This window comes from Candoia aspera, chromosome 1 (assembly GCF_035149785.1).
Source record: "Candoia aspera isolate rCanAsp1 chromosome 1, rCanAsp1.hap2, whole genome shotgun sequence".
Classification (NCBI taxonomy): domain Eukaryota; kingdom Metazoa; phylum Chordata; class Lepidosauria; order Squamata; family Boidae; genus Candoia; species Candoia aspera.
This window is the reverse complement of record NC_086153.1, coordinates 1,762,263-2,044,359: the sequence shown is the minus strand read 5'-3', so window position 1 is coordinate 2,044,359 and position 282,097 is coordinate 1,762,263. Positions and strand designations below refer to the sequence as shown.

Sequence of the window (282,097 nt, the reverse complement as noted above, 5' to 3'; positions counted from 1 at the left end):
GGGGAGGGTGCGATTTAGGACTGGTGGCGCTGGGCATAGTCTTCCCACCTGGTGTAACGGTATGTGGGAAAGACCTTGGGAGATGGGGCGAAGTGATGCTGCCTAGGGAATGGTCAGATAAGAGAGGGCAGAGCCCGCAGCTGCACAATGGGAGAAAAAAGAGGCTCAGAAGGGACCCTCCCTGGTTTCTCGGGCTGTAAAGGAGACAGCGGGAGAATTGTACTCTCAGACTTGCAAGATTCTGTCAATGTAGCCTTTCGGTAAAGCAGAATTAGCTCATCTGGCCGTGTTTCCTGTCTGGTCTACCGGGGAAGGCTGACACCAGGCACCCTCTGAATATGGAGGCTGGGGAATTCTGGGAGTTGTGGTCCCAGCAGGGTGCCTGGTGTAGCTAGGATGTTTTTGCTTCTAGCCAAATAAGGCTCTTAGTATTCTGGTTGCAGCTGCTGTGCCTCCACTCAGCCGGTATTGTGAAACTAGGAATGATGTGGAAAGGGTGAGGGCAAGATGGAGGACTGTTTATTTTTCCTGTAAGAAGTGGCCTTTGCTTACTACAGTTTGGAAGTAGCTCAGGCAAATCACTTACTGATTTCTGTACTTGCTTGGTGACTTCCTGGGGCTTATGGCTTACATTCTCTTCTTACAGTAAAAAGGTTAAAATGCAAAGACAGTGTAATAAAGCCAAAAAACCCCCCACTTACATAAGAAATAATAACAGAAAATTGCTAAGGAAGAAAGTGAGGTCACCAAGAACAAAGGCATCCAAACGCAATCCGGGGTGGTATAACTTATCCTTTCCTGGGCTTTCTTTAAATGAGGGGTCTTCTGATGTGGTTTAATTCATTCACCCCATAAGTTTTGGGAGCAGCCCCTGGCTGAATTAGGCTTCCAGAAGGAAGAGGGGTATGGAAGCCCTGATGACAGCTGAATTGGAACCTCCGTGTTTAGGGGCAGCCTACCTCAGAAAGATAAACTGTTGGTTCTCAAGAGACAAATTACAGAGCTCTTACTGGGCTACTGAATCCATACTTGGTGGACACGGGTGCCATTGCCCAGAGCTCTTGTTAGATGGTGTGTGTTTATGGGCATGGATGGCAACCGTCTTGGCATCCAGCATGCGGCTGTGAAACAAGGGAAGAGCAGGTGTGGAGAGGCGGATGAGGGGGGATTGCGGGGAAGAAGCAGGGTGCGCCGATGTTTTGGGTGGTGTGGCTGGGCAGGGCCGGGTTCTGACACCGCTCCCCTCTGCCTGGACTCCCAGATTGAGCGCAGTTACTACTTCCTGCACGCGTTTATCGAAACTGCTCACGAGCCCGTCGACGGGCGATTGGTGCAGTTCCTTCTCACCAACCCCTGCAATGATGGCGGCCAGTGGGACATGCTCGTGAACATCGTCGGTAAGAAAAGCCAGAGCCCAGAATCTAGGGGTGGGCTGTGTGGGTGACCGAGGCCGCAAAGGTCTTTGGCTCCCCTGGAAGTCAGTGCCAGGGTCTCTGGCTGACATTGCCATTCACATTTGACCGGATGCACCATTTGAGCTTCTGAAGCTGGGTTTTTTGTGACAGTAACTCTCTGTCTCCAAACATTACCTGTGCCATCTTTCTCCTGGCACCCCTGGCACCCTCCCCCAAAGGGACAGAGCGCTGGCTGCTCTGGCGCAAGAAGAAGGGTGACGAAGGGGTGTTGCAGCTTGCAGCCTCTTGCCCTGCCAGGGAGCACCGTGCTTAGCATGTGCAAAGGGCAGGGCAAACTTCCTTTGACCTGACTGCTGGCTGGTGTGATCATTTGTGTTGCATTTGGTGTGGTGATTTTTTTTTTTTAAATAGAAAAGTACGGCGTTGTTCCCAAGAAGGTTTTCCCCGAATCAAATACCTCGGAGGCCTCCAGACGGATGAACGAGATTCTGAACAACAAGGCAGGTGGAGTTGGACGTTGCGGGGAAGGTTGGCTCTGTTGGAATTCCTGACGAGACCTGCTGAGCTTGAGCCTGGCTGCGAAGGGAGCCTCCTTACGAGTCCAGCGCGGCTTGAGCGTGCAGGTTGGGAGGAGCCAAGGTGGATGTCTGTGCCTTTCCAGGACGCGTGACCTTTCCTCGTTCTCTCAAACAGATGCGGGAGTACTGCCTACGGCTCAGAAACATGGTGGAGACAGGGTGCGGCGAGGAGGAGCTTTCTGCCGCAGTGGACACCATGATAGAGGAGGTAGTTGTCCTTGGGGTGCGAATGGACCAGCGTCCTGGTGTGTGGGGGTTGGCACCGAAGGGCATTCCAGATTTGCAGCCAGGCTTCCAGGGCATCTCGTCTGATCGTAAGGCCCCCGGGATCCAGCTGGTGCAGATAACACGGTTAAAATGGTTTGGGACGCGCACGCTTGCCAAGGGCGGGCTGTGAATCAAGGCGATCTCGCCGTCGTTTGCTTGTTCTCATCGTTCAGCATCTTCGAAAAGCAACAGACTTTGCACTGTTGGTCGTCCACAGAAAAGAAGCTGGTTCTCTCTTTCAATCAGAATGGCCTCTTTGGGTGTAAGACTGAAAAGCACATTTGGCTCCATCAGGATTTTAATGTGGTTCACAGGTAGTCCTCGCTTAATGACCAGAATTTCAGTTGCTAAGCAATGCAGTTGTTAAGTGAGTCCGACCTGATTTTATGACCTTTTTTGCAGCTGTTAAGCAAATCGCTGTGGTCATTAAGTGAACCATGTGGTCATTAAAGTGAATCATGCAGTTCCCCATTGATTTTGCTTGCTGGAAGCTGGCTGCTACAGTTGTAAATGCAAACCGGTTGCCAAGCGCCTGAATTGTGATTACGTGACTGGGGATGCTGCGATGGTCATAAGTGTGAGGATCAGTCGCAAGTCTGAACTGTTGTTAAATGGATGGTCGTTAAGCGAGGACTACCTGTACTTTTTATTTACCTGGCTTTGGTGTTGTAATTTTGCTATGAATGTTTTCCTCCTCCTCTGCTTATTTTAAACCGGCCATTGCATTTTTTAAAAATTGTGTCTCACCCTGCGTTCCCTTGCCTTCCAGGGCTGTGGTACATACATTTGCTCAGTTAACACATAGTGAGAGAAATTTATATTTTTATTTATTTAATTTTTATTCCGCCTTTATTATTTTTATAAATAACTCAAGGTGGCAAACATACGTAATTCTCCTTCCTCCCCTTTTCCCCACAACAACAACCCTGTGAGGTGGGTTGGGCTGAGGGAGAAGGACTGGCCCAAGGTCACCCAGTCTTATTTACTTACTTATTTCTATTTATTTGCTCAATTTATAAGCCACCTCAACTGACACAGAATACACGGAAGCATAATAACCAAGCCAAAGAACCAGGAACCAAGCCCTGTTAAGTGATTGGGTTGGCCTATTATCCGGCTGCTCTGGTGTATTCTGTTGGATGTTGTTTGGAGGGATGCTGGTAACTCAATCGCATTTTTTGTGACTGAGCTGGACTAAGCCAACCCGGATAAGAATGGCAAAGATTTAGGCTGCATTTTTTTTCCTTCGAAAGTTAGCTGCCTCTCCTCCTCCTCCTCCTCCTCCTATTATTATTATTATTATTATTATTATTATTATTTTGGGAAGCTGTCCGCAGGGCCCCCAGGAAAGTTGAGGGGTGGTGGTGTGAGATTTGCACACTAGAGGGCAGCAGCGGACAACGCATGAAGCCGTCCTCTCTGCCGCTGCACTCGCCCGCTCCGTAAGGTTGGGGGGTGGCTTCCCTTGCAGGTGCAACCGGGGACACTTCCAAAGCAAGCCCACTGCAGCCCCCTGCCTGCCACCAAGGGCTTTTGGGCCCACGTTCTCCCAGCCCGCCGCCCAGCAGCCGGTCCCCCCAGTTGCCTGAGCCAGGGAGGTGGACTGGGGAGATTGGCCCGACTGGGGCCGAGCGGTTGGTCTTCCTGGGCCTGGAGCAGTTTCCATCCCGTCGAGGCGGCTGGTGTGGCCAAAGGCCCCCTCTCTCTTGCACGTGGGGAGGGGCCTCGAGCGCCTGGTTGTAGCCACCACCCTGAACCCTTGTGACCCCCACGTTTCCCTCCCTGGCAGTCCTTCCTGCCTGTGGCGCTTTCCTCCTTGGCAACGGTGAGAGCAAATCCCACTGCGGAAGTGGCGTCCCTCCCTTTGCCCTCCGCGTTCCTCCCTCCTTGGCTTGAGGCCGTGGCTTCAAACCAGCGCAGCCGTCCTCCGGCCGGTTTGGGGGGTGGCTCGACGCCTGACGGCCACATTCGCCCGTCTCCCCCCCAGGTCTTCCGAGTGGTCAGCATCTGTCTGGGGAGCCCGCCCACCACCTTCTGCTGGGAGTATTACGACAAGGAGAAGAACTACCACAAGGTCGGGCCGGCCACCCCTGTGCAGTTCTACCAGGACCACGTCAAGCCAGTCTTTGACATGGAGAGCAAGGTAGGCAGACCCCACAACGCAGGACGGCCTTGGTGTGGTCGTCGCCCTGATTCTGGGGTGCTTTTTAGGGATTTGAACACGTTCCCCAGCTGAAAGGCCTTTCCTCGGGGCCCAGCCAGCCCAGCTGTGCCCCCCCTCCCTCCGGCATGACCCCCAGTGTATTCCTCTGCCTGCCTTCCTTGCTGAAAGTAGAACTCCCCTTTGATCTGAGCTGGAAGGGCGCACTGATTGGAATCCTTTCCCCTGGCACATGGAAGGCCCCCAAGAGGCTTGGCCCCAGAGCCTTATTATTTCATGGTTTCTGTAACCCACCCTAATCCCCAGACTCCGGGCAGTGTCCAAACTGCCCAGCTAGTACAACAAATCCTCCGACACGAAGCAGCTGCCGTAAAACTCCAGTTCTGCACAAAGCTGTGATGGAGCGTCTCTTGAAGTCTCACACCTTAGTCAAACAGGCCCTCCCTTGAAACTGAGATCATCCCAAGGGCCTGCGTTCCTCCCGGGGGGATTTCCACTGCTTTCAGTGGAATTCAGGCCCTGCACGGTGCGGAGCGGTTGCTGGAAAAAGCGTCCCCGGGTGGCTTTTATTTCCCTTCCCGATGACAATCTTCCCCCCCCACCCCCGTGTCAATTTCTCTGCTCCCCTCCAGCCCTGGGGAAAGCTCAGCGTTGTCCTCACACCTCTTACGACTCTCAGCGGCTTCCCTAGACAAAAGTGCAATTTCAACCATCCCGTTCCCAAGTCTGGCTTGTGAGGCCGCCCAGCCGAGCGAGGCGGTGGCCGCATCCTTGACTCAGCCGGCCCTTCTGCCCCCCCCCCCCCCCGGCTTACAGGTGTGCCTGGTGAACGATCCTCGGCCCCGAAACAAATACAGCCAGCTCTACACGGTGGAGTATCTGGGCAACATGGTCGGTGGGAGGAGGACCCTTTACAACAACCAGCCAGTCGAGCTCCTGAAAAAGATGGCGGCGGCATCCATTCAGGATGGAGAGGTCAGCCTCTTGGGCCCCGTGGCTGTCTGCCCCCGACTCTCCCCTGCGTTTTCTTCCTCATCCTGACTGTTGGCTGCTCTTTCTCCCCGCCCAGGCCGTGTGGTTTGGCTGTGATGTTGGAAAATGTTTTAATAGCAAGCTGGGCATCAATGATTTGAAGATGTAAGTTTCGATGCAGGTTGGACCGCGTGGGGGGCCCTGCCAGCGTGCAACGTTCCAAGCGTGAGCCCCGGTTTCACTCTCTCTCTGGGTTCTTGCCCGCATTTGGAGGCCGTGATACCCTGAGTTTATCAGGAAAGATGCTTTCTATAAAGAGGAGGACGAAGCTGGGCTCTGCGTCCAGGTGTTTGGGGTGACTCCTCCCTTCAGGCCCGACCAGCAAGGGGCTGTGGGAGTTGAAGTCCAAACCGGAGGGTTCCAGCCCCGATGCCCCCATCCAGGACATGTTTTGCTGTTTTTGCAGATACAATCACGAGCTGATGTTTGGAGTGTCAGTCAAGAATCTGAAGAAAGATGAGAGGCTCATTTTTGGGGACTCTATGATGACGCATGCCATGGTCATTACTGCCTTCACAAAGAAAGTAAGTTGCTTGGGAGAAATGCTTTCCCTGCCGTAAGCATACCTAATCCTAGAGATTCGCAAGGTCTGACTGACTATGAGTCATCAGGCTGGTGTCGACTCTTAGCAACCACATAGACAGGCCTTCGCCTGGTCCTCCGGTTCTTCCAGTGGTGCCCTCGTTGCCTCGCTGTCACTGACTCCCTCCCCCTTGCTCTGGCCGTCCTCCTCTTCTCTTTCCTCCCACCTTTCCCACCATTAAGGACTCTGGAGGAGAGCTGGGTCTTCGCATCAAGTGTCCGAAGCAGGATAACTTGATCCTGGTCGTTTGTGCCTCGAGTTCAGTGATCCATTTGTTCACCTTCTTGGCTGTCCCCAGTCTTCTCAGGAGCCTTCTCCATCACCAGAGTTCAAAAGCGCTAATACTCCTATCCTTGTGAGGTCTGCTGGGCATTTTTTAAAAAAATCTAGAATTCCAAGGATCTCCAACCACAAAGAGCGGCCTCTCTCTACCCTTCCCCCACTTCAGCAGAATAACTGAAGTGTGGGGGGGAGAGCATGAGCGTTTTGGCTGCTCCTGATGGGGGTGAAATCCCAAGGACCGATACCTTCTAAAGTGACAGCTAGACGCACTGTAGTATCCCAGAATTATTTGGCGGGTGGTCTCATCCTCCCCCCATGGGAGCCCTCTGCAGCTGTTCTTCCTTGGGGCCTGGGACTTTCCCACCAGCAGCAGCATTTTATCCTCACAGATGATCCTAATTGTGGATTTTAAAAAAATGTTTTGCAATGATGTGGTATATATGTCAGTATTCCCAGAGCAACTAGCAATTGCAAAACAGTGATGGCATGAAGAAAAATTAGAAGGCAGCCAAAGAGAAGCAGTTGTTGAGAAGCAGATAAACCCGTTGGCCGGCAAACAGACGGAGGGTTGGTGGGGATCTTTGTTTTTCTTAGCAACCGATTGTCCAAATGTCGGAAGGTTCTGTGACTTCAGGACGCCCAGTAACTAAACAGGACAATTTACAGAAACCGCCGCGCCTTTGGGATGTTTTCATAAATAGTGGAGATTTGCAGCTTCTGCTTCAAGCTTTTTTAGACAGAAGGCAGATTGCGGTTGTTCCTTTTTAAGTACTTGTAGAAGCATCTTTTTTTAAAAAAACTACATTTGCAGAGTGATTTCCTTTTCTCTCTTCTTATTCCTTGCCAACGTTCAGGCTAAGTAAAGAACAGCGTAGCAATTCCACCCATCCTCGCGGCCTGGTTTACACCAGAGTGCAGCTTTTGTGGAGGTGTGAATAAGGAGACGCTGCAGATGATTTGCATTAGCCAGAAGTGGAAGCTGCAGGATTTACGAGCCCCGGGCAGCTGAATTTCCCAAGTCCTTGTGCAAAGCATTGTCTTAAATACGTGCTTTGTAGATTTTAAGCCACGTGGAATGTGAAGGAAACAGGAACCAAGGCTTAATTTGTCTGGGATCTTTTAAAGCAGCTTTTCCTAGTCTGCTGGTTATCTCCTCTGCGTGTCTTTCCAACTGCTGGCATCCGGTCCGTCCTTAAAAAAAAATATCGGCACCCCAATTCATCTCATGTATAACTTTTATAACTTCCGTTCTTCTTTATTGAAAAGTATTTCCATATCGCTTTTCACTGTAAAGAATTCTCAAATAGGTTTACGGTGCATTTCTTGTGCCGAAAGACAAGATGTAAGTCCAAATAATAGTTAAAGAAAGTATCGCTGCCATAAAAGTCATTCCAGAATCCAAATGAAAACAATGTTAAAGATAAAATTACAGAATTCTGGCCAGGCAGACCAAATACTGGCTTGGCGGGTGAAAATTCCGCCTGGGGAATTGATTCCACCTTGTGGCGGGCTCAGCCCCAGCATTGACCTGCCTTGGGAACGCGGTGGCTGTCCGCCCTGGGTTTTTCTCACTGTGCCCGCCTTTCTCCTCTCCAGGAAGACCCAGACGAGGGCTATCAGAAGTGGCGCGTGGAGAATTCGTGGGGTGAAGACCGTGGGAATAAAGGTACGGCGTGGCTCATGCAGGTGCAGAAGTAGGGAGCGAAGAGGGAGGATGGCCTTGAGGGTCGGGCCAAGGGCAGGGACGTCCAGGCGTAACTGGGCAGGGCTCTGATTTATTTATTTCATTGTATTAATTAAATTTATATAGCTGCCCGTCTCACCGAAAGCGACTCTGAGCGGGGTATAACAATCAAAACCACAATATAAAAACAATCATTATAAAACAATTATAAAAAAATATAAACAACCATTATTTAAAATTTTAAAAGTGGTTAAAAAGTTAAAGTCTGCAAAGCACAAAACACAGGGAGATGTAATAGCCACGTATCACCCACAATCAGGGAGCCACCTGAAAATGTTGCCGGCTCCCTGGGCCCCCCCGGGCTTGGTGACCTGACCAGGCCTCGAGGGCCTTCCTGAACATTAACAGGCTGATCGTGCAGCCATGGCTGCCGGCTCGGTTTTTTAAAGCCAGGGCTGGGGTCTCTGTGTCTGTGTTCACAAAAACTCCATTTTTCAAGTAGTGCTGAAATTGGGGGGGGGGAGACCCAAATTGGGCGAGAACAAAAGGACAGATGGGGAGAAGGTACCCTTTCCCTCAACATTTATTTATTTATTTATTATCCCACCTTTATTATTTTTATAAATAACTCAAGGCAGGGAACATACCTAACACTCCTTCCTCCTCCTGTGTTCTCCACAACAACCCTGTGAGGTGGGTTGGGCTGAGAGAGACTGGCCCAGGGTCACCCAGCCAGCTTTCAAGCCCAAGGCGGGACTAGAACTCTCTGTCTCCTGGTTTCTAGCTCAGCACCTTAACCACCAGACCAAACTGTATCTCCAAGGTGGGGAACATACCTAACACTCCTTCCTCCTCCTATTTCCCCCACAACAGCAACCCTGTGAGGTGGGCTGGGCTGACAGAGAGGGACTGGCCCACGGTCACCCAGCCGGCTTTATTGCCTAAGGCGGGACTAGAACTCATAGACTCCCGGTTTCCAGCCCGGAGCCTTAACCACTAGGCTCTCTCTGTGTTTCTTAAAACCATCAGCTTTACTGGCAGTTTGGTGGCCACTGGGCTCCATTGCCAAGCATCTGCGCAGCAATGTTTGCAGGATTTTACGAGGGGCTTTCTGGGAGCGAGAGGAAGACAGATGCCCTGGCTGTGTTCAGCGTCTAGCTCCCCAGCGCAAGAAGGATTCGGAGAAACTGGAAGAGGTTCAGGGAAGGGCAGTGAGGCCAAACAGGGAACTGGAAAGTAAATCCGAGGAGAGATGGAAGGAACTGGCAGGGTTTACTTAAGAGGAGAAAACGGGGCGGTGGCGACGGCGGCGGCACTCTTTGGGTGCCTAAGAAGAAGGAAGCCTTTCGTTCCAGCCTGCAGAACCCAGAATAGTGGTTTTCAGTGGCAGGAGGAAGATTCTGATGGAACGTGGGGAAAACTGGTTAAGGGTTGAGAGCGGTTCGGAAGTGATCGAAACAGCCCGTTCTGCTTCCACAACTCGAAGCCGGGTGCCTCCAACTGGACGCGGGTCAAAGGCAGGCTCCGGCTGAAAGTTAGAGCAAAACTCCCTGAGAGTAAGGACAGTTGGGCTGTGGACCCGGTGCCTCCCCTTTGCTGGATGTGTTCAAGCCGAGGCCAGAGAGCCCTCCGTCTGGAATGGTTTAAACCGGATTCCTGCGCTGAGCAGGGGTTGGGCTAGATGGCCTCAAGGGTCATTTCCAAGACAGTGAGCCTTTTCTCCCCTCCACAAATAGCAGAAGACACCCCCACCCCCAATTCACCGGCTGTCCAGCCGCAGCTAAAAGAAATGTATTTCTTTGTATTCCGCCTGAGTTGAGCAGGGTAGATCCTATCAACAGAAAGATTTATTTTCCAGATTTACAGGCCTCCCCCCTGAATGGCTCTGAAGGCCAATGGATTGGCGATCCTCTTTCCAGGCCCGCTTTCAGAGACCTGCTGGTCACACCCAGTGCTTCTCTTTAAGGGAGGGGGGCCACATTAGTCCATGCCAGCCCCAAGTCAGGAGGCGTTGGCTCACATCTTTTCTCACTAACAAAAGCTGCTCCCTTTCAATAGAGTGTGTAGTTGGAGAAAGCGCTCCCAGGCTCTTGAATTTTTGACCGTACTTCCCAGCGTGGGGCTTGATAGAGAAGGTGGCTTCCGTTAAGCGGGGCCTCTTTGCAATTAGGAGTCGCCCCAAGCAGCCACGGTTGCTTTACTAATAAACCACGCCTGCACTTAGCAAGCCTTCCTCTCCTCACCACGCGTGGATCGCTGGTGAGAAGAGGACTGGATTCATCTGCATTTAAATTCTGGGGGCTGCCTGTCTTTCGGGTATTGGGGGTCCTTGGAAGTTGGCCATGCGGGCGCTCGCTCTCTTCTGAGCATTAACCAACTTTCCAGGTAGATTTGTATTTGACTATTGGCTTTTTTTTTTTTTAATCCATTTTTGTCAAGATTTCCTGACAGTTGCAATCATGTCCCAAGTCCCAACTTTTCCTTCTGATTAGGAACATTCATCCCTGCCTGTGGTGGGGTTGGTCCTTCTTGGAAAACGGCAAGAGCCGTTTCGGAAGGGTTGCACCGATGGGCTCAGGGTGCGTGGATGCCCCCCCTCCACTTCCTTGCAAAGCTTGTCTAGAGGTCACCATCTTCTACTTTTAGCCTTTTGTTTATACTTCTGATTTATGAGGCTGGTAAAAATCCCATTGCTTCTGCCGTAACACATCCCCACGCGGTCCGCCTCCCCTGATCCACCCCCCCCTTCCGTTAACTGCAAGAAGACGAGTGCAAAACCGCTTCAGGCTTTCAGGGTTTAAAAACAACAAAGCAAAATCTCGCCCGATTATGGGCATTCTTCTGGATTCGCCTTCTCCAGGCTGCTGCAGCATCCTGTTTTGCAAGGCGTTTCCTGCGCCTACAGAAGAGATCTGGTAGCCCCTTTTGCAGGTGGCAGTCTTTTTAAAAATGACCTCCTTTTTATTAAAAGGCATCAGCTTCCGTGAGCTACAGCTCACTTCGTCAGATGCGATGCATAAAATGTGTTAGTTGGAGAGGGGGGCCCCAGGCTCCTCCTGATTTTTGCAAAATCATCAGGAACCAAGAAGGCAATAAGGTGGCCAAAATACGGCGACAGAATAATAACAAAGAGTTATTTAAATCCTACGCCAAGCCTAGACACTTCACTGCATCTGACGCAGCTCCTGGAAGCTTCTGCCTTTTAATAAAATCTGTGAGTCCGGAAAGGTGCTCCCAGATTCCTTCTGACTTCTTTTGCCACCAAAGGCTAACGCAGCTCTCCTCTTCCAGCGCCCCGTTCCTACAGAGACCAGCCGCACTGGTGGGGCTCAGAAGCCCTTTTCTGCGCCATGCAAGACGTGGCCCCTGTGGGGACTGGAAGCTCACAGGGCAGAAAGAGCTCCTGGCCCCACCCTGCCTGCCCCGTCTTCCAGCTCTCCTCCGCTTCCTGCCTTCATCCCTCTCTCCCACTTTGGCCACCTGCAGGCGCAGAGACCGTGTCTTGCAAAACATGTCTCTGCTGGGTGTGTGTGGGATGGACGGGCGGGTGCAGGCAGGGGTCAAGGACCTAAGGCCTTGGTGATGACCATTCAGAGATGCTCCTCTATAGCAGCGTGGCTTAGTGTTGCTTGGTGCACACAGATCAAATCCCTGAGCTCATAGATTCAAAGGGTTGTGGAGGCCCTCCACACTGCAGGAAGACCGGTTGAACCATCCATGAGAGGTGGTTGTCCAGCCTCTTCCCAAAAACCTCCAGAGATGGGGAACCCACCACTTCCACAGGGAGACTCTTCTGCTGTTGGACAGATCTGGTATAGGTAGTCCTCACTTAACAACCATTCGTTTAGTGATAGTTCAGACTTACGTCGGTGCTGAAAAAACCTGACTTACAGCTGGTGCTCACGCTTACGACTGTCGCAGCATCCCTGTGGTCACGTGATCACAATTTGGGCGCTTGGCAACCGGTTTGCGTTTTTGACCATCGCAGCATCCTGTGGTCACGCGATCGCCGTTTTCAGCCTTCCCAGCTGGCTTCTGGTGAGCAAAATTAATGGGGAACTGTGATTTGCTTAACAACCACGCGGTTTGCTTAATGACTGTGTTGATTTGCTTAATGACTGCTGCAAAAAAGGTCGTAAAGTTGGGTCAGTTTTGCTTAATGACCGCTTTGCTTAGCAACTGAAATTCAGGTCTCCATTGGGGTCATTAAGTGAGGACTATCGGTACGCAAAAAGTTTTTCAGTATATCTAATTGAAATCTAGCTGGCTGCAGCTTCTGCCTGCTGTTTCTGGTTTCTCCATCCATAGAATGGAGTTCCCGACCATCTTCCCCGCAGCTTGCCTTTCCAGACCTGAAGGTTGTTCTCAGGCCTCCTGGCCGTCTTCTCTTCTCCCACCCAGCCCCCTTCAGGCTGTCCTCACAGGGCACGTCTTGAAGTCCCTGCATCCTTGTGCGTGTGTCCGTGTGTGTGTGTAATTTTTTATTAGAGATTTTAACATAGGTAAAGGATAAACATGGATATGTATAAAGAAAAATTAAGAAAGGGATAAAATAAAAAGTGCAGGAAATAATTCAGACAGAAAAAAAAGGAAAAGAAATATAAAGAAGTGACTTCCCATCTTCTTTGCAGCAGTTACAAACAAACGTATTATTTCTCCTCCTGCTTTAAAATGACTCCCTTCTTCCCATATTCAACCCTTTTTAACTAGCAGATCCCTGAACCGCCGATTCCTCTTTTTTCTGGTTTCAGCAAAAAGTCCGTAAGGCGTTACGGTCTTTGGTGAAAGACGGTTTTATCCGTGATCCCCCGGGCCGGTTTTGCCACCTCTGTGAATCCCGCCAGCTTCCCAGTCCGAGGCGGGCGAGACCCTGGGTCCTCTTGGTTGGCATCCTTGCTCCTGGTCCCCCTTGAGGCTCCTTTCTGGACCTGCCCCACAGGGGCTGGAGCGGAAGACCCTTCTGCCCCGACCCATCTGGACGCGGCCGGGCTGGGTAGGCATTTCCAGGCAGGAGGTCGCTCGCCCTCCACGAACGCTTTGGCGGAGGAGGGGTCTGGCACCATCACATCACTGCCCCCCCCCACCATCTCTGGCTCCCAAGCAGCATTGCTAGTCTTGGTCTTTGGAGGGGGCTGGGCGGGGTCCTGCACATGCACCCCCCCTTGGGGAAGGACGAGGCTCGGTCTGGCAAGCCCCCCCCATTCCCTTCGGAAGGGAGGCCTGGCTGGGCGCGGAGGGATTGCAAGACCAACGTCAGTTCTCCAAGAGGACTGATAGAGGCTTGCCTAAAACAACAGAGGCCAGATGAGACCGGAGGCCAAGGCGGAGGGCAAGAAGTTAGTTGCGGAGGAAAGGCAGAGCCCTTTCCCACAGGGTCTCGCCCCACCTTTCCTGCCAGCCTCCCTCGCTGAGCCCTGCTTCTTGGGGGTGACCTCTGGGCGCCGCGGCCTCTCCCCATTCGGGTGTTCTCCCCCCCACCCCAAAGGGTATTGTTCACATTGCAGCGGGACTTCCTCTGATAGGCAGGAATTTCCTCAGCCCCAGGGTTATCAGACTGCTTTTTCTTGGTCTCGTTTCCAAAAATGTGCCGCAGCGCCTGGTGGGCTCTTGCTGTTCCCTGCACATTGTGTTCCGTTTTTCCAGAGAGGGAAAGTGGAAAGGCCGGGCTTTTGACCGTGGGACCGAATTCTTAGTTTTCCCACTGGCCCGGCCAGTCCAATCACAGAGAGGGCTCGAAAACCCTAACTTCAGTTATCCTGGCTGCGCTGGACGCTGGAATGGCTTGCTTTCAAGCCCCCTGGCTGTGGGGTCAGCAGGAAGAGGCTGTTCTGCGGGATCTGCTTGTTCTTACTGTCAGTCAGGTTAATTTTGAAAAAAAAAACATCTTCAGTTAGCTTGGGAAAAATCCCAGTTAATCAAGGAGCAGGTTTTCCTTTAAAACGTGGCTGGCTGGGGAATTCCGGGAGCCGAAGTCCACCCATCTTAAAGCCGCCACGGTTGAGAAACGCTGCACTGGGGCCTCTCTGATAGATGGTCACTGAGGCTCTGAAGATCTCCAGACCATCATGACTAAGTTGCTGGAGATCACAATCATACCAGCATTCACGGCCCTGGTATTTTGAAGGCTGTGATTCAGTGGATGTAATTTGTCTGGCCATGAGAGGTGCCTTTCCATCTGGACTGGATCTTTGGAGAAGTGGGGTAGAGACCCGGGGGGCAGGCAGTGATTGTCTCTTTGCAATAAAGCGTAATTTGTCCACTTCTTAAGAAAAAAAGTAGTAGGTGAAGAAAACGTCTGTGTGTATGTATTTTTTTTTTTCCAAGTATGAACTCTCCCTTCCCATGGTAGATGATTTCTATCCCTTTCTCCGATATTCCTGCCTTGGACAAGATGCAGGAGCGAGGGTTTTTCAGACAAGGGAGTTCTCTGGCTCCATCTTGATCTTTGAGCTGTGCTCTCTTGGGCAGCCTTGTGTGTGTTGTGTTCGTATTTTATCAGGCTATGGTGCGGTAGAGCAGCCTGTGGAAAGCCTTTGAAAGCTCAGCTGGTCCAGAATGTGTTGGCTTAGAGGGAACTTAGAATTCCTTGTTACAGCAACTTCATTTTGACTCAAGCCAGTTTCTGGATATGCTTTAGGTTAATTTAAATCAGTGTTTTTCAGCCTTGGCAACTTGGAGATGGGTGGACTTCAGCTCCCAGAATTCCCCAGCCAGTGAATTCTGGGAGCTGAAGTCCACCCGTCTTTAAGTTGCCGAGGCTGAAAGACACTGATTCTCGGTGATGTGGGTGAATTGGAAGACTGCTCTTCCTCTGAAACGTGCCGGGTTGAAGACCATGGAGGGAGGCCCCCCCCATGGGGACGTGTTGGGAGGGCACGAGAAAGGAGCAGGTCCCGGTTCTGCAATGACCGGATGAAGGAAGTCAGGCCAGGTCCCTCTGCGTTGCTGGCAAGGAAAGGTGTCTGGCTTTCAAGCTGGTTTGGTGGTGGGCTTTACCTGGTGCTCTTTTCAAATGGTTTTTGCTTTCAACTGCCAATTTTTTTAAAAAAGTATTGCTATTTCCCTTGTTTAATCTTAGTTACAGCACAGCAACAAGAATACAAAAGCAAAATACATACCACCTTACATAATTACCTAGGAGCCAGTCAATGATCACGATGCCTTTGTACCTAATTAAGCATCTTAAACCAAATGGGATAAAAATCTTCTTCTGCATTATCGATAATACTGACGACTTTTTTAAAATCAACTTCTCCACTGGAGCAGTTTTCCAGCATAATTTGCCCCCCTCTGGACATCTGCGAAGCCTTTCCCGCTTTCCAGACCAATGATGTTCTTAACTGAGTCTGTTCTGCCATTTGGGGGGCGGGGGGGAAGGCAGGGCGGAAATCCAGCAACCAAGACCGCCAATTTAATCAGTAATTAAACTGTCAGACTTGCCCGTCGGATTGAGGCCGCTCTTGCTGACTGGTGGCGTGGCTGCGGCCAGCCCTTCCTCGCCCCAGCCCAGAAGGGCGACGGGGGCGTCTCAGAGCTGGGGGGTGCCGCGCAGCTGATGCGCCTGCTTGGTGTCGCTTCCAGGCTACCTCATCATGACGGACGACTGGTTCTCCGAGTTCGTGTACGAAGTGGTGGTCGACCAGAAGCACGTGCCGGAGGATGTCTTGGCGGTCTTGCGGCAGGAGCCCTTTTGTCTGCCCGCGTGGGATCCCATGGGGGCGCTGGCCGACTGAGTGGTTGGGAGAAGGGGGGATCGCCCCCCTCCTTCTGGTCAGCCCCACAGCCAGCTGGGGGGCCGGGGGGCCAGGAGCTGCAGCCAAGCCGTCCCCAGGGCCGCATCCCCGGCCGGAGGGGCTCACGTTCAGCAGCGGGCCTCGGGCCTTTGGAAGAAGCCGTCCTGCCCTGTCTGGGCGCCTGCGTTGGCGTGCGTGCTTTTTGTTGTAACACAGTACGGCCCTTCTTTTAAAATTGCTTTTAAAACTCGTATTAATGCACTCATTTTAAACTTTGGAAGTAATTATTTTGAACAAGCTGTAAAAAAATTTGGATATGGAGTATGGTTTTGGTGTGACTTTCTCTAGCATAAGTGGAGCATGGTACCATCGTATTGAGATGGACTGCTTTTCGGCGCCCCCCCAACCCCCCCCCCCAAGCTGCTTGCCTGCTGGCTGGCCGAAGGATACGAATAGGGGTGATGCTCATCTGTTTCCCATCCACCTGTCCATCTTTTGCAACCAGATGCAGCTCTGGCCTTCCATGACCCGATGGCCTTCGGATTTCTTGCTGAGAGCCCACCTTATCTGCAGGTTGCAGAATAGGGTTTCGATTGGCTGATTTTTGCCTTCTGTTCAGCAGAATTCCTGTTGGTGGGATCTCCCCTTCCAGCAGGGAGGCACTGCAAACAATTGTTAAATGGGTTGGCAAAGGTCCCCAGCGAAAGGAAAACACAGGAAAAAAAATGCATTTCATGTGAATGCCCTCAACAACTCTATGGTGCTATGAAGTATTTTAATTAAAACACTTGGCCGAATGACTTTTTGGTGTCCTGAATTGATCTTAGCGACAATTTGCTTGCAGAGGAAGAAATCCTAGAAATCTGCGAATTGGATTGGATTGGATTGGATTGGATTTTTTTCCCTGAGACCCTTGCACCCAAATTAAGAAGGGAGGGTGAGTGAATGAGGAGGGGGCTGTAACTGGGCAAGTTCTGTACCTGGTTGGCAGAAAACTTTCTAAAGAAGGCCCCTCTGTTCAGCAATGGGTGTCCAAGAAAATAAATGTTCCAGAAATCCTGCTTGCAGAGACCACCCAAAAAAGATGGAGATTGGGAAGTGAGGGTGGTGGTGTGGTGAAGTGGTTTGGCTGTAACCAAGCTGACCCCGTTTTTGTCACCCCAACCCCAACACAGAAGCTCCTTGGTAACTTGGGGCCCAGCCCAACCTACCTCACAGGGTGGTTGTTGGGGAAATGAGCACATGCTAGATACCTTGCCTTGAGCCCTAAAGATAGGGTGGAAAATAAGTAACGTTGGAAGTGAAATCCTAGAGCGGTGTTTCTCAACCTCAGCCACTTTAAGCCATGGGGACTTCAACTCCCAGCATAGCTGGCTGGGGAATTCTGGGAGTTGAAGTCCCCACGGCTTAAAGCGGCTGAGGTTGAGAAAGACTGCCCTCGAGGGAGCCAACCAGTGAAAGGCAGCTCAGAAACACTTAAGTAAAATTTCTGGACTATCTAAACAAAGCCATCCTGAACAGCCAAACTAGGCAGATTTTATAATTTTTATTCCAGCCAACTCCTAGGTTGGGTCCATAAATCCCAGCTTTCTCCACACACGCACACACACACACACACATACCACCAGTGAAAGCTGTCTGCTTTGATTAACCTGGAGAAAAACTGGTCAGTTTGACATTCCTGTTTTATCTATTGAGTCATTTGCCCTGCGGGAAAAGTTAGGGAGTATCCAGATGAGTGCCTTTTGCCTTCCACATCCTCCTGTGTTGAACGAGCTGCTGTAGCAAAAGTCCTTGAATGTGCAAACTTGGTGCAAACTGGAGGGGTGGGCAGTACAGAAATAATCGGGGGTGGGGGGGGGGAACCAAGGTAGGATGGGTTTGATCACTTTGCACAAAGAAATGGCCAAACCAGTGATTCTGTACATTCCCTGGGTACCTGTGATGCCGTTTGGCATAACAGCCATCCAAGGGAATCATGATTTTATTTATTATTCATTGACCACATTTCTGCCCCACTGCAATCCAGAGGCTCCTGGGGGCTTACCTTAGGTGTAAAACCAAATAAAAAACAATACCATGCTAAACAACCTAACAAAAACTATAAATGATAAAAATAGAGAATGCCAATGGCCTAACTCAGTGTTTCTCTCAAACCTGGCCACTTTAAGATGCATAGACTTCAACTAAGATGGCTGGAAATTTGGGAGTAGAAGTCCACGCATCTTAAAGTGGCCAGGTTTGAGAACACTGGCCTACCCATGCTTGTGCAAAAGTGGTCTGCGTCTGATGCCCTCTTCCTTATCAAAGAGGCTGTGGGTTTAGCAAGTTGTAAGTGTGAAGGTGAGCATAACCCTGGCCATGGTGCATACGCCACATGTGCCTGATTACCAATACCTATATAGTCACGAAAGCTTTAGGGCAGTGTTTCTCAACCTTGGCACCTCAAGCATGATCATCTGTCTCGTGATGGGAAGCTGATCCTCCTGACCTTCCCTCCACCCTCTTTCCCACCATTCTGGCAGAGGGTCAAGAAACAGGTCCAAAGGCAGTTGGCTGGATCTCCAGGGGCCCCCGGCCTCTTCCCCTGTGCCCTCTAGGGCAGAGGCGGGCATTTTCCTCCAAAAGCAAGAGATGGGATCTTCCATGCTGGAGCTCAGCCCAATGAAGAGGGAAGTGGGGAGGTGCGTGCCCCACATCTCCCCCAACTCAAGTTCAGCCTTTCTGGTTTCACCAGCTTTGCACTCTCCTTTCATCTTGTCTGCAGCCCCAGTGAACGCTGGCAGACATAAGCCCAGAGTCGCTTACAGAGTGAGATGGGCGGTGTATAAATAAGATTACATCAAATAAATATTCGCTATGGGGCATTTTTGCAGGGGCAAAAGTGTGCAACTCAGTGCAAACTTGGATCACTTCCAAACCAGCTTAGATTTGTTTCAGGGCATTAAAAATGAAGTCAAAAAGTATTCCCCCCCCCCCCATGGATTTTGCCTCTCAGTGCGTGGTGGTGGTGGGGGCATCCCAAGTCCAAAGATGTCCACCCAACCGCATGTGCCCCCCACCAACCAGCATTGAGGGGCAAGCTGGTATTCAGGATCATAGATCACAGCCACTCAGCATCTCCCTTTCAAAGGTCTCCGAGTTACTAGCCATCATTCTGTCCTTGGAAGCCAAAGCCAAAAGTTTTATAAGCCCCCACCCAAAGTGAGGATCCCACACCACTCAGTATTGCAGTCTAAGTCACTCAGGGAGAACAGGATCATCCCCCACCCTCTTAGCTGCCTCTTCCTTTTGGGATCTCTAAAGCCCCCATTATTTGGGGCCTGTTCGCTGAAGGCACTGAATGAGGAACAGGGAGGCCTGAGTTCTGGTCCACCCTCAGCCAAGGACAGGGGACTCTGGGCTGATCTCTCTCTCTCAGCCCCCCCTACCTTGCAGGGTTGTGGGGGCTGCATCGACTGCTTGGGACCCCTGCATGAGAGGCCAGGCAGAATAAATGGTTTTATAACCTTGGCATTTTTTACTGCTTCCCTGCGTCTGCTTTGATTTGCAAGCCTTTCAGGCATTCTTATTTTTCTTTGCTCCAGCATCAAGAGCAGGAATCTAGAAGGAGCTGGTTTAGAACCCCCCTCCCCAAGTAGAAGAAGTGGGTATGTTGATGAGATAATGATAATGACGGCGGTGGTGGTGATACAGACTCAACCCACAGCAGGAAGCAGACCTCCTCGCTGAAGGTCACAGATGTACCATGCCGATCCAATGCAGGCTGGTGGACAGCTGATTCTGACCTCCCAGTCTAGGGCTGAAAGAGAAGGACGGCCCAAAATCGGGGGGGGGGGGCTTCTGTGGCTGGGGCGGGCTTAAACGCGGGGTTCCCTGCTCCTGTTCCGCTGGACCACTCTGGGGCTGGGGGGGGGGTCCAGCCCAAAGCCACCCAGTGGGCTCAGTAGGAAAGATCTCCTCCCCTTTGATGCAGCTCCCCAGGCCAGCCCCCCCAGCCACTTTGCACCCCCCAGTCCTCATTAGCCTGCTCTGCCAGCTGTGCAGTACCAACTGTGGCCTTCAGGGGGCAGCAGTGGCTCTCTCTCTGGGAGGGGGCAGTGAAAGAGGCTCCAGCTGATGGAGCTCAAGAACAGGGGGGACGGCTGGGGAGGGTTCTCCCTCCTCCCCTCCCCTGCGTTGACCTTCCTCTGGGTGCCCCTTCCCTTCTCTTTCTTTTGAAAAGCGCCACCTCCTTGCCAGGCCTCTCCAGGAACGGTCAGAAGGCAGGAGGGTGCAGGGGCTGGGGTGGGTGGGCGTCAGAGACCCCCCTTCCACAAGAGGCCCCCTGCATTCTCTCAACAGCCCAGCCATTCTTGTCCCCCTTTTATCACTGGGAACGGGCAGGGGGGGCGGGAATCGCTTCTCTGCAGCAAGCCCACCCTCCAGGGGTGTGCAACTCAGCTTTCCTTTCCGCTCACTTGCAGGGAGGGGAGGGAGGCTGGGGGTCACTGCCCTGTCCGTCTGTCCAGGGGCAGTTTCTGCTCAGGCCCCACCGGAAGAGGGTCTACTGTAGCCACAAACCTGGAGTCTGGTAGCCCCTTCTTCAATCCCCAGGGCTGTTAAAGGGCAGACATGGCAGCTTGCAGAAGCTGATGCCTTTTAAAAACACGAGTGTGTGTGTGTGTGTGGAAAGGGGGCTCCAAAATTTCTCCAGATTTTTCGCCAAAGCCTCAGGAGCCCTAATGGATCCCAATAAAGTGAACAAAGCAGAATCATAAAATATATTATTATTAATGCTTTGATTTAGTAGAGCTGCCTCACTTCAAAAGACTGTAACAGCAACTTCATACCAAAATATAATTTAAATCCTTTGTCAGTCTAACCCAGTGTTTCTCAACCTTGGCAAGTTTAAGATGTGTGACTTCAACTCCCAGAATTCCCCAGCCAGCCCTGCTGGCTGGGGAATTCTGGGAGTTGAAGTCACACATCTTAAACTTGCCAAGGTTGAGAAACACTGATCTAACTCCTTCAATGGATTTGCAACTCCGGAAAGCTTGCCTTTTAATAAAAAGGTGCCACCGCCAGACTCCTCCTGATTTTTGCAAAACCATCATGAACCCTTGTCCCAAAGGGACAACAGTGAACAACATAACCAAATATAATATAAATCCTGCACCCTTCTGGCCTCTCTGCATCTGAGGAAGTAGCTGCTGTTTGCAAAAGCTTCTGCCTTTGAATGCATTTTGGGTGTAGGAAAAGGGCCCTCCCAGCCTCCTTCTGGAATCCGGTCTCTGTCTGGAAACTCGTATTTTTCCTCCCAGGTTTATGCGTCCTAAAGCAAGAGGGAGAGGCTGTCGGTGGGCACGTGTCGTGGAGTGGCGGCGGACATGCAGAGCTCCTGAAAAAAAGCCCGGCGACCAATTTCTCCGCTCTGGCCAGCCCCAGCCCAAGGTGGGTCCCCCCCGCTTCCCTTCGACGGCTGGCGTCTCCGCAGCGGCTCCGATCCCCGAGGGCCCGCTTGCCCCCTGACCCCCCCGCAAGGCCAGCCCAGCCCACCCCCTGCAACCTGATCCATCCCTCCCGGCCGTTTAGCGAGCTGGAAGCTCGTTCAATGGAGTCACCTCTAGGAGGAGGGTTGCGACTGCGATTCCTGGCGAGGCAGAAAGTTTAGATGACCTTATGAAAGAGAGCGAGAGCGCGGGAGAGGAGGCAGAAAGAAGGAAGGGAAGGAAGGAAGGAGGGAAGGAAGGAAGGAAGGAAGGAAGGAAGGAAGGAAGGAAGGAAGGAAGGAAGGAAGGAAAAAAGAATGTAAAAATTCTTGCAGGGCTTTCGAGAGCCGGACCGTGTGAGGAGCGGGCACGGAGCCCTTCCCTCCGGTGCCAAGCGGCCCTTTCTCTGATTCTGCCCGAAATGCCCAGGTTTGGGTGAAGCGGACTCAGCGGACTCTGCAGAGCAGCCCTTCCTAACCAGGTACCGCCTTGCGCGGGGGTCTTCGCCCTTCTCCTTTTTTACAACCGTTCTTACTATCCCGGGTGAGAACCTGGTGGTCGGGGAAGGCTTCCCACACCGCGCCGAGGGTTTCCTTCCCCCGGCCAGCTGCTTTGCCAGACTGAAGGCTGGGCACAAGTGGGCGACGTCTGTGCGGCGCCAGGGGGTGGGATTCCGGGGGTCTCCGGCTGTGCAGCGGGAAGCGGATTCTCTCGCAACGCACAAGCGTAAAAGGCGCCTTGCAGTTTTTTGAAGTTGGGCTTTGAACCGCCAAGGAGTGCCCCGTCCTCCTTTCTTTTTCAGTCCCCGCACGTTCCCCGCTTCGGTTCTCGGGGTGGATGACGAGGACGTGTTTGGGCAATTTTTGACAAGCGGGTGCAACAACTGATCTAGCTCCGTCCTCTGGGAATGGAAAGCGCCTTTGTTTTAAGCGGGCGGCGCAGAGGTTTGTGCGCGCGTTGTGGCAGGATCACCCTTCTCTTGGGCAGTGAATGGCTAGATTAAAAGAGCGAGGGGCATCAGTTTCGTTGCCGAAAAGGTCGTCTGGTTATTTCAGAGTATTTTTGCCTCGGCCTCTGCCACCCCAAGAGGTGAGGGTGAATTTTCCACCCAGCTGATCGAAGACCTTCCACCCAAACATTTGAGTGGAAACAAAGGAGGATTAACTTAATATTTTTCAAGGGAGAAATAGGATTTGGGATGCTGAAGAAAGCGGTGGGTGTGTAAAGACAGGACAGGAGAAAGTTTCCAGTTTGTTACTCTCGATTTGTAGGGTGCCAATGAGGCATTTATAGCTAAGGAAGAGCCAGTCTTCTTTGCCCCCAAGGCTTTTGAAGCTGCTTTCTCCAACCTGTAGCAGATGGGCGGACTAGGATCCCCGTGTTTCCTAGTCCACACGGCCGACGGGTAGGCTGGCTGAGAATAAAAGGTGTTAATTTCCATCCCATCCAGAAGGCACCTGCAGCAGAAAGAAACTCAGAGGGAAGAGAAGTGTTTTCGCTCTTCTGGTCTGCTTTAGAACCCAGACAGAAGCAGCAGAAGCGAATCTCTGATTTTGCATCGCTTTTCAGATTTGGGAAAGGGGTGAATTCAGTGCAGCTCCCTCCTGAGCTGATTTTTCCACTCTGCAAGCCCTCCCCAGAGCCGTTGGCGTTGCTAGAAAGCAGTTTGATAAAGCTGGAATTCGAGAGCGTAAATGGTATAGATTTGGGAAGAATCCGCGGAGGAGGGAAAAATGATCCGGGGTCTCCGCTGGTTGATTTTGCGCTGGCAAGAAAAATTGCACGCGCTTCAGGATCGTGAAGAAATGAAATAGGCTATTCCGCCCTGCTGCCGTATCTTTGCTGGAGAGCAGCAGGGGGTGGGTGTATAAAGATGGGTAAACTCTTTGAGTGGGATGGGCAGTGACTAAATTTGAAATATAAACAAACAAACAACAAATAAATACGTTTCCCATCACTTTTCGGACAGCCGTTAGAGATGTTTTAATGCAGCAGTTTCATCTCTGTATTTCCCTGTAAAGCTATAGAATAGAAATCTCTCAGGCTTGGCCTTTAAACTGTTATGGCTGGAGAGGATAGGAGGCAGCCTGGCTGACAACGCAGTCAGGGGAGATAAGAGCATTCCATTGTTTCTGTATTTCAGAGAACTCTTTCCTTAAAACGGGAATTTTAAGAGACGGGAAAAGGTGGAAACTTTTGAGCCCATTGAGAAATATTTGTAAAACCGATCTTAAATCACCGCCTAGTCGAGGAAACAGCTCTGCGTGTTCAACCTGAAAGGTTCCCTTGCGTGGGATGGAGGGTGGAATTGCTGCCTAGCATTTCTTGAACCCGGTTGCATGGTACTTGCTGGCATGGTGGCTTAAATGCATAAAAGGAAGGGGGATCGGCAGCTGTTGGCCCAGCACCCAAGCGGAACATGCCTGGGCAAAGGTGGTCTGCCTCTGATGCCCTCTTCCTTATCAAAGAGGCTGTGGGTTTAGCAAGTTGTAAGTGTGAGTGTGAACATAACTCTGGCCATGGTGCATAGGCCACATGTGCCTGATTACCAATATCTATATACTCATGAAAGCTTTAGGGCAGTGTTTCTCAACCTTGGCCACTGGAAGATGGGTGGACTTCAACTCCCAGAATTTCCCAGCCAGCAATGTTGGCTGGGGAATTCTGGGAGTTGAAGTCCACCCATCTTCCAGTGGCCAAGGTTGAGAAACAACGGCCCATCTGCACAAGGATTGGATGATGCTCCAAATCCTTAGTGAGAAAAAGGCCTTGAGACATGCTAAGGTCCAAAAGATATCTCCAGGACCTCCGAGAGAATGAATTAATATCCCTGCTGTCTTTGAACCAGTTTGTTCTTTTCTACAAAGAATCCGCAGGATCCCACTGTTGGATCAGCATTTGTTTGTGTTTGCTGCAAGAGGCTGTAAAGATCTGGTCTCCCTCATGCCGAGCACAGTTGGAGCCCGAGAAAAGAGCTTTGTCCAGGAAAGGCTGGAATGTCCACCCGTTAGAAAAGAACACAATCCGCAATACATAGTAAAAACAATAATTATAATAATAAACACCGATCCAGGGAAAACCTCGCTGCGGAAAAATGAAGGATTGTGTGTTTTAGGAGAAGCAACTCCATAATATGTTGTCGAAGCCGAGAACTTTAAAGTCCCTGTTTAATTGGCCGTGAAGTCATCAACTGATCCAAGTTTGAAAAGAGGCTTTAAAGCACTACTGGCTTTTAGCAGAAAAGCGCTCCCCTAGTGCTGTGCATTTGCAGTGTGTGTCTGTGTGTGTGTGTGTGTGTTGGGGCAAGAAATGGACAAGGTATGTTAGCAAATATTTATAAGGGATATTTGGACGTTGTCACACAAAACACGGAACCACAAACTAGCTCACCACAACTGAGCCTCGGTTGTTGTGAGAACTCAGATTGTGCTTCAGTGTGTCACACAAGTGCGCTCCTTGAATGAACCCTGGATAAGAAGCCTAAGTGTGCGCATTGTGGGAACCCAGGCTCTGTGGGTGGGAAGCCCTTGCTAGACACGAGGAGGTAGAGATTAAAGGGACCCCAAATTCCATCTATTGAAAGGGAGGCGTTTGAGTGAGCCCGTCCCTACTCAAAAAACCGGGGGAGGCTTGCTCTGGAATAGCCACAACGTGCCAGCTTTGTCTTCCCCAACAATTGGCCGAGTCAGATCGTGTTATCGTTGCCTGCATTCACCCAACATGTGAACGCTTTAACCCCGCAGAGTTTTTCTGCGGCTTAGTGTGATGGCCAGCCCAACCCTTGGAGTTAATGGGTGATTTGACCCCTTATGCCAGCTCAGAGAAAGGGTGAGTTCCATCAGCAGGATTGGCAGAACTGAGTTCCCCGGCTTCTCTGCTTTGAAGGATTGACTCAGCCGGGAAAGGAAGGGTCCTTCTGCAGAGACTCAAGAAATGTGGGCTGGGCGGTGCAGAGGGGAAGATGCCACCCTGGCCTGTGCCCCAGCCGAAACGTGGGCTCCTGGTCCGTGTTTCTCCCTGTGCTTCCCAGTGCTTGGCATTGCCTGGTTCCGGCTGCTGCTGGGAAGCCCCTCCCTGGTGAACTCAGCCAGAGGGGGACCAGGCCCTCTGCCAGGGGGCACCTGCAAGTGGCCAGTGAGCCCCCGTAACACTCTGTGAGGCTTATGACCTACCACCCCAGCAATGGTGCAGTGGCTGCAAATTCAGGACAACTCTTCCTCCTCCTCCTCCTCCTCCTCCTCATCATCATCATCATCATCATCATCATCATCCCAGGTCCTTGGGAAGGACTTGATAGGTGGGCAAAAATGCCAAATCCAGTCTAAACATCTGGCCGACTGTGTAACCAACCACAATCATTTATTAAATTTATATGCCTCCCGACTCCCAGTGACTCTGGGTGGCTGACGATCGTTGATCGAACTCCGTGAAATGTGCTCTTTGGGGCAGGGACAGGGTTTCTACTCTCTGTTTTAACCATCCAGAGTTACAAAGTAATCATGGTTCCTCAGCCAGTTCCAGGGTGTTATTCTCAGTTGTTGCATTGGTGCCCAGAATAAATGCGTGGAGCCCCAAGCCTTTAGGGTAATAAACCCAGGTTTGGGGTGCATCAGCATTACTAAGCATGGTTAGAACAAGCTAAGTAAATTGAGGAATCATCTTTAGCTGTGCTTTGTTTCCCCTCCCCTCCCCTGCCCCAAAGTGGCTTTCTTTCTGGGGATGGATTCTCACATCACACAAAGCAAAACAAACGCACATTTTCTGCTGCTTTATGGACACTGGTCAAAGTTGGTGCACTGGAGGGTGAAGGGGTTGGATGAGGAGTGGGGGGACCCGGGTTCTGGTCCCCCCAGGGCCAGAGTGGGGAAGCTTGTGGGAGAAAAGGATGTGCTATGAACTTCATCTTAGATCCTGTGCTGCCACATCTGAAGAAGAATCCCCAGAGAGAAACGCCATTTTATTCTGCTTTGGTCAGATCCCACCTCAAGCCCTTTGTCTTGTTCTGGACACCCCCCGCCCCTTTAAGAAGGATTCAGACAAAATGGGACCAGTTCAGGGAAAAGCCGCAAGGAGGAAGGAGCTCGAAGCCTTGAAGAGACCTTCAACCCTGACAAGAGAAGGCTGAAGGAGAGATAGGGGCACCTTCTTTGAATATCTAGGGGAAGGTCAGGCAGAAGGATGCTGGACCTGTTTTCTCTCGTTCCAGAGGGTGGGACACAGGATAATGGGCTTGGTTACCCAGAGCAGGTTCTTGCTGAAGGAAGAACAATTCTAACAGGGAAATTCAGCAGTCTGCCTGCTCTGAAGTATGCATCTAGACCAGTGTTTCTCAACCTTGGCAACTGGAAGATGTGTGGACTTCAACTCCCAGAATTCCCCAGCCAGCATGCGCTGGCTGGGGAATTCTGGGAGCTGAAGTCCATACAGCTTAAAGTTGCCAAGGTTGAGAAACACCGTTGGATGCTCTTTACTGATGGCCAGTGGCCCCCTGCCTGGCATGCAGATCTCCCTGCCCCAACAAAGATCCCTGCCCTGGCCAGTTTTTTTGGGGGGGCAGCCTCCAATTTGGAGAGGTACCAGCCTGCTGAAGCAACCCGGCCCCTAGCTTGTCCATCTGTTGGCTGACCGCCTTCTGTCAGGGGCAAAGAAGTTGGAATCCAAAGTGGATGCTGAGACTTACCCCCTCCAGAGATGCTGAACTACATTTCCCATCCATCCAGGCCATGCTGGCTGGGGAGGATGGGTGCTGTCGTTGCATACATCTAGCAAGGCACCGGCTTGGGAAGACTGGGTCCTGCAGGCACATCAGCTAGAAGGTACCAGCCCCGTTTGTTTGTTTGTTTGTTTTTCACATTTCTATCACAGCCCATCTCCCCCCAAAAGGGAGACTCTGGGCGGTTTACAATAGAATCAACAATTAAAACCATAAACATTGAAATTACAGTATAAACAAACCAATAAGTAAGAATAAAATAGATACAAAACCCAAGGAGCAAAGAGCTTATTTGTTGGGGAGGGATCTACGGTGCCAGCCACCCCCAGGAAGAACTGTTGCCCCTCCCTCTTAGAAACGCCTTTGTGAGGGCCCCCGAGATCCATATGGCTCCAGCCCCGATGATGTCCAGAAAGGGGCTGAATACCTGGCTACTCTCCCAAGTCTTGTGGTATGGTGGGGGTCAAGCCATTGGAGGATTTTTAATTTATTTGAGTTTGTTGTTATTTCTTTCGGGAGGTCTGTGATGTTTGTTCTTGTAACAGTCTCTCTTGCTTTTAAATTTGGAAGCCAGCCAGAATCTGCGGGAGTTGGGCCACCTCTAAAGCAAAGTAAAGAAAACTAAAATAAAGTAAAAATAATAAAATAAAATAAAATAAAATAAAAAATAAACCAAACCAAACCAAACCAAACCAAACCAAACCAAACCAATAAAATGAAATGAAATGAAATGAAATGAAATGAAATGAAATGAAATGAAATGAAATAAAATAATGCAATGCAATGCAATGCAATGCAATGCAATGCAATGCAATGCAATGCAATAGATTGCAGTCTCCCCGCTTTCTCTGGGCAGTCATGAAGTCAGCCCAACCTATCAGAAAGAGCAGAAAGAGTCGAGTTGGCTTAGGAAAACTCTTGCCTTGACCCCAGACTGCCTGCAATGCAATCTATTGCACTGCATTGGCATTGCATTATTTTATTGCTTTGTTTCGTTTCGTTGTTTTATAAAGAAGAAAGTCCCGAGTGCCAATGACCCACAGGCCGGGTTTACACATTGGGCTATTTATGCTTCACGCTGAAAAAAGGCCAGATAACGTCCCCTTCTGGCCAGTCGAGACTCCTGACTTCATGGGCACTGCCATGTCGCTTTCCTGGCAGCCATGAGGTTGCGATTCCCCACGGGATGTTTTTTTAACTTCCCAGTCTAGCCCACAGCCCTAGGAATTCCTAGTGGTCTCCCATCCAGGTCCCAACCAGGCCTGCCCCTGCTCAGCTTTGGGGGGATCAGCCAAAACGAGCTGTCCAAATTTTCCTAGGGTCCTGTCAAAACCATAACAGTGTGTCTGGCTTGGGTCCTGGTATGCCCATTTTGCCCAGGGTTTTGCGTGCAACAGCTGCCCACAGGGAAGGGCAGTGCAGGTAGACTGTTCCAGCCCATGGGGGATCCTAATTGCTATGGCATCTGGCATCCATTGAAAACCTCCAAATTAATTATGGAAGTGAGTGAAAACTGTGGAAAAGAGGCATGCTCCCTTTGATCCGCTCTCCCGCACGACAGATCTCCCCCGGGTGGACCATTTGGCAGCTGATGTGCGAGGGAATGGAAGGTGCTGGTGCAAGCAGTGGGTCACCTGTGGCGCCGCTTTCTTTCACCTGCTGGGAGGTATAAAGCTCACCCTGCTGCACAAAAACCTGGGCTGGCTCAAGATCCCGGGGCGGACGATTTCTGATTTGTGCCTAGGAGGCCCATGCCATAAAAGCGAAAGTGCCTGTCCTGCTGAGCCCAAGTTGATGATTAGCCAAGGTTTCAACTTTGCGACAGGCTCGCAAGCAAGGGCTTGGCCCTCCTGTCCGCTCTGGCTGAGTCTCGCTCACCAGCTCTTCCAGGGACCTCAGGATTCAGCCAGTACCCACCTTTCCTTCTCCTTCCACCCGCAAGGCAGTGCAGATTTCGGAGGGGCAACTGGCATTCCAGCAGTTGATCCGAGGAAGCTTCTTCAAGTATTTTGTCCCCCTTCATTTTCTTCCCAAAGGCCTTGCAGGGTAGAGGAGGGAGAGAAAAGGGAATTTGCTCATTGGCTGTGTTCAGAAGGCACCGCGAGGCAAGCGTCAGCCACGCCGGGTATGCAACCCCATCGTGCGCCGTTGGTTTCGAGCCTGCTAAATTAATGTAGGGTGCAGCGAACTCCAGGGAGCCGGGTTAGGAAATCCCCTGCTGCGTGGTCGGGGTGAATGAGGGGTTGAACCTAGGGGTCCCCTTGCTGCGCCAACATGTTTGCCACACCTTGCATGGAATGCAGGCTTCTTTTGATTTTTAGGAAGCCAGTGGCCTTGGCAGTCCTGTATGCTGGAGGGAGCATTCACTGATTCATTGGCTCTCCCAAAATTTCAGGGTTATCTATTGGGAAGGAGGCCAAGGAAGTCAAGATGACTTTTGTTTTACAGAGGCACATGGTCACAGCTGCCATCTTGACTTTTTTGACCCACTCTGGCAGACGCCTCTGCAAACTAGATACAAAATCTTTTTTTTATGCTAGCTTATTGTAGAGAGACAAGGAAAGGCTGTATTTTCTAGCATGCTGTTGATAGCCATCTGAAAAAGTCTAGAATTATGATTTGGGGTGTTGGCTTGTTTCCTACGGACTAAGCCGCTAGATCTTATGGCTCCTGGCAAAGTAATAAAAGCAGAAAAGCCAGTCCCTTGGAAAAGTGGATGTCCTGCTTGATCCTCTGGTGGGGAAAAGGTTTCTGTTTGAATGTAGGCTCTTTGCAGATTATTGTTGCTGATTTGATATCTTAAGCTGTTTTTATGTCTTTTTTAGTTCTTTGTGCTGCCCAGAGTCCACCAGAGTTGGGCAGCCAATGAATTTAAATAAATAAATAGAATTATTTATCGGATGTTCTCAGCTCTTCCAGAGTGAAGCTCCAAAGGATGCAGATAGGCACCGAGGTGCATCCTCCATTCAAGCAAGGAAATGTTTTCCTCCAGGCCGCTCGTTAAAATACAAGTGGTTACCCAGGACAATATCTTGTGTTCATCAGTCCGTAATTCAATAATATGTGGTGAGCTGAGCTTTTTTAAAGACAAGATTTCCCACTGGGATTTTATATTTACATTTATCATTTTAGTGTGGTAGATGCTGATCTGGTAATTTTAGGTGCTGAGGTTTTAACGGAGTGTTTTATTGTAAACCAACCAGAGTTCCCCTCTTTGTGGGGAGATGGGTGGTAATAGAAATTTGAATAATAAATAAATAAATAAAGATTCTGCAACAGAGCTTCATCTGAGTTCAGAAAGGGGTTTGATCAAGATGTGTAGGTAGAATGCAATTGTTCCAGTCTGGCCTCTTCCTTACATTTTTCCTTTCAAGCCATGGATCCAGCTGTCATGTGGCAGGGAGTTCCACAGCTGTCAAGCGGCAGGGCTTAAGTCTGTATCGCATGCAGAGATACAGTTGTTTGTCTACCTGCAGATCATGGCTGCTACCTACTTATTAAAATTGTTTTAACTGCCTTTCATTCTTCTGGAGCAGTGTTTCTCAACCCTGGCAACTTTAAGACGTGTGGACTTCAACTCCCAGAATTCCCCAGCCAGCTGGCTGGGGAATTCTGGGAGTTGAAGTCCACACGTCTTAAAGTTGCCAGGGTTGAGAAACACTGTTCTGGAGACTGGGGTGGGGTATCAAAACAGGACCTAGATTAGTCCAACCAAAATAAAATACAATAAAAAAATTGAGTGTACACAAAGAACAATGGGCAGCTGAAAGGTTAAGTCAATCTGACATTTGACTGTCTGGGCAAAAAAGGCAAACTTTCAAGAAAATCAAGCTGGTGCCAAAAGAATTCAACGTTGGTACCAGCCGCTCCCTGGGAGAGATATTTTCCCTGCTAGAGATGCCCGGCTGGGGCTTTTGAAACCGCCAGCCTCTCCCCAGCTGTGTTTTGCCAGCTCCCCATCCTGGTGCCCTTGAGATGGGCTGGATTTCAACTTTGGGAGTTGGATGCCAAGGCCTGCGGAGGGCGCCCGTTGGAGGAAGAGATGGCCCAGCTTGTCCCTGAGATGCAGGTTTGAAAAGAGGCAGGAGGCAGCCTTTTCCACCACCAGTCAATGACCTCCACTGGGCAAAGTGCATCCGTCTGCTGACACTGTGGAGGTGGCCAGGCCCTTTTCTTTTCAACAGTATGGAAAGGCATTCCCATTGCCTTTCCTGGATTTTTTCCCCTGGCTTCCCAGTCTGGAATTTGGCACAGGAACCTCCGGGCCCCCTCCCTTCTGAGGCTGGGGTTGGCATCTTGCTGCCTGACAATGGCCAGGAGGTGACGCTTCTTTTGGACCTCAGGGCCTGCAGCACCCACTTTCCTCTCAGGGTGCCAGGCTGGACCACGGGCCCATTTTGAAGCCTCTATTTTATTGATTCCTGCTTTTCTGCAATTGCACAGTTTGGTAATCAGGTAGAACCAGTTGAAGCAAAGCAGGCACTGTCCCTGCCTGGATTTTTAGCTAGTGAAGTGTCATTAAGCAGAGAGGCAGCCTGGCCTAGTGGTGAAGGTCCTGGATTAGAAGCTGGGAGGCCGGGAGTTCTAGTCCTGCCTTGGGCACCAAAGTTAGGGGGGCATCTTGGGCCGGTCCTTCTCTCTCAGCCCCAGGAAGAAGGCTGGGGCAAACCCCTTCTGAACCTCCTTGCAAGAAAACTGCAGGTTTTGACTTGTCCAGGCAGTTGCCAGGAGCCAACTCAAAGGAGACCCTCTGCCCTTGAAGGTTAGACAATGCCAGGAGTCGTCTTATGCAACATATCTGGGATACTGATTTCCAAGCCAGGCTAAGCTTGGTATCCAATCCCACCCTCTGTGGATTTTTTCCAAATCCTTGTCCTCTCCTCCATTCCAGTTCTGAAATTTTGCCTCCTGATACCCTTTTCCTAGTATGTTTTCTTGGCCCCACTGTTTCCCCTCTTCTGTACCCCACTTTCCCCTCTTGCTCCCCATTCATGGTTCCTGGCAACGGGACAGGCCAGTGGCTTGGATGGGGCCCACTTTGGCTATGAGGCTGCGGAACATCTGGCCTTCTGACGCCCCCAAACTCCCAGCCAACATCTGGAGAGCATCAGGAAAGGATCAATGAAGCTGGGAGATGCAGGGTCTTGGGCATCATTTATTTATTTTGTTTATTAGACTTTCACCCACCCAATCAATTCTTGGCAGTTTGTCCATCAAAATTGTCTGCAATGTGACTGTCAAAGAAACAGTAGTAGAATCAACACAATTACACAACAAAATATAAATCAACAATCAATAACTGATAGCCTGACTTCATACAGTACTTACCTCTGCTTTAATTGATCCATCAGTCTGAGGAATGGATTTAAATATGAATGGCCAAGCAGCCCTCCTGATGCTTCAAGCAACACATTCTGACAGAGCCCAGTGTGAGTCAAATTCATATTGACTTATATTTAGCTATATTCAACAAGGGTAGGAATGTCAAAATTATGTAAATAACTTTAATAAGCACTTACTGAAAAATGCCAAAGAGACCTCTTTGTTCTGCCCTTTATATTTTGGTTATATATATTATATGTATAAAAATTCCCTTCTCTCCCCCATGGGTGGTGTGTGTCTTCCTCAACCTCGGGTCCCCTACCAGGGGCCCTGGAGTGTGAGGGTTCTGTGCAGGATCTGGGCTGTTCCTAGCATTGCTCCCTTCTGGACAGAGAGCTCTGATGTTGCTCCTGGGATCTGTGGGAGCCAGATTGGAAGAGGCTGGATAGTGTAATGGTTAGAGCACCACCCTTTGACACGGGAGACCGGGATTCGGATCCCCTACTGCTAAGGTACTTTAGGGTTAGGGTGGTACTTTAGGGTTAGGTGGACCCTAACCCTTACCAGTAGGGGTCCTTGGGCAAAGACCCCTAACTCTTCACCTGCCTACCTTGGATATGAGAGTGACATGAACTAAGAGCGTCATGCCAGCTTGGATGTTGCCTCGATTAACAAGGTCCACGCCAGATGTTGGGGGACCAGGACAATCGGATGGGCTGCTAGAACAAGCCATACATGGATGAGACAAGACAGATAGATAATATAGACAGATATAGATACAGATTCCTAGTAGTAAGGTACCAGAGTCTGTTACAGTTGGGCGGCCTCTAAAATAAAAAGAAAAGAAAAGATAAAATTAATACAATTAAAATAATCAGGTCAAAGCAGGCATGGCTTATTCTTCATCCATTTATGCAGAGTGAATAGACCGATAACTCAACTGCAGTTCTAAAAAATGAACAAAGCTGGTAGTTACTTCTTTCCATGCTACCCTGAACGTTGTAGAAGTGTCAATAGATCTCACACAGGTAGGAGCGTCTGCAGGCGAGGGTGAAAAAAAAAATCAAGATGGCGGCCACAACAATCCAACTGAAGCTGCCATCTGGACTTTTTCGACCTCCCCTCCCTGCAGAGACCTTATAAAGCACACTGCAGGCTGACTAAGCCACATCAGTGATAACCTCTCCGTTCATTTTCTCTCCGCAACTGCAATGGTAGGTGGGTGTTTTCCAGCCCACTCCTAAAGTGAAGCTGTTGCCCCCAAGACATTCTCCAAGAAATCCCCGGCCAAGAGAGTATTTGTGGCCGATGGACAAGCGGGCAGCTGCCTTCTAACCACCGGGATGGAGAAGGCAGCCCCCAGCAAGGAGACCCAGCCGCTCACGTCCCCGAAGGAGGCTTCAGACTGCAAAGATGGGAGCGACTGCGCCGAGAAGAGAAGACTCCTGGCCAAGGCAACCAAGCCGACCTTAGAACTGACGGAGGGGGTCCATAAGGCCCATGCCAGCCAGGGGGACAATGGGCCCACCAGCCCAGTGTCCAATGGGTTTTCCGGAGCGCAGAGCCCCCCCGGCCCTGGCAAGGCGGCCAGAGATGGCCAGGGCCTTCCCTCCACTACTGCTGCCATCCTGGGTGTGGCAGAACCCCAACAGCCCCCGATGGAACGGCGGGAGAGGGAGACCTGGAGTAAGAAAATGGACTTTCTGCTCTCCGTCATTGGCTATGCAGTGGACCTGGGCAACGTCTGGCGCTTTCCGTACATATGTTACCAAAACGGAGGAGGTGAGTTCCAGTTGTGCCTTAATGCAACACTCTCGGGGACAGAGCGGCGGGAACTAAGCTCATTCCCCAGCTGAGAAGCCCCCACGATCCAAGCCACAGGCAGGTCTGCTTGGAGGTGCTCCTTCGCAGGAAGGTGCAGTCCAACGGATATTCCCTGGAGCGTCTTCCCACGTTCTCCAGATGCGGCATGGTGGAGTTTGGCTGCTGTAATTCCTACGGTCAACCCATCTGGACAGGGGTTGGGGAGGTAAAGAAGTCAAGACTGCAGTTGTGGCTGGCCAAATGGAGGCCGGTCTCTCTTTCGATCTCACACACCTTGACTTCATCGCCTCTGCTCCCACCCCGTGGCTTCCCCAGTCTGGAGCAGCTGGAAAAGACGGACCGAGTGGGGGCCCAGTTCCATCTCAAGTCTGCTGGGCCAACTCCCGGCAACTCTACGTCTGGTGGAAGAACGATGGCCGCTCCACCTGGCGTAGGGAGGCAACCCCCCAAAAGAGTGGGTCTTTTGGGGGTTCCACGGGACTTCCATCCCCAGCCACGCTTGAGGCTTGGTTTCCCAAAGCTTCTTTGCAGCTGTTGGCCAGCCCTACCTGTTCCATGTGGGGTCAGCCCACGCCTGCTCCTAACCCCGGCCTTTCACCCTAGGGGCCTTCCTCATACCGTACGCAATCATGGCCATCTTCGGAGGAATCCCACTTTTCTACATGGAACTTGTGCTGGGGCAGTATCACCGCAATGGGTGCATCTCCATATGGAGGAAGATCTGCCCCATCTTCAAAGGTAAGAGCAGGGCTATTATTATTGGCTGCGGGGCAGGGGTGGCTGCAGAGCATAGTCAAAAAGGTCAAGATGGTGGCCACGGCTGTGCAACGCACATCAGGAGCAGCTGGAGCTTCGATCCCACCATCTTGCCGCTTCTGACCAAATTCTGTGGACCGCCTTGGGGTCAACGCAGCAGGGCCGGTGGGTGCTCCACGCCGGGGAGAATCTGTGGTGGGAGTCTTCTTGCCATCTTCTTTTTAACATTTTATTAGCAAAGGATCAAAAACCCAAAAAAAATAACACAGGAATAAGAATATAGTAAATTACGGCAATTAAAATAAGAAACCGGAAAGAAAGAATGAAGAGGAAAGGATCCATAAAATATTAACAGAAAATTATTTCAATCCTTATTATTAAATCTAGACCAGTGTTAAACTTCTTTCTCTCAGGACCTTTTCCCACTTTTAAAAATTAGGGAGGATCCCAAAAGAGAAACATTTACCATATTAACAACTAAAATTGACGCGTTCACTGCTGCTACGGCTTCTCACAATTGTTTGATGGGATTTTAATGTTGTGTTATTTTTCATCATAGGGTGGCAAGTAATTTTGATATCACAGACCCCTGAGAGCGTCTTTTTTTTTAATATGTAAGAACTTTATTAATTTTCGAAGTATAGCTAAAATACAAAATAGAAAGCATAGAAAAGCTAGAAAATGGAACTGAAGAAAAAAGAAAAAAGTGCAAATAGACAGAAAACAGAAAGAGAAAGTGACTTCTGACTTTCTCCAATACAGATACAGATAAATTCACAAATATAATCTCTTACCATTAAACCATAGTAACATTATTTGTATCAAAACAAGTCATTTTATCACTAAAACCCAGAATCAAAACTTCATTTTTTCCCAACACAAACAAGTAATCTAAAAGGGGTTGCCAAGCAGAGATAAATCCAGAAACAGTATTTTCTCTTATTAATGCCGTCAACTTAGCCATTCGAGCCGAGTCTGTTAATTTAATAATCCGGTCTTCCACTGTAGGTATTTGTGAATCCTTCCATCGTTGCGCATATAAAAGTCTTGCAGCCGTAATCATGTATAAAAGCGAAGTCCCATATTGTTCCTCTAGCTCCTTCTCCATCAGACGCCAGAGGAACCGTCCTCTTTTTTGTAAGTTCACTTCAAGAATAAATTTAAATAGTAGTCCCTATTTGGTCCCAAAACTTTTTAGCCTTCTCACAGGTCCACCCAAGGTGAGAAAAAGTTCCTTCGCCCTGTAAACATTTCCATTCGTTACACCATTATACATTTTTGACAACTTAGACCCCCGAGAGGGTCTTAAGGGACCCCCAGAGGCCCTCGGACTACACTTCAAGAAACACCGATCCAGCCCACAAGCCCATTTCCTCCGTCTTTTAGACTATAGAGATTTCAGCAACTGATAAAGAACACATCTCTGGGATCCAATTTTTTAAAATCCGAATTCCTGCCTGAAGCCTCAGGTATTCAGTTCCGTCCCACCTTAAAAAGAAAAACTCCCTAAGACAGAAGCATCCTTGGGGGGTGGGGGGTCAAAAAAGTCAGGATGGGATGGGGTCACCGCCCTGCAACTGGAGCTCACCCACCCCTTTTTCATGGGCATCACAGGTCCGTCCTTGTTTTCCATCCCCTCCAGGAATCGGCTACGCTATCTGCATCATTGCTTTCTACATCGCATCCTACTACAACACCATCATGGCCTGGGCCTTGTATTACCTCGTCTCTTCCTTCAGCAGCGAACTGCCCTGGACCAGTTGCAAAAACTCTTGGAACACCCCCAGCTGCAAGAATTACTTCTCCAACCAAAGCATTGCTTGGACAGCCAATTCCACCTCCCCGGCAGAAGAATTCTATACGTAAGTGCATGTAAGTCGAAAGAGGGACAGTTGGGGAAGGTGGGAAGGAGGCCTGGAGGACGGGGAGAGGAAGGGCCAAGCCCACGGCTTTCTTGGAATGCTTCCTGTGCACCCCCCAAGGGCATGCCCCTGGCCAGATGCCACTTTTCCAAGCCAGTCGGGGGACAAAAGAGGGCTGGACTCCTGCCCCCAGCGAGTTGCCAGAGACCAGTTCCTGCCCTCTGCTTCACATTTGCTCATTTTGGATGTGGCACTCTTGGGGGATGCTGGGTATTCATCCAAGGCCAACATCTGGGTTCTATCCCAAACGAAGAGCCACACCCCAGGCATTTAGCCTGCTTCCCAGCTGCAGAGCCCTCATTCCTGTAGTCAGCGAAAAGCCCTTTGCATTGCTAGCAACACATAATCAACTTGATAAAGGTTTCCTCTGCCGGCTTCCAGGGCTGAAGGCAATTGGGGGCAAGCTGATGCCACCCTAAAGGTCAACTCTAACCCTAGCCGATTGTCATGGGACACGGGAGTTGTCCTCTAAACCTTCCATAGGGCTCCAGGTAGCTTACCTGGCCCTGAACAAATGCCTCCCTCCCCTTTGATGCAACCCCTTTAAGAGTCCGGATGCTGAGCAAGTGGTCCTGTCTTTGCTGTCCCTTTCAGCCGCCACGTTCTTCAGGTGCACCGAGCGAAGGGGCTGGATGATCTTGGAGGAATTAGCTGGCAGCTCACCCTCTGTCTGCTGTTTATCTTCACCATTGTGTACTTTAGCATCTGGAAAGGGATCAAAACATCTGGAAAGGTGATGAGGCTAAAAGGAGAGAAGGAGATTGATTGATGCTGAAGACTGTATCCTGGGGCCAGAAAAAAGATGTCTCTCTCATTTTCTTCCCACGTTTTATTGTGCCGGCCACCCTTTCAGAGTGGGGAGGAAGAAGCTCATGATTCCATCTGGACTCTGAAACCATTCCAGGTTGCAGCCACTTGATCTCTGGGTGGTTCTCCAGTTAGAATTCCGCCCTTTCTTATGGGCCATGCCAGAAAGACCCCTCCCCAGAGGAAAGAGTTGGGGGTAGATTGGATTGGAGGTTGTTTCTGGAGTCTGGGGTGGCAGGACTTGGATGACCCAGTTGGGCACCCAGGTCTGCCTATTGGAGATTGCAGGGGAGGAGGTCTGAGCCCCATGGGACCTGAGCAGCCCCCTGAGCATGGGCTGCCTGGGGAATTCTGGGTGTTGAAATCCACACATCCTAAAGTGGCCAAGGTTGAAAAACACTGCTCTGGGCCTTGGTACCCCTTTGGACTCACCCAAGAGGTCTCTAGCAATTTGCACACTTGGAAGGTGTCCAGTTTAGGTTAGGGATGACGACGGTATGAAGACCAATTCACACGTGGGCCTGGTTTCTTGATGCCGCAGCCTAAGGGCAGGGAATGGGGTAGACCTGAGCCCATGGAAAGCAAAGTGACCCTCCAGATGCGAGCGATTGAACTGAATTTGCCCTCAGCCAAAATTAGTTCCGTTGTTCCATGTCTCCCCAGGACAGCATCACCTTAAATGCTGAAGGGCCTGCAAGCAGGTCTTGTCCTACCGACTGTCAAGGCTGAGGATGTTGCTTCAAGGGGTGGGAGGTCTGCATCCCTCCAGCACATAGGATGGGGCGTCAGCTGCCATTCTTGAGCAAGAGCATTGATTCGTCGGCGACCATCTTCAGCAAACGCCTTCTCAAATTCTTCCCACAGGTCATCTGGGTGACAGCCACCTTCCCATATGTCGTCCTCTTCATCCTCTTGATCCGGGGAGCCACCTTGCCTGGAGCCTGGAAAGGGGTGCTCTACTATCTCCAGCCTGACTGGCAGAAGCTTCTTACGACCCAAGTAAGACCACCGGGGTGCCAACAGGGCCACCGTGACCATTCAGTCAAGCCCAGCCCCTCTTTAACATGCACGTGCCGTACAATGTCCAAACATTAAAGCAAAGGAACTAATAAATGTTAGAATCAACATGCAGCTTGTATTAATCACACTGCTAAAAATCAGAACAAACTGCTAATGATTCAAAGCCAGATTTAAAAAATGGGTCTTCAAGGCTCTCTTGAAGGCATCTAAGGAACATCGCCAGGAAGTGAGAAGCAAGGCCTCCTGAGGAGTGTCAGAAAAATCAAGAGGACAGCTTTGACCACTGCCATCTTGACTTTTTTGACCCCCAAAGACACTCCTGTGAGGAAGTCCCTGCAAGTCCACAAACCCCCGGCCATTCTGGAGTGGCTTTCTGGGCATCCAATTCTGTAATGGCCAGAATTCCCAGCCCCCAGTCCCTCTGGAACAAGGCAGGATCAGGAAGGATGCTCTCTGGCCTAGCGAGACCCACCTCTCCCGAGCCATCTGCTCCTCTGGCTACGTGCCAGTCCCTCCTTTACGCCACAAATGCCTCCCGTACCCTTCCCCTCCAGTTTGGCGAAAAAGAACTTGTTCTTCGAAGGTTCTCTCAAAGGAGATGAGAACGTTGGTAAAATCCTCATCAGCAGAAGGTACTTGTGCTGACCTAGTGATGAAGTGGCCAAGGGTGATGTAAATGTCCAGTCTTCCATTGCACAATCCTCTTTCCATTGCTCTGTAGTGGCCTTTCAACCCCAACTTTCCTGGAGATGATGATGATGATGATTTTTTCAGAGTAGGAAAAGTGCGATGGAAAGACACATAACGTATGACGAACGCATGAGCTGCAGCACTCTCAAACTCTGCCACCTGCATTAAGAAAGTCCCTCTTCAAAACCTCCCCCAAGAGAACTGCAGTGGAAATTCTCGATCACTCTGAAATAAGCAGATCAGAAGTCTCCTTTGCAAGGAAAGAACGCTTTCCAGAAGCTACACAGATTCTGGCCCAGCAGTACTCCCAACCACTGTGTCCCCTTGTAGCGGGGGAGAAAAATCACTTCTCCTTCTGTGGAGCAAGTTGGCAAGTCAGCCAGGGCTAAATCCCGCTCAACTGAGTCTTAGCCTGCAGGAAATCTCTGGGGTGCCGATGCGCCCTTTCCTACGCCTAGTTATAAAAGTCTTGCACAGGGGCGGGGATGGAGAAATCCAAGCACTTTAAGTAATAAATGCAGCAAACAGTAAGATTAGATATTGTAATATTCGCCAGACGGATGCACGATCAGGGAGAGTTCGAGAGGAAATGAAGACACGCTGTTATTTGATAAAACCACGTCTGCAATAAGGCCCAGTTGCCACCCTGAAAGTAATAAAGGGCCTTGCTATTGTACGGAATATCTCCGAAGTGAGGAAAGAGCAGATCGTAATCTGGGTATTGCCGTCTGGCCTTGAGGTTGCCACGTGTCCTGCACCAGCAGAGGTGCGCCCAGGCAGCGCCTGGCTCTGCCCAGGGAGGAGGGAAATGGGGCTGGTTTGTTCCAGAAAGTAAGGATTGAGGAGGGGTTTCTCGGGGACTCTCCATGCAAACTGTTGCGTGCAGCGGTTTCGTCTCCTGGTTTCGAAAAAAATTGCTGTGGAAAAAACACCACACGAGCAAGGGGAAAAGAGGGGAAGGCTGCAAATGCAGGAAGGGGCCTTTGTGTCCATTCCTGGCCAACTGCATAAGGAAATGTTCACCCAGAAGTGCTCTGGATGACCAGCCTGGATAAAGGTCTTAATTATTATTTTTATTTATTTATTCATTTATCTGTCAAATTTATATAGCCACCCATCTCACGAACAAGTGACTCTGGGTGGCATACAACAAAGCTGCTGAATGTCAGCCCAGTATCTGGCTGCTTTCAAACCCAATTTTTAAGAGGAAAAGTGACTGTCATTTAGGAGGACCTGGATGTGGACAGATGTTATGCCTCCTTTCTTATAATACCACCCGTTAGTAGGAGACGAAGGGTCAAGAAAAAGGAAGTTCTTCTTCTTAGAGTGCAACAGACTTTGCAGAAATCCAGGGTGATGGCCCCGGATTGGTTAACAGCTGCAAAGTCTCCTGGGCGGGAGATCTGATGGGTGGTGGCCACTGAGGCTGGATTCACACGATATGCTAAGCCCCAGACCTAGGTTTGTAATGCACGGTGGCTCTGTTCGGGTGCCACGGGAAGCCCAGCCCATGCAAAGGCCGCAGCTGGGCTTTCCAAAAGAGGCTGCCCCCAACTACCCCACCCTGAGCATTGTGCCAACTGGCTATCTGCTGAGGGTGGACTTGGTGGCCCCAGAGCACCCGCTGCTGAGCTTCCTGGCTCTACAGATGTCTGCCTGCAGAGCAGAGGAAGCTTCTCCCACCAGTTGTCGACTCGAACATCTGTTGCACCTTCCCCAGGCCCTGCCCTCCAGATGTGTTGGACGTCAATTCCCAATGGCCCCGAAGGCCAAGCTGAAGGGTCCAGCACATCTGGAAGGCATCAGGTCAGGGAAGCCAAATCTGCAATGTGGTGTTTCAACATTACAGTTCTTTTCGTGGACCGCTTTGCCTGGCTGTGCTTTGATGATTTGCTTTTTTAGGTGTGGGTGGATGCAGCTGCTCAGATCTTCTTCTCCCTTGGACCGGGCTTTGGTGTCCTGCTAGCTTTTGCAAGCTACAACAAGTTTCACAACAACTGCTATCAGTAAGTTCCATTCAGAAGAATGAGATCTGAACCTGCAAGTGGGTTGGCAGAAAACCTCGGGTGCAGGGACCGTGCAGACTTCTTTGGAAAAGCCAGAGAGTGATGTTCCATTTTATGCTACCCTGGGGGAGACATACAGGAAGAGTTTTGCTTTCTTTTTGATTTTTTCAAATTTATTTATATTTCAAATTTTATCACCACCCATCTCATGCAAGAGTGACTCTTTTGGAGCAGAGAGAGTGTGGGAACTCGGGAGTCTTCCTGTAATCGTGATTTTACCACCGAACAGACAAGTAGCAAGATTAACTCAGTGATAGAGAACCTGCTTTTGTGCAGGAGGTCCCACTTCAACCCTGGGTACCCTTGAAAAAAGGTTGCTGCTTGACCCTCGAGAGCGGTGCCTCTGCCAGTCTAGGCTGTGTCACACAGGTGGCACTCAGAAGTACCGAAGGTGACACACAGGCCAAGCTATTGAAATTTTAATTTGTCATAAGCCTTTAAAATTACTATCAGCTATAAGCATAATTTTTTTTTAATCTGTTCAATCATGTCCGATTCTCGGAGACAAGGTTTTTCAGAAGTGGTTTGCCATTGCCTGCTTCCTAGGGCTGAGAGACAGTGACTGGCCCAAGGTCACCCAGCTGGCTTTGTGCTTAAGGCAGGACTAGAACTCATGGCTTCCTGGTTTCTCGCCTTAACCACGGCACCAAACCGGTTCTATAAGCATAACAACTCAAGGTTATTTTAAATGCCCTTCTTGGAAACCCTATCAATATTCCTCCAAAAGGGGATTTTTTATTATGGAGGGAGGCAGGGATGGACAAAGAACTCAGGAGGGGGGCTTGGATCACGCAGCCACAGCTGCCCTCTTGACTTTTCAAACCATCCCCATGAATGCCCCTGGTAGGGTCCAAGTCCTTTAATAAAGGGATCGGTGGGATTTGAAATGTATTTCAAATTTATTCAGGGCCCCGTCCCCAAACGTGACTCTGATTTGGAAGGGGGAAACCCTGAAACCCTGCTGGTCCTCCAGGAGAAGTCTGTCCCGCTGAACAAAAGCTCCTGGGCCTGCAGAGGAGAGGCAACAGGGGGTGACGTACCACCCCAGGCCTTTCCTACCAATGTCGGTCCTTCATTTCATCCCCAGCCCGGCTCACCTGGCAGCTTCCTCAGTTCAACCTCACCTCCCCAGCTAGTCTGGATGGCCCAATGTCCCTTCTGCCCACTTGTTCTTCTCCGGGGAGCAGGAGAGGCCATGGGGGATCAGCCACCAGCCCCCTCTGATCCCAAATGGGTTTGGATTCCCATTTCAGAGATGCCCTCGTGACCAGTGCCGTCAACTGCCTGACGAGTTTCATAGCCGGATTTGTCATCTTCACCGTGCTTGGCTACATGGCGGAGATGAGGAAGGAACCTGTGTCAGAGGTCGCCAAGGATACTGGTAACATCCTCTTTGTTTTATGTCCTTGCAGAGTTTCCTGGGGAAGTCTGTTGGCTGAGAATCTCAAAGCTTGTTCTTTGGAAACTCCCGGGCACCTGGGCATCCCTGCATCTCAGGGTGCAGAGGAAAGTGGCAGAGGAAGAGGTGGATTCAGGAAGCCAAAACTACCTAGGAAGCTTTGGACTTCTTATGCAGAAGGTCCTACAACAGTGTTTCTCAACCTTGGCCACTTGAAGATGGGTGGACTTCAACTCCCAGAAAGCTGGCTGGGGAATTCTGGGAGTTGAAGTCCACCCATCTTCAAGTGGCCAAGGTTGAGAAACACTGTCCTAGGATCATCCATCTCCAACGATCATCCATTCTGTTTGGTTTCCTAGAGAATCTCTTCCAATCAGGCCTGGGCTAGATGGACATCAGGCCTAACCTGCCAGAAATCTCTCTCTCTCTCTCTCTCTCTCTCTCTCTCTCTATCTATCTATCTATCTATCTATCTATCTGTCAAATTGATATGGCTGCCCATCTCACACCAGGTGACTCTGGGTGGTGTACAAGAAAACAAAAGTACTATAAAACCACTTAAATAATGAAACTTAAATAAAAACAAAGACATAAAAATAAAAACAAGATCACAAAAATCAGGATGTTATAGGTGGCGCAGCCAACGCACGGGCTCCCTGCTGCCAGGGGATCTCCAGGCCTGATGAAAAAGCATGTCTTGAGAGCTTTCCGGATGGCCTTAAGGGTTGGGGCCAACCCCACCCTCAGGTGGGGAGATGATGTTCCACAAGGCAGGAGCCATGGCAGAAAAGGCCCATCTCCTGGGTCCCGCCAGATGGGACTCCTTAGCAGGCGGGACCCACAACACGCCTGTCCTGCCAGATCGGATGGGACGGGTAGACGTAACCGGGGAGAGGTGGTCCCTCAGATGACCTGGCCCCATGCCACGAAGGCCTTTACAGGTCATCACCAGCACCTTGAACTGTACCCGGAAGCAGACTGGCAACCAGTGCAGCTCAGGGAGCAGAGGTATGACATGCGTCCTCCTAGGGGCACACATAACTGCCCGCGCGGCTGCATTTTGCACCAGCTGAAGCTTCCAGATACTCTTCAAGGGCAGCCCCACGTAGAGCGCATTGCAGTAGCCCATTCAGGAGGTGCCCAGGGCACGAGTGAATGGGAGCAGAGCCCCCCCCCGATCCAGGAATGGGCACAACTGGCGCACAACACGAAGCTGCGCAAAGGCCCTCCTGGCCACAACAGCCACCTGCTCCTTGAGCAGGAGCCGTGAGTCCAGTGAGTCCAGGAGGAAGCCCAGATTGCGTACCGGGTCTGTCTGGGGCGGTGCCACCCCATCCAGCACCAAAGACGGCATAGTCCCGGAACCGGCAGGCCCCGAAGCCCCTCCGTCTGGCCGGGGCTCAGCCGAGGCCTGTTGTTCCCCGCCCAGACCCTCCCAGCCTCCAGGACATCCAGAGCACTGCTTAATCTGCCAGGGTGGAGATGAATAACTGGGTATCGTCAGCGTACTGATGGTTCCTCACCCCATAGCGACAAATGTTCTCACCCACCGGTTTCATGTAGTTGTTAAATAGGAGCGGAGGGAGCACCGAACCCTGTGGGGCGCCACACAGTAGGGGCCGTGGGTGGGACCTCTCACTTTCGGTCAACACCAACTGGTACCGGCCCCGCAGGAAGGAAGAGAACCGGCCAATAGCGTCCTGCCACTTCCGACCCACAGAGCCGGTCCAGAAGAATACCACGGTCGGTGGTATTGAAAGCCACCCAGAGGTTAAGAACGGCCAGGATGGATGCGCTGCCCCCATCCCGCGTCTGCCGCAGATCATCCAAAAGCATGACCGGTGCCGTCTCTGTCCCATATCCGGGCCTGAATCCTGACTGAAAGGGGTCCAGATAATTTGCTTCATCCAGGGTCCGCTGAAGCTGCCGTGTGACCACTTCTCCACAACCTTCCCTAAAAAAGGGAGGTTGGACACTGGATGGAAGTTGTCCCCGGCAGCCTTAGCCAACCAGGAGGGACATGGGTCTAATGAGGTTCCTGAACTTCCTGGGGAACGTCTTCCAGTGCCAACAGAACTGGGTTCTTCTCAGTATCTGTAGGATGGGAGATCCTAACAAGCAGCTTGACCACTTTGTCAACGGACAGAGGTCTGCAAAAGGCCGCTAAGAAGGACATCAGCAGAGAGCTGTTCTGTTTTGAGTGTGTATTCTGTGTGTGGAGGCAGTGGTGAACAGGAGAGATGGGTTCAAACCCAGCATCTAGCAAAGTTGCTGAGCTCTCAGCAAAGTGATGAGACAGGCGTCTGGGCGGAAAGGGTGGCCATCTTTAAGCTTCAGCATCTTCAAGGCAACCTTGAGCAACCTTCAGTCTGGAATGATGTAGGCAGAAAAATTATACCCCTGCCCACCCTTTCCCAAATACTGGCTTTGCTGTACAGAAACTCTGGGAATTGTCAATGAAATTGTCCGGGGGGTATCTTAGAACCTAGGAAATGCCTTCTGGGGTCAGCTTCAAGCCAGCATGCTGTTTCCAGATCTCAGTCTCCGGCATCTGCAAGGGATCTTTTGTCCCTAAACACTTGATTGAGCTTCTCCTTGAAGGGGCTGGGGCTGGCAGAAGGCTGAAGATTGTCAACATTAAATCACTGCTCTTCATTTTATGGGACCATCCCAACCCAGCCCTCATCTTGATTCACAAGGTCCAAGGCTAGCTTGCAGCCACGGCCTCCTTGCAGGCGCCTGTAAGGCCATCCTTCCAAACAGCTTGGCCATGAGCATGTTGTGGCTGGCGACTGTGCAACCCCTGGCCACGCCAGCCACCTTCACTGGTCACAGCTGCTGCATCACACCAGCCTGTTCCTTCAATGGGGCTGGCATGACAGAGTATTTGGAAACTTCTGCTGGTCCAAAATGCGTCAGCTAGGCTTTCAACCACAGCCAGTTTAGATTTTATTGTATTTTATTGTTTATTGTAGCTTGATGATGTCATCTACCCTGGGAATTTGGTCAAGGGTGGGGTGTCTAAAATAAACTAAAAATAATAATAAAAATTGAGGAATATGCGGCTGTATTGTAGTGATTGCTGTACCAGAGCCTGGTCGGTACTGGGAATAATTTAAAATGCTGGCTTTTCATTTTAAAGCGTGAAACAAATTAAAACTCGGTTATTCGTAGAACAGTCTCCTGTTACAAGATTCTTTCCTGGCCAGGCATCCTAGGCTGGGTGCTGAAACCCACCAGTCCAAGGATGGATCACCTCCATTTACTCCCTCCCTCCTTCCTACCTTCCCTCCCTCCCTCCCTCCCCTTCCCCTTCCCCTTCCCCTTCCCCTCCCTCCCTTCCTCTTTTCCTTCTTCTTTTCCTTCCCTCCCTCCCTCCCTCCCTGCGGTGAATCAGCAGATGGCACTTTCGCCTGATGTCCTCCAGACAGGTTATAATTCCCATCATCCACCACCAGATCCAGAGGGAAGCAGTAATTACTTCGAGCATCTTGCTCTGCCTTGGAAGGGCAAGACAGAAATGGATACTGGAGGATGGGGGAGGAGAAGGTGGGGGGCCGTTCTCGAAGGCTGGCATGACCCCTTTCTCTCTCTGATTATTTCACAGGGCCGAGCCTGCTTTTCATCACCTACGCAGAGGCCATCGCAAACATGCCTGCCTCCACCTTCTTTGCCATCATTTTCTTCCTGATGCTGATCACCCTTGGGCTGGACAGCACGGTGAGCAGAGGAGGGTCAGGGTACAGAGTGAGGAAGATGACCTTAGCAGGCAGAGGTAGGCCAAAGCGGAAGGGGAAGAACCTATCGTAAGTCCAAAACCAGCAGAAACTAAGCAGACACCTCCCTAATTCCCATGAGTATGGGGGGGGGGGGAGTAAAGGACAGTCAGACTTGTGTGCTTCTGTCCCTACTGTATAGCCAATATTAATAAAAGTAGCTTTAGCCAGGTTTGTTTCTTGATCTGATCAGCTAGTGGGGCTAACAGTCAGGGCAAAGGTGGGCAAGGGTGGCAGATGGCAGGATCTTTCCACATTCAGCCAAAACTAACCCAGAGGTGGTCTCCTGGGAGAAATTCTCTTGGCCCGCGTGCTGGCTCTCTCTCTTCTGCGAAGACACTTGGTCGAGAAGTTGCATCTGTCTGCAGAATCTGACTGCAGCCTCGGAGGGCTAGACGGTGTACGAGGGGGCTAACGAAAGCACAGGTGCCCAGGAAGGGGGTTCATGCTTTGCCTGGGTGGGTTGCTGGGTTCGTGGGATGTCCCTGCTTCCACTTCATTCTGCGTGGGCCTTGGTCTGGTTCGGGACACTACATTGTAAGGAAGATTCTGGCGAACCATGGTGTTTCCCGCTCCAAAGGCAGGGGATTATGGACCTAAGCTGTGCCAGGGGACATTCGGAATGAAAGCGCGAGAATAAGAACAGCTGGAAAGTGGAGCCAACGACCCAAAGGGATGGAGGGGCTCCTTCACTGGATGGGTTCAAGCGTACAATGCTGCACAAGTAGGCTTTGACTTACAACCACAATCGGGACCAGAATTTCTGTCGTAAGTCATTGCAGTTATAAGTTGAGTCACCTTGTGACCAGACCTGATTTTATGACCATTTTTATGGTGGCTGTAAAGCAAATCACTGCGGTCATCCAGTTTCCCCAATGGGCATTTTTTGATGGAAAACGGCAAAAAAATCACATGATCACAGAAAGCTGCAACCAGTCATAAATGAGAGCCGGTTGCCAAACGCCCAAAATGTGACAGCAGGGTGGTGATGCGATGTTTTGCGATGCTCAGAAGTGCTTTACAAAGCACCCATTCCATAGGCCTTCGTAACTTCGGACCATCGTTAAATGAATGGTCGTAAGTAGAGGACTGCCTGTAATCTGTATTTCTGCACTGAGCATGGGGTGGGACTGGATGGCCTCAAAGGGAGCCTCTGATCCTAGGAATTTGAGTTCCAAGAACTGCATAGCCAGGCCTTACCCTGACCATTTGCAGGCCTTTCAAACCCAACAATTGGTCCGTGTTCAAGGTGAAAGTGTGACCTCACTCTGATTCTTTGAGGGAGCGCAATTTGGGGAAGGGGGCACCTTCCTTTCCTTGACCTCTCTGTGTGCTTTTCCCAGTTCGCAGGCCTGGAGGGGGTCATCACCGGCGTGCTGGATGAGTTCCCGCACATCTGGGGCCAGCGACGGGAATGGTTTGTGCTGATTTTCATCATGATGTGTTTCATGGGCTCTTTGTCAACGCTGACCTTTGTAAGTAGCTAATTGGCCACTTGAGGGGATGGGAGGGGGCCGATCCGCAGTCCCTTGGGAAAGGGGGTCCTCGTGCTGCCAGCTGCTGCGGGCCAGCCCATGGTTTAACTGTGAGATCTATCACAAAGCAGAGCTGAGTGGCTTCTCACACCACTCTAAGCCATAAACCATGGTTGAAAAGTCATGGTGGCTGAGTTCACTCGTTACGCTGAACTACAGAAACTGGCTCGTGGCTCAGTGTGCTGGGGAACTCAGCCATGGCCTTTGAGCATGGTGTTCTCCAGACATTCAAATCCACAGCTTTGAGGTTTATTTTATTATTTTATTAAATTTTATTATTATTAAATTAAATTAAATTTTGTTTTGTTTTGTTTTGCTTTGTTTTATTATTTTATTATTTTATTTTTAATTTATTATTGGAATACGGTTGTGCTGGTTCCCATCAGTTTTGGCCTGGCACAGAGCCCAGGAGGGCAGTAGGCTTCGTTTCTATTCCTCCCTGGTGCCACCTACAGATACCATGGGGGTCTCCTTCCTGTGCCCACAGCTTTAGTTCTGGGAACATTAAATTAAAAAAAAATATCAGATTTTGGGATAGATACTGCATTTCTCCCTCCTGAGTTTGAATGAGCTGCACCCCCCCCCCCACCCGTATTGCTTCTGGGAAACAGAGGCACCCTTTCATTCTCCAAACGCTTCTTCTTCCTCCCAGGGAGGCGCATACGTGGTGAAACTCTTTGAAGAATACGCAACGGGGCCGGCCGTGATAGCTGTGGTGTTTCTGGAGTCCATTGCGGTGGCCTGGTTCTATGGTGAGCTCCCACATGCACGTTGCTTGGGGGGGAAGGCCAGTTAGAAAGGATGCCTTCTTCCTTGGGGGGCAATCGATGGGTTGCAGGGCTCCAGTGGCCAGCACAGAAGGTGCCCATGAGCCTGGGAAGCGGCCAGGGCAGTGGTGGGTCTCCATGAGGACGTGCCATGGAGATTGCTGGTGAAGAGGAGGGGGGGCCCCTCCAGGGGGAAAAGCGCCCGCGCGGTCTTGCATCTTTTGGGCTCCCAGCCAAGAAGGTCAGAAAAATCCCACCTTAGGTTTCTAGGGTTTATCTGGAAGAGCTTGCTGGGGCCTTTCGGTTTAGCGGGATTCTGTCTAGTAGAGCAGACAGTAAACACGAGAGCTTCAGCTTCCTGTCTCGGCGTGGTTCTTCGCTCTCTATCCTAACAGGATGTGAACCTTATTAGGTTCCTACATCTAGAAGCCCACTTCCTCTGGCCCCTTATTTTATTTTATTATTTTATTTTTTATTTTATTTTATTTTATTTTATTTTATTTTATTTTATTTTATTTTATTATTTTATTTTATTTTATTTTATTTTATTTTATTTTATTTTATTTTATTTTATTTTATTTTATTTTATTTTATTTTATATTTTATCAAAGGACATAGCAGTTTGGTGTTCATGCTGTTTTCCTTGCTGGGAAGTCCTTGTGAGGTCCAGCAGCCAGATGTGTGGACTATTTAGCCGTGACAAGCCACGTTGCCCGGGGTGCACCACGAGGGGCTAGTCTACATTGCACCGAGTTGGGCTGAGAGAGTGACAGGCCCAAGGGCACCCAGCCGGCTTTCCTGCCTAAGGCGGGACTTGAGCTCACAGCCTCCTGGTTTCTAGCCCAGAACCCTGACCTTAACTTAGCCCCTTTTTATGATCTTCTTGCAGAGGGCAGCAATTCTGCAGGCGCCCAGGTTGATTTTTGCCACGTCCCTCTTAATTGCAGCCCCTGAGGTTCAAGCCACAGAGACCGTTGGGCTAGGAAGAAGGGCCACGGGGCGGTGAAGTTCCTTTGCTCCTCAGGGACTGGGCTGGCACGACCCAAACCCATCTTTTGTGTGCTCATCAACTGCTGGCACTGATCTGCCATGGCCAGTAATTCCTTTGATGTGCTTCTGCAGGCGTCACCCAATTTTGCAGCGATGTGAAAGAGATGCTTGGATTCAGCCCCGGCTGGTTCTGGAGAATCTGCTGGGTGGCCATCAGCCCGGTCTTCATCCTGGTGAGTTGCTTGTCCAGCCTCTGCAAGTTGGAAGGGTCCCCCTCCACCATCTCCTCTAGCAGACAGGCCTTCCGTATTGGCTTTGCTGACCAATTTTGGCAGCCGAGCGTCAAAGAACCAGAATAACTATTTCCCCACCCCACCAAGAGGCTCCCGGGCTTTGCCCAGACATCCCTCAACGTGCTGCGGAACAAGCAGTTTTTAACCGTTCTGAGAGTTTCCAGTTGCAACCCTGAGAGAAGCGGAGAACAGGGTGGTCCAGGGAGCAACATGAGAAAGGGCAAATGTCTTAGCACGTCCCGACAGAGGCCTTTGGACCTCGTCCCATCACTCAGACCTTTCAGGGGCCTCCGGAAGCTACGGCCAAGAGTCAAGACGGTCGCTGATGGAAGCTCCACCTGTTTTTACATGAAACACACACGACAAGGTGAAGCTTCCTTCCCACCCCTGTGGCCGCCATCCTGACTTTTCTTGACATGTCCTGCAGACCCCTTGCCACTTCTGCCTTCTCTTTGCAGCAATATATTGTTCTTAAATTTTACTTCTAAAAGGTGAAGCGAGGGGGAGAAATGTCCGTGTGGCTGGTTTGATGGAGCTGTTCCTAGCTCTGCTAAACAAAGGCTTAATTCCCTGTTCCAAAATTAGCTTCTTCTGACTTTTTATGGGCCGTCAACATTAAGCGTTGGACAGGAGAGGTGTAAGGATTATGGATGGCAAACACTTTCGAGGTCTGTCTGGCGATGCGAAAACAACCTTGCTCGCGTGATTGATGGCTGTTTAGCAAAATGTAATTTTATTACCAAGAATAAAAGGGGTAAACAATCACGTGTAATCATGTCAACCCTTTATATAGTAACACACACACACGCTCTTTCTTGCTCGCCCACGCAAGCTTTTTATGAACCTGAAAAAAATGAAATAAGAAGCAGTAATCGGGTGCCCTGGTTACTTGGCTGCTGAGGACAGTCCAAACAGGAACATGAGAGGTTTTTGTGGGTTGCCATGGATGTTGCAATCTAATTTTTAATTTCTGGGGCGTTGAGGTTAGGCCAGGAGTAAATCGGTGGACTCTACAATCTCCCCTTCCTGATGTTCAGCTGTTTGCTTTTTCTTTCTGCTGATGAACAGATGAGTGAATGGAGAACCTGCAAAAGTGGAGGGTTACTTATTCCTTCAATTTACTAGAATGCTTTCAGGACAGAGGGCTTCCTTTGCAAACCATGTTTAGATACAACCAACCACCTGGTTGCAACAGCTAAAACCAGCCTGTTAAACAGAATGCAGCTGATAACAAAGATGCTTTTTAAAAGCGCACGCAGTTTGCAAGAGGAAGGGAGTTCCAGGGGAATTAGGATGATCTCCCTAGGGTTCCCCAGCTAGACGGAGTTTGATGGTGAGGATGAGCTGCTGAAGATCAGGCCAGTCCTTATAGGTGAGCCCAGCCCTCTGGGAAGCCAGCCAAGGGAAGAAAAGCTGGGATGGATCTACAGAAGGTGGCATCATCTAGGGTCACCCAGGCCTCTCTAAACCTGCCATCCTGTTGGTGGAAAAAAGTCCCTTTACAGGTAGTCCTTGCTTAAAGACCACAATCGAGACCGGAATTTTGGTTGCTAAGCGGAGCGGTCATTAAGCGAGTCTGACCTGATTTTACAACCTTTTTGCAGTGGTTGTTAAGCGAATCACCACAGCCATTAAGCAAACCATGTGGTTGTTAAGCGAATCACATGGTTCCCCATTGATTTTGCTTGCCAGAAGTTAGCCGGGAAGGTAGAAAATAGTGATCACGTGACCACGTGATGCTGCAACGGTCATAAATGCGAACCGGTTGCCAAGTGCCGAAATCGTGAACACATGACCGTGGGGATGCTCCAACGGTTGTATGTGTAAGCACCGGTTGTAAGTTGGTTTTTTCAGCACCGTTGAGCGTCTGTGTTGTTTTGTTGTTTATTCGTTTAGTCGCTTCCGACTCTTCGTGACTTCATGGACCAGCCCACGCCAGAGCTTCCTGTCGGTCGTCAACACCCCCAGCTCCCCCAGGGACGAGTCCGTCACCTCTAGAATATCATCCATCCATCTTGCCCTTGGTCGGCCCCTCTTCCTTTTGCCCTCCACTCTCCCTAGCATCAGCATCTTCTCCAGGGTGTCCTGTCTTCTCATTATGTGGCCAAAGTACTTCAGTTTTGCCTTGAATATCATTCCCTCAAGTGAGCAGTCTGGCTTTATTTCCTGGAGGATGGACTGGTTGGATCTTCTTGCAGTCCAAGGCACTCTCAGAATTTTCCTCCAACACCACAGTTCAAAAGCATCGATCTTCCTTCGCTCAGCCTTCCTTATGGTCCAGCTCTCGCAGCCATATGTTACTACAGGGAACACCATTGCTTTAACTATGCGGGCCTTTGTTGTCAGTGTGATGTCTCTGCTCTTAACTATTTTATCGAGATTTGTCATTGCTCTTCTCCCAAGGATTAAGCGTCTTCTGATTTCCTGACTGCAGTCAGCATCTGCAGTAATCTTTGCACCTAGGAATACAAAGTCTTTCACTGCTTCTACATTTTCTCCCTCTATTTGCCAGTTATCAATCAAGCTGGTTGCCATAATCTTGGTTTTTTTGAGGTTTAGCTGCAAACCAGCTTTTGCACTTTCTTCTTTCACCTTCATCATAAGGCTCCTCAATTCCTCTTCGCTTTCAGCCATCAAAGTGGTATCATCTGCATATCTGAGATTGTTAATGTTTCTTCCAGAGATTTTAACTCCAGCCTTGGATTCCTCAAGGCCAGCTTGTCGCATGATGTGTTCTGCATACAAGTTGAATAGGTAGGGTGATTAAGTGAGGACTACCTGTAGTTTGCATTCTCCTCCTCGGCCTGCTGCTCTGATGGGCTGCCTTCTTGCTTAGATCCAACCGTCCAGCTAGGTGCTGGGCTGCTCCCCAGCTTGTCTCCTTTTGTGACCTAGCACCTGCCTGACAGGCTAGGTCTGCCCCCTTGCGAGAGGTCCAGGCTGGCAGCCTGATGGTGGGGCTCAAGCTTTGCTCCTCGGCCTCAGTTCCCACAGCTAAGACATTTGGGTCTTCTCCAGTTTATCATTTGCAGCTTCGTAGCCAGCTCTCCGGACATCCGCCTCTTCGACTACAGCTACCCGTATTGGACCGTGGTGCTTGGCTACTGTATCGGGACATCATCCTTCATCTGCATTCCTGCCTACATGATTTACCGGTTGGCAAGGACTCCAGGGACGCTGAAAGAGGTAGGCCGGCTTGGGGGTGGGGGACCAGGTGGAGGCATTGCAGGAGGAAGGCAGAGATGGGGCCAGGGCTGGTCCATCAACTGAGGAAGCTCCCTGTGATGGATTTCTCAAACTTGGCCACCTTAAAATGGGTGGACTTCAACTCCCAGAATTCCCCAACCAGGTGACACCTCTCTCTCGGAAGGGCCCCGGTGCCTCAGTTCAGTGGGGAGGAACTTGGGGTTCCCCTCTCCCCCACTCTGTGGTCCCTCTGCAGCCAGCAATGGGTGCTCCCTCACAGCTGTTCCACCATCTCCCCCACAGCGCCTCCTGAAGAGCATCACTCCAGAAACGGCAACGGAGATTCCCTTCGGTGACATCCGTATGAACGCCGCTTAGGTCGCCCCCGTGCTTGGGGCCGATGGGAGAGGCGAGGAAGAGGGCCGATCCCTGCCTCCTGCTGCTCTCAGCCCTTGTCCAAAGATGGGAATGTCCACCGGGGAGCGTGCTTGGGGACGGAGGCGGGTGAAGATCTCCAAGCGTTTCGGGAACAGATGGGCCGGGGCCCCTGGCCCGGGACTCTTTCGAATGCACGTGACTTTGCTTTGGACACTTGAGTGCAAGTGAATGCTCACCGCCCTCCTCCCCAGACCTGGATCTGTCCGAACGCATGCATGGTTTCACTCGGCCTCCATTGGGCGTCTGTTGCGAGTTAGGATTGTGTTAGATCCATCTATCTGTGCAAGCGTCCCCGTCCGTTCTCAGTGTGACCCTCTGTGATAGACCCCTGTCGTATTTGCTGCAAAGGATCTCAGTATTTTTCACCAAGGTGGGAAAAAAAACACAAAACAAAAGCAGGAACAATTTATTCCAGTTTGCTGATCACTGTCTTACCTTAGTAACCCTAGCAAGCAGCTGGCCCAAACCCTCCGAGAGAGAGGTCATGGCAGGCTCTGTGCAACTTGCCCAAGATCGCTGGAAGGCAAGGAACGGAAGTTCTGGATGCTCCTGCTGGGGGAAAAACATTCCTTGCAGCTGGAAAACTAGCCTGTCTGAGGAGCTCGAAGGAGAAAAACGCTCCTTTGACAAAACAGTCCGTGTGCATGAATTGTTTGGGGTGGTTTCCCTTAATGGAGGGGGCATTTATCCCTGCCCGTCTGAAACCAATTCAGTCCAGCAAGGCTGTCCCAGGTGGTCCTCCTAAACCTGGGCTTTAGGCAGCCTCTAACTTAGCTGGGTTAGAGCATCATCCGGGTGCCACCTCTTAAGATCAGCTGCCCGCTCAGCATCTCCCACCCCACCCCACCCCACCCAAAGGAGGTCAGGGGACAGCAAGTGGTCAGCGGGTGTGGCAAGATGCCCTCTCCCGCCTGGATGTATTTTCACCTGCCCACAAAATGCAGACTCCAGGGATAAACAAGAGCAACCTCCTTGGATTTGGAACCCAAACAGTACATGCGCTACGCCGATGATCCAGCACCAAGCCAGCATTGTTGGAATAGTAATAATAATAATAATAATAATCCTGAGGCCAATTCCCCTGCAGTGAAGCTGCAGCAGAGGGAAGGGCAAAGATTCCTCTCCTCCCCACTGAGTGTGCAAGTGTGTGTCTGCTCACTCCATTTCATTGCCAATCTAAATTTCATAGCAGCTGCTACAGCACGAGATCCTATTTGCAGGAAGCTGGCAGTGAAGTTTCCTCCTTGTGAAACAGACACTACTTGCTTTTTTAAAGATGGTTCACCTATAAGCTGGTGGAACCACATGGTAGGTGTAGGTGTGTGTGTGTGTGTGTGTGTGTGTGTGTGTGTACACACTAGTACTCCAAACAAGTTGTGAAACCACTCAGTCAACTGGGCTATATTAAAGCAATCTAACACAGTGTTTCTCAACCTTGGCAACTTTAAGCTGTATGGACTTCAACTCCCAGAATTCCCAGCCAGCCATGGAATTCTGGGAGTTGAAGTCCATACAGCCTAAAGTTGCCAAGGCTGAGAAACACTGATCTAACACATACAAAACTGTGAACAGAATTTATTATGCCCTTGGACAGGCACCATTTGGAACATCCCCATCTGTGGAATCATTAAACGTGTCAAAGAAAACAGCCTTAAAACAAATGGTTGGTTGAGTCGCAGAGCCTGTTTCTTCTGCGCGTGCCCCGGGGCTGGTGGGACCTCCGCAGGACCGTTTGTGTCCTTGTCGAGGCAAAGGCCCCCCATTCTGTGCGAACCTGGAACTTGTGCGTTATCATTTTTGTATGGAGAAATTAAAACTGGAGTTTTATTTTACCAAACTAAGTATTCCTAAATTGTGCAACATGGCACCTGTATTATCTTACGTTGCTGCTTTTCTTGAATGTCCCGAGACGGAGAATATGTCCCTAGCATGTGCCCTTGCAGCGTAAAGTGTTGTGGTAATAAATTTAGTATTATAATAAAATGGAAGTTGTACCCCCCTTTCTGGTGAGAAATAATTGACTAAAATTAAGGGTAAAGGACTTCTGGATCAAGAGACAGCGGACTTTAATCTGGGGCTTTTGGACTACCAAGGGCCTCTTGGACGTGGCCACGTGGGCTGGAGCCTGGTTTACACACTTGGAGAGGTCTCTTCCCGGGGTCCTCAGGGCCTGCCACGCTGGGCAGAGTCACAGAAGCTGGAAAGAGGTCTTTCTGATCCTCCCCAGACCACCCCAGTGTGGAGACCACGGCATGAGGCCACTAAGCACAGCAGAGTGAGACTGAATTTGCCCATCACAGAATGCTGGCGGTGCTGGCTGTCTCCCACACCCCGGGTTAAGTGTGTCCCTTAACACTTCCGTTTTGTGAGATCCACTCAAGGAGGCAGAGTAGAAGCACGCACCGGTGGATTCTCCTCCCGCTGGTGGCTACTTCCAGGTCCCCTGTGGCTCAATTCCTGCCTGGGTCTCAATCCAGAATCCCGTTTCCTTACTAAAATCCCAATGGATGTGCCGCCACAGGGAACCTCGAGCACAGAACCACCACTTTGTGAGACACGGCTGTAGAAAACGAAATCCTACGGCCGGAAGGCCAGGTAGATGACTAACTTGTCTCCGAATTTAAGTATTATGGATAAAATGTCTTTCAAGCTAAGCTTGGCTCCTGGTGACCCCACAGACACCTCCATGAAGTTGGAGACGTGGTTGCTCCTTGCTGTTTCTTGGATGCTGGTTCGCCTTCCGGCCCTGGGACTCCCAGGTCACCTCCCATCCAATTACGAACCAGGTCGGACTCTGCTTAGCTTCTGAGCCCAAACAAGATTGGCCGGGAGCTTAAGCTGGTTTGGGGCATTTGAAATGTTAGGTACCACACACTCCCCTGCTTGCTCCGTTCCTGCAGAGAATCACAGAGAGGACCTTGGAAGAGGAATGTCACGGCTAGCCAAGGATGACTTAAGCAGGAAAAAGAGGAGAGGTTTAGAAACTTAAAGGGGCTCCACTGGAGTTCTCTTTGGTATAAGAGGGAAAATGTGGCTGGGCTTTCAAGAATGATGTTAGCCCTTCAAGGTAGGCCAGATCAGGCAACAGACTCCAGGAAATAACGGAATCTACTTTATTGATCTAGGCCAATGTTTCTCAACCTTAGCAACTTTAAGACGTGCAGACTTCAACTCCCAGAATTCCCCAGCCAGCATGATCTAGGCTGTAACAAAAGAACCTTGAAACCCTGAGAAAGTCTTGCCTCCCTCCTTCTGATACCAGAGAGAGCCAAGATGAGTTTTTTTCTTTTTCTGCCTTTCCTTTCTCTTTTCTTTTCCTTCCTTCCTTTCTTTCTCTTTCCCTCCCTCCCTCCCTCCCTCCCTCCCTTTCTTTCCAATGTTCTCTTCCTGCTTGGGCTTAGCTCATTCCTTTCCTCTCTGTGATTCTCCCTGTGATACCTGGAAGGTCCATAGTAGGGAAAAATGTGACAGCAAAGCAAGAGAAGTCAGGAAGTCTTTTAATACCTTATCTGGCCAGACAGGGATGGTCAAGTCACTGGCTGATGTCAGCCACCATCGGCATTCTTTGCCTTCTGCCTGCAGTGGCATCATGCCCCCCTCCCCTCCACGTGCACAGCTCTTACAGCCGCTTTACAGCCACCCAAGATTGCTCGCAAGAGGTACAAAGAACAACAGAAGAGCGGGTTGGATTTAACACCCTCTTGCCTGGAAACTAAGCAGTGGTTATATTTTGTACGGCCAATAAATTCTGGCCAAGTTTGCTGCTCCACGAGGCGATGACGTTATTAAGAGAGCTAAGCGACGTTCCTTGATGATCCAAGATTAGGCAGAGGTTTCTACTGAAATAACGAGTGGTCGGCGAAACCATTTCCTTCCTGACTTCCTCAGACAGACACTCCTAAGTTTCCAGCCATAAAACAGTTAAGCAGTCTTAAGCAACAAGATCTCCTATTCCAAGCAGTCTCTTTGGCTGTAGGACCCTTGTCCGTCTCCGCTTTATGAAGAAATGAGCAATTCGAAGCAGAAGATGTGGGGAAAGCCTCTTGGTGTCTCAGAGTTTAGAAACCAGCGAGGGGCACTTCCCTCAAATCCGGCAGAATGGGACGCGGTGATCCCCTGAAAACTCTGTAAGGCCACCCGTCCCGTGCCCGAAGCAACAGGAAAGCCTCTATTTCTGGAGTTGGCAAAGATGGTCACCACTGTCTCCATAGTGACCAGAAAATACAAGGGCCCCTCCTGATGGCTTTCCAGGACACGGGAGGTAAACACAAGTTACACCGGGGGGAAAAAAAAACCTCTAAGAAATTAAGCTTCATTCAGGAAGATAAATGTGAGCTTACGTTAACGATACTTTGCAACGTCAGACGCCCAGTCAAAAGCGAACAAGCCGCAGCCCCAGGACAGGACGGCCTAAGGGGGCACGGAGCTCCAGAGACACTTTTTAACGAACGACAGCCATGGCGACCTGGAACCTTCTTTTGGGAAACGTGCCTTAGTGGTGTTGATGCAGCCCTTTTAGAAAAGGTTGCGGGAAAGCGGGCCAGGAAGGAACAGCGCTTCCAACGTTTGGCTGGGAATGCCTTATGAAAACATGGACGCTGCCAGGTTCCTCTCGCCAAGCTAGAGATAGGAGGATTGTTCACGGCAGGCGTATAAACCCTGGGCCCAGGACTTGGTCCAGAAACCTGTGGCACGGCAGGAAATTCCCTATAACATGGCCAGCATTCTTGATTTTGCTTGGTGTATATCCTGACTGTTCACACTTACAGGTAGTCCTCGACTTACGACCATTCATTTAGTGACCATTTGAAGTTACAATGGGGCTGGAAGAAGTGACTTGTGACTGATCTTCACACTTACAACGGTCACAGCATCTCGGGGATCACGTTATCGCCACTTGCAACTTTCCCAGCCAGCTTCCAACAAGCAAATTCAATGGGGGAAGCTGGATTCACTTAATGACCATATGATTCATCTAACAACCGCGGTTATTCGCTTAAGGGCCAGGGCAAAAAGGTAAAAATTGGGTGTGACTCACTTAACGACCACCTTGCTTAGCGATGGGAGTTCAGGTCCCCATTGTGGTCGTAAGTCGAGGACTACTTGTAATGGCAGAAATAATGCAAATGAATTAAGATTTAGCATGGATAAAAAACAGAGCCCAACAGGACCTAAAATACTTCTCTTTTTCACTTTATTTCACTGGTTCTGGAAGGCAGAAGTAACGAAGTGCCAAACAGAAACTCCTAACCTTTAAATCCGCTATGGAAGTGCAGTGTATTTGAAACAAAAAAGTAAGAACACTCCGATCTCGTATAATATGCATGCTTCCCTCCCTTCCTCTGCACTCTCGGATGGTTTCTGGACCTTGAGGAAAGGTCCGCGAAGGCCACGTGGCCCAGACTGGGCCCGAACACGTGCTCCGGCCCAGGAGGCTCCTGGCCTCGAGAGGAGAGGGGCAGGCCACAAGGGAGCCGAGGGCTCCCTCCGAGGTCCCTCGGCCCACCGTCTTCGCCGCTCGTGCCCAGAATCTTTGAAGCGAGTGGCCAGGGATTACTGCCACTCAGAGGGCCCTGAGATTCCCAGCGAAGTCCCTCCGGAGACCCCCCCGAAGCCAGCCCTAATCTTCTTCGGTCTCCACGTAGGACTTGGGGCCCACGCGGGCCATCTGCCGGGCCAGGTAGCGGTCCCGGGCAGACAAGACCGTCTCCTGGTTGCTCCGCTTTGCAAATTTGCCGAGGCTCTCCGGGGGCTTCTCCGCCGGCTCCTCTCCGCCGTCCGCTGCAGCCTTGCGCTGCACCTCGGGGGATTTCTCAGGGCTGGAAGGGCCCCCTTGGGCCATGGACCCAGAGCTGCGTTTCCTCCCGTGCGTCGGCTTCTCGTCTCTCCCTTCCCTGCCGGCTGCGTCCCGTCCCCTTCCCTTTTCCCTGTCTCCGTCTCGGTCTCTCTCTCTGGCTCGACGTTCCCTCTTTCCTCTTCCTCTCCTCTGCTCTTGCCTCTCCTCCTCCTCCTCCTCCTCCTCCTCTGGGTCCTTCCTCCTTGGCCGGTCTTCCCGGTCTTCCCGCCTCCTGCGGTGGCCCTCGGTCCCGCTTCGCGCGTCCCTTCCATGGCTCTGGAGCCTCCTCCCGTGGCGGCTCTTCTCCTCGTGCTGCCCGGCCTTCCCCCCTCCCGCCGCATCGCCCTTCTCTGCCCGACGGGGGTGGGGGTGCCTCTCCTCGCTGGGGGACCTCGAGTCTCTCTGGCTTTGCCGGGGCTTGGAACGGCCCCCGCCACGATCCCGGCCACCCGCCCCGGCCGCCCTCCCCTCACTGCCTCTGCTTGCGGGGACCCCCTCGGCAGCCCCGTCTTCGCCCGCACTGCTGCCTGCTTGCGAGTCGCCGTCTGCATCCGGGTCCTCCTCTCTTCTTGCTTGGCCTCCCAGACTTCTGCTGGCTTGACTGGAGTCCGGCGGCTCTTCAGCGAGGTTTTCTCCCTTGAACCTAAACAGGGTAATTCCTACATGTTAATTCCCTACACATGCAGAGTAACCATGAAAGTGCACATACCCCTCTGTAGGCATTATCATATTTTGAATGGAAACTGGGATGTGCAGAAAACTGCACATTTATTGCATTATCCCATAGGTTGGACTGTACCAGGTAAACAGAATCCCTTGTTCAAGGTGACTGCATTTCCGAACCTCTGATGCCAGGGACAAACAACATGTGGCTGCGCGAGCAGTCTTGGGTGCCCCAAGAAGGGCACACGTACCACCTTTGCTGCAGGAGCTGCACTGGGTGCCAGTCTGCTTCCGGGTCCAGTTCGAGGTGTTGGTCATCACCTCCAAAGCCCTACCCGAGGGACCGCCTCACCCTCGCTACATCGACCATCCCACCCGGTCAGGCAGAGAGGGCCTGTTGCGGACCCCGTCGGTAAGCGAGTTCCCTCTGGCGGGGTCCAGGAGGCAGGCCTCCTCTGCCGCAGCCCCTGCCCTGTGGAACACTCTCCCCCCAGAGGTAGGACAGCCCCCTGCTCTCCTGGCCTTCCGGAAAAGGGCGCAGACCTGGCTCTGCCATCTTGGGTCGGGTGGGAGGGGGGTAATCAACCCTGGGGGTGGTTAGTGCCCTAAAGAGGCCCCTGCGTATTTATGAATTTAAATTAAGAACTTTGAATATCGCCATCCTGGATTTTATATTTTATATTTATATTTAACAGGTATTGTTTTTATTGTATCTTAACCTGCATTTAGTTTTAGTTTTACTGTAAACCGCCCAGAGTCCCTCTTTTGAGGGAGATGGGCAGTGACGAAATTTGAAATATAAAGGAATAAATAAATTCTCACAATCTACTTGCAAGCTTTACCAGCACCTGGCTGGCCGCTAATGGAAATGGACAGAGCGCAGCAGAGTGGTGCCTTGAAAAGTCCCTTCCTCCCTGTAGCCAATAACTGAGAAAGCCCTTTGGCCAAAAGCCCCCCCGCCCCCCGAGGCACGCTGCCCTTTGTCCTGTCTGCATCGGTCGACAGGAGTGCAGGAGCCGTCTGGTGCCGCATCGGATTAGCCGCTCGCTGTGGCTCCTGAGCGCATCTCCACCGCTTCAACAGCCCGTAGCAAAAGCTCCTTTCGCTGGGCCTTGTTTAACCACAGACAGACTCCGTGCCTTCTGAACCCCGTGGCGATGCAGAGCCTTTCCACACTTCAGCGAAGTTGCTGGTGCCTGTAATGGGGACGGGTAGCCAAGTTCCCTCAGCATGTGGGCTGTTTCATGATTCCCTTCTCTTTAATGTTCTACCAAAAGAAGCGCCCAGCAGCAAGCGGGCTGTGGACAAGATGCCGACAAAGAGGGAAAAGCAGCTGCAGAAGGGGACCGATAATACCGACGAGCAGCGATGCGAAGTAAGAAGCAAATCATGGAAGCAACCGACAGATTTATAGGTTGGTTCCTCAGCTGACTCTGTACCTCTGGGGTGGGCCCATGAAGACAGAAAGCCAGGATGGAGTCAGGCAGCATAAAATGTTTCACCTAGGGCTGGCTGAGGGTGTTGGGAGAAGACACGACTGCCATTTTGGTATTGCAATGATGGCTTTCAGGTTCTGGCACCACATCACCACTCTCAGCAAAAAGCATGTCACTATCATGATTGACATGGAACCGGCTTCTCCACAGCTGCACCTGGGAAGTCCCTTGATAATGCTCCAGAATTCGGTGCCGCTTCAGAGAAAGGGACATAACTCAACCCCCCCAGCCCGCATTCTTGGCTGGGACACTTATGCTGGGGCCCTGAAGCTCCCTCAAAATACTCCTTTCCAAAGCGCTACTGACACATCCTTCCAAGGGAGATAAAACTCTTCCTTGCCTCTGCAGAGGAAAAAAAACAGCTTGAACTCAGCTGTGCATCTCACCCAGAGGGGCACAAGGGTTCGTTTTGATTGCATTTCCAACCGAGACACCCTCTGCATCCCGCGAGCCCTGCTGGCCGGGGGAACGCCGGGATCCCCCAGGGTCACCGGTCCCAAGCTTACCCGGTGCCCCGAAGGCTGCAGTGGGGCATCTTCTCTTCCCCCACGGCTTGGTTCAGCAGGTGCCGATAGAAGCCGCTCAGGTCCTTCTGCTTGGTAACGTCCAGGCAGGCTGAGTGAGAGAGGTTTATTTTAGGTTTGCTAGTGAAATGGAAGACAGTGAAGGAATACCAGAACAATAAACGAATTATACCTAAGAGTGAATAAGATAAACTAAAACCTAAGGATAAAAATGGATTTTATTAACCTTAATTAATTACTCTTACTCCTGTTAATATAAGACTCGCTCAGTCCTTTAACGTGTTATGAAATCTGGACCACGTACAGCTGGCTGTAAAATGGAATAAATAAATATAAATATAAATATATATAGCAGGGATGCCCACAGGGCATGGTTAAAAAAGGCAAGATGGGGGCTGCAAAGCTGCAAGCAGCACTCCACCTGTTCAAAAACCAGGTGAAACTTTAATTGCACCATCGTGGCCGCCATCTTGACTCTGGGACCACATTCTGAGGACCCCCGCCCTATAGGAACATACTCCTCCATCTCCTTCTTTTTAGAATATAAAGACATTTTAAAAATTGATCTGAATCCACTCACGAAGGGGAAGAGAACTACCCTATTTCAGCCCCTTTCCAACTACCTCCCTTTCCACACGGAACGAAAGGCTGTGCCCAAAACACATTCCAGAACAGAGTCTGATTTCAGGGAGGCCCAGATTTTTTTTTTCTGTAATGCTATTGACCTTGGGAAACAGGGCGAGGAGATGCTGCCCAGGGAACAGCCAGATAAGAGGCGGCAGAGCCCACAGCTGCACAATGGGAGGAGAAAGAGGCTCAGGAGGGACCCTCCCTGGCTTATCAGGCTGTAGAGGAGACGGGTGGGGGAGAATTGCACTTTCAGACCTGCAAGATTCTGTCAATGTAGCCTTACAATAAAGTAGAATTAGCCCATCTGGCCGTGTTCCCTCTCTGGTCTACCTGGTAAGGCTGGTACTTCCCAGCTGGCCTTGCGCCTTGCCCCCAAGCCAGCAGCCGCTTGGGAGGAAACTTTCAGATACTATTCAGCAGTGATAGTAATAGTAGCAGGAGAAGTGATTGCCCACATCCTCTGTGTTAGCTGGAAAAAGGCAGGATCTGCAAAGATGGGTGGAATTACAGAAAGCCAAAGGCTGGGGCTGAGAGGAGGAAGGAGCCTGCGTCACCCGTAAAGGCTGCCTTTCCCCTCATTTCAGAACCATCACCGGATGGGCTCGCCCAACACTCTGGCCTAAGGCTTGTGAGAAAAAAAGTGTTCAAGGCCTTACAGTAGGGTTACTCAACCAGGGTTCGGTGGCACCCTCGGGTTCCGCGAGAGGTCACTAGGGGTTCCCTGGGAGATCACGATTTATTTAAAAAATTATTTCAAATTCGGGCAACTTCACATTAAAGAGGAAAGTTTCATTCTTTATTTTTAGTTTAAGAACACTGTTAAAGCCTACCCATGAAACAAATAGAATCATTTTGTAACTTCCGGCCTCTGTTTGAGCCCGGATGGGCGGGGGTTCCCCGAGCCTGGCAGATATTTCAAGGGTCCCTCCAGGGTGAAAAGGCTGAGAAAGGCTGCCTTACAGAGACCAACAGTGCTGGGGCCATTTGCACCTCAGGGTAGGGGGGGCTGGGCTGTTCCACAGGGCAGCCTCTGCACCAGAGCAGCTGGGTGTGGGAGTCAGGTGTCTCACAGACTCCCCGAGTTGGAAGGGACCTTAGAGGTCATCTGGTCCAATCCCCTGCTCGCACAGGATCCGCCAGAGCGTCTCTGGCAGATGACCGCCCGGCCTTTCGACTTCTTGGGGCAGCCCATCCCACTCACTGGCAGCCCACGGAGTCAGGGAGCTGCTCCTGGCATCTCGTCCACACCTCCCTCCTTGCGGATTGCACCTTCCCCGGTGTCTGAACAAGGAACGCCAAGTGGTGATTTGTCATAAACACCCTCCCGGTGTCCTTGGCTCGCTCTCTACCACACTGAAGAACGCAGCAGCAGCCCCTGAGGGAAACCCCTGCACCTGCTTCCCCCCCACTTCCTTGCACGAGATGTAATACCCCAGCCCCCCCAGCGGAAGATGGCAAGGAAGGCCCGTGAGCAGCCGCCCCCCCCCCAAGACGACTGCGGCTTTGGCTCACGGGGGTCCGCAGCCGGACGAGCCCACCCCGAGTTGTACCCCGCCAAGGGCCACTTCTCCCCCCCTCACCTTCCACCGCCGCCTCCTTCCTCTCCCTCTCCTCCTCCTCGGCTCTCTCCTGCAGCTTCTTCTTGTATGCCGATGTCACGAAGGCTTCTTTATCGTCAAAGGTGTCCCCTTCGGCCTCCCGCTCCTTCTGGATCTTCTTCTCCATTCTCTTTTCCTGTTCCTTCTTCCGCAGCTCGGCCGCCCTGAGGATATTTTGGATGTATTTGGGCTGCAAGGAGAGGGCGGGGGGAAGACGGGCCTGTGTCGGTGAAGTGCGGATTTCACACATTTTGTATTTCATGTTCCAAAATTGCGGCCACGTGAGCAATTTTGGGTGCCCCAAGGAAGGCACACGTACCACCTTTGCTGCGGGAGCTGCACTGGGTGCCAGTCTGCTTCCGGGTCCAGTCCGAGGTGTTGGTCATCACCTCCAAAGCCCTACGTGGCGTGGGGCCATCTCGCCACCATAACATCGACCCGTCCCACCCGGTCAGGCAGGGAGGGCACATTATGGACCACGTCCGTGAGAGACTGTCAGTTGGCCGGGCCGAGGAGGGCCTTCTCTGCCGTGGCCCCCGCCCTGTGGGACACGCTTCCCCCAGAGGAGAGGCGGGCCCCCTCTCTCCCAGGGCCTTCCGGAAGGGGGCAAAGACCTGGCTCTGCCGTCTCGCGTGGGGCGGGAGGGGGGATAACCAACCCTGGGGGTGGTCGGCACCCCGAAGATGCTCCCGTAGATCAAGAACTTATTTACCATCCATGCCTTGGAATATCTTACTTATTTAAGAACACTGTTTTATTGTATTTTAGTTAGCATTTATTCTTGTTTTACTGTGAGTCGCTCTGTGAGCGAGATGGGCGGTGACTAAATTTGAAATATAAATAAGTATGTTTGCGCTGAGCAATAATTCCCGGGCATGACATTTCGCCCCTTCCGGAGCTGCCCCGTCTTCCCCGAGATGCCGGAGAAGGGTAAGGGGCGGCTCGGAGGGATGAGAAGCAGGCCATTCCAACGCTTGCGCCAGCACCCCGCAGGAGAAGCCCCCCTCTCACGGACTTGCCAGGTGGAGTGAGCAAGACATCCTCCTCCTGGTCCTGAAATGGGAACAGAGGTTCACCCAGGGAGTCAAGTCCAAGTCAAAGATCGCACCACTGTGGTGGTAAAGCTACCCCCCCACCACGTACACACGTAAACTGTATTCACTAACGGACCTCTGAGATGCCCCCAAGACCTACGAACTGCTTAAAGTGCCCTTGGAAGAAAACATTCACAGCAGCCCTGAGCGCCGGGAGGGAGAAGGCCCAGCCGGGACCCCGTGGCCCAGTAAACCACACTGCTTCTATTCACTGACCACATTTCAAAGATAGTATGGCAAACACACTGACCCAGTAGGAAGGGATAGCTAAGAGTAAGGTCGCACAGATGGGTTTATCTAGAACACGCCGTCGTCCCGCCGTAATTTCTGCCGTGTCTGCCTTTTTCTTTGTCTTGCCTTTGCAAAGTAGTGGGTGAAAGGTATATAAGCTTTGGTTTCGCTTTTGCGGATGGCTGCTCGGCAAAGCATCAAAGCATATGCTGCATTACTGATGGCATGCAAATAAAATTATGTGGCACCTTCAAAGGGATCTGGTTGCTTTAGGTGAGCCAGGTTTTGGCCGCAACACCATTTATGACAATAAAGTGGTTGTGCAAAAGATAAATAGGGGCAGCACCATCCTTCCTGAATGGGCCATGGGATATCCCTGGAGGAAACTCTTGCCTCAGGTTACTCCACAGATGGGTTTTCCTTTCCACTCAGTGCCTTATATTGCTTTTCTGCATCCCTCTGCTTCCTCCCACCGCCCAGAGCTATAGCTCTCCACTACTTAATCGCTGCTGGTACAGACAAAGGCAGACATCACACTTGTTTCAAGGTATGGACCTTTTTTTCTGCTTTCCCTGCAAGCAAGCTGGCATGGCTTTCTGCCTTCTTTTGCTGGATGTCCTCAAAAATACTGTCATATTCATACACGGTGGAGTCTTCTGCCAGTGCCCTTTGGATCTCCATCTTGGTCTTTAAAGCAAAGGAGGAAAGAACAAAAGATCATTTTTCATTAGTCTGGCTAGGAAGCAAGTCCAAAATATATGATCTCAGGCATTGAAAGCACAGCATTGTATAAGACCTAGAGCAATCTTGCACATCATTATGGATTGGGGAGCCCACCACCTGCTCCCCAAATTGCAAATATTCTCTTGCCTGAAGTAGTTGCCTGTTCTTGGCATATTTTGCCTGGGGAAAAAATGGAGTCACCAAGTGCAGCGCAAAACAAAATACTGAGTAAGCTAGCTGCAATGGAACACTTTTTTAAAACTGTACCTATCTATCTATCTATCTATCTATCTATCTATCTATCTATCTATCTATCTATCTATCTATCAGATTTATCACCGCCCATCTCCCAAAAGGGACTCTGGGCACTTTACAATAAAACATTTTCCTGTATTTTAAGTATTCCTATTATTTTTTCATATCCCATTCCAAATCGTAACTTGCACAACAAAATTCAAGCAGTAAAGGAGCCCTTCACTGGCTGTCCCAGAAGCTATTTGCTCTCTGGTGGCTCTCCTGGCCTGGGTGCCACATTACGCTCTGCATTTCAATGATGTGTTGTAAACTACAAGCAGATCCATGGCAATCTGCAACACAACTTGCCAAAGGTTATTTGTCCGTAACAACTTGGGTACTGCCAAAAGTAACCCAGGGAAAACAGACTTGTATAAAAGTAGAACCATCTATTAAACAAATAAAGTCATGGAAACTAAAGGTTAACATTTTGATTTTTTTTTTTATGAAACAAGACAGCAAGTTCCAGATCTGGTGCCAAGAAGAACTATTGTGTAAAACCATGGACATAAATCATATTAAGTATTCCAATAATGAATTCACGTATCAGCCTGTCTATTTACACATTACGCTGACTGATGACTTACTAAGAGTTATAAAGAAGTGTGATAAAGGGGAAAATATTATTACGGCTCCCAAAGTTTAAACTGTGCTTTCAAAATTTTGTCCAAATAATTTGGCTTAGAAATTTTAGAAAATCATCTGTTCTTGCAGGCAGGCACGAGAAGACCAGAGTAGAGGACTGCTAGTCCTCATGACGGCCTGTTACTTCTGGGGTTCCAGGCAGAAGGTCTCCTGCTGGAAAGAGGACCAGCTCCACGTCCCGCAAGGGAGTTTCTCCTGTGGGCAAGAGTATCTGCAGAGGGAGGGGGGTCCAAAAAGCCATCTTGACTTTTTTGATCCTACCCATGACACACCTGCCTGATGCTGAACAGGCTGGCCACCTGCTCTGTACCTGGACTGCACGGTAAGGCAGAAGGACTAATCATCAAGGGGCATCTATGTTGGCACAGTGGCACCGGAGGACAGGGACGTGGGCACACAAATGTGGCGTCAACTTACTTGTTTCATTGCTTGTTTTTTTAAGGCTTCTCGCTGAAGGCTCTTGCCGATCGAAGACTGTGAGGAAAGAAAACTGGCATGAGGAAAAGGGGTACGTGGGCTTTGCTATACAACCAGGGGAGTTATGGGCGCAGCGCTACACTTACAGTGCTCAGAACAGGCCCCCCAGGCGCCCGGAAGCCTGCCTTCCGTACAGACAGGATGGCACAACTGGCATGCTTGTTTTCAAACAGGCCGGAGGCCACCCCAGAGACAGAAGTATCACACTGCCAGCCTCAGCATGTCTCAGGCACGTAAAAGCTGGACGCAAAAAGTATTGTGTGAAAGGAAGACTGGCTTGGAAATTGCAGGAAGGTGAGGAGGGGAGATGCACCACAACCCAGTGGATTCACAGAAGGGCCCGCAAACCTCGCAACAGCCTAACCCGGCATACGAACACTGAGCAACCGCCAGATTCAAAACGCCCTGGTCCCTCATCCTTCCCGACGCTTGCTGACTTTTCCAGCTATTTCGCAGCTTGCCATTTATTCATTTGCACACACAACGTATATGGCCGCCAACACAGGGCAAATAGCAACTCTGGGTTGCTGACCTGGGGTTAAAACCCTCCCAGCAAGAAAATGAAGGACTTGGAACCACACCAGGTCCCCCATCTCAGGGCTCCATCTCTCGAGAGACCGTCCAGCTGGTCTCTAACTCTGGGGGCAGAGCCGGGGGCTGGCCACTCAGGGCCTTGCTCTGCCCCCGAGAGAGGAGGCAGCAGCCTCTCTGGGCACAGGCAGGCAAGGCCCTTCCTGTGAGCGCCCCCGCTGCAGAAAGCGGAGAGGGGGGTGTCTTTCCGCTCCTGCCCGGCAGAAATGCGCTGGGTTGATAAGAGGCTCAGCTAATGCTCGGCAGCTATTTAACAATGTGGCCGAATGACTAAGTCTGCTCCGGCAACCATGAGGATGCAGCATGAAAGGCTTTCAAGGAGTGCTATGATCGGGGGGGGGGGGGCACATTAGGACATAAAACACGGGGCTGAAAAATGGAAGTTGCCCTCCTTAGAGCATCAAATGCTGCTTCCTCAGCAGATCTTCCCCGCACGTTCTACCGCTTCCTAATTGTGGATGCATCAGCAAATGTTCTTGTTGGTAGACCAGATGTATTTGCAAAGCACATCACTCAACTTGTTTAGAGAGCATTGATGAGCAAATACCCTTTTCACCACATCTAGATGACGCGGCCATGTGAAAAATGAATTTTTTAATGTTTTGGCAGCCTGCATAGTTTTCCAATCCTGCTGTGAGTCACCCCGAAGGCCAGGACTTCACACAAGCCCAAAACAAACGGTGTCACCACCACTTCAATATGTTAGCAGCTGCACATTTTTTACTTGGATATCCAATTTAAGAATACTGACTCACCACGGGAGACGTTGCAATTCAAACCGATGGGTCAGGAACTACAAATCTATGCCCCACATGCCTTGTGCTGCCTGTTCCAGACACTGACCTTCAGTGGGGGGTCTCCGAGATCTGAATGGGGCTCCCTGGCTCTTAACTGGGCTGCGCTGGGCTCCCTCCAGCACCGAGTCAACATTTCTGAAAGTAATGGATTGCGGTGCTGAATCCAGGACTACGTGTCCGCAGCTTGATGATTTCTGATGTAGTGTCAACAAGGGAGAAGAACTTATTAGCTGGGAGCAGTGTTTCCCAGCCCTGGCAGCTTGAGGATGTGTGGACTTTCTAGAAAAGCCAAGATGGCTGGGGAATTCTGGGAGTTGAAGTCCACACATCTTCAGGTTGCCAAGGCTGAGAAACACTGGCTGGGAGAAACAACAGTGCGGGGAATCCCTCTCCAGGTTTGGCTTCTGTGCTTCCCAAAAGCACTGGATGGCTTCCTTTGGAGAAAAAAATGGTACCCTCGGACAACCTTGGGTCCTTCCAAGTAGGTTCAAAAGTGCTTCATCAGCATGAATCATAAAACTGCGGAGTTTGAGGGGGCCACAAGGATCATCTAGTCTAACCCTGTGCAATGTGCAGGAAAACCAACTGCAGGTAGTCCTCACTTTACAACCATTTGTTTAGTGATGGTTCAGACTTACAATGGTGCTAAAAATGACTTACGACTGGTCCTCACACTTATGACTGTCACAGCATCCCCGCACTCATGTGACCACAATTTGGGTGCTTGGCATTGTTCGCATTTATGACCATCGTGGCATCCCGTGGTCATGAGACTGCCATTTTTGACCTTCTCAGCCAGCTTCTGGCAAGCAAAATCATTGGGGAACTGCAAGATTCACTTAATGACCACATGGTTCGCTTAATACCTGTGGTGATTCACTTAATGACTGCTGCAAAAAAGGCTGTAAAATCGGGTCAGATTTGCTTAATGACCACCTCACTTAGCAACCAAAATTCTGGTCCCAGTTGTGGTTGTTAAGTGAGGACTACCTGTAAACCCTCCAGGAGAGGCGATGGCTGTCCAACCTCCTTTTAAAAACTTCCAGAGATGGAGAAGCCACCACCTCTGTTGTTGTTTATTCGTTCAGTCGCTTCCGACTCTTTGTGACTTCATGGACCAGCCCACGCCAGAGCTTCCTGTCGGTCGTCAACACCCCCAGCTCCCCCAGGGACGAGCCCGTCATCTCCAAAATATCATCCATCCACCTTGCCCTTGGTTGGCCCCTCTTCCTTTTGCCCTCCACTCTCCCTAGCATCAGCATCTTCTCCAGGGTGTCCTGTCTTCTCATTATGTGGCCAAAGTACTTCAGTTTTGCCTTTAGTATCATTCCCTCAAGGGAGCAGTCTGGCTTAATTTCCTGGAGGATGGACTGGTTTGATCTTCTGGCAGTCCAAGGCACTCTCAGGATTTTCCTCCAACACCACAGTTCCAAAGCATCGATCTTCCTTCGCTCAGCCTTCCTTATGGTCCAGCTCTCACAGCCATACGTTACTACGGGGAACACCATTGCTTTAACTATGCGGACCTTTGTTGTCAGTGTGATGTCTCTGCTCTTGACTATTTTATCGAGATTTGTCATTGCTCTTCTCCCAAGGATTAAGCGTCTTCTGATTTCCTGACTGCAGTCAGCATCTGCAGTAATCTTTGCACCTAGAAATACAAAGTCTTTCACTGATTCTACATTTTCTCCCTCTATTTGTCAATCTATTTCTCCCTCTATTTATCAATCAAGCTGGTTGCCATAATCTTGGTTTCTTTGAGGTTTAGCTGCAAGCCAGCTTTTGCACTTTCTTCTTTCACCTTCATCATGAGGCTCCTCAGTTCCTCTTCGCTTTCAGCCATCAAAGTGGTATCATCTGCATATCTGAGATTGTTCATGTTTCTTCCAGCGATTTTAACTCCAGCCTTGGATTCCTCAAGGCCAGCTTGTCGCATGATGTGTTCTGCGTACAAGTTGAATAGGTAGGGTGAGAGGATACAGCCCTGCCATACTCCTTTCCCAATCTTAAACCAGTCCGTTGTTCCGTGGTCTGTTCTTACTGTCGCTACTTGGTCGTTATACAGATTCTTCAGGAGGCAGACAAGATGACTTGGTATCCCCATACCACTAAGAACTTGCCACAATTTGTTATGGTCCACACAGTCAAAGGCTTTAGAATAGTCAATAAAACAGAAATAGATGTTTTTCTGAAACTCCCTGGCTTTTCCCATTATCGAGTGGATATTGGCAATTTGGTCCCTAGTTCCTCTGCCTTTTCTAAACCCAGCTTGTACATCTGGCAATTCTCGCTCCATGAATTGCTGAAGTCTCCCTTGCAGGATCTTGAGCATTACCTTACTGGCACGTGAAATGAGTGCCACTGTTCGATAGTTTGAACATTCTTTAGTGTTTCCCTTTTTTGGTATGGGGATATAAGTTGATTTTTTCCAGTCTGATGGCCATTCCTGTGTTTTCCAAATTTGCTGGCATATAGCATGCATTACCCTGACAGCATCATCTTGCAAGATTTTGAACAGTTCAGCTGGGATGCCGTCGTCTCCTGCTGCCTTCTTATTAGCAATGCTTCTTAAGGCCCACTCAACCTCACTCTTCAGGATGTCTGGCTCTAGCTCACTGACCACATTGTCAAAGCTATCCCCGATACTGTTATCCTTCCTATACAGGTCTTCTGTATATTCTTGCCACCTTTTCTTGATCTCTTCTTCTTCTGTTAGGTCCTTGCCATCTTTGTTTTTGATCATGCCCATTTTTGCCTGGAATTTACCTCCGATGGTTCTAATTTTCTGGAAGAGGTCTCTTGTCCTTCCTATTCTATTGTCTTCTTCCACTTCCGCGCATTGCTTGTTTAAAAATAATTCCTTATCTCTTCTGGCTAACCTCTGGAATTTTTCATTCAATTGGGCATATCTCCCCCTATCACTGTTGCCTTTTGCTTTCCTTCTTTCTTGGGCTACTTCTAGTGTCTCAGCAGACAGCCATTTTGCCTTCTTGGTTTTCTTTCTTTGGGATGTATTTTGTTGCCGCCTCCTGAACAATGCTGCCAACTTCTGTCCAGAGTTCTTCTGGGACCCTATCTGCTAAGTCCAGTCCCTTAAATCTATTCTTCACCTCCACTGCATATTCCTTAGGAATATTAGTGAGCTCATATCTAGCTGATCTGTGGGTCTTCCCTAATCTCTTTAGTCTGATCCTAAATTGTGCAAGAAGAAGTTCGTGATCTGAACTACAGTCAGCTCCAGGCCTTGTTTTTACCGACTGTACAGATGTCCGCCACCTTTGGCTGCAAAGGATGTAGTCAATCTGATTTCGGTGTTGACCATCTGGTGAAGTCCACGTATAAAGCCGTCTCTTAGGCTGTTGGAAGAGAGTGTTTGTTATGCAGAGTGAGTTGTCTTGGCAAAATCCTATCAGCCTGTGTCCTGCTTCGTTTTGTTCTCCCAGGCCATGCTTACCTGTCATTCCAGGTGTCCTTTGACTGCCCACCTTAGCATTCCAGTCTCCCGTGATGAAAATAACGTCTCTTTTAGGCGTGTTGTCCAGCAGGTGCTGCAGATCCCCACAGAACTGCTCTACTTTCCACTCTTGGACAGATCTGACCCTCAGGAAGTGTCTAACTATATTTCGAGAGGAATAAAGGCTTCACATGTCTTTGATAGGATGCTTCTTCTGATGTAGCCCAAAACTGTGTTAGTCTTTCTAGCTCTGATCTGTCGCTGCCGATTCACATTCAGCTCATTGACAGGGACCAATGAGGGTTTTGGGTCCTCACAGCCAACATCCTTTGGATATAATTTTCATGGAAATGGCTCAAGTAGGTAGACCAGTGTTTCTCAACCTTGCCAACTTTAAGATGTGTGGACTTCAACTCCCAGAATTCCCCAGCGAGCACTGGCTGGGGAATTCTGGGAGTTGAAGTCCACACATCTTAAAGTTGGCAAGGTTGAGAAATGCTGAGGTAGATGGAGTCTTCCTTCTCTCTCGAAAAGCCAGTCCCGAATACTCTCCTGCATTACAAGTGACCAACAGAAAGAATCCAGGCCAGGCTTGAATCTTAAGGAGGCAAGGGAACCAGAACCTCCCACGGGCAACGCAGATGCTGATCCCCCGAGGAACAGCCGCCCCTTTCTCCTAGTGGCTCTGCGCGTTCAACTGCTTGGCCTTGCGTCTTCTCTTCCATGCAGGTTGTCCCAGTAGTTGAGCTGATACCATCCCTGGCAGTCCTTGTCTTAAAATACCCCTGCAAGAGTGTGTGTGTGTGTTTGTGTGTGTGTTTATTTATTTATTTTATTTATTTATTTCAAATTTTGTCCCCGCCCATCTCCCTCAAGAGTGACCGGGCAGTTTACAATGAAACTAAAATAAATGCAGGTTAAAATACAGTAACAGCAGTATTCTGAAACAGCAATAGGCATATAAGTATAAAATCCAAGGCGGGGATGTTAAAAAGTTCCTAATTAAATTCATGGAATTCACGGGGGTGTCTTCAAGGCGCTAACCACCCCCAGGACGGATGACCCCTTTTGCTGCCTTGCTGGCGAGGCCTCCGACAGAGCGTAATTATTCTTCCCAATTTCGAGCTCTCGTCTGGGTAGCCCGAGAGGGCACGCTGGACAGGGTTGCCATCAGCCTCGTGGGATGCTCCCTGTGGCCGGCCACTCAGGCCAGCTTTCAGGGGCTGAAGGGAGACAGACCCCTGGGGAGATTTACCCCGCAGAAAGGCCCGGGGGGACCCGGCCGGGGCGGCAAGAGAAGGCGCCACTCCTGCGCACGATAGCTTGGCCTGAGTGGCTGGAGATTCAGCAGCAATGCAAGCCCTGCAGAGCCACAGGCTGGGTGCGTAACGTTTCTGAAGCGGTCCACCTGCCATTTGTTTGGCCAGGAACCGGGGAGAAAACAGCGCCAGCACAAACCCTCCTTCCAGAGTGTGAGGGGTGACAATTTCCTGTTATGCTGCAAGGACCGTGAGATAGAAACTTCCTGTTCTTTTGTGTTATTTCTACTTATCGGCAGGACGTTTATTAAGCAACCTCACAAAGTCAGCAATCTGGGGTGAGATTTCTTTGTCCGCAAACACGGCCTTTCTATTCTTTGGAGGCACAAAGCTTGGAGTTATAACAGTTTTTTGCGGGGAAGGGACCGTTCTCTTAATCAGTGTTTCTCGACCTTGGCGACTTCCAGATGTGTGGACTTCAACTCCCAGAATTCCCCAGCCAGCAAGGCTGGCTGGGGAATTCTGGGAGTTGAAGTCCACACATCTGGAAGTCGCCAAGGTCGAGAAACACCGCTCTTAATCCTACACCAAAACACAAGGGCACTTGTTATTCTACAAGGGAAGAGAATATAAACTTAATGAGAAATGCAAACTCTGCTCCATGGGGTGGCCTGCTTGCCAGAAGCGCATGGATACACACTTGTCAACAGAGAGACTGCAGAAGCTACAGCACAGTCTTCAATTACGGCTTAATGCTCTGCAGTTTGATTTCAATGCTGGGGCACTTCAATCCTCCCTGAGCTGCCTCCTGCCACTCCAAGTTGCCTTTTCCTCGGAGGAGCAGAGTAATACTTTAAACACACACACACAAGATGTGAAGAATCAAGGAGCCGCCCCTCGGAGCCGCCCTGACTATTTCTGGGGTCCTGCTTGGCAGTCGTATTTGGTTACGAACGGGAGGGCCGCTGGCCTCCCCTTTCGTAGAACGATATTCTGGGGATATTCCAGAGATGGGAGCACGTTAGGCCAAGATAGGAAACCACTTATAAAATGCATCCTGATCAGCCCACGGCTTCCTGGAAGTTCTCACACTCACACTTGCATTGAAAAGGCCATGCCGTGGACGCCGGCAAAGTACGGAGAGGGTAAAGCACCTCAAGCAATCCAGTGAGAAAAAACCAAGGCTGCCTTTAAGCAGAGTCCATTTTTAAGAAGTTTCTTGCGCAGGCTGCCCCATGTATCTGGACGTTCTCCCTTGCCGGAGGGTCCAGTGGGCCAGGCGGCGGTGGAGGGCGGAAGTGGGGGCGTTTTTTTCTAAATATCGCCCCCCTTGGGGAGGAGGAATTTTCCTCATGCCAAAGCCCAAGTGTGGAAGGGCAGGGAGCCGGAGGGGGGCGCCTTCCTTTTGAATCTTGGGCACTGGGGCGTTCAGCAGAAGGGGACCCCGTGGGTGCAGTTCACACATTCAAAGCCACCTTGGCCTTCGCGCATTGTGCAAAACATTTGCCTTTATAAAATTGAACAAAGGAAACGTGGAGTGTGATGTTATTGATGGTTTTGTGCCACCTCCAAGATCTGATGTCTCCTCCTCTGCAGAATCACGCTGCTACTTGATTTATAACGCTGGGTACAGATTTAGTGTATTCTTTCCTGTTTTTAGCTTTTTTAGGGATTTGTCTTGTGTTAACCAAATATGCTCAATTTAAAGTTCAACATGGGTAACTATGCCTTTACGTTTTTTGTATCTTCCTCTTAAATTTATATTCTTTTAAATACATTTTTTTTAAAGAAAAAGAAGTGTTTAAAACAAAGCCAAGCAATTTTCTTGTTGACTGTCTGGAAGCAATTTACCGTCTTCGTTCTGGGATGTTCCTTTTGATCTGTCTGATACTGCTGATCTCTGCTATTCCTGCACCCAGAGGGCTGAGCTAGATGACCTCTAAGGTCCCTCCCAACTTTCCATTCTATGATTCTACTCTTGCATCCCTGCAGATACGAGCTTAGAGAAATGCCTACCCAATCGGGCATTATTTTATTTACTGAATGTAGGTTTTGTGTCCTCAGCATCCATACAACTGGTATTATAGATATATCTCTGTACAGTAATTAAGTCCTTTGGGATTGATATTCCGGCCACTGTCTGCTCACCTGCAGAAGGGCTAAGACTCACCACCATCCCCCAGGAACTCACTCCAATAATTGGAAAGTAGAGGGGAACAACTGCCTCTTAACACGGCTAAGCTGCTAGGAAAACCTTCATGAAATATGCATAGGGATATTTTAAAAGAGGAACAAAACTTTCCTATCGTGTATTCAATCAGCTTGGCTGAGGCACATGTGCCGGGAGGGACTTTATTAGAGTTCAGTTATAAATACCCCATCTTCAAACACGCAAGGCGTAGTTTTTGCGATAAGATAGCAGCCAGGAAATGAAACCCTCCCAACGGCACCACCTTATCTTGAAAAGGCCTAAAATTATTACTGAACTAATAAAGTAATTTTGCTTTTTAAAAAAATGATCTTAGCAGGCACTAGATTTGTTACTCCTTCGTGGGCTGTGAAATAATGGAGGACAGAGATGGTCCTCCGGCACAGGGGCGCAACCACAACTGAAGCCCCACCCCTTTTTTACAGGCAATGCATGCAAAAAAGGGGGTGGGGCTTCCATCACACAGACACAGCCGCCAGCGTCATTTTCCGGACCCTTCCGCTGCAGATATCCCTGAAGTCCATCATCACCGTGCTTTAATTTGCAAAAGCTGATAGCCAGCCATCTAGCCCTGTTGAAACCAGCTTCAATAGGTTTCGAACTGTGGAGTCCCGGGTGCTCTCTGAGCCTGGTTGTTTTCTTGCAGACGTTTCATTGCCAGGCTAGGCAACATCTCCAGTGCAAAGAGGGAGTGGGCCACAACACATGGACAGACTCAACCATAGTTTCAGCTGGGGAACGGTGAGCATCCTAGACCAAGCCAGATCCAAAAAAATGCCAGAGAATTCCCGGAAGCCTGGCACTCAGACCGAGCAGCCGTCAGCAGACACATAGAGGTAAACCACATTTACGTACTATTCAAAAGAGACAACAGAAAAGCCAAAAGACCAGGACACTCCCTTGCCAGCAACCGACACCCAGATATGCAAAAATCAGCACTGGGATCAACACCAGATGAACCAGCAAACAGCACAATACACCCCAATCAAGGAGCTCTTAACTCAGGCAACCCACCCAGCAGCAAACAACGGCCCAGTCAAGGAACCCCCAAGGAGAGAACAACATCCCCAGAAACACAAGCAGGGCAAGCCACGGTGTACAGACTGAGAGCAGGGCCCCCTCCCTCCTCGCACTGAAGACGGTGCCTAGCCTGGCCATGAAACGTCTGCAGGGAAACAGCCAGGCTCAGAGAGCACCCGGGACGCCACAGCTCAACCCTAAGCTGCAAATATTCGCTTCGACTAGTAGATTTCGACTTTGTATTTAGTGTTGTATTTAATGTTCTCAGTGCAGAGATAGGCGCCTTGCAGGCCCACACTACTGTTGGACTACAGCGCCCATCATCCTTTGCCAGTGCCCTGCTGGATCGGGCTGAGAGGCGGTGCCCTTCGACCCACCCTGGAGGGCCGCGGACGGTCTGCCCCTTGGGGGAAAAAGGCAACGCGCTTCATTCGCTTTGAGCCAAGTGGGGGCTGTGGGGAAGATCGCTGGCCTCCCCCCCGCCCCCGCCCCCGCCCCGCCCGCTGCGGCGACCCCCCCCCCGGTCCGGCCGGCAGCCGGAGGTCCCGGGCCGAGCGGCCCCGCGGCAGGCGCGGGAAAGGGGCCGGAGGGGCGGGAGGGGAGCCCCGGCGGGCTGGCCCCGGGCCGCTCCCGGCCCTCGCCAGCGCCCCCCCCGCCACTGCTCCGCCTTCCTCCTCCCTCCCCCCTGCTTTTCCCCCAAACACCCGCCCGGCCCCTTCTCGACCCTCCCCCTGCGCCCCCCCCGCTTCTGAGCGCCCCCGGCCCTGCCAGAGACCCCCCTCCCCGACCACTATTTGCACGTCTTAACATTTCTCCATCCATTTTCCCATCTCTAGTAAACTTTCTGCCAAGGGTCCACGTTTTTCCACTGGCTTTACTGTCTTGCCATTTATATGCCACTGTTCACTTGCCCTGTCAAACGCGACTCCCACTGTCTTTGAGGCATTAATTTTTTATGGAATTTTTATGTAGCGCCTCAGTCCTTCACTCCGTTTTTTGTACAAATTTTCTAAAGTAATGAAATGTCAGACCCATACACTTACTGCAGCATACAATCTACCTAACGTTTGCTGCAAATTCAATTTCACTACAAGCATTCCTTAAAAATACGTTAAACAACCAAGGGCACATCACAAATCCTTATGATGGATCAGGATCTCACAACCAGGGTTCCAAGAGAGGTCACCAGGGGTTCCCTGGGAGTTCACGATTTATTTAAAAAAGTATTTCAAATTTGAGCAGCTTCACATTAAAGAAGTAAGCTTCGTTCTTTATTTTTAGTTTAAGGACACTGTTAGCGCATCCAGACAGGCCTACCCATGAAACTAAAATAACAATTTGGTAACTTCTGGCTTATATTTGAGCCTGAATGTGCAGGGGTTCCCGGAGGCCTGAAAAATATTTCCAGGTTCAGGAAGGCTGGGTTAGCTCTACCAGGGAGGAGCTGCTACAAATCCCGCATTTTGGGGAGGTTCGGGGGGGGGGGGGGAGGCAAGGGGCCACGGCTTTCCTGCTGCAGCGCCGACATTGCGGAACAGCCTCCCTGCGGAGATCAGCCTGGCTCCCTCTTTGCTGATCTTCCCAAACACCAAACTCTTCTGGAGAACCTTCCTTGATTTGACCGGATGATTTGCCATCCTTTTATTTTCTTTGAATTCCTGCAATGTTGTGCTTTCATTCTGTATGGGACTTGTTTTATACTGCACTTTTTTTTAATGTGTGAGCCACTGAGAGCTGTTTCGATACCAGCAGCACAGAAATACGTCAAACAGACAAGCAAGCAAGCAAGCAAGCAAGCACCAACAGATCCCTACTTCTATATGCACTCACAACTGCCTTGAAGGCACCAATTAATCTCCCTGAATAAACTTTAGCCCCTTCCTTTGTAATGCCCACACCTTCAGTTCCCTGCGTGTATTTATCAACCCACAAGATCACTTTCTTCCAAAGTATGTATCACATCCTTCCCCTTTCTCTTTGTTTCAGAGAAGCACCATGAATCTAATTTTTCTCCCTTAATCTCATTAATCTCTGCCATGTTCTTCTCTTACATGCCAAGCTACCCTCTTCCGTGTGCCATTGTCACCGCTTTGGCCCCTAGATACCGGCCAGATGGCCTTGGTCCGTGGAAACCTTCCCCTAACGCTTTAGGAAAAGAAGATGCAGGCCAGTTTACTAGCCTCGGCTGTCCCTGCCCCACCCTGGATGTCCACAGCCACTGGGGGTTTCATCAAAACGACCCAGCGTGCCCTGGGCTGTCGTGAAACAAGCCCTACTTTTTACCTGCTTGCAAGTGACAACCCAGGGCAAGATCAAAGGGGGCAGGGCTTGCCTCACTGGGCACACGTCATGTGCCCTCCTTGCCTGCCTGCAAGTGCTGAGGGATGCCACCGAAGCGTCCCCTGCTAGCAGGAAGGGCGGGTCCAGTTAATTTGGGCACATTTTGCTCGGGAGGCCACAAGACCAGGTTTACCCCAAGCACGGTCACACTCCTCTGGGCAAGCCAGAATTCCTCCCCAAGGGATGGTTGGCCGTACCACACTAGCCCAGACGTACAGGCAGGGCACCGACACACACTTAGAAAGTGTTTGTTCCTGCATGGTTATTTTCTTAGATGTCTTTCCTGCAGGTAAGAGCTGTTTTTAAGTATTGCACCTAATTTCGGGTGGTTCTTTGGAGTTCAGATCCAAGAGCTGCTTTGGACCTTTTGACTTGGCTTCAAGGCTCCTTATAGCAGTGTTTCTCAACCTCGGCTGCTTTACGATGGGTGGACTTCAACTCCCAGAATCCCCTAGCCAGGGAGCTGAAGTCCACCCATCTTAAAACACACTGGCTGGGGAATTCTGGGAATTGAAGTCCACACATCCTAAAGTTGCCAAGGTTGAAAAACACTGCCTTAAAAGAGACACTGGCCTGACAAAAAGACAAGGGGACATGGGTCCAGGGACTGTCCATCTTGATTCTGACCCTCTGCTTTGGGATGCCTTGTCCTGACAGACAAGCCTGGCATCTATCCATCCATCTTTCACAAGGCAGTCAAGACTCGGCTGTTTGACAGGGAATCGGGGGGGGGGGGGGTCATCAGCTGGTTTATTTACTTATTTATCAATTTCATATGGCTGCCCATCTCACAAGAAGTAACTCTGGGCGGCGTACAACAATTAAATAAAACATATAAATATATAAAGCAGTCATTGTTAAAAATATAAAGCAGTCATTCTTAAAAATATACAGGTTGGCTACTGGGTGACCATCTGTAGCAACAGCGTCGCCTTTACTGATTTTGCTTTTATCTTTCAGCCTAAACTGCCAGGACTCCTGTTGAGCTGAGCGGTATCAAGTATGTATAATAAATAAATACACATGTGTAAATCTATGCATACTTTGATTGCCAAGATATGAACAATGTTTATACTGAGTCTTTGCTTGGGGAAACCAAGTTTATTTCTGCAGTTCTTCCACACTGCTTAAAGCTCCTTTCTCACCCATGAAGAGTCACACAAATACAATTCAAGCTAGCGTTTCGTAGTGTGTAGCACCCTCTGCTGGAAAAACACCTTTTATCTTAACCATAGATTTTGAGAACAGTCAAATAGGAGGCTATATAATTGAATTATTGTAACGAATAAATAGGTACAATTTTTTAAAAAACAAAATCTCAAGGATGGCCATGTCCAGGCTCCCCAGCAGCAACATCTGTTTGGCAAAGAGACACTTAACTGCTGCATGTCCAAAGACACAGGAAGTCAGAGATTGTAATTTGAAATCACTTTTCTTATAGCTATTTCCGTGCTAATTTTTCGATTACCCGCAGGCCTGTGTGCGCTCAACACGGCAGACACAGTTCGACTCTCTTCAAATATTTTACAATGATTGTGTTGAGCTATGCAGAAATCAGAAACAAATGCACTATAAGGCAGAATATTAAACATAATTTTAAAAATTATAAAGTATTAGCTGCTATTTAAAGTTGGCAATTAAAAAAAAATCAGTCAAAAGGCCTCCAAGATTAGCTTATAAGGCATTTTTTACAACACATTTTCACAGCAGAGTCATCAATCCTATAAGGGTCGCACCCTGCGATAATCATATTCCAAAATAAATATGCTTTTCAATGCAAAATTCTCCGGGGGGGGGCGATTTGGCCAGTGGCCTCCCCGCTCGATCTCCAGCCTTGGCTTTTGGGCAATCAGCTGCTCGATGGCCCTCCTTTCCGCATCGGAGGCACTGACCCCTCGCGTAGCGCCGATCTCTCTCCTCATCCCAGGCTCTATAGCTTGGCCGGGCAGCAGTCGCAGCACTTCGGGGTCCTCTCATGGTGGCGGGTGGTTTTTCAGGTCTTCTAGTTTGCATGAAGGTATGCTGAGCGTGCTCAGCCTTTCCTGCCAGGCAGATCCAGTCGTACAATGACTCGGGGTCATCTCTACACAACGCCCAACGCAGGACGTCCCAGTTGAGTCCCTCTTTAAAACGCTCTATTAGAGTGGACTCAGACCAGTCAGTGATTTTCCCAGCCAGAGCTTTAAACTCTAGGGCATAATCAGCTGCAGACAGTTGGCCCTGGGTAAGATCCTTCAGCGCCTTCTTAGCTCTTGCCCTGGCCAGAGGATCTTCAAAATGCAGCTGTAACGCCCAGATGAAATCATCAACATAATCCAGTGCAGGGGAGTCAGCATCAGTTAATTGAACATACCAGTCAGCCGCTCGACCCTTCAACTTGGTGGCGATGGGAGTTATCTTAGCCTCTTCGGAAAGGAAGCATGCCCCAAACTGCCTCATATAACTCTTAGCATTAGTTAAAAAGAAAGATAACTTTGTCGGATCCCCATCAAATTTGACAGAAAAGTCTCTCACTCCGCCTCCGGTTGGAGTGTGACCATTATGCGCTTGAGTGGTTGGGCCCCAGGTTACAGTAGCTCTCCCCTTATGGGGTGGGGATACTGATGGCCGGGTCCTGTGGGGTGGAGATTCATCCCGGAGCCGTCTCCGGCCCTGCTCCGCCGGCAGTCTGGAAGGGAGGATGGGGGATGGTTGTGGGAAGCTGGGATCTCCTCCGCGCCTCCCCTGCCCCTCCAGTGACAAAGACAGGGTTCTCAACGTGTACCCCATCGATTCTGTTTTGGCTTCCACCACTCTTAGTCTCTCAGGGGTTCGAGAGTCCCCTCTCCTTCGCGTGCCCGGTTTCCTCTCAGTTGACACCGTAGTAGATTCTTTGTCTGGGGTTAGCGGGAAGCAATACTTCCAGGACGTCCCCGACGTCCCTGGTTGGGGTTCCCCCACCTCATCCAAGGTGATTAACTCTGCGACCACTTCGCTGGGTGCCGGTTTCTCTGGCTCTTCCCCGTCAGCGGATTCCTCCGCGTCAGAATTGGAACTCGATTCATCCCTTGACAGGTCTCGGGACTCTGAAGGCTCTGGGGTGAGATTTAGTTCCCCGCTCCTGACCGTCGACTCGGGCATCACGCTAGCCGTCTCCTCGAGTCCCCTGGTCGTGGATTGCGACTCAGCCATGGTTAACTATTTTCCCTCACAAGAGACTGATCTTGGTAGGAGCTAACGGTACAATTTTGGGAATCTCAGCTTTATGAAAAGATTGCCCATTCTAAAACAGTATCAGACTCACAGGCAAAGTTCAGGGATATCTGATTTATTAAAGAACAGTATGCAGGATCACAAAGAAAGCTGAGAATGATGAAAGCGCGCTAAATTCAAGCTAAAAACCCTCGGTGCAAATGAAATCCCTCCCCCCGTAGAATCTTCCCAAGTTCACAATCCCAGGTGCTCCTAACGGTCTCTGATGGTCTGCGGGAAAAGGCCTTGAGCAGAGAACATAACCCAAACACATTCCTTTGTACTGATTTCACATACAGAGCTTGGCACAAGGTCTCACAGCAGCTTCCTCCCAAACAGAAACGCGCGTCAGCGCCATGGCATGGGAAACGTTACGATGTATAAACTACACTGAATCAGTGAACATGACACCCTGGGGCACATTTCGAGCTTTCCTGGTTGGTGCGTGGGCCATGGTGGAAGAACTTGCCCCCTCGCCCCCTTGGACTAGTTCCCTTCCTGACTTTTGTTGTTGTTTATTCGTTTAGTCGCTTCCGACTCTTCGTGACTTCATGGACCAGCCCACGCCAGAGCTTCCTGTCGGTCGTCAACACCCCCAGCTCCCCCAGGGACGAGTCCGTCACCTCTAGAATATCATCCATCCACCTTGCCCTTGGTCGGCCCCTCTTCCTTTTGCCTTCCACTCTCCCTAGCATCAGCATCTTCTCCAGGGTGTCCTCATTATGTGGCCAAAGTATTTCAGTTTTGCCTTTAATATCATTCCCTCAAGTGAGCAGTCTGGCTTTATTTCCTGGAGGATGGACTGGTTTGATCTTCTGGCAGTCCAAGGCACTCTCAGGATTTTCCTCCAACACCACAGTTCAAAAGCATCGATCTTCCTTCGCTCAGCCTTCCTTATGGTCCAGCTCTCGCAGCCATATGTTACTACAGGGAACACTACAGGGACCTTTGTGGTCAGTGTGATGTCTCTGCTCTTGACTATTTTATCGAGATTTGTCACTGCTCTTCTCCCAAGGATTAAGCATCTTCTGATTTCCTGGCTGCAGTCAGCATCTGCAGTAATCTTCACACGTAGAAATACAAAGTCTTTCACTGCTTCTATATTTTCTCCCTCTATTTGCCAGTTATCAATCAAGCTGGTTGCCATAATCTTGGTTTTTTTGAGGTTTAGCTGCAAGCCAGCTTTTGCACTTTCTTCTTTCACCTTCATCATAAGGCTCCTCAGTTCTTCTTCGCTTTCAGCCATCAAAGTGGTATCATCTGCATATCTGAGATTGTTAATGTTTCTTCCAGAGATTTTAACTCCAGCCTTGGATTCCTCAAGCCCAGCATGTTGCATGATATGTTCTGCGTACAAGTTGAATAGGTAGGGTGGGAGTAGACAGCCCTGCCGTACTCCTTTCCCAATCTTAAACCAGTCCGTTGTTCCGTGGTCTGTTCTTACTGTTGCTACTTGGTCGTTCTACAGATTCTTCAGGAGGCATACAAGATGACTTGGTATCCCCATACCACTAAGAACTTGCCACAATTTGTTATGGTCCACACAGTCAAAGGCTTTAGAAGAGTCAATAAAACAGAAATAGATGTTTTTCTGAAACTCCCTGGCTTTTCCCATTATCGAGCGGATATTGGCAATTTGGTCCCTAGTTCCTCTGCCTTTTCTAAACCCAGCTTGTACATCTGGCAATTCTCGCTCCATGAATTACTGAAGTCTCCCTTGCAGGATCTTGAGCATTACCTTACTGGCATGTGAAATGAGTGCCACTGTTCGATAGTTTGAACATTCTTTAGTGTTTCCCTTTTTTGGGATGGGGATATAAGTTGATTTTTTCCAGTCTGATGGCCATTCTTGTGTTTTCCAAATTTGCTGGCATATAGCATGCATTACCTCGACAGCATCATCTCTCAAGATTTTGAACAGTTCAGCTGGGATGCCGTCGTCTCCTGCTGCCTTCTTATTAGCAATGCTTCTTAAGGCCCACTCAACCTCACTCTTCAGGATGTCTGGCTCTAGCTCACTGACCACACCGTCAAAGCCATCCCCGATATTGTTATCCTTCCTATACAGGTCTTCTGTATATTCTTGCCACCTTTTCTTGATCTCTTCTTCTTCTGTTAGGTCCTTGCCATCTTTCTTTTTGATCATACCCATTTTGGCCTGGAATTTACCTCCGATGTTTCTAATTTTCTGGAAGAGGTCTCTTGTCCTTCCTATTCTATTGCCTTCTTCCACTTCCGCACATTGCTTGTTTAAAAATAATTCCTTATCTCTTCTGGCTAACCTCTGGAATTTTGCATTTAATTGGGCATATCTCCCCCTATCACTGTTGCATTTTGCTTTCCTTCTTTCTTGGGCTACTTCTAGTGTCTCAGCAGACAGCCATTTTGCCTTCTTGGTTTTCTTTCTTTGGGATGTATTTTGTTGCCGCCTCCTGAACAATGTTGCGGACTTCTGTCCAGAGTTCTTCCGGGACCCTATCTACTAAGTCCAGTCCCTTAAATCTATCCTTCACCTCCACTGCATATTCCTTAGGAATATTAGTGAGCTGAGCTCCTATCTAGCTGATCTGTGGGTCTTCCCTAATCTCTTGAGTCTGATCCTAAATTGTGCAAGAAGAAGTTTGTGATCTGAACTACAGTCAGCTCCAGGTCTTGTTTTTACCGACTGTATAGATGTCCGCCACCTTTGGCTGCAAAGGATGTTGTCAATCTGATTTCGGTGTTGTCCATCTGGTGAAGTCCATGTATAAAGCCGTCTCTTCGGTTGTTGGAAGAGAGTGTTTGTTATGCAGAGTGAGTTGTCTTGGCAAAATTCTATCAGCCTATGTCCTGCTTCGTTTTGTTCTCCCAGGCCATGCTTACCTGTCATTCCAGGTGTCCTTTGACTGTCCACCTTAGCATTCCATCCTGATGTTTTGAAGAGTCCAATCAAGTGTCTGAAATCCCTCCCTCCCATTTGTGTTCAGCTGTAAATCAAACGAGGCTCTCAGTGGTTAACAACACTATAACAACCAGGACTAATTAAATTAAACAATAATAACTAAACCAATTAATGGCACGCAACCAACTTCAATCAATCAACATTTTAACACAACTCCCCATTCAACCTAGATGTCTGTCTACAGAGGCTCTTCCTAAACAATACCAAAAGCAGTGGGGAATCCAAAAAGGAATCTTAGGGAGATTAGTAGCCCCATCTGAGCAGCAGAACTGTTTTCATTTACATTTATATTTATTTGATGGTTATTTTTATTAGAATAATGGTTTTATCAATCACATTTTTATTGTTTCGTTGTATGATGTAAAATGCCTGGTATCTTGCGATGGGTGTAGTATACAAATGTATGTGATGAGAGGTTTTATTTGTAAACGCATTTATATCTGTATCGGAGAATGTCAGAAGTCACTTTCTTTTGCTTCTTTCTAACTTTGCACTTTTATAGTTCTTCTTTTTTCTTTCGTTCTGTACTCTTGTCTTTTCTACATTCTTTATTTTGCATTTTAGCTATACTTTGAAAAATAATAAAGTTCTTTGAGGAAAAAAAACCAATATATGTGATGAATACCTACATACAGCCTCACGAGGATTAGTCCATTAGCTGGAATACTGATGTTCTTGATGTTTTAAGGGATGCTGGGCAGGAGCACCCTTGTTGGCTGTTACCCGAATGGCGTTGCGTGGAGCGTGGCCGACTAAACCCCATTCTCTGGGATTCAGCGGGACGTGTGGAACAATAACCCAACCACACAGGTTTTGGGGTTCAGACTGCACAGTTAAGAGCACTGGCTGATTTATGGCTCAATGCAGAACACCAGCACTGCATACAAGTTGTCAGTTGGAGTAGGGGAAGTTCAGGGCACAGAGTTTCTTTCTTTCTTTCTTTCTTTCTTTCTTTCTTTCTTTCTTTTTCTTTCTTTCTTTCTTTCTTTCTCGTATTTTTCCACCGCCCATCTCGAAAACGAGTTACAAGGTTAGAAGCTACACAAAGGGAGGCTGGCCCAGTGGTCAAATTAAAACCGCATCATGGAATTACATGCCCTTTCTTACCTCACAGCTTACTTTTCTTACAGTAATTCTGCCTCTCGCACCGTTATAATAAGCAAAAGAGAAACTCGATTTAAGAGAGTTTTTAGATTAAAACGTAGAAAATATGTGCGCGTCATTCTGAACCAGGGCATAAATTTTTTTATCTCACCACAGCAGCAGCAGGTGATGCTTGGAGGATAGCCACAGCTGCATGCTGATGGGACTGGTGGTCAGGAGGCATCAGCAGCCCTGGGGCCCTGGCACCGCTGGGGCTTCCTTGCTGGACTGGGAAGGCCCTCGCCCTGCTCCGTGCTGCTTCCCAGGGCTGCATCTGGTCGCCTGCAACTTCACAAGGAGACCCCTGCCTCTGAAGGAAAGTTTCTTCACTCTCCCCACGTCTCAGCTGATGGTCCCCTTGGGGTGACTTGGCCTACTGCTTTTTGAAAAAACAGCACTGAGATGGAAAAGGGGGGTTCCTCCCAGGGGGGACAGGAAAGCAATTCTGTCCAGACTCGCCTTCTCTACGGAAGAGGGACTTCAGGTCCATCAACTGGGTGACTGGGAATTATAAAAGGATGTAAAGATACAGAAGAATAGTCCTTTATATACCTTCAACCATGGTTGGGAACAATTCTAGTTAAGATCTATTCAGGATGCTCCTTGTGAGGTTATGATGGAACTAGCTGAAAATCTCCAGCAGATCCAGGATGCGGTACCCTGGTCTTCCAAAAGCCTTTAATAAAGTTGATGTTATGTGTATATTAGGCCAAAGCTCAGTTAGTTTAAACCCAATATAGCAAATCAAGGCACCAATGACCAGGCTCAAATTATCCTACTTTGGACACAGGATGCGAAGACCCGGCAATCTGGAGAAGGCTCTGATGTGGGAAAGGTGGAAGGAAGGAGAAGACGAGGACGACCAGCAGCCAGGGGGAGGGACGCAGTTCTGGTGGTGATGAGTGCACCATTGGAACACTTGAAAGAACAGTCAGGGACAGATCATCCAAGAGAAAATCTACCTATGTGGTCGCTAAGTGTCAACAACAACTTGACGGCATGTCGCCGTCGCCGTCGTCACCGTCACCATCATCGCAAAGTACCTGGATTCCAGTGTTTTAATCTTTCTTTGTACATGATGGTGACTTGATAAACAGATTAATTTTGAGGCATCGCAATACTCTGAATTAAATGCAGGTACGACTAGCTCTTTGATTTTCGAGTGGGAAGCCTGTAAGGCCTACATCTGTTGTCATATTGGGTATGCATTGTATAGGAAAAAAAAAATAACACAAAAGTCCAATGTGAAAAATAAATTGAAAATCTTTTGGGCACAGATGGCCAGAGCTCCTACCAATAGTTGATAGAAAGAAATGCTGATGCTGATGAAGCTATCTGTTCATAGAATTCTTGGCGATTCTATGGACCAGCTCTCTCCACATTTTCCGATCTTTTTATATAAAAGCAAAATAAATCTGAGCTAAAGGGTCTCTTCTTGGAGAGTTATTTGCTTTAACATCTTTACATATCAGGAAAATCATGAAAAACCTGGTTAGATCCTGGCAAATTGTTTAAAGAATAAAAAATATGAAAAAAAATAGGACAGCTATTAAAGATGAGGACAATGGTTCCTCTGAAGACCTAAACAAACTTCTAAAGTTTCTTAAATTTCTACTCTACCTAAATTGGGTGAATAGTCAAACAGCAAATGTGGTTCAGTTTAAGAAAGTATAAATGCATTTTGGGGAAAGAAACCTATTTCATATATACATTGGCAGGGGGGCTGAGCTTCCAACAGCAAAATAGGAAAGAGATCTTGAAGTCACAGATGTTGACGCAGTGAGTGACAGCTGGGAAGAAAGCAAGTTCTAAGCAAGGAACTGAAAACAAAACCACCTATATTACAGGTAGTCCTAGACTTACAACCACAACTGGGACCGGAATTTCCATTGTAAGTCATTGCGGTTGTAAGCTGAGTCACCGTGTGACCAGACCCAATCTTACGACCATTTTACGGCAGTTGTTAAGCAAATCACGGGTCATTAAGCAAATCACCATGGTCATTAAGCGAATCCAGCTTCCCCAATGGGTGTTTTTTGCCAGAAAACAGCAGAAAATGTCACAAAATGCAGTCATAAATGCAAGCCGGTTGCCAAGCATACAAAATGCAATCATGTGACTGCAGGGGGTGGTGCAACATTTTGTGAAGCGTGGAAGTGCTTTACAGGCCGTAAAGCACCCATTCCAAGGCCGTCATAACTTTGGACTGTTGTTAAACGAACAGTTGTAAGTCAAGGACTACCTGTACAAGTTTATGTTACTGTATGTTCACATCTGGAATCCTCTGCAGAGTTCTGGGAACCATCTTCCGTATTACAGAGCTGGACAAAGTGCCAAAGTGGGCAGCCAGAATTACCACGGGGCTCAAACCTTCTGCCCTACAAGGAAAGGCTAAAAGGCTTGGGACTCTTTCCCTTGGGAAAAAATGACTTGAGACCCGAGACCCAACATGCTGGACTGAGATGGGCCTTGGCCCGACCTGCAGGGCTGCTGCTGTGTTCCGAGGAAACGCGGGCTTTGCCGGCAAGGCACGCTGCCAACCTCCCTGGCTAAGACGAGCCCCTCCAGGCACTGACCTCTTCGTCGGAGTCTTCCATGAAGACCGCATGCTTGACAAGTCCTTTCTGCTGCGCTTTCTTGGCAAATATAAGCCCATACCTGTCCAGAGAAAACCAAAACTGAATGCGTACAGATTTCGCCACAGTCTCATTTTAGACCTACAGCCTGCCGTTTGTCCAGGAGCAAAAGGAGGCACACGCAGGCCTCCATCCTCCCATTTCCCCCCCCCCCCGCTGTGCGTTGGACGGAGACAAGTCCAAAGGCCTCCAAGAACTAAGAGGGGATTTGGAATGGGTTTAGCTGTACACGGCGCAGTGTAGAAAGATATGCATAGTACTAACGTTATCTCATGAATTCTCAAGGGGTACATGAACTGCCAGATTATTTTAGAACCCCCTTTTTTATTCTGACATTCGCTTTTAATTCCTACATTCTGTTTTTCAACCGCGTTCGCCCACTCCTATAGCCTGCAGAGTTCAAAGTCAGGGTGAAGGCCTAGAACGAGGTTGGCCCAGAAGGAAAATAAACGGAATTGCCCCCTGTAGGAAGGAAGGCTGCAGTCTTTGTAAACCGACTCAAAATTGGATGCCCCTGGCCTGTTGGCACTGAGGTCATTTGCATCCCTTTTTTAAGAGGCAATATTGTTAAACAAAGCCAGGGTGTAATTTGAACTAATTGTTATATCTAAAAGGGTGTGCAAGGAGGGATGCAGTTAGAAGACAGGAAAGATGGGGGGGTAGACTTAACTTACCTAGTTAAGAACGATGCACACATATTTTCTACTTTTAATCTAAAAACTCTCTTAAAGCAGCCCTCCAAAGCTTTGCTGTTCAGCTAGACCAGTGTTTTTCAAACTTGGCAGCTTTAAGATGGGTGGACTTCAACTCCCAGAATTCCCTGCCAGCCCTGCCATTTTCCTAGCTGCCTGTTATTTTTATATTGTCACTGTATGTTTTTCTGGCAGAGGCAGTGAGCTGACTTGAGAACGCTGTAAAAGTTAGGATACTGAAGAACAAAACAGTGGTGGGGCCAAATGAGTCCAAAAATCATCTAACGGTTAAATCTGACCCTGGAGAACTCCTTAAATAGACTTAATATTTACCTTATTATTCTATTAACCAACCCAATTTCTATCCCACCATGATTCGAAACTGCCTCTCAGAGTCACCAAGAACGTAAGAATATCAAAAAATAAAAGCAAATACCCCAAAACACTATAAAATCCACCCTGTGGAAAAGCCCCATTTTCTATTTTTTCTGCGGACTACCGACTCCCCAAGGAAGGCCATTCTAGGAGTGCAAGGGGATGGTTGCACAGGCAGTGTTTTTTTTTCCTAGCTTATTTTTACAGTTATTTTTACACTGTCCTCTCCAGTGAGATGGGCAGTGATGAAATTTGAAATATAAAATAAATAAAATATAAATAAATGGATGCTTTTCTGAGGGCCACAAAGGTTAGGCCCTTATTTTTTATTTTAAGAAACAAAACAACTGTGGGAGTGTCAACCCAGCCAATTATTATTATTTTTTTGGCAACAAAGCAACAGCGGGGAGTGTCAGTGTGGCCAAATATGATTGCTATTATGATTGGAGAACAAAACAGAGGTGGGAGGGTCGGCCCAGACAAATATATATATATATATATATATACATGAAGGTGAAAGGTGCCCTGTGCAAGCACCGAGTCACGTCTGACCCTCTGGGGGGGCGCTGCTTTTGCGACGTTTCCTTGGCAGACTATGGAGCGGGGTGGTTCGCCATTGCCTTCCCCAGTCGCCTCCTTCCCCAGCAAGCCGGGCGCTCATTTCGCCGACCTTGGAAGGGCGGAAGGCTGAGTCGACCTGAGCCGGCCACCCGAGGATCCAGCCTCTGCTGGGATCGAACTCGGGTCACGGGGAGAGTTTTTGGCTGCAATACTGCCGCCTGCCACTCTGCGCCACACGAGGCTCCGTATATGCATACATACATATAGACAAATACAATTTATTTTGAGGAAAACAACTGGGAAGGGTCAACCCTGGCAAATATTATTAATTTTTTAAGCACAAAACAATAGTGGGGGCAATTATTGTTATTTTTTGAGAACAAAACAATGGTGGGGGGGTCAAGCTGAGCAATATTAGGAATTGCTAGGAAGGAAGGAAGGAAGGAAGGAAGGAAGGAAGGAAGGAAGGAAGGACATTGAAAGGGAAGGAAGGAAGGACATTGAAAGGGAAGGAAGGAAGGAAGGAAGGAAGGAAGGAAGGAAGGAAGGAAGGAAGGAAGGAAGGAAGGAAGGAAGGAAGGAAGGAAGGAAGGACCATTGAAAGGGAAGGACATAGGAAGGAAGGGAGGATGGAAGGAAGGAAGGACATTGAAAAGGAAGGAAGAAAGGAAGGAAGGAAGGACGGACATTGAAAGGGAAGGACATAGGAAGGAAGGGAGGGAGGAAGGAAGGAAAGGACAGACGGACATGGGAAGGTAGGCAGGCAGGCAGGCAGGGTCAACTCGTCCACTATATTTACTGTTTTTTAACTAAGCAACCTGAAAGTGTCAACCCAGACAGATAATATTGTTTTAACCAGAAAACAGCCGTGGGGGTGTGAACCTGAGCTGCTATTATTATTGTTGTTGTTCTTGTTGTTGTTGAACAAGACAGTTGTGGAAGCGCCAACCCCAGGAAAAGATAGATAGATAGATAGATAGATAGATATAGATTATTTATTTTGAACAAAGCAACTGGGAAGTGTCAACCCCGGCAACAATTATTAATTTTTGAAACACAAAACAACAGCGGGGGCATCAACCCGGGCACTTATTGTTATTCTTCGAGACCCAAACAGCGGTGGGGGTGTCGATCTGAGCTACTATTTCTATTACTATTATTATTATTATTGAACAAAACGGGGGTGGGAGCGTCAACGCAGACAAACGTTTGTCTCTCTTTCTCCCTCTTATTTATTTTGAACGGAACAACCGGGAAGCCTCGACCCCGGCACATCTTCTTAATGTTTTAACCAGAAAGGAGCGGTGGGAGACCTTAGCACTGCTGTGATGAAAATAACAACAACAACAACAACAACAATCCTCTCATCTCCATAGAGACGGGGGGGGTGGAGAAACCGGCCAATACCCGCCGAAAAGGGCTGAGGGGCCCAGAGCGGGGGAGGGGCCGGCTCGCCCCCCCCGCGCCCCCGGCCTCGCGCTCGAGGAGGCCGCGCCCCCCCGCGGTCTACGCGGCAGCGGCTCCCGGCGCGCCCCCGCGCCCCCGCCCCGGGCGCCCCCTGCCCACGCGCGGAGGCCCCGGCCGACGCCGACGCCGACGCCTAGGCCACACTCACTGCTTTCCGGGCGCCGCCATCTTGGAGGCCGGGCCTGCTCGCCGCCGCGCCGCGCCCCGCCCTCGCGCCGCGCCCCCACCCGCGCTCTGCACGCGCCCCGGGGGCCTCTCTCCCGCCGGCGGGGCAGGAGCGGGAGGGGCTCTGCCCATGCCCAGGAAGCGCCCCCCGTCGCGGGGGCGGTGTAAAGGGGGGACGAAGCGAAAAGTGGGTGCGATTCCGGGGTTTTAATTTGCAAAACGCGCGTTTCCCTGTCGGAACCTCGACTTCGACGAGGCCGCTGTGTGGATTTATTTGTTTTAGTTTCAAAACGGAGGCGTCCCTTTTGATGGAAGCCCGGAAACGTTCGTTTTAAAAAAAAAGTAGTGAAAGGGAAATGTCTCTTTCAAAAGGTCAATTTTAAAAAAGGGATTATTTTTTTTTGGCTTTAAAATGGAAATTTCCCTTTCAGAGCATGAATGTTAAAGAGGACATTTTGTTTGTTTGTTTGTTTGTTTGTTTGTTTAAAATGAAAGTGTCCCGTTTAAAAAAATTGATTCTGAGACAGAAAACTTCGCTTCTGCATTCTCCATTTTAAGACGGGCCTTGTCCTTCTCGGAGTAACCTGGGGGCCGGGATGACGCTCCCCCCTTGGGGCCCTCGCCCGGGACTGCTCTGGAAGGGCAGCTGGTAGCAGCAGCCGGCCAGAGGGCGAGGGCGCCCGCAGGGGCCGGGGTGCCCCTCGGGTGCCATCTCCGCCGCGCCAGCCGCCCTGGGGACAGCCGGTTGCCAGGGGCCGTTCCGGGTGGCGGCGGTGGCGGTGCAGTCCTGTGGGGGACCGCCTGCCCCCTTCCCTCGGCCTGGCCAGGGAGACCGGACTGACCTTCCGGGGAAGCCAAAGTTGGACTTTGAAGAAAGAGCATGGACACCTCTGAACTCGGGGGTTGGAGAGGAAACCTGAGAACATCTGTGGACAGCCAAGAAAACCAGCAAATGGGTCACCGGATAAACGAACTCAAGTTCTCACTCCAGGCACCAATGACCAGGCTCAAATGGTCCTACCTGGGGCCCATGAAGAGGAGACCCAAATCCCTGGAGAAGGCTCTGATGCTGGGAAAGGTGGGAGGAAAGAGAAGACGGGGAGGACCAGCAGCAAGGGGGAGCAACTCAGTCACAGCAGTGATGGGGGCACCCCTGGAGACCAGGCTGGACCGCACCGTCAAAGCCATCCCCGATATTGTTGTCCTTCCTATGCAGGTCTTCCGTATATTCTTGCCACCTTTTCTTGGTCTCTTCTTCTTCTGTTAGGTCCTTGCCATCTTTCTTTTTGATCATGCCCATTTTGGCCTGGAATTTACCTCCGATGATTCTAATTTTCTGGAAGACGTCTCTTGTCCTTCCTATTCTATTGCCCTCTTCCACTTCTGCGCATTGCTTGTTTAAAAATAATTCCTTATCTCTTCTGGCTAGCCTCTGGAATTTTGCATTTAATTGGGCAGCCTACAAATCTGATTTATGAAAAAAATAAGTCCCCCCAGTCCAGCATGGCCATTTTCTACTATTGTTTCTATTCTTATTACTTGTTTTAACCTTCCGTAATCCTCCCAGAGTGGACAGCTTTAGAAATAGAAATTATAAATAAAGTAATCAACTGCAATGTCCTGTATTATGGTTTCAGCTGTTGTCCTGTGACTGAACCGTACTTGGTGCGTAACAGATAAATTGACTTACTGTTGCTACCACGGGCCATGAAGTTGCTTCAGTTCTGGGCTGTCTTGCATTTTGAGACAACCAACAGACTCCCAATTTCTTGCCGTGATTCTTCCCGAGAAGAAATGTGCAAGTGGATGTGTGTAAAAGAACTAACCTTGAGATATGCAGAGTTTGTTGTTGTTTTGTGTGCATGTGTGTGTTTTTCAAAATACTCAAATGGCTGAAGCCTCTCAAGACTTCTAAAGCCAGAGAAGAAAAATACTGGAAAAGGAGATAAAATATAAAACCACTAGAAGGGAAAGAAAGGAGAGAGACAAGGAGGCCTTCAGCAACAGCTCTTTCCTTCCTCCAAGAAAGGAGGCTCTTTTAGAGGGAAAATGGCATTCTGCACATGAGCAGATGCACATCTGGAAGGATTTGTATAACCAAAAGAGGACTCTATAAAACAAGCTGTGGGTCGCCTTTATCTACTATATTGCCAGGGACATTTTCTATAGAAAAGGCAGCACTGAATAGTAACTATAATTCTGTAATATGCAGTGGTTTGTTAAGAGAAAGCTTGTCTGTTGAATTGCCTTCTCTAACTAAGTAAGTTATAATAATTATTAAACTCATTTCAATCACCTAAATTTAATATTAAATTAAATAATTTAAACTTAGTAATTCGTTAATAAATAATAATTTATTAAACTTGTAGGATGCCTGACTCTCAACGACTTTTAAAACAGTTTTTAACTGTTTTAAATGTGTATTGGATGTTGTAAGCCGCCCAGAGTCTATCTGAGTGGGCAGCCATAACAAAGTTGATAAATAATAAGGCATAACAAAAGTGCTTGCCCATCTACCAAATTTGGCTATGCTTTGCTACCTCATTCACATAAATACACACACACGCTCTAGAAAGGGAGTCAGCAAAAAAAATGATACCCTCTTGGGAAGTCACCTTCGTATCATAAAATTGTGTGTTTGAACTGGCTCCAGAATTTCTTCAAGCCAGAATCATTTACCTAAAACCACCCACGCAGCCACCCACCCATATATATTGGTAAGTTTCGTCTTTACGAAGATGTCCAAATGGATAGCAAATTTACTTACTGGTAAGCCCAAGAATGCTGTGATTGTTCTTTGTGGAGGAAATGGTTGGATTTTAGTGGAAAAATGTATGAACTTGGGCGCTTTACTAGAGGTGAAAAACAGAAATGTGATTTTATGCCGGTTCATTAAAAGAGGAGCAGGAAGTCCCCTCGGCAGTCCTGAACTTCAGTCTGCTACCTACTAGCCTAACTTTGGTTCCCGGGACTGGGCAACCATGTTCCCCAACTCACTGGCATCAATGTGGGCCACCGCAACTATCTTCTCCCCAGCCGCTTCTCCAGAGCAGCGTTGCTCGACCTTGGCCACTTTAAGACGGGTGGACTTCAACTCCCAGGAGGGCTGGCTGGGGAATTCTGGGAGTTGAAGTCCACCCATCTTAAAGTGGCCAAGGTTGAGCAACACTGCTCTAGATGGTATGTTATGTCTGCAGCCTTTGCACCAGGGCGGCACGTCGCCACATGACACACCATTTCCCCACCTATGCCAAGCCCATCCCGGTGGGCTCCTCATGACTGCGTTGCCCAGAGGAGTGTCTTGGTATGGCAGGATGTGGGACCATCTCCCCAGGACCAGTTCTGCTGTGGGAACAGCTCCCTGATGAAGATGTTCTCTTTCCGCAAGACCCTTCTCCTGGACAGCAAGAGAACTGTCGCTCGGAGAGTGGGTCACCGCTTTCGGATCCCAGAAGGTCCTGTCCACGCGCCTCTCTGCCCGCCTCAGCACCCGAAGCTCAGCCACCTTCTTCTCAAGAGCACAGACTCGCTTCTCAGCAGACGAGAGGCATCTGCGCCAGGCACAGCTCGGTGGCTTATGCAGCGAGTCATCGTACACCGGACGCCCCGTGCAATACCTTAACAGATCCTCTTTTCTGCTGTTGGCAACTTGGCTTCCTTTAGGAAGTGGGTCACCTCAAATGTAGGCCTGACAGAGTCTGAGTTTGGGGCCCCATGCTTAGCCTTGGCAGGTAGGACATGTGGGTTTCCTCCCCTGCTAGTCCCCCATCCCTGCTGGTCCTCCTCTCTGCTTGCTCCAATCGCGAGAACCCAAATGCTTCCCTCCCTTTCCAAAGAGTGCCGTTGGTGCAGAGTGGCTGGCTGTGCAATGCAATTGTGGCTGATCGGTGTGTCGGCAGAGGCTGTGAGCCCTTCTGTGCGCTCCTTCTCAGCCAGAAAACATGTCCATGCTCACCCAGTTAGGCAAGCTGCCCTCCGTAATTGCAGCAGATGAGTTGCACGACTCCCCTGTCCCTGCTTGCCCTCCTGTCTGCTCACAAGCCCCCGTCTGTCTCTCCTTAAATCTTTTAATTGATTTGCAAGATGTTATGCCTTTTGGTTGCTATAACTTTTCTCGGCCAGCGCGCCCACTGCTGAACAAGCCAGCATCAGTCTGCATCCTGACCGGCGCTCTGTCTGTGATGCAGGCGTGGGCAGCCACAGCAGAGGCGAATGAGATCACACCTCTGGGGGTCATCCTGGCTTCTACTGGACGCTTAGGGGTGCAGGCATAACATCTGGGGCAGCATCTGAAGTTCTCCACTGTCTAATCTTGTTAATAACTTTGGAGATGCACTCCATGAGTATATGTTAGCCCCCTTTTCATTTCATTAAAATACACTGTTTGTTTTGAGTTGCTTGACAGCAAATTCCAAGCTGACAAAGACTTTTCAGCATCAGTAGATGGCAATCCTCGTTCCCAGGATTATCGTTCCAGTCCCTCTCCCTTCCTCTGCCCTCTTTCAAATATTAACTCGCTGCTGTTGACGCGTCAGATAATCAAAAGGATCACGAGTTGTGATAACACTGCAGTGCATTTATCAGGGAACCCTAAAAGCAGCTTGTAATCTCAAATTACAAAATGTTTGCTAGATAAGCCATTGTCTTTTGACAGAATGGGAAAAAAAGTTTTAATTTCCCCAGATTTTATTAAAAAAGATTCTGCAAAAGATAGCGTCTTGCACCAGGAGCCTGTCATCCGAGGCACTGGCCAATGGGGAAACTCTTCACTGCCGTCGCGGTGTGATTTCCTCTGGGAGGAACAGAAACGCACCCCTTCTTTCTCTCCATCGTATCACCCTTAGAGCGACTTCCCAAAAGCTGCCACAGAGAGAAAAGCTTTTGGGAAGTGCCTGTTTTAATTCTGACCTTGGTGGATTGCGTGAACCCAAGAGGCAGCTGCTTTTCAACCCCACTCCCGCGTACTTGAGTTCTTGCTCCCCCTGTTCAAACCCAACCCGAACGTTTCTGAACTATAAAGGCAAGAGCTATAATTCCCACCTTGGAAATTACGTATGCTTAACAAATAACTATTAACAAGGGCCCGCAGCGTCCTGACCAAAGGCCAAAGAGACAGTCTGGATAGTTGAAATCTGCGATGAGCGGAGTGACTGAGACAAAGAGGGTGTCAGCAGTGCCGAAAACGACCCAGCCACGCTGTCGTGGTGCTGAAGCTTCTTGGCCTTTTCGATCAACAACAGGCAGACTCGCGTCCAGTTGTAAAGGTACTCTAACGGAGCCGAGCCAAACCTCCACACAGCTCTCCTGGGTGTACCTGGTTGTTTTTTAAAACACACACAGAGATCTCATATTAGCTATACAGGTGGTCCTCGCTTAATGACCATTTGTTTAACAGTGGTCCAGAGTTATGACAGCCTTGGAAAAAGCGCTTTACAACCTGTAGTCGCACTTACGACTGTCACAAACCGTTGCACCACCCCTGCCGTCACGTGATCACGATTCGGGCACTTGGCAGCCGGCTTGCGTTTATGACCAGTTGCAGCACCCTGCAGTCACATGATCGCAATTTGCAACCTTTTCTCCTGGTTTCTGGCAAAAAACATCCATTGGGGAAGCTGGATTCACTTAACAACCCATGATTCACTTAATGACCATTGTAAAAATGCTCATAAAATCGGACCCAGCCGCATGGTGACTCACTTAACGACCGCACTGCTTAACAATCAATTTTCCACTCCCTATTGTGGTCATTGAAGGGACGCGGTGGCGCTGCGGGTTAAACCGCTGAGCTGCCGATCGGAAGGTCGGCGGTTCGAAACCGCGCGGCGGGGTGAGCTCCCGTTGCTCGTCCCAGCTCCTGCACACCAAGCAGTTCGAAAACATGCAAATGTGAGTAGATTAATTGGTACCGCTTCGGCGGGAAGGTAACGGCGTTCCGTGAGTCATGCCGGCCACATGACCACGGACGGGTCCTTAGGGACAACGCCGGCTCCAAGGCTTAGAAACGGAGATGAGCACCGCCCCCTAGAGTCGGACATGACTGGACTTTACATCAAGGGAAACCTTTACCTTTACCTTATTGTGGTCATTAAATGAGGACTACCTGTACTGTGTTTCCCAGTTCCCCAATGCAAAGGCTGATGGGAATGTTGTGGGGAAAGGGTGGGTCCTAAGAAGAACCAACAGATGCCCAGATGGTTTCACAAGGACACTTGGGTACCACCCAGTCCGTTCCTCACTAATTGCAAGCTGGGGACAACCACTGCAGTGAGCTTGGCAGCTTTCAGGGCACACCTGTGTACAAGTGTGGGCACTGAACTGGCTCCCGCGTTGGGCTGCTCAGTGTTACCTTGGAGACAGCGGTACAGAACCTCTGGCCGCACCTCCACGTACGAAGCGGTGGGGTCAAAGTAGCAAATGTTCTCGATTAGTTCTCCGTCGAGTTTCTGGGGCACCAAAAGCAAAAAACAGAAGAGAAGGCGATCAGGACGAAAGGCGGGGGCCACAGAGCAGGTACTTCTCTGCAACACGGGGCTAAAAAACGGAGGCGAGGCCCAAACAGACGGCGGCTGGTGGTTCTGCTTTCAGGGGGTGCACTGGGGTCACTCAGACCCTGAACCCCATTTCCAGAATGGCAGACGAGTTCGTCTGGTGCAGCAGGCAGTCTCGGGGCATCTCAGACCACCAGAGGCATCCATCGGCCCAGAGACGCATCTGATGAGGACGGTCCGGACAGGGGGGTCCACAGGATGTGGTTAAAAGGTCAAGAAGGTGACCACCATGGTGCAGCTGAAGCCCTGCCTGGTTTGGGGGCACGTCGCTGACCGCGCGGACCTTTTCCCTGGGGACGACCATACGCAGAGTGTTTGTTTTAGAAGCCCTGCAGGGCCTGGGCGCAAGAGTTCAAGCCCAGCAAGGCAAGCTCCGCATCTCTCTGCTCCGACCACTCACAGGAGGGTAGATGGCACCGACCGTTCTGATAGACTCAGCCGGGGCCAGGTGCTGGAGCCAGAGGGAAAACATAAAGCACAGCAGCGGGGCAGGGCGGGGCGCACTTTCCCTTTCTGAAATCGTCACTTTCCTGAGAAGCCAGGTAGGTAGGGAGTTCAGCCTGTTTTCTCCCTCCCGCCTTCCCCCCGGGGTTCCTCCTCCGCTCTGAATGTCTTCTTTGATTCTCTACCAATCTCGGGGATCCCGGAGAGTCCTCCAGACGCCCCTGTGCGTTTCCCACCTGTACGCAGCAGTTCCAGTCCTCGACCTCCTCGGTGCCAGCCCACTGTGGGTACAAAACGAGCAACGCGCATTTCAAGACGGTGTGCACAAGGGCTGGAGGTCGCTCCAAGGACCGGATGTCGCCAAAGGATGCCCAGGGGTCAAGGTTCCAGATGCAGCTCTGCAGGTCCTGCAGCATGAAGCGGTAGAAGAGGATCCCTCCGCGCCGCCAGTCCCCAACATATTCAGCCTCTGCAACGGTAAACCAGTATTTGAAAGAAGGCTTCTCTGAGTCTTCAAGCGGAGGCTTTATGGTGACACAGGCACACACACAGAAACAGAAAGCAAAGCTTCCCCGGATGAACTTCTGCCTGTTCAGGGAAGTCAGAGAAAATGCAATACTCCATAAATACAATTATTCCAGAAATGGAAAACCTTGGAGCAAATACTGAACAACAGAGAGAAGTGGCTCTAACTACCCCAAGATAAAGTAAGTAAAAGAGCATCTGCAGAACAAAACTTCGAATCGTCTCGGTTTTAATTTTGCTGGTAAGAAATACATAGAGAATAAATGGAATCCTTAGAGATTGGTTCAACACTGAGCAGAAGTAAGACAAGGATGGGTGATGTCCCCATGTTGTTTAATCTATTAATGGACAAAGGTATGTTTGTGGTGATGTTAAGAGTGCGCTGGGCAGCAATGTGAATGTGTGCCAGCGCTGATATAAAGGTATTAGATAGTATGGGCAAATATTGTTGAAAGAAATGAAAATGGCTGTGTATAAGAGTGTGTTTCTGCCCACTTCGTTATATGGAAATGAAAGTTGGATGTCTTGGGAGAAGCATAAAAGTACGCTGAACACGGGGAATGGGTTAGGTAAGAAGGTAAAAGGAAGAGAAAAGATGAAGAATGAACAGGTGCTGAAGGAATGCGGACTGAATACAAGGCCGGCCAGCCTGGGAGAAGACTGTTAAGGTGGTTTAGCTAGCTAAAAAGAATAAATGAGGATCAAATTGCAGAAACAATGTAGGAAGGAAGAGCAAATGGGTTGAGAGGAAGGGGAAGATCAGAAAGTTGAGGCTGGATGGAGCTGATGAAAAGAGAGGGGAGAGGCTTAAAGATCAAAGGGCAAGATGTGAACTGCAAGAGGGATGTGGTAGGAGGGAGGGTGGTTTTCAGGAAAAGAAAGATGCAGGGAATGGTGCTGGCATAAACCAGAAGAAGCTGTGTTTCCTTGTCTTTTCTCTCATCTTCATACTTGGATTACTTTTGCTTGGTACTTCTCGCTCATTTTCTGTACTCAGCATACTTTTGCTTACCTCAAAGGGAAGAGCCTAATGGGTACGCACGTAGAAATGTACTTTTCAGAGTATGCACCAGCTACCATGTTTTGACTGTCTGACTCCAGATCTACAGCTTCCCAATATACAGTTAGAAGAGCAGATTGCAAAATGCAATTCCTAAACCTGTGGGTCATCCCAGAACCTGGTTTGCTTTGCTATTTACAGACTAGTAACAGAAAAAGAGAATCTCCGCATCACACCTTCCCTGGCCCTTCCCCTGAGATTAGCAGGCAAGGCTTCCAAGTTTTGGAGGATGCTCTTTTGGGTTTTTTCCCCCTCATTTCCTTTTTAGAAGTTAATTAAATAGATCCATTGTCCAATCAATAGTTCTATAATCTGTAATAAGTAGGGAAGTGGAAGAAAAGGCAGCAGGAACATTGGGGGAAAGTGACTATGTCATAAGTTCTCACTTTTAAAGGAAAAGCACGTTGAGCACAGTCAAGGCCAGACTGTATCCTGGACTTCCAAAACATGATAAGTAGGATCCCTTGGCAGGAGAAGCTAATGGGGAGAGAGGTCAAGATGGGTGGCACTTCCTAAAGAAGGCGCAGTGAGAAGCACAGATTCCAGTGAGGAGAAAGAATGGAAGAGAGGAAGAGGAAGAAGAGGAAGAGGAAGAAGAGGAGGATGAGAGGGGAAGGGGAAGGAGAAGAGAAGTTTACTGAAGATCTGAAAACACAAAGGAGCCGTGCAGGTGATGGGAAGAGTGCAGGTCACCAACGAAGGATAAGCAGCCTGGACTTGCATCCGGAAAGCAGAGGAAAGCAAGAATAGCGGAAAGACAGTCTTCGGATGCGTCCACCCAAAAAGGAAAAGGAACTGTATACCGCTCCGCAAGAAGAGGACAACTTGCTGACAGGCGAGAAGGAAACGGCAGACCCGTGACGTGTGAAGGTGAAAAGGCGCCGTGGACGCTCATCCGGTTTGCAGATCGTACAGAATGGGGTGGGACGGCTGCTCTAGAAGAAAGGCAGAGAATGCAAGACGAAAGAGTTCGACATTCTCCTCTTAAGGAATAACAGTCAAATGCCCAAGTACAGGATGGGGGATGTCTGGCGTGGTGATAGTCCTTAGGAAAAAGCATCCTGAGATAGTTGCTGACTGCAAACTGGGTATGAACAAGCAGTGTGAAATTTTAGGCTCCATCAGCGGAAGGACAACTTCCAAATCAGAGGATGCAGTCATTTGGCATCTAAATTTAATGAAATAACAAATAATTCCATTCGATTCTGCTTTGGTCAGGCCTCGCCTTGAGGATGGTGTCATTTCTGGAGATCAGCGGTCAAGAAGGACACACAGAAACTGGAGCCGATCCCGAGAACAATGAGAACGATGGGGGAATTTTAAAAAATTAATTGAAGAAAGCAGAGAGAAATTGAAAGAATTGGGAACGGTTAGCCTTGGAAACAGATTTGATAGCCCTCTGCCAGGATCAGAAAGGACGTCACCCAGAAGGTCAGGATGTGTTCTTTGTCATTCCAGAGTGGAGAACTTAGAATAATGGATTTATGTTACAAGAAGGAAGATTCTGGCTGAAAGCTAGAAAAAACATTCCTCATAATGAAGACAATTCAACCGTGGAACCAGCAATCCAGAGGAATAGTGGGATTTTCTTCACTGGATGTGTTCAAGTGGAGATTAGACCACCATCTGTCTGGTGGGATTTTTAATTTGGATTTGTGCACTGAACAAGGTTGGGCTCAATACCCCTTCGAATTCTGCAATTGTAATTTTATTTCAAGAAATTTAAACTCCAGTCTTCCACTTTTACTATACCAGGATAAGAATAGGTAGTCCTTGACTTACGACCACAATTGGGACTGGAACTCCCATCGCTAAGCAAGACAGTCATTAAATGAGGCATGCCTGATTTTACAACCTTTTTTGCCATGGTCATTAAGTGAATCACCACAATGGTTAAGTGAATCACGTGGTTGTTAAGCGAATCTGGCTTCCCCCATCGACTTTGCTTGTTGGAAGCCGGCTGGGAAGGTCGCAAATGGCGATCAGGTGACTCCGGGATGCTGCAATTGTTGTAAATACAGGCCAGTTGCCAAGCACCTGAATTTTGATCATGTGACCACAGGGACACTGCAACGGTTGTAAGTGTGAGGACCAGTCTCAAGTCACTTTCTTTAGCTCCATCGTAACTTCGAACAGTCACCAAGTGAATGGTTGTAAGCGGAGGACTACCTGCATCCCATATCAACATGACCACCAGCATGGATGGAATTATGCTCCATATAACATGCCCCATACCCAAGACGTAGTATGGTTCCAGATCTCCAGAGTCCTCCTTCAGTATCTCTTCAGTGGCAGCCTGCATCATCTTCAGCATCTTCTGTAGGTCCTTATGTGCGCAAGGCGACAGCTGCTGCCTGTGCCCAAGGTTGAGGTCAAGCACCACAACGGCTTCGCCGGTCGGATTCCTCAGTGGAACTGCCACGTGATGTTCTCTGTAGATTCTTTCAGTAACCACCAGAGCACAGTCTACGCACTTGAACAGGTAATCTCTGAAACAAAACGCGATTTAAGAGGACGATGGTGTTCGCACTTTGGTGGGTTGACTAAACAACAGTTGGACGGGTTCGCACAAGTTGCAGTTTCTGAATCACAGCGGCAGAAGTCACCCAACGCACTAGGCCAAAACTTGTAAGCACAGAATGGAGGGGCTGGCAGGGACCTTGGAGGTCACCTAACCCAACCCCCCGCCCAGTGCAGGAACCCTCCACTGCAGCCCCCACACAACCAAGAGCCATCCAGTCTCTGTTGAAACACCTCCAGGGAAGGAGAGTCCCCCAATTCACAAGGAGGGCTGTTCCTTACCCTTAGGAAATAATTCCTGACCATGGGACCACTGAATGTGAGGATTGAAGGGGACCATCATCTGGTGCAAACAAACCATGATGTGTGAACCCAGCCATCATCACAGATTTTGCTCCTCTTGCCTTTCCACCAGTTCTCTTATGACTGTCAGCTGTCTTGGCGCTCAGCCCAAGATCCAAAGCTCGAGAATCGTGAGGCAGAAACCAGCAGGGCCGAATAAGGTCGCAGCCCAGGGTCCCAGGCTCGCTCTGGCAGCACCGAGGCTGAATCCAAAGCTGGCGATCCCTCCCTCTCCCACAGCCTTGCGGCCACTTGAGTTTCATGCCCTCCGAAGAAGATTCCAGGCCAGCGGAGCTGGGGGGCTCATCTGCCTTTCCCTCCAGCACGTTGCCAGTTTCAGGGAGCTTGGCCAGAATTAGACCGAGGACAACCAGTGGTTTTCTCCAGAACGGAATGCAAAACAGAAGCGATCAAAGGAAGGCCGAGGATTTCTCAGCCAGGCTCAATCTCTGAGAAAACCTCTTTGGCCAGAGAGGCCTCCCCACGGAGGCTTCAGGTGAAAACCACACGAGTCCAGATTGGAGCAGAGGCGTGGTGTGCCTTGAACGAGAAGAACGTCCCTGCTGGAAAGCCAGCGAAGCACTTCAGCTCACAGCTTCCCTTCTCCAAAAGCAGCTTGAGAGCCGTGTTCTGCTCAAGCCGCAGCGGCTACGGCTGAGGAGGAAACAGGAGGTGCAAGCATGTGATGGGACATGAACACACTTCAGTGCGGAGACCAGAAGGCCGTCCCGAGCACACCCCCAGCCAATGATGGAAGGGGGAAATGCCCCCTCATCCACGCAGGGTCGTGTCTGCCTTCGCCAGCTGCAAGAGTCCCAGGCAGAGAGCTATGTCCCAGCAGAAGAGGATTTCGGCAGCTCAGGGTCAAACTGTGGAGCCCATGGTCTCTCTGAGCTTGGGGGTTGGCTGGCAGATGTTTCACGACCCAACCAGGTAACATCATCAGTGCTCTGATGATGCTACCCAGTCAAGTTATGCAACGCCTGCCAGCCAACCCCCAAGCTCAGAGAGACCACGGGCTCCGGAGAGCTGTGTCCAACCTGCAGCAGAACTTTCTGGTGGTGGCCCAGCTGCACCTTATCTCCATCCACCTCCAAGTGTGGGCCCCTAAATGGCACCCTCAGGCTTACCTGAAGATATCTTCCTTCCGGGTGAGTGTAGGCGCTGGTGGGGCGTTGACTTTCAGCTCCCCTTTTAAATCTGAAGCCATGACTTTGCGCAAGATATAGTCCTGCACCTAGAAGAAAGGAGAGGAAAGCGCAACTCTTTCATGGGTCTCCCAGAGGTGTGCTGCTGCTGGCTGGGGAATCCTGGGAGTTGAACTCCCCCCGTCTTAAAGTGGCTGCGGTTGAGAAATACTGATGTAATGATGTACGTACAGAGACAGAATAATGGTAATTTAATAATAATCTATTAAATTTCTCTGCCGCCCAACTCCCAGCAACTCTGGGTGGTTGACAAATGGTGAGAAACATTTAAAAACAAGGAAGCAGATACTTGAAAAATACCTGAAAAGAACATAGTTAAAGAGAGCAAGGAGCAGGTAAGATCAAAAGTTGCAGGGAAAAGGCAGAACTTTTTTTTTATTACTATTGAATGGTTTAGGGAATGGGTGAAAAGAGCTAAACCAGGAACCTCCCGGTGAACTAGATGAATTTTGGATCTTGGTAGAATGTTTACTAAAGACAGGGAAATGCAAAGAGAAAGTTTAAGATGCGCAAACAATTGTGTTAAGGTAGTTGGTAGAATGGTGTTGGTATAAACTAATATTAGCTATCCTGTATTCCTTTTTCTTTTTTCTAATCTTATCCCTTCCATGACTGGGGCTCATTTTTCTTGTACAGTACAGTTCTCCCTTTCTCTGTTTGCAGAATGCGGTTCCCCAAAAGGGAAGAGAGGGATGGGAATCTACGTATCTGTGGAAACATTTGCAATAGGACAGTTCGAAAATCAGAAAACAGCTCAGCCATAGGTATTCAATTGTTATTATATGTTTTAATTGTTTTATTTATTACAAGCTGCCCAGTTTTGTGTTGTTGCAGCAGCACAGAAATTCTGTAAAACAAACACACCCTTTTCAATGAGGCTGTGAATCTCTCTAGCATAGGCTTGGTTCCTCTGACTGGCAGCAGATCGCTGGATCTCAGCCTGCCAGAAAAGGAAAGTGTGTGTGTGTGTGTGTGTGTGTCTGTGTGTGTCTGTGATTCCCCTTCCTATCTACTTGCTTTGTTTAACGTCAGATGGGAGGGGCTGAATCTGGTGGAGATACCCCTCCTTCCCTCTCCAGCAAGATGCTCTGGATTGGGAGGAACAGTACCGGAAAGCACTTGAGCTGGACTTCATTTATTTATTCAATAATTTTATATGGCTGTCCATTTCATACGCATGACTCTGGATGGCTAACAGTTACAGAGGAATTGCAACCAAATTTTTAAAAAAACAACAAACCAACATAAACAGCGTAAAATAATGTTGGCTATTAACTAATCCTTATGTTCTTTGGAACCGCAAGCAGAAGACAGGGCCGCAGTTTCTTAGCCAGGCTTGCTTCTGTCAACGTTCAGTTGGACAAGAATGGCCTTTGGAAGAGGAGGTTTTTCATAAAACCCCAACGTTATCGTTCCCCGACGCGAGCCCCGTTGTTAGAGTCGATGAAGGGCCCTTACAGTTCTACTAGGAGATCACCACGTTGCAAAGTGGACTTGAAAGATGTGGCTGCTTGAAAACAGCTGCTTTATTTATTGTATGTTGCTTACCGGCTGACCATCCTGGCACTCAAGGAAAGCCTTGGGACGGGCGAAGAATTCCAGCTTTCCTCCATTCAAGAGCCCTGAAGGAGTTTCTAATAGAGCATAAACTCCATCTGCTGGCAATTCTCAGCAGAAGCAAAGCTGTTTTGACAGACTGTATGGCCCAGGGAAGAAGTTTTATTCTGGCAGTTGTAACTTTCTTTTTCCCCCTAGCCTTCAGGCTGAGCTTTGCAGGGAGAATTGCGTCGGGTAGCTACAGAAGCCCTCAAGTTTTTATGATGCGGGCAAGAGAAAGATCTTTCTGCCAGAGATAATGCTCAGACATGCAGAGGTTATAGGAGGAGAATTGCCTTAGTTTCCTGTGGTAAAAAAATCAGAAGGTGGCCAGTAGCCTCTTTTCCAACTAACAAGTTTTATTAACCCACAAACGTTGATGCCTTTTAATAAAATTCGTAGTTGGGAAAGGCGCTGCCAGGCTGCTCCTGACAGTAGGCAGGGGTGTTTCAAGGGCAGCCTTGAGATGGGTGAGGGAGGGGAACCCAGGGCACCCGTCCACTGATGCTGAGTTGAAGCAGAGATGCTGGCCCGACGCCTCAACGGTCCTAATCTGTGAGCGGAGCGTGTTAAGGGCTGGCCAGTCACACTGTCTGAATCTAATGTAATCGAAAGACGTAACTAATAAGAAAGGGATGGGCCATCCAGAGTAGACCCCATTGGTATAAACTTCGCGGCACAGGCTAAATCTCTTTCTGGTTTGCCCCTGCAGTGAAACGCCCTCTCTTTGCAGAGGCAGGGAGAGACGGGCTGGGTGAAATTCTTTCTCTGTAATTTATGTTTTCTTTGTCTCTTGTAGGTGAATCAGAATCAATGGGTTGGAAGGGACCTTGGCGGTCTGCTGGTCTGCTCCCTGCTGAGGGCAGGAAAAGACTTGATTTCCATATATAAACAGTGCAATAGAACTGCCAATCTAATAGAAGAGAACCTCCGTAGCTCAGGGTTGAACTGCGGAGTCCTGGGTGCCCTCTGCGCTTGGCTGTTTGCCTGCAGACGTTTCATTACCCGTCTAGGTAGCATTGTCAGTGTGAGGGAGGGTGGGCTTTGCTCCCTGTTTGTATGCAGGGCTTGCCCTGCCAGGATGGGGGGGGGGCGGTGTTCTCCCTGGTAGTTCCTTAAGTGGGGTATTGTTTTCTGCTTAATTGTTCATCTAGTGTTAATCAACAGCTTATCTGGGTGTTGATTGCTGGAGGGGACTTGTTCTGGTCCTTTTGATTCCTCCTTAGCTTTTTTATGGCCTCTTTTGAACAGTGTGTAAATGTGGTTGATCTCTATGGGCCTATTGCTGATTGACTGGTCTGAGTGCCAAGCTTCCGGGAATTCCCTCACGTTTTTGGATTTAGCCTAGTCTAGGATATTCAGTTTCCCAGATGAAACTGTGGCTGAGTCTGTCCATGTGTTGTGAGATTGAGGAGAAACCCCCACCAACCCTGGCAGGGCAAGCCACTGCATAGAAACGGCAGCAAACCCCACCCTCCCTCACGCTGATGATGCTACCTAGACGGGTAATGAAACGTCTGCAGGCAAACAGCCAAGCGCAGAGGGCACCCAGGACTCTACAACTGCCAGTCTTTTAGGAGCATTGGGAGAGGTAGAAATTTAACAAATGGAGCCTTTTCAAACTGATGGGGGAAGCTTTGCTTGCTAAATTTCTGCTTGACCGATAGTTATTAAGGCACTTGAATTGCCAGAAAGAAATTGGCAACCTTGAGTGAATTTGTGAAAAATAGGGGGTGAGTGCTGGTCCCTAGAAGAGAGGTTCAGAGTAGAGCTAGACCACAGCAACAGACATAGAAGTGCAAAAGATGACCAGAAAAGGCATGTTGGATAACAAATGGCTTTTTACAGGTAGTCCTCGACTTACAGCCATTCATTTAGTGACCGTTTGAAATTACAACAGCACTGAAAAAAGTGACTTACGTCCAGCCCTCACAACCATCACAGTGTCCCTGCAGTCACATGATCAAAATTCAGGCGCTTGGCAACCAGCATGAATTTATGATGGTTGCAGTGTCCTGGGGTCACATGATCACCATTTGCGACCTTCCCAGCCAGCTTCCAACAAGCAAGGTCAATGGGGGAAGCTGGACTTGCTTAACAACCATGTGATTCACTTAATGACCACGGCAGAAAAGATCATAAACATGGGCTTGACTCATTTAACCGCCTCGCTTAGCGATGGAAGTTCCGGTCCCAACTGTGGTCATAAGTCAAGGACTACCTGTTTATGGTGATGTTTGTTCCTGGCTTACTTGCTATACAAAAACAGCAAACTTTATGACGTATTAGTATATTACCCGGTTCTCTCCAGGCTCCATGAAGTAGGCCGCGATGTTTTGAAGGCCTGGTGCGTGGCCAGAGAGCCAGCCCACCGCGGTGATGATGACCTGCAGCAGACTTTGCTGGGTGCGGATGTAATGGTAGGCCTTGCTGAACGAGTGTGCGATCCCCTGGGGAAGGACAAAGCTTGCCTTTCACTGGAAAGCAGGGCTGTGTGAACAGCCAAGGCAGCTGCTAAGAGAATACAGACAAGCCTTCTTCCAAGCAAGCAAGGAAGTGGGTGTAATGACCAGTCGCTGAAGCATTCACACAACTGCAGTCCAGAGGCTTTGTCTCTTTCAACTGTTTAATGATGCAAAGCGTCTGATACAAGAGAAAAGCTGTGAGTGAAAGTTTCCCATGCATCCTATAATTTAAAATCAAAAGCCTCTAATTCTTACCCACTACCCACTAAAGCATGTGCCCCTCCCTTCTCTAACAGATGGCCCAGTTGGTATTTGGCCAATGGCCTTGGGCAATAAACACCTAGTCTAAGCAAAGCAATTCACACTCCGATCTGGCTCCTCCTCCCTTCTGGCGACTGAGTCTGTTGAGACAGGCACGAGAAGGATGGATGGGATTCAGGTCAAAGTGTTCAGACAACATTGGACCGGAGGGTCTGACAGTGGGCTTGCTGTGAGAACGCCCTGGACTGTTGTCAGCTCTCCCGAAGGAACAGCTCACAGGGTCTTGCTCACAAAATCAAGACAAGCCACGTTGCCGCCCCCAACCCAGGTCCTGGCTGCCTCCCCAAGGCCCAGCTGCTCTCGCGCCGCCGCACCTGATAGAAACGGATCTCGTGGGGGACGAAGATGGTTTTTTCATTCCTGTCCTGGAGGGTGTCCAGGCCGAGGACCCCGAAGACTCTTCTCCGGACATCTTCCAGGGGCAGCACCAAGAAGGAGCCCTTCTGCTCAGTTTTGGAGCGGTCAGAGTTCCAGAAGTGGATGTTCCCGTGCAGCTGGACTCGCGGGACGTGGATCGGCTTGTCGTCCAAGGCGGCTGCAAAGCTGGGGCAGGGGGCGCGAGGGGGAAGAGAGACTTTGGTGGGGCAGCTTCCGGGGGAGGAAACAGCAGGGTGGCAGCAGACCTGGAAGGGGAGGGCCCCATCCCATAATCTGCACCACAGGCAAGTGCCCAGCAGGCTGTGTCAGGAGTAGCCCCAACGTGGCCACACACGGAACGGAGCGTGAGGCTGCATCTGCTGCTGCGGATCTGGGTTTCCACTGCAGAACTCCCAGAACGAAAAACAAATCTGATTCCTCTATGAAGCGGCTCGTATTTGGCCCTGACCGTGTTTTCATTTCAGTTGTTTCATTTCTACCTTTTCCCTAGGAGCTCAAGGAAGGGCCCCCTCCTCTGATATTTCCCGCAACCACAAACCTGTGAGGGAGGTTGGGCTGAAAGACTTTGAGTGGCCCAAGTCGCCTAGTCAGCTTCCGTGGCTGAGGGCGGGTCCTGGAGACCATCTAGTCCAACCCCTTTCCCAGGGCTGGAATCCACTGCTCCATCATTCCTGAGAGAAGGCCATGTGCCTGCTTAAACCGTCCAGTGAAGGAGAGTTCTCTGCTTCCCAAGTCATCCTGTTCCACCGTTGAACCTTCTTACAGTTCAGAAATGCTTCCTGATTCACAACTGAAATCTACAGGCAGTCCTCGCTTAACGACAATTGGGACCAGAATTTTGTTTGCTAAGCGAAGCGGTCATTAAGCAAATCTGACCCATTTTACAACCTGTTTTGCAGTGGTTGTTAAGCAAATCACCACAGTCATTAAGTGAACCACATGGTCATTAAGTGAATCATGTGGTTCCCCATTGACTTTGCTTGCCAGAAGCTGGACGGGAAGGTTGAAATGGTGATCACGTGACCATGGGACACTGTGACAAATGCAAACCGGTTGCCAAGCACCCAAATCGTGATCATGAGACCATGGGATGCTGTGAGGACCGGCCGCAAGTTGGTTTTTTCAGCACTGTTGTAAGTCCGAACCGTCAATAAATGGATTATTGTTAAGCGAGGACCACCTGTACTTCCTTGTCATTTACATCCCTTGTTTGTTGCCCTGATTTCTGGGACAGCTCTGGCCAAGTCTTCTACATGACAGCCCTTCAGATACTTGGAGGCAGCCATTTGGTCTTCTGTCCTCCAGACTAGACACACCCAACACTTCTAACTCCTCCACATACGGGCTTCCTTCCAGGCCCCTTATCTTCTTGGTTGCTCTCCTCTGGACACACTCCATTTTGTTAGCGTCCACAATGCACACCTTCAGTTGCACCTTTATAGCTGTCACCATGACTTTTTTGATCACCCCCTGTGGACACACCTGCCTGATAAGTTTTTTGATGGGACACCACTAGGGATTCCTGGGCTGAAGCTAGACTGTGAGATTGGAAAAGGTTCTGGGAAAGAGCCAGGGCCAACCACATCCCTCTTCAGCGAGGAGAACCATCTTGGCACCAGGAATCAAACTTGACTGAAGGGAGTATTTCCGTTTCCAAAAGATCCACAGGGGGAATAAGTTCACCCCACCCGTAGATATATTCAGGGAAGAAGAGAATCTATGTCTTCTTGTCTTACATCCTTTTCAATTATAAGCAGCAGTTATGCATGCTAGCATGGGGCGAAGAAATGAATGAATGAATGAATGAATGAATGAATGAATGAATGAATGAAGAAACTGCCGTCCAAGCTATAACACTGCCTAATTTTTAAGCCAACCATACTTAGAAATTCTACAGGTTAAAACACTCTGTATCGTTCCCCTATCTTGCAAGCACCTCCTTTCTCTCTTGTGGGGACCAAATTCTCCTCCCAGCTCTGTGGGAGCTTCTTACCTGACCCCTTGCATATCCATGAAAAGGATCTGGTTTAGGACATAAGGGGCATCATCTTCTGTGCAGGCCACATAGCGGAGGAGAATATCTCCCCGCTCGGGGGCAATGACGTTATATTCCAGAAGGGCAATGTATGCACTCACTTTCTTCTTGTCTCCATGGGCATCAGTATCCTACAAGAGAAGGTAGGCTCGTCACCACAGACTGGAAGTCTGGTTCTAATTTTCCCTTGTTTCCTTGTGTTTCACTGAATACTAGAATCCTAGACTTGAAAGGGACCTTAGAGGTCCAACCCAATGCTCAGGGTAAGGTTCACTAGACCAATGTTTCTCAACCTTGAGAACTTTCAGATGTGTGGACCTCAACTCCCAGAATTCCCCTGCCAGCATAGGGGTATTTTGGGAGTTGAAGTCCACACAGCTGAAAGTTCGCAAGGTTGAGAAACGCTGCACCGGAGTATCTTTGACAGATCACCACTCAGCCTCTGAAGACCTCAAGTTGAGGAGAACTTGCTACTTCACATGGACATTCCTCCTGGCTTCTAGCTGATCCCAATTCCTTATAATTTTACCCCACTGGCTCTGGTCCTGCCCTCTGGAGCAGGAAGAAATAAGTCCACTCTTTCTTCTGTGGGGTCCTCTTCAAATATTGGAGGATTGCTATTACGTCTCCCATCAGTCGTCTCGCCTGTAGTCTAGACACGCCCAGATCCTTTAACCAATTCTCACAGGCCCTTCGCATTTGAAATATTCATGGATTACGTTCATCCCCATTGTTTTGACCCCAGTTTGCTAAGTAAACTATAAATATATGGATTCATTCATGCTAAGCCAGAGAGCAGGGTTGGGCTCATTCCACGCCGAGCCAAAACCAAGTGGTGCACTTGATGGCTCAGCGTGATGTCCAAATCAAGCCATGGGCATTCTGCTCCAGTTGTGGTCTGTGGGATTCACTTATGCACAGATGGAGGCAGGTGGGGGCAGCAACCTGGCTCGTCCAGAGAGAGAAGGGGCCTCCTTCTAGATCAAGCTTTCTCGGCCAGGGCTCTGTGGAATCCCAGGATTCTGCAAGAGGCCACGGGGGGTTCCCTGAGAGATCATGACTTATTTAAAAACTTACTTCCAATTTCACTTTCACTTCACATGAAAGAGGTAAGTTTAATTCTTTATTTTTAGCTTAAGGACATTGTGAATGCATACAGTATAGACAGGCCTACATGTGAAATGAATACAATAATTTTGTAACTTCTGGCCCATCTTTGAGCCTGACTGTGCAGGGGTTCCCTGAGACCTGAAAAATACTTCAAAGGTTCCTCCAGGGTCAAAAGGCCGAGAAAGGCTGTTCTAGATCATCAAGACCAGCAGGAATGCCTGCAGGGAAGGCCGAAATGGCAGACCAGAGCATGCAATCACAGCTCTAACCCCCTTTTTTTAAAGCCATGGCCATGCAATCAAAGCCTTTTCTGTATTTAAAAAATCATGGTCAGGGCGCCATCTTGACGTATTTGACACCCTCACCCAGGCGATGCCCCTAGTTTAAACTTCCTAGTTGAAGCGGTAACTCAGAGCATTCCCAGGAAATTCGACTGCTATTTTGTGCTATGTTTTCAATTATTGGTTGTTTTTATTTTGTTTGAATTGTTAGCTGCCCAGAGTCATATATATGAGATGGGCGGCCATATAAAGGTGTCAAACAAACAAACAAACAAACAAATCAATCAATCCCTGCCCAGCCTTGGCCTAAAGACCTCCAGTCTTCCAGGCAGCTTGTTCTAAGGCTGAACTGGGCTACCTTTACTTGCTTTTAATTGCACTGGGTCAGGGTGCTGTCCCTGGTGAATGTCCCGTATCCAGCCGTCATCTCTCCTCCTGTCCGATCCATCTAACCTTCTCCTTTCAGGAGAAAGCAGGAGAGCGCAATCCTTTGCTCGCTTCTGTGGGCCACCATGTTCCCTTTCTCCTCCGGGCTAAATTGATCAACCTTTCCATAAACCTGCTTAGTTCCCTCCCTCGGTTCCCCTCATAACTCGCCCATGGGCTTCTCAGGGTGGCTGAATGGCACTTTACTCCAAGGACAAATGCTGCTCTGGGGTGCAGGGAGTCCTGAGACTTAGCGACAAATTTGGTTCTGCCCTGGATAATTCTCCCCCCGAGTCTGCTTTGGGCCAGATCCAGACGTACTGTATCTAACTGACCCCTCAAGCAAAATTGCATCCCCTGATGTCTCAGGCTTCTGATGGGACCAGCCCAGTAACAAATGGCCAACTTCCCTATTCATTCACCTTTTCTCATAAGAACTCCTCTGCTCCTGCAATTTTATTTATTGGGTTTTTACAGGAGCTCAAGGTGATGCGTGTGGCATTCCCTTCTCCAGTTTTTCCTCACAACACACCTCTGTGAGGTTACTTGCTGGAAACAGAGTAACTGGCCCAAAGCTGTCCAGGAGTTTTCATGACTAAGGGATGTGAACCTGCCATGGTTCCTGGTGCCAGTCCATTACACCACCTGGGCTTTCTTAGGAATTTCACTTTCCTGCCTACTCATCTCTAAATTCATCTAGATCAGTGTTTTTCAAACTCGGCCACTTTAAGAGGGGTGACTTCAACTCCCAGAATTCCTCAGCCAGCAATGCTGGCTGAGGAATTCTGGGAGTTGAAGTCACCCCTCTTAAAGTGGCCGAGTTTGAAAAACACTGATCCAGTTTTATAGATCCTTTCTTTCTCAGATTTTCTCTACAACATCTCTGTGAAATAGAGAGTAACTGGCCCAAAGTCCTCCAGGAGCTTCCATGACGAAGCTAGTCTTGAACCCGGGCCCTCAAAAGGTCACGGACCTTGCGTCTCCCTGCCCAATCCTTCCTCCCCTCTCCAGTCTTTGGTCTAGTTCAGAGGCCCAGCCTTCCTTGACTTTCCTCTCAGGCAGCCACCGGTGCCCTGCATAAACTTGGTTCTTCTGCACTGTGCCAGTCCAGCTGTGACCCTCCAGGATGAGTCCGGTCTCCAGACCCACTCACCCGGGAGAGAGCCTTGAAGACCTCCTGATACACGGGCTCCATGCACCCGCCACTGGTCTTGGCCACGTGTTCAATCCGGAGCAGCCATTTCCGCCGCGCGTTCTCTCGCAGCCGCTCCAGGTGGGTGCGCTCCACGGCCATCATCAGGAACTCTACGATGTTGTCCAAAACTTCGTCTTCCTGTCCGGTAAGCTGGGACACCACCAGCTCAATGTAGGCTTGGAAGTCTTTCTGCGTTAACTTCACCACCCCGCTGGGGTGCCAGTTGGGGAAGGGAAGCTGCAGCTTAGCTAGGTGGGAAGAGGAAAGGAAGGCAGGGAGAACTCAGGGCATGCGCTCTTCAACTGTGGACCCAGGAAGATGCACCCTCTGGTCTCCAGATTCCTTCAGAGGATGCAACTGAAGAGACACATTTTTCTTCCACGACAGCTGAAGAAATCAGGACCAGAGACCAGAAGGTGCACCTTCACCATCCGTGACTGTCAGCTCTCTCATGAGCTATTTTTAAACCCAGGTTTGGCGTTCTTCTGAAAGAGCGGTAGACCAGCGTTCAAATGCAGCCCAAGCAACAGCTGAGAAGGGCAGTGAAGCAGTCATGAGGGAGCTAATTTGGCCTCTTCTGCTCACCGTACAGACCTCCCTCCTGCTCCCAGCACCAACCAGCTGCTCTTCCAGCTGTTCCAGGGCTCCTGGGATCGGTTCAGACCACTGGCACGCACAGAGCAAGGGGCCAGGAAGAGAGTGATTGGCACCAGGAAGGAGGGATGTGCCCACATCAGACTAAAGCAGCCAACAGGTTTGGGCTGATCCCATTCCCTGGCATCATCTCTGCAACCCTGAGAGAATGGCTGAAGCACAACAGGGTCCACCTATGGCAAACTGCAATAACTTGTTTAAAGGTGAAAACACTGGAACAGTTAAAGATGGCTGTAAGTTGCCTCAGGTAGAGGAAATGGGGAGGAAACAAACATCCTGAAGCAATGGCAGAAAAAAGGGGTTAATTTGCATCACAGTTAGGTGGAAGTAGGGAATGGATGTAAGCCATAGTTTGCCTAATCATGGTTTCTAGGATAAACCACACTTTGGCTGGATTCACACAACATAATACACCCCAAACAAACCACATTAGGGCTTCCTGTACTATCAGAACCCACCCAAGGGACCTTTCCCCGCTGCTGAGTTATGTCAGCTATTATATCATCCTGGAGTCAGCAGACCACAATATAGACACTGCCAATCTGTCTCCAGCCCTTCTTGCGTCGGTTCCCACTTACTGCCAGTCCCCTGAATTCTGCCCCTAGGAAATAGGTGACAAAGGCCCCCTGACTTTATACACCTTGAGGTTGTCATTGGACGGTGGAATAGAGGGGAAGGCACCAGTTTCACACTGGTAGGCTGTGAAGGTGGCTTAAATCTGCTTTACTCATGAGCTGGGGATAAGATGAAGGCAATGCCATGGGGACAAGGGGGTCAGGAAAGGTTGCAAGGGAGTGTTTGTGCCAGGGTTCCTTAACCTCAGCAGCTCTAAGGTGGGTGGACTTCAACTCCCAGAATTCCCCACCCACCTTAAAGTTCTCGCGGTTGAGAAACACCGCACTAGACAGATCTTAAAGCCAACTTGTGTGGTCTTTTGGGTACACAAAACTCCTTCTGGGGTTAAGACACCTACTGCACTTTTCTGAAGGCCTTTGCGTTCCTCTTACCCTTAGTCAAAGCTTCGTCTTCCATCCCTTCCTTAAAGGTGCTCAGAACAGCGTTGACCTCCGCCATATCCAAGAACCCGGAGCATTCGGTATCCCACTTCTCAAAAAGGGCTGCTATGAGGAGCTGCTGCCGGACCAGCTTGAAAGAGTGATGAATCTGGGGGAGAAAGGGCAGTATTGGAGGGTCCCTGGTGTAGTGGTTCAACGCTGTTCCTCACCACCAGGGTAAGGTGTCCTCCAGCAGTCCTTGAGCCAGCAAAACATCTGCTTCCCCCATTGCCCGTCCCCATCCTTCCACAGCAGGAGTGCTAAATCCAGGTGCAAAAATGACTCAGGTGACAGAGAAAAGGCACGGAAGAGGGGCATGGGATGAAGCAGGAAGACGTGGTTGGCAAGAGAACTTTGTCCCCAGGTAGTACTGCAAGGGAACGGAGGTCCTGGCAGCAAGTGATCAAGGTGTCCGATTCTGACCTTGTGGTCAGCAGCACAGTGTTGTCCACTGTTGATGGTGGGAGATGAAGCATCAGGAACAATGCTTAGCGCACTCATTGAGGAAGACAAGGAGTGAATCTCATGGTACACAAAAAGAGCTGATGCTCAGACAATGCTATGGCGAGGATTCCTCTGCTGTTATGACACAGTGTTGTCCAGTGGTTTTGTTCAGGATGGCCCATTCCCTCTTGGAGAGGGGCCAGCAGGAAGATTTGGTTGCTGTGACATGTTTGTTAGCATGTCCTTGATAAAATTACTTGTCTTCACTTGGGGTTGAGCTCCACATGGGCAGGTCTTGATGATGTGCCTGGAGCAACATCTGGCAATGTTGTCTGGGATGTGAGCTTGTAGATTCCAAGGAAATGGCAGGATTCCCTGCAGCGTGAGCCCTGACATCTGTGGGGTGGATCTATGCCCTACCTGGCTCCCCTTGGGCTGCTAGAGAATATGTGGGTGGTTGGATTCAGGAGGTGTAAATGTCTCTTTGGGAGGTGGGTCTAGCTGTCTTGAAGGAGATGGCAGTGCACCCACCCCTGAAGAAGCCATCTCTTGATCTACCCACATTGGACAACTTTTGCCTGGTCTTCAATCTTCTTTTTCCAGAGAAGTTTTTGGAGAAGGTGGTGGGCCATTAGTTGTGGACTATCCTAGATTAAGTGACTATTCTAGACCTCTTTCAGTCAGGATTCTGGCCTGCGCATGGACTATAAATCACATTGGTTGTTCTAGTAGATAACCTGAGTGGTGAACTGGATGGGGGGAGTGCAGCTCTCCTGGCTCTGTTGGTCTGAAATGCTCTGCAGCATTTCATTTCACTGGTCATGGAACCTTTTGGGGCTGCCTGTGAAGGTTTGGATGGGCAGCACTATTTCAGGGAGAAGTCCCGGGGAAGGACTGGTTGGACTGCTGGCCACCCCTTTATGGAGAGATGTGGTGTTTGGTGGTCTCCTCTCTGCTGTTTGACATCTGTATGAAACTCCTGGGAGAAGTTATCTGGAGGTCTGGGGTACGCTGACAATGGCCAGGTACATGTCTAGCCTGGACCTCGCTGGAGATGCAGCAGATGTCTGGGAGCTTTGGGGAATGGATGGGACAAAGCAAGTCAAAACTGAACCCTGGCAAGACGGAGGCACCCCAAACCATCTGGCAGGCTGTCACCTGCAGGAATGGCAGCCTGAAGGAACAGGTCTCTAACTTGAGGGTCCTCCTAGACTCACAGCTCTGCTTGACCAACTGGACAAGGTTGCGGTCAGGGAAATCTTTACTCATCTTCATCTCGCGTGGCAGTCGCAGTCCCATTTGGATGTGAAAACCACGATGATGGGAATTCCAACCTTCATCACGTCAAGGCGGAACTACTGCAGCGCCCTGTACATGGGGCTGCCTTTGAACACTACATGGAGCCCTCAAGTGGTGCAGAATGTGGCATCCTGCCTGTTGATGGGCACAACCTGCCATAGCTGTGTGACAGTGGTTCTGTGGGCACTGCCCTGGATTCCAAGAACTTTCTGAGTATAATTCAAAATGCTAGTTTAAACCCCTAAAGCCCCCACAGGGTTATGTTCCAAAATACTTTCAGAACTGCCTCTTTCAAATAGAATTTGCCCATCCTGGGTGTTCAGCTTGGAAGGCGGATGCTTTGGGCCCCACTTCATGAGATTTTGTTGCTGGGGGTGAGGTGCTTCTCAACAGCTGACCCTGTCCTTTGGGATGACTCCTATGGGCTGTAAAAACGTCCTGTTTTGCAGAGCCTTTGAGGTTTGATGACCTCCTTTCAAAGCCATCCCTTGGGAGGGGCTTGATACTTATTTATCAGATTTATGTTGATGGTTTTACGATGCTATGGCTAGTTCTTCTTTTTATAATTCTAAACTGCCACAAGTTGTTTTGAAGTTGGCGGCATACAGATTAGGTGAGGGGGGAAAAAGAAATAAATTCGCTGTATGTACGGCTGCCCTTGAAATGACCAGCAGGCTGCAGCTGGCAGAGAGTGGATGCCCATTTACTGATCGGTACTACCCAACTCAGTCCAGAATCCTCACTTGAGGCACAGACGACCGGCTTAAACCTTCCCATTCTGAACACATGATGTGAAGACCCAGCTCCACTGACAATGGAGGACCAGCAGCCAGGGGGAGGGACTCAGTGACAGCAATGATGGGGGCACCACTGGAAGACCTGAAGGGCCAGGCTGGGGACAGGTCCTCCTGAAGGTCTATCTGGGTGGTCACCAAGAGTTAACACCAACTGGATGGCACACAGTCAGTCAGTCGGTCAATCAATCGATCCATCGATCAATGGATGCAACGCAATAACCCAGTTCCCTTCAGACGTCTCTAATGCTGGGAAGGGTGGAAGGCAAGAGAAGAAGAGGTTGAGGGATACAATTACAGCAGCAATGGGAGACTTGAAGGGCCAGGCTGGGGACAGAGCCTCCTGGAGAAGGCCTTTTGATCTGGAGGCCATGAGTCAACACTGAACTGATTGCACATAATCGATCGATCACTCAGCAGAATGGCACCTGTCTTGCAGAAGCCGCATTAGTTGCCTGCGGGCAGCCAGGCTTAATTCCAGGTGCTGGTTATCACCTATCCAGTCTGTCATGCCACAGGTCCTCATGGCCTTTGGGAGCATCTTCTCCGGTTGGAATCTGCCCACCCAGTAAGAGCCAGAGGGGAGGGAGCAATGAGGGTGCCCCCACCCCAAGGATTGGGGGCTGGAACCCAGAAGGTGACCATCTCAGTGGAAAACATTGCCCCCACCTTTCTGTGATTTAGGAAGGCGGCAAAAGCTCGTTTTTCATGGGGTCCTCAACCGTAGTGAGGAGCAGATGGATTTCGTTGCTTTTATTACATAAATTGCATTGTCTTTAGAAATGTAAGTCACTTAGAGGCCACTGAGTCCGTGGCATACAAATGCACACACCTGGACCTGTTTGCAGGATGGTTAGTGGCGAGGGGAGAACGGATCACGGGCTCAGGATCTGCAGGAGGAATCTATTCCCGGAACGTTAAAACCCTGGCAGAAGCTGAGCCTGAGGCCGAGGGGGTGGCGGTGTGACTGCATACAAAGCTCGCGACTGCAGAGGTTTCCAAACTTCCAGGGAGAGGAAGGATGTACAGGGTTTCACTGTGCCTGGGCATCGCTCAGGGAGACCCCGAGTGAGGCCCATTCAGGCTCAGTGAAGGAGAACCGGGGAAAAGATTTTGGGAAAAGGTGCTCCGTTTACTTTCTCCAGCTGGCTGAGCTTCTCGGCCTCCATCTGCACGTATCCTTTCTTCACAAACTCTGTGAGCTTCCTCAGCTCTGGCAGATGTGTCCTTTCGCTGACGAAGGTCTCCATGACCTGCACAAACTGGGGCAGGTTGAGGGAATTCTTGTCGAAGGGGCTGGTGGAAGCGGGGGGCCCCCGAGCCAGGATTTCTATCATGTTCATGCGGAGATCTAGGAAGAGAAACCATTCCTGTGAAATGGAGCGAGAGGGAGAGGGAAAGAGGAGGAGGGATTTTCGGTCACAGATGGGGCGGGGCCTGGCGGGGGCATCCTTGCCATGGGGCCAGACTGCCCTCCTCCAAGACGTCCAGCTCCTGGGGTTGAGTGGAGCTGAGCCTCACCGGAGAGCTCAGCTGAGCCTGTCCCTGTGGTGGCCACAGCTCCAGGTTAGGAGATCATGCACACCCCGCCGTGCCTCGGTGGCCGCATGAGCCATTAGCATCAGCTCTCGATGGAGGCCAGATGGAAGGCTCCCTTGGGCTGGATGTGGCCAGAGGGCTGCCGTTGCCCACCCTTGCTCTCGCAGGAGAGGCGACCTTGGGTGGCATCTCCCTGATCTTGGCTGAACTCAAAGAAAGCCAAGCGGGGTGAGGCCTGCCTGGTTAGAACTGGGACAAGAGACCTCCAGGGCTGAAGGCTAAACTAGGAAGTTGCTGAAGCGTCCCAGAAAGAGGCAGGAGCAAACCACTGTCCTCCCACTGACCAGCAAATGAAGGGATGTGTCCAGGAAGGAAACATCACCTGCCACTTGAGCAGCAACCCCTCCTGATGATGCTGGCTGCTTTTGGAAGGTTAAACAGGTGGGGCCTGGTTAGAACCTGGATGGGAGACCACCAGGAAACCAGTCAGGGAAGTTGAAAGAAAAGCCCAGAAAAATCAGTGGCGAACAAGCTCCCTTTTGCCTCCAAGAATCCCATGTGGCACCTCTGGGCCATACCAGAAGATGAGTTCAGCTCGAAGGAGCTTTCTTAGTGGGGTTGCCGTTAAAACCTGACTGGGCAGCCCAGCCTTTTGGGGACTGATATTATGGTGCCTCCCCACCCCAGGAGACAGCTGTTGCTTTGGGAGTTGAGTTCTTTCTTTTTTTTTCTTTTAAATCCCTCTTTTTGACCTTTCATTATTGCTAGCTGCTCAGAGCCTTCCTTGGGAAGGAAGGAAGGAAGGAAGGAAGGAAGGAAGGAAGGAAGGAAGGAAGGAAGGAAGGAAGGACGGACAGACCAGTTTGGTCTACTGCAGTGTTTCTCAACCTTGGCCACTTGAATATGTGTGGACTTCAACTCCCAGAATTCCCCAGCCAGCATGGTTGGCTGAGGAATTCTGGGAGTTGAAGTCCACCCATCTTAAAGTGGCCAAGGTTGAGAAACACTGGTATACAGTAAAGGATGTTTTATTGAATGGGTGGCAAAGCCAGCTGAGTGACCTTGGGCCAGTCCCTCTCTCTGAGCCCTAGGAAGCAGGCAATAGCAAGCCACTTCTGAAAAACCTTGCCAGGAAAATTGCAGGGACTTGTCCAGGCAGCCTCTGGGAATTTGCTATCAGGTATTTGGGGGGGAAACTAGCCGGGGTTTTCCTTGCCCTGCAAGCTGCCTGTCACCTTCAGGTTGCCCATCCATCAGTTAAACAGCCTTCTGTTCTTTGCAAAAGCATTTGCCTTGCTTTTCTCTGCTGGAGCGTTTACGGAGGGTGCAAAGGAGTAACCCTGGAATGACTGTTCTCTGCTTTCCGTCTTCCTCCGAAGACCTTTCTGCCACAGCAACCCTACGGGCAACTGCACGGAAGATCCCGAATACGAACGCTGCTGCCTCAGATAAACTAACGAAACAGCGCACCTGGAAACCTGGAGTCTTCTTTGTTCCAGTCCTCTCGGATTTCCTTGCCGTAACCCGCATACTTGAAGGTTAAGTCTGCCGCCTCTAAGCTGCCTACGGGAACACGAAAGAGGCAGCTCTAGAGGCCAAGGGTCTCTCTTCTGGCAGCAGCTTACAAAGCGGCACAGCTCTGATGTGGAAGAAGGTGGGTGGTGCAGTTACCTGACCAGACCTCCCCGTAGACCAGCTGAGGTCCTTTTTCCTTCTCCTTGCTGGCTTGGCTGGTGGGCAACAAGTCTGAAAAAGAAAAATCCAGAGCAGGAAAGAATCAATCCTGGATGCTCTTCTCTTTTTGTGGAGTCCTGGGTGCTCTCTGAGCCTGGCGGTTTCCTTGCAGACCTTTCATGGCCCGACTAGGCAACGTCTTCAGTGCGAGGAGGGAGGGGGCCTGGCTCTCAGCTTATATACACCGTGGCTTGTCCTGACAGTGTTGGCGGGGGTGGTGTTGTCTCCTTGGGGGTTCCTTGATTTGGCTGTTGTTTTCTGCCTGATTGTTTGTCTGGTGGTAATCCCTGCTTATCTGGGTGTTGACTGCTGGAGGGGACGTGTTCTGGCCTTTTTGTTTCCTCCTTAGCGTTTTTATGGCCTCTTTTGAACAGTGTGTGAATGTGGTTGACCTCTATGGGTCTATTGGTGGCTGACTGGTCTGAGTGCCAGGCTTCCGGGAATTCCCTGTCGTTTTGGGGATTTGGCTTGGTCTAGGAAACTTGTTTCCCAGATGGAACTGTGGTTGAGTCTGTCCCTGTGTTGTGAGGTTAAGGAGTTCTCATCATGTCTTCTCACTGCCAGTTGGTATTCACGGATGTGCTCTGCTAGTCTTCTGCCTGTCTGTCCTCCATAGTGGCCGTTACAGTGTATGTTGTGGATCACTCTTGCTTTTTCAGGAGTTCATAGTTGGGCAACGAAACATCTGCCAGCCAACCACCAAGCTCAGAGAGCACCAAGGACTCCACAGCTCAACCCTGAGCTACAGAGATTCTCTTTGATCAGTCTCCATTTTTTATTGGAATTCTGTGATGTTTCAGATCTGTTTGTGCTCCCCTGAGCATCTCTGGATTCCAAGTCTACCTTGGAATGTCTACCTCTTTGCTCCCTACCCAGGCCCTATGCCCTTGTCTAACTTGGCTTGATGATGCATCAAGCTGGCTTGCAAACCTTTTCTGGGCGCAAATCATTAATGATAGGATCCTTCGATGCCACAGGAAATCCCAGACTGTTCTAGGTCATTGGAAGGCATAAGTCACAATCCCCTTGCTGGAAATGGGAGAGGAAATGACCGCAGGTGACCCTTGCTTGAATCTATCTGAGAAGTATGAACACGAAGTTTCCTGACTAATGATCCCAGGTCTAATAATCTGGATCCGATGATTTTTATGGTCTAGATGAGTCTTTCTTAACCTTGGCCACTTTAAGATGTGTGGACTTCAACTCCCAGAATTCCCCAGGATTTAAATCTATGAAAACGGGGTGCTCTGCAGCTATTCGTTTTGGAAACAACACACCATTGCACGAGCAGCTTGCCTTTTGCACACTGCTGTAACGCGACAGCACCTGCAAGCTGCCTGCATATGTTTTTGGTCTCCTCCATAAACCACCAGAGAAACATCACTCTGGCTGAACAAATGTTGAATGGACAATCCAACTGGGGAGATGTGTCTTTCCTTAAGAAGACATGGTCCAGTTCTGTACAACTCTGAAATTGGAACTGAGTTACTCCAGCGTTGCAACAGGTAGCAGGTGGTCTCCTCGGGCAACCTCAGCCTGTTCCCCCTCCCAAAAAGTGGGGAAGGGAACCCTTTTTGTTTTTAACCACCCCCAATCCCAAGTTTTTTTAAGCTTCTGAGACCAACTTGGTTAATCTTAAAAAAACTGCAACTGTGCATGACCAGTAGAGGGAGCGTAATAAAGCTTTTGAGCAACATCTGGACCAGAAGTGTTTCCTTGGCAAAGGAGCACCTGTACAGGGTCTCCAGTCTTAAACCTTTTCTTCGCCTACTGCCCAAAGCACTTAGCTAGAAACCACGGTCAGAACTGAGTCCAGGAGAGGTCCTCTGAAAGCAGATTGGATACCTGTGAGCTACGTTCTCTCCTGGACTTCAAAATCTGAGATCCCTGTCTCAGAATGATTAAGGAAACAAGGCTCAGAACTAAGTGTATTTCCAGAACTCATGAAAAGTCTGTTTTCCAAAGCAAGAGAAGGCCTTCCAGAAGAAGCGTGTTGTTGTCTCCAGAAGCAAAGGTTGACTGGAGTGTGTCTAGAGTAGTGTTTCTCAACCTTGGCCACTTGAAGATGTGTGGACTTCGACTCCCAGAATTCCCCAGCCAGCATATGCTGGCTGGGGAATTCTGGGAGTCGAAGTCCACACATCTTCAAGTGGCCAAGGTTGAGAAACACTGTGTTAGAAGGACACGAAGTTGGATAGAGAAAGCAGCCCTCCTATTCTCTAGGCCTGGGCATACAGTAATTGCTGCATCCATGCTAAGGCCCTGCAGTTAACGATAAGGGGTAAACTAACAAACCCAACACTACTATGGAGGAAAACGTGCCATACTTGTAGCCGGAGTTCCTGGTGGTCCTTCTGTTCCTGCAGCAGCCTGGTCCTTTGGGCCTGATGGCCTTTTGTCGTCTGGCTCTGCTTTCTCTTCTCTGCTTTCTCTTCTTTTCTCTTTTTCTCTGCTTTCCTCTTCCTGCCCACCGGCCTCATCTGCCCCCATTTCCTCTGCCGCAAGGTCGCTCTCCCCCGGGGGAGCTTTCCGGTCAGAATCTGTTGGAATTATCAGGGGTCAGCACAGCATTGTCTCATAAGCATAAGGGGGACTTTCTAGTAAACGCATCTCTATTGTGCTTGTGGGATGTCACGTGGGTCACCTGATTTCCACTTCCTCCTCCTCCTCGGGTTTGGGGATTAACGATCTCCATTTTTACCTCTTGGGCACACCTGCAAGAAGGAGGCGCTGCAGAATGCAGCCCTCGTCCCTTTCATCTCGCTTGCACACAGACTTTCTATTCCACATAGAAATTTGTCTACAAAGAACCAGTGATGATTAAGTGCTTTCTACCATGAACCTACCTGTATCCAGATCTACTGAATAAAAGAAAGCTATCTCTATTTTTTTTTCTTCATCTAACTACAGTGTGAAGACTGAATTATTTTCTGAACGTAATTAAGCTTAACGTGCAAGTTCCTTTTTGGTTCACACTTCTACTCTGCAAGATTGTTGTTAGCTGCTTGGAGTTCTTTTATTAACCTTTAAAAACTCCATCAGAATCTTCCTCTTGATCCAGGATCTTCTGCACCTGAACTGCAACCTTGGTGAGGGATAAGAGAACATCCCTTGCTGGCTTGGGTTCCTCAGCAGCCTCTTCAATTTCCAGACCCGGCTCAGGCACTGTGACGGGCTGGTCTTCTGGAGCAGGCTCTTCACCTTCAGGGATCTCAGCTCCTTCAGCAGCTGGTTCTAGGGTAGCTTCTGATGCTGGTACAGGCTCCTCCTGGGTCTCTGCTCCCTGGGGTTCCAGCTCAGCAACCGGCATTTCTGCTTGATCTTGTGAGGCTGCTGTGGGGACAGCTTCACCCCCCACATCCAGCTGGCTGACCTGCTGCTCCAGCCCAGCTTCCTCTGGCTCGCTGAGCACTGGTTGCTCCGGGGCTTTGTCGGTGCCTTGGGCTGCTAATTCCTCATCCACAAGTACATCCTTCAGGAGCGTATTGAGGAGGGTGGCTTCCTCAGATAATGTACGCTCAGGAGCTGGCAGATCGTCTTCTGGGAGGTCCTCCTCATCTTCTTCAGGTTCCAGGTCACCCCAAAACTCAATGAGGTCTATGTCATCCAGTTCAGCTATTGGCCCTAAAAAAGGAAACACAGGGAACCGTGGGTTGGAATAGGCCCTCCTGAGCAGAACTTCTCCTGCCAGTTAGAAGAGGCCCACGCTGCCCAAGGCCTCAGCTTCTCGGAGGAATGGGTTTCACAGTGGCAGCTTGAGACTGGCCTTCTCATCCGATTATTCTTTTGCTGGGTGGCTTGAGAGGGTGACCGATTGTGGGGAAAATGGGAAACAAATGGAGGGGAGGGGAGACATAACAGACAAGAGATCGGCAGCTTAGCTCATAAAGAGCCTGGGTGGCGAGAAACCCCGGAGGAAGCCTTTCGAGCCACTCAGCGAGACTCTGCCTTAATAAACTCACTCCCAGTGAGGTGGGAAAGACCTCTTGCTGTTCCCAGGACCCCGTGTTTACCCCAGACTAGCCTTCAAGGCATCTTGATGAAATCTGTGCCGGTCTGGCTTCCTTGCCCTTGCCCAGCTGAGGAGGGTGACAGTGGCTGCCCAACTCAAACAATGTGATCTGAGCCGCCTACAAGCATCAATAAACAAAATGCAAAAGAACACCACCACAAACCGCTAAAAAACTGAACGGCAATCAGAAATGAAGAGTCGTTCTATTCCACCATCAGCAGCTCTGCTCATCCTGACTTTATTGGCCTTTCTCAGACTTTTGCTCATCCAAACCATTCCAAACCTACATTTATTCTGTGTTTTTCACCATCTAGGAGGGGAGGGTAGAACCCCAAAGGCACAAATACCTAACAGAAGATAGAGAGGCCAGGAGGAGTCCAGGAATGCCACATGGGCCCACTCTCAGCTCATTCACAACCGACTCTGAGGTGTACAGACATTGGAGGGGCCCAGAAGTAAGAGGAGAGGCAGACTGTGCTGGCCCCAAGCTGCCCACCTCTTGCCTCTCCCCCCAAAATATTTTGCAAGGCTGCCCAAGCACTCTTTCTACCGCCTGCACTCAGTGAAAAAACTGGGTTGCAGCACCCAATTGCTCATTGGCCTTCACTGTACGCCATCGGTAAATATCGCCAGGCTGGTCCTTAGCCCAAGGGCACCTCCAGGTTGTGGTCCTCCTCCACTCTCAACACCGGTCAACCCCCAGCCTGCTTACATTTTCTTGGGTCACGATAGGACGCCTTGGCGAGAGGCGAGCTGCTGTTGAAGAACATCTCCAGTAGTGACAGCACCCTCGGTCTGTCCAAGAGCCCTATCTAGAGGGGAGGAGAACAGCCATCAGAGTGGTCCACTGTCCCGTTTTCCATGAGTTCGGTGTGCGTTCTGCAGCACCAAACCACAGTGGGTGTTCCTAAGAAACCCAATGAAAATCCAGCTGCTTTACCAAGAAATTGAGCCGCAACCCCAGGAAACATGAAAATTGCCCAACGGTAAGTAAGAATCGTACAGGCACAAAATACAAATACAAATGGAAACATGCTCTTTTAAGCCTACATTTTGAATGTACGTTGGAGAGAAAAGAAAAGGCCATGGAAAGACCTTGTCTGAAAATGGAGAAATGTCCTCCTTTCCTCCTTTCCCTCAAATCCTTCCCATAAACTGTTGGGTCAGTCAAAATGAACGAGAGAAATAATTGCTGCCCATGTCATGGACAGCGGGGCAACCTTGGAACAGTGGGTCAAAAGAGTCAAGATGGCAGCCGCCACCATGTGATTGAAGCTCCATCCATTTCTTACATGCCTGTAAGAAAGAGGTGGGACTTCAGTCATGTAGTTACGGTGCCCATCTCGACTTTTTTGGTACCCCCTGTTGGTTCAGGGCATCCAGCAGTCCCAAATCTGGAGGTAAAGGCAAGATACTTATCCAAAAATTCAAGAGTCTGGGGACAAACAGATTGCTTTCTGAGGCAATAAAATGACAGGATCGGATCGGATCACTGGCAGATGGTTCTCTTCCACCTTGGTTTGATTTCATCCAGGCACTGTAGCAACCTCTGTCTGTCTGTCCAGCAGTAACCATGAGTTCAGGAAGGTTCTCTAAGTTGTGGACCTGCTCCCTCAGGGCCGTGTGTCCTACAACTTTGGGGCTTTCTGATAATTGCAATAAACAAATACAGGTAGTCCTTGCTTAACAACCACAATTGAGACCGGAAGTTTGGTTGCTAAGCGAAGTGGTCATTAAGCGAATCTGACCTGATTTTACAGTCTTTTTGTGGCAGGTGTTAAGCGAATCACTGTGGCCGTTAAGTGAACCATGTGGTCATTAAGTGAATCACACGGGTCCCCACTGATTTTGCATGCCAGAAGCTGGGTGGGAAGGTTGAAAATGGTGATCATGTGACCCCGGACGCTGCAACAGTCATAAATGCGAACCGGTTGCCAAGCGCCCAAATCATGATTACGTGACTGTGGGGACACTGTGACAGTTGTAAGTGTGAGGACCAGTCGTAAGTCATTTTTTTCAGCACTGTCCTAAGTCCAAACAATTGCTAAACAAGTGGTCATTAAGCGAGGACTACCTGTAGCAACTCTGTCTTGTTTGGACTCAAATCCCACCGTGACTTTCTCAGCCTCCAGACACCAGAAGATTTCTGCAGCAGCAGCAGCAGCAGCATCCTGCTCTGGTGCTGTATAGTTGACATTATCAGCAGACCGATGATACCCCAAGCTGACCTGATGGATCACTTCTCTAAGTACCTTCATGTTACACAATGGGGTTGACACCTGCAGCAATCCATGTGCGGATGGCTACCAGACGGACTTCTCCTTCCCCATAACCACCAACGGAAACCACTGCAAAACAGAACCTTCAACTCTTGCAGGTGATCCAGAAGGACACCTGGTCAGTGGTACTGCAGGACGCTGAAAGGTCCAATAGGACCAGAAGGGGCAGGTTACCCCAGGACTCAAGCAGCAGGGCCAGGTGAGTATACTCCCCACCACCAAAGACTGTGACACTGGCAAGAGGAAGACTGTGTAACCTCTTCTACTTCATCATTTGTTGTCTCACGAGGCCAACTCATGAGCACTGAAATCTGTGGGAAAGAAATACGACTTGGAGAATGAACATGACAGGAAGAAGATTTAACACTAGTAAACCAGTAGATGTTTGCTTTAGGGGTGCCCGGGCAAGCTGGCTGGGGATTTGGAGAGTTTTAGTTTTCCAACATCTGGCAAGGGTCTGCTTGGAGACGGCTGGGACGCGACTTGGATGGGTGGAGTGTGGCAGGATCACTGCTTATAACATGGAGAAAGAGAGGATCTTTGGATCTACCTTTCCACGGTCACAATCAAAGAACAGCTGGAGAAACATCTGCCTCCAGATGTCATGTCTGATGATATTTCGGGTGTCATGAGCACATTGTAGGAGATGCTTCAGCAGTTCCTGGAACATGTCACTGGTGAAATTTTTGATATAAGAAAGGAGGTACTGGGGAAAGAGGAGAGGGGAAAAATCACATTTTGTTCCCTGTTAATTCACTTGTCCTACTCTTCCCTTTTTACAGGTAGTCCTTGACTTACAACCACAATTGGGACTGGAACTTCCATTACTAAGTGAGGCAGTCATTAAGTGAGTCATAACTAAATTCATGACATTTTTGTGTCACGGTCATTAAATGAATCACTGCATTGTTAAGTGAATCACATAGTCATTAAATGAATCCAGATTCCCCCATTGACTTTGCTTGTCGGAAGCTGGCTGGGAAGGTCACAAATGGTGATCGTGTGATCCTGGGACACTGCAACTGTCGTAAATTCATGCTGGTTGCCAAACACCTGAATTTTGATCACGTGAACACAGGGATGCTGTGATGGCCATAAGTGCAAGGATGGTCATAAGTCACTTTTTCCAGCACCATCATAACTTCAAATGGTCGCTAAACAAATGGTCGTAAGTTGAGGACTACCTGTTACACTCACATTCTTCCAAGGAATTCAGGGCGCCATATATGGATTACTTCTCCCACCCACGCCTGTATCCATGCCACTAGCTGGTGTCCCCAGAGAGCTCTCAGAGCTGAGTGAGGGGTTGAACCCCGGCTTTCTCTGGTTCAGATAGTAGACAGACATCCAAATGCAGAAGATGGAGCTTTCCATTGTGGGGAATATGCAACTCTAACATGCTGCAAGGGTGGGACCCTTGTGGCCCTGGGACGTCGGGTGGTCCCCAGCGATTTCTGCAGCTTCCAGAACTCCCCTCGACTGCTCATCTTGAAAAGGGCGACATTCTTGAAAAACCCTTAAAAGCTCTTTTAAAAACCAACTTCTATTTTTAAGGCTGGATATCACCAAAACATGCTTCTTTGAAAAAAGGAGGCAAATCTCCCCCGTCCCTCAGGAAGATACGGAAGATCGTGGCTTTGCCGATGTGTGTGCCACCGTCCCACCAAATGGCATCACTGCTCTCGGAGGCCACCGAGAGCTTAAAAGAGCTGTAAACTTTGAGCCGCTCAGCAGGGATGGGACGGCAACTCACAAGGAATTACTGCCTGTGCTGGCGATGGGGTGGGTGGCTGAGGGGGTGGGTTTTGCAAAATTGCTGTAATGTGTGATTTCAGGTTCTCCTCCAAACAAGCCTACATCTCACAAAGCTGGGGGCAGCGGCTTATGTTTCCTTCTTAAGGAAATCTGCCATATCACTAACCTAATTATTCCCGATATGCTTTTTCTTTAAAAAAAAAACCAGCTTGGGGTTTCTCCACATTCTCCTCCCCACCTGGAGCTCCCTTGGAGGGGCAATGCTGACCTGCGGATCTCGGGCTTTCAAAGGGAGCAGCTTCTGGGGGTTTGTGAAATAACCCTCCCGATGGGCTGCTGCTGCTGCTGCTGCTGCTGGTGGTGGTAGGGGGATGTGAGGGGAGACCGGTTTTTGAAGCAATTAAGACAGGCCCTTGGAAGTCTAGTGTGGAGAAGCCTACGCACCAGGCAAGATCCCGCTGAGTGTTTGCATGCCAAAATTGCATTGAAGGTCTTATTTGCTTTGTAGCTGGGATGAATGAAATGCTAGAAATGGGTGGGGCAGGAGAATCTCTTCAGTGGAACCAGGGTGCCTCAACCTTGGCAACGCTAAGCTGTGCGGACTTCAACTCCCAGAAGTCCGCACAGCTTAGCGTTGCCAAGGTTGAGGCACCCTGAGTGGAACGATGAATTCTCAGAATGTGGAGGCCCCAGCAGAGCCCCAAAGGATTTATTTGGCTTTGCTGCCTGACAGATACAGTGTTGTGTGATCGTTCAGGTGCAGAGTTGCTTCAGGAGTGGCCCAAATGCCCTCTGAATGGTCCTGTCTTAGCATAATATAGATTTGTAGAACTGAAGTGTCTTGAGAGACCAGCTAAAACGTGGTTTTACGTGCACCCATGTTCTGAACCGAACTCCCAAGGAACAGGAGTTGATGCTTCGTAACAGTCCCCTACTTTTGTACGGAATTTCGCATGAATTTGTCTAATCGCCAAACCTGAGGACTGTAGCCCCAACACATCGGCAGCCGATGTGGGAAAGTGGATGAAAAGCCGCTCCGGGCGGGCTTTACGGAAAAGGGTCCGCGGAAAAGAAGATGGAGGCTGCGGACCCAGATTCTCGACGTTTGACCGTAGACACACGGATTCCTTGAGATACCTCTTGAAAATTCTCTTCATGATGTGCAAGTCCCTGTGAGGGACCCATCTCGTCACAAGCACGAGACAAGTTTGACAAAAGACGACCGAAACTGAACCTTGAGGGAAATGCAAGCTGGATCACCTTCAGAAGCAGGGCGTTAAGTATTTACGTTCTGAGATTTCTGCTCCGTCTTTCATTCCAGGAAGGACAGGGGTCATCTGGCACTGAAAAGCTCAGTGGCTGCCCAGTCTGCTGCTGTCGCTCTGTGTGTGTGCATGTGCTTTGTCTATCCCATAGCCTAAGTAAGTCAACAGACATCAGGGGGTGCCAAGATACCTCTGAAATGTGGGCCCCCGGCTACCTGCAAGACTGTCGGCAAGCGTGCGGCTCAGCAGCACCCCCACGCCCACCTTTCTGATGTGGGGTTCTTGGGCCGTGACGTTGCTGTGAACACAAGGGGTCAGCAGAAGACAATACTGGTGGGACCTCTGAAGCCATCAGTGATGAGGAAGCCTCACTTTCTAGACTTTCCTTCTCCCCTCCCTATTTCTGGCTGACACCCTGGGGGGGCTGAACAAACCTTTGCTTTGGAGCCCAGCTTCCATCAAATCACTGATTTTTTTAACCAATGATTATTAATCCATGCTTCATCTTGAGGAAGGGGGAGGATCTCCTTGGTCTGTGATGAAGGTAATCCAAACTTGGAGTTTAATTATGCTTGTATGAGGGGGGCAAACTGAAGCCTTGGAACAGGTTGTGCGTGTCATGCATCACAATTTGCCTGTGTTGGGCTGCTTGTGCTCCCTCTCCTCCCAAACATCTCTGTGCGGGTAATGGATTACGTCCCCCACAATCCAGTCCTTGGAGCTAACACCTGCTTAGAACTTGGATAACTTGGAGTAAAAGGAACGGAGGCTGGTTTACTGGAAGCAGAGTTCCCTTGCTGAAATTAGGTACAAAAATGGGAGAAGCCACCCCATGTACGGCTGAGAGCAAATACTTGTCTGTGCGTACCTGAAAATCAGAGGCATGCCACACATTCAGAGTCTGTAATGAAGGAGTGATGTTAGTGCAACTCCAGGGGCCCAAGATAAACTTAAGATGGGCGTTACCGTATAAAAAAGTTTTTTTTTTAATCCGTTCAATCGTGTCCGGTTCTCTGAGACTGCCTGGACAATCCCTGCAGTTTTCTTGGCATGTTTTTCAGAAGGGGTTAACCATTGCCTCCTTCCCAGGGCTGAGAAAAAGTGACTGGCCCCAGGTCACCCAGCTGGCTTTGTCCCTAAGGCGGGACGAGAACCCACGGCCTCCCAGTTTCTAGCCTGGTGCCGTGACACCAAACTGGCTCTTTTTTAAATAAAAAAGCAAGGAGGCTCAAATTTCTGGATCCAAACCAGAAGGGGCGAAAGCAAGAAAGGGGTACAATATAGCTGGAGGCCGAGAGAAGATGTGGGGTCCCATCTCTGGGCTTGCTTTGTAACCCTGCCAGAGTAGCTGGGTGTCATTTCCAGAGGAGAATTGGGAAGCAGGAGATGAGACTCTTCCCTTGGACATCTCTACCAAGTGTAATCACCCCTTTGTTATCCTGCCTTCCTTCCACGGCAGGGAAGGAACCAGGAGTGTCCATGGTGGGCGGTGTCAAAAAGTCAAGATGGTGGCCACAACTGCACATAAAAAGGGGGGCAGGGCTTTGAGAGTGCAATTGGGGCTGGTATCTTGATTTTAAACTGCCCCTCCCCACTGCCCACCATAGATGCTCCTGCAAGGAACTATACAAGGGATTTTAGGCACTTTCCACCCCTGTGCCCTCCCTTCATCCTAATTCTTCCTGGAAGGGAGAGTCCCAAGCCCTTGATCCCTCCTGGGAAAAGGGATCGTGGCCTCCTCACCTCCACGAATTCCTCTTGGTTCACCTTCACGTCCAGCGTTCCTACGGCTTCCAGCGGCCTGGCATAGATGTCTGCAGAGAGGAGAAAGGGTGCCCAAGAGGTGGAGTGAGGGCCTTGGCAGGAACGGAAGCTCTGCTGAGCCCACTGGAGAAGAGGGGTGGGTGGGAACCACACCAGACACGCTTACAGCAAAGGGAACCAGGGCTATTTGGCCGCAAATGCCAGGCATCATTTGTGAATCGTTTGTTGGGCAAGTGAAAAAGGTGTACAGGTAGTACTCGACTTATGACCTTTTGTTTAACAACAATCCAAAGTTACGACGACCTCGGAATGGGTGTTTTATGACCTGTAAAGCACTTCTGAGCATTGCAAAACATTGCACCACCCTCCTGAGGTCACATGACTGCACTTCGGGCTCATGGCAAACGGCTTGCATTCACAACCGGTTGCAGCGGCCTGCAGTCACGTGACTGCATTTTGCGACATTTTTTGCTGTTTTCTGGCAAAAAACACCCATTGGGGAAGCCAGATTCACTTAACAACTGCCGTAAAAATGGTTGTAAAATTGGGTCCAATCACATAGTGACTCGACTTATGACCACAATGACTTACGATGGAAATTCTGGTCCCAAATGTGGTCATAGGTCGAGGACTACCTGTAGTGGCAAAGGAATGTTTGATGTTCTCCAATCCAGGGTGTCTGCAGGGTGTGGTCAAAACAGTCAAGATGGCTGAGCTCTGATCACACCGTTGTGGCCACCATCTTGACTTTGGACAGCCCCATCTCCAATGGAATGTTTGATTCGGATCCTTTGGGGTGAGGAAACAGACCCTCCTGCTTGACCTTGCTGCCCTTCCTTCACTTTGCTTGCCTACCCCCGGGCAGGGGATAGAACTAGCCCTCCATGGGGGAGAGGGTCCTTCTTCTAAAGCCCCCCCCCAGCCCAACCCCTGCCTCTGAATAACTTCCAGTAGTACAGAAATGATTGACCAGCTGAGAATGCAGAGAGACCTTGCTTGGCCCAACAGGTGCCCTGCCCTCCTTGACTTTGTTTTTCAGACACATCCTTCGAATTAAAAGAAAGGCTGCAAAGCACCTGCCCTGAGTCTCTTCCTTCTAAGAATGCCCCTCGGCCTGAAACAGATCCCACCGGCATTCTAAGGAAGTAAGACTCACAGTCGGAAATGAATCTGAAATGAAATGAAATACAAAATAAAAAGGGTTGGATTGGAAAGATGTTCCGCTGGCCGAAAAAAAAGACGCAGGGGAGTTGGGAAGGCAGGGTGCATCCTGGGGGTTTAGAGGCTGCTGGAAAGCAACCTCAGCTGTTTGCTGTGAGGGAAATGCCTGTTTTTATGAGACCCAGCCACAAACAGGCTTAATGGCTCAAAAATATTGCCTGCCCCTGTAATTACGTGGAGGGCCGGCCCACGGGAGAGGGGTGGCCACAGCAGAGGGTCCGGGCTGCAACCTGGCCTCACAACCTTCTGAAGGGAGAGAGGAGACCATCTGATGATCTTGTGATGCTACCAAAAGGTTTATGGCTGAGCGTCTGGCCCACTTTTGAGAATTTGGAGAGATTTTAAGGGTGGGGCTGTGAGCAGGCAGGCAAAAAAATCCATCTCCACCCTTAAAACTCTCCCGCAGCCCCCCAGGCAGACGGCGGCCAGTGAAACAGTCTTGGGGAGCAGAGCTGCAGGTGGCCCATTCCAGTCACTAGCAACACGGAGTAGGCCTTGGATACAACATGGAGTAAAAGCGCCATTTCCACCTATTATGTCACATGTCCCTGCTGAGGTTCACAACACGGCAGGTTAAAGCTGAATGGTGGTGACTTCGTCTCCTATTATCTTTTCAAAATGGGGAGCCACGAAGGGAGAACAGATTGTGTCTTCGGCACCTGGGTCAACATAGCATCAGCTTCCCAGTCCTAGCACAGGGCTGATGGGAGCTGATCCCACGCAACTGGAGGCCCCCAGACTGAGGAAGATGGGTGGATGGTATTGCTGGCACACAGGAGGGGGCCAGTAGGGTGACTGGGATTGGGGATGAAAAAAAAATGCCCTTGGACAAGGAATTGAGCTGGCCGGTGGCCTCCAGATGAAACACTGCAACTGGAATCCAACATACGACTTTTGAGGTGCTTGAGGACTGGCATATGCCCACTGGAAGCTCACAATGCTCGGGAAAGCACCTGGGTTGCCCCCCCTCCCCCAGCAGGGAGGAGCAGCTTTTGTGCCTACTGTGGAGTCCTTAGGGGGAGAGCTCAGGACCAAGGACAGATGCACTTTTACCTGTCCCCTTGGACTGATGCATTGGGCTGATGACCTCCAAGAAGGACTTCAGGGCACTTTGGATCTGCAAACAAGAACGAAATTTCTCAAGGGCTGGCCCACGAACTTTCCTCATCTGTTCCAATGGATGAGATGCTCATCCATGCTCAGGAACCAGCGGGTACCCAGTATGGTCTCCTGGCCTATTCCTCTGTTTACTTATTCAACTTATATAGCTGCCTGCCCAGCACACAACTCGGGGTGGCACGCATCATCAATAAAGAGCAATGAATCCATGTAAAGCAACATGGTAAACAAATAATAAAAACAAAACATGAAAACGTAAGGACATAAAGTGCTGGGGATGGGGCTCATACCACCCCCTGATCCAGTACTTGGGGAAAGAACTGGGTCTTTAATGCCTTTCAAAAGGCAGGCAGGCTGGGGCCAACCAGAACTCAGGGAAGATGCCGGTCCAAAAACCAGGGTGGTGACAGAGGAGCCTCCCACCATTGCCTAAGTGACAGTAAGTGGCATGCCAACTAAGTGGCACGCTAACCCTGTCAGATCTTACCAGGCAGGCAGAAACAACTGGAGACAGGTTGTCCTGCAAGTAAACTGGCCCTGTGACATGAAGGGCTTTATAGGTGAGGACCAGTGCCCTGAATTATTAACTGATCGATTGATTGTATTTGTATAGAGTTGCATCTGGAAGCTCACTAGTAAGCAGGGCAACTTGCAAAGTAAAGGTGTCACATGGGCATACCAAGGCCCTCCCCGATCTACACCTCCTGCTCCATTCTGGATCAGCTGCAGCCTCCAAGTGGTTATCGAGTGCAGCCCCAGGTAGACTGCGTTGCCGAAAGCCAATTGGGAGGCAACCGAGGTACGATGAGCAGGGCCTCCCGATCCAGAAGCAGGCACCATTGGCACACAAGGTGGAGCTGTGCAAAGGCCCTCTGACCCGCAGCTGCCACTGCTTTTCCAGCAGGAGACATGAGCCTAGGCCTTCCCACCCAGACCCCCACAGCCTGAGACAGAACCTGGACAGCATCACTCATGGCTCAGGAAGGGCAGGATGGATGCAAAAGTTTCATTCTGGTCCTACTACATGTCATTAGCAAGTGAGATCAATGCCACCTCTTTACTGGGCCCATGTCTGAAACCTGCCTGAAAGGGATCTGGATATTCCGCTTCAGTTCAGGGCTCTTTGGACAACCTTCCTCCCCAAGAAAGGAAAGTTGGAGACAGGCCAGAAATTATCCAGCACAGTGGGGTCCAGCGATATCATCTTGAGGAGGGGGCGGACCATCCTTACCTCAAGGATGAATTCGCCCCCACTCTGACCCAGCCACATGCCACTGTCTGGGAATCCTTCACAAGACAGGAGAAGCATGGATCTAAAATGCAGGCGGACATCCCCACGGCTCCCTCTCTACTTCCACAGGGCTATAACTAGATCAGACCATGCCTCGGACACTTCCACAGGACCTGCACAGCTAGGGCCCGACTCCGAGCAGATCCAAGTGATTTTGTCTGACGGTTGCTGTGCAAAATCTGCACAGGAGGCCTGAAGGTGATCTTCCAGCCCTGTCCTCTCCAGCAAGGACTAAGTCACCTTAAATAAGGCCACCAGATGGCAATCCGCAGATGCAACGAGAGAAGCAAAACAATTCTTAAAAATTGAATAAAGTTATTACACACACGCACACACACACACAAAGAAAGAAAGAGGGAGAGAGAAGCAAAACAATTCTATTTTGCTGCTCTTATCGCAATGGTGTAAACCTTAATAAAGGCTCTTATCTGCATCCAGTCAAATTCATTTTGTTTTCCTCCAGTGATGTTCTAGGTATCTCTTCCGCCTTTTCATCTCCCAGAGACCCACTGAAAACCAGGGGATTCTTTGGATCCATGTGCAGAGAGAGGCCACGCAGGGGCAATTCAATCTAAGGCTGTTGCCACCCTCTGATTCCGAGGGGTGGGTAAGGCTTCAGCTGAATGGTGCACCAGGTCCTCAGAGATTAATGGTGGGTTGGGCAAGTTCTTACAGGAATTAGGGTGGGATAAATCTGGGTAAGCTAAAAAAGCTTTGACTCAGAGGGTGGCAAAGAAGGGCAGTTGACGGATACAACTGGGGTCTAACAGGATTATGGATGAAATGGCAACATTGCCAAGTGTTCACTATATTTAATTTATTGATAACATTTCTGCTTTGCATCCCTGTCACATGTGAACTCAAGGCAGCTCACTGTAAACAATAACACAGCAGAAAGAGGATAATCAAGCATTAATAGCCACTGTAAACGTTGCATAAACACTGCAACCCTATCCATCCTTACCTGGTGACAAGTTCCACCGGACACAGGAAAGGTGGGTCAGATTATCCTGAGCAGAGGGAGCCTTCTGCACAACCCTCTGGGAATACATTAAGTGTGACACTTTGGGGACTGCAAAGATCCTTAAAACCGCTTCCATGGATTGGTGAACCAAAAAGGTACTTGCATAAATTTTGCACCCTGAATTACATCCCTTTATTAATAAACATAGCAAAGTTGGTACAACTAACTTAATTTATTCCACTTCTCAGAATTGATTTATGACATGCCAAGTTTTCCCACCTCCTACCCTGCTTCAGAATGCCTTCCTTCTTGTTATAGGACATCTTGGGGTAAGCTGAATGTGTGTGTGTTTGTGTGTGTATATTCTAACAGTTCAGCTAGAATCAAGTTAACCAGTTTTGATTTATACACGTACAAATAACAAGCAAAACATTTACATATATAGATCTGACAGGTCAATTGTTGAGGCAGAAAATGTTTTTGGACTCAAAGGCTGGCTGACTGTTAGAAGTAAATATCCCTTCCCTTCCCTTCCCTCCCTCCCTCCCTCCCTCCTCTGTATCCCTACTACTTTCCCAGGACAAACAGAAGCTGACATTTGGACAATGCAGCCACCTTATGTGCTTCAGCTCCTCATGCCCATGGCTTCTGACTCACCGTCCTTTGGGGAGCCTGGAGCTGGGACGCCTTAACTGGGCTGCAGGTTGGGGGCTGAGCCTCTGCTTTGCATGCTGAAGTTCCCAGGCTGTGTGCACAGCATTGCCACTTGCAAGGGACAAGACAGTCAATCACTGTATCTCATGCCATAGGCCCTTTAAGGCGAGGAATGCTCGTTCCATGTGGAAACTGGATCCACGCGTTGCATTCAGCCGTAGTTTGGCATGGGGTATGGCGATTAAGGGGTTGGGCAAGGAGTAGGGTCCAAGCCCCGCTCAGACATGGCTGTTCAGGGGAGAGACCACTCTGTATGCCACCTTAGGCTCCTGAAGGAAAAGCAAGACCTACATCTAAGGAGTAGAAGGGCCAGTGAGGTGTTATGGTGAGGTTTTGGGCTAGGACCAGGGAGGGGCAGCCTTAAGTCCATCCCCATCCGTGGAAACTCACAGGGTGACCTCAGGACTCCTCTCAGCCCAACCGATGTTGCTGTTTGGGGGGAAATGGGAGGAGGGAGTGCTACTGATGCTGCCTTGAGCTGCTGATTGGAAAGAGGGATATACAATAAATCTAATAAACAAATACATGGGCGGAAGAAGGGACGTGCAGCAGTGAAAAGGCCCACATTCCCCTCTCTGCACTTTTACGTTTAGAGGGCCCCACCCTGAGGCACTGGCAAGCCAGCCCTTTAAAAAGGGGGTGGACTAGGGATGGGGGTAGAATCTAGCACGATGAGATGAAGAAACCTTGAAGGAAGACCAGAAAAAGAAAGAAGAACAGTTATGAGCTGAAGCCCCAAGACGGTGTCAGGGAATGGTGAAGACAGCAGACAACCTCAGCAGCAGGGAAAGAACGTTCCTCTTAACATTCCGCAACTCCCTCAAGGCCTGGCTATGTGATCAGGCCTGGGTGCTGAAGAAAGTGACTTGTGACCAGTCCTCGCACTTATGACCGTCGCAGCATCCCCACGGTCACATGATCAAAATCCAGGCACTTAGAAACCGGCTGCAGTGTCCTGGGGTCACGTGATCGCCATCTGCAACTTTCCCAGCTGGCTTCTGACAAGCGAAGTCAATGGGTGGAGCTGGATTTGCATAACGACCATGTGATTCACTTAACAACCATGGTGATTTGCTTAATGACCGTGGCAAAGGTTGTAAAATCAGGCATGACTCACTTAACAACTGCCTCGCTTAGCAATGGAAGTTCCAGTCCCAATTGTGGTTGTAAGTCGAGGACTACCTATACAGCCACCCAGAGTCACTCTCTGTGAGATGGGTGGCTATATAAATGCGATATAATAATCATAAGAAGAAGAAGAACATCGGTGGCAGGAGTGAGAAGCCTCTTCTCTGCTATTTCGTACCTTTATGCTACTTCTGCTTTACTCCTGGCCCCCCACAGCTCACAGTCCCTTACGGCACGGCTAGCATTGTGCCTGTTGGGGATAGTGGGGGTGGCTGAAAGCCCAAGGAGATCCCGGCAAAGCCAAGCAAGCCCAGATTCTGGCATCTCCAGCTGCATGCGCAGGATGGTGGCAACCAAAGAGACCCGGCGTGCTGCCGGTCCTAGAGGAGCCGGAGGGCCCAGCGCCAGGCCTGAGTCTTCTCCCAGGCCGAGAAGCAGCAGGAGGGGTCTTCCGATGCTCCTGTCAGCCCAACCAGGGAGGCCAGACTAAGAAACCCATGCCAGGTAGGCCTGGGCTACTTTTATTGTGACAGCTCCAGCAACAGAACCTTGCAAGTCTGAATGTGCCCCCACCTTTATCGTCCTGTGAATGAGGGAGGCTTTTGCCTGAGGGGTCTGCTCACGCTGCTTCTTCGGCCCAGGCTCAGGCCCCTCTTAGCTGGCTGTTAGCTGATGGCGGCTCTTCCCCTGTCCTTCCAGGCCCCTCCCTCTTCCCTCTGCCGCCCCCTGCACCAGCCCCATCCATCCACGAGCACGGTGCCAGCCGTGCCCGAGGGACCGCGAGCCGAGGGGGACCAGGAGCAGAGCAGGAGCAGCACAAACGTAAGGAACAGCAGAGGCGTGGTGGAGCAAACGTGGGATGTTACTTAAAACAGGATAGCAGAAGAGCCACGGAAGAGAATCAAATTGTGGGGTTCTTGGTGCTCCCTGAGCTTCCTCCAGGAAGAAATGCACGGGGGAGTGAAGCTACCTAGCCCAGTAGCGAAACACCTGCAGGGAGAGAAGCGAGCTCAAGGAACACCAAGAAGCCAACAACAGTAGAAGAGCAAAAACAGAGTGTAAGACGGAGGATACAAGGCAGAAGTCATAAAAAGGAAACAGAGCCGGAGACAGACAAAAGACAGATACAGGCAGTCCTCACTTGACAACCATTCGTTCAGTGATGGTTTGGACTTACAACAGTGTTGAAAAAACCGACTTGTGACTGGTTCTCACACTTATGACTGTCGCAGTGTCTCCACAGTCCCGGGATCCCGATTTGGGCAGTGGGTAACCGGTTTGCATTTATTACCAGTGCAGCATCCCGTGGTCATGTGATCACCATTTTCAACCTTCCTGGCTGTCTTCAGGCAAGCAAAATCAGTGGGGAACCGCGTGATTCACAACAACCACATGGTTCACTTAACGCCCACAGTGATTCGCTTAACACCCGCCACAAAAAAAGTTGTAAAATCAGGTAGGATTTGCTTAATGACCTCTTTGCTTAGCAACAGAAATTCCGGTCCCAATTGTGGTCGTTCAGTGAGGGCTACCTGCAATGGAAAACCTACCTACCTTATCTGAAAGAGGTTGGAACCTCAGATCTGCGTTAACCCCTTTATTCTAACCATTTTTTCTTTTTTGTGAGCCTTTTGTAATAAAATCCCCTGAATACAGGAATGGTCTTTCCCCTTTTCTGAGCCTGTTACCATTCCCAAACTGAACCCACAGATAGAGCTCGTGGAATGAGTCATAGTTGACTGAGCTCACACAATATCCTGTGTCACGCATCCCAATTTACAAATCACAACGGCTGGCCTCACACAACGTGCGAAGGGAAAACCAGCCAACGACACCACACGGTGGCTTGGTACGTTCTGGGGCAGGAGCTGCTGTGTGCCGAGCTTGGGAACTGGGCCTGCGCAGCAGAGGTCTGGCCATCCAGCTGGGTCTCCCCTCAGATCCTTCCTCGAGGAATCAGATCCGGAGGAAGCAGCCTCTGCCCAAGCGTCCAACTGCGGTCCCCGTGGAAGGAGCTGATGGGCCTCAGCAAGCCCCAGAAGAAGCCAGGGCAGAGCTGCTGCCGGCCCTTCCCCCTTGCTGGCCCAGCGCTCCCCAGATGTCTTCCAGAACAGATCTGCCAAGTGAAGGGAGCAGAAGGGATGGTGCCAGCCCTCTGTTACTTCTAGGGAGAAGATACACGGGGAGGCTCTTGGCCAGACAGCTGTGGTTGCCCCAGTTCACTCGCCCCAGTTACCAGCGCCAGCGGTATCTGTCCAGAGGCATCCAGGGTCCACTCCTGGAACTGCAGAGCCAAGGCCTCCTTCCGCAACTGGTTCACTCGATTTTTTATGTTCTCCACATCCTTCCTTCGCTGGCGTTTCTCTTCAACCAGGTTCTTCATCTCGGTGAGTCTGGTGGGCACAAGGGTAGCAGGTTAGATGAGGGTCCTTACAATCAAGAGCACTCAAATGGCAGGCACGCGGTCACTCTGAAGGCCCCGAACCAGGTCCTGTGGACTGGGTGGCTCCTTCTTCTGATCCAGCAGGACCTGTCTTAGGATTCCTTCTAGGAACTATCTCACTGGACGTTGAGAAAACCCAAGGAAGCATCAGCTCTGAAGAGGGCATAGAATATCTTATGGAACCTCAGCTTGTCCCAGAATGCTACTGATCCGCCTGTCTGAGAGCTGGTTTGGCGTAGTGGTGAAAGCACTGACTAGACACCCCGAGTTCCAGTTCTCCCTTAGATATGAAAGCCGGCTGGGTGACTTTGGGCCCCCCTTCTCCCTCAGCCCAACACCCACCTCACAAGGAGGCTATGGTGAAAAAAATAATTATGTGTGCTGCCTTGAGTTGCACACAGTAAAGGCGAGATATAAATCTAAGAATAAATAAATAAAAGAGAGGGTGGGAAAGGATGGGAAGAAAACGGGGAAGCGGGCGAATAGACCTGCGGCCTGTCGGAGATCTGGCTGTTCAGGGCAACCTTCGCAAGACCTCAGATTACAACTCCCCGCACTGGCCAGGCTAGCTGAGGCTCAGGAGAAGATACTCAATGCCAGCTAAAAGTCTGTAGGTTGAGTCCTGGCAACCGGATTTCTTTCTTTTAGGTTGAAACGTTTTGCTGCTTGTCCAAGCAGCTTCTTCAGTCTGGGCAAAGGCTGGTGAGGGGACCCCATATATGTCTTCCAGGGTGGCTGCATGGTCCCTGCACCTGAATGGCTGTTAATTGTGCCATGGAGGTGTGGATTGTCTTTGGGATGTCTTACTCCCAAATCCCTCGCTCATCCCCAAGTGGATCGTTAAGAGTGGCCTTCCTGGTGGTCTTAATCTTCCTGGGACTAATGAAAGAGCAGCATGAAAAATGGGGGACAAGTTGTGTCTGAGGCCGCCGCCTCTGTTGAGGGAAGGATTTTCCACTTTGGCATGAATGGATTCCTTAACCCCTCTCTCAAACCACCTTTCTTCTCTGTCCAAAGTGTGAACACTGCTGTCCTCAAATGAGTGTCCTTTTTCTTTTAGATGAAGGTAAACGGCTGATTCTGGTCCTGTGGTGCTGCTCCTCCCGTGTTGGGCCATCCTCTTGGGCAAAGGCTGTTTGGTTTCCCCATGCAGAGCTCAGAACACTCCTCACCGCACTGGACTGCATATACCACGTTGCTCCTCTTATGTTTCGGTGAAAAAGAAAGAAATCCAGTCGCCGTGACTCAACCTACAGACAATTCCACCTGGATGACTGAGAATCTTCATCGACATGATGCCAGCTGAAAGCTTCTGCCTTTCAACTGTGTTGGGAAGAATGCTGCCAGACACCTCCTGATGTTCAGGTGGACTAGCACAGCTCTCTTCCTTCTAGCTGAAGGCTGCTTTGGGCATCCGATCAGGGGACACGGCAGGCTAGGAATCTGAAGAGCAGCAGCCGTGTGGGGTGGGGGCTGGGGAATAAGGAAAGGTCACCCTCTTTTACTGCAGCTTCTCTAGACCTGCCTGAGTCAGTGTCCCAGATATTTTGCCACAGTGAAAGCCTCTGGCCAGCTCACCGGCTCCAACCTCATTCGCTTAGACCTGGTGGCACGGCGGTTCTGCGGGCCAAACCCTACGCCTGGCCCCGCCACTCGGCTGGCAGCCCTGACTCCAAACCTAGGCTCCTCTCTGAACCGGCTTCCAAGGGTCGGACCCACTTACTTATGCATAGTTGTGTGGGGCACTTGGGTTTTCAGCTTATCCGCGATCACCTTCAGCCCTTGCGTGTAGGGGTTCGGCTGTGCTGTCAAGTCAAAGGAAGGGTTATGCCTCATCAGATATTCTCCCAGGAAATTCACAGGGTCAAATTGGCAGCGCTGGGATTCCTTCAAGTCCAGCAATTTCTTCCTTTCTGCTACCCGTAACAGTTGCTCCACTCCGGGGATCAAGGTGGGGAGAAGTTTATCGAGAAGATACGCCCGGGTCTCCAGGGTCGTGGGCTCGGTGTTGAACCAGTCCTGGGACAAGTTATCAGTAGGGTGTTGCTGTTCCATCTTCTTCTGCTGTATGGTTTCCTTGCTGAGCTTCTCCATCTTTATCTCCTGCAGACCCAAACCTCTTGGCTGTACACACTCGTGGAAAACGGCCTTCCACTGAGCATCCATCTCTGGAGTCAGTGTGTGGAGGGTGACCCCAGAACTTGGCTTTTCTTCCTCGGATAGATCATCGATATTGCTGCTCTCAGGATAATCTCTCTTTTCTGCCTCTGCAGCCATGTTTCACTCTCTACAAGGAAAAAAAAGGCCAGTGCAATGTGATCCCAACAGATGTAATTACCGGGTGGGCCAGGGTTAGCCCTCCCCACCCCCAAGAGCCTCCAGAACCATCAATTTCATTTTTGCACCCTTCAGCGAGAACGTCAGTTTCAGTCTCCAGAGGCAGTGTGGCGCAGGAGTTCAGGTGCTCCACTACTGCCAGACAGCTCAGGCTGAAGTCCACATCCACCACTGGGAATCCCTTGGGGCGTTCACTCTCCTCCACCCCAGCCTAGCTGTCATCCTAGGGAGACGTGGTCCGTACATATCCTATGCTGCAGCTTGAGCTCCTGGAGGGAAGGCGGGACGGGCATCTAGCAACGAATCCTAAACAAGCATTCCAGGGTCTTCTGAACATGCAACTGACAATGCTTTTGAGACCTAGCTGTAGGGTCCTTCCTCATAATCTGGATCTGAGGTAGACCTGTTAAATCTCTTGATGAAGCATGAATCAAGACAATGCCTCCTACTCACTCCATTTCCTAGCCTGGGAAAGAGGAAACCACCCCAGAACTGGTCAGATTATTCTCCCACTAGCTGAATTTATTTCTTTACTTATTTGTTTGTTTATAGCCGCCCATCTCAGACCAGTGACTCTGGGCGGCTAGCAATAAGAAAAAAAAACAATCAAACAATTCAAACAATACCGAAAATTAAATATGAACACCACCAAGGAATCTTAAAACCCGTCGGCGTCAGCATGACCATGGAACGGGGCCCTTCGCACATGACAAGTGATTCTTCTGCTTAACTGGGGATGTCCTCCAGGGTCTTCCAGGGCAGCGAAGGACCTTCCCTGCTTCTGCTACCAGATCCTTTTCCCAAGAGGTGCTGGGATGGAATCCGTGACCTTCTGTACCAAAAGCAGACGCCTCTGCCACGATGGCCATTGCCTTGTCCAGGTGCTGCTTGAAATCCAGAAGTTAATGCATGCAGAAGCTGAACTGGGCTACTCAGACCACGGGCTCATCCAGTTCTACTACTAGTTTTCTCAACTTGGTGTCCATAGGAATGTTGAACTACAACTCCCATCATCCCACAGCCGGCAGAGTTGCCCTGGCTATAGATGGTGGGATTTAGAGTCCAGCACATCTGGAGGTTGGGGGTCGCTAGCCTACCGTCAATAGTGATCCAAGGCTTCGGGTGGGGTGGGAGGGAGGGAGGTCCTGCCTCGAGAGGCTGTTTGAGATTCAACTGACCGCCTTCCAGATGCAAAACCCATCAGCATCCTCACCCCGACTTCCCCCCTTTCAGCAAAATCTCCAGCACCTTTTTCGCCCTCCAGACGTTGTCTTGCCAGGACAGCACGCTAAGAAGCCCCATGTATTTAAGGAGGCTTACCTTTCAGGACAGATCTGATCTGAAAATGCCTGGGAATTTAAGACAGGGCTGTCTAAGTTTAGCTGCCCACAATCTTACACGGACACCCGGTGCACTCACTTGCTGGTGCAGGATTTGACTCCTGCATGTGTGTTTGAGGTTGCTAAGCAACAGTTGGGGGAGGGCACCTGTCCTCTTGGGCAGCCGGGAAGGGCGAGTGCGCCAACGTGCTCATTCCCGTCATTTCATCACGGGGTTGTGAGAATCCAAAAAGAAAGGGAGGGGTGGGCGAGCGTAAAGCCCGGCGATTAATGGCCATACAGTCTTGGACCCAGGAACGGTCCACTTCCTTCTTGAAGGAAGGGCGAGCCGTCTGGTTTCCAGTCCTGCTTCAGACTCACAGAAGGAGCGATGGCAACCACACAGTGGCTGTGGCCCTAAATCAAGTATGAAAAGCAGCTCAGACGCTGAGCAAAATGGCTTGCTGATTCTTTGTCTTGGGAGGGGCAACAGAACTTGGCGGGCACGGTCTGGGGGTCGGCTTACAAGTGTCTGGTGGAATCCATGATGGTGTCACGATCATCACGGCTTCTGCCAACCACTTGTAAACCGGTGCCAGTTACGTAATGTGGGCCAGCAACTGACATCATTCGCATACTTCACATCACTTGTGTCATGATGTCGCTTGCTGTCTGGGGGCACCTGTGGCTGGTGGTTTTCTTATCAAGGGCAGGCTTTGGACTAAGGGCCACTTTTCAGGTATACAGTGTTCAGTCTAGCAGCTACCCTACACACACACACACACACACACACACTTTGGAACTCTACCCTTCTCCGATTGTTAGCCAGGTAGGATGAGGTGCAGGAGGGATCTCTATTCCACAAATGGGAGTCAACCACATGGAAGTCAGTAGAACACCGTGTTTTTTAAGGACCATAGCACTAAGAACCAGTAAGACAAACTGGACCCAAATCATCTCAATCCTGCTGGCTTGCCAAAACCATGGGGTCCTTCCACCACTTTTAGCCATTCTGGGAACACATGCAGGTCTCTGGGTTTTATTTTCCAGACACCACCAGAAGTTTGGTTGCCACAAATGCAGGAGAGAACCTTCTTTAAGCCTTTGAACACCCAGCTGGGTCTGCCTGGCTTTTAACATCTTAGCATTCTCGTACTGAATATGGAGAATGTATTCCTTGGAGAATAATGGAGGATGAAAGGAGAATGTGATTGCTAGGGCTACAAAACATGGGTGGCAAACTTCTGAATGACTGCCAGATGGCAGCAAAGACATATCGAAAACTCTCAGCCTCTGCTGCCTCTGGTGGCTATTCAAATGTTTGCAGCCCAGATGGGGTGGACCAAATGTAAGAAATGTATCTTGGTGTGAAAGAGAATTAAAGCAGAAAAACTGTTCAAAGATTTTAAAGAAGGAAACATCCAACTCACTTACAGGTACCAGAACACGATACTTGTAATCAGAAAAAGAGAATAAAAGCCTTGTGCAAAACAGAGAGAGAGAGATTGGATGCAGGCCAACAGCAAGCAAAAAAGGACAAAGAATATCCCAATCAAGAATGTCAACCAATATAAAATATAAAAAGGAAAGAAAAATCAGAGAAATTACAAGAAGCTTTATAGCTAAGGTAAGAATACTTAAGAGTAATCCCAAAGGAGGAACATGGCAGGACTTTACAAGCAGGATAATAGAATAACAGAAGCATTCAGAGAGAGAGACTAAATTCAGCAGAAAATGAGGTATAGACAACAGACCAGCTGTCAAAGAGGAAAGCACCTTTGAAAGGACTGAATTGTTTAATTCAGCAGGAGACTAGGCAGTTAAACGCTAACCTTTCTGTGCCAACAAATAAGGAACGAGATGGTATGATCTGGAGACTGGGTACATATCCATAGCAAAGAAACGAGTCACAGGAAAATGTGCAAATGAGTGCATCATTGCATGACTTCCACACACAAGCCAAACTGCGTTTAGTCTTACAAAGAAGAACAGAGACATACAGAAAGAGAGAGAGAGAGAGAGAGAAATGCCCAATGAACAGGAAGGGTTCAAAATTTACCTTTGCTTCATTGACTCCAGCAAGGCCCGTGATTGTACAGATTACAAAGATCACGCCAGAAAATGAAACACAGCAAAGCTAAGGGGGGTGGGGGTGGGGGGGTGCCAAAACATTTGATTATTCTTCTGAGGAACCCTTACAATGAACAAGAAACTGTAAGATCCAAGTTTGGAAAAGCAGAGTAAACAAGGATGCATAATGTGTCTGTATCTGTTTAGCGTATACAGTGAATATAGTGTAAGAATGGTAAGACTGAAAGAAATAATAGTTGGAATAAAAATTGGAGAGTGAAACACGAATTGGAATATGCTCATGTTCGCTGTTCGCTGAAAATAAAGAGTAAGAAGATTTATCATGAAAAGAGAAAGTCAAAATCCAGATTAATATCGTATGTTAATAAAGGAAATGCCAACCCACACTTGGTGGATGTGCTGGGCACACGTCAGGTAAAGACGGAGGGCATGCTAGCGAAGTAAAGACCTTAATGCTACGGAGAAAGCAAACCATTTTAGATAATATCATGAAAGATAAAGACACTATAATGATAGCAAAGATCAGAATAATAAAAACAATGGTCCTTCTAATAATATGTGGGAATATTTCACTGGAAAAGGTAGATGCTGAGAAAGAGGCAGACACCTTCCATTTATCTGTTTGTTTAATTGATTCATGGGGCTGCCCAATTCATAAATTGCGACTCTGGGCAGGCTACATGGGATTATAATTAGGGATTTGGAAACAGTTGCCGAGAATACTATGGACCGGCTGAGCGCTCCTAGACCAAATATTGTGAGGGCTGTTTTCTCCATTAAGGTGATGATCAGCAAGCAGAAACTTTGGGCGTGTGACGCAAGTGAACGATGGGGTAGAAAAAAAAGACTACTGTATGTTTGACAAGGTTGAAGGAAATAGAACGGAAAGGCTGTAGACCAGGTGGTGGGAACAGATTAAAGAGATTACTGGAAGATCCTCAGAAGACCTACTATTTATTCCTGAAGAGAGTGAGCATTTGTCCATACCAATGTTTCCCAACCTTGGGAACTTTAAGACGTGTGGACTTCCACTCCCAGGATGGCTGGCTGGGGAGTTCTGGGAGTGGAAGCCCACACACCTTCAAGCTGCCAAGGTTGAGAAACACTGCATTACACCATACTGGTGGCACCTTGGTTCTGGGTGGGACTGTACCTTCTCTCCTCTCTTTAGGGGACCCAAATTCCCAAATAGAAATACGATTCCCAGATGCCTTGAGCTACAAGGGATTGTGGGTGTTACTCATTTACATGGCTTTCTCCTGCCTTGTTTACTTTTCCTCTATGCGCTCTTTCAAAATCTGTGCACCCTTCAACTTCTTGTGCTGTTTTTGGCCGTCCCTCTCTATACTGAACTTTCTGAGTACTTTTCTTTTTCAGGAAATACAGAATGTTCTCAAATATCACCGGAATCCCAAGATGAGAAGCCAAGACGCTTACTGTAAATACTGTAACTGGCAAAGATTTGCTTGCGGTCAGGCACCCGGAGAGGGAGGGCTGTTGCAAAGGAAAGTCGGAGTTGGGCCCACAGTGAAATTACCACCGCCTCGATCATAACTGGGGTCCAAGCATTGCGTGGAGGTTGGTGGTAAGAATGCTCTACAAGTCCAAATTATTTGAATACAGCAGTGACCAACCCTTTCGCCGCTCCTGTGCCGACAGACCAAAGTTAAGCCAGGGGGATGTTTGAGAGGAAGGCTGCAGACCAAACACTTCCCATTCTTGGTGGAAACTTTCCATCTAGTTCAACTTTGCTTTAAAAACTGCGAGCCCTTTCTGACTGACTGAGAACCCCAAAATTGTCAGTGGCCTTTTCGGGTTTTTTTTTTTGCTCCTTCACTCTTTGGGTCAGGAGTTGTGGTGGTGCCTAGAGCCAGTGGGGTTCAGCCAAGACTGGTGGGGCTCAATATTTATTTATTTGTTTATGAAAATGTATATGTCCACCCATCTTATATGTCACATAACTTGATATATGGGCGGCTCACAGCAACAACAGTAAGAGCATGTAAAATGGCGAAATGGCAAAACGGCAAAATGCATTTTTTATCTCATTGTTGTATGCTGCCTAGAGCCACCTTGTGGGAGATGAGCGGCCATATAAATGTAAACGATAAACGAACAAATAAATGTTGAAAAAAACAAAAAAACAAAATCTTCCCCAAACCGCCCAAAAGAAAGAAACTGTACCCAGTGCCCTCAAGCAATGCTCCCCAATAACAGTAACCAGAAGCACCGGGCTCCAGCTTCACCCAATCCCAATGCCCACAGGAAGAGCCAACTTTTCCTGGTTTCTGGCAGGCTAGGTCGGCGGGGGCCTGCCGGATCCCAGGGGAGGCATTCCACAGGGCAGGGAAGCTATGGGGAAGACGCACTTCCAAGGTCCTGCTAGATGACAGGCCTTAAGGGAAGGGGCCTAGAGTGCACCCATCCTATCTGACTTGGGGGAACGGACAGATACCCTCCGGGAGAGGTGGATAACCTGGCCCGGTGCCATGCAGGGCTGTAAAGGTGATAACCAGTACCTTGAATTGCTGGTGGGACTGAACTGAATTGGGCTGGTGATGGGCAGGGGCAGCCAACACTGCTGCCCTCTAGCCCAAGGTTTCTCAACCTTGGCCACTTTAAGATGGGCGGACTTCAACTCCCAGAATGGCTGGCTGAGGAATTCTGGGAGTTGAAGTCCACCCGTCTTCAAGTTGCCAAGGTTGAGAAACACTGCTCTAGCCTCTACAATTGGTGACTTCCTTTGTCAAAAGAGGGCAGGATTGTATGGATTCTTCTGCTAATCCACACAGAAATAGTCAAAAAACAGGAAAAAGTAGGAAAAACTGCTTTTAATTCTGGCAGAAGCCTGATGAAAATGCGACCCGCATTTTCTAGCATTGCTAGAAAATGCAAAGCAATGCTCTCTACCTTGCAAGTCAAGGCTTCTCTTTATGCCCTCAGGGGGGATATTTTTCATGGGATAGAGAAAAGGGGTTATCACAATTGGTTCCCTTTAGATCCAGGGAGCGTTACAGAAGAGGCACTGCTGAAAAATTTGCGGGTTGTAGCCGAGCAGGGGAGGCTCCCGGCTTTTGGCAGGAAACCCAAGGCTGAGTCCAGCCCTGGAGCCCCTTCTTGGCCAGGGTCTGTCCCACCTGACTGGGGAGAGGGTCTCCCTAGTGTGGGTATCTCCCTGGAGATTTTCTGGCTGCAGATCTGGCTCCTCAGAGGCCTTGGGCTAAGACCTGTTGGCTTCCTCAACACTGAATCGCTTAAGGCCTTCCTCTGTGTTCACTACGGTGGCATCACTGTCAGCACTTCAGTTAAATGTTGCAAATGTTCTTTAAGATGGACAAATAAAGCAAATACAGGTAGTCCTTGACTTACGACCACAATTGGGACTGGAACTTCCATCACTAAGCGATGTGGTCATTAAGTGAGTTGCGCCCGATTCCATGACCTTTTTTGCTGTGGTGGTTAAGCGAATCACGTGGCCTTTATGTAAATCCAGATTCCTCCATCAATTTTGCTTGTCCCTGGGAAAATCGCAAGTGGCAATCGCGTGACCCTGGGACGCTGCAACCGTCGTAAATACATGCTGGTCACCAAGCGCCTGAATTTTGATCGTACGACCACAGGGACACGGACATGGTCGTAAGTGCGAGGACCGGTCACAGGTCACTTTTTTCAGCACTGTCATAACTTCAAACGGTCATTAAACAAGTGGTTGTAAGTCAAAGAATACCTGTAAACGGTTTCTTGATCTCTGAGGCATTATGATGGTCCCAAGGGAAAAGCAAACCACTGTTCCCAGTGTCTTTCTCTCCTTCCTTTTCTCAGAAGCAGCTCCCATAAGTGGAATCCTGTTTTTTTTCATTTGCTTCTTAACCTTCCAAGTTTCCTCTTGCTGGGAGCAGCTCCACGCTCACATGACCAGTCATCCAAGCTGGCAACTCCTCTCTCTCTACTTGGAGGCCAAGGAACACCCAAGCCTTGCAAAGCTGGATGAGTGGGGTAGTAGCTACTCACCCTGCTGCTAAACAGGACCTCTGTATCTTGGGGATGCTGTCAGAACAGCAGAATCCGGGAAGCAAACCATGGTGGAAAACTAGCTGAGTTGTGGGAACTCCATGAAGATCCATAAACCAACCCAGCCTCTGTGGCTGGCCTGCAGAGGGTCTCCTACTGCAGGCAAAAGAGGCTGTTACCCCCACACCTTGCTCCTCCGGATGCTCACATGATGCTCATGCTCAGCAGCAGAAACAGAGGAATTTGACGGCTTCCTTTCACCTCGTAAAAATCTTCCCCTGCTGAATCTCGCGGCTAAAGGCCCATTAGACCCACAGAAGGGAAACGGCAACGATCCTCGTTGCTGGTCCTCAGATCCTCTCCTGGAAAACGTTGCTGCCTCTTTCATCAGCCTCGCTCCCAGGCTCTGAAGTCAGTGCTTCGGCTGGGGAATTTACGAAAGGTGACACCCTTTCCCGTGACTTCACTTCCATGCCAGGAATAGCATTTCTCGCTGAATTGCTTCATCTCAGGCTGCAGTTATTCAAACAAGAGTAGAGTCCAGCCCTTGTTCCTATCTGTTACGCCCAAGTCGATCTCAGAGAATCTCAGAAAAGCTAAGCAGGGTTGGACTTGATTTGGACTCGGATGGGAGACCACCAGGAGATTCCCAGAGCAGCTGGAAAGACTCAGAATTAAAAATAAAAACTGACAAGGTACTGGCAACCCTTTTCTACGTTGTTGTCAGGAAACAATGCAAATCAGCTCCTGAAGCCACCGGGGTGGTGCTTGACTCAAGGGATTTACAATCTGGACTCCAAAAGAGTGACTGGATGGGGCATTGGTGGCAATACAGATAGCCCTCACTTAACGACAACTGGGACCAGAATTGCAAAATGGTCATTAAGCAAATCTGACCCGATTTTACCACCTTTTTTTGTGGCAGTCATTATGTGAACCCCGTGGCTGTTACGTGCTTCGGCTGGGGAATTTATGAAGCTCCCCACTGAAGGTAAAAAATGGCAATCATATGACCACAAATAAATGTGAACTGGTCACCAAGTGCCCAAATCATGATAATGTGACCACGGGGGCGCTGCAACAGTGTGAGGACCGGTCGTAGGTGTGAGGACCGGTCCTAAGTCGGTTTTTCCAGCACCGTTTTAAGCCTGAGCCATCACTAAAAGAATGGTTGTTGAGTGAGGACTACCTGTATTCCATCCCAGAGGGTTTCTCCCATCAATGCTCTCAGGCAGTGTTTCTCAACCCTGGCAATTCTAAGATGCGTGGACTTCAACTCCCAGTATTCCCCAGCCAGCCATCTTAAAATTGCCAAAGTTGAGCCACGTCGCTCTAGGGAATGTGGTCTCAGGTTTTCTCCTCTGCCAAGAGGAGAACCCACAAAGGCCCTGGAGCTCTTGGATCGTGGGATAGGATGTGTAGGTGGAGTGATGCTGAACGGAGGTTCTCTCTCCAGCAGGACTGCGCCACTTCTCGCCCGGTTGTGAGAAAGGGGGAGCATCAGCAGCTGGAACTGATACCAGGAAGGCAATGCTGGAAGGAGGCTTCTCTGCTGAATGTGGACATGCCGCATTGCGCAGGCCTTCTGCTCTCCACCAGGTAGCTTTGCTTGGCCAGGGGCTGAAACGTGGAGCTGCGGGCAGCTAGGTGATCTCCAGCTAGACAGGATGTATCCTGCTTCGGAAGAATTATGTGAAGATCTCGTTCTCTAGAGAAGGCTCTGATGCTGGGAAAGATGGGAGGAAAGAGAAAAGGACCAGCAGCAGCCAGAGGGAGGGACTCAGTGATGGCGGCAAAGGGGGCATCCCCGGGAGAGCAGGCTGGACACACATCCTCCTGGAGAGGGTCTGTCCCTGTGGTCGCTAAGAGTCGAAACTTGGTAGAACATAGTCAGTCAATCAGTACAAAGACTCGGCTCCCTTGAGAAGTCCATAATGGTGGGAAAGGGGGAAGCAAAGAGCAGAGGGTGACCAGAGCAAGGTGGATGGACTCAATTACAGCAGCGATGGGCACACCACTGGAAGACCTGAAGACCAGGCTGGGGACAGGTTGTCACGGAGAAAATGTATCTATGTGGTCGCTAAGAGTCAGCACTGACGTGATGGCACATAATCAGCCAGTCAACATGAAGACCCAGCTCCCTTGAGAAGTCCACAATGCTGGGGAAGGTGGAGAGAAAGAGAAGAGGAGGACCAGCAGCAAGGAGGAGGGACTCAGTGACAGCAGCGAAGGGGGCACCGCTGGAAGACCTGAAGGACCAGGTTGGGGACAGGTCCTCCTGGAGAAGGTCTGCCTACTGTATGTGGTCCCTAGGAGTCGACACCAACTTGATGGCATGTAATCAACCATTTTAACTTGCCTCCTCATTCCTGGATCGTAGAGCCCTCCGAACAGTCACTCATGCCCTGGTTATCTCCCATATAGACTACTGCAATGCACTCTACATGGGGCTACCCCTGAAGAGTATCCGGAAGCTTCAGCTGGTCCAAAATGCAGCCGCGCGGGCTATTTTTGGTGCACCTACGTGGGCACATATAACACCGTTGATGCGAGAGCTGCACAGGGTGCCAGTTTGCTTCCGGGTCCAATTCAAGGTGTTGGTTATTACCTTTAAAGCCCTACATGGCATGGGGCCAGGTTACCTGAGGGACCATCTCATCCCCATTACATCGGCCCACCCCACCCGATCATCCAGAGAGGGCATGTTGCGGACCCCGTCCATAAGAGAATTTCATCTGGCGGGGTCCAGGAAGTGGGCCTTCTCTGTGGTGGCCCCCGCTCTCTGGAATATCTTGCCCCGGAGGTGAGGCAGGCCCCTTCACTCCTGACCTTCCGGAAGGCCCTTAAGACCTGGTTCTGCTGTCTCGCCTGGGGCGGGAAAGTGAATAACCATTCTTGAGGATGGTTCGCACCCTAGAGTCCCTCCCACCAGCCTGGATTTTACATCTCTCTTGGATTTTATTTATTGTGTTTTATCGTAATTGTTTTATGTGATTTTAATGTTTATGTTTTATGTGGGATTTTATTGTAAACCGCCCAGAGTCCCTCTTCTGGGGGAGATGCGCGGTGGCTAAATTTGAGTAATAAATAATAAATAAATAAAAAAGAGGAGGGAACTGGAGTGGTAGTGGAGTAGGGAGGGTAGGATAAAAACGACCTGAATGAAAAAGGATGGCAATGAGAGTGCTTGGCGCAGCACCTGCAGCAGAAAGGCAGGAGGAAGAGGACCACAAGGCCTCTGTTACCATGGTTACATTTGCACAAAACAAAGTATAACTCATCATTTACAAGCCACAATGGTTAAGTCAAAACCCCACTGGTCACGGTATGTCTTCACCTTAGCCTATTGCATGAAACAGGCCTTGGTGTTATGCCACACTGTACAACCTGGTTCGGCTTCAGACATGTGGACACAGCTGTTGCAGCTTGTTCACCATAATGTAGCTGCTGGAACTGTCTTCCTTTTCTCCAGGCCCTACATAGCCCAAGCTGTATTTCCCAAGCCACAGCTGGTACCCCTGTAATTGTTCCCCCTTGCCTCCAAGATGCTGCAGGTAGTCCTCGACTTATGACCACAACTGGAATAGGAACTTCTGTTGCTAAGCGATGCAGTCATTAAGTGAGTTGCGCCTGATTTTATGACCCTTTTTGCCATGGTCGTTAAGTGAATCTAGTTTCCTCCACTGACGTTGCTTGTCAGAAGTCCCCTGGGAAGGTTGCAAATGGCGACCCCGGGACACTGCAAACGTTGTAAATACATACCGGTAGCCAAGCACCCGAATTTTGATCACGTGACTGCAGCGAGGACCAGTCATCACTTTTTTCAGCACCATAACTTTGAATAGTCGTTAAATGAATGGTCATAAGTTGAGGACTATCTGTACTTCCTTCTCCCTCCCTCCCACCTTTATTTAGCTTCCCCCTGGGTGCTATTGGAGGCCTCATGGCTTCAAGGCAGGATAGTAAAGATGAGCCTGTTTCTTGGTTATACTGCATATGGGACGTTGGGAGCGTTCCCTGCTTCCAGGTTATTTTATGCTATTGATGTTATTCAACATTTTGGTTGTTTTTATTCTGCTTTAGTGGTTTGCCACCCAGACTCATGGATATGAGATGGGTGGTCATGTACATTTATCAGATAAGTACCAACTCGCTCAACAGCCATTCTGATGTGTCTCTAGCTTTGTCTTTCTGATGCCTCCCTATTCTTATTATATCGCTATCCCATCTTTCCTCCAGGAAGTAGAAGGCAGCAGATGGGTTGAATCCTTCCCGCCTCCTGGTCCTAACAATCACCCCATCTATTAGGGCAGTGTTTCTCAACCTCAGCAACTTTAAGGTGTGTGGACTCCAACTTCCAGAATTCCCCAGCTAGCATGGCTGGCTAGGGAATTCTGGGAGTTGGAGTCCACACACCTTAAAGTTGCTGAGGTTGAGAAACACTGCATTAGGGGCCCAGTCTCCTCTGGGCTGGCAGTCAAGGATTCTGCCACCTCAGCTGGCTGGGGGACCCTGGGCAAGCCTCACAGACTCTGCAAGTGCCACACAGCCATCCGTGGCTTAGCCTGTTGTGAAAATGCAACGCTGAGTTAGTCCACATGGATAGGGACTGCAACTCCCAGAATTCCCAGCCAACCTTGCAGGCACGCAACCTGTCTCTGCTGCTGGAGCGGCTGTTGCAATCGACACACAGGCACAGCAGAAGGGTTTCCTGGGGCTGCAGACTCAGCTGTGAAGGACGGAAGGAAGGAAGGACAGAAAGGGAAAAAGGGGAAGGAAGGAAGGAAGATGAGAATGGGAAAAAGGGAAAACGGGGAAGGAAGATGAGAAAGGGAAAAAGAGGAGAAGGGAGGGAGGGAGGCGGGAGGCCCCTCTCCTCCGAAGCAGGCGCGCAAGAGTTAACGGCGCCGCAGGAGGCGGGGCAGCGGCGAGGGGGCGGAGCGAGGGCGGGCTCGGGGGCTTGACAGGTAACGCATGCGCGCTGGCGCCTCATTGTGCCCGGCCGGCCCAACCCCGCCGCGCCTCAGTCGGCGAGAGAGCGTTGGCGGGGGAGGAGCTGCGGCCGCCGCCGCCGCCATCGCCGCGCCTTCTTCCCCTCGCTCGCCCGGCCGGGCCGCCTCAGCCGTCCTTCCTCTCGCTTCTCCGCCGGCCGCCATGGAATAAAGGCTCTTGGCAGGCCGGCCGGGGAGGCCCCGCCGCGCCCCGATGGCTCTGGTGACGGTGCAGCGCTCGCCTACCCCCAGCGCCACCTCCAGTCCCTGCGCTTCGGTGAGTTGCTCGGCGTGAGGGAAAACGCGCCGCCGCGAGGACGGCTTCTGCGCATGTGCGGCGGCTCGACGCCCCCTCCTCGTCCCGGCGCCGCTCCTGTGTTTTTCGGTATTTTGTCCTCCTCCCGCCACCGTCCTCCCCCTGCCGTCTTCTGCCAGCCTGCCTTGACAGCTGCAGCCCATTCATTCATTCATTCTCTCCGTCTTTCATTCATTCGCCTCTCGTCTCTCTTTCCTTCCCCCGCTTCCAAAATGGAGGCTGCGGCTGGGAGGGGGCGCCTCTGGGTGATCCTTCGCGGCTAAAAGGCGTTCGTGCCCTTCAGCCAAACGCACGTTCTCTCCGCAGCTCGGGATACAGGCTATACGCCCGAAACGTTTTTGACATTTTTGTGTCGGAACCTGAATGTCTGACCCACACCCCATTACTCATTCCCGGTTCCCTGCTTGCCTTTCTGCTGAAGCGTCCCATTATGCAAAGTTGGGAGCATTTTTTTTTAAATATCAGGGAGTTTGGATTTGTTTTTATGCAGAGAAAGAGGCTTTTGTATTCAGCGTGGAAGTCGTTTGCGAACGTCTGTTTGGAGAGGGGAACGTGCAAAGCTGTAACTGAATAGGGACTGCCTTGTTTCCCTCCACCCCCTTTCAAAAAGAAGATTCTGCCCAATTGGAGGGCAAGAGAATGGTAAATGCGCACTGAAGGTGCACTTAAAAACCTCAGCAAGGAGCGGTGCCTGGCTGACCTTTTCCAGGGCTGACTGCTCGGCGGCGTTGGGTCTTACCTCTTGGATGCGGCACCACCAGGAGTGTAGGTTAGGTTGGGAGCTCGGAATAACGTCCCAAAGGAAATCAGCGGCAAACCACTTGCAGACAGTTGCTGAGAAGGCCACCTGGGTGTCACCAGGAGTTGCACTTGGCTAGAGGGACCCTTTACCATTTTTGAGAACGTAAATGAGAAAAAGGACACTAGTCTTGTTTAATAAAATACCGTAAGGTGTGATCCAAGAAACATTTACTTGCTTCTCGGTAGATGTAAACAAAATAATTTATTTTTTTAAAAAAAATTATTTATCCTGTTTGTCCCCGCCCGTGTCCTCCCTTTGGTGGACTCTGGGTGGTTAGGTAATAAAAGCAACAGGAGCGTAAGATTATTAAATAAGGGAGAGAACTGGTAAATATTTAACAACTTTAATACACTATCTCAGTGTGGCTGACTGTGTTGGGTGCATGAGCAAATAACTAAAACAAATCAGTAACAAGACAATAACAAAAACAGAAATGGTAAGTGCTGGTAGGCTCCTGAGTTCTGCTGAAACAGAATCTTTCAACCTTCTAAATATAGTGTACAACAATACGTAGCATTAAGCGTTCACGTTTAGAAGCGATGGATGTATTTATTGCTAACTTTATTTTCCTCCATAATGTGACTTGCAAGTTTATACCTGGAGAAGTATATCTTGCTCTAGGATGGCTGTGCTTTGTAACATAAAAGCTGCTTTTTTTTTTTGTTAACATGGTGTCAGCAAGAATAAGCCCCATAAACGGAATAGCTTGTTAACCATTCATTTCTGCAGCATTTGCTCAATAGAATCTTGTCGAGTTGAACAGGAACTATTTCTCAGCAAACATCCTTCAGGTTCTAGCTTTGGTTCAATTTGAGGTAATTCTTTCAGCATCATCAGCTACTTGCACAATTTATCTTTTCTGCATTAGTCTGCAGCTATTTATCTTGGTGAAAAAGCTGCAGCTGAGATGTGGCTTCCTGGAAGGAAGTTTTTCCCTGTCTGTTCCCGCCAGAACAAATTCTGAGAACACATGGTTTTGGTTTCTCACGCAAAATGTGTGTTTATGTACTCAGGTTTTGGATCCTGCACGCTTTTTATTTTGAACAGGGCCAGCCCAGAGATCAGCCCTTGAGCCAAATCTGTCCCACGGAGTTGTAACATCTGCTCTCCTTAGAGGCAAACAAACACTGGACAGAGCTGAGGGTTTTCCGGGCCCTCGGTCGGGAGGGAGAGGAGGCTGTGACGTGCCCTGCCGTATCATGGCCAATCTTTTCTAACTGGCTAGATGACCCAGCCTTGATATCTGGTTTCCTAACTGTCACAAAGCAATACGCTGGTGGAAAGGGATGTCTGGAAGCTATTAAGTCACCGGTGCTAGATTTCTGCTTATGGTTATGTTTTATTCGGGCTATACGGGTCAGTTTGAGGTGATCTAGGAGGCTGGGCTGCTAGTGGGTCTTTTTTGGTGCGTACCGTACCTTAAGACTCCTAGCTGGGCTTCACTGCCTAAAGCAGCCTTCCCTTAACCTGGGGTCCTCAGATGGATTGGACTTCGGCACTCAGGATTCCCTGCCCGCAGCTGCCTTGAAAGCTCTCAAGGCCTCTGACGGGCAAAGTGAGACCGGAAACAAAGGTGACGAGGGCTGTGAGAGATGCCCTAAACTGCAGACCCAAAGTCATCTTAGCTGCGTGGAAACACCCGGCCCTCTGCGGCTTGCTAAGTCTGTGTCAAGTGTTGGACCTCCACAGGCAGGACAGCAAGTGGCTGGTCTCTGGCAGGGAGCTACTTCTCTTGCAGAGGGAACGGGCACAGAGCACATTGTGCCCTCTTAAAGCAATCTCGGATCTCTCTGTCTCCATCCCGGCAACAGTGGCCGGCCGGCCGTTGCTTTTCTAAAGGTCTGGAGGGAAAAGCCCTTTCCCACCCCTTCCAACCAAACTCTTTGAACTCCAGATGCATCTTCAGGCAAGGCAGCTGCTCTACCGTCACCTAATCTAATTGAAGGAAGGTAAGCCTTCCTCCCTTTCAACTATCTGCAGTATCTTCTTGAAATTGTATCGATGACCTGCCTATTCTTCCTTTCTCTAAGGAGCTGAAAGCAATGTATATAGCAATCCCCTCATTCCTTACAACAGCCCTATGAGGTGGGCTAAACTGATAAACAATGGATAGTCCTTACCTTAGTTTTTGACTGGCAGTCCTATACAAGTAGTCCTTGCTTAACGACCACAATTAGGACTGGCATTTCAGTTGCGAAGCAAAGTGGTCATTAAGCAAATCCAACCCGATATTCTGACCTTTTTGCGGCAGTTGTTAAGTGAACCACCACGGGCGTTAAGCATACTACGTGGTCGCTAAGCAAACCACGCGGTTCCCCTTAGATTTTGCTTGCCAGAAGCTGGCCAGGGAGGTCAAAAATGGCAATCATGTGGCCATAGGACGCTGCAACAGTCATAAATACGAACCAGTTGCCAAGTGCCCAAATCCTGATCACGTGACAGTGGGGATGCCGCGACAGTCGTAAGTGTGAGGACTGGCCGTAAGTCGGATTTTCCAGCACCATCTTAAGTCTGAACCATCACTAAATGAATGGTTGTTAAGCAAGGACCACCTGTACTACTTTTCACCTCCATTCCCATTCCTCTTGCAATCGGTGCACAAAGCGTTGTCTCCAAGTCGCAGGGTGCAGATTCTAATATTCCGCGCCTGTTGGGTAGGTGGACTCCTGTATGAGGCTGCCAGTCCGGTGCCAATCTGCTACGAACAGGAGGTGCGTCCGAGGGACTTGTCGAAGGCACCTTGCTGAGGTTTGATCTGGCATCTCAGCCCGTTGGCTTTGCTGTGTTCCACCAGGTGGCCTCTACAACCCCAGGAGCATCTCTAAGGCACCTACAGCAGCGCCTGCCTGGCATGGCTCAAGATCAGGCCGTTCCCATAAGCGCGTTATTAAACACCCTTCCATGGCTTTTGGCGTCTTCCCTGGGAGGCGTGATTTGATTATCAAGCTGGCTTAGTTCCACTTCAGCTGCTCCATTGTAAATACTGATGTCCTCCGTTTATGTCCTTCCTGAGTCACTGATCGCAAGGGGAGCGGTAGGTGCGGATCGTCCACTTTTGTCTGCCTCGTTCAGGGCTCTGTGGAAGGTGAAGGTCCTTCATGCCTGGTTTTTGGGAGGGTGAAATACAGTTGAGGGCCATGGAAACCGCCAAAGCATTTGAGGCTCCGTCGCAAAATACACTTGGAGAGAAGCGCGGCTGGGATGCAAGGAAAAAACAGCTGGGATGGGGTCCCTTCTTTCCTTCTTGCTTCCTCCTCGCCCCCTCCCTCCCTCCCTCCCGCCCTTTCTTTCTTTCTTTCTTTCTTTCCTTTCTTCTTTCCCTCCCTCCCTCCCTCAAATCTTGATTTTAGCTGCTGGAGGAAAGGCTTCGTGTCAATCTGGCAAACCAGCCAGCAAACCTCTAGGGTGAACTTTTTGACTGTTTGGATTTTGTCCTGGGAGCGGTGGTGCCTTTGTTGCGGGCTGCCGCCCTCCGCGCAACCTGAGCCGGCAGGTGCTTGTCGCACGCAGGCAGCCAGAAGAGGAGTCGCGCAGCAGGTCTGTCCAGCCATCTGCCTGGGGCATGGCAGCCTTCCCATGAAAGGGTCTTTTGAAGCCGCCAGTTTTATTTTGGTTTCTGATTCGCCGGGGGGGGGGGGGGTGGCGGCCTGGGGAGCAGGATCCGGCTGGCCTTTCCTCCGCCCGGCTGCACGAGGACCCTTACGGGCTGGGAAAGGAAGAAAGGAGCATTTCAAAATAAGACAAACGCATGAACGTTTCAGTCTTATCTGGTAAAACAGCTGTTAGTTCTTCAGTTAGGTAATATGGGAGAAAGAAGTCGCAACACACTTCACGCATAAACGAGAGCTGCAATTTTGCTGACCCCTTTTTTCCAGGCATTAAATCTGCTTAATGAAACTCCGTCTGAATCTTTCTTCCCGAGGTGTGCATTGCTGTTGGGGGCTTGGAACTGGTTCCCCGCAAAGGTACCGGACACAATTCTTGTAATTCTCTGACCCCAGGACCTTTACTTTAAAATCTGAAGCCTGCCCTGCTGTGTCTACAGTGGAGCAGACTGTGGTGAGGCGGTTGTTAAGTGAGTCACACCTGATTTTACTACCTTTTTTGCCATGGTCGTTTAGCGAATCTGGCTCCCCCATTCGCTTTGCTTGTCAGAAGCCAGCTGGGAAGGTCGCAAATGGTGATCACGTGACCCCAGAATGCTGCACCCGTTGTAAGTGCAAGCCAGTTGCTGAGCAACTGAATTTTGATCGTGTGGCCGCAGGGACACTGCAACGGTCGTAAGTGTGAGGACCGGTTGCAAGTCACTTTTTCCAGTGCCATCGTAACTTCAAGCAGTCGCTAAACGAATGGTTGTAAGTCGAGGACTAGGCTTAGAGAGTATCTGTGTGGCATCTCTGCTTTCTTACTGCAGTTCAGGGCTTGGGGCTGAGCTTTGAAAGCTTCCCACAACCAGGAACCAGGGGTCTCCTTCTAAGCTCACCTCTGCCTTTCTGGTAAGGTTCCTCCCCAACCTCCCCTACTTTATGCTGTGGATAATGGGCCTTCTGTCTCTTGGGCTCCTGTCTAGGTAGAAGCCCCTCCCCATTTCTGTAGATCCCCCTGGTATTTTGATTCATTTATCTCACTGACTGCCTTCACATAACTGGCTTGATGGGCTGAAATGGAGTTGGGAAGTTCACTGCATCGTAAAAATCCAGTCATTCCTCTCCACAAGTTGTTTAGTTAGGCCAGAATTAAACTATGGTGTTTTTGTTTGGGAGTGCATAGTACGAGACGTAACAACTGTAGTTTTTTTTAAAAAAATCTTGGCTTAATGTGTTGTGTGAATACAGCCCACATATCTTGTTGCTGCTTAGAATCCACAGTTTGTTTGCACCAGAGGGCGTGGGAAAGGCTGGCCTGGGCTTGCTTTCTGTTTTGGTATAAGCTTTTACAGCAAGTAATCCACCTTGGACTCGGGGTAACCCCTCTGCCTCGCTGGCAGGACCGGGCAGGGGGCAGGCCCAGGTGGCAAAGCCTCCTCCTTGGAGCCGTCCCTTCCATTCGCATCGCTCCTTCCCTGTCTTCTAAAATCAGTTCAGAATGGGAAATGGTCTCAGGATTCGTGATGCTCGCAACTCTCTGTCGGAAGCACCAGGGAGCAATTTGCATCAAAAGGACAGTCTTACAAAGGCAAAATAAGGATTTCCTGCCCGATCTGGGAACAACTCCAACTCCCACCTCCTTGCAGCCATATTATTTTTGTAAAGACCCTTCCTAGCAACTGTTTTTGAGAGTTTCTGTTTTTCCCTTGAATATTCTCGGAGACTTCATTTTCATCCTCCCGTGTGTGAATATAAGTTCAGCTCTGTTCTAGTCGCGGAACAACCCCTCGGCTGGTCAAATGTTCCCTGAAGCAGCGTCCTCCATCTTTATATGAGACTTCACGTAGATCAGTGTTTCTCAACCTTGGCCGCTTTAAGATGTGCGGACTCCAACTCCCAGAATTCCCCAGCCAGCCATGCTGGCTGGGGAATTCTGGGAGTTGAAGTCCCCACATGTTGAAGTGCCCAAGGTTGAGAAACACTGGGCTGGACTGATGTAGGGTTTAATTTAAAGCTTGTTACTATATTTTTTCATCTTATTGTCCTTTTGGAACAAGGGCTCCTGATGGTTTAGCAAAAATCAGGAGGAGTCTGATAGCCCCTTTTCCAGCTAACAATTTTTATTCAAAGGCATCACCTTTCAGAAGCTGCAGCACTGACTTCATTGGATCCATAGAGTGGCTAGACTGAGTTTATTAAAGCTTATTAAAAAGCTTCCGCCTTTGAATAAAAATTGCTAGCTGGAAAGGGGGCCACCACACTCGTTGTGATTTTTTGCCAGCTTGGACAAATACCCATTTGACACTTGAGCAGTCTGAAATATTTGTATGACCCTGGGTTTGTGTAGTATTTGTTTGCTCATTGGTTTGAGAAAGGTGCGTTTCTAATTCTTATGAACAATTGTTGTTGTTGTTGTTACTATTGAAAAAACCCTCACCCCAACAAGTTATGTGGGTGGAATACAGGTAGTCCTTGACTTATGACCGCAACTGGGATTGGAGCTTCTGTCGCTAAATGAGGTGGTTGTTAAGTGAGTTGCACCCGATTTTACATCCTTTTTTGCTGTGGTCCTTAAGTGAACCACATGGTTGTTAAGTGAATTTGGCTTTGCTTGTCAGAAGCCGGCCGGGAAGATCGCAAATGGTGATCACATGACCCCAGGACGCTGCAACTGTTCTAAATACACACTGGTTGCCAAGTGCCTGAATTTTGATCCCGTGACTGTGGGGATGCTGTGTCGGTCGTAAGTATGGGGACTGGACATAAGTCACTTTTTCGGTGCCGTTGTAACTTTAAATGGTCACTAAACGAATGGTCGTAAGTTGAGGACTAGCTGTAGCTTGTTAAGTATACTTTTTGCAGGAAGGCCTTGAGGAGATTGTTAGAGTTCTGTTTTCTCCTATGTTTTGTAAGTGCTGTGCTTATCTCCAAAAGGGGGGGGGGATTGATTTTTATGCATATTTCTAATTGGTACAGACCAGGTTTCCCCCAAATCCACATTTGGACCTGTGTTGGCTTTGAGCCAGTTCACCTGAAATGCACCTGGTTCCTGGTTGCTTTTAGCACTTCCTTCTGTGCTTGGAGGATTGTGGAGACATCCGAAAAAAACATTTCCCCTGCAGAAAAGGTTGTTTGTTTATTACAAATTTGCAGTGCCTTACACTTCACTTTCCCCACTGTCTGTCTGGACGTCAGCAGGAAAGGCACTTCTGAGATTCCCTCCCCACACCTTGCTTTAGAGGCCCACTTGTCTGGGGAGAAAGCCACACGTGGCCCCCAGATGTCTGGAGTTTAGCTCCCAAATTCCCCAGCTGGCATGGGCATTGCCGAGAATCCTGGGAGTTGAGATCCACACATCTGGAGGGTGCCAAGGTTGGCCCCAGCTGCCATCTGCTGCTCTGCTGGATTGTTCCCCTCTGCCTTTTGAAGACCAGCCAAGGGGCATTTTTTTCCCTTTGGGCTGTTAATTGTTAATAATTTAAAATATTTGGTTCTATATTTTAATTGCTGTTAGCCTCTTGGAGTACTTACTGTGGATGGAAAGGCATATAAATCAAGGGAAAGAATAAATCTGCTTCATTTGCATTTTTACTTGCATGCTGGAGCAGGAGTTGTTTAGATAGGCATTTTCTCATAGATTTAGGGATGATTTGCCACTGATTGGTGATTGATGGCATACAGTTAAACCCCAGAGTTCTGTACAAGAAGAAATACTGAGAGTTGCCCACATGGATGGCTTTAATGGGGCTTAGACAGATCCATGGAAGAAAAGATTATCGGAGGCTAATTTGGGTAAGCAGTGCCACCACACAAAGGCAATGGATCTGGCTTGCTGGGGAGGGGTAGCCTGCCCTCCTGTCAATTTTGTGGGTTTCCCAGCAGCCTGTAACTGCCCATGCAAAAACAGAAGGGCTCCTTGAACTGGCCTTTGCCCCAACATGTTCTGAACTTTCTTCTGAATGATAAAAGCCGGGGCAGAGATGAGCAACTAAGCTGATGGGGGCCTTGGGGGCTGATCTGATGAAGAGCTGTTAAAGGAACTGGGCCTGTTTAGCCCAAAGCAGAGAAGGCGAGGGGCAGGCAGGATAGCAGGCTTCCAGTCCTTGAAGGGTTGTCCCAGGGAAGAGGTGGGGGGGTCTTCTCCGCAGTGCCCAGGGTAGGACAGGAACCAGAGGATGGAAACTTTGCAGAGGGGGATCCAAACCCACATAAGGAAGGATTTCCTGCCCCCTGGACCAGTGGAACAGCCTGCCCCCTGGAGTTGAGGGGGCACCATCCTTGGAGGGTTTCAAGCCAAGGTGGGACAGCCCTTCATCTGGGATGGTCTGAGGATTTGTGTCCTCGGCAGGGGGTGGACTAGAGGACCTCCAGGGTCCCTTCCAACCCTCGGATTCTGTGATTGAATCTGTGAGTGAATTTTCGGTGGAGAGACCTCTCCATTAGATTCTGGTTCTGAAAATAAGCACTTGGGCTTAGCACCCTTTAACTGTGTAGTTAGTAGATCTTGGGGTCTTAAGAAAAAGCACCATGAACCCTGTTGCCTGCCTGTAATCTGCCCACCCCTCCTCTTAAGAACTGGCACCTCTGGGGATAATGTCTGTACCCCCTCTTTGTTGTGCAAATGCTGCTTTTTTGGATAAGCTTGCATGTTGCATATATGTGATGTGTGTGCCTGGGGTCAGAAATATAGGCATTTATTTCTCTTCTTAGGCTTATATAAAATCTCATCCAATCAGACTCCTTGGCAATGAGTTGGTGGGGTTAAATCAGGGCATTTGCAGGCATGGGTGGTGGTAGTGGCCAATTTTTTAAAAGAGGCTTTGACAAGTCAGTGCAGAATTTTTGCTCTTTCAGTAGCTGCCAGTCATGATGGCTTTCTGGAACCTCTCTGTTCAGAGGCAGTGTACCTTGGAATGCCAGCAAAAGGGGCCTACAAGTAGTCCTTGACTTACGACCATTCATTCAGCGACCATTCGGAGTTATGACAGTGCTGAAAAAAGTGACTTGCGACCAGTCCTTGCGCTTATGACCGTCACAGGATTCCTCATGGTCACGCGATCAAAATTCAGGCTCTTGGCAACCAGCATGTATTTACAATGGTTGCAGTGTCCTGGGTTCATGTGATCACCATTTGCAACCTTTCCAGACGGCTTCCAACAAGCAAAGTCAATGGGGGAAGCTGAATTTGCTTAACAACCATGTGATTCACTTAAGAACCATGGTGATTCGCTTAATGGCCATGGCAAACAAGGTCCTAAAATTGGGCATGACTCACTTAATGACCTTAATGACTGGAACAATGGAAGTTCCAGTCCCAATTGTGGTCGTAAGTTGAGGACCACCTGTATTAGAATCAGCAGCAATTGGAACAACAGAAAAATTTAAAAAATAGAGCTTTTGTGGCCGTGGCCAGTGCCAAGTAGAATGCAAAACCTCTGGGTTATACCTGGCAGGGATTTTTTTTTAAAGTTAACTTTTGTGCCACCATCAGCAGGTTGCCTTGGTTGGCTTGTGAACTGATCAAAGGGGAAATCAAGGCCCATGAAATGGATGTTATTTGAAGTGATTGTTGTCCTCAGCTGCCAGCTGTATTTATTACTATTATTATTGGCTATTTTTACTGAGTTTTAATTCTGGTTCAGCAGCCAGAGTTGCCTTTGCAAGATGGGCAGTCACATGGATTGATTGAGTGATTGAAATAAATAAACTCCCCAACCTGGAACGGGGTGCCTGGGACCCAGAGAAATTTACTGGGTTGAATGCTTTGCATGAGACTCAAGCTGTAATGGCACTCACCAAGAGGGGTTTCCATCAAAGCAGAAGGAAGCGTCCGGCATCATTCCCAAACCGTGCTAAAGACTGCTGGCTGGGGATTACGGGGGCTGTAATCCAACATCTGGAGGGCCTGAGTTGGGGAAGCTAATCCATCTGGACCTGCGTGCCAACCCCACCACTGCCCGAGAGATTGTGTGCACTGAGCAGGCTGTGTCTCAAAGGCTGTGATGAATGTCCTGGGAAGACCGTGTTCAGATATATGCTGGAGGTGAAATGTGCTGAGGATAATGCGATAACGTGAGCGTAATTATTACAGTTGGCAGAAAGCAGACATTCTGTTTTCTCTGCCCAGCATAAATTAGGAGCACTTGAAGGGTGTGTGTGTGTGTGTGTGTGTGTGTCTACTACGTAGGCTGCACACTTAGGAGAGCAGAAAGCCAACATCCACTATTTTTAAAAGCCCATGCTGGTTTTGATTACCCTGGCGTGAATGGCATCGTTTCCTGTGTCTCTGGTGCTTGTTCAGAGGGAAAGATTCACCCTGCTGAAATACACAACCTCTTTATGTCTTGGGCGGGGGGGGGGCGGGCTTCCCACACCAAGAAGAAAGAATGATGTGGATGTGCGCGTGTGTGAGCAAGAGAGTCGGTGTGTTAGATTTCACATATATAAGAAAATCCGTGCTAAATTATTCCTTCCCTCCTACCTCACACGAGTGCTCTGTGTAATACCTAGCAAAAATAAAAACTTAATGCATATTCAAGAAGTAACAGAAACCTCTACAACAGTGTTTCTCGACCTTGGCAACTTTTAAGATGCGCGGACTTCAACTCCCAGAATTCCCCAGCCAGCCTTGCTGGCTGGGGAATTCTGGGAGTTAAAGTCCGCGCATCTTAAAAGTTGCCAAGGTCGAGAAACACTGTTCTACCAGTTTCCCTTTGGTGGCATTTGAGGCTGTTTGGAAGATTTCAAGGTATATTGGCAAAAATTAGACTTTGGAGTGGAGGGGCGGCCTGCATCTTCCCTGCCGATGGGGTCTCACCCCAGGAAGACCAGCTTGGCTTCCCCAAAGCCCTGTCAGTCAATGAGGAATAACAGCCAATGGCAGGGGCGCTTTCTGGGAGGGAGGAGGGGCCAGACTCCCTGGCTAGGGAAGGTGCCCATCCACACCTGGAGAACCTGAAAGCTGATCGTTGGCAGGTGCCTGACTAGTTTAAATAAATGCCTAGCTGGGACAGCCCATCCTGGCCAAGGGCCTGTCTCTGACTCGGGCAGGGAGCCGTCAGACCTGTACTACTTCCGCTGGCCCAGCAGGTATGGGCTGCTGGGATCCACGGCTTCTTGAAGCCAAGCCCGGCTTAAATGCCAGCATGCGGCATTCAAGCAGGCAAGCCCTTGGCACCCTCTCTCAGGGCAAGGGGCACGTAGAGAGAGACCCTCCCCGCCAGTATGAGGAGGCGAGGGATTGGATGGGTCCTCCGCTTGCTTTTCACCCTGGCTGTGGCCCCACCTGGCTGGAAGCAGCTGCAGCTGGGGACGGTCTTCCTGCAGCCCCCTTCCCTCCCTCCCTTGTGCAGGGGGGAGCCCGGTTGGTCGAGCTCCCTTGGGATCAAGCCGCCGTGCCCAACCAGAGCATCCCGGGGCTTGAGGAAGGCCAAAGGTCCTTGCCGGAAAGCTCTTCAGCATAAGCTTCCCCTAGTAATTGGCTAATTCCATTAAGGGACGGCCGATAATTGGCTTTGCAGCGAGGCGCTGCTGAGCTGCAGCTCAGCATAGGTGAGGGCGGGGCGCACGCCCAGGGACAGCTTGGCCCTTCCTCCCTGCGCAGCTTGCCCAGCATAGCCTCGGGGGTCCGAAATGCTCCCAGTCCCCTTTAAGTAGAATTTACTAATATCTCTGTGACGTTTTCTCCTGTGATGTGGAGAGAGAGTGATGTGACCCGGGCAAGGTTTGAAGTGGAAGCAGCGGTCAAGAAGAGAATAGCAGGAAGGGGCTTTAAGGGGTCTTCCTTGTTCCCTTCGCCCCCAGGACCTTGTTTCTCAAGGCGGGTCACCTGTGAGCTTCCTAGAGACACGGGGAATTTTAGTTCAGCCACGTTTCGAGGGCCCCAGGCAGGCCCGCAGCTAGGGTGTTTGTCACTCCGGGCAAACATGGATTCCACGCCCATTTTGGTGCCCCCCCAGTGTTCATTTTGGCGCCCTCCAGTGCGCGCCCAGAGCACATGCCCCTCTTCCTCACCCCACAGTTGTGGCCTTGGCCCAGGTCGCCACCCTGATTCCTGCCATGCCCCATCGCCTCCTTTCACTTGGCCCCCACGTTTCTGGAAAGCCCCCAGCTCAGCGCTTTTGTCTGTGATGCAGCTGCATAGCAGCAACGGAGCCCCGGTGGCCTGCCAGGTGCCGGGCTGCGAATCCTGTTATTCCCAGGCTCTTGGCCCTGCCCCCTCCGCCACTGGTTTATAAACATCTCTGGCGTCACACTTTTCCTGTTTGGTCAGTTTCAGTCTGCAGGTGTCTGGGGTCAGAGTCCTCTCCCTGCTTCCCAAATCTATTTAAAGCATGTGCTGGTGGCCAGGTGTGAATCATAATTACTCAACTTGCACTGCTCCAGTTTAAAATGTTGTTTACGTCACCTGGCCAACCTTGGCTGATCTCCAGTACCTCGTTGCTAGTGGATGGAAGACCACCAGGAGATCCCAAGGCTGTAGATCAGTATGGAAAGGTGAAAAAAGCCTTCCAGGAGGCCAAGGCAAAACAATTCTATATTGTTGCTAAGAAAGCACCGTGGTCTTTCTAAGTCCATCTGTGGAGTCACCATGAGTCCAGCTTGACTTGAAAACGTATTTTTAATGTATAAAAAGGGAGCTTCTACATTGAGAGGCCTGCTAGCTAAGAATGACACCGTTTGCAGTAAGAAAATTAATTTTTTAACTTAAGCAAATTGTATAAAACAAGGAATGAAACCAATGGTTGAGAATAAGGACAGCAGCTGGAACTCCGTGAGTGAGTGCTGTGGGCTGCGTTTACAGCTGCTCCATTTTAAAGCTATTTTTCTTGATGGGTTTCCACTGTTTTGAACGTATTCTTCTAACTCCTCTTCAGTTCTTGTAAGCCGCTGAAGAACGGTTGTTTTCAAAAAGAGCGGGGGGATTTTTAAGAAGCCATAGAATTGCCATCCCACCATGGAGAAGCACAGCTGAGCCCCAAAATTAAAGAAACTCTCCCCCCACAAGGAAGGAAAAAGTCACTCTTAAGACGCCACAGAGGTTCCGAGCCAGTTTCGCTCTGGCAAAAACAGCCAAGGATGTGTGAACTTGCTGGTCTGGGAAAAATGCTTGGAACTTCTCAGTGGAGAATTGGGTCCACCCTGGCCGGGTTTCCATTCACAGGTTTTTGTGAACTTCAGACTGGAAATCATACAGATTTAACATTGCCAGAGATTTACAACCCAGACTCAAGTTTTGTTTTGTTTTTAAATTTTTCTGAACTATGCACAGAATTAAGTCCAAGGCGATGTTTTGCCGTCTTAGGAATTTTCCTTTTGGGTGCTGGCTTGAAGATGCCGGTTTAATCCTCCTTGACTGCTTTCGGCTTCTGCCTCATGTTTGAGCCACCTGCGCCTCGGTCTCAAGCACCCTTTCTCAACCTTTGACCCTGGAGGAACCCTTGAAATGTTTTCCCGGCCTCGGGGAACCCCTGCCCAGCCAGGCTCAGATAGAGGCCACAAGTCACAACATGACTACATTCATTTCCTGTATCGGTGATGCACTAACAGTGTTCTTAAGATAAAACTAAAGAAAGAAACGTACCTCTTCAATGTGAAGTGGCCCGCATTTGAAATAATTTTTTAAATAAACCGTGATCTCCTAGGGAACCCGTGACCTCTCGTGGAACCCGAGGGTGCCACGAGAAACCTTGGTTTGGGGAGTACAGAAAACTCCCAAAGGTTCAGCTCCGGTGACGCTGCGTGTGCTTGCCAAAAGGATGTGTGTTGGCGTGCATGCTTTTTCTGTTCCTTTTCCCTGCAGGGTGGAGTGTGTTTTGACTAATGACTTGCACATGACAGTGGAATCCGGGAGAAATTCTTTTCTTTACTCCTGTTAGGCGTAACTGTTTGGCAGATGCTCCCAAGGGAGAGAAGGGGATTTTGTAAGAACGAATCCACGGCACTGTCTGCTGTGACTTTGGTTGCGGTGCTTACCGAAAATCATAATCGGGGCTGGGCCTGTGGAACAGAATAAATGCACAAGGAAAATGTTGAGCCAGAATTGCCGGATTCCGTGGTCTCTGTAAAACATGGACATTTGCAAGTTGAATACATGTGCAGACATTCCTTAATTGCATCATTCTAGTTTGGCAAATCGGGAGCGGGGGGGAGCAAGCTGGTGGTTACACTCATCAGCTCCTCCATCTCAGGCACCTCTTTGGTTTGGCCCCCCTTGGGTATCTAAATTTTGACCAGGCATAGCCCTTGTGGTGTTTGGGCATATTTATTTATTCATTTTAAGTTTTTATTTTAAACAAATTAAACCGCCCAGAGTCCCCTTTTCAGGAGAGGTGGGCAGTGATAGAAATTCGAAATATAAATAAATAAACTATCCAATAGCTGAAGGTCTCCGGGCGGTTTTACAATAAAACACACTGAAAATACAGTCCAAGTCAAAACATGTCAAATCAAATGAAACATGACATCACCTCAATCACCTTGATGGACCAGACTGTTGCCGGACAGAGTCCTGCTGGCCGCAACTTGCTTTCCATTCGTCTCGATTTCCAGGAATCGAGAGGAAACTTAACATAAAAACCATATAAAGTAGACAGCAGCCCCAATGGTCATTCTAAGAACTAAAATACAAACAAAGCCAATTACAGGCAGTCCTCGCTTAATTACCACAATTGGGACCAGAATTTCGGTTGTTAAGCGAAGTGGTCATTAAGCGAATCCGACCTGATTTTACGATCTTTTTCGCAGTGGTCATTAAGCGAATCACTGCAGGCGTTAAATGAACCATGTGGTTGTTCAATGAATCACGTGGTTCCCCATTGATTTTGCTTGCCAGAAGCCAGCCGGGAAGGTTGAAAATGATGATCACGTGACACTGATGGTCATAAATGCGAACCAGTTGCCAAGCACCCAAATTGTGATTACGTGACTGCAGGGACACTGCAACAGTCGTAAGTGTGAGGACTGGTCACAAGTCATTTTTTTCCAGCACCATCGTTAAGTCTGAACCGTCACTAAACAAATGGTTGTTAAGTGAGGACTGCCTCTAAAAAGCCTAGGAAACAGACAGGTCTTCTGCTGGGGTGAAATGGTGCTAATCTGGGCAGCAGTCGAACCTCTCTGGGGAGGGGTTTCCATAAATGGGGTGCCAATATTTGCCAAATGAAGGGGCCTGGGGTTAGCCCAACTTAGGACCAGAGGCCTTGCTTAGCTGCTTGAGGTGCCTGGGTTCTGTCTGTGGCTTCTCTTCTTCAAAGCATCCCAGACTTGCCAAGTCCTCAAGAGCCTCTGCTGTTCTTCTTCAGTCTGGTCCCCTCCAGAAGCTTCTAACTCCATATCCCATCCTCCAGTCTGGTCCCCTCCAGGTGCCTGCCAGATGCATTAGGACTGCTGGGCTGGAAAAGGCTGTGGGTGTTGGTGCTATGCTGTCTCAACAGAAGAACCATTTTGGGCAACCGCCAAGATCTAGTGTTGGTCTGCTTCCCGTGTGTGCTGCTGGGGATCTTTCTTTTCAGGCAGCCAGTGTGAACTTACGGGGTTCAGAGTGGATCAACCCATGAAGCAGCCTTTGGCAACAAGATCATCCAGCTGTGAATGCAGGAAAACTGGTGCAGTGTTTAGCCGGAAACCACAGTCGAGTCACAAGTCTACAGATGGTGCTGCTGCAGAACATAGCCGGCCTTAAAAATGCCTTATCTTGGCCAGACCATAAGTCTGCTGCTCTGGAGAAGGACAGTCCTGATATTGTTGCAGGCTGGAAGTAGTCATCTAGCAGCGGCTGCCCTGGAGACCTTTTGTGAATAACAACAACAATAACAGCAGCAACAACAGCAACTTTTGCCAGATAGCCCTGCTGAGGTTGCTACTGGTGCCCTTGTGAAGATGCTCCATTGCACCCTTGGGTTCTTCTGACACTGGATCCATTCTCACGCCATACAAAGTCGTGATGTGGTTTGCTTCTTTGTTGCATAGCATCAGGATGCGACCATGGGTCAGCGTGACGGGGCTGTGGCTGTGGCTTGATGTCACCACAGTTTTGGCGGTCTGAAGCACAGGTACACTTAGACGTTTTTGAAAAACAGTTGAATGGGGCAGAACATCAGCTCACGATCAGGGCAGAATGGTGGCAAAGCCTCCTCCTTGGAGCCGTCCCTTCCATTCGCATCGCTCCTTCCGTGACTTCTAAAATCAGTTCAGAATGGGAAACGGTCTCAGGATTCGTGATGCTCGCAACTCTCTGTCGGAAGCACCAGGGAGCAATTTGCATCAAAAGGACAGTCTTACAAAGACAAAATAAGGATTTCCTGCCCGATCTGGGAACAACTCCAACTCCCACCTCCTTGCAGCCATGTTATTTTTGTAAAGACCCTTCCTAGCAACTGTTTTTGAGAGTTTCTGTTTGTCCCTTGAATATTCTCGGAGACTTCATTTTCATCCTCCCGTGTGGGAATATAAGTTCAGCTCTGTTCTAGTCGCGGAACAACCCCTCGGCTGGTCAAATGTTCCCTGAAGCAGCGTCCTCCATCTTTATATGAGACTTCACGTAGATCAGTGTTTCTCAACCTTGGCCGCTTTAAGATGTGCAGACTCCAACTCCCAGAATTCCCCAGCCAGCATGGCTGGCTGGGGAATTCTGGGAGTTGGAGTCCGCTCATCTTAAAGTGGCCAAGGTTGAGAAACACTGAGATAGATTTTTGCTAGTTTTACTCTTAGCAGAGACAGATAATTTTGTGACTCCTAAAGAGCTTTTCCATCACTGCAAACACCCCGGGGAATACATTCCGTATCATGCTGGCTCTTGGTGGGTGATCCAGCACTGTGTTCTGAGATGTTTGTGGTTGTCTGCCCATGTTCTATGATTATACGGTGCTGTGTGCAATTTCTTTCTTTCTTTTAATCTACAGCACGGAGCAACGTGTTGTCCCTCCTTGCAGTGGAGACAAACAGTGTATAATTGGTCAGCATATAATTGCATGTCTGAGTAAATGGTGGGCTGCTGTCACTGTGCGGTGCAAAAATTCTCCTGCTCCAGCTTGTGAGCTGATCCTCTGACTCCATGAGCGATGAGCCAACACAGAAGGGGCTCTCGGGAGACGGAAAATTTAAAACGGCTCTTCTGTAGCGTTCAAGGTCTGCAAGAAGAGCCTGTCCATCAGCCACATAAAGGCTGGCTGTTCCTTTCAGGAGATGGCCAGGAAGCAGGAACTCGTAGACGCTGGCCGGCAGATGTTGGCTGAGGGACAAAAATGATTATGCGTGGCACGGTTGAGGGTAATGGAAGAAAGGGAAGTTTTGGGATACAGTGGGTGGAGAGGATTGAAGTTCTCACCGGAATGCCCTCGGAAGATCTGCGCGTTATCATGCTGGCTGGGGAATTCTGGGAGTTGGAGTCCGCACATCTTAAAGCGGCCAAGGTTGAGAAACACTGATCTACGTGAAGTCTCATATAAAGATGGAGGACGCTGCTTCAGGGAACGTTTGACCAGCCAAGGGGTTGTTCTGCTACTAGAACAGAGCTGAACTTATATTCCCACACGGGAGGATGAAAATGAAGTCTCCGAGAATATTCAAGGGACAAACAAAAACTCTTGAAAACACAGTTGCTAGGAAGGGTCTTTACAAAAATAATATGGCTGACAGGACAAGATGGCGCGCATTGGTCCATATGGCCGTCATCAAGGTTCAGGTTTAGCTTAATGGCACCTAACCAGAGTTCTCCCAAGCCTTGGAGGCCACCAGGTCCAACTCTTCTGCTCGTGACAGAGGATCCAGAACTTGAGCATCAAGAACACTCATCCTTTGCTGTGTAAATGTTTCCATTGTTAATTGTTCTTCCCATCAAACAGAATCCCACCCGCCCACCCCCCAATTTCAGCTCCCCAGATTGTATTCTACTCCAGGGCACCTCTTGTGCTTTCTCTCCCTTTCAGGATGGTCATAGCTACCGTCCCGCTTTCCCTGGAGTAAAAATACCCGGTTTCCTTAGCCCCTGCGCTCAGGTTCATCTGCATTCCCCTGAGCCCTTTCAAGTTTGCCTGTGTCTGTCCCAGGCACTTGCAAAACTGGTGTTAAGATCATCAGAGGTCATCAGACGGTCTCCTCTCTCCCTTCAGAAGGTGGTGAGGCCAGGTTGCAGCCCGGACCCTCCGCTGCGGCCACCCCTCTCCCGTGGGCCGGCCCTCCACGTCATTACCTTATAACGGGCAGGCAATATTTTTGAGCCATTAAGCCTGTTTGTGGCTGGGTCTCATAAAAACAGGCATTTCCCTCACAGCAAACAGCTGAGGTTGTTCCCTGCCCTGGAACCAGTATGGCCTAATGGGGAAGGTGCCTGTAGAGCAGCCTTTCTCAACCTTTGGGCCCTGGAGGACCCCTTGAAATATTTTCCAGGCCTCGGGGAACCCCTGCACATCCAGGCTCCAATATAGGCCGGAAGTTACAAAATTATCCTATTCGTTTCATGGGTAGGCCTGTCTAGATGCATGAACAGTGTTCTTAAACTAAAAGGAAAGAATGAAAATAGAGAAGAAAATTGCCTCTTTAATGTGAAGTTCCCCAAATTTGAAATAATTCTTTAAATAAATCATGATCTTCCAGGGAACCCCTAGGCTGCCACAGAACCCTGGTTAAGAAGCCCTGCTGTAGAGAATCACAGAGATGACCTTGGAGAAATTAAATAGCCATTCATTCATTCACTTTATATGGCTGCCCCTCTCAAACATATGACCCTGTGTGGCTAACAGAGGATAAAAACATTATAGAAAAATAATAGGAAAACTAGACAGAGATGACATTGGAAAAACGTGTTAAACCTGGGAAACGGAGAATGCATGAGAAAGATGCTCAGACTGACTCCATTCCACTTCACTAGGGCAGGGTTTCTCAACCTCAGCAAATTTAAGACGTGTGGACTTCAACTCCCAGAATTCCCCAGCCAGGGGAATTCTGGGAGTTGAAGTCCACACGTCTTACATTTGCTGAGGTTGAGAAACCTTGCACTAGCGTATAAGAGGGAGGGGAGAACCCAGGCTTTGAAGATTCTGTGACTGCAGCCTGTATCAATAAAATGGGGCTCCAGTCTAACTTGTGAAGCCTGTTTCCTGACTTGGCCCACCTGAAAGGGCTGACAGCGCTAGACTAGGAGTGGAGAGACCCAGACTCTAGCCCCGCCCCCAGCTCAAGCAGGCTTTGAGCCAGAATCCTCTCCCGGCCTGACCCACCTCACAGGGTGGCTGTTGGATACAGTTCGGACTGGGGAGGGCCAGGCTCTAGTCCCCTGCAGCTGCAGAAGCCGGGGAGGGGGGGCACGCTTGGGCCAGGCCCTCCCTCCCAGCCCCAGAACAAAGGGGGTGCAGTGGGGAAGGGGCTATGTGCCCACATCTCAAATACCCTGGGTAAAGTCAAGGGCTGCTGTTTTCCATGAGTCAGTCAGTCTTTCTTTCTTTCTTTCTTTCTTTCTTTCTTTCTTTCTTTCTTTCTTTCTTTCCTTCCTTCCTTCCTTACTTACTTACTTCCTTACTTACACATTTCTATTACCGCCCATCTCCCCCCCAAAAGGGGGACTCTTGTGTGATATGGTCTTCCTTTGGAATAAGCCAAATTCCTGGTCTCAGGACTCTTTTGCCTTCTTAAAAAGGATTGAGGACCCCAAAGAACTTCTGTTTATGTGGGCTGTATCTACCAATATTTACTGCATTTATCTGGCTTGGTGGACCCCCTAAAAAGGTCTCAGGGACCCCCAGAGGACCCCAGACTGCAGTTTGAGAATCCCTGCAATAAGCAGATCCCCCTGGTGTGCTGCTTCTAAGGATCCAAGCTGTCTCATGGACCATGCAATAGGATGCCTGTGAAACACCACTTCCGGGATCACGAGTGTGTGTGTGTGTGTGTCTGAGATCACTCTCTTGTCTGGCGGATGAGCAACCCTCGGTTAATGCCAGGCGGATGTCTCCATGTACCTGTCTGGAAAACTTCCCTCGAGGCCTAGCCGAGAGATCAACCCAGGGATGCCAATGCGCCTTCCCAGAGCCTGGGACCAGATTGAATCTCCTCGCCTCCTTGGGCTGCAAACTTTCCTGATCGTCCTCGCCCCCTCCTGCTCGTTAGCCAAGGCAACTTGGCTAGATGGCTTTCAAAAGCAACGAATGAGGGTCACAGCTGGCTTGCTTAACCCACCTTCAGACTGGGCCAATGGGCTGCTTAGATATTTATTTCATTTAGGTCGTTTTTACCCTGACTTCCCTTTTCAAAAAGTGGGGAGGGGGAGACAGAGCCCTGGTTTCAGGTACTCCTCAACTTACGACCATTTGTTTAACGACCAGTCAAAGTTATAGGGGGGCCGACCAAGGGCAAGGTGGACGGATGATATTCTAGAGGTGACGGACTCGTCCCTGGGGGAGCTGGGGGTGGTGACGACCGGCAGGAAGCTCTGGCGTGGGCTGGTCCACGAAGTCACGAAGTGTCGGAAGCGACTAAACGAATAAACAACAACAACAAAGTTACAACGGTGCTGGGAAAAACGACTTACAACTGATCCTCGCATTTAAGACCCTCACCGTGTCCCCGGGCTCACGTGATCAAAACTCAGATGCTTGGCAACCGGCATGTATTTACCAGGGTTGCAGCTTCCAGGGGTCACGTGACCGCCACTTAAAACCTTCCAAGGGGGCTTCTGACAAGCAAAGTCAGTGGGGAAGCCAGATTCATTTAAAGACCGTGGCAAAAAAGGTTGTAAAATTGGGCGCAACTCACTTAAAGACCGCATCACTTAGCGATGGAAGTTCCGTCCCAATTGTGGTCGTAAGTCGAGGACTACCTGTAATGTGTGTGGACATAAGTGGGTGTGGACTGATTCCTTTGTACTCGTACAGCTGTGCATACATAAGATGCTCAATCCAGCAGTTCCAGGATTTTACCCAGGCAGCCTGTTCAGGGCAGGAGTCGGACAAGAGAGGTATTCGTGAATTCCTGTCCGTAAAAAGATGCCCAGAAGTGTATTCACTTCTTTACAATGTGGCAATTGCCTTTATCGTTCACGTTTTCCCACGTCGGAGTGGTTGTTCCCACATCAGAACGGGGAGAAGTTTCCTTCCTCCCACCCCCCCAATTGTGGAGGATTTCCTGGCCACTGAAACAAAAATGGAGAATCTAATCTGGGGAGGGAGCTTCCTTGCAACGCCGTTGCAAACTGAATTGAGTGGTTGAGGTGGTTTGTTTGTTTGTTTGTTTGTTTTTCAGCCTCCTTACTTATTTCTTGCAGCTTGGTTTTTGCTTTTGCTACACTTCTCTTCAAAAGAGATATTTCCAGATTACCTCATGTGGACGTTTACGAAGGAAGTCAAAATAAAGTTAGGAAGTGTTGTGAGGCGGCCAGAGAGGTTGCCATGGGGAGAGTGCCACCCCAAAAACCCCTTTGCCCGTGATAATGCCCCTGCCCAAGGGAGGCCTCCCGAAAGCCTGGGCACAGCCAGGGTTGCCCTGGAACAGCTGTCCTTCAGCTGGCTGTTAGCAGTTTTGTGCCTGCAACCCCAAGCAGGCTGGGGATTCTGGAGTCATAGTCCCGATACATCTGGAAGATGCCACGTGGTGGTGGAACTTGCAGAATCCCTGGGCTGGAAGGGACCTTGGAGGTCTTCTAGTCCAACCCCTGCCCAAGGCAGAAGTCCTCCTCAAGCGTGCCCCCAAGAGCCTCCAGTTTGCACCCGCCAGCGTTGCAAGTTCGGGCGTGTGGATGCCCTGCCCTCGCGTTTGTGCCCAGGGAGAAGAAACGGGGCTTCTTGGAAATTAGAGCAAGGGATCCGTTCACCCGTTGGGTGGTTCTCAGTGTCGCTGGCAGCCGGAAGGAGCTTCGGAAAGCTGTTCAGAGAAGACAGCTGTGGGCTGGGGGTACGAGCCCCCTTTTCCGGTTCAGAACAATGGGCTTGTGGTTGCTGGTGTGTTGGTGTGTGTTTTTTCCTCCTCTCAAGACGCTGTAAGCTCCCTCAGCTGCTTCAAAAGCCGCTTGGTGAACCTTGGCTGCAGTGTGCACCTCCTGGGCGCCGAAGCTTCCTGCGCAGGGCCTACGTCTCTCCTCTCGAGGGATGAGAAGCAGCCCGCTCGCCCTTTTCTGACTGGCAGATTTCACAGCTCGCAGCAGCTTCCGCCATTGAATAAAATGCGTTAGCTGGAAAGGGGGCTCTCAGATGCTCTCCCCCGGCCACGTCTCTCTCCTCTGTTCCTCTTGGGGAAGTGAGGTTTTGCATCACAACAAAGGAGCCGCCCTGCTCGGCCAGGCCGAACCGCAAGGTGCCCAGCTTCCCGCTTTCCGTAGGGACCGGCCAGATGCCTTTGGAGGTCTGCTAGGAAGGCTTGAAGGGAACGGCTTCCTCCTGAGATGGGGAAATTCGTATTTGGTGGTAGAGTGCCTCTGAAACTGGAGGTTCTGTAGAACCATGCATGATTCCTGCTCTTTGATAGGACATTCCTCTCCCATGAGTTTGTCTCAAATTAAACTATTTGAGACAAACTCATGGGAGAGGAATGTCCCATGAGGAACCAGTGCCTGTTGGTCCCTTTGGAGCAATGGGTGCTGTAAATGATGGGTTGTATTATGGATGGTCCTCCCTCCCTCCCTCCTCACCTGCATCTGCTGCCTCTGGGATTCAGGGCGTTGGATTTAATTCTGGTTAGCTAGAATGGTAATAATGAGGACCTGAATCATAGAAGGTCCGGTTGGTGGGGTCCTTAGAAATTATCCGGTTGCAGGATTCCAGGGGAGTTCGGTTCAGGGTGAACTAAAGACGGCTCTGCGAAGCGACCGTAGCAAAGACCAAGGAACCAGTGAGTAGACCGGTCCCTTGGAACCCCTCCAGTTAACAAGAGGATGGGAGCTTGCCTATATGTACAGTAACTCTAAGATGTGTGGACTTGAACTCCCAGAATTCCCCAGCCAGCATGCTGGCTGGGGGATTCTGGGAGTTCAAGTCCACTCATCTTTAAGTTGCCACGGCTGAGAAACACTGGTGTAGCCCAGCCTCTGCAGTGCTGACTCCAGTTAACCGCAGCTGTTGGTAGGCCTCTCTTTCGTGTGGATGCAGCATGTCAGCCGTTGTGGCTAACAGCTATTGGTGACGTGTCTCATCTTCCTTCTTAAAAGCCATATTACACTTCGCAGTTTTGTGGTTTGGAAGCTCTTGCAACGTTTTGGCTTCTGGTCCCTCCTTTGGGGAACAAACAAACAAAATTTGTATTTGTAACGTGCCTTCTGCCAGGGCGCAGCCCAACCACAACTAAAATTAACATCCAAGTGAAAACAAAACTGGAAGCTACACAAACATCGGAAAATCAGCGTGTAACATGGCATAGTTCCATTTCCCCGCAAAACAGCACACAGGTATAATATCCTATAGCTGAACGGCTCCCCACCTGACTTTGCGAATGGGTCTGCCACAGTGCTTTTCAGACTTGGCAGCCTTAAGATGGGTGGACCCCAACTCCCAGGATGCTGGCTGGGGAATTCTGGGAGTTGAAGTCTGCACACCGTAAAGTTGCCAAGGTTGAGAAGCAGCAGTTTAGCACATTCCTAGAGCCCCTGCACTGTTGTCAGAAAGTCTCCGTTTCTCCAGCTGGAAAAGGGCCAGCAAAGGGTCCGTTGCCTCCCCTTTGCTCTGGAGAGAGGGCAGAGTCCCCGCCAGTCTGGGGACTAATGCTGGGCAGAATTTTGGGCGCAAAGGCAAGGGCCCCCCGCAGAGGACCCATCGGTAGCTCCCTAAAGCAGCCGCATCTTTCCTGGGGTTGCACAGCCGCCCTCTCGCTGCAGTGCAGTCCCGGGAGAAGATGCACAGAGGCAGGACTGCAGTGGGTAAACCAACCCTCCCGTTGCCCAGGGGATGCCCTGGGGAGGTTGCCCCGAAATGATCTTGGTATACCATCAACCTGCTGAATGCCAAAACCAGCTGTGCCTTTGGCGGCTCTAAGACTTAGCGCGGTCCCCAAAGGGCCGGTAAATAGAAGCGGTTGGCGTGGGAGTACCCCTGAGAGCTGATCTGCGTGCTGTGATGTGACGTCAGCACAACGTCGGTCACCAGCTCTGGGTTGCAAGCCGTGCTTCCCAGGGACTAGACTTTGCTTGAACTGGATTTTACAACAGGAGGCACAGCAGAAAGCCTGTGATTTGGCTGCTCCTGCATGCAGTCCTGAGAGCGGTCTGCTAGCTCTCCTGCAGCAGACCATCCCTCCCCTTGTCCTCCTCCAGATGTGAGGGCTTCCGGGGTCCTTCAGCATTACGCCTGCCTGCCGTGCTGCTGTGCTTTGGTCTCCGGCAGCCTCAGCCGGCCTGCTTAATATTGCTGGGAGTTCTGCAACACCTGCAGGCAGCCAGAGGCGCCTGTCGTCCTGCGTTGTCTACCCAGGCGTCAACCTCCACACCGTGCCCAGGCTGAGGACGGAGATGCCATGGGCGTCGTCCTTGCCCGGGTGATGTCCCTAGGGTACTCCCTTTTTGTGGAGTTTGAGGTGGTGAAGGTGCAGCACTTCCATCTGTAGGAAACCAGTAGCAGCTGCGAGGCTGGTCAAAAACTTGGAGTTGCAGAAACCCAGCCTAGCTTGGGCTGATCTGCAAGGTGGACCTCGCTGCTTTGGCCTGTCAATTAAGAAGCTTCCCTCCCTCCCTCCCTCCCTCCCTCATTTCAGTCCAGCCAGGAAGAAAAAGCCTGGGTGACCACTTCATACGGTGCAGGTAATTCACCTGTCATTCCCAGATGGTAAAGGGCCAGCATGTTAAATGGGGCTGTTGGCCAGGCGTGATGTCCGTGATCAGAAGCAGTCTACCTTAGGACGGAAGGTGCCACTGTCTTTGGGTGAACTTCCTAAAGTCTTCCATGGAACACAGCTCTGGGCTACTCCGTTGCCTCGGCCTGTTCCTGCTGGACTGTGTGTTTTGATTAAAAGGCTCCATAATCCACAGGCGAAGCTTTCTCTGAACGTGCCCCCAAGCTCCTCCATAGAGAGGTTTGTCATCTCCTGCACAGAAGTGAGACGGTCAGTCAGAAGGCCCTGTGAGTCAAATAATTAATAAAAGATTCCTTTCTGGGTTCCAATCCACCAAGTTGCTTGGCTGTACCTGGCTGGCCTTCCCTCTGCCTGGATTTGCCAAAACCACGCCTGGGCTAAGACAGCCCATTGCTCTGTTCTCACGACACCCTGTGCTCAAAAGCCCTGTTATGGCTCCGCATAATGGCCTGGTTGCCGCAGCATCCACTGGACCACAAACTGCCTCCCACATTTTAGGCTCCCTGCGGCCTGGTTTGAAGCCTTCCGGCTGTTTCAGGGACACACACACACACACAGCCCTTCCACACCTGCATGTTAAATGCTGTGCTGGCGGTTCTTTACGCTCCTCTCTGGCTGCATGCTTGGTGGAAAAGATGGGGCAAAGAAGTTTGGAACAGAAAATGGGAACATGGAGGAGAAAGAAGGAAGAAACAGGCTTGGGAGATGGAAGAGTGCAGAGGAAATGTGTTGGAACATGGTACCTTTTGTTCCCCTTGAGGAGTCCTCACGCTGAGAAAGTGGGCTGGCCTAGGGTACACTGGCAGCAGCTTGCTGATTGAATAAGAACAGCTGGTTTTCATGGTTATCGTGCAGCCTCCCCCCACCCCAAATATTTTTCCTTCCTTTGGCAAAAAATCCGGTTCCTATGGCGCTTCGCTCGTACCTCGCTGAGCAGCTGACGGCATAACGTGCATTCCAGTAAATCAAGCATCAGCAGAATTATAACAGCGATAAGTGCCTCCGACATCAGTTCCACATAATTATAAGCATCATAAAATCTTGATAACATCATCGGCGATGACGCTGGAGAGCAGTTGCCAACGGGATCCGGGGCCAAAAAACCTGGTCCGGGTGGGAGAGGCGACCTTGGGGGAACAGAAGATGCGGAGGCTGGTAGGGTTAGCAAGGGGTTGTGCCAGCCCCTGCCCACTTGTGCCCTTCAGAGGCTGGGGCAGGGGGGCAGCTCAGCCTTTGTTGGTGTTCTGTTCGGAGGGCAGAAGCGGAGCAGAGCAAAAAGGCAAGCATTTTTCATGGGTGCGTCGTCCAGCCTTCCCAACCCAGATCCCTCCCGCTGGCTATGGATGATGAGAGTTGTAGTCCGCCACTTTGGGTTAGGGAAAGGCAGCTCCTCTTCTTCCTCCGGCAGTGGCTCATGGTTTTTTCCCTTCTCTCTCTCCCCCCCCCTCTGGGGCTTGGTTGCCCGCTTTGGGGGTCTCCTGGCTGGAAGCCTCCTGTCTGTTTCACTAAAGGACCCTGAAGTGTGTTAGTATCTCCTGGCCTCTCAGGCATCCTGGTTTGGCTCAGATCCTGCCATCAGTTGAGCACCTGGACTCACTGCCAGAGGGAGAGAGACCCATGGCTGGGTTATCCCAGGGGCCTCATCTCGTTCAGGGTTTCATGCCTGCAGTTGCCACTTCAGTCCCCCCTCCCGCAAATAGTAATTATTGATTGGCCAAATGCAGAAGCAACATATTTTCTTTATATAATCCGTTCCGTCGTGTCTGATTCTCGGTGACTGCCTGGACGAGCCTGCAGTTTTCTTGGCAAGGTTTTTCGGAAGGGGTTTGCCATTGCCTCTTTCCTAGGGCTGAGAGAGAGCGGCTGGCCTAAGGTCACCCAGCTGGCTTCGTGCCTAGGGCGGGACTGGAACTCGCGGTCTCTGAGCTTCTAGCCTGGTGCCGCAACCACTACACAAAGCTGGCTCTCTGACATAATTACTAGCTGCTGTTTAACCATTCCGAGCCTCAGAATTTAACTAACCACCCCTTTTTGAAGCAACATAAGCCTAGTTTTCATTGCCATGTCTTGTGGCAAGAAGTTCCACAGGATATTCTGTAGACAGCTGGCTTAAAAGGCAAGACCCTTTTCTGAGCTGCACTTCTAAATGATAATACGAACGCAATTCTGAACTGCTTGCAAAGCCGGTTGCAGCCGTACTAAAATTATGTATGTAAAAGTCTGGGAACAGCTGAAGAGAGATGGCTGCATAAATGCTGAGAAGTTTTTTTCTGACCTTGAAGTCCTGAAGCCTGCAGTTTCTCCAAGTGACCCCGTTGCCAGAGACAGGACTGGTTTTGCCAAATGCTTCGTGGGCATTTGTCTCCTTGCGTACAGGTAGTCCTCACTTAACAACCACAATTGGGACCAGAATTTCAGTTGCTAAGCAAAGTAGTCATTAAGCAAATCTGACCTATTTTTTTGACTTTTTTGCAGTGGTCAAAGTGCTATCTTTTCTCCAGCTTTTTCTAAAAACTAAATTAAACTCGGTACCCACCAGGTATGTCAGTTCACTTGCTTGGGAATTTCTGGGGGTGGTACACACATCCGCACATCTGGAAGGTGCTAGATTGGGGAAATCTGCTGAAAAGAGAAACACAGCTGGCAATGGGGTGTCTGAGTGTGGAAACAGCCAGAGGAAAGTGTCTAAATTTACGTTTTCCATTTTAGTCTTTCTCAGTCCAACTTTCCTAAGAACAGGTTTTAATTTTTCAGTAAGTTGAAGAATGCTATTATCACTGCCTTACAGTGAACTATTAAGAATATTCAGCTTATCAAAAATATCATTTACAGATAGTCATCAATTAGTGACCACAGCTGGGATCAGCAACTTATTCATTAAGTGAAGCAGTCACTAAGTGAAACCGCAACTGTGCTTACGATCTGACTTCAGCTTTCCTTGGCTTTGCAGACCTGCAAAGGCCATAAATGCAAGGGTTGGTCATAAAGTTACTTTTTCATCACTGTCATAACTGCGAACAGTCACTAAATGAGGCAATTGATAAATGAGGACTACCTGTACTTTTTTTTTTATGCACACAAGTGTTTATATGTCACCTGCTTTCAAAATTTTGGGTAGTTTACATTTATAAAAAATATAATAATAGTAATGAGTTAAAACCATGGTTAAAATCAACCTACTGGTCGAGGTTATCCACACCAAGGCACCGTGGAAGCAAGCTGTTTTACAGCCTTCCTAAATGTTAGCAGAGTGGGAGCCCTCCCAACATTGGCATGTAATTTTTTTTCAGAGGGAGGGGGCTGCTACCAAGAAAGCCATTCTCTGGGTTCCAGCCCCCAATCCTTGGGGTGGGGGTGGCTGCATTGCTCCCTCCCCTCTGGCTCTTTCTGGGTGGGCAGATTCCAGCTGGAGAAGATGGTCTCAAAGGTCATGAGGACCTGTGGCATGACAGGCTTGATAGGTGATAACCAGCACTTTGAATTGGGCCTGGCCGCCTCCTGGCAGCCAATCCACCTTCCACAAAAGGGGTGCCATTCTGCTGAACCAGCCACCCCAGTCAGCAGGCACCGGCTGCATTCTGTGCCAGCTGCGGCTTCCAAGTCATCTTCAAGGGCAGTCCCATAAAGAGAGAATCACAGTAGTCTAGCTGATGGCTTGCAAAGCGATGAAGTGCTGTTTTCTGTCCTTCCTGGTCCAGCAAAGGATACACTTGGTAGCCACCCAAAGCTGGCCAAAGGCCCTCCTAGGGGTCCACTTGCCCCATAATGTTTGACCACACTGAGATTTGCATCCGTGCAACTATAATCATGTTGGGTTATCCCAGTACTTTGTTTAACAAAAGAGTAATCCTGATTTACTTTTGCCTCATTTCTGGTAAATGGTTTTTTTCTTTAGTTTTCAGTTAGCTGATCGTTTAGGTCAGGGGTCTCGTGAGTCCTCTTGAATATAGCTGATCAGCTTGAGGGCCCCCCCGAGCTTTCCATACCGTGATAAAAAAGTTCCTAGTGGGCCACAAAGGAAGAAATTAATGAAGACTGCAGCATGCCATTAAACATAAATTGATTCATTCTTTTAAAAAATGTACTGTAAATCAAATTTAGCCACATAGCTGGCAGCCTTTTTTATTAAAGAGAATATTGGTATTTGATTTGATTACTTGGTAATATTTTTTTTCAAGGTCAGTGTCTAGAAAGTATTATTTGGGTTACAGAAAATGACTTGCAAGGCTGCACATTTGAGGTTCCTGATTTAGATGCTCTGTGATTCAGCAAGAAACAGCCTCATTAGGCAAAAAAAAACCGACTGAAATCGGTTTGACCCAAGAGGTCCCCAATAAATCAATTCTTGCTGGAGAAAGAATTAAACTTTCTGCAGTTGTGTGGCCCTTTTTGCACTGAGTGTTCCTTCATCAGAAGCAAGAAGGGATGGCCACGCATTTAACTACAGGTAGTCCTCGCTTAATGACCACAGTTGAGACCAGAATTTTGGTTGCTAAGTAAAGCGGTCATTAAGCGAATCCCACCCGCTTTTTGTGGAGGTCATTAAGTGAATCACTGTGGTCATTAAGTTAATCACATGGTCGTTAAGCAAATCACACGGTTCCTCATTGAGTTTGCTTGCCAGAAGCCAGATGGAAAGGTCGAAAATGGCGATCATGTGACCATGGGATGCTATGACAGTCGTAAATGCGAACCGGTTGCCAAGGGCCCAAATTGTGATCATCTGACCACGGGGATGCTGCAACAGTTGGAAGCATTCAGCACCGTTGTTAAGTCTGAACTGTCACTGACAGTTCAGTGGTCATTAAGTGAGGACTACCTGTAGACTCCTGTCTTGTTTCCTCCGTCACATTTCTTCTTCAAATGAAAAAAAATCTCAAAATTTGTCTGCAAGATTTGTTTCCGTGTGCTGTTTTAGCTTGCTTGGGTTTATCCTCTCCGTGGGCACCAAGGATGCTGCCAGTAAAAAGAAAAAAAGGGTGAATCCAAAAGCCATGTAACTTTTGTCAGACAGCACTACTGGCAGTTTGGTCAAAATTCTTGTTAGGTGGTAAAGGAAACTTCTATTTTTAAATGTTAGAAAGCTGAAGAAATGGCTAAAACACTGAGCTTCACCATACTAAACGTCACTTCGCTTTTGCAGGTATGCCAAAGCCTACCAATAAACTATGAAGCAAACGAAGCGAGCAGCAGCTTACAGAAGCTTCTGCCTTTTAATAAAATTTGTTACAGGTAGTCCTCACTTAACGACTGTTCATTTGACGACAGTCCGAAGTTACGACAGCCTCAGAAGAAAGGGCTTTACGACCTCTGCTCACACTTACAACTGTCGCAAACTGTCACCCCACCCCCGTGGTCATGTGATCGCAATTTGGGCACTTGGCAGCCGCCTCGCATTTATGACCAGCTGCAGCATCCCACAGTCATGTGACCACGATTTGCGACCTTGGATTCGCTTAGTAACCCATGGTTCACTTAACAACTATCGTAAAAATGGTCATAAAATCAGGAGACTCACTTAACGACCATACTGCTTAACCAATTATCTGGTCCCTGTTGTCATTAAGTGAGGACTACCTGTAGTTGGAAAAGGGCTACCAGACCCCTCCTGATTTTTTGCCATCATCGACTAACGTGGCTCTCCTGCAGTAAATGAGATGTCGGGCCGGAGGTTGTCAGCTGTCAGGAGGAGGCCATTCCACAACACCGCGGTGACTGGTGGATGGTTTTGACCGATGGCGAGCTCCTCTCTACCCCACGGGCTTGGCCGTCACGCAAGACCCCTGTGAGCTTGCCTGGCAAAGTAGGAGTGAGGTTTGTTAGTGATGCCACTTTGGGCATTCAAGCCACTAGGCTGAGCACAGAGCACCAGAGTTCCAACATTTTATCCCATTTTATCCTTGTCCAGGCACAGCAGGAGCAGGTCTTGATCTCCCTACAGCTTTGGGTACACCCGTCATCTGGGGAGTGCATGCAAAGCTGCAGCCCTGTCGGGTCATGCGCCTGTTCTGCCGCGGCTGGCCCAGGCACAACAGGAGGGAGCTCTGACAGCATTCCTGCTTTGGTGCACACACCCCACAGATGCACGCCCCCCTGGCTGGAGAACCTGTCCCTCACGCCATGATCCCTGAGCTGCTAATGCTGCACTCTGCTTTGTCACAACCTCTTGTGGTTTCGTGTCAGAATGACAGTGCGAGGAGAGAGAGATGTGGTTTTTGACTACATTTTATTTATTTTATTTTATTTTATTTTATCTATTTTCTATCCTACCTTTATTATTTCTATAAATAACTCAAGGCAGCAAACATACCGAATACTCCTTCCTCCTCCTATTTTCCCCACAACAACAACCCTGTGAGGTGGGTTAGGCTGAGTGACTGGCCCAAGGTCACCCATCTGGCTTTCATCCCCAGGGCGGGACTAGAACTCACAGCCTCCTGGTTTCTAGCCCATTGCCTTGACGGAGTTGAAGTCCACACATCTTCAAGTTGCTAAGGTTGAAAAACAGTGATGTACAGGTAGTCCTCACTTAATGACCATTAATTTAGTGATGTTCAGACTTATGACAGTGCTGAAAAAACCAGCTTACAACCAGTGCTCATACTTACAACCGTCACAGCATTCCCATGGTCACATGATTGTGATTTGGGCGCTTGGCAACTGGTTCGCATTTATGACCATTGCAGCATCCCGTGGTCAGACGATTGTCATTTTCAACTTTCCTGTCTGGCTTCTGGCAAGCAAAATCAATGGGGAACCATGTGATCTGCTTAAAACCATATAGTTCATTTAATGACCACAGTGATTCGCTTAATGACTGCCACAAAAAACGTTGTAAAATCAGGTCAGATTCGCTTAATGACTGCTTTGCTTAGCATCCACCATTGTGGTTGTTATGTGAGGACTACCTGTAGAAGAACGCAACTCTGGCCTTGAGAAGGAGGTGGGAAATGGTTGCTCAGCCCCAGGAAAGTGGAAAGCATGAGAAAGAGGTTCAGAAGAACCCCATCTTGACTTTGAGGCTTTCCTTCAAAAGGGGTCGATGAAGGTTTGGGGCAGGCTTTCACGATTCCGTTAACTGGCCCTACCACAATCAAGGAGCATTATTCCTGGCCCCCTCGCTGTGCCAATTTCTTGCCCCGGCCTGCCTCGAAGGCTGACCTAACGTGTGTTCGGAGATGGCGGGCAGTGTATGCGGCTTCTTTCCTTTTTTGACAAGGTGAGGCTTTTTTAAAGAGGAAGGCCTCCTCTCTGCATCTTGGTCTGCCTTGTGAATCACGGTTCCTCTGAAGTCGCTGTGACCTTGGGCATTATTCTGCCCGCCCTTTTGGGGGGGGTAGAGCCACATGGCTAGCCCCCTGCGACTGCTGGCGCTTGATGCATTTTTCTCTCTGCTCCATTGAAAACCCCCAGCTCAGCTGCTCGCCCTGTGCCATGGTCACCTGGCACCCCACCCACGTCAAACAGCTTGCCTGTTTGCATCACGCTCAGCTCTCAGTGACTGCAACAGGGCAACTCGGCAACTGCCGTTGCTTGGAGACCTGCCTTTCTCTCTTTCTGAATCAGCAAAAGGAGGCAAAAATTTAACACCTCTTAATTACGCCTGGGTGGGTAGGGCGAGGTTTTCACTGCTGAAGGTGAGCCAGATGCTTTCCAGAATGAAGCCTTTCCCCGGCCTCCTGAAGTGGGTCGGATTCCACGCCCCTGCAAGGAGGAAAGATCTGGGGGTGTAGTCCTGTGCCCCCCATGTCTCATCCCACCGGCACCCCACCACTTTCACTCTCTAATGGATGTGGAAGTCTCTGTTGGTTTTCCCAATCTACAGAACAGCTCCCAAAACCCTCACCCTGTGTGGCTATTAAGGAGGCTGGTGGCTTAAATCCAGCGGTTGGCCCTGCTTTTTCTGTGGCTAAAAGCTTGGCTCACCTAACCATGATTTGCAGCACCTTGGGAGAGGGGGGCCATAGGAAGGAACAGGCCCGGGAAATGGTCATGTTGAATTTTGCAAGAGCGTGGCTGAAGCAGCCTTTAGTTTGGTGATAAATGGGCTATTTTCAAGGGGAGCGTGGTCTGCACACCTGCCAGGTCTCCAAAACTCTGGGGTCTTGCGTTCAACTGAATTAATAGTGAATAGTTAAGCAAGCCAGGATTGGTCTATTTGTTACAAACCTCCATCTTCTCAAGCGCTGAACATTCCCAAATTCTTTCGTGTCCTTCATAGGACTGAGTTTCGATCCCCTGATCCATCCTGTCCTCCTCTGAATCTGCTCCAGTTTCTGCGAATCTTCCTTAAGATGTGGCACGTGGAAGGGGACTTGGTGCTGCTAAAACTGAGTGAGGTGGAAGAGGATTTGGAAAAGGCACGTCAGTTGATGCAGTCTGCAATTGCTCTGGTCCACGTAGCGGCTGTGCCACATGGCTGCTGACTTGTGCGCTGCGTGTGATCAGTTGCCCTTCCCGAATCCTTTTCACACGCAGTATTACCAAGTCCCCCCCTCCTGTACCTCTAGATCCGATTTCTTTTTCCTATGATGGTGCTTTTCACCTAGCTGAAAGGGAGAGGATCTCTGTTGACTGAGAGGGCAGGACACAGAATAGTGGATTTAAGTTCCAGGAAGGCCGGTTAGGCAATACTTCCAGAGACTAAAAGCAGTTTAGCGGACGAACGCAAGAGCCAGATAGGTGGAGGAAAGAAGGAGGAGGAGAGACTTGATAGCTGTGATCGGGTGCATAAAGGGGAGTTACTGGGGAGATGGTCAAGAGAGTCACGAAAGTGGTCAAGAAAATAGTCAAGAAAGGGCACTGAAGATGTTGCCTAGTCGGGCAACGACATGTCTGCAAGCAAGCAACCAAGCTCAGAGAGCACCAAGGACTCCACGGATGGTCAAGGTCTATTTTCCGTGGTCGTAGAAACCAGGATCGGAAATAATGGTGTTAAGTCGCAGCTACCTCAACTTCACTTAAGTATAAGGAAAAACATGCAGATGGTAGGATCTGAGCAGCAATGGAACCAGCTATCTATGGAGGTGGTGGGTCCTCCATCTTTTCAAGGAGAGGCTGGACAAGAAGAGGTTGAATTGGCTTTCCTGCGCATTGCAGAAGATTGGACTCAAGGACCTTTTGGGCCCTTTCTAACTCTACTGGGGCCCCTTCCAACTCTACCATTCTAGGATTCACTGGATGGGTTCAAGCAGGGAGATCTGAGCTGGGATTCCTGCCCTGAGCAGAAGGTTGGACCCGACAGTCTCCGTGACCCTGTTCAAACCTGTGGTTCTGCGGTTAGCAGTAAGGCTTAGCTCCGTGCATACGCCAGACCACTGTGGTTCCCTCGCCAGGAAAATTAAGTCTCTCATGCTGAAGGAGGCAGCTGACATCCCAGATGTTTTTCATCTGCGACTCCAAGTAGTCGGGCTTGTAGTTCAGCACATGAATCCCTACTTTTCTGGCAGACTTTTGTGGTCTTGAAGGAGTGGGAGAGAGATAGATTTTCTGTGCCTGTTACATCCACAGCTTGGATGTGGCTTCTCGCAGTCCTGTGAGTCGTCCCCATTGAATTCAATGGGCGCTGTGAGTAATGTTGGATCTTCCTTACGCTGTTTTTCCTCTCTGTGTGCACCTCATTCCAAGTTGCTTTAATTGTCTCCCTTGTTCCTATTCAATATCTTTTATTTTTGCCCCTTTGTGTATAGCTCCTAAGAGACAGAGTGAGCCCAGAGCAGAGACCAGGGTTTTTTAAAAAAACTTAATTGCAGCCTGTGTTTCTCTGAGGATTTAGCAAATTTTTGGCAACTTCTGAGTATTCAACCCTAATTGGACTTGCGATTTTAAATATATATACCAACACCTGGCACACCTTTTGTGTTTGCAAAACATGACACAGCTTAATAGGATCCTCTCTTTCTGCTGAGTCAGAAGAAGATGCTGTTTTCTGGCTGGGATGGGAATGGAGGTGTGGATTGTTTTTAAATATGCTTGATAAGCATAAAGCATCTTTCCTCAGTTCTTCAGTGAACTGGGGATGACAGGGGAGGCCTGCAATATAGGGTGCCCTGGAGTAACAAAGAGTTGGTTCCTTGAAGATAGAAAAAAATCAGCTGGTGTCTGATCAAAGAGGTTGAAGGGTATTTTTGGAGAGGAATTTCAAGGGATGTTAGCAGAAGACTCCTGAATTTCCATTTCTCTGAGAGGGCCCAGTGGCATCTCCTTTTCCTGGGCAACATTCAGAAGTTCTGAGAAACGTCGGCTTCTCCAACCTGGCACCCTCCAGGGAGGATGCAGCCACAGTTCCTGAAACGCCCAAGCTGGCGATTGAACTGAACGTGTTAAACGGAGCTTGCAAGTCCCTTCTGGCAATTCTTTGCCCCCCACCCCGTCTTGTTCCTTGACGGCCCTTAAGCAGACTCGTCCTAGGATGCCGCTCAGATTCAAATCCCTGCCAAGTCTGAACCTCTTGCGAGCACCTTGCCTTGGCAAGGGGCGAACCAAAGTATCAACTTTTTTTCAGTTTCTGAAAAAACACCTTTTCAGGTCACTGTTATTTTTCCTCCTCTTGCTTCTGACTCTTTCGAGTGGCGTGTGGATGTGAATTCAGTGCAAGCGCATATTTCCAAGGGTTGAGGGGGTGGCTTTTGTAGAATCCTAGAGTTGGAAGGGACCACGGAGGTCATCTAGTCCAACTCCTGGTCAGTGTAGGATCTACCAGGGCATCTCTGATGGGTGACGTCCAGCCTCTGTCCGAAGACCTCCAGCAAAGGCCAGAACTTCCTTGTAGTTTCAACCCCACAGTTCTGCCCTCTGGGGCAACAGAGAGTAAGCCTGCCTTCACTCTGTGTGACAGCCCTTCAGATCTTTAAAGACTGCTGTCATATCATGGGGATGGGCGGCATGGTTTTGCACTGGTTCACCTCCTTCCTCAGGGCCGGTCCCAATCGGTGTTGATAGGGAGCGAGAGATCCGGCCCACGGCCCCTTCCTTGTGGGGTGCCACAGGGTTCGGTACTCTCCCCTCTCCTCTTCAACATCTGCATGAAACCGCTGGGCGAGATCATCCGTCACTACGGGGTGAGGTATCATCAATATGCAGATGGTACTCAGTTGTGTATCTCCATCCCGGGTGAAGTAAGTGATGCCGTGACCGCCCTCTCCAGGTCCCTGGGGGCTGCGGGGGTCTGGATGGGGAGCAACAGGCTTCAGCCAAACCCTGGTAAGATGGAGTGGCTGTGGGGGGGGTGCTCCTCAGTATCCGGGACTTTGTCATCCTTGGTTCTGGATGGGGTTGCACTGCCCCAGAGAGACCTGGTGTGGAATCTGGGGGTCCTCCTGGACTCAAGGCTCCTGCTCCAGAGCAGGTGGCAGCCATGGCCAGGAGGGCCTTTGTGCAGCTGCGTGTTGTGCACCAGTTGTGCCCTGCCTGGATCGGGAGGCCCTTCGCATGGTCACTCATGCCCTGCTCATCTCCCACATAGACTATTGCAATGCGGTCTACATGGGGCTACCCTTGAAGAGTATCCAGAAGCTACAGCTGGACCAGAATACAGCTGCGCGGGCGATCTTTGGTGCCCCTAGAAGGGCACACGTAACACCTTTGCTGTGGGAGATGCACTGGGTGCCAGTTTCCTTCTGGGTCCAATTCGAGGTGTTGGTCATCACCTCCAAAGTCTACCTGGCATGGGGCCAGGCTAAGGGACCGCCTCACCCCCGTTACATCAACCCATTCCACCCGGTCAGGCAGAGAGGGCATGTTGCAGACCCCGTCGTTAAGCGAGTTCCCTCTGGCGGGGTCCAGGAGGCGGGCCTCCTCTGCAGTGGCCCCCACCCTCTGGAACATGCTGCCCCCGGAGGTGAGGCAGGCCCCTTCACTCCTGGCCTTCCAGAAGAATCTGAAGACCGGGCTCTGCCGCCTCGCTTGGGGCGGGGAGGGGAATAGTCATGCCTGGGGATGGCTAGTGTCCTAGGGGGCTCGTCACATATAAGGACTGAGTTATTATCTGCCATTTGGATTTTATTTTTATCTGTGACTGTTTACTTGTAACTGTTCTTTAGATACTGTATTTTTATATATTGCAATTTTATTGTATATTTATTGTTTTATTGATCATTGTTGTAAACTGCCCAGAGTGGTGGGAGGAGATGGGCGATGACAAATTTGATTGATTGATTGATTGATTGATTGATTGATAAATACATATCTCCCTTGAGTCGTATCTGCTGCTGGCTCAACTCATCCAGACCATTTAGCTGAGGGCTTGGTCTCCAGACCCTTCAGCATCTTGGTTGCCTCCTCCTCTGAACGGGCTCCACTTTGTCACGGTCATTCATGAAGCAAGGTGCCCAGAACTTGAAAGAGGACTCAGGGCAGAGTAGAGAAGAATAATTACTTCCTACGAGCTGGACTCTGTGCTCATGCACGTAGCCCTTTTAGCAGCTGCACCCCATTGCTGGCTCACGTTTAACTGGTGGCCAACAAGCTGATCCAGATCCCTTTTACACGTGCTGCGGCCAAGCCAGGTTCCCCCCAACCCCATCCTATATTTGTGCCTTACATTTTTCTACCTGGATCAGGAAATTGACCTGTCTCCCCGGTCAGTTCCAATCTATTCATTTTGGCTCGCTGCTCAAACTTGGTTGAATTTCTCCTGTCTGCTCTGAAAGCTTTGGGCCATCTGCAAACTTGCATGTTACAGATCTGTCTTTGCCCAGGAGAAGAAGTGGACTTCCTCTTCTTTTATTGTTGCATTTTTATTTTTCTTCATCAGGGGACACCACTCCCCACGTGGACTAGGAAAAAGGGACAGGAATTTGACTGCAAGTTTATTCCCTCTACTATGCCCCTGAACCCAGCCAAGATCCTTCTTAGGGGCCACCAGTCTCTGCAGCCCAACTCCTTCCCGAGCAGCTGGGCTCTGCTTCCCCCTTGTGGCCTGCCCTAAAACTTGCAGCTTGAGCTTGCAATGAGTGGGAAGGGCAGGTATTAAGTCCTGTTTTGGCTGTCGCTGTTAAAAGCAGCCTTCCCTTACTGGCAACACAAATGTCTCCTGTGGCAATAAGCAGCAGCGGGTGAAAAACGGTGGCAGCGGAGCCCTCAGCTCAGGCAGCCGTCAAGATTCCCAACTGAGAATCTCAAGGGCAGCGGATGGCGAGCATTGCCAGAGGGTTGCACTAAATCAGTGTTTTTCGAAGACCATAGCTGGGTCTTTTTGCAGACCATAGCTGGCTGGGGATTTCTGGGAGTTGAAGTCCACCCATCTTAAAGTTGCCAAGTTCGAAAAACACTGCACTACACTATCTCTGAGATCCCTCCCAGCTCTCTGATTCTAATCTGGAAGCCCACAATCTTGGGGATGTGCCTGCCTGGAACCAGAAGGGGCCATTCTGTGCCGAGCCAAGCCCCCGTTTGCCTAGCGCCTTGCTGCAGAGAGGAATTTCCAGCAGCTTCCCACGTTCCCAGCGGGGCAGTGGTGCCTGATGTCGTCTTAGTCAGAAGGGCCAGAAATCCATTCTCTGCATGCACAAGCACGTCACAGAACTTGATGCCCTGCCCTGCTTAACCAGGTCAGCCAACTCAGTTCAGTAGCACCTTTTTCTCTCCCGGGGATCCGAGCTTCGTTTGAAGTGGTTCCTTTCCCAGGCCTGCTTTGGAAGTGCCAGAGGGAGAACCGGGCCTTTTCTGCAGGCAAGGACAAGTCGAGGGACTTCCCACGCGGTGCCTGTTCCCCACAAGTGCCGGCACTTCTGCTGCATGAGCAAACTGTGGCTGGGCACGGCCACTGTCTGAAGCGGTGAACCGTGGCTTACTGGGCACCTGGCTGACTTCACAGAACCCACTCAGCCAAAACCAAACCAGCCACACTGTGCTCAGCGCACCGTGTCAGCTCAGCGTGGTGCTTCTGCAGAGCCCGTCCAGATGTCTTCCTGGAGTCAGTGAAGGCCCAGGCTTTGGGGCATGGGGGAAATGGTGACCTCAGCTGTTGAAAAGCACAAGCACTTTCTGCACAGCAGGGAGTTGGTGTGCCAGATAGAGGTTCGGATCAGAATACCTACTAATCCTTCCTCCTCCTCCTTTCCCCACAACAACAACCCTGTGAGGTGACTTGGGCTGAGAGAGCGGCTGGCCCACGGTCACCCAGCCGGCTTTCGTGCTTAAGGCGGGACGAGAACTCTCCTACCGTGCCTGATTGGCTCTTGGGCTGAGAGGGAGGGACTGGCCCAAGGGCACCCAGCCCGCTTTCACGCCTAAGGCAGGACTAGAACTCACCGCCTCCTGGTTTCCAGCCCATTGCCTTAACCACTAGACCAGACTGGCTCTTTTATGAGATGCCCTCAGACAGGGTACCTTCTCTCTTTCTTTCTCCTTTGCATCCAAAGGATCTGATAGCATGTAACTGCCTCCTCCAGTCCGTGTATTCATGCGGACCCGCTCTCGAACCGTTCCAGCCGCTGATCATTGCTGCATCTCACGGCAATGAGGTTCAAAAGCCAACCGTGCACTGTGTACGAAAAGGCTTCTAACTGACCCTTTCGTGAATCTCCTGCCAATTGTGTGGCTTCCCGTATTTTACCCCACTCAGATACTCCATGAAATAATGCCACAGTGCTGGCAGCAGCTTCGTTCTTTCTGTTTTTGTCGGCATTGCTCGGTTTGGGTTCGGCAACTCTGGGCGTAAAAGAAATGCCAGCCTGCTTCTCATTAAGCTTCTGGAGGAGTTCTCCCACCCACCCTGTGGGTCCTTCCATGCCGAGTGCTGCATTCGCCAGCACTCCGTGATCGTAGGTAGCCCGTCTCCAAGACCTTGAACGGGAAAATGACGCACAGCTTCTCGTCCTTCTGGGGTCAGCCCCTCTGGTGGCCGAAGGCTGTTGCCAGGGTTGGCCTGACCACACCAGCGTCTCAAGGGCAGGCGGGTCCCAGAGGAATTGGATCCCCTCCCTACTCCATTGCTGTCCCTTTGGCTCCCGGCCCGTCCTGCTTGATTCTTGCCATGGCTGGAGGTGGGTGTGTGATGGAGCGCCCGATGCAACGTGTCTGGCTTCGAATTGCCGCGTGTGTGTTCCAAGCTGGAAAAGGCATGGCCCACATTTGTGAGATGACAGAGAGGCAAGCAGAGCCTGAGGGGTTCCCGTAAGCTTGGGGGGCAAAAACACTACCCAGCGCTTGGCAAGAGGCTGATTCTGTATGTTTCACCTCCCGTCTCCCCAGCTTCCTTGGCTTCTCCAGAAATGTATTCCTAGTATCGCGGTGCCCTGCCTTGCCCTTTTTTCTAAACACCGGGATTTGAGATAGTCATTTGTGGTAAAGCCATAAACGTGCCCACAAAGATCAGAATGGCTGTAACAGACCGTTGGTGGTTTCCGGGATGTTTCTGATGTACGGCGGCCTTATCCTTTCCATAGCTTGTGTTGGTTGTGCTGCAGTAGGTTGAGTGGTCAGGCACTTTTTGCTAACGTTGCGCGGGTACCCATTTTGTCGGAAGGTGTTGTGTAGGTGGTCTGTTTCCTTCTTCTGGTGTTCTGGGTTGCTGCAGTGTGCCTGTGCTCATCTGAAGAGGCCCTTGTTGTAGCCTGTCCCCCCTGTCAGATCCCACACCTGAGTTCAGGGCATCTAGCTGTGGCTATCCACCCAGGTGAAAGCGGTCCGTCCAGGGCAGGTGGCTGAACTCTCTGGAATCAGGATGGGGGCGGAAGAGGCAGTCTCTTTTCTTTAGGACTAAGCCCAGCGTTTCTCAACCTTGGCATCTTGAAGATGTGTGGACTTCAACTCCCAGAATCCATTTGTAAGACTTATAAGATTGACAAATCAGAAAGATTCAAGGAATACAGTTTTTTCCCCTTCATTTAAATGTATTAACAATAAATGTGGAGCATATATAGAAGCAAAACACTTATTTAATTAGATTATCTAGAAACCTACAATTGGGTAGTAATTGGTGAAATAACATCATCTGCTGTATTATTGTGATATTGTTGTCTCTCTTTTTTTACTCAACTTTTCCACTAGAGCAATTTTTCAAGCATATTTGGCATAATGTGGAAATACTCAAAGGCTTTCATTTCTGGGATTTTGCTATTACTTGTCTGGCTGCAACCAATACAGAAAAACTATATATTTTTTTGATTCAAGGTGTCATTTGGATTATCCAAAACTTGATAAGGCCAACTCAGGTGCTAACGTAATGGCCTAAATTGGGTTTTGTCCTATTTTAATAAACATTTCAGTCCAAAAACACTGAATAACTTAGAAGATCACCTCATATGATAATATGTACTTATTTCTTTATATTTTCCCCAACACTTTGGGCATATACTAGAATTTATCATGGTGAGCTTCTTTGCTGTCGAGTACCATCTATAAAATACTTTTGTTGAGTTTTCCATAATTTTGGCCAAAATTGATTTCAATAGTTTTCTGCGTTACTCAGTTAACCATCAAGTCAAACATAAAGGGTCTTTTATATCAGATTTCTATATTGTATTTAACACATTCAGGAAGTTGGAAACTTTTTATATACTTCCTGTTAGATAACAGATTTAGCCTCATTTCACATTAAGTCACGGCTCTAACTGCTGGAATTGCAGTGAAATGCAGAATCTGATGTCTTTGAAACCATGAATTTATGACACAGAGGCGGCATGCAAAGTTAAGATCTTGGAAGAAAGACATAACCAAATGCAGAAATAACATTGATGAAATATACAGGATAAACAAAATTCCAACCCCCCCATTATCTACCAGTCAGGATCGCAAATTGTCCAGCCTCTGGCCTGTTTAAAAACCAAGTTTTTAAAGCTTTTCTAAAAGGTTGGACATTGAAGAAAGGTGAACTCAAAGAAATAAGAGTGGAACAGTAGCAGGAAGAGAAAGAATGAGTCCAGTAAGAAAACCTTTGGGAAGATAAACCACTTTCCTCGGAAAATTAATGGGAAGAGGATATGGAAGTTGCTTGGAAAAAATTATGTTAGAGTGCCACAGAAATGTGGCATTACACTAAAGCAGTGTTTGGCTGGGGAATTCTGGGAGTTGAAGTCCACACAGCTTAAAGTTGCCGAGGCTGAGAAACACTGCACTAAAGGATAGTATGAGATACGATGAAGAGACAAAAAAGCTGTAGATGAGGGGAAAAGGCATATAAAAGAATGATTGCCTCCAAAGATAGTTGTGAAGAATGTAGTCAGAGAAAGCAAGGAATGGTCAAGGTTGAACAAGGCAGAGAAAATGGAAATAAATATTGTCTTGGAAGTGGGTGGACTAAGTGAGGGGCCTCCAGCAGAGTGAAGGGAATGAAAAATAAAAGCAATGAAGTTATTTGGGATGGAATGGAAGCGAGCAAGTGCTGGGAGAAATATTTTAGAAATCAGTGTGGGAACGATTGTGAGTCGTCGAAGAGGGGAAGGAAGGCCATACGTGTTCGTGTCCAAGAAAAAAAAGTGATGGGAAGGACGTCATAAACGCTGTGAAAATATTGAAATGTTGCCGTGTTTCAGGCAGAGATGGTATAACTGGAGGAGGTTAGGATACGGATGTGGTTTGCTTATGGAGTGGGTGTGCAACTTGCTTCACGCGTGTGTGAAGACTGCAACTGTGCCTGATGATTAGGAGAATGCTGTTTGGTTCCCTTGTACAAAGAAAAGGGTAACGGAAACAGATTTGCTTTGTGCGACGTGCGTGGGAAGGTGTTTGCAGAATTTTGAATAAGAGGGTACAAAAGGTGAGATTGAGCGAAGTTTGGGAAGTGCAAGGCCGGCGGCGTGCAGATCAGATTTTTGCTTCTCCACAGGTCACTGAGAAGCGTGTGAACGCAAGCAAATGCATTCATTGAACATCGGTTGATTTAGAGAACACGCATCATAAAATGAATACGTGTGAGTTGCAGAATATTTTGCATGAAAACAGAGTTCAGGCTGATGTCTGATATTCCTCTGGTTGTTTTATGTGTTTACGGACAAAGGTGTAAGGATTGCTTGTGGTGGTATTAGAAAGATGTTGGGGATCTACATGTACAGAGATGGTTCCGTGTTGCTAACTCATCTATTTATTTATTAAACGTATTAATCTTGTTGTTGGCTGCATCTTGGGTCATAAAATGCCTGAACCAAGCTCTAGGAGGCTTAAATGGATGTTGTAAGCCGCCCAGAGTCTTTTGGAGTGGGGGAGCTATAATAAGCCTAAAGAATAGATTTATTCCACATTTAAGAGCTATCCTCCTGCCTCTCATTGTAGTAACTAGATAGCCTGGAGCTGTGTTTCTCAAGGTGGGTGGACTTCGACTCCCAGAATTCCCTAGCCAGCATGCTTTAAGAAGGGTGGACTTCAATTCCCAGAATGCTGGCTGGGACTTCTGGGAGTCGAAGTCCACCCACCTTAAAGCATGCTGGCTAGGGAATTCTGGGAGTTGAAGTTCCCACATCTTAAAGTCACCAAGCTCGAAAAGCACTGCTCCAGAGCTTTGCCAGTTCCCTCCCTTTGAGTGCTCCGGTTCCTTTTTCTTTACACACGGATGCAAATCCAAGGGAGACCGTTGCCCTGTCATGTTTTAAAGACCCAAAACACAGCTCTGTATCGGTAGGCAATACCTCTAAGGAAGCGGTGGGGAGGAGGAAGTTCTAAAGAGGAATCCACCTTCTGAAGCCCCAAGCACAGAGATCTTCCATCAGCAGCCTGCATTTGTTTGTTTCTTTGATGTGATGTGATGTGATTTATATGGTTGCCCATCCCACCGCTCTAGGCGACAAACACAGTTAAAAGCATCAATATAAAAGTTAAAAGCATCAATATAACAATAAAAATGGAGATGTGAACATAGCGAAAGAAAGAAAAGGCAACTGAGGGTAAACACAACAATAAATTAATAATTCATCACAGGCTTGGCTAACCTCCAGCACCTGGGAAAATGGCCATGTCCTATGTGCTTTCTGAACCACTAGCAGGGGCTGAATGCTCTTCTCATGTGGCTGTAGGGAGTGGCTGGCTTCCCCCGCATCGCTCTGGAGCACTGTTTTTCAGCCTTGGCCACTTTAAGAGGGGTGGACTTCAACTCCCAGAATTCCACAGCCAGCCTAAAGTGGGGCAGAATTATTTTTCCACCAGGTGCTGGCCCTTATCAACCTGGGAGCCCTCCGGACATGCAGACTTCACTCCCAGAATTCTCAGCAGTGCCAGGTGGGGAATTCTGGGAGTTGAAGTCCACTCATCTTAAAAGTTGCCAAGGTTGAGAAACACTGTCCTGGAAGAAGCTGTTAGGGGTGCCCAGTTCCAAGAGGGGAAAGGGGCTGAGGCTGGAACAGCCACTCTCTTGAAGCTAGCCTGGCCCCCCCGAGAACGGCCTTCGTGGTCATAACTTTGAACTGTGGCTGAATGGGTGGTTGTAACCCGAGGACTACCAATAATAATCCTGTGCCTTTCTGAAGCCCGTCTTTTCCCAGACTTAAGAAGTTGCAGCTGCAGCACATTTTAGTTATCCCTTGGCCCCTCCCTGCCTTGCTCTGTTTCCCCTGTTACCAGAGCAGGAATCTCTGTTCCTGTCTGCTCTACGGCAAGGGTCCTCCAACTTTTCCAGGCTGCTGAACCTGTTAGTTAAAAACAGAAATCCTCAGAGCCCCCGGTGAAGAGGCAAAGCTCTAATGATAGATATTTAACTGAGTTTGAGTGAACTCCTTTGCCCTTAGTCTCGCATGGTTCCATGGAATGCACCTGCAAAACCCCCGCTGTAAAGCACTCTGCACATGGATGGAGGGTTATAAATACATGGAATAAGCACTGAGCTCTTCTCCCTTCACCCCCCACCCCTCTTCTCTTCTCTTGCACATCCAGGAGGCCGACAGCGGAGAAGACGACTGCCGCTTCCAGCCCAGGAGGTACGTGTTGGCTGGCGGCCCCTCGGCGCTCCCGTGGCTGTATGGTTGGGCTGCTTGAGGAAACGGTTTGGGTTGGCGCTGTCCCACGTTTGCCACGTGGGTGCTCTGTCCTCTGGGCAGCTGCCCTTCCAGGGATCGGCAAGGCAGGAGCAATGTGTGAACCTGGCCAGTGCTGGCCGTTCCTCCCGTTCCTGGCCACCAACTGCGTGAGGGGCAGGAGGCTTTTCCCTGTTGATGCCCACGGAAGAACATGGCAGGTCAGGGGGTATCTGGCCAGGCTTTGGGTCTCAGCGAGTGCAGAGAACAGCAGCACAGGGCAGAATCTTATGAAGAACATTGAAAAGAACAGTTCGTTTAATCCGCTGTTTCTCAACCTTGGCCACTTCAAGACGGGTGGACTTCAACTCCCAGAATTCCCCAGCCAGCTGCTGGCTGGGGAATTCTGGGTGTTGAAGTCCACCCGCCTTGAAGTGGCCAAGGTTGAGAAACACTGGGTTAACCTAGAGAAAAGAAGGCAGAGGGAAGACAGGATAGCAGTCTAATGATCCTCAAAGGGCTGTCTTCGAGGAGGGTCTGATTTATTTTTTGTAGGGCCTGGGAGTAAGACAAGGACTAGTGGGTGGAAGGTTGACAGAGGGCGATCCAAACTCAAAATGAGGAATTTCCTGACCATGATTGCTATGAAGCAGTGGACCAGCCTGCCTCCTGGCATTGGAGGCGGGGGGGTCCATCCCTGGAGGGTTTCAGTCCAAGGTGAAACAGCTCTTTATCTGGGATGGTCTGAGGATTTCTGCTCTGGGCAGAGGGCTGGACTAGAGGACCTCCAGGGTCCCTTCCAACACTAAGATTATGATTCTGTGGGTGAGTGAAGAAGAAAGTTGGGGTGGGCCATCAGAATATACAAAGTCATTGTATGGCTGAACAAGCTCGTGGTCACCTTATTCCAGATTGGCAAGCTCTCCAGGGCCTTCTTGGTAGTTTTTTTTTTTACTGTGGTTTAAGCTTTGTGAGAAACGAGGCCATTTGATTCAGTGCATAGCGCAAATCCAGAAATGATCAATGGTTTGTTTGTTTTTGTTCAGTGTGTGGTGTGAACTAAGCCTTTGAGGCTTGCAAACTGTGCCTTATGGCTTAGTGTGACATGAAATGCATTTATGGATTATTCAAGAAGCCCCTTTTAAATAAACCATGCCTTACTGCAGTGTGTGAAACCAAACCCAGCCTTTTTTCTATTTGGTACATCCCAGTTTCTCAAGATCAAGAGTGGAGTGTTGAGTGACTGGAGGAGGGAAAAGAAGGATCTGGGAATATCCAGACCAATGTTTTGGGGGGAGGGGCAGTTACTTCCTTAGGAGGTTTTGGGAACATTTAAAAGTCATCCTTCTTGATTTCAACAAAGTGTTTGTGAAGCACCTTGTGGTACGGCATGATATTGAAGTGGGCTCAAAAATCATCAGGGTGCCCTTGTTGATGGCTCTTCATCACATTAGGGAGTCCTGGCCCTCTTTAATAGCTTTATGCGTGGCATGGATGAAGAGGTAGAGGAAATACCTATCAGATCTGCAGGTGATCCAAAGGTGGGTGGTGGGACAGCCAATATCTTGGAAGACAGACACAGCAGTCTTTCTCAACCGGAGTTCCACCAAAGTTCGCTAACGGTTCTGCAAGGGAATGTGTTTGGGAAAAAAAATAAAACATATCTAGCATTACTGATCACACTAATGCAGTGTTTCTCAACCTCAGCCACTTTAAGTTGTGTGGACTCCAACTCCCAGAATTCCCCAGCCAGCACCAGTTCTGGGAGTTGAAGTCCACCCGTCTTGAAGTGGCTGAGGTTGAGAAACACTGCACTAACGTACTGTGAGCTGTAGATATAATAAAGTTTATGCAAGGGCTCCCTGTGACCTGAAAATTATTTCAGGGCTTCATCCTGGGTAAAAAGAAAAAAGTTGAGAAAGGCTGGAGTATGGAAAAGGGCTGAAAAATAACAGGTTTAAATTTAACGGGGGCAAAATTATTTATTTGGAAAGAGGAAATAAGTGGCTGGGTAAAGGATGGTATACACTTGGTTTGCTAATTGTATCTGTAGATCAATGTTTCTCAACCTTGGCGACTTGAAGATGGGTGGACTTCAACTCCCAGAATGCCCCAACCAGCATGGCTGGCTGGTGAATTCTGGGAGTTGCAGTACACCCATCTTAAACATCCCAAGGCTGAGAAACACTGCTGTAGATGGTCTTGGATTTGTAGCTGATTGCAGACTAAATAGGAGTCAACAATAGGACGGGGTTGCAAAAAAGACAGAATAATGGGTTTAAATTATAGGAACGTTAGGCAAACTTCTGAAGGGTAAGAGCAGTTGGAAGTGGAACCCAGGACCCAGAGGAGAGATGGTCCCCCTTCACTAGGGGAGTTCGAGCAGAGGCTGGGCAGCCTTCTCTGTGGGATGTTTGAATTTGCATTCCTGCGCTGAGCAGGGGTTGGGCTAAAGGACCTTAATGGCTCCTTCCAACTTTTCGGCCTAATCTTTGGTGACAGAACGACTGAGTTCTGGCAATACAGTTTTGGCTTGTTTTCCAGGGTTGGTTTGTGTGTGAAGGGAAGGTGAGCGGTGTTCCTCCTAGACACCTTTCTTTTCCCTTTCTGGTGTTAATCCCTCCACTAACACCTGCCCAATCGGGCTGCAGTATTTTGACCAAGCTCCTTCAGGTGACCCCACTGCAGTCCCAGGGAGTCCCCTGGGGTCACCTGGACAACGGAGAAAAGGCACAGCAGCCTGTGAGTGCTCAAAGATTGCCCCACCTTGGCTGAGCAGAAGGCCAAGGCAGCAAATTGCCATTATTTCAATTGGCGATTGATAAAGAAAGCATGAAGTAGTACAGCATTTCTCCAGGAGGACTGCCTTCTGAGCAGGCTGACCAGTTGGATGCTGAAAGCAGCAACTGAAAGACTGAAGTTAGAGAGTTCTTGTTTCATCACCCTGAGTTTACCTTTCGAAGAGGAATACAGGTAGTCCTCGCTTGATGACCATAATTGGGACTGGAATTTCAGTTGCCAAGTGAAGTGGTCATTAAGTGAATCCAACCCAATTTTACAACTTTTTTTGCAGCGGTCATTAAGTGAATCAGGCAGTTCCCCATTTATTTTATTTTATTTTATTTATTTTATTTTTATCCCGCCTTTATTATTTTTATAAATAATTCAAGGCGGCAAACACCCAGCCAAAAAGGTCAAAAATGGCGATCACATGACCATGGGACACTGTGATGGTCATAAATGCAAACCAGTTGCCAAGCACCCAAATCATAATCACATGACCATGGGGATGCTGCAATGGTTGTAAGTGTGAGGACCAGTCATAAGTCTTTTTTTTCAGCACAGTTGTAAGTCTGAACTGTCCGTAAATGAATGGTTGCTAAGCAAGGACTACCTGTAATCAGCTTGGGAGGCCTTGAGGCTTCTGTGCATCTTGCTCTGCAGCATAAATTGGGAAGGGTGGGGGAGAGAGACGGTCCAGAGCAGCAGCTTCCCGCCTGCTTGTTTTGCAAGCCCCCAGCAGTTTAAGAGCAGTTTAGGAGAAGCCAATTTAAGGCAAAGAAACGCCCTTTTCTCCCCACCCCACCCATGACTTTGGTGTGTGGGAGGAGCTGTTTTCAGACGAAACCCAGATTTCAGGAAGGACACACGAGTAAGCAAGCTCATCCTTCCCCTTAAACATGTGGGTTTTAAAGCGGTCGTCTGTGGTTATTTTTGGCTTTTTTCATGTGGAACGGTTTTATTTATGAAGTTGTAAAATCTCACTGGGGTTTTTATATATATATGGATTAACACTTAACAATTCAAACATTCTCTAACAAATTTCTTGTCCAACTCTAACCCCAATGAAATTATTAGTTTTATTCCTGGCAAGAGTTAAACAAATTTATGGTATCATTGTAGAAGATTGTGTTACAGGTAGTCCTCGCTTAACAATCATTCGTTTAGTGTTGGTTCAGACTTATGACGATGCTAAAAAAATGGACTTACGGCGGGTGCTCACACTTATGACTGTTGCAGCATCCCCATGGTCACTTGATTACAATTGGGGCGCTTGGCAACTGGTTCACATTTATGACCATTGCAGCATCCCATGGTCACATGATCACCATTTTTGACCTTCCCAGCCAGCTTCTGGCAAGCAAAATCAATGGGGAACCGTGTGATTTGCTTAATGTCCATGTGGTTCACTTAATGCCTGTGGCAATTCACTTAACGACCACCACAAAAATGGTCGTAAAACCAGGTGATGACCGCTTTGCTTAGCAACCAAAATTCTGGTCCCAGTCGTGGTTGTTAAGTGAGGACTACCTGTATTGCAAAGCTTGAGAGATTTGTTAGGGTTAGGTAGTGCATGACACCAGCCTAGAGTTCTTCCTATCACCCACCCACTTTTTTTTAGTGGAGATGCTAGGGATTGAACCTGAGACCATTTGTATGTAGAACAAGCATTCTGTTATTGCTATGCCCCCCCGCCACAAGAGCACTTGTGTAAACCTAGTGCCTGTCATTGAATTCAAGAAGACAGCCCAGAATGTGAAGCTGAGTAGTTTAAAATACCACAGAACAGTGTTTTCCAACCTTAGCAACTTTAAGATGTCTGGACTTCAACTCCCAGAATTCCCCAGCCAGCGCTTAAGAAGTCCAGACATCTTAAAGTTGCCAAGGTTGAGAAAGTCTGCCATAGAATGTCAGGGTTGGAAAGAACAGGGGAGATCATCTAGTCCAACCCCCTGCCCAGTGCAGGGATCCTCATGTAATCTAGATAGAGAATCAGCTGCAGAGAATCTAAATCAGAATAGAACCCCCTTCCTGGCCACTGAGTGGGGGAATGAAGTGAAGGCATCCCTGCCATCTGAAGGGGAGAAGAGCGTGTGGTCATTCTCACTGGACCAACGATGGACATTTAGTAGCCCTTTGTTGTAGACAGAGGCTTGGGGGCAGCGTACGTGGACCTGGCTGATTCCTGGGTGACCGAGACATGGCAAACTTTCACTTCCTCAGTGCGGGTCAGAGGGCCCAGTGGGAAGGGTCTCAGCACGAATCTGGCCTGCCTCTGTCCATGTGCAAAATGCACAGACTTCCCTTGCCTTTGAAATAATCCACAAAGGTTCTTCAGGGCTAGAGAAGGATGTTAAGAAACCCAGTGCAGAAAAGGCCAAGATTGGACTGGGCTCTGCCCCCTCCCCCTTGAAGCAGGACATAGTTCTGACTCAGCATCCCCCCACCCACCCCAAGCCTCACGGAGAAGATGAGGGACGCCACCGATTCATCAGGCTGGCAGACGCCTCCTTTCGATACGCAGCGCAGCAGGGCATGCCGTGTAAGACCTAACAGAATTACTGCCAGCTCAGAGAAGCTCAAGTTTTCTATTTCAGCCTCTAAAATCCATGATTTGGGTGTTGGATGTTTATGAGGGGCATTTAAAAACCCAGAACATCCTTCCAGACCTGGGGCAAGGAAAGGTTGGCAAAATACTTCCCCGGGAACAAATTGTTATCTGGAAACAGAAGGAAAAACCACAAGCGCAGCTAATCTTTGGCAGGCAAATCTTCAGTGGGGATTTCTTCCTAGACCCCTCCCTCCCCCCACCCCAGCTTTGCAACAGGAAGTTCAGTCCAGAGGTCGGCGGGCACATCAGCCACAGACAGTCGTTTCCCATCGCAAGAAAATATTTTAAGTATGCCGAAACTGTTATCTTCCAAATACGCTCACACACACACACGCACGCACTTCAGACTCTGCCCGGCGCAGAAGAATCTTGCAGGGAGCAGCAGAATATCAGTTTCCTTCCTCTGCCTCTTGGCCCCCAAGGCCTTCGTGGTGGCAGTGAAATTTTGGCAGTGGCACAAAAAAAAAAGAAAGGGTGTGATTGACATTGCCATTCTGTGTCACTCCCTTTCTCACACACACACCCCAAGCATACTATGATTAGGTCACCAGGGAAGAGGAAAAAATTCATTTGATAGATACGAGATCGATGAAGCTGTGATGTTTCTGTGCAGAGATCCAAGGTCTGGGTCTGGTTGGGGGCATAATTCATAACATAATTCCGCTGTTTGCAAAAGGTCCTGGGTTCAGTTCCCAGTGTCTCCACTAAAAATAAATGTTTAATGTTAATGGTTAAAAATCAAAGGAGCTCGTGATAGGGAAGCATCTAAGGCAGTGTTTCTCAACTTTGGCCACTTTAAGATGGGTGGACTTCAAGTCCCAGAATTCCCCCTGGCTGAGGAATTCTGGGAGTTGAAGTCCACCCATCTTAAAGTGGCCAAAGTTGAAAAACACTGGTCTAGACTGAATTCATGTCATGCCTTAATCATGGGTTATCAGTAAATGACTGAAGTAGGCATGGTTGGGTTGGGCCAGAGCTGAGCAGTCAGAGTTGTAACCCCCTCCCCTTTTCCAGAAATTCATAGGAGGCCATCCCAGTAATGAATCCAGAACCTCTTGCAAGCAGAGGATAGACAAACCGGTCAGTCTATTCTGGCGTCTTTGGGCAGGGAGGTTAAGAACGGGGACAGAAAAGCAAGCGGTCTAGAGGCAAACTGCTATCCCTTAATTCCCCCTGTCACACCCATCACACCTCCAACATGTGGCCATTTTGCCAAGATGTTTCGGCAGTACAATCGCTTTCTCCTGCAGTAGCTATAAACCCTGGTTTGGCAAGTGGGTCCATACAACCCAGGCTCGGTGCTCTTCTGCACGAACATGGTTCCCAACTGAGAGGCCAAGGTGTCCAGCATTAGGTGTGGCCTGGATCCTCCTTGCCCTGTCCTGGGGGACTGTGGTCCTTCCCCCAGACAGAGGGAAAGCAGAGAGCCTTAGGCTGGAGCAACATCCTCCATCGGGGTCTTTCTTCTGTTCAGTTTAGCTAACGCCCCTGCAATGATTAATCTTCGTAGTTCTGGGTTGTGCCTTTGATCTGAAGATCCGTCTTTTAAAGAACGTCTGCTGTTTAAATGAACGTGTTTCCCTTGGAGGCCGCCTGGCATCCGAATAAGTGGAGTGAGTGCAGCACCTTCCTTGGATTCAAGGGCAGATGCTCAGGATCGGGAGGGCAAGGTGTTTCTCCTGACGGAGAGCTGATCGTGTAATGTGATGGAGCGCGAATTGGGCTTCCACACTGTGCAGCTTTCTTGGGCCACACAGCTCACTTCTTGTGGGTGGCTGGACTTCACTTTAAGGCTACCGTAAAGGGAAGATGGCCCCGAGGTCTCCCAAAATGCAGGGGTGTCGTTTCATGTTCTGGCACCCCTTCCTTCCCGTGTCAGAGTCCAAACAGAACAGATTGCCTTAGAGTCCTGGAGCAGCGCCTCTCAACCTTGGCCACTTTAAGATGGGTGGACTTCAACTCCCAGAATTCCCCAGCCAGCTGTTGTTTCCCCTAAAATAGACTATCCTCAGCGCAGGTGAATTCCCACAGGCCCTTTTTAATACAAGCCGTTGCATATTTACACACGCTATTTGTGATTTGGAATGATTTTAACCAGACTCTCCACCCGAAATGCGTAGGTGTAAGTTCAATACCATTCAGGCAGTTCCGAAGAGGTCAGGTTGTGCTTGGTTGATTTTAAACGGGAGACTCCTTTTTCAAATTCCTCGTGCTTATAAGGAAGTGAAACACCCTTTGTATCGCTTAAATACAGAAGGTATTTTGAGAGGAGCAGGGATTGTACATGGCCTGCCAGCATCTCCCTTACATCCACCACAGCCCCAGAGGTCCCGGACCGAAAATTCAGACTGTCTCTTTCAGGGTCTTAAGGAAAAACATAGGGAGGGGCCTGAAGCCTTTTCACCCTTTTAACATCTTCCTAGCCTCCCTCAAAACCCAGGTCCGTCCACCCGCTGTTCTGAAACAGCGCCCTTGCCATGTCCCCCTAGCCGAGGGGAGGCTCCTTGACCAAGGGACGTAGCTGCCCTGCCCTGCCCTGCCCTGCCCTACAAGAAGGCTTGCTGAAGAAGGCCTCCTAAGATGGCAGTAGGTGTCCTAACAGCCAGGAACCACGCTGAGACAAGGAACTGGTCTCTAATGTTTTATTGCTTGTACATAACAGGAATCCTAACAAACTGAAGAAGCGTGGGAAAACCCAGCCATATAAACCCCAAAGGCTAAGGCGGTCCTGATCTGTGTCTCTTTGAATGGCCACCTAATTCCTCAGTACTGCGCATGCGCTTTACAGCCTGGATGGGAGCCCCCTGTTCGCCATCCTCACTCATGACAGTAGGCGATTCTTTCTTCTGAGCCACAAAATCTAAATCACAGCTAGGGGAAACTTTTGCGGTGTGTCCTGTCAAAGGGATCTGTGTCATGCACGTATTCCCATTCTGCGCGTTTTAGCAAAGGCGGGTGTTTATTCTAGCCCCCTCCCCATTGCCTCTTGACTACCTTGGGGCAAAGAGGGTGCTCTGCCCAGCACAGGAGGCGGCCCTAAACCATCAGCAGCTTTGCTATGATCTCCCCACATCTTAATTCCAGAGGTGCTACTAAGGAATGACAAATGAACTACAGTCTTAGGGGAAATTACTTAGGTAGCCCCCGGGTTAAGAACGCCCAATTTACGGACGACCTGTAGTTTAGAGCGGAGCCTACTGTAGCCAAATTTGAGTTAAATACACATTGATTCCAGTTAATTACACCACACTACTACAGTTACACAATAATACTGTTCCGGCTTCCATACAAATTCGACATAAGGACCGACCTTGGGATGTATTTGTTTATTTAAAACATTTATGTAAAACATCTTAAAAGCAACTTTGGGCTGTTTACAACCAATGAAGCCATTGTTGTCTAAACAGCATAAAACAGCATAAAACTAACAGCAATAAAACTGAAAACAGGAAAACCTGGCCCCATTGGGGAAAAAGTCCTAGAGAAAGACCTTGGAAACCCACTTCTGTCTCACGTCAAGGAAACGGCATAGTCAGATCCACCAAGTCCCCAAGAGTTTTCTTGCTGTGAGAGAGAAGTTTCCACTGCCTTTTTCTAGAATCCAGGATGGATGGATGGGTGGATGGATGGATGGAACGAACGAACGAACGAACTCTGGCCATGCCCAGAGGCACTCTTCTCCTCTTCTTGTTCTGGGGTTTCAGCATAGCTGTTTGCATGTGAACAGTGACCTAGCCCACATTTTAGCCTCAAGTCTTGTGGGAATGTAGCTCAGGTGGTCAGCTTATGGTTTGGTGTATCATGCAGACCTGTAACATTGGATCCACCACAGCTCAGCCCGTCCGTGGCTGGAGATGGGCTCACCTGGCAGTGCCCCCTCAAAGATTGATTGATTATGTGCCACCGAGTCAGAGAGGAGGCCGTTTTTGAATCCTGGCCTCTTCTGCAGCTTTCCAAACGGGCAAGGAAGTCAGATCTTCTAGGTGGTTCCCCTTCCGGGGGTATGCCAGATTTCAGACTTTCAGCAAAGTAGCGCAATAGATCACTCACTGTTCTGCCAACAGAGGAGGATCTCTGCAGCTCAGGGCTGAACTGTGGAGCCCTTGGTGCTCTCCGAGCTTGGGGGTTGGCCGGCAGACGTTTCATGACCCGTCTAGGTAGCGTCATCAGTGCTTTCTTTTTTACCCAATTAAGTAAGTGCTTTGGGACTGGAATTACGTTTTCACTTTTTCCTTACACAGTTCTGGTACTGGTGAAGTGCAGCGTTTGCTTCCCTCCCTTGCACACATGTTCAAAGTATCAAGCATGCCCTTCTTGTCTTTAGTCCTTCAGTTCCGAAGGTGGCCCATGGAGTGCCACGCCTAGGACCTTTAGCCAACTTCAGCGGTTGATCCGGAAGATGCCCCTTCCAGAGGAGGTGCCCCACCACCAGGGAAGCTGCCAGGCATGCCCCCGGGCATCCCTCCAGCACTTTGGTATGGCTTGGTTAAGGTGGCACTGATAGTGTTGCCCAGTTGGGTCATGAAATGTCTGCAAGCAAACCACCAAGCTCAGAGAGCACCCAGGAGGCCACTAACTGCTCTTTAAAAAAAACACTAGAAATCCTTTGCAGGCTCTTTCTCAGTCATTACTACCACAGGAAGTCTTACAGCTGCTCAGAGCTGGGGCCAAACGTTTCCTGAGACAAATGCCGTGCTAAGGATTGTTACAGTTCGAAAATAATGGTTTGAAAATAAATGGTTTGAAGATAAAACCGCCCTATTTGTAATGTCTTTGTGCAACTCTGTGGCACCTCTGTCGTCGAACAGCGTGTCCAGCTCAGGGTGTCCTCTTTGAAAAAGGGGAGCTGGCAAGGTGCAGCAAAGGGCAGCCAAAATGACTGGGGGTTTCAGCACCTTCCCCACAAGAAAAGACTGCAAGGCTTGGGACTCTTCAGTCTGGGGAAAAGGCAACTGAGGGGGACAATTTAAGGGGCAAAAACTCCCACATAGCGTGGAGTAAATGGACCAGGAGTTATCCAGTGAAGCTGATTAGATTTACAATGGGCAGAGCAGAGCACTTCTTCACCCCGCACACGAGTAGCCTGTAGGACCCATTGCACAAGACGCAGTGGTGCTGCTAAATGCTTTTAGAAGGGGACTGGACACATTCTTGAAGGAGCGGGCTACCCAGAGGCATCTGCAGCCAGGGCCGCAACTAGGGGGGCGGCAACCGGAGCATGTGCCCTGGGCGCCGCACTGGTGGGGCTCCAAAATGAGTGCTGGGGGGCTCCAAAATGAGCACGAGGGGGCGCCAAAATGGGGCCGGAATCCATGTTTGCCCCGGGTGACACAGGCCCTAGTTGCGGCCCTGTCTGCAGCATCTGATGTTTTCGTCAGACTGACCAAACAAGCATTGCAGCACAACACAGACAGACGAGGCGGAGCTTGCCTTGTGACACTGAGTCATTTGCCCCCTGGGTAGACGCCACAGGGCGCAGGGCCACCCCGAGGGATGCAGAGGGTCCATCTGCAGGAACCCCATCTCTCTCCTGGGGTGAGAGAACGCAAGAACAGGACCTCCAGGAGCTGGAAGTGGGGTGGACCCTTACTCCTAGGAGTAAGCTTGGTGAGAAATGGCCTGGAGTGAGGAGTTAAATACAGAGAGGCTGACCAGTGGTGCTCCAGTTGGGCAGCAGTGGACTGAGTGACCGATTGGATGAGACAGATAATTTTGGTCCTTTCCACGGGGGACTCAGGCCTGGGTATGGGACAGAGATCACGTGGGTCATTCTTGGGGGTGACCTGCAATGAGGCCAGGAGGGAGGGGACACAGTTTCTTGCACTTCCAGATCTCTGAGCAGTGCTTGATATCATGCATTATGGCAGTGTTTCTCAACCCTGGCTGGGGGATTCTGGGAGTTGAAGTCCACCCATCTTAAAGTGGCCAAGTTGAGAAACACTGTGTTACCGTATCCTCTGGGGCCACATGAGGGGTGAGGATCAGGGGCACCACATCACAGTGGTCCTTGAGTGGGCATTCCCACTGTTGTTTGGGGAAGAGAGGTCAGAATGGGGTGCCCCAGGGCTCAGCCCTCTTTCCCACTTTGTTCATGGGAGAGCCTTCTAATGGCTGTAGTGGCTTGTTTTATTAATAATCATAATAGCTTTTTATGGATGTTTCTAGTTTTATCCCCTCTTAAGCTGCCTCAGGTCATTAGAAGAGCCTGGCGTTTCTCAAGCTTGGCCACTTTCAGTGCCAAGCTTGAGAAACACCGGAATAGCCTCAAGGCTGGCACTAGATGGATGCAAATAAAGAAAGAAAGGCCTTGGGACTGAGTTCCAGTTCAGAGAACGGCGGGCACCGGGAAGAGGGGCGGGAAAGGGTACGGGTCGGTCTCCGGCCTGCGGGGCATCTGGGTGGCCTGGGAGAGGCAGCCGCTGGCCTGGGGGGCCTGGTCCGATCCCGCAGGGCTGTTCCTACGTTCGCGTCTGCCCCCAAGCCGCAGCGCCGGAAGGTCTCGCAGCGCTCGGATGCGGGCGCGCTGCTCCTTCGGCGTCCTCCCGGCGGGCGAGCTCCTCGGCTCGGGGGGCCGAAGGCCAGCGGGGCGACAGCCGGAAGCCGGGCGCTTGCTGGCCGCGGAGGGCCACTCCGGCTCGGCGGCGCTTCCGAGGCGAGGCGCCCCTGTCCTCCAACGCGCGGAGGAGCCGCGCTCGGCTCCCCGCGCCGACTCTGCCAAGCCGCCGCGCTGGAGACGCCGAGCCCGGCTGGGCGAGAGCCGCCGCTCCCCGGCGACCGGCCCGGGCGGGGGGCGGGCTCGCTGCTTTCCGGCCGGCCGGGGCCGCCGGGCCGGGCCGGGTTTGCTGCGGCTCTGGCGCTGGCCCGGCGCGCCCGGGGGAGGGCGCGAGCTGGGCGCGGGGCGAGCGAGAAGCCGGCGGCGCTGCGGGAACGCGGCTGCGGAGGCCGCCCCGCCCTACGAGGCGGTGGCTTCGCTGCCTCCCTCCTCCTCGTGGCCGGCGAGGGGGCGGCCCGGGCCGGCCGGGCGACTGGGCAGGCTCGCTCTTGCGCACTCTACGGCGCGCCAGCCCGCGCGGAGGAAGGCAGCCGGCGCTCCGAGGTCTCGCGCAAGCCGCCGGCAGCCCCAGCCCGCCCAGCCCCTCTCGCCGCCGCTTTCCGGCCCGCGCAAGCCCCGCGCGCCCTGCCATGCGCCGCGCTGCCCGGCCGGGAGCGCGCAGCCCCCCATGACCCCGCGCGGGCCGCGCCGGAGACAGCCAGGAGGCGGCGGGGGCGGCCGCCCGCCTTGCGCCCCGGCCTGCCCGCTCTGCCGCCGCCGCCGCCACAGGGGCCCCGCGCCCAGGATGATCCCCTACTTCTCGACCGACGCCGTCATCTCGCAGAACGCTATCAACCAGCTGTGAGTGGCCCGGCCCGCCGGGAGGGGCCCAGGGCGGGCGGGAGGGGACGATGGAAGGGCCGCTTGGAGGTTCTCCGGTGGCCCCCAGTTCCCGCACGGCTCTTCCTCCGCCGGCCCGGCTCTCTCTCCTCTCCTCTCCTCTCTGCGAACTTCTCCTGCTTCCGCCTTCCAGCTCTGCATTTGCGGGGTTGGGGGCGTTTGGGAAACTTTCTCTGCACCGCCGGAGGCTTCCCGGGCAGGGGCCGGAGCCACGCCGGAAACTCTCTCCAAGCGCGCGCGGCGCCGCCGGGCACAGCTCCGGACTGGCCGCGCTCGCTCGCTCGCTGGCTGGCTGGCTGGCTGCGGGGCCCTTTCGGGGCGCCCGGCCGGACCCAGCCGGCCAAGCTGGAAAGAGCCGCCCGGGCTCCGTGCCCCTTCTGGTCTGCCGCGGCCGGAGGAAGCGAGGGCCGGCGAGTGGCCCTCCCGGGCGCCCGCGAAATCTGTTCCCTCGGGCAGGGGCTGGATTCGCCCCACGGACTCCCCCATTGGCGGTTTGTCGCCACCCGTTGAGCACCCGGACGAGCTTAGTGCATCGCGTGAATCCGGGCTCTTCGGCGTTTTTCCCCCGGAGAAGGGGACGCGTTCCTTTGCTGCCCCGGATCCCCTGATGGAGGAAAGAGAGACCCTTCTGGCTGGTGCCCCTGGCACATCAGCCGTTGTGGCCACAAATGTGGGTGCCAGCTTCTGGTTGGCCTCATCCCAGCCTCTAGCTCAGCTGCCCCAGAGAAGGAGGCTTCGCTTTAAAGCAGGAGAGCCACGCTGCAAGCCAAAACAGGGAACTGTGCTCACGCTTGCCCTTTGCACTCTCAATTTGCATTTCTTTTTTGTTGTTAATGCAGATTGATTGATGCCCCTCCTCTGACATGAGGTCTGAGCCTTAAATGCCGCCTCCGGACCATTAATACCTTTGGTTGTGCCCGTTCAGATCAGAACTTCAGCAGTAAAGTTCCCTGGGACTTTGAATCAGCTGCAGCTTCTTAGCCTAACCGACCTAACCAAATTGTTGTGAGGATAGAAATGCCTGATACACTGCTGTTTTTGTGAGGATAGAAATGCCTGATACACTGCTGTTTACTCCCTGGAAGCAAACTAGGGTTCCAGTATAAATAACCTGAGTTAGGTTTGTGTGAAGCCTGCGCTTGCAGTGTCTCCCCACCCCAGCCAGACTTGATCAAGGTGGGATCATCTCCTGGCCTGCTCTGAATGCTGAACTTAAATTATTTCCCAACTCTACTTCCTGGTCAGTATGAATTCTGAATCCTTGTCTTCCTGCCTCGATGCAGGTGCACGCCATCTCCGATAAAGGGCATGGTGCTTTTCCTGCCCCAGGATTGCAACCCAGTCTTGTCATCTCAAGCAGGCCTGGCCGGCAGCTCCCTCCAAGGTCTCTGCCGCCTTAGCTGGGGTGGGGAAGGGGGTGGCATCTCTCCCGATCAGATGTCGGAGAAGGCAGGCCAGGAATAGCTCCCGAGATGACCACGTCAGCAGAGAAGACTCGGCAGCAGCCGGGCCTTGCAGAACCGTCTTCCACAGACAACTGAGTGGTCCTTCGATGGGGTGGGGAGGGGGGTGTTGATCTTGGCACCCCCAGCCTAGTGTTCTCCAGATACACTGGGGCTTGTTTTGGGGGGAAGGCTGTTTTAATCTCTTTCCTAGGCAAACCCACTTCTCTCTGTCTCCAGAGGGACATCTCCAGAGGGGTCTTGTATGTGGCTGCCCCAAGCTCTGCGTAGCTACTGCTGGCTTGGTTTTATTTGTGATCATTGGCTAACAGCTGTCTCTGGAGAGGTGCTCCTTGGTGACCTTGGCAGATGTGCCTCTTTAGCTGCCAGGTGTGGGGAAGAAATCTGATGGACATGAGTCGTGCTTGGAACTGTGTTTTGGGGAGCTGGGAGGATCCTCAGAAATGCAGCGACAATCTTGTGAAGGCAGGGCCCTCCTCACCAGATGACTGCCAATAACTGGGCAGTCCAGGAAGGTGGGGAAGAAAGATGGGAAAAGCGATGCACAAACGAACATGCTGCATTTAGATTTAGCTAAATCTAAATGCAGGGCTGGGAAGTAGCCACATCTTTCCCTGGGTTGCCTGCTGTTCTTAACAACAGCTGCACATCTGCTTTCCTTAATCAACTGTGGTCGGCTGAGTTCACGCCACAGGCCATCTCAGACCAAACACACTGCATTGTGGCTTAGTGTGATGATGGGAATCTAGCCCCTGTGCTTTGCCAATCACAATTTATGGCTCAGTGGACTGGGAACATGCTCAGTTGTATTTTATTCTTACCGCTGTGGTCAACCAAGTTGTGGTGCACATAGAGCAACTTAGTCGGTCCACGGGTCTTTGCATAGCTGTGGAATTTGTTGGTGCGAGATGTGGTGACAGCCATGAAAGGGGACCGAAAAAATTGGAGGAGGACAGGACTTTCAAGGGCTCTTGGTCTTGAGACCGAACGTGACCTCCAGCTTGGGGGGAGCAGCGGCAGGAAGGGGGTCTGTCTCACTGCTCCTGCTCACAGCCCCACAGAAGCATCTGGTTGGTCACGGTGGGAAACAAAATGCCGGACCAGGGTGGGGCTGGCCTCATCCGGCAGGGCTGTGCCTGTGGTGTCGTCCACACATCGAACGGGCTTCAGCGCTGTCTCCTTTGAACAAAGCGGGCAGCCCGGCGCTTGCCGGGGGCTTTTTCCATCGTGCAGGCTGAGAATCGGGTGCAGAGAGGGCTTTCCGAAGGCAGGGAAATACACTCGCAAGAGACACTTCTCAGTCACGCCACCTTAAAATTCCAGCAGTCCCCTCACTCCCAAAGAGATAAACGCAGGCCAAAGGAGCAGGAATATTCAGTCTGGACCCGCTTAATTGTCTCCGTAAGAGTATCTATTTCTTGCCTGACTGCCAATGCAACCAGTGTTGGGGGAAACAGGTTAAAAATGATATACAGGTAGTCCTTGCTTAATGACCATTTGTTTAGTGGTGGTTTGGACTTACGACGATGCTGGAAAAACTGACTTAGGACCAGTCCTCACACTTACAGCCATCACAGCTTCCCCATGATCACAATTTGGGCACTTGGCAACCAGTTCACATTTATGACCATCACAGCGCCTCATGGTCATGTGATCACCTTTTTCGACCTTTCCAGCCAGCTTCTGGCAAGCAAAGTCAATGGGGAACCGGGTGATTCACTTAACAACCATGTGGTTCGCTTAATGAGCATGGTGATTCACTTAACAGCCACCACAACAAGGTCGTTAAATTGGGTTGGATTTGCTTAACAGCCGCTTCACTTAGCAACCAAAATTCCAGTCCCAGTTGTGGTCATTAAGTGAGGACTACCTGAATAATGCAGCAAAGTCTTACAGTATTAAAATGTGGAGAACAGCATTCGGTCCAGTGGCTCCCCGGTGAAAAAGGTCAGATGAAGCAGGCAATTGCTAATTCCTTTCGGAAGATGTTAGGAAGGCCCCCACATTTGAGAATGGGCAGGAAAAGGCCTCTTTTTGACCCCCAGGTCAGATGCAGTCCCCCTCCACCCATCCCAAAACTGTAAGGATGTGCTGAGATTGCAGCTCTTGAGTGGAAGATGGCAGATGGTACTTTGGCCCTTGTCGTACTTGGTGCCTGAGCTGTTCTGAAGCAGGGTCTAAAGCTGGGTCTCCCCCCTGCAGGGCAAGCTTTTTCAAGGCTCCTCGTGACATAGCAGAAATAAAAGGGTTCCTTTTCATTCCCCTCTCCCTCCCTCTCTCTGCTAGTAGGAGTTGAGAATGAGTTTTGATTAGAGTCACTGTTCACGCGAGCCAGAAAGTTGGCAAGGGCCCACTCATTCTTGGCCCCTCTCCTTCTGCAGAACAGCAGCCCTGGGCCGGCCTTTGCTACTTTTTCTGAAATGCTGTCTGTGGCAGGATCAGCTGCAGCTCCTTCCAGCAGCCTGCAGCGAGAACCTCCTTGTGTGCCTAATTCTGCGTCCCCCCACAGAAGCAGGCGAGTTTCTTGTGGGCGTTTAGGGAGCTGAATTCTGCCCAGGAGATGTTGAGCAGGATATTTAGGTGGAACCTCGAATGCACGTCCCCCAAGGCAGTGGGAACGCTGCCTTCGCGTGCTACTCGTAGGTGTTGGGAGGTGGCCTCCAGCTGTGGAAAGTGAATGCGCAACTCCATTTTGATGGCTCTCAGTGGCCCTTAAGGGCAGGGAGAAATGGCTCAGCAACAACTGGGAAGCCACAGCCGTTCTTTCGACTGCGCTGGTGTTGCTTAACCCATAACAAAAGCATCAAGCCAGAATTGCTGGGAGTCTTCATTTCCCCTTGCTGACTGGCATGCCCGGCAGGAGCCACCAATGAAGACCAAAATTAAGAGACAAGCGGATGTTTCCTGTTGCACCCAGACTGGGATTCTGGCTTGTTTCTCCCCCACAACCACAGACCTGGAAACTGGCTTCAAAGCTTGGCTTCACACTTTGGTTTGTTTAGGGAACAATAAACCAGGGGTGGGATGAAGCCCAAGAACAGCCGCCCTCCGTGGTTGTGGGTTTTGTCTGTGCAGCTGTGCGGATCAGGAGTGGAGGGCGATGTACTGTGGAGGAACCAGTGGCTGAACACCCCAGTGACTTTGCATGCAACCCCCCCCCCACCTTTGCAGTCAGCGGGGGGGACACACCCTTTCCTTCCCTGGAACAGGCTGATAACTCATGTGGGTTATCAGAGGAGGAGGAGGAGGAGGCTCGGCCATACTCCCTGGTGTAAACAAGAGATATGCAGCCAGGGTTGCCTGCCTGCCAGCACATCTTCCTCCATGACCACTGCATGCTTCTAAGATGTGCTCTGCAATCCGGGAAGCAGAAGTTGAAAGCTGGGCAGCTCCTGGTTTTGCGTCGACTTTTTGCCATCAGCGGGAGGATGCTGCCTCTGCTTCATGTTTGCCCTTGTTTATTCAAAATAGGTTAACTTTCAGGGAGAGCGATCCTTGAGATGCTGGGTGGAAAAGGGTAGGGAAAAATTCAGCATTTATCTTACAGATTTTACACTGATTTGTATTCACGTAATGAATATACTACCGTAAACTCGCTTTCCTCAGGAAGCTAAAATTGGGTTTGCTTGATTTTGGCTTCCCGCGTTTTCAATGTTGCGATTGTTAAACCACGGGTTACGATTTTGGGTATTCTGCAAAACCAGCCGACTGTGGCTTATTCGACGCACAAGTGTGATCCCAGTTTATGCCCCTTGCAGTTTCTTTTTCTCCCTCCTGGAGAATTTATGGTTAGTTAGTTAGAGCATTCTGATGATAAGGGTGTGTGTTAATTTCCCACGGAAATAAATAGTTTGAATAATCTTAGAGTCATATTCAGATTTTTTTTTTTAAAATGTGCTTTCTGATAAAATCCATTGAAGGGTGGTTTTGTTCTGAAATGTGTCAGGGTGCATATGCTATTCTAGTCAAAACTGTTGGGTTTTAAGTAGGGATGAGTGAGAAATCTCTTTGGGTTGCATTTGATAGGGTTATGCATGCTTCAAAAGTAATTGGGAACAGGGTTGTCTGTGGGTGGGTCAAAAAATTCAAAATGGCGACCACAACTGCCATCTTGACTGTTTTGACCCCCCCTTCCAGACACCTCTGATTGGGAAGACGTGCTTGAAACCTCGCTTGGGCACTTTATTATAGCCCAGGTCTGTTTTTCAGGCTTTTATCTGGAGCTGTAAAAGAGGTAGAGATGCTGTAAGGAATCAGCTTGTTTAAGTTAATGTGTCTCTTAAAGCAGTGGGATGTTTTTTTCTGGCGCAGAAACCTGAAGATAGGCTGGCTGCTTTAAGGAAGAGCAGAGAGGTGATATGTTCACATTTCTATAAACTCTATAGCACTTATTCCAAATACTTTTTTTTTTTGAAGCGTCCACACTACATTTTAATGCTGTTCTCTTTTCTAAGCTAGCCAATCAGCCGAAACAGTTACACGCAACGCTCTAGATTTTAGAATTAGGTTGTCTGAGTAAAACTTGACTATGAAATGAGGATACGAGTGAAATTCATGTCCAAAAACAGCGTGCCGTTTGGAAAAAAAATAACGCTTGGAAAATACATGCAGTAGGCAACTAGTAGGAACTTATATTTTGGATGCAGTGAGCCAGAATAAAGCATGCCTGGGCTGGACTGATTTCTTTGAAGTTGGAAACTGATATAGAAACAAGATGGACCAAAGCTATGTTTGGAAAGCTGAAAGATTAAGGGAGACTGAAATGGAAAGGTTTGTCCCTCCCTGATTTTGAGGGGTCGCTGTGCCTCCATGCCCCTTGGGTGTCTTTGTATGTTTTCTCCAGGGACCTCAGCCAGGCCAAGCAAACTCCAGGGAAAGGCCATCGGGATCTAGCAGAACACTGACCTGCTAGTTTTTGAAGACTGAGGCTTTGGGCCAGTTGCTCTCCCTCAACTCTAGAAGGAGGCGGGGGCAAACCACTTTTGAATTTTGCCTAGGAAACTGCAGGAACTTGTCCAGGCAGTCGCCAAGAGTCAAGACTGACTCAGAGGCACGCACAGGCCGCCCGAGAAGATGCTGGGTGACACTGGAGAGGGGCCTGCTGCAAACTGGATTTGGGTGGCCTAAGAAACCCACACGAAGGGGTATTGGAGGAGCCTCTGTGGGCATGTTGCTGAATGCCAACCACAGATGGGTTTTTCTGGAAGATGGTTGGAGCGCAGGCATGTCAAGGGGACACAGTTTTATCCCAAATGCTTCTCTTTTTTTGGAACAATCTGGTCCCTTCCCTCTCCCTTGGGAGAGATAGCAATGTGCCTTCATAACGTGTGATGTTTTAAGAGGAAGAGTCACACGTGGGGACTCTAAATCCTCCTCCCTGGCTTGTGAGCTTCCTTCCAGGAGGCCTTTGGCCCGTGGAGGCAGAATGCTGCTGGGCCGGATCCGACCCTTTGCAAAGGGATCTTTTAAGGAAGGGATCAGCAACAGCTCAGAACAGAGCCATGATTGCACCAGTCGCATTATGGCCCCGACCCAAATTGCCAGGTTTCTTTGCTTATGGCCACCGGGCTGAGTCTCAATTCCCAGCTTCCACACAAGCGGCTGATGTTTTACAGCCGCAATAAAAAGATTAATCCTCAGCAAGGTCTGCCTGGGCCAGAAACAGGTCACTATCTCTCCAAGTTGCTGCCAATCCCCTTTGACCTGCTTGTCTGGAGTTTTTGTATCATGTGCATCTCCGTGATTAGGGTTCCCCCTGAGATGTGTCATCCTCAGCTGTTCCTTTGGAAGCCCAGATGGATAGTCCTTTAGGTGAGCACCGGAGCGGTTCACATTTTCCGCAGGAAGTAAGATTTGTTTCCTTCACAGCAATGTTTGCTGGGCACACGGAGCCTCTCTGGATGTGCTCTTGAGCTTCTGAGAGGCACCTAGGTGGATGTTACTCTTCTGATCCTTCAAAGTCCTTCTTTCCATCAGCGGCTGAGTCGCCCTGATGACAGTAGCCAAAGTTTGAAGTGGAGAAGTGGGCGTGCTAAAATAGTGCAGGGGCAGTTTACCAGGGATTGGCACCTGCCCACCACCGTGCTTTCGGTCTGACCCACCGCCAGAAGTGATACCTTCAGCCAGGACATTGGAAGGGCTAATCCAAGTGACACACAGCAAGAAAGGAGGCCACTGCGTGAAATTTCAGCCCTCATTCAGAAGTCAGATACTTTTTAAGGAGCCGGACACATTTGGGTGATTTTGTGCCGAAGGGCGGGTGCCACAGACTTTTAGAATGGTGATAAGTCTCACGTGATTGACAAACATCACATGATTTCAGAGATTTTGTCAATTGCTTGTAGAAATCTCATGAGATCTCATACAAACAAACCAAAATCATAGCAATTTTGTGAGGTTTCCACCATTGCTGAAATACTGTATTAAAGTTAAGTTGAGGGAATCTCTGGTTCCATTATTTATTTTAGTTTTTTAAAAAAACAGGATTAGAGTGTGTGTGTGTGTGTGTATTACGTCTTTTTCACCTGGATCTGTCTGCTCATGCTCTCCAGGGTAGACTTGTGAATGGATATGCGCTTATGCGTAATTTTCCTATGTGTATTTGGCCGGACTGAGCCGTCAAAACATTTCCAGTCCCTGTTCTCACTGTCTCTTAGCAATGCTTGCAACCTATTCAGTTTCAGGAACACTCTGTATTTCGGTTCACAGGGGTTCTGCAATGCCCTTCTGTTAAAAGATGTGACATTTTCTTCACGACGTGGTCGCCAGTCGTGGTGAATTTCACCAACATGCATTGTTGTGCACACACAGGCGTTTTACACCATGGGCAGTCCTCCGTGCAACCCCGTCTCCTGCCCATAGAACTGAGCCTGGAGTCTAACCAAAAGACCAAGCTGATTGTTCCTGTGGTGACATCACCTCTTCTGCACTTCTTCTGGACGCTTAGCAGGAAGGACTAAGAAATGTGGTTTTGGAGAGCAGGGTGTTGAGCCAAGAAGGGAAGAGGTCAGACACGTGCTGGCTGACCTGTAATGCGGGTTGTGAATGCCAGGAGTCCATCTGTTTTCTCTGTCCTCCTTGGACTGTGGGGAAGGAATCCTGTTTTTCTGAAAAATGAAGTACATAGCAGTGTGCCCTACCAGGAAAGACAGGAAGAGTCCTGTGAGTGACCTCAGAGAGATGGGCATTCCAGCCCGTAGGCAGCAAAAAGAGGGGCTTTTTTCTTGGGACCGGATGGTCTCGCTGCTCTACAAGCTTTTTGGCTAGGAGCCGTTTTTAGCATTGCTGGGTCAAAGGGAGCAGAACTCAGCCACAGAAGGCAGGTTGTTTGGAAGACATGGCTGGAAGCACCGGGCACCCACCGGTGGCTTTAGAGCAGGGTTCCTCAACCTTGGCAGCTCTAAGCTGTGCGGACTTCAACTCCCAGAATTCCCCAGCCAGCTTTGCTGGGAGTTGAAGTCCGCACAGCTTAGAGCTGCCACGGTTGAGGAACCCTGCTTTAGATGTTTCCAGACAGGGTCACTTAGCGGTTCCAAATCTGGAGAGAGTTGTGTGTGGCTCTTGTGCTGGACTGAACTCCTTACATCCCAAGACCTGTTGGAGCCCACAACATCTGTCCTCAGGGGGGAGGCTAGTTGTTTGTCTGCACAATTCCCCGGGCACCTGCCTTGCTGCTTTCAGTGTGGCCTCCTCCCCAAAGCAGGTCCAGAGGCCTTCACTCCACTGAAGCCCTGGCTTAGCAGGAGGGTCCGTGGCTTCTCTGCAGAAGTACCTCAGCTAGATCTCAACCCTCACAGTTGGTGGGCGGTCAGGAGCACAGGAAGGGCTTTGCTCTGTCCTGCCTGATTACCCAGTTTGATCCAGTTGATCACCTGCCTGCCCCGCCCCACAGACCGTCCTCTCTTGCTTTACTCCACCACAATGTCTTCCTGCTCTTCCTTTTCATGGTTTATGGTGACTCCTTCGCTGACCAACCAGATGTCTCTTTGGAGCTTCTAAGTGGGGTGTGATGATGACGACCAGATACTCTCTGGATATGCTGGGACTTAGTTCCCCAAATTTCTCACCATGCAAGTCAGGAAGAATTGCTGTCCCGACACATCTAGAGGAGACATGGTTGCAGAAGGGACACTATAGTAGACTTATCCCTGGTGCTCCCATAAATCCCTTGGTTGATGTTTCCTCAGGACCACTGGAACTGCACCAAGCCATTGTCCCTTTGTCAATCTTTAATCTGGGGAAGGTAATTTCTTCTGTTGGCCAGTTTTTACATTTGGTTCCTCACTCTTCCTCGTTAGACAGCGTTCCTGGTTTGCCAGCATACAAATGTTTATGCCCCCCCAAAATCACGTACAGTACAGCCGTGGCCTAGTTTTCTCCCTTTGGATGGGGACTCTGCATAACTGTCACACACACCCCCTCAATTTTGCCTTAAGTCAGTCCTTGTCCTAAAGTAATGTGGGGGCAAGAAGAACAGAGCTCACCCCTCCCCACTCAGCAAGGGTGACTGGTCAAGAATGGGTGGAAAGTGCCAATTAGCATGCTCAGAGCAACTTATCTTTGGAAAATAACCGAAAACAATCCAGCCTCCTGCTATCCTGTCAGACTGGGTTTCCCGTAATCTCTCTGTCTCTTAATCCTTGCTTCCTCTCGTAAAAATTGATTACTGGGGGTTGGGAGTTCCAGGGAGAGGACCCAGCTGCCTCCGGTGCCAGTTCCTTGGCTCAACCATTAAGAATATCAAAGAGCAGAGGCAAATATTTGGGGTAGGGCCAAATCAGTTTTATCTGATGTCAGGCCCCCCACAGCTGGCAAGATCAAGGAAGCCAGATGGGCACAGATTTCATCAAGATGCCTTGAAGGCTAGTCTGGGGTAAACACGGGGTCCTGGGAACAGCAAGAGGTCTTTCCCACCTCACTGGGAGTGAGTTTATTAAGGCAGAGTCTTGCTGAGTGGCTCAAAAGGCTTCTTTATGAGCTAAGTTGACAGTGGACTTCCCTTGACTGTTTCTGCCTCCCCTCCCCTCCCCTCCCTTCCATTTGTTTCCTATTCTTCCCACAATCTCTCTCATCTAGTGGGGCATCTGAATGTATAACGCTGGAGCCTGACAGGTTTCCCTGGTGCCACCACTGTGGAGACCCTGCAGCCAGTAGACATCTGCCAGTAGATCCTCGACTCACAAGCCAGCAATCACAAATTGCTGGTTTGGGGACTCCACAATTACAAATTGCTCCATTACCTCCAGGACGTGCCCAAAGTGCCCCCTTGAGAGTTATTACCCCCAGTTTAAGAACTGAAAGGGAAACACGTAACTGGCGATTGAACTGGCTGGGGCGTTCTGGGAGTTGAAGTCCACACGTCTTCAAGCTGCCAAGGTTGAGAAACACTGGTCTGGGAAGTTGGGGGTGCAGGTTTTTTTTCTGAAACTCCAGTGACTGACTCCTTTCAGCTCGTTTAACGTCCCCCTTTCTCAGACTAAGGCAACACCCAGTTGCTGTAACCACCCCACCACCACCACCCCCAGCTTGAGATGGTTCCCTGCTTCCTTCTCCTCTGGCCCTAAAGCCGCCCTTCTATTCTTGGTCTCCACCTGTGGGCCCACGCCTGCCCTCCAGCTGTGGCTCCACGCTGGCTTTTTGTTGCCGTCCCGCTGTTGCTACAACACCACCAAGGTCCTGTTTGCACAGCTCAGCACAGGATGGGTGCCCTGCTGCATGGCGGGAGGGGGAGAAAGTCCTTGGGAGGAGAGATCCTTCCTGACCTTCCGAAAGAGGAAAATTGGCTTCTCACCAGGCTGGGACACTGAAGTGGATTCTGTCAGCACCGCTTTTAAAAACGGGAAAGTACTTTTGCAAGATACTGGAGAGAGCCTGGCGGTGGGGCTGTATCTGTGATCCAGAATGGGTTCACTGCTTGGTTCTGCACAGGCAATTCTGGGAAATGTAGTTGATGAATGGGCAGGGTGTAGGATTCTTTGGCACAGTGGTTCTTACACTGGAGGTAATAACTCCCGAGGGGGTGCCTTGCGCACATTCTGGAGGGAGCAATTTGTAATTGCTGGGTTGTGAGTCGAGGATCCAGTTTGGGAGTCCCGCTGCCGAGACGCTTGTGTAAAGCAACAAAGCCTGGTTTTGGGGGGGGAGAGGGGGTAATGACATTATTCAAGACCAGGAAAAGGGTAATTGAGTCAAGCAGTTTAAGAACCACTGCTCTGGCAGGACAGTTCTGAATAGGAATTGCAGTCCAGCTTATAGGAAAACTTAGTTTATTCTATGGTCCTTGGTTAATTATTCCTTGCAAGAAGCCAAGTACTGTAGTCATCTTGGATCAATTTTTATGGTTCCTTGTAATCTTGGGAGGCCCCAGGCCCCATGTAGGCAGTCATAGGCTGGGATTGTTTTTATTATTATTATTAATATTTCTTCTCCTTCCTCCTCCTCCCTCCATATGCTGCCCAAAATGAAGAATACAAAATGGCAGGATGACAAAAAAACACAAAAATGAAATGAAGTGAACCCCTTACCATCCAAATAGGGCTTCACTCGTTTCAAAGCCGAGGTCTTTAAAGCGCTTTGATTAGGTTTTAAGCAGAAAACAATGCCCCAGTCAAGGAACTACCAGGGAGAACACCGCCCCCCACCAACCCTGGCAGGGCAAGCCCTGCATACAAACAGGGAGCAAAGCCCACCCTCCCCAGCGCTGATGGTGTTCCCTAGTTGGGTAACGAAACGTCTGCGAGCGAACAGCCAAGCGCAGAGGGCACCCAGGACTGCACTAAACCTAACCTCAAGTGAAGAAAGTCCAGCCGCAGTGCTCGCACAACAGACTGCTCAAACAGACCATTTTATGGCTTCCTACGAGGCCCTTCCCAGTGTGCTAAACCACCAGTTAGCCAACCTTTTCCCACCTCCTGTTTGGTTACTCCAGGGGCCCGGCTGATCTCCAGGAGTGTGAAGGTCTCTGCCAGGGATGATCTTTGCTTGGCCCCTGCAGGAGTTCTCAGCCCTTGACCTGGTCCTTTCAGTCAAGGCCAGCATTTTGCAAAGGGTGGCTTGCTTTGCGGGGGCGATCCCTGTGTGTCCTGCGAAAGGGGGAACAGAAGCCAATCGAGCCATGGCTGGTAATAGCTTTTTTTTTAAAAAGGCATTGGCTGATTTCTTGGCTGGATGAAAGGGGGAGGAAAATTCCAGAATGCCAACCTCTCTCCCCCCCCCCAACCTTTTCTCTTCCTTCCTACAGTGGAAAAAAACCTTTTCAGCTGACTTGGAAATAGGCAGATTCCCCCCTGAACCCTAACAGACCATCAGCCTCCCTTTTCCTGCCACGGTGGGTCCAGCAGGTCCTTCTGCAGTTCAGACTAGGCAGGGAGAATATTAAAAGGGGCGCCCCCCACACACATTCTCCCCTGCCTCTGGGTTTTAAAGGTAGGGGCCTGTTCTTCCATGAGCCTCTTTCTGAACACTTCTGTTTTCTCATCAGGAAAACTTCCCGCTTCTTGCATTTCAAAGGAGACAGTCTTATCTCCTCTCTTAGAAAGCCCTGTGGTTAGCTTGGCCTGGGCTCTTGATTCCTTCATTAAGCATCTGTTCCTCCTTGCCCTTTTAAAAATCCCCATAACAGTCCTGCGAGGTAGATTAGATGAAAGGATGTTGCCTGGGCTTTGGTGAGTCAACAGGCTTTGTGGTTTTCCAGCTGGTAATCTTGGCACCCGGGTTATATCACCACACTGACTCATAGCTGCTGGGAAGAATGGAGTGTATTCCTTTTTGAGTCTTTTCTGGGTCTCAGTGGGGAAAGAGTCCAGGGTAGAGGCCTTCCCCCCCCCCCCAGAATTCTTTCCTTTATCCCACACCGTATGCCAGTCCTCCAGATGCGCAGACTTCAACCCCCAGAATTCCTCAGCCAATGTGGCCATGGCTTGGAATTTCCCATCATCTGCCTGGTTGTGTGGAAACGGCCTGCGCCACCACGATCAGTGGAACTTTGCTGTGGGATGAAGGTCCCCCCAGTAACTGATCCCTAGCTGGGGAGCTGATGATCAAGACCAGTGTTTCTCAACCTTGGCAACTTTAAGATAGGTGGGCCAACTGTCCTTACTCATGACACCAACTCCCAGAATTCCCCAGCCAGCATTGTGTGCCTCTGGCACTAGGTGCCTCTCTGCACGAGGGGTGCACTTGAGAGTTTTAGCATGGTGGTGGTTGCGGAGAGATTTTTGGCAGGTGAACATCCGCCGGCCACACCCAGTGGATTTGGGGGCTTTACCACAATGAGGGTCGTTGGGGAGCCTAACCCTCTGCTCTGCAGCCAGGTGGGGGCTTCTAGCGCAGCTTCACTTGCATGAAATAAGCTTGTTGGCTGGTAGCACAGTATTTGAATGTCCCCCATCAAACCCCAACTTTGTGGAAAGGAGCACTTCAACTTCAAAGGGTGCAAGGCTCAGCTGGGCTGGGCGTGCATGCAATCTGACTTGCTCGGAGGCAGCGCTCCAGGCTGGAAAGTTGGCAGCTGCTGAAAGTTCACGATGCCAACGCGCTCCTTGCTGTTCCTCTGGTCGCTGTGTCTGGGCTCTGCTGAACCACAGCCCAGCCCGCAGCACCCCGGTGCCCCTGGCAAGATCTGCCCCCCCCTCTAATTCTCTCTCTGGCCTAGAATTATAACACTTGTGTGCACACCCGTGTCGCCTCTAAAAATAAGGTGCCCCCGAGCCCTCTTGGACGCGTGTGGCGGTGGCCACTTCCCCGAAATTCAACTGTTGTTCCTGCATCTGCAGCTGCCCCCCTCCCAGGCTAGGAACGAAAGAGGGTCGAGGCTCTCGTCTGAGATGTGTTTCCCTTTGCGAAGAGAGGCTTTGCCGCCGGCACACCACATTTTTGCTCGGCTGGAGCGCCCTCCATGGCAGCTCCATGTGGCAACCAGGCCGGTAGCCTGGTTACGGCAGAGGAGGCCGCCACGGTCAGCACCCCTCGAGGTTTCCACTTGGAAATATCTCTGGGAGGGAGCAGGGCGGCTGCTTGGGCAGTGTGACTTTGGCACAGCGGGGGGGGGGGTGTAGCTGCTGCCCTCGTCCTCCAAGGAGGGTCTTCTGTCTTACAGTAATCCCTGTGTTCTTACCACTTTTTCCGTATCCAGCCTTGTGCCGCCTCCGTGCACGTGTTTGTCCTCTTGAACGCACGGAGGGCTGGAAGGGCATCTTTCCAAAGTCCACTCGGGGAGCCAAGAAGGTCTGTTAGAAAAACACCCGGAAAGAGGTACCTGCTTGGGTGTGGAGCCTCAGGACTTTTCCCTGGCAGAAACTCCTTGGAGGGCCTTTTCTTGGCTATACCCTGTACAGCCTTGCCCTCTCCCTCCCCAACCTTTTGGGTAGCTTCTCTTCCCCGCTTCCTCCCCCCTTCCCGGCCTGGATCCCAAAGCAGTGCCCTTTCCTCCTGCACCCTCCTCTGGCTTCTGCTCCTGCACCTTGTTTGGTCATGTTCCCACTGGGTTGTGTTGCTCTTCCAGCTTGTGATGTCAGCCCCCCCGGAAGGGGGGAAGCTAATAAGGCCCCAGGTGGTGTTGGAACAAAGGGGCTTGAACCACCGCCCGGGGCCCCCTCCACCCCACGTCACCCGCCTCTGCTTAGGTTTCACCCTTGGCTTTGCCTGCGTTGGGAGTGGCAGCCAACTGTGGAGCAGGCATTGCTCTGCACACGTGCGGGCACCTTGATTTCCCCTGGCAGCCTGTTGAAGAGAGAGTTGGTCTCCTTATTACCTCCCTTCTTTCAGGCCTCTCTGCCTGGACAATGCCCATCCTGTACTTCTGGATGAAGGCGGAGGGGGCCAGGCCCTGGCCTTGGTGGCTTAAAGCCCTGGTCATATTTGGAGCACATCCTTTGGTCCGGCATAGCGGGCCTTGGCTAAACAAGTTTCTGTAAGCGGCTGCCTGTGCTGTTCCTGCTTTTAGCCCTTCTCCTGGTCTTGTGGGGCACCCTTTGGAATGGCTGGGTGGTGGGAAGGCAGCCCCATTTTGTTCTTACTTTATTTGGCTTGAAGGGGTCCTGTGAACAGGCAGTTGGACTTGCCTTTTAATGGTACTTTGCACGTCCACCATGACAATCTCATCAAGCAGTTGAAAAACACGATTCTACCCACACAACTGGAAGTGGTCTGGATGGCGAAAAAGGTCTCAATCCCTTTCTGAAAAGTCTATAAAGTGTCAGGGTCATGCACAGGTCCCGAGGGAGCGTGCTCCGCTGCTTGGGCATCAGGCAGAAGATGATGTTTCTGTGGCCAACCAACAGAACATCAGGAGTCTTTAAGGCAGTGTTTCTCAACCTTGGCAGGTGAAGGTTCAACACTTCAAGGTGAACCTTGAAGACTGGCAGGTGTGGCTCCTTAAAGCAGCGTTTCTCAACTTTGGCAACTTGGAAGATGTGTGGACTTCAACTCTCAGAATGCCCTAGCATGCCGGTCTTCACATCTAAACAGGCTCCCCTTGAGGTGGGCAGTTCCTCCATCCTTGGGGATTTGAAGGCCAAAGGCATTGAACTGGGCCTGGAAAACAGCTGCAGGCAGCCCAGATCTCTCAGATGGGCCTAATCTGCTTTCAGGTATTGCGATCGCCACCATAGTTTGCAGCAGTTGAGCCTTCTGGGTGGTCTTCAAGGATGCCGTCCCATGGAGTGCCTTACAGCAGCCAAGTTGGGGTGTAGCCATGGCATTGCAGCTCTGGCCATGACTTAGAAATCGGACTGACCTCAAAATGGTCTTAGCTAAGAGACTAGTTGTGCAAATGCATTCCTGTACCTATGCCACCCGAGAACCCCAGAAGAGCAATGGGTCATGAAGCTCTACCACCTCCTTCAGGATGACCAACTCTAATTAGCAGGGGATGGTAGGCAGGAAGAAGGCTCTTTCCCATCCCTTGATACCAGAAGGTCCTTTTACAGGTAGTCCTCGACTTACGACCACAATTGAGGACGGAACTTCCATCACTAGTGATGCATTCATTAAATGAGTTTGCCCGATTTTACGACCTTTTTGGGGGGGCGGTCGTTAAGCAAATCACAGTCATGAAGCGAATCTGGTTCCCCCACTGACTTTGCTTGTCAGAAGCCCCTGGGAAGGTCGCAAATGGCGATCGCTGCAACTATCATAAATACATGTTGGTTGCCAAGCCCTGAATTTTGATCAGGTGATTGCAGGGACACTGTGACAGTCGTAAGAGTGAAGACCAGTCGTAAGCCTCTTTCAGTGCTGTTGTAACTTTAAACGGTCGTTAAACGAATGGTCATAAGTCAAGGACTAACTGTATTGTAAATGGAGGGGAGTTTCCATCAAACAACAGATTTTCTCTCTCTCTCTCTTGAATGGGATCTATATTTACTCCAAGATGGCCTGCTCCAGCCCCCTTCATGAATGGTGAAGGTGTTGACCAGGCTTGATTGAGGACCATTGCAAAAACAATGCCAGAGCTGTTGAGCTTTTTTCCACCTGGCGCTGGAGAACGGCCCTCCACGCAACCGGTGGCAGCGGCAGAAGCGCATTACGTAACCATCCTCTTTGTTTTGATTCCTTTTGTGTGTGTAGAGATTTCCTGTTGCAACGCTTGCCAATACCTAGGTGTGTCCAGGTTAACTGTGAAAAGGGCCTCCCCACCTCTTCTTTCTGCCACATTTCTTCCCCCAAAAAGCCTTCTGCAGGAAAAGAGCCTGCAGCCCCCTCTCCAGCCTGTGCCCCCCATTATTTTGGGGGTGTAGGCATGCATGCTGTGATCTCGGGTCTCTTTTTCCCCAGGCCCCAGGCCCTGTGCTCGATCTGCCACCATATCCAGGCTGCCTGTGTGGGGAGACGGGAGCATCTGAACCACCTGCTTGAGAGGGAACAGAGGGATGGGGCGGAGTTGAGAGAAGGGTTCGCACCTGGTGCCAGCCTCCCTCTTTGGCCTGCCCCATGTTCCCAGGACTGATCCAGGGGGCAGGGGGCATCTGCTCGCCCCGTGGCATCTCTCCTCCCTGCTCTTGTCAGTCAGCCCCTTTGCACACAAACCAGGTCTTTCCAAAGAGTAACGTTCTTGGGGCTCTCGCAAAAAAGGCAATATTTAGATGCTCAGTTGAGCGGCCTTTTGGTGTGTTAAATCAGGCCTATAGGCCAGTGTTTCTCAGCCTTGGCGGCTTTCGGATGAGCGGACTTCAACTCCCAGAATTCCCCAGCTCTGCTGGCTGGGGAATTCTGGGAGTTGAAGTCCGCCCATCCGAAAGCCGCCAAGGCTGAGAAACACTGCTCTAGGCATTGCATGGCAGGGGTTTTGTTGGCTCCTGCAAATCTCAGCCAAGGCTTGGACTGTCTGGTCAGGCTGAGCGTCTCCCCTAGGGACCGTGCTCTGCTCTGCGGTGCCTTGAAAGGCCCCTGCCCGGTCCTCTGCAGATGTTGACGCAAAGCTGTGGAGAGCCACTCAGCTTTCCCACGCTTGGTGGGGCTAGACTTCCCTTCTCAGAAAGCCCCACTTCCCTGTGCCCGCTCTCTGCTCAGCACTGACGCACCCGTGCTTTCTCAGTTCCCTTTTGGCAACCTTTGGGCTGGGTCTTGCCTCATCCTGCCCTGGCGCGGGTTCCTCTTTGATGTGTGTTTGCCCCGGTGTCGGACCGGCGATCCAAGCCAAACTTCGGGGCCGGGGTTGAAAGCTACGGATGGTGCAAAATGAGGCAATGCTCCAAGACAGAAACATCGCGTTCCCGTTCTGCTTGTCCGGGAAGGAAGAGAGAGGAGCTGCGCGAGGGGTCACCGGGCTCCAGATAGTACTAACTCATTCTTTACGGGATGTTGCCCGTGCTTTTGAGAACCTCTCTCCATTCATGGGGACAGTTTATGGGATGGCTGCATCCCGTGCCCCTCCTCCTTAAGTGACCCAATTTTTTTTTAAAGCCCGCACTCCTGTTTATACCCAGCTTATCTCTGGAGAGAGCAAGTGCAGGAAAGGGACGGGAAGGCTGAGATTTGCACTGAGAGGCAAAGGAACAAGTTCTCTTTGACCAGTCTTCAGGCTAGAGATGATCTCCCTTCCTTCTTCCCGGACTATAGTTCTGCAACTCCACTTGAAGTTAGACCCCCTTGTTTTGCTGCCTCGGGTTTCTGTGCGGGGCTTAATTAACCTGCTGTTTTTCCGGCTGGTTTGGTTCAAGTTGGCTTCGCCTCCCCGGCTGTTTCCCGCCCCCTGGTACACGAGGGATCTGTTTTTCCACATTCTTAGGAGAGGTTCGTGCTTGCATATTCCAGCTGCCCGTGATCCCGCAGTGCCGAGTTAGCCTTTCCGTTGCTTTCCAACCTAGAAAAAAAGGTTGCAAGTTGGCAGGGCAGCTAGAGAGTATGGGCAGCAGCGTCCAAAGTGGTGGCTGGCACGGGGTCGGTCTGCGCAGTGCAGGGGATGAGCCAGGCGGAACGCGGGAGACAGACCTTCCGTTCCAGGTGAGATCAGAGGTGGCAGAAGATACAGCTTTGAAAGGAGTGTCTGAAGAGCACTAACTTGCAGGTCAGAGACCTCAAGCCAAGTCCTAGGCAACATCTGAACACCTGAGGATGTGGGTTACAGAAGGCATGCTGGAAGAGAAACAAGGAACTGGAGAGGCTCCTTCTCCCAAGCTACTTCAGCAAGATCCTTTCTGAGGCGCATGGTGTGTGCCGCCAAATCCCGTTTCTCACACACACCAAGATTGGGCTGTTGAATTCAGCAAGAAGCCGTTGAACATCTCAGGCAAAATTTCCCACCCACTGTCAAGGAGAGAAGAAATAAGATCAGCCTTTAGGTTGGCCAAACACATCCAAAAAAAAAATCAAAACCAAACACATAAATTCACAAAAATCAATACAGGAAAATTGGCCCATTGGTGTGATTTATACACCTGGACCGCTGTGGGTCTCTCTCACCCAAAACATGGCCCTTCTCCACCCACCCCCCAGAAAGGTGGGGTCTCAGGCCACAAAACAGTGTTCTGTTCCTGTATACCTGAAAGCCGGGGATTTTACCTGGATGTGAGATGGATGATATATTTGTTTCCGGGCTGCCTGCCCAGAGCTTTGCATAAGGCAAGGCTTGCTAATTCCCCAGGAGTGTTTCATGATGTGGAAAAGTTAACAGCTGCGGTTGGTAGTCGGTGGAGGTCATAAACACTGAAAATTCACCACTGTCATAAAGGTGAATGATAACTTGTTGTGCTTTTATGAAGTTACTGATTGCACAATTTTATGTCTTTATTGGAGGCTTAAAAAGCCATTAGGCTAAAAATGGGGTACAGGGATAAAACATGTTCAGAGTTAAACCCAGGCTTTGTGCGCATAAACTCCTAAGCTTCAAAAGCCATTAACCTCAGTGGGGTTTCCCTTGGCTTAAATCCTTGGCTCAATGGAAGCGGTGGTTGGATCTGCATTTCTCCCTGTTTGCGTAATCTGTTGTGGGAAAGATGGGTTATAAATCTCAGGAATAAGAGTTGTATGAGGTTTTGCATAGCGTAGAAAGAATGTGCATCGCAAAAGCTTAGCTCTATCCGGAGAAGGTTCTGGGAAGGTGCAATAGGTCGTCACCTTCTGGAGCCCACTCTCAAATGGCTGTAAAAAAATTTGTTCGTTGTGGAGGGATCCGACGGGGTCTATGAACAAGCACCACTGAGCAAACTATTCATTGCACTGATAGCTGCAACTTTTAGCTCTCCCAAAGTCACCTACTTTGAAGTGAATTGCCTTTTTACAACTTATAAAGAGGTAGTTGTGCTTATTTAGAGTGGTATGTGCCTCTTTTTAACCAAATTGCTCTCAAGGCAGCTCGCAAAAAACAGCGGCAATGCAGAGAGATGAATCTCGGCGCGTAGAGAACCAGCCAAGAAGAGTTTCAAATTGGACAGGCTCAAAACAAAACTGCTTTGTGAAATAAAAATTTTCACGGTCCTTCTGGAGTGGCCAGGGGCTTTAATTAAATCTCCATTTCCTTGAATCTTGCACAAAGCTGAGAGAGCAAAATGGATTTGCCTGGTTCATTTAGCATGAGAAGGGAATGAAATATCTTGGTTGGTTTCCATAATTCATGTAATGATGGCAAACGAGTTTTCATTTGCAAAGCAAGGAGTGGAGTTTGTTTGCAGGTTGCGGTTTCTGGTTTACCCTGTTCTAAAAGATGCATCAAAAGTTGTTTTTTTACAGCCTCTGTGCTTTTGCAGAAGAAAAGCAGAGGCTCTTAACCACAGATAGTACAAACACGATCGATTTCCTGACAGATGTAGACTTGTTTTTTTTAAATGTGCGTTTGGGAAGTCTTCTGCTGTTCTGGTTGTTTTATTTTTAAGAATTGTTTTCAGAAGACAGGCAGATTTCTGCTTAGCATTCTTTGCATAAGAATTTTTGTTCTCAAATAACCATCGGTGACACGGGCCCTCTTGGCAGCATTCGTGGAAACCCAAAATAAGAAAGTGTGAAAATGCTAAACTCTAACAAATTCTCCCAAACTGGCAAAATGTTGGTATCTGTATAAAAGATCATGCAGAATCTTATGGCAAGATGAGCGGATGGCTGTACATCTGCCATCTGGCAAGCTTTGGATGTTTTTTTTTTAAATTGATAATGCCTGAAAAGTTTGCTGGCTTCTGTTTTGACATGCATCGTTGTCCTGCAAAACAGTATTCCATAAACCCAGCACCCTCCTATACGGACTGAGGATGATGGGTGATGGAGTAGAAGCTACCTGAAGGGTACCTGGCTGGGGAAGAGGGATGCTCAGAAAGGCTGTGCCTCCTTGCCATCGCTCTCAGACATGCACACGCACCACCTTCCTGCCTTCAGCTTAATGTGAGCAGCAGAATGGATCTTGAATTTATAATGACCGGAAAAGTTAGGAAACTTGAACAAAGAGGAGTCAGCGAAAAAGGAAGGCCGGCTGAGTCTCTTTGTTAGGAAAGCCCCATAAAGTAAAACCTCAAAGACATCGAACAGAATCTGATACTGGCCTCATGTTGGTCTTTTCCGTCCGTCCGTCCTTCCTTCTCTTTTTCGCTTTCTCATCTTCCTTCCTTCCTTCCTCTCCCCAGCATCAGTTTCTTTCTCCTCTTCGCTACCTGGTTTTCTGCAACCCCAAAAGTGTTGCCCTGTCTGCACTGGGGCCACCTCTGATTCAGCCTTAACTTGGACTGCTGCAGGCCACTGTTTCCAAAACCCACTTCAAGCAATGGATTTCGTGTATTGTACAAATCTGGACCAGACTGTAGTTAAGAGGGTCTTAACCACAATCTGCTGCCATGGCATGTTGGTTGGGCTGTGGCTTCCTGTGACATATGAATGGGAACTAATTATCCTGCAGTTAAGCCAGTGTTAGTCCATTTGGAAAACAAGGTGGGATTGGCTGGAAGAAGGAAATGCTGCTCCAGGATCTTTGTGGCTGTGGGCCGTCCCCTCTGGGCAGGTGGGTGGCCTGGGAGGAGGGGTCCCTTCAGGCCCAAGGGCTGGGAGGGCATGCCGCATGCACCTGGAAGGGGGAGACTGCACCAAGTTCAGGTGCCAAGGGCCCGCTGGATTGGCTCTGAACTGGGGCTGGTCAGCAGGCACCAGTTGGAAATGAGAGATGGAGATTAGTGGCGGGGTGGCGTAGAGCAGGGTTTCTCAAGCTTGGCCGCTTTAAGACATGTGGACTTCAATAATTGAAGTCCACACGTCTTCAGGCTGCCAAGCTTGAGAAACCCTGCTGTAGAGCCTCCTGAAGGATGGTGCGCCCAGCAGGTTGGCACTCAGGGCAGGAATGCTTCATGCTGCAGCATCTTGTGGCAAAACAGTGAAAGGCACCCAGTTCCTCCTCTCTGCCTGTGGTCACCTGAGGCATTTCCCATCCTGCTTTACCCTTGAAATCAGCCCGGGGTGGAGGGCAGGCGGTGGAGGGGGGCATGAAAGACGGAGGTGTGCAAATCCAGTTTAGAGCTGGCCGACTTGGGATTTACACCAGAGCCTCCCCAACTGCACTGCGCAGGCACTCTGCTACTACTAACCACTATGCCTTCTTGTCTGTCCCAGGAAGAGCCAGGGAAGGCAGGGGCGACTGTGTGAACCTTGCTGGGAGGGTGGGCCCCACCAAGCTGGGGGTCCCCAGCAGGAGAGGCACAGCTTATTTCACACCGGTTTCCTTTCCTTGGGGCCACTCGGCTGCAGCCTTCCTCTTTGCGGGCAGAAGGGAGGAAAGAAGGGGTCCTTGGCCCCTCCCTCCCACAGACCTTTCTGGCAACAGGAGGGTGGCTCCCCCCCTGGAATTGCTGCTCCCCGCCTCTCTCTCCTGCTCTCCTCACTTCCGCTTTGCCTTGTTTCTCTTGCAGCATCAGCGAAAGCTTTCTCACGGTGAAAGGCGCTGCCCTCTTCCTGCCGCGCGGAAATGGATCCTCCGCCCCCCGGGTCAGCCACCGGCGTAACAAGCACGCAGGTAACATTCGCTCCCTTGCTCCCCTCCCCACCGCCCCGTTGCTGCCTCTGGATTCCGTCCCCAGCCCATTATTTGGCCCGCGTTCGATTCCCTGAGAAAATGGCTTTCTGCCTTGGGGCAATGCGTGTTTCCCAGCTTGGATGGGTTACTTACGAGAGTTATGAATGAGCCACTTCTCACCATGAGTGGAAACAAGATGGGGTTGAGAAGGAGAAGAGCACAGTAAGGATGTCAGTGTTAACACAAAACATCTGGCATTTGGTACAGGAGACGCTGACCCACCTAAAGCAAGATGCAAGAAAATAAACGTGGCACATCCCCCGAAGATCTGATATAACTTCATCTTTCTTTATGCTCCAGTAGAAGTTACGATTTTCCCTAAAGCAAGTGTAAAGGAAAAAAGAAAATCCCTAGCTCTGTGCACACAAATGCGCAACCCAATCTCTGGATTTTGTACAATAGCTTGAACGTTCATCAAGCCAAATACATCCACGCAGCGTGCTGAAACCATAAAACAAACCAAGCATGGCGGGTTGTGAGAATGCCTGTTTAAGTGACCTGGCTAAGAATGGTCCAAAGGCTGCCAGATTCCTGCATTCGTGCCCCCGGAGCCTGGCTAGTGGGGACAGCCGAGATCTGAGGGCCAGAATAAGAGGGAGAGTTTGCAGGAGGGGCTCAGTGGGGGGTGTGGGTGAGGAGGAAAATGTCCCTAACTGATCCTTTTTCTCTGCTTCAGGAGACCTCCAGCAACACCTTCAAGCCATGTTTATGCTGCTCCGCCCAGAGGATTATATCCGGCTGGTAGGTCTCTCTCAAACGGCCATTCTTTCCCCCACCCCCTGCTCCCCAGCGCCTTGATCCTCCTCTTTCTCACGTTCCCTGCGTGTTTGCATCTGTCTGTAGAAGTATTTCCAACTTTAAGAAGTGTGGACTACTCCCAGAATTCCCCAGCTCCCATGCTGGATGGGGAATTCAGGGAGTTGAAGCCCACCCATCTTAAAACTGCTGAGACTGGAAAACACTAGTCTGCAGGTACCTGTGGGGGGGACGAGGGCGGGGACAAGGGGCAACAAGGCTGACGGCTTCACCCAGATGACACCCTTGCTTCCTTTTGCATATGAAATGCACAAGGTCAGTGTGATGACATCATGCTGTGCGCGACATCATTTTGATATCACGGCTTGTATCACACGCAGACCGTCTGCCTGTTGTGCTGCAGGAACTAGGGACAGGAACTGTTCGAGGGGATTGCGCGCAATTTGTCTGACTTACCCCGCCTCAGAATTCAGACATTCTCTTTGCAGAACCGCTAGTGACTATAATGATCCACTTTACTAGAGCGGCTTTATCTGCAAAGTGTGTAACCCTAATTTTCACTTTAAGTTGTACTGCTTAATGACAGGTAGCTCTGAAAGATGGGCTGAAAAAGACGAAATAAATGAAATGCTGTTGTGGGGAGGGTTGGTCCTGCCTTTTAGCTGCACCGCTGAACGCTGGAATTCGCTTTCCAAGACGGAGCAGCTGTTCCCTGTGCAGACGTTCGTGGCTTGGGTATTAGGCTGGGTGTTGGCACGCGTGTGCGTCTTTTCAGGAGCACGTTAACTCACCCCTCCCCAGGCCAAGAAACTGACTCGGCAGCATAATTTCCCAGTTGATGTGTTGGACTTGCAGCCTCCTTATTCCCACCCTCCTGGCGTTTGCCCATAGCGGCTGAGACACGATAGGGAGTCGGGCCAAAAATGCCTGCCGGCGCCGGTTCAGGGATGGCTCTTCTAGGATGGTGCCTTTTAACCCAACTGCCTGGGTGTGACTTGGCTTGCACAAGTGGGGCGGCACCTGGTCGAGGGAGTCGGATCCATTCCCCCTTTGCAAGAGCCCCCTTTGCCCCAGGCGCTGGACAGGGAGAACGGGCTCCGGTCCTCCCTGATCTGCTGATCGCCCCAACCGGCGCCCTGCAGTTGGCTACCAGCAGGCTGGCGGATCATTGTTCGTCTTTGACACTGGCTCCTTTGTATGTTGTACTTGGGGCATATTTGGATAAACCCGGCCTTCCGCGGGCAGAACGAGGGGTGCCAGTCGGCAAGACAATGCCTCCCCTTGTGGAGCGCTAAATTTGGCCTGCCGGGGAGGTCATACAGCGGGCACTTTGTGATTGCCCGCGTGGATCGGTTGCTGCGGGGCCAGCTTTGGCTGGGAGGCACAGCCGATGGTCAGCACAGGAGAAGAACTGGGGCCTCCTTTCCCAAGAGGGGACTCTGTTCCCAAGGGGCTGGGTTCTGACAACCTGGAGGAAGGAGAGCAGCAAACCAGGCCTGTCCCCAGCTTGGCGCTCTTCAGACATATTGGGAGTGGTCAGCATCTGTGGAGGAGGATCCCCTAATTTGGACTGAGCCCAGTGAATGGGCTACGTGGCGTCAGGGACCCCTTCTAGCACAAGCCTTCTGGGTACACATGCAGCCATATAAAATCCACACAGGAGTCCTCACGGTTCCGTTCTTCCCTGTGACCTGAAATGCAAGCCTTGGTAGGTCCAAGCAGGCCGAAATTTGGGATCCCCCCACCACAATTTGTCAGAAACCGCTTACATCCTGAGAGACCTCCCCCACAAGATTGCTCCAAGAATGTCCCATGGTTATAAAACAGCCCCAGCAGGCGAGTGGAGCACCCTTCATGCAGTGAATTGATGACATGATTCTGTTGAGAAAATCTGCTGAGGTGGCGTGTAGTTGTGTCGTGGGAGCTGTGTGCTTTCTTTAACGCCCCCCCTTAAAAAAATAGGCGGATGGCAGGAATCCCCTTAGAGAAAGTCCTCCACCCTCTCTCTCACAGACCTATGCAGACCAGCTCTTCCTCTGATGCTGTAATGGTTGCAGTGCTCACAGGCATCCTTTAAGAGCAAGGCAGGCTTGGCTTCAGAAATACGTGTTGTGCGTGATGCAAATTTCATAGATAAAAGTATTAAAATACATTTGCCCTGTTTAGGAACAAAGGCATGCCTTTCCCCGCTGTTGAACCCATCCAATAGGAAATCAGACCAGTGTGCTGACCAAATGTAGTACAGGTACTCCTCGCTTAACAGCCACAATTAGGACTGGAATTTCAGTTGCTAAGCAAAGTGATCATTAAATGAATCCAACCCAATTTTACAACCTTCTTTGTGGTGGTCATTAAGTGAATCACCATGGGTGTTGAGCAAACCACATGGTCATTAAGTGAATCACATGGTTCCCCATTAATTTTGCTTGCCAGAAGCCAGCCGGGAAGGCTGAAAATGGCAGTCGCATGACCACAGGACACTTGGCATATAAATAAATCAGTCAAATAAATCAAACAAATCAAATCACATAAATGCGGACTGATTGCCAAGTGCCCAAATTGTGATCACGTTACTGCGGGGACGCTGTGATGGTTGTAAGTGTGAGGACCGGTCGTCAGTTGTTTTTTTCAGCACTCTTGTAAGTCTGAACCGTCACTACATGAATGGTTGTTAAGCGAGGACTACCTGTACCCTAAAAGGCATTTAAAAATAAGTCATCACCAGAGGACACATTAGAATTCACAATGTTCCCAAGTCCCAACTACTATCTAGCTCTTACAATGGCAAAAGTGACTTAAAGGTGAGAATCCTTGCACCGCAAGGCCTGGGAAGTTTTCTGATCAAAGGCATTAAGCAGCTTTGCATAGTCAGATTAGCATTTTGTCCTCCATTTTTCTGGCAGAGACAGAATGATGTAGATTTTGGGATTCTTCTTTCCTTGGAGCAAGATTGAACAAATCTTAGAACAAATCCCCAAAGCCCTGTCCTAAAAATTGGCCACATGAAAGGGACGGTGTGAAAACAGCCCTCTGCAGGTTGTAACAACAGTGGAAGTGGCTCTGTTTACAATTTTTCTTGGCTGCACAGCCACAGAGCAGCTGGTCGACTCTGAACCGGTGCCCCATGCATTGCCGAAGAGATAAATAAATACTGCCCGCAGGGCTCCGTCCAGGCCCAGGAGCAGAGGTTGTGCAAAGCACGCTTGGGAGCCGCGAGGGAGGGAGGATTGCCGTGGAGCACAAATTCCAAAGGAGGCTTGCAGGACGGGCCCTGAGCGATGAACGCACCCGCTCGCCACTTCATCCCCGTTCAGAAGGAGATTGGATCGCTGAGCTGCAAGGCCCTTCTGGACGGGGTCTTGGAGGGAGGACTCCGGACAAACACAGCAGCTCGGCATCAGCCAGCTGCATGCAAAGGGGTATGAGAGAAGCATGTCCAAACGGCTTGAGCTGGATTAGTTGGTGCCTTGCGAGCAGAGCAGCCATTATCTGTGCAGCGATGCAGTATCTGCTGCTCCTGAATATGCTTCACGCCTTTAATCCCAGCCTAGGATTGCTGTAGAACGGTGTTTCTCAACCTTGGCCCCTTGAAGATGGGTGGACTTCAACTCCCAGAATTCCCCAGCCAGCTTAGCTTAGCTGGCTGAGGAATTCTGGGAGTTGAAGTCCACCCATCTTCAAGGGGCCAAGGTTGAGAAACACTGCTGGATATGTCATTTGGAATGAAGCCCCAGAGCAGAAAATACTTCGGTGCAGTGTGAATGGGATGGAGCAGGCGATGCTTGATCAGATCAGCCAGCAGTTTTCCTTAACAGACCCGAACTGGCCCAGGAAAGGCTGGGACTGGCAGAGGAAGAAGAAATTTACAGTGATGTGCCCTGGGTCTTCAGAGAAAGGCCAAAATAACTTTCAGGTCTGTGGAAGTGGGAAAGCAAGAATGGCCATTAGCCTGCGGGGCCCGGAGCAGCAGAGTACAGCCTGGGGAGCCTTGGTTCTCAAACCTGGCCACTTTAAGTTGTGCGGACTTCAACTCCCAGAACTCCCCAGCCAGCACGGGAAACCCTGCTTTAAAGCGTCTTCGGCTTCCTTCCACGCTTTTTCTGGCAGTATCGTCTCCCCGTGGGGAAAGATGCAGCATTAAAAATCCTCCTGTTCCTAGAAATCCGCTCCTGTCCAGCTTGCTCGCTGGTGCATCGCATGCCGTTTCAGCAGCTGGACGCCAGGCCGCCGTCGTCGGCTCCAGGCTTCTTCGGCAGCGAGCTTATGTCGAAACCGCCTTGCTAATTATTCCTGACCAAATTGGTTTAGCAGAGCAAATTAGATTACGCTGATCCGCTCGCTGCCAGACAGGCCTCTGGGGAGCTAGCAGGCAGTTGCACGTGGGTGTGCAGGCGTGCATGTTGGTGTATATAGTGGGCATTTTAGTACCCCGACATTGCTGAGCTAGTGGCCTAAAGAGCTTTTGGATCCACACGGGAGACGTATCTGAGCAGCTTTCCCCAGATAAATGGCTCCTCTCCACCTGTTCTAAGATTGGGCAGACAGGTGGGGAGCCCAGCAGCCAGGACCAGGAGGGGGGCAGCCTTGCCCTTTCAGCATCAGGTTGTTAGAGCATTTTTACTTGGTGTTTCTTCTAACTTGTGGCTCACAGCCACCAGATTCATATCCCCCAAAAGTCAGTGTTTCTCAGCCTTGGCAACTTGAAGGTCCTGGGAGTCGAAGTCCAGACAGCTTCAAGTTGCCACGGTCGAGAAACACTGGTCAAAGGAGATAGAAGCGGTTTGCAGATGTTCTGAGTCTGGTGTGAGACGCAGGGGTGTCACAGCTACCCAGCGAGGCACCGACGGGCACCAGAAAAGCCATGCAGGCAAGTAATGCAGAAGGGACGGGGAAGCAAGCCCTGGTGTCAAGGATCTGCTTAGAAGGAAGCTGTACAAAATAAAGTAAATAAAAACTAGACGGCAGCCAGCGTAGTCAGTGGCATCAGCCGCGGAAGAGGACACGCTTTGACCTCTGTGGGCTTCTCCGTCGCAGCAAGGTGGTGTAGGGCAGGCCCTTCCTCGTGGGGTCCGTTCTGATCGGCGCTGAAGCCGAACTTTGCCAGGTGCCACCATCAAGACACTCCGTCGGTGGGGGGGGCCAAGGCCATCTTTAGCTCCTTTTCTGTGAGATAGAGAACAAAAAAGCTGGGCGGGTTTCAGAAAGCCGGGCAGGGCAGGCATCCACTACGAGTTCGCTCCTTGGCATCCTCGCCCCGCGGGCACCTCCGGGCCTCGTGGGTCAGAGTTCCTCTTGGCTTCTCGTAAATTGCTTACGTTTCTTGCCGGCGTGTTTGGGCCTGCCGCGTCAGCGCTGCCTCGGCGTTTGCATCCGGGGCGGAGGGAGCCTGAGATATAGGCCTCCTCGTGCCGAGACAGCGCTTGTCAGAGGCCGGGCACTGCGGGTTGAGCCCATCGAGCCATTTTTGGTTTGATAGGAAGGAAAAGCAGTCAGTGCAGAGCTTCCGTCTGCTGCCTGCCCGTTTTTAGGCAGTCTCACCTCCTACCCTGCTGGCTTTGTGCCAGATGCGGGGGACAGGGAGTGGACTCTGGAAGGACGGCTCAGTTTGGGGGGGATCCTTCTGGACTTCAGGTGCAGGGGCACCCCCCCCTGTGAAAATGGGGTGCCTCGCCATGCCGCATCCACTTCCTTTGGGCCCAAACAGCAGGTAGCTCCTCGTGGGCCAGAGAATATCGGCAGCTGCTCTGTCGCCTCCTTCCTGCGTTGCAACGGGTGGACTTTTGGGTCCCCACTCTCAGCCTTCTAAGACAACTTGGGTTTTGCTGAGCAATGAAAACAGCTTCCAGACCCTGAGGCTGCAGAGAGGGCGTTGAAAGGGCAGGTTGTCGGCAAAGTCTGCGTATTGCAGGATGTACCCGGCCAGTATGAATCTTGATTCCTCCTGCAGGACTGTTCAGTCATACAGCATAGGCAGCTTTGATTCGCAGGGCTCATCCCGGGAATTTGCAAGGAAAATGCCTTCCCTGGGCAAGATTTTGGATACCTGGAACACGGGGTTGTTGCCTGCTGAACAAACGGCCATTGCTTTTTGGTGCCTTGCGTTTCCCGGCAAGGGGGCTCAGCAGCTGAGCCCACTTCTTTCGGACCAGCGAGAAGGGTCGAGGTCCAGTTCCACTATCCTGACCTCTTTGCTTCAGCTTCCCTGGCCCAGGCCCAGCAGCCTGGAGCAGGGCAGGGAATTTGGGACCAGCAGGGGGCATCCGGTTGCATGGTTCAGCATGGGGAATCCCTGCTCCCCCTTGGATGGCTTCATCCGGAGGTCTAGATAAGTTGCTGGAGGAAGAGAGGCCGTCAGGGGCCTCGGGTCCCAGCCGAGAAATAAAACCTCCAGGCTTGGTCGTGGTCTGCTTGTGGGGGTAGCAGCATGGCGAGAGAGCTGTCACCGTCATCCTCTGTCACTGCCCACTGTAGAAAACAGGATGCTGCCCTGGACAAGCCTGGGGTGTGATCCAAGAAAACTTTTCTGGTGTTCTTTTGTTTTGGTGGCGTGGAGGGTCTCTTGTTCCTAGACACCACTGGCAAATGCTGAAATCTGCCCCGTAGGCAGAAATTGAGCCTGTCTGGGCAATGGCTAATCCAGGCCCCTCCTCTCCAAGAATTCTTTTCTACAGATAGTCCTCGACTTACGACCATTTGTTTAGTGACTGTTCAAAGTTACAACGGTGCTGGGGAAAGTGATTTATGACTGGTCCTCGTGCTTACGACCATCGCCGCGTCCCCGCGGTCACTTGATTAAATTCGGGCACTTGGCGACGGGCACATATATACGATGGTTGCGGCGTCCTGGGGTCACATGATCACCATTTGAGACCTCCCCCGGCCGGCTTCCCACAAGCAAAGTCAGTGGGGGAAGCCGGATTCACTTAACAACCGCATGATCCGCTCAATGACCACAGCAAAAAAGATTGTAAAATCAGGCATGATTAATGACTGTCTTGCTTAGCAGCAGGATTTCTGGTCCCAGTTGTGGTCGTAAGTCGAGGACTACCCGTACTGGCAGGGTTTCATGAAGCAAGTCCTTTGCCTCTGATCTCAAGAGGTTGTGCGTAACTCATTGCCCGGACAGTCGAAGTTGTAGTTCAACTCACCCGAAGCTTCTGAACTTAGGGGAAAACCGGCTTGGTGGAGGGCTTTCAGACTGGCTCTCTCGGGTTCCCTTCTCAGGCGGTGAGGCTGGAAAGCACCTATCAAAACCGCACCCGGTACATGGTGGTGGTCTCGACGAATGGCCGGCAAGACACGGAGGAGAGCATCGTCCTGGGGGTGGATTTCTCTTCCAACGACAGGTGGGTTGTGGCGTTCTGCGTGCCCCTTGTGGAGCCCCCCCAAGGGGTAAGGCCAACCTGGAAAGCACCACTGAGTCATCGGAAGGCCAGCGTGACTTTCCTGCCAGGAAAGTCTTCAAGCCTGTAGATGTTGACCCTGGGGTCCGAGGAGGGGGCTGTGGCCTAGTAGGAGAAGGAGGGGCGTGGGGGGCGGGGTTTGGGGGTCCATCCACTTTGAAGAAGGTGTGAGGGCTGTCCCCTGGAGTTGGGGGGGCAGGCTTCATCACGGGGGAGGGGTTCAAGCCAAGGCTGGACAGCCATTGGACTGAGATGGTCTGAGGGTTCCTGCCCTGGGCAGGGGGCTGGACTTAGAAGACCTGCACGGTCCCTTCCAGCCCTAGGATTCCAGGATTCTGTAGATAGGGGTGGTGGGTGCAACCTCTCCCTCTTCCTACACTCCGCTGCCACAAGCAAGCAGAGATGGCCCCTAGCTGAGACGTGTCGGGAGAGGGCCCTCTGGCTCTGCGAGGGGAACTGACCTTGAGCTCCTGCTGGCATAGGCTGCCGCGTCCATGGAGTATCGAGGGCATTGTGTAGCGCCTTGTTTTTCAACCTTGACACCTTTAAGGTGTGGAGACTTCTGGGGGTTGAAAGCCACACACCTGAAAGCAGCCAAGGTTGAAAAACGCCGCTGTAGCACAAGTTTGCTTGTTTGTTTATATTTCAAATTTCTGTCACCGGCCACCTCTCCCGAAAAGGGGACTCTGGGCGCTTTACAATCAGAATTAAAACACATACATTACAATATAGAAAGCTCTATAAAAATAAAATAGATATAAAACATAAACATAGTTCTCGTTCATAAGGCCGTGGAAAGTGCTGAGAACGGAACTGGCCCAGCGAGCAGGTGAAAACCTCCTCAACTGACTGCCTGTTTGGTTGTTAGGAGGGTGCTGGACTGGAAGAGGTTGATGCAGGAAGTTGTGAGGCTAGGCTGAAGCTGCCATAACTCAAGGCAAGCAAGAGAGGACAAAAAGCCAAGAAACTTGTCTAAAGATCCCTTCGGGGAGGTAGATAAGAAGGAAGCAAGTCATTAAGGAAACAAAGGAAAAATGTCACCTGAACCAGACAAAGGAAGCTGGGCCTGAGCACATGGAGAACCCCCTCATCCCATCAACAGCTGCCAGCCTTGTAAATTAAAAATTCAAGAGTAGCTGCCAGACTTAGGAATCAACAGTGTAAGGACCTTTGGGGATAATGGGGGTCCTAAAGGCCCACCCACTCGTTGAGTCATCTTTGGATGGCTCCGTCCCTCTAGCTCAGTGTTTCTCAACCTTGGCCACTTGAAGATGTGTGGACTTCAACTCCCAGAATGCCCCAGCCAGCATGGGGCATTCTGGGAGTTGAAGTCCACACGTCTCCAAGTGGCCAAGGTTGAGACAGACTGGTTTAGGGGGTGTTATTTGGATCCCCCACCTAGCCATCATGCCTGGCGTCCTCTCGAGGTCTCCTATCCAAGGACTGTCCAGATCGGTGTCTGCTTAGCTCAGCTTTTTCCCAAATTAACCAGCCTTGCTAGGTGCCTCCTTCTCCAAAGATTCAACAGGAGAAGGGCCGAGGCCTCTTTTGGAGTACCTGCAGGAGTTCCCCCAAGCCTCTCCTTTTAGGAGCTGCTGTGATGAGCCTCTATTTTATGGGGACGTTTTTGATCCAGGCCCAGGAAGAAGGTCAGAAATAGGCAGCGGGCTTATCCTATGTACAGAAAGGCACCGGTCTGGGTGCTGGTTCACCGTAGCAGGGACCTTGCTTCAGACACATTTGCGTGGGGTTGTTTTGGGGAGAATGGAGTGGAGAGTCACAGACTTTCTGTCGAGCTCCTTGGGAGCAGAGCAGAGAAATAAACAAGGCTGTGCAAGTGGCTCAGTCGCTGCTTATGGCAAAGGGGTTGGGGGCAACCTGCACTCCTCAGATCTATGCCCCTCCCTCAGATTTCCACAGATCACACCTTTTCATTTGGGCAAGAAGGAACTGGAGGTCTTTTCCAAACCCCTAAAACTTGCAGAAATAACTGTCAAGCTTCTCCTGGGCTGAACTCACTCAGTTTCCTTTCAACCCCCACTTTCCTGCCCAAAAACCCTCCACCAAAGGCAACAGCAAAGTCAAGTCCTGCACCCGCTGCCCCCAGTCCCTGACAGGCATCTTAAAAGAATCCGTGTCCCACCCCACCCAAGCCAAAGATTTCCTCTTGCCGTGTTGGTAGCTTTCCTTTCCTATTTAAATCATCGTTCTTTTAACAATGCAAAAAGGTGCATTAGAAGAAGCACGCTTTTAAATAGCTGGGAGTGTTATTTTTTTAATCTCCTTTTTAAAAAAAAAAAATTAAATGGGTCCTGAAGTTATTTTTTATTATCAATTGCCCTGAGATTGGGAGAGGCGTGTTTTTAAATAGCTGAGAGCGTTACTTTTTATGTCCTTTTCTAAAAAAAAAAAAAAGAATTAAATCGGTCCTGAAGTTATTTTTTTCATTATCAATTGCCCTGAGATTGGGAGGTCACCAATATCATTTTTAAGAAAAAGTCACTTGTAACACAGATGAGCGAATCAAGCCAGCCGCCGCTGGATTCAGCCTGATCTGAAGGGGAGGGCCTTTCTCGCTGAACTTGTTCCCCTGACCTTGATTCCGGTCCAGCTTGGGCAGGGGGCAGTTGGCCCACCCCTGCCCCCTCGCCGTGTCTGGCCGTCTGCTGCTTTCCTGGCCTCCCTCCTGACCTGCTTCGTATTTCCAACCTCAATTTAGCCTTGTTGCTGGGGCTTTGGTGGAAGGGGGAGTGGCGAAAGTCCCTAAAAATATCCCCAGCCCCCAGGGGGGCCCTCCAGAGCCGCCTTGTCCTTCCCCTGCCATCTCCTTCTTTCCATTAGCTCATCGGGCTTCGCTCCATGCGCAGGGCTTGGAGGAGGACGGCCACCCTTGCGTGCTCATCCTCCCTGCTACGGTGAACCAGCACCCAGACTGGTGCCTTTCTGTACATAGGATAAGCCTGCCGACCATTTCTGACTTCTTCCTGTGCCCGGTGCAAAAAAGTCCCCATAAAATAAACTAATCCAATGTACACACGCTGCTCTTTTCCAGGAGGTTGCCTGTTCTGAACCCCTCTTGCTCCCTGACTAAGGCAGAGGACTTTTTCCTAGCTTTTGAGCTGCCCAACCTAGTGCTGTCCAGAAGGGTTAATTGCAACCACCATCATCCCCAGCCAGCACGATCAACCTCTGTGATCAACCCATCGGGGGGGAACTGGAACAGCAAAGCTCTGGGACGAACGCTGAAGTCTCTTTTTCCTTTGTGGAAGCAGAAACGGCTGCTGACAATTGAAGAGCTGTTAGTCAGGAATTCCCCAGCCTAGCTGATCAGGAAGCAATGAAACGGGCAGGACGCAGGGCAAGGAAACATTTTGGGTTATGCGGAGCCACTCCTGAACGCAACTTGGGCATGAGTCAGGGTTGCAGGAAGACTTAGGCCGAGGGGGAGGCTGTTAGTCTAAAAGCTTTGGGGGCATCCCTGGTTTAATCGCTCGTCACAAACAGTGGTGGAAAGGTAGTGCCTGTGGGGCTGGGGCTTGGCTGCTTTAAACCCAGCAGTGCCTCGGGTCACGGGAGACCAGACAGGACCCTGGGCCGGTGAGTTTGGCCCTGGCTGGAAGTCTCCGAGATTGCTGAAAGCTTCAACAGACGTTCTTCCTTGTTGGTCCTACAGCACCGTTTGCACAATGGGGCTGGTCCTGCCACTCTGGAGCGATGCCCTTATCCACCTGGACGGCGATGGGTAAGCGCTGGGTCTCACCTGACCTCCTCGGGAGGCCATCTCCCTTCCACCGGGCACCCCCAGGGCCCCAGGTCTTCTGCCCCGCAGCATCGGGATAGTCTAGAGCAGTGTTTCTCAACCTTGGCAACTCTTAAGATGGGTGGACTTCAGTTCCCAGAATTCCCCAGCCAGGAATTCTGGGAGTTGAAGTCTACCCATCATAAAGTTGCCAAAGTTGAGAAACACTGCTCTAGAGGTTCCCCTCCATTTCAGCGTTGCGGGACACAGTACCATGTGATGACATTCGCCATTTACTCTGGTCCCTCTGTGTCCAAAGAGATGCTGAACAGGAAGCTTCCCTCTGGGCCAGATGGAAATTCCACGTGTCGGATTTATTGGCCCATTTGCAGGAAGGGGACAGGAGCATTGGATCCTTCAGCCCAAGGGAGGGAGCCAAGGGTTCTCTTCTCCATCATTTTAATAATAATAATAATAATAACAACAACAACAACAACAACAACAACAACGTATTGATTGATCGTTTCCTTAAAGCAGGATGGTTTCCTCCTCCTTTCCGAATTGTGGGGAACGGATGCCCTCGGGCATCAGTTCTTCAAGGGCAAAAGGGCCAGCTTTACCATCCTCCTCACCAGACACCTAACTGCTTTATCTGCCCCTGGGAAAAGTCCCTTTTCAAGGCTATTGTTTAAACCAACCTTACTCTCCTGCAGGGGCTTCAGCGTTTCAACCGATAATCGGATACACATCTTCAAGCCGGTGTCTGTGCAGGCCATGTGGTAAGGCCACTTCTGCTTCTCGTGCTCTTAAATCCCTCTGTCTCCAGGGATCTGCAGCAGGAGATCCAGGAGGAGAGTTTCCAAACCAGGCAACAGTTCTTTCTTGGTGGAGCTGGTATCTACAGCTATACTGCTCTTAAGCATGGAGGCTTCGTTCCATTTTGGGGTCTTGCCGGGCTGACTCTCCCTAGACTTCAGAATCCTGGTTAGAAGCCCTTCCTTACACCAGGCCTGGAGTGAACCCAGTAGGGCTGATTCTGATGCTGGGGACGCTTTCCTGTTCACTCAGGCTTCTGGTACTTTTGAACACGCTTGTTTTACCAATGATCGCTTTGCGATTAGTATTTAGAACCAACCTGGAGATGTTCATATACGAAGACTATCAGGTGTTCCAAGTATCAAAATGCTTGGAATAGTAACAAGTACAACCAGGAAATTACTGTAGCTCAGACTTACTGTACTGCTGTTGGTTGAAAGAGTCGTTAGTGTGAAAGAGTGCTGCCCTGAAGCACAGATAAGAATAAGGAAAGATGATCTGAGTGGACCTCAACTCCCAGTGTCCTCTCTGGGTAGTTTTCTTGGCAGCAGGAAAGAAGTAGTTTACCACTGAGATAGCAGTTCACCTCCCCAGTCTCACCAACAGGTAGTCCTCACTTAATGACCATGATTGAGACTGGGATTTCAGTTTCTAAGCAAAGCAGTCATTAAGTAAATCCAACCAGATTTTATGGCCTTTTTGTGGCAATCATTAAGTGAATCACCATGGCCATTAAGCAAAACACGTGATCGTTAAGCGAGTCACGCAGCTCCCCATTGATTTTCCTTGCCAGAAGCCGACCGGGAGGGTCAAAAATGGAGATCACATGACCACAGAACACTGCAACATTCATAAATGCAAACTGGTTGCCAAGCACCCAAATCGTGCTCATGTGACCGTGGGGGTGCTGTGACGGTCGTAAGTGTGAGGACCAGTCATAAGTCTTTTTTTTCAGCACCATCATAAGTCAGAACCATCACTAAACAAATGGTCATTAAGTGAGGACTACCTGTACAGCCCTGTGATTTCCTAGTGGTGTCCTATCCATGGACTAACAAGGTCTCCTGCTGCTCAGCTTTTTTTGAGGTTGGTTGGATGCTCCTGGGTGACAAGTGGTTTTAATCTATTGGACATTTAATTTATTGCTTTATGAGCCGGGATGACTGCCTGGGTAGCACCCACCTCTCCCTCTTCTATCCGGACTCTGGCAAACACCTTCCGCCCAGCTGTCCCCACAGCACCAGTAAGGACTCCTGGGGGTCAGTGGAGACGCCTTTACGAGTACCCGGTGGTGCGGGCTCTCTTTGTGAGGGCGGGGGTCAGGTTTGGAATGCGGAGCCACACGTTGTGGGCCAGCAGACGAGGGCTCACCCCTTGCCGAAGTCGCTGCCCCCGGGTGCCATAACCGCTTGCAAACCCTGATTTAACAGAATGCCGCCTCCTCCCCCTCCTCTTCTTCTTCTGGGCCGGTGGGTGCCCACCCAAAGAAAGATCTTTCTGGGTTGCAGCCGCCTGCTATTTCTGTCTTCCAAGAAAGCCGAGGGGGCACCCACTTGAGCCAAGTGACCTTCTTGGAAATAAAGAGGACACGGACGGTGGAGCAGCCCAGCTTCCCTTTCCAATCCCTTGGCACGGATTTATTTTTGATGTTGACGGTCAGGTGCTCCAGGGAGCCCCGTCAGTGCCAAGGACTTCTTTGAACAGCAGTTACATTTTGAGGATGGTTTTCACTGTTTCTTCCCCAAATCACCCTCTGCCTTTGCAGAAAATCACAGCTGGCCGTGGAAAACTAGGGGTCAGCGGGTCTCTCCTTCCCTCCCCGCCCAGGTCTGCCCTGCAGAGCCTCCACAAAGCCTGTGAAGTGGCCCGGATCCACAACTATTACCCCGGCAGCCTGTTCCTCACCTGGGTCAGTTACTATGAGAGCCACATCAATTCCGACCAGTCATCGGTCAACGAGTGGAATGCCATGCAAGATGTCCAGTCCCACCGCCCGGATTCCCCGGCCCTCTTCACGGACGTGTAAGTGGATCTGGGCGCCCCGCTGAGCTCTCACGAGGACGCCCTTGGCCCTCACTGCCCCTGGGTAGCCAAAAACAGTAGCCCTGCCCCTCAGCTGGTCCTTCCCGGGCACGTTGTGCTATAACTCCCATCATCCCCAACCAGAGCAGCAAACAGACTGTGACAGTGACCCTCCTTGGAAGCTGTTGGTGGGTTGCAGTTTCTCTCTTCACACCCCACTTGCCGGGTGGTGCCTATGCCCAGGGGTATCTTCCGGTGGAGGGGGGTGAAAAAGTCAAAATGGTCGCCGCAGCCATGTGGTTGGGGTCAACATCTTGACTTTTTTAACCTCCCCAGGACGCGACTCTGCCTGCATCTGTGTTCCTTTCAGCACCAGGGGAAGATTTTCCCCAGGCGTATCAAAAACCGTTTTCTTGTGTCAGAGCACTAGTGTGCTTAGCTGTGATACAATGGCACATTTATTGCCATTTTCATCGTGGCACCTGGTTGGTACCTTTCCCCTTGTGCTGTTCTGAATGTGGGGATTTTATGCTTCTTTTGTACTGTGGTATTTTTTTACGACCTACAGCAGTGTTTCTCAAGCTTTGCAACTTTCAGATGGGTGGACTTCAACTCCCAGAATTCCCCAGCCAGCACCGCTGGCTGGGGAATTCTGGGAGTTGAAGTCCACTCATCTGAAAGTAGCAGAGCTTGAGAAACACTGGTCAAGAGATCTCCTGTGATGAGATCCTAGTAAAGTACTATAAATAATAAATCTGCCAGAGGGGGCATTGGTGCCAGCTGTGGGGATGCCAGTCCCAGGCAGGCCAGGCCACCGAAGGAGCCCAAACGTGCCCCTAATTCTTAATCTCTCTGGCACTGCTTTCAGAGAATTTTGGGGAGAGGAATGCCAGTGGCCAAAATCTTAACTCCATGCACCTCAGGGAGGCTGAGCACTGAAATTGGCTGGAGCGCTTCCTGGCCCTCTCAGGATCTCTAAATGCCTCTGTTTGGGGAGGAACCTCGCAACGTCTTGTAGGCAAGACAGTCGCCCCGATCTTTAGGATGAGAGGCAAGCTAAGCCAGAGCTGAAGGAACTCCTGGGGGCTTCCGGAAGGCCTCCGGCCCCCAGGATCCCCCTTTTGTTTTGCTGAGCCCGCCTGGCCCTTCCTGGGCGCAGGACGTTCGTGTCTGGACTGGCCAGCTGTCTCTGGTGCTCCGGGGGCTCCATCCTCGCTGACGAGGCCCAGCTATTTTTACAGCCAGCGATAAGGCGAGAGGCTGCTGGAATGCGCCTCTGGGTGCTCAACAAGCTCTGGGTGCCATATATGGAGGCGTGGAAGTGCTCACCTCTCCAAGGAAGGTAGAGGGTGGAAGAGGAAAGCGGCTCAAGCCTCGAGGCGGTCCGATGGCCTTATCGGTGCAGGGGCAGGAGGCCACGGGTTGATCCGGCCATTATTCCAGGGACGCAGTCTAGCCGGAGCCTCAGTTTCCACTGTGTGACCTTGAACCCACTCAGCCTCCACGGAGACACGGAGGGTGAAGCTGGGTGAGGTGAACATAGACGCCGACCTCAGCTGCATCAGAGGGAAAGGGGGACACAAAAGCAACACCTCAGGGGCGCTACAGCACTCGGCGCCCCTTTAAACTGCATTCCCACCTCTCTGGTGTTGGATCTGGGAGGGGGCAGTCCCAGACAGCACAGGCGGGTTGAGGATAGCAAACCTCGAACTGGTGGGTGATTCCGCCCAGACCCCAGACCCCTGGCTTCGTGTAGATGTTAAATAGACCCCGTAGACTCTACACCACCCCGTATTGGCGTGCCTGGGGGCTTGATCTCCCCTTCCCTGAACAGCCACTCAGCAGGAGCTGAACCCCTGGGCAGCACCCCCAACCCCCAGCCTTTACAGGTGGTCCAGAAGGACACCATGGCCGAAGTTCTCAGGGCTGCTGAAAGATCTAGCAGGGCTGGGGGGTCGTGCGCCCTCCCTCTCATCCCCACCAGAGGCTACTGACAATAAAGACCAGGACAGTCTCAGTCCCCTGGCTGGGCCTGGACCCTGGCCAAAAAGTGTTCCAGCCTGGTTGACCCCGATGCCCCATCAACTTCTCAGCCAGCTCCGCTAGACATCAAAAAACTGGCCCTTGTTCCATGGGCTAAATCAGGACTGGGAACCTGCTGCAGGACTGCAATTCCCATCCCCCCTCACTGTATGTGCCGTGCTGGCTGGGAATCCTGGGGGCTGTGGTTGCGCAGCACCTGACCAACGCCAAGTAGAGGAAGGCGGCGATGGCCGTCTCCGAGCGGACCTGTGACCGCAGGAGGTGCCGAGGCCCATCCTTGCCCGCCTCCGTCTGCTCCTTCCGATTCTACCATTGTGGCTTCCCTTGTTTCAGCCCGACGGAGCGCGAGCGGACGGAGCGCTTGATCAAGACCAAGCTGCGGGAGATTATGATGCAGAAGGATCTGGAGAACATCACGTCCAAGGAGGTGAGTGGTGGGGCAGGGGGGAGGCGGTGCCTTGGGGCGCAGCTGGGGGGCTGCGGGGGAGAGGGGTGCTCCGCAGCTTCCCAGCTCGGCTTTCGAGGAGGTCTCAGCCGTCGTGGGGCGAGCGTGTGAGGCAAAGTCACAGGCGGTGCCAGCTTTTTCTTGCCAGCTAGCTCCCCCCAGCTCTCCCCTCCTCTTCCTCCCCCTTCCCATCTCTCCCTGCCCCAGCAGGCGGTTTTGGCTGCGGCCCCTCTTGTGGCTCGAACTACAGTGCCCGGCATCCCTGACCCAGGGCCGTGATGGCTGGAGCCACGCAGAGCGGCCTCTGAACTTCCCTGCTCCTGGGGAGCAGCCACTGAGCTCGTAATATCTTAGCCCCGTGCTCTTCTATGGGCCTCTGTTCCTGCAGCTGCTCATTCCTGCCCCACAAATCGGCTTTCTCATACCTGGCGATCTCGTAACGCCTCGGTCTTTCAGCTCTCGGTCCTCCAAATGGATGAGGCTGTCATTCGGCGCCCCTTGGGGAGGGGCTGGGGGCAGGAGGGGGGAGAGCTTGTCTTTACTAGACCAACTTAACTCTCTGGTAGATTTTGTTTGGCTTCGTTGCCTGTAGGGCGAGGTAATCTGTTTGGGGGCACAGTGACAATCCGAATTCGGGCGAAAAGGAAAGCGGGTTAGGGTTGGAATCAGAAACACCTAGAAGAAGGCTGACTGGTGCAGATTGCTGAGCTCTGGGGTGGTGTCACAGCTGAGGCATTCCCCCCCCCCCCCCGTGAGCCTTCGCCCCCCCCCCCCTGCTGTTGGCACTGAAGTCCAGAGGATGTTTCTCAGCTCAAACCAACCCTTTGCTTCGCGTGATGCCAGCTGCTCTTTCAGCTTCCAAGCATCCGGCTTTCTGCCCTCCGAATGTGGGTCTTGGTGCAGACAAACTGGACCTGCTTGGGGGATCTCGGGGCTGTTGATAAAATGTCACTTCTTTAAAAACGCGGGTCGCCTCAAGGCTGCCTCTCCGCTGCTCCCGCCCCAGATCCGCACGGAGCTGGAGATGCAGATGGCGTGCAACCTGCGGGAGTTCAAGGGGTTCATCGACAACGAGATGATTGTCATCCTGGGCCAGATGGACAGCCCCACGCAGATCTTCGACCACGTCCTTCTGGTGAGAGCCCCCGGCGTCGGGCGGAGCGGCTGTGGGGTCTTAAACCTCACCCAGGCACACTCCTCGCTTCCCGTGCCCTACTGAGTCACTCCCTGCCAGTGCCCTTCGAACGAGCGCCCTCATGCCCCGTTTGGCACGCCCCTCCCCATCCCCGCACTTCTGGCAGGACCGGTGGGCCTGACAGTCCCCTTCCAGGAACCAACGTGTTTGCCAGTATTCGGAGTTTGAGGCGGGGAGCGGCTCGGCTTACCCCAGGTGGCAGCAGGGGACTGGGGGGCTGTTCCTTGCCTTGGCTGGGGGGGGGCATTGCTTAGGACCCACTCCAGTGCTGAGATTCAGGTGCAAGGCACCCTAATCCAGGGAAGCTGGTGGGGGAATTCTGGGCCAGTCAGCCCAGTCCTCCCTCATGGGGGGCAATTGCAAGGAACAACACTAAGATTACAAGATATATCATCCTGAGGGACAAGTGTGGGTTCGGGCAGGGTTTGGGGCGGGGGTTGGCTTTGGGGGCAGCGAGTGGAGGGACTAAATGAGAGCTGCACGCTTGCAGAGGCATAACCATCCTCCCTGCAAACCGAAACCTCTTGGGGGCTGAAACCCCTGGTTTTCCTTTCCTTTCTCGTCGGGCACATTCTCGGGAGTCCTGGGGCTCAGGGCCGGAGACGGGGGCTGCCCGCCTTGGGTCTGGCGTGACCAGATACGAGAACGTGTTGCTTTCTGCCTTGTCGCCTGTTTGTGCAGGGTTCGGAGTGGAACGCCTCCAACCTGGAAGACTTGCAGACCAGAGGGTGAGTTGGGCCCAGAATTTGGGGTTGCCCTCGCAAAACACGAGGTTCTTTATGCTGTTGGTTTAATTGATTGTTATCACCTCTCAGAAGGGCATTCCCTTTCCAAGGCGCGTGCTTGTCTGTATATAGAAGGAAAGGTGTGTGTACTGTGTGTATATTTATATACCCTTCCTCCTGTGTTCACGGAGAAGATCTGTCTGTGTGGTCGCTGGGAGTCGAAAACAACTTGATGGCACATCATCCATCCATCCATCCTTTGTGGGGGGGGGTGCATTTATATGCCTTTCCTTCAATCTTCCCAGTAAAAAACGGACTGCAAGATTCATCCCAGAGTATAGCTATTACCAACTCCTAAAGCTCTTCCTTTTTTTCTTTCTTTCTAATATTTGTGGAGAGTGAAACGGGGGTTATCTTATCCTTGACTGTTGCCAAACTCCTTGGGTGAATGCAGGAAACTCTGGCAGGCTGAAAAACTAGATTAGCAAAACTGAAAAAGTTTGATTGGCTCCTGGCAACATTTGTATCTGCAGAGAGGCTTTGTGGGCCCTGGCACAAATATTTTCACACTGGGGGCACTTTGTCCTCAGGCTTCCTGTAGCAAAGGGGTAGCAACTGCATCCAAGGCCAGAAGGTTTGGTGGTTCTTGGTCGGGGGGGTTGGGGTTTGGAATATCAGACCTAATTACAATACTCTCAAGAAGCTTATTAGCAGGGTATATACATTTATTTATTTGTTTGTTTATTCAATCAATCAATCAATCAAATTTATCACCACCCATCTCCCAAAAGGGAGTCTGGGCGGCTCACAACAAAACATAGATAAAAATATAAAACTATAAGACACCACAATACAAATACAATGAATATAATAAAAACCTCGAAGGCTGGAAGTTCTTTATGATCCGCAAGCAGAGCAGGGTCGTTCTAGGAGACTAACCATCCCCAGGAATGACAACCCTCCCTCCCGCCCCAGACATAATTACAGAACCAGGTCTTTAGCTGTTTCCCAAAGTCCAGGAGGGAGGGAGCCAATCTCACTTCAGCAATTCAGAATGCTGCGTGAAGGGCTCAGCTGTTCTGGGCTGTGTCAGAAGAAGCATTATATGAAACACACATGAGGTCCCTATTCTTTTTTACTCGGCTCCGATGAGGTCACACCTGGAGTGCTGTTGAGCAGTTCTGGGCATCACATTTCCAGAAGGGAATGGACAGACTAGAACAGGTTCCAAGGAGGGTGACCCTGGTGATTCCAGGACTTGAGGACCTTCTCTGTGAGGACAGGCAGAAGGAGGTGGGGCTGTTGAGCTTGGAGAAGAGAAGATGGAGGGGATGCAAGATGGCCCTGCTTAAGTTCATCCAGGGAAGACGGCCACGAGCTGTTTTATATGGCACCTTAACTTGCCCAAAGGGATGGGTTGCCGTTGTCTTGCTTTTGCTTAAATGCAAGGATGAACTTTCTGCCAGATTTGCACAACCGTGGAAGAGCATTTGTATGCAGGTGGTGGGTTCTCCCTCTCTGGAGGTTTTCGAGAAGAAGCTGGACAGCCACCTCTGCTGGAGGGTTTCACGGATTTTCCTGCACGTTGCAGAGGATTGGACTGGATCTGTGTTTTTCAAACTTGGTGATTTTTTTAAGATGTGTGGACTTCAGTTCAATGTGCAGATTTCAAGATGTGTGGAATTGAAATCCGCATGTCTTAAAGTCACCAAGTTGAAAAACCACAGTCTAGATTGATGTTTCTCAACCTTGGCAACTTTAAGAGGTGTGGACTTCAACTCCCAGAATTCCCCAGCCAGCATATGCTGGCTGGGGAATTCTGGGAGTTGAAGTCCACACCTCTTAAAGTTGCCAAGGTTGAGAAACACTGGTCTAGATGGTTCTTGGTGTCACCTCCAACTCCACACAATTCTATGATTGTATGTTCTGGGAGGACTCACTTTTTTCCTTGTCAACAACTGGGACTCAGCTACACTGCCCCTGCAGGGGGAAGCTCTGCTTGGCTCTCCTGGTTCACTTACATACTGCATAAAAAGATCCTCCTGATGTACTGATTTCAGCATAAAAGAGGTCTACAGCTGGTCCTCAACGTACGGCCATTCATTTAACAACCGTTCAAAGTTATGACGGTGCTGAAAAAAGGAACTTACAACCAGTCCATTTCCTGATGAGCAACTGAGGGGCTGTTTTTCTTCCCCTTGCCTTCTCACCCTTTTCTTGCCCCCCAGCCATGCTTGGTGGGCTGTTAACAAAAGCCCCAGGACTCTGGGGGACAAGAAAAGGGCTGGGGGTTATGCCGAGGGCTTCGGGCTCCCCCCTTGGCTCTCCGGCAGGAAGAAATTTACAGCACATTCTCCATCTTTTTGGCTTTTAGTGAACGTTGGTATTTAAGGAACCTCCGATCCAAATCAAAACAGCAGGAGATTCTGGGGGGACAGCATGGGACGTTCCTTGCCAGTTTCTCCTCTCTGCTGTGGGGGTGCACAGTGTGTCCCACCCCACCACCCACCCCCCGGTTCCGAGCCTCACAGCCTCTCCAATTTCCTGCAGGGTGAGGTATATTTTGAACGTCACTCGGGAGATCGATAATTTCTTCCCGGGCGTTTTCGAATACCACAACATCCGGGTTTACGACGAAGAGGCGACGGATCTGCTGGCTTATTGGAACGACACCTACAAATTCATCTCCAAAGCCAGGTAAGCCCCCCGCCCGCCCCGCTTCCTTTCTCTGCAACTCCTTGGGCCTTGTGTGTTGCTGCTGCTTTTTTGTTTTTTTGCAGCCCTGGGTAATCCAAGGGCCTGGTGGGCTTAACCACAGCAAAAGGCTGGGTTGGATCAGCATGAACTGTGGTTAAGAACGGAAGTAGGAAATTCCGTCGGGTTGAGGGAACGAACTGCTGACCTGGCTGGCCAAACGGGGCTAAGCGAAGCTGCTCTTGATTTGCGCACCGAGGCCCGGTGTGCTGATGCCTCACTTTTGGGAAAGCGCGCTCTGACGGTTAAGCCTATATTGGCAATATTATACCGTTGATTTCTGTCTTGCCTTTCTGCCTGGCAGGGGTGTCCATAGGGTGTGGTCAAAAAAGTCAAGATGGCAGCTGCCCCAGTGCAGTCGAAGCTCCGCCTATTTTTATGTGTAATGTTAAAGAGGGCGGGGCTTGGGCCAGTGGTGGCAGCCACCACCTTGTCCTTTTTAAGCCCCCTCAGAGTACTCCAGCCCACTTTTTAGTTGTGTATTTTCAAAGGAATGTAAGAAAGAGAGAAAGGAGAGAAGGAGGGAGGGAGGGAGAGATGATAAATTGGCTGGCTGGCTGGCTCATAGACAGACAGACAGACCAACCCTATTAGAACAGGGCTTCTCTAGGCATTCCATCTCTCTGTGACTGAAGTGACATAGAAGTATTTGTGATAGACAGACAGACAGACAGATGACTGACTGACTGACTGACTGAGGATGGATGGATGGATGGATGGATGCTCCAGGACCATAGTTAGATTTTTCCCTGCTTGTGAGCATGGTGCAGTGCAATTAACGGGGTGCCTCGTGGGGCTGGAGACCTGCCTCTTCCTCCTTTCTCCTGCAACATTCCACCCACACATGGCCTTTGCAGGAAGAACGGCTCTAAGTGTCTGGTTCACTGCAAGATGGGAGTCAGCCGGTCAGCCTCCACTGTGATCGCCTACGCCATGAAAGAGTACGGCTGGAACCTCGACCGGGCCTACGACTACGTGAAGGAGCGCCGCACTGTCACCAAGCCCAACCCCAGCTTCATGCGCCAGCTGGAGGAGTACCAGGGCATCCTCCTGGCCAGGTGTGTTCAAGCTGCTAAGCAGAGGGGTCTTGGAGGCCCCTGTTCTGCCTCTAGACCAGTGTTTCTCAACCTCGGCAACTTTAAGACGAGTGGACTTCAACTCCCAGAATTCCCTGGGGAATTCTGGGAGTTGAAGTCCACCCGTCTTAAAGTTGCCGAGGTTGAGAAACACTGGTCTAGACTAATGAAGCGTGGCTTGTTGGGTGCTCTCAGTGGCCCCGGCCTGGCCTTAAGGGGTGTGCCTCCTTGCAGATTTCTTTTCCTGCCTCGTTGAGTTCAGAGGTGTGGGGGGGGCAGGGGTCCATTCCCAACATGTTTGCTTCACTGGTCACATTTCCTGTGCAAAACCAGCAGGGTTGTTTTTATAACAGGAACCATGATCTTCAACCGCCTGCCTGTGTTTTCTGTGAAAAGGATCCCCATTTGCAGCCACGTGGCTGCCAGATGCCTCGGGCTCGGATGTCGGGGGGTTTTGAAAGTGTGTTTTGGAGCAACGACTGGCAAAAAACAGGAATGCAGGGAAGGAATTTGAAACAGGAAAGAGAGTTGGTCGGGCTCCATCTGAAGGGTCACATTTTGGCAAACCGCAGTGCGGACGTTGGAAAGGATGGTGAGAAAGTTGCACTCACGCGCCCATCCTTTCGAGTGTTCAGAAGCCTCCTGGAACTTTAATCGCTGCTCCCGCTCAAAACAAGCCTGCGAGGTAGGCCAGACTCGTGATCCAAATACTGCAGATGGGCAGACCAAGGCTAAAACAGGAGTTGGCTACGGCTACCTAAGTGGGTCGGTGCCCCCCAGTCCTTGGCACAAGCTCTCTTACGGCAAGGAAAGTGGCTTGGGGACCTTGAAGCAGGCTGATGAGCGGCTCCGGGACTCGGCGGATGCGGCTGGCAATGGGCTGGGGAGAGCAAGGCCCCTTCACTGCATGGCAGATGATACCAATGTAGTTGTATGAAACAAAAAAAGATACCGTTATTTATCAGTTCCCATTCAGTGCCTGCAGTTCCATAGCCTTGCACAGAATACAATTTGGGGAGCAGGATAACGAATTAATAGAATAGAATAGAATAGAATAGAATAGAATAGAATAGAATAGAATAGAATAGAATAGAATATAGAATATAGAATATAGAATATAGAATAGAATATAGAATAGAATATAGAATAGAATAGAATATAGAATAGAATAATAGAATAGAATAATAGAATAGAATAGAATATAGAATAGAATAGAATAGAATAGAATATAGAATAGAATATAGAATAGAATATAGAATAGAATAGAATAGAATAGAATAATAGAATAGAATAGAATAGAATAATAGAATAGAATAGAATAGAATAGAATAGAATAGAATAGAATAGAATAGAATAGAATAATAGAATAGAATAGAATAGAATAGAATAGAATAGAATAGAATAGAATAGAATAGAATAGAATAGAATAGAATAGAATAGAATACTTTATTGGCCAAGTATGATTAGCCATACAAGGAATTTGGTGCAAGAGCTCACAATACATTTACGTCACATCAAAAATAAACAATAGTAAAGCAATAATGTTATTTACTAAAACTGTGCAATCAAGAAAGAAAAAAAATGGAAGGAAATAATACTACGGCTATGAGCTAACACTCATTTTATTCATTTTAAAACCCCCAGATTGGGCCACAAGCTCTCCCCCCTCCAAAGACCCAGGTCCCACCCCCCAGTTCTGACTGCAGCACTCCTGCTGGGAGACGTGGGGAGGTGTCCATCTGCAGCCATCTTAATCCTGGGCAAGGCTCCAAAACGGGGTGGAATAAGCAGGGTCCCCTCCTTGAGGTCTCTGGGTCTTTCCCTCTTGCGAATTTGGGGGGCTTTAAGCCGCCTGCCCTGTGGCGCTGATGATCGTCAGGAAAGAAACGCTTGTTCATCTGTGCCAGACTGGACTGGGTGTCGGAGCAGGAGAGACGCAGGTCTGGGTCTGTCGGGATACGCTTTGGAGAGCATCGTGGGCTCCCTTGGAGCTTCCAGATTCGACAGCCCCTAGAAGGGCCCTGTCAGAAAGATGGCAGCCCCAAGGAATAGTGGTGCACAGATGTAATGGGCAGAAGGAATGGCCTGGAGCAGGAGCAGCAGCAATCAGATAAAAGAGGGCTGAGTCCAGGTCAGAAATGTAATCCGAGGAAGCGTCTCAGACTTGACCCTCCCTCGTTGTCACAAAGATAAAGGCAGGGAGGGGGGAAGCGCATTCAGACTCGCAAGATTCTGTTACTATACAGTGAAAGAAGTAGTAGACTGCACGACTCTGGTTTCCTAGCCTGGTCTACCTCACAGGGCTGACAGCGGCTGTGTTTCTGTTCTCCTCGTTCTTTCTCCCAGGCGAGATCCTTTAGGAAATGCAATGAGGGCATAAATTACCTGTCTTTATTACTAGACAGCCACGCTGGGAGGCAGCAGAGGGAACCGAAATGTCATAACTGTTTTAAAACGCCTGGGCAGGATTTCCACACCGTGGATCAAGCTCGTCTTTTCCTTCCACCTGCCAGACAAGCGTTTTTCAGAGGAACTTTGATTTGGTTTCTAAAGCACAGGGAAGCCACTCCGGAGCGGAGAACTCGGCCGGGCGCGGAGTGCGCCAATGGAAAATAATGTGATTTGTCAAAAGAGGCTGCAACCCTTTTTGTTTTGTGCCTAAGCAAGCCCAAGGCTTTCTCCTGGGGCCGTTTTTATTTCCCCTTCAGTTTTTGCAATAATTCGTTGTGGGTGAGAGAATTCGTTGTGGCTTCTTCCTCCAGCACCAGCGCATGTAAAGGTTTCGAACACCAGTGTTTGTGTGTCTTGTGCTGTTCCTCCCTGGGAAAACCTTTGTCTTTTTCTTGCACGTGGAGAGAGGAGGGTGCCCAAGGTCTGCCCAGGGCAAGATTTCAGCAGGCAGGCAGGCAGGCAGGGGGGCTGCCTTCTCCCAGAGCGTGTGCGCCCCCAGTGGGCAAGTCTTTGCAAGCCCAGCCATGGGAAAAAAACGTGGAAAGACTCCAGAGGGCCCGGCTGACCTGCCGGATGCCTCCAGGTCATTGCGGGTGGCCACGCAGTTGCACTGCTTGTTTTTGCTCCTTTCTGGAAAGATGCCCCTCTGTCCCTGGGAACAGATGGCCAAACAGGACCGGCAGCTGACCGGCAGCAGGAGCGTGTGACTGGGCACTGAATTCCCGCTAATGGCACAAACACCCTCTGGTCCTCCAGCACCCCAAGCAACGTGACCTAGCTAGGCGTCAGATGTTGGTCCTGGCCGGATTGCGTTCCTCTTGTTTTTCTCCTTCAGCTGTCTGGGTCACCGTCAAGAAAGCTTGCGTAACTTTTCTTCTGCCTCCTCCTATCAGTCACCGATTTACTCACCCAGCAAGGCAGGAAAATGGCAGCTGCTGTGTTGATGGAGGGGGTAGGATAAAACGGCCCCTGAGATACATGGCCTTGGTACAGGTAGTCCTTGACTTACATTCATTTAGCAATGGTTCAAAGTGACGATGGCAGTGAAAAAAATGACTTGCGGCTGGTCCTCGCACTTAATAACCGTCACAGTGTCCCCGCAGTCACACGATCAAAATTCGGGCGCTTGGCAACCAGCATGTATTTGCAGAGGTTGCAGCGTCCTGGGATCACTTGATCACCATTCGCGACCTTCCCGGCCAGCTTCCCACAAGCAGAGTCCCTTCACCCCCATGATGGTGCAGTTGGGCATTTTGCGGGCATTTCAAACCCTCCCCCCAAATTTCCTCTCTCTCTGTCTCTCTCCACAGCAAGCAACGCCATAACAAGCTGTGGCGGTCGCACTCCGACAGTGATCTCTCGGACCACCACGAGCCCATCGGCAAGTCTGGGATGGAGGTCAGCAAAAAGGAAATCACCACCTCAGCCGACCGGATCTCCGAAAACAAGTCTCCTAGCAGCCACGTGGCGCTGCCAGCGGGGCTCCCTGCCGGCCCACACAGGCCGCTGCTGTGCCATTTGGGGCCTGGCCCTGTGGGGAGCCTGTCTGGCCAGGAGAGGGTGATCCTGCTAGAAGTTGCGCCCAGAGATTTCAGTGCCGAGCAGATGGAAGACCAGCTGAACTTGAACAACATCAACGGGTGCCCCTCTGGGTGCTGCCCGGGGGACGCCAAGTCTCCCCTGGACAACTGCCACGCGTCAGGTGCCTTGCTGCAGCGAGAAGGCGCCCTGGACCCGGCCAGTGGGTTTCCTGGCTTGGCTGTGGATGATTTGGAGAACGACGCCCTCAAGCCCGGCGACGGGAACGTCCACCTGGTGCCCATGGAGGAGCTGGCGTCTTGCCTGCAAGACACGCCGAGCCCGCCACCCGATCTTTCTCAGCCGGAGGAGGAGGAGGAGGAGGAGGAGGAGGAAGCGGAAGCAGCGGCCGGAGACTTTGGGACGGATCGGATTGACTTCTTCAGCGCCTTGGAGAAGTTTGTGGAACTCTCTCAGGAGAACAGGCCACGAGCCTCGTCCAGTTCCAGGGCAGAAGAGCCGGGCAACGGGCGGAACGGGCCCCCCAGGACCTCTGAGTTGGAGCTGCTGCCTCCCGATCCCACAGAGCAAGCCCAGCAAAGTGCCTCTGCGGGCAGCTCCCCGCCAGTGTCAGAGGCCTCCTCTCTGGAGGAGGAGCAGCCAAAGGTACCGGATCCAGAGGGGAGGGTTTTGCCCCATCGTTCCTAGGACCTTACAAAGTGGCAGCTGGGGGGAGCGATAGAAATTCATCCCGAGTGAAATGCCCCCCTTCCCCTTTCACGCCTGAGGACGTGAAAACACTCGCTCAAGCCAGCAGCTGCAGCATCTCCTCCTGCTGGCTGGCATCTTCTGAAAGTGCAAAGGGCCCCCAGAATAATAGGTACAGGTAGTCCTCACTTAACAACCATTCGTTTAGTGATGGTTCAGACTTAGGACGTTGCTAGGAAAATGACTTGACGGTCCTCACACTTGCGACCGTCACAGCATCCCCAAGTCGCGTGATTACGATTTGGGCGCTTGGCAACCGGCTCCCATTTATGTCTGTCACAGTGTCCCATGGCCACCTGATCACCATTTTCTACCTTCCCAGCCAGCTTCTGGCAAGCAAAATCAATGGGGAATCATGTAATTCGCTTAACGACCACAGTGATTTGCTTAACGGCCACCACAAAAAAGGTAGTAAAATCTGGTTGGATTTACTTAATGACTGCTTTGCTTAGCAACGAAATTCCACTCCTATTTGTGGTCGTTAAGCGAGGACTACCTATATGTGGGTGCCTTTCCTGCCTCCCAGGATTCGGAGTGGGTGGTGGTGATGCACTGATGTCCTGTTTTTCAGCCTCCTGCTTCTTCGTTCTTCTCACTAGGGAGAATGGAGGGAAATTCCACTCTTGAAGAAGTGGAATTGGTAAAACCAAAGCTGCTAATTTTTACATTTTTTTAATACGCATTACATGGATTAACAAATCAGAAAACATCCCATGAAACCACACCACGTTAACCTCTTTTTAATGCTACCTTGCACCACCAGTTGGAATTCTGAGTTCTTGTTTTCATCCCTTGCGTGATTTCCATACAGAGTGACGGTCTTTGTTTACGTTCTGTTTTAACCAGCTTCCTGAAACTACCTATTTTGGGGGGGGTGGAATGCCTGAATCTTGGCTGGGGGAGACAGCTCCATCTCAAGCGCCTCCCCTCTGGCCTCTTGGCCAGAGGGGGAGCCAAAAATGCCTCCCTTCTTGATGCAGTACACAGATGGGCAGATTCAGGACAGACTCTAAGATCAACTGGAGCTGAGCCCTGAACAGGTAGTCCTCGACTTACGACCGCAATTGGGACCTGAACTGCTGTTGCTAAGCAAGGCGGTTGTTAAGTGAGTCATGCCCAATTTTATGACCTTTTGCCGTGGTCATTAAGTGAATCACATGGTTATTAAGTGAATCCAGTTCCCCCCATTGACTTTGCTTGTTGGAAGCCAGCTGGGAAGGTCGCAAATGGCAATCATGTGACCCCGGTACACTGCAACCATCATAAATACATGCCAGTCACCAAGGGCCTGAATTTTGATCATGTAACTGCAGGGACACTGTGTTGGTCGTAAGTGCGAGGACCAGTCACAAGTCACCTTTTTTCAGCACCATCATAACTTTGAATGGTCACTAAATGAGTAGTCGAGGACTACCTTCAGGTTAAAACCAGGCCTTTGAAGGGAACTCTGAAACTCACTGAGAAGCAGCAGGTTTCTGGAATACCGGTGTCGCTCTGCTAAGTGGGTCTCACCCACCAGCATGCAGGCACCACCTTTTGAACTGCCTTCTGCAGTGTCAGGGGCTGCGGGAGTGTGTGTTGCAGTAATCTAGAGCAGTGCATCTCAACCTTGCCAACTTTAAGGTGGGTGGACTGCAACTCCCAGAATTCCCCATCTGGCCATTCTGGGAACTGAAGTCCCCATACCTTAAAGTTGACACAGTTGAGAAACCCCACGCTAAAGCTTCCTTCCCCGGCTCCCCTGGCTGCTGGCGCCATCTGCTGGTCAAGGAGCAACCACATCCACGTGGCAGACTTGCTCCGCCCAGGGAGGGGCAGCCTCGTCCCACAGCCCCTCCCTCCTGCTAGAATTCCGAGGCAGCCAGCTGGGGCCGTCCAGTCCCCCCATCTCCTCCGGGCCCTGGGCAAGGACGTCCGCCACATCTCCAGCCCAGGAGGGAACTGAGCTTCGGCACATTGATGGTTCCTTGCCGTTGCAGATTAGATTGCTACAGTGCACGCTACCTGGGACAGCCCTTGAGGACTGCCCTGAACCTCTGGATAGCCTCTGCCAGCAGTTTGACCCCTCAAAGGAAGAAACAAGGAGGGGGAGGCCACTGGGTGGTGCAGAGCTGCGCATACGCACACACACCATTCCCTGACCAGACGGGCAGTCCACAGTCAGTGGTCTCAAACGCTGCTGAGCGGCCCAGCCGGGAGGGCCTCTCTCCCCCGTCCAGGCCCTGGTGAGGGTTATCCACCAATGCTTTTTCCGTTCCGTACCCTGATTTGAGCCCCGACTCCGAGGGATCCAGATAATCTGCTTCATCATTTTCCTCGCGTGGTGGGGGAGGGGCGCTCAGGAAGCCACAGGCAACCTGCTGCCCGCCCACTCTAACTCTAGAGCGGCAAATAAAGGCAGAATTATTGCAGCAGTAGAAGCACAGAGGGTGATATTTCTCAGCCTACCAAACCGGGGCCCGACAGGGTTTTCCTTCTCCTGCTTCCCCTGGATCAGGGAGTTGTTTCCTATTCCAGCAACAAGCTCAGTACAGGTAGTCCTCGCTTAATGACCACAATTGGGACTGGAATTTCACTTACTAAGCGAAGCGGTCATTAAGCAAATCTGACCCCATTTTACAACCTTTTCTGCAGTCGTTAAGCGAATCACTGCAGGTGTTAAGCAAACCTTGTGGTGATTAAGTGAATCATGCAGTTCCCCGTTGATTTTGCTTGCCGGAAGCTGGCTGGGAAGGTCGAAAATGGCGATCATGTGACCCTGGGATGCTGCGATGGTCGTATGTGTGAGGACCGGTCACAAGTTGGTTTTTTAAGCACCGTCATAAATCCGAACCATCGCTAAACGAACCGTCATTAAGCAAGGACTACCTGTATTGCTTCAGACTAGGAAAGCAGTAACATTCTGTGTCTCCCCACCACCACCACCCAGAAAAAGAAGTATTTGGCCCAATTTTACATGGAAACCTTTTCTGGATGGCAAGCGTATTAAGATTCCTTTTTTTTTTTTTCCTGTTTTCTCCTTTTTCAGCTCTCGGAGCCGGAGCACCCTGTTGGCCTGATCCGGTCCCATTCCCCTGTCGTTTCAGTCAAGGAGATTGTCACCGAGATCGAGTCCATCCAGCAGGGAGGAGGGCAGGGGCCTGCCAAGGCAGAGGCCACCAGCAACCCGGTCCCGGTGCCCAAGAAGGCGCCCCTGCACGAGGTGCCGGCTGAGGCGATCTGTCCTTGGGAAAACAAGCTGGGGAAGAAGGGGGAGGAGGGCGGGGAGGGGGCTGGGCCGGTCCCAAGGGAAGCGGCTCAAGAGCCTTCAAAACCGGACCCCGAAGGGGCTTTGGTCCCCCCAGCGCCTTCCCCAAGGCCAGACGTGGAAGGGAGGGGGCTGGCCGAAGACCCGGCCGAGGGCCAAGCACTGCCTGGGCCCAAGTGGTGCCCCGGCTCTGTCCGACGGGCCACCCTGGAGTTGGAAGAGCGCCTCCGGCAGGAGCAGCAGGACCTGCAGCTCGCACCCCCCGTCGCCCTCTTCCCCGCCAGAAAGAACTCCAGGAACGAACCTCCGGGGGCCGACCTCGCCGGGAGGGGCAAGCAGGAGGAGCCGCCTCCCGAGCTGGCCCAGCCCTTGAGGGTCAAGGAGGCCTCGAGGGCCGGGAGCAGTGTGGGGCCCGGGGCCAGCTCGGAGCAGCCGGCCGAGCCTTCTCGCCCCCCTGATGGCCCTGCAGAGGCGGCCGGATCGGCCCGGGAGCACAGGATGGTGCTTTGGATGGACAGCGAGGAGGGGTCTCCGCTCTTCAGCCCCCTCCCCAAGAGAATCGAGATCATCGAGTTCACTCACGCGCTGCCTGGCCTCCCAGGGACGGTTGGGGGCGAGAAGGGTGGCGCGGCCCAGGCACCGGAGAAGGCCGTGGATGAAAACTGCAACAACGCGTTTTGCTTGGAGGGTCCCAGGGGTAGCTCGGAGCTCTCCAGCGCTCCGGAACAGGACGGTGGTCCCTTCGAGAGAGCTCCTTTCTCTTGGGGCAGCCCGGAGGAGGAGGAGGAGGAAGAGAGGGAAACGGGGGCACCGGCCGACCCTGCGGCCCCCTCTCCTCCTGCCAGCTGGGTGAGATGCTCCCCCCCGCCACGTTTGCACCGCCAGCACCTCGTTGGCCTGGAGGGGGTCACTCAGGGCAGCACGAGCACTGAGCCCGAGCCAGCTCCCTCGGGGGGCTATGCTGGAAACGGGCAGTTTTCCTTGGAGGAGAGGGGAATGGGCTTCCTGCCCTGGACACGCTGGGGCCCCAATCCCAGAGAGGCTCCTCCAGAGGGCCCCGGGGCCCATCCCCTCGGCTGCCCCCTCCCTCGCCGCTCCAGCTGCGACGGCGCCAAAGACTCCAGCCAGGGGACCGGCCTCGTGAAACAGCTGGCCAAGGACCTGGAGGCGTGCCTGCGGCAAGCTGGCCTCACCCCGCCGTCCCAGATGAAGCGCTCGGCCTCGCTGGCCAAGCTGGACTGCCTGGGCTCCCTGAAGGACGACCTGCCGGGGGGCTGCTGCCTGCCTGCTGGTGCCAGTCCGGCATCCCTGGAATCTCTCCGGGGCCCCCCTGGCCCCGCACTGGGTCCTGCCGTCCCCTCGTCCACCCTCCCATCTCCCCGGCCCGCAAGGCATTTTGTGGAACCCGTCAAGATGCAGGAAAGCCTCGCCCTGAGTCAGCCGGTGGAGAGGCCCTCGGCCCAGTACGCCCGGGACTTTGCCCCGACCTTTCCCCCCGCAGAAGGAACGTGGACTTGGGCCCAGCTGGCCACGCTCCCTCAAAACCCCCCCGCCAGAACTCGACTGCCCAGGAGGTTAAAAAAGTCAAACGAGAGAAGAAGAACCCCTAATCCCGTATATAATACGATGTGATCGTTGGCTCGGTTTCCCTTCCCATCCCTTGTCCCCACCCCACCCCACCGACTCTTTTCACAGTACCTTTGTTGCGTTCTTCAGTTGGGGCAGATGTAATATATAATGAAACATGCACTTTATTAGTTAGGTTTTTTATATGTTCTTGTTTTTACAGTTCCTACTTGCATGTACATTTTGAGGTGGCTGAATTCAAGGTAAACCCCCCCCCCCATCTGTACGAGTGACTGCAAGGTCCTATGGTGGCGTTTTGTATTGCTGTTTTTTTTTTGGTTTTGTTGTTTTCCTATAAAAATATTTTACCTCTAATGAACTTTTTTTTTTTTTTTGCTTTGTCTTAAAAGAACACCCTTCCTTAAAAACCAAGCAGGAAAGAGGCGCAGCCATTTTGTTTTTCCCCCACAAAAAGGGACGCCTGCTTGCACCAGAGTAGGGTTGGATCGTAAAGCCCGGCTCTGCTCGTCAGCGGGTTCCCCCTCTTCCCCCATGGGCTGAGCCCCTTGATCGGAACAGCCGTGGCTTTTTTTTTTTTCCAACTCACCCCCAGGAGCCATAGGTGTCCAGTAGCAGCCACAATATTGTTGCGTGCATTGGGACAACATTGTGCACATGATGCCACTTATTTGCACAATGCCACCCACTGCAGACCCCCAAGAAGGATCCTGTTGATGGCCGGAGGGGCGTCATCCTGATGCGTTTGAACGGGGCTGCGACACCCTCAGCCCCCGCAGTGGGGCTGGCTGGAGGGGGGAGTCGTCTGAACTTTGTGCCAAATTTCCTCCCTCCTTTCCCAGGCTTTTTGAACAGCCTCCCGGAAGTCCTCCTGCAGCACCAAGGTGCCCCTGGGCCCGTCCAGCTCCACCCTGAAAAACATCTGCCCTGCTTTGCAGTGGGTAGGGAAGCGCCTCTCACCCAGAGATCCTTGGACCCACCCAGTGCAAGGCCTCTGATGCGGGGGAGGGGGCGATCAGTAGCTTTGCCCACCGTTTTAGAAAGGTGCCTGGATGGGGCAGAGAATGCCCTGCAGGTGCATGTGCCCAGGAAGTCTGTTGCTGGAAACAGCCCCTTCTCTAGCGGCTGCTGAATGAAAGACAGAGAAAGAGGTTTAAAAATGGTGATTTTGGAAAGTGGGGGGGGTTGTGTGGCTTGGAAGGGTGTTCTTTTAAGGCAAGCATTTAAAGGGTTTTGACCCTTTGGTTACTTGAATAAAGCAGCAGGCCTTCTCAAAACTGTGCGGCCATACCCGTTTCCTTTTTCTCCACCGTGCAAAGCTCTGTGGGTCCCATCGGTGCCCCCTCCTCCGCCAGCCACTTCGGTAACAGTCCAGGATGAATCAGGATATGCGGATACCACAGGCGGCTTCCTGTCCTTCTCGGCCTCCTCAGGTGAAAGTTTCCCATCTTCTCCCTCATATGTGCCACCCCCAAGAGAAAAAAAAGTGTGTGTGTGTCTTTCTGTACATAATAGGACTTATATAAGCAACGGGGGGGGGGATTTTTGTCCTGCCCACGTTTGCTTTATTTCAAGAGGATAAAGGGCCATTTGGCATCTCTTCTGTAAACTGGAAAACCAATTCCCCGTTCACATGAACTCTCTACAGTTATTTGCACACACACCTTTGGGAGTATAGTAGGCTTAACTGTTTAATTTCTCTTCCCCTCTCTGATACTTACCTACTGCTTTTTAATGTATGTATGTATGTATGTATAAAAAGTGGTTTCTTTTGCCAGCTGGTGCCAAATGCATGTGAGGTGTGTGGTTTTTTTCTTCTTTTTTTTCTTTTGCCTTTTAATTTACCCATTTACATTGCCTCCCCTGTCTCGTGCTGGGCCATCTGAAGACCTTCACCCTTGTGTGCTTCATGAATGGGTATGCATGTGCTCCTTTCTTTATAGTTTCCTGTTTTCTGGAGATCAGGGTTTTCTAAAGTTCGTCAGTAACACTTCCAGTTGAGCTGAGTCTCTTAACGCACTGAAATTTTCATCTCTCTTAACCGCAGCCCGAAGAACCATGTCTGAATTTCTACCAACCTGGGGGCAAGGGGTGTCCATCTCTGCTCTTTCATTTTAAAAAAATTGTTTATTTCTTAGGTGGCTAAGAAAGTACTTCCAGAAAATCTATATTCATCTGAAGAAATGCGTTACACGTTTTTTTCTCTCCCCCCTGCCCTGCAGATAATTATCCCAGTTCGGGACCAAAAGCTTGAGGTTCCCAAAGAGTTTAGAGAGCATCTGGTGGATTTTCCCCCAAGTCTCCCTGGGGAAAGGGGTGTCCAGCTCTTCTTCTGCTCTTAGGACTTATGATAGTTTTTAGCAGCCCCTGTCCTGCTGCACCTTGAAACGCCCCATGGGTTTCCCGGCTCAGCCTTGGCAAGGAAGCAGGCGCCTATTGGTTGCGGGGTTTCAGGATCTGTTCCTCCTCCTCATAAAGGTCTCTGCCTCCATGATCTTAGATCATCTCAAATCTTTGCAGCGCAATTGGCCCTTGGGGGGTCTGTTTCCCAGACGTTTTTTCTTCCCAGAGCCCGGCTTGAGGCCTGCACCCCCTTGATTGTGAGGAGGGGGTTCTTTGTGGCTACCACCAGCCCAGCTGGCCAATGGGGTGGAGGGCTTTAGACTTGCCATTCGCCCCCCTGGCACGACCTGTCACCCACGCGGCTCTTGAGAGGGACTCTCTGGTGCTGCGTTCCCAGTGGGGGTGATTCTGGAGCAAGTTCCCCTCCTCGGAGTAAAGCCAGGTGGCCTCCTGAATCGGGCAGCCCCCCCACCCCAATCTGTTGGTTTTGTTGCAGTGGGGACTTCTGGGCTGCTTAATAGTCGAAACTTGATTTTCAGCTTCCTTCTTAAGGAATGACGGCATTGGATCTCGGGGATCTCCCCATCAGACCCAACCGGCTCCCAGTTTTGGGGAGCTCCTGTCTTCTGATGTCCGAGTCTTACTGCGTCTGCAATCTAGGATTCTTTAAATTTTCTTTTCTCTCTCCGTGGCCCCTTTCTTCCCTGGGGCGGGTTTAAAATTGGACAGTCCAGGGGTTATTTCAGTGTGTTTGCCTGTGACATGCCAGTTCCCGTCCAGGAATGGGAATTGGTGGGTCTGTGTTTGTTCAGGGGCGGGGGGCAAAGCTGTTCACCTTCGCCCTCCGGGTCCCTTCTGGAAACAAAACGTGTGCCTTGCAGCTCATCTTTCCTGGGAGGGGGTGTCTCTCTTTTGGGGAGGGGAGCTCCCTCCTCTCGCACTTGTTCAGTTGCACCCCCGCCTCAGCTTCTGTTCAGCCACGGGCACGCAGGTCTGGGGTCTTGGGGAGGGGGGCGGCATCCCCCAGGCTCCCTTTTTCGCACAATCAGAACTGGAATGCCGAAAAGACTTTGGGCAGTTGGCAGCCTCTATTTCTGTTCCGTTCTCTTGGGTTTGTCTATTTATGAAAACTGTCCACACTGACCGGAAGCATTGCTGGTTTTTAAAAGGGCATTTTCTTCGGGGCGCCTGTCCTGTGTCCTCCTCTCTCTGCAAATGTGTGCAACGTTTTTGCCATCTCCCTCCAGTGGTCCTCATCCCCCCCCCGTCAATTCCTCGCTGTACTGTAAACCTTGTGGCACTCCGCACAAGGGGCAGCGGGGGGCGGGTTTGCATACAGGAACCAGGACCAGCAGTCCATCTGCACTGAAAGTGTGAATAAATTGATGAATGCAGCAGTGTTTCTCAACCGTGGCCACTTTAAGATGCGTGGACTTCAACTCCCAGAAATCCCCAGCCAGCCTTGCTGGCTGGGGATTTCTGGGAGTTGAAGTCCACGCATCTTAAAGTGGCCACGGTTGAGAAACACTGGAATAGGGACTTGTTTTCTCTTGCACTGCAAGGAGCCCCCCCCCCCCCGAGGTTGGCAGCTATGTCAAAACAGTCCTGTGTTTCCTCCCCTGCTGAGTATCCCCAAATTTGCATCCTCTGCCTTTCAGAGGAGCCCAAGGGGGCTTTGCCATTCCTCCGGGACCGGGTCCTCAGCCCGACGATGTATTTCATTGGTCTTACGATTGTAGCCCTCGATAGATCTTCCCCAGCCGCACTTGATTCTCACAGCCACTCAGATGCCTGTCCAGACCCAGAAGAGACCAAAAATGTACTTTTTCATTGGGGAGGTCATGCAAGGGAATCCCCCTATGCTTCCTCCCCAAATATTTCTGGGGAAGGCGCAATTCCTTGCCCGAGCCCGGGGGTGGCGGTGAGCTGCCCTTCTGACTCCTGGAGAGGTTGGCAAGCTGGCACTTCGCCCAGGAAGAAACCCCTTTGCAAGAGGGAGACCTTTGCTTCCCAAGTGCCAGCCTGCAGGGAAGGGCTGCCCTCCTTTGGGAAGCAGAGTGTTGGCAAGACTTGGTACCTGGGAATGTCTTGTCGAAGTCGGTATCTGCATTTTGGGTGGGGGGACTGGAGAGGGCGCATCATGGCCCCCATGCAACTGTGGGTCTGTCTCTGCCATGTGCCCCTGCTTGCATGGTGGGGGCGGGGGAGCTCCCCTGCAGCAGCTTCCGGACCGGGAAGTGGGGGAGGATGTTCATCCTCCATTTTTTCCTCTGTCCACCCTGCCTTCTTCCCCCTTGACCTTTGGGCTCCCTCTCTCAAGGGTCTTCTACGATAGAGTGCCCGAACACAAGGATGCTTGGCTGTTTTTAAATGTGAACTCCCACACTGGACGGGGGCTGACTCGTTGTTCTTGTTACTGAATAAATTTTTATTTTGAGAACCGAGGGCATCCTGTCTTAACTGGGGCAGGGCTCGGGGGTGGGGGTGGACACAGAAAAGGAGGGCCTTTGAAGTCTCCCGAACCTGGATCTCCTGGACGTTGACTCTTGTAACCCAGCATTGGCTCTCCGTAGCACTGAAAGTCGTTCAGATCTTAAACTGCCTAACTGAACCTTCTAAAGTTAGCTCACGTCTGATGAGAGATGCTGCAACTGCAGATTCCCTGTAGCAAATGTGGTTTGGCCCAGCATTTACAAATCATTTCCTTCTGCATACAGGTAGTCCTCACTTAACAACCATTCGTTTAGTGATGGTTCAGACTTATGATGGTGCTGGAAAAATTGACTTACAACCGGTCCTCACACTTAGGACCATCATGGTGTCCCCACAATCACATGACCACGATTTGAGCACTTGGGAACCAGTTTGCATTTATGAGCATCGCAGCATCCCGTGGTCACGTGATTGCCATTTTCGACATTCCTGGATGGCTTCTGGCCAGCAAAATCAATAGGAAACCGCATGGTTTGCTTAACGATCGTGTGGTTTGCTTAAAGCCCATGGTGATTCGCTTAATGATTGCCACAAAAAAGGCCGTAAAATCGGGTCAGATTTGCATGACTGCTTAGCTTAGCAACCGAAATTCCGGTCCCAATTGTGGTAGTTAAATGAAGACTACCTGTATTTTATTTCTCGTGCATAGTGAACGTAAGATTTTAAGACCTATTTTGGCCTCTGCCAGTTTGATCCATGGGAGTTCCTAGGCTGGTTGGACTTGATGGGCCAAATCCCAATTCTAGGCTTGTCCTGGCCCCATCCCGAGCCGTAAGCTGGGTCTGGTCGTATCCCGATGGCCAGAGTTTTGTACTGCCCAGAATTCACCCTGGCACTCTGCTGGGAAGGGCAGGCAGGAAGGGGTCTCGCTAAGCGAATTTCCCTCCAGATGGAAGGACTTCAGACCCCAGAATGCTCAGCAGTGGCCACCTTGGCTGGGGAGTTCTGGAGGTTGCCGTCTACCCAGGGGCGGCGAATAGGGGCAAATGTATTTATGACAGCTTGGCAAAGGGGAAGAGAGATGGAGCGTCGTTTGCTTCTGATCAGCCCGCAGACCCGTTCATAACAAATTGCAGGGAAGGTTCTTCGCCGACGCCTGATGCAGAGCTGTGCCAGACTGGACTTCCTGGGAACTAAAGAGGGCCTTACCTATGAACAGACCCAAGACAAGGGGAGAGGCTTGCTTTCCTCAAGCTCTAGGTGCCTCTGTTCACATAACATAGCAAGCCATGATTTCTTTAATCATGGCTTGCTGAATAAACTCAATTGGCTGGTGTCATCCAGTGTATTAGTCCCTAAACAGAGTGACAAGCTACAATTGCTGGGCACCCCAGCTACAAAGCCAGAAGCAAGCAAGCCACACGTGGGCTTACTGTGTTGTGGGAAGTCGGCTCCTGTGCTGGAGCACGCTTCTCCAAATACAGGTAGTCCTTGCTTAACAACCATTCATTTGGTTGTTTGGACTTACGACAGTGCTGGAAAAAACAACTGATGGCCAGTCTTCACGCTTCAAACTGTCTCAGCATCCTTGTGGTCACGTGATCATGATTTGGGTGCTTGGCAACTGGTTCACATTTACGACCATCGCAGCATCCCGTGGTCACATGATTGCGATTTTTGGCCTTTCCAGCCAGCTTCTGGCACGCAAACTCAGTGGGGAACCATGTGATTTGTTTAACAACCACATGGTTCACTTAATGACCACTGCAAAAAGGTCATAAAGTTTGGTCAGATTCACTTAATGACTGCTTCACTTAACAACTAAAATTCCAGTCCCAATTGTCATTAAGCAAGGACTACCTGTAGAGCCAAGAGCAGCTGGTGGGAGTTCGTGACCTGATGCATCTGCGTGGTGTGTCCTCCTGTGGCCCCTTGACCGCAATTTGTTTTTGGTGGCCCTTGCCCCAATGGCAGGGCGGCTGAGAAAAGCACCAGGTCCAGGAACCAAGCCCAGAGGCCAGTGATGCGCCCTCAGTCCACCGGTCTGGAATGTGGGCATAAGATGGCCCTGCTGGGGAAGGGGGGCCACCCAGCAACGGGGCAGAGCAAGAGGCAGCTTGGCTGATGTGGACAAGGAGCCCCGAGGACGCCGTTACACATTTAAGCCACAGATGTCCCATAACTGTTTCCAGCACAAAATGTCTCACTTTGAATGCCAAGTCCAGTTCTGCATTTTAGTGGGATTCAGCAAAACGGGCTGCGAAGAGGGTCTGGTGCTAAACTACGTTCTCTGAAGAGAGAGGGAGGGGGTGTGTTAGCTTTGAAAAAAGGAAATTGGGGGTGGGCATGAGAGCCCCTTCAAAGACCTGGAAGGATTTCACACAAGAGGCCAAGCACTGGTTTCTCTCCTCCCCAAGGGCAGGGCCCAGAGTAATGGATTTAAGCTACAGGGAGGGAGGTTCTGAAAAACACTTCTTAAGAAGAAAGTGGGACCCAATCCCCAGAGAGCGTGAGGCTCCTTTTGGCTACGTGTGTTGAAGCTGGAGAGCCATCTCTCTGGGAAAGCTTGAATTTGGATGGCTGCACTGGGCAGGGGGTTGGGCTAGATGGGCTCAAGTGTTACCTTCAACACTAGGATTCTATGGAAAGTGCCCTAGAATAAAGGGAAGCTAGTTCTGTGCAGAAGGGAACGCAGGCCTGTGTCTCAATTCATCCCACTGATTCATTCCCTCACTTTGCCCCGATTGCTGGCACTCTGAATACCCAGAATTGGAAATCCTCTGCCCATGTGCAGAGTATCGAAATCACAGCCGCCAAGTGAGAATCGCCTCTCTCTCACACTCCTCTTTTCTTCTCTTTCCCTCGCCTGCTGCCCTCCAATTGTGCGTTCTAAGTTTTGCTTGTTTTTAATGGCTTCAGCAACCTGACCTGGGTGGCTGCCCACTGTGTGAGAGCCCACAACAGGCCACGCTGTCCAGCAGAGGTCCCCCACCACCAAGGCTGGCACTCTCATCTGGTGCAAAGACATTAAAACAGCTTGAAACCCTTTTGCAGTTTGGAAAGAGAAAAAGAAAAAAACATTTTAATTCACAGGAAATGCAAGCCCACTTTAAAATCAGTTTGCACAACGTGGTTTGTTTATTTTATTTATTTCTATAAAGCATTTCTATGGCTGCCCAACTCAAACAACTCTGGGCCGCGTACAAAAAGGAAAAGAAGAAACCACTCGGACTTTGCCACTTGGACTTTTTTATTTTTCATTCTTATTTATATTATTTATTATTGTAATTTTATATTGTTGATTTTATTATTGTTGTTTTAATTGATTACTGTAAACCGCCCAGAGTCCCCCGACGGGAGGAGATGGGCGGGGACAAATTAGATAAATAAATAAATAGAAAAGAAAAGAAAAACAAATACCAAATCCACACACATAATTAAAAGCTAAAAAAGAATAATGTGGCAATCAGAGCTGGGGTATATTTTATCCACAAAACGAAAGGGCTGTGTTCCCATCGCCGGCAAGGTCTCTCCCCAAACTGTCTGGACATCAGGAGGAGTCCGGTAGCCCCTTTTCCAACTAGCAAATTTGGACAAAATCTTGTGTACTTTTGATACCTTTTGTGCACTTTTTATTAAAAGACATTGGGATCCGATGCCGGGAGCTGGCCGCTCACCAAAGCAGCTGCCTTTTAATTAAATCTCTTGGTTGGAAAAGGGGCTCCCAGACTCCTCCTGAGTTTCACCAGGAACCCTTGTTTCCAGAGGACAATGTGAACAAAATGTAATAACTATAATTTAAATGTTGCGTCAGTCTAGGCCAGTGTTTCTCAACCTTGGCCACTCTAAGGTGTGTGGACTTCAACTCCCAGAATTCCCCAGCCAGCAAGGTCGAGGCATTTCATGGCATCTGATGCCAGTAGCTGCAGCTCACCAAAGTTTCCACCTTTGGATTGAACTGTGAGTCGGAAGAGCCGCCTCCTGACTTTTTGCCACCAAAGACCAAATGCAGCTCTCCTCCCATAGTGCTAAGATTGACTGCTGCGGGTGTGTGGTGAAGAGACGTGGTTCGCTCACCGGGCAAAGACAGCCACAGAATTCCTGCAAGGTGCCAAGCTGGCGAGGGACAGAGAATTACTCTCATCCAGCTACCCAGCTGCTAGTCCTCAAGGTTTGAGAGATTAAGCCAGGCCTAACTTGGGCTTTGAGGGAGGTTTCCTCTGCCCATGGGAACCCCAGTCCAGCCTTTTCCTTGCTTGGTGCCTGAACGATGGGCCAAATCACAGCACAGTGCCAGGGCAGCCCAGCTTGGATCCTGGGGCCAACTGCTGGGCCTGAAGCCCCTTCATTTATTCACGTAGTAATGCATTTGCTAATTTTACCTCCCTCCTTTCCTGCTGGAGTTTCAACAGGGCTTTGAGGATCTCCTCTTTTTTTTAATCCCCACAACTACAACCCAGTGGGGTAGGCAAGACTGAGCCCTAAGTCACCCTATGAGCTTCCGCAGCTGAGGGAAGATTTGAACTTGGATCTACCTGGCCCTAGTCCAGCCCCTTCCCCACGGCACCCCCAGGCTCTGCTTGTGGGGCAACAACCTAGCATTTCCCTCTTCTTTTAAACACCCTTTTAGGGGGCCATCTGTCAAGCACTGACAGGGTTCCAACCTCACGACGTTTCTTTGCAAAACCACCTGCCTCCCATCCCTGAAACCCACTTCTCTCAAGGGTACGGGCAGCAAAATCCTGTGTTATCCCTGCAGTTATTTCGGTGCTGGGATTCAAACAGCGCATCCTCAGACAAAGGTTTCTTTCTGGAGAACTTTACAAACTGTGGAATCGCAGAAGCCCAGGGTTGGAAGGGACCCTGGAGGTCCTCTAGTCCAGCCCTCTGCCAAGGCAGGAATCCTCAAACCATCCCAGATAAAGGGCTCTTTCACCTTGGCTCAAAACCCTCCAGGGATGGAACCACATGCCTCCCATGCCAGGAGGCTGGCTGGTCCACTGCTCTAAAGAGCAGAAAATTCCTCCTTATTTTGAGTTTGTTAACCCTTCCTTGTTAACCGTCCCTCCACTGGTTCTTGTCCTGCCCTCGGACACTTCAAAAAATACATCCACATGCTGTTCACTGGGACACCCTTCAAGGACTGGAAGAATTGCGAGCTGGACATTTATGTATTTCTTTTGCTGCTATGTCCGTTTGCAAAATGGCTTGCGGCGGCTTAGAAACACCAGAAACACCCAGGGTGGGATAGAAGCAGAGAGGCAAGAAGGGCCAGTTCTACACCGCACAAGTAAGACAAAGTCTCAAGTCAGACCTTTATTCCTGGTGACTCCCCATGTTCATGCAGTTAGCTTGGCAATAATGCAGCAGGGTATGGCCAGCCTGGCCTCCATCTCTGGGATCTCCGAGTGGTCTCCCATCCAGCCACTAACCAGGAGGCCCAATCCCACTTACCTTTTTGAGCCCAGCCATGGTGCTGCCCCCTGCAGTGAAGACCCCCAAGGTCCCACCCTGGTACTTTTCCTGCCCCAAGACCAAAGGTCTTCACCCCTCACAGCCACCTGGCTGGCACCAAGGCAGGCCCTCTCAAGGGGCAGCAGGGCCTAGGAGGTGGGAGAGGTCAGGGGGCCTGGGCCTCTCCAGGAGCCAAAAAGGGGCAAGCCCCCTGACTCCACTATGGCCCTTAGCTCCCATTTCTGGAACTGGGTGGGGTGGGGGGAAGGGGCAATCTGCTTCTCCTCCGCAGCAAAATCTTCCAGTCTCGGGGCTTTGCAAGCAGCAGCCCAGTTCACTATCAGGCTAAACGGGGTTAAGGTCGTGGGGTGTGTGCGTGCTGGAAACCCCTTTCCTCCCCCGGTTTATTCTCCGGACTGAAGAAGCTGGAGGGCACCCGGGGTCCGTCCCAGGAGGCACCAGAGGTGGGAGCCACCCTCCGGATTCTCTCGTGGCCCAAGGGCTGGTGTTGGGGGGAGGCCGGCATCCTATGCAGGGAGAGGGATCCCATCTCAATTCCCCCACCCCCGGTATGCATCTGCCACCTGCCTCCAATGCGCTGAAGCCGCTCAGTAGAACCGCCCCGACCGGAGGCAGTCTACCGTTAGCTGCCCAGCCAGGACAACGGGCTGAGCGACGAACCCCGCGGCCTTCCCTCGCCTGCCCCCTTCGGAGGGGGAAG

General features: G+C 50.4%; 5 protein-coding genes across 9 annotated transcripts in view; 3 read left to right on the top strand and 2 right to left on the bottom strand.

Annotated features, from left to right (window-relative positions):
* BLMH (bleomycin hydrolase) overlaps positions 1–16,535 on the top strand; it is a 19,776-nt gene extending 3,241 nt beyond the window's left edge. The window contains exons 4-12 of the mRNA XM_063296147.1: positions 1,262–1,397; positions 1,827–1,915; positions 2,109–2,201; positions 4,248–4,403; positions 5,238–5,396; positions 5,491–5,558; positions 5,860–5,977; positions 7,915–7,984; positions 15,584–16,535. Of these exons, the coding sequence (XP_063152217.1) occupies positions 1,262–1,397; positions 1,827–1,915; positions 2,109–2,201; positions 4,248–4,403; positions 5,238–5,396; positions 5,491–5,558; positions 5,860–5,977; positions 7,915–7,984; positions 15,584–15,735 (1,041 nt within the window). The 3' untranslated portion in view covers positions 15,736–16,535. The remainder of the gene's footprint in view (positions 1–1,261; positions 1,398–1,826; positions 1,916–2,108; positions 2,202–4,247; positions 4,404–5,237; positions 5,397–5,490; positions 5,559–5,859; positions 5,978–7,914; positions 7,985–15,583) is intronic.
* A 4,800-nt stretch (positions 16,536–21,335) lies between these two features.
* Positions 21,336–55,708, top strand: SLC6A4 (solute carrier family 6 member 4). 2 transcript variants are annotated; one of them, XM_063295823.1, is made up of 14 exons: positions 21,336–21,687; positions 33,460–34,023; positions 34,669–34,803; positions 36,464–36,683; positions 37,338–37,476; positions 38,415–38,549; positions 41,163–41,266; positions 42,580–42,707; positions 46,333–46,445; positions 47,845–47,976; positions 48,689–48,788; positions 49,926–50,026; positions 53,105–53,272; positions 53,576–55,708. In XM_063295823.1, exons 2-14 carry the CDS (start codon positions 33,585–33,587, stop codon positions 53,648–53,650), a joined length of 1,989 nt encoding a protein of 662 aa, XP_063151893.1. In that variant the 5' UTR covers positions 21,336–21,687; positions 33,460–33,584; the 3' UTR covers positions 53,651–55,708. The 2 variants fall into 2 exon arrangements, with proteins under 2 accessions (XP_063151893.1, XP_063151901.1); XM_063295831.1 differs by lacking the exon at positions 21,336–21,687 and having other exon boundaries at positions 33,793–34,023; positions 36,464–36,693.
* A 3,179-nt stretch (positions 55,709–58,887) lies between these two features.
* NSRP1 (nuclear speckle splicing regulatory protein 1) lies at positions 58,888–92,830 on the bottom strand. 3 transcript variants are annotated; one of them, XM_063295932.1, is made up of 7 exons: positions 92,786–92,830; positions 89,483–89,564; positions 67,862–67,918; positions 66,338–66,469; positions 64,440–64,647; positions 62,212–62,320; positions 58,888–60,189 (listed from the first exon to the last, which is right to left on the bottom strand). In XM_063295932.1, exons 1-7 carry the CDS (start codon positions 92,803–92,805, stop codon positions 59,331–59,333), a joined length of 1,467 nt encoding a protein of 488 aa, XP_063152002.1. In that variant the 5' UTR covers positions 92,806–92,830; the 3' UTR covers positions 58,888–59,330. The 3 variants fall into 3 exon arrangements, with proteins under 3 accessions (XP_063152002.1, XP_063152012.1, XP_063152021.1); XM_063295942.1 differs by lacking the exon at positions 67,862–67,918; XM_063295951.1 differs by lacking the exons at positions 66,338–66,469; positions 67,862–67,918.
* Positions 92,831–93,355: 525 nt separating this feature from the next.
* On the bottom strand, positions 93,356–145,010 carry EFCAB5 (EF-hand calcium binding domain 5). Its single transcript, XM_063291086.1, has 23 exons — positions 144,457–145,010; positions 142,527–142,683; positions 136,128–136,191; positions 133,833–133,903; positions 129,620–129,775; positions 127,503–127,602; positions 125,803–126,402; positions 125,106–125,318; positions 122,716–122,790; positions 122,515–122,607; positions 120,642–120,856; positions 116,921–117,077; positions 115,218–115,507; positions 112,206–112,378; positions 110,149–110,377; positions 109,346–109,498; positions 105,375–105,481; positions 103,618–103,871; positions 100,034–100,266; positions 99,152–99,248; positions 97,901–98,116; positions 96,048–96,459; positions 93,356–93,728 (listed from the first exon to the last, which is right to left on the bottom strand). The coding sequence occupies exons 1-23, from the start codon at positions 145,008–145,010 to the stop codon at positions 93,356–93,358; spliced, it is 4,992 nt and encodes a 1,663-aa protein (XP_063147156.1).
* A 12,521-nt stretch (positions 145,011–157,531) lies between these two features.
* SSH2 (slingshot protein phosphatase 2) lies at positions 157,532–271,576 on the top strand. Of its 2 annotated transcripts, XM_063295705.1 has the most exons (15): positions 157,532–157,759; positions 202,757–202,800; positions 238,441–238,544; positions 239,281–239,345; positions 246,585–246,706; positions 250,437–250,505; positions 251,216–251,281; positions 253,146–253,340; positions 255,717–255,810; positions 256,835–256,963; positions 257,705–257,751; positions 260,299–260,445; positions 261,360–261,560; positions 265,340–266,213; positions 269,344–271,575. In XM_063295705.1, the coding sequence occupies exons 1-15, from the start codon at positions 157,697–157,699 to the stop codon at positions 271,192–271,194; spliced, it is 4,071 nt and encodes a 1,356-aa protein (XP_063151775.1). In that variant the 5' UTR covers positions 157,532–157,696; the 3' UTR covers positions 271,195–271,575. The 2 variants fall into 2 exon arrangements, with proteins under 2 accessions (XP_063151775.1, XP_063151766.1); XM_063295696.1 differs by lacking the exons at positions 157,532–157,759; positions 202,757–202,800 and adding an exon at positions 215,303–215,621 and having other exon boundaries at positions 269,344–271,576.
* The last annotated feature ends 10,521 nt before the right edge of the window (positions 271,577–282,097 follow it).

Excerpts from the sequence above, each read along its gene's own strand:
- SLC6A4 (XM_063295823.1), top strand. The coding sequence starts at position 33,585 with ATGGAGAAGGCAGCCCCCAGCAAGGAGACCCAGCCGCTCACGTCCCCG. Across the intron at positions 34,804-36,463 it reads GATCTGCCCCATCTTCAAAG|GAATCGGCTACGCTATCTGC; the intron begins GTAAGAGCAGGG and ends CATCCCCTCCAG. Across the intron at positions 47,977-48,688 it reads CTTTGTCAACGCTGACCTTT|GGAGGCGCATACGTGGTGAA; the intron begins GTAAGTAGCTAA and ends TCTTCCTCCCAG.
- NSRP1 (XM_063295932.1), bottom strand. The coding sequence starts at position 92,805 with ATGGCGGCGCCCGGAAAGCA. Across the intron at positions 66,470-67,861 it reads AAAAACAAGCAATGAAACAA|ACCAAGATGGAGATCCAAAG; the intron begins GTAAGTTGACGC and ends TTTGCTTTAAAG. Across the intron at positions 60,190-62,211 it reads TGCAGCCTTCGGGGCACCGG|GTTCAAGGGAGAAAACCTCG; the intron begins GTAAGCTTGGGA and ends TACCCTGTTTAG.
- EFCAB5 (XM_063291086.1), bottom strand. The coding sequence starts at position 145,010 with ATGGCTGCAGAGGCAGAAAAGAGAGATTATCCTGAGAGCAGCAATATC. Across the intron at positions 122,608-122,715 it reads CTACGGGGAGGTCTGGTCAG|GCAGCTTAGAGGCGGCAGAC; the intron begins GTAACTGCACCA and ends GTGTTCCCGTAG. Across the intron at positions 120,857-122,514 it reads AGAAGACTCCAGGTTTCCAG|ATCTCCGCATGAACATGATA; the intron begins GTGCGCTGTTTC and ends TTCTCTTCCTAG.
- SSH2 (XM_063295696.1), top strand. The coding sequence starts at position 215,449 with ATGACCCCGCGCGGGCCGCGCCGGAGACAGCCAGGAGGCGGCGGGGGC. Across the intron at positions 239,346-246,584 it reads CAGAGGATTATATCCGGCTG|GCGGTGAGGCTGGAAAGCAC; the intron begins GTAGGTCTCTCT and ends TTCCCTTCTCAG. Across the intron at positions 253,341-255,716 it reads CCGGCCCTCTTCACGGACGT|CCCGACGGAGCGCGAGCGGA; the intron begins GTAAGTGGATCT and ends CCCTTGTTTCAG.